The sequence below is a fragment of the Passer domesticus genome, chromosome 2 (genome assembly GCF_036417665.1).
Source record: "Passer domesticus isolate bPasDom1 chromosome 2, bPasDom1.hap1, whole genome shotgun sequence".
In the NCBI taxonomy this organism is placed as follows: Eukaryota; Metazoa; Chordata; class Aves; order Passeriformes; family Passeridae; genus Passer; species Passer domesticus.
The window spans coordinates 88,317,884-88,606,241 of NC_087475.1; the positions used below are offsets into that span (position 1 = coordinate 88,317,884).

The window sequence follows — 288,358 nt, forward strand, 5'->3', positions numbered from 1 at the left end:
ACTCCTCTATTTAAGAGGCCATACAATTTTGGCCTCTTACATGAGCCAAGAAAGTACTGGTGCTCATTCTGAGGAAAACTAATACAGCATCTTTAGAGAAAAGCACCTCCATCATCTCCTTCAGGTTCAAAATACAGCAATAATGATGGAAAGAACATGAATATAAGCAAAGTTAGAAAGTCTAGATGGATGATCTCTTTCTGCCAAAAAGAGAAGCAAAGACTTTGATTTTCAACCTCCTTAATTTCCCCACAACACTCAGCTCTGTTGCTATATTATGACTTCATCTGAAATTGGTGGCTGAGACCAAAGCCACAGACTTGCTATTACAGTAGAGGGGGTATATCCTGTGAATTACACTGGAGAGCATCCTTTTCTAGATGCATCAAATGCTGCTACTCAAAACTGTTCTCAGAAGCTGCATGTAGCCTTCAGGTTTGCTGGTCAGGTGCCATGGATTCAGGTACACAGAATCACAAAATAATTAAGGTTGGAAAAGACCTTTGAGATTGTCAAGTTCAACCAATGACCTAACACCACCTTATCAACTAAAGCATGGCACTAAGTGTCACATCCATTGTTTTTTAAACACCTACCGGGGATGGTGACTCAACTACCTCCCTGGGCAGCCCATTCCAAAGCGGAACCACTCGTTTTGTGAAAAACATTTTTCTAATGCCTAGCCTAAACTTCCCCTGCTGCAGCTTAAGACTCTGGCCTCTTGTCCTGTTGCTGGTTGCCTGGGAAAAGATGGTGATGAGGTGCAACACCTTCTGTTCCTCACTGTATGGACAACATCAGAACACCCCGACGTTGCATGTGGAAGATGGCTACTTGAAGCTGAAACACAGTTCCAACAGACTACTTTCCTAAACTTAATGGCATAATTGAGAAGAGACCTGCAGATAAATGCAGTTTCCTTGGTACAAAGTGTATCTACAGCATCAGTCACTCCAGTCCTCAGTTCACAGTGATCTTCAAGCTCTTCCCTAAATCATCAGGTTCATACAAAGCTCCCATATATGTTTTTTTCTGGGGTTTTTTTTTTTTTGGCCTGTGCACATTTTACCTTTTTTCCAAAGTAAACACAAAATGATGACTTGATTTCGCATATAGATTTTTTTACTTTGACTTGAACTATAGAAATCCTATATACCTGGTAAAGCTGCTTTGCTTATGCAACAGGCAAAGAACACAACATCATGCTGTCTCTTCTAGAGTGAACAAGCAACCAACAATAACACCACCACCAAAAGTGTTAAATATGTTCCCATTGTCTGCTGACTTCCTGTGCCACTTGTCTTTCAGGAAGTTGTTTATTTCCAAAGTTTAAGTTACTAAAGATTGGCATCAATTCTGGAATGAAGATCCTTCAGTCCTCAGGTCTAATGGGATTTGTTGCAGCAAGCAGCAAGTTAGAGCTACAGCACCCAGAAGATGGACTTTTCTTGGAGTCTGGAACCAAAGATCCATAAGAAGTTGTCTCCACAGATCTCTTCATTTCTTGGTGCATTGTAAGACATATTTCCTTCATTGCTTGCTTTAAGGTAAACACACAGCAATGTTTGTGTACTTCTGCACGTAAATAAATGACTAACAGAGAACTGCAGCACATACTTCTTTTCTGGGAGGGAAACAAACATGCAGCAAATGATAGTTGTGTTGCTGGCAACACTGCCACCAGGATGCTTTGAGTCTGTTGAACCAAGCAGTTTATAAAAATCCACTTAGGACATGATGGAAAGTACAAGAGAATATATTTGTTGTGGACATCCCCTTGAACTGAGAAGTGTGACAGCAGCAGCAGCACCAGAAAAGGAAATGAGAATACACAGGGGACCTAGGAATGTGAAACAGATCTTCCTTCTGCAAAAACATTTATGGTAAAGCCTTGAGTTGATCTTCATACACTGTAAAATACAGTTCCTCTCAGAGGAGGCTCATGTCCATAACTGCACTGCTCTACTTCTGTAGGCATCTCTGCCCCACTTCTAGGTTGTTTCCTCAGCACTCAACACTTCACTTAGTGGTCCATGACAAAACCTTCCCCAGCTCTGTTAGAGAACTTGAGAGAGTCTTCTGCTGGAGAGAGTGTTTGAAATTGACTTCATTCAGTTTCTGTTGCATTTCCACTGACACCCAGAGGAAGACAGGTGGGGACTTTCTATATGATGTCAGAAGATCTCCCTTATGCCCTGTCTCTCATAACACCACAGATAAGAATCATTAAGATTGGAAAAGATGACCAAGAGTCCAGCCATAAACCCAGGTCAACCACTAAAACAAGTCTCTAAGCACCATTTTTTGAATGCTTCCATGAATGGTGACTCCACCACTTCCCTGAGCAACCCGTTCCAATGTTTGAACATCCTTTCAGCGAAGAAATATTTTCTAATATCCAATCTAAACCTCACCTGGCACAGTTCGATGCTGTGTCCTCTCGTCCTATCACTTGTTACCTGGGAGAGGAGACCGACCCGCACCTGTCTACAACTTCTGTTTCGACGGCAGCAAGCTCGGGGGAGCACTCAGACATGCTCTCCCCCTGTGCTAGAAGCCATAGCAACACATTGGTTGTCGTGGTAGGCTTCGGACCAGTGAGCATCTCAGCCCGGGTTTGCCGCTCGCAGCAGAGGTCAGGGCTGCGCTCCGGGCCGCCTGCGGGCACGGGCACCACCCCCTGTAGGGGACGTCCAGCCGCGACTCCCTCGGGACAGGGCAGCTGAGCGGGGCCGGTCGGTGCCCCCCGCCCCGGCACATCCCGCCAGCTCCGGGAGGGTGCGCCGGGGGACGCTCCTGGCGCCCACCCAGGGGTTTCTCTGAGGGTACCACGGGCGGCAGGGGGAGTGGGGCGGGCTTCAGGCAAAGCTCTGCCAAAGGGGCTTCGGCGGGTGCAGGACGGAGCGGGTGGGGTGCTGGAGAAGCGGGCCGGCAGCGGTCCCTCCCCTCCATCCCTCCCTTCCCTCCTCCGCGGGGCTGGAGCCTCCCCTGGGCAGCGCCCCCAGCTCCTCCCCGCTCGGTAACGCTGGTCCGAGCCCCTCCTCCCGTTTCCGCTGGCAGGAGCTGGGGCCGTGTCCTGCCCTACCTCCGCCGCTCCCCCAGCACTCGGCCCCATCTGGCCCGGCCCAGGGTCGCGCGGGTGAGACCCGGCGCCGCAGGGGGCGAGGGGCGGCGGGGACCTGGGGGCGATTCCAGGCCCCGGGAGAGGGGAGGTGGCAGGAGCGGGGCGGCCCGGGGCGGGGGTGCCGGGGTCTGCCCGCCACGGGGGTCGCGGGATGCCGGCCCGGCCGCCGGAGATGCTGGGCAGCGGCGGGGTCCCGGCGGGATGAGGGTGCGGGTGGCTTGTAGGGGTGAGGAGTGTTTACTGGAAACAATAACCCCCCCACCCCCTCCTCCGGTGCCTGTGTGATTTTTGCGGAAACAGGAAAGTTAGTTCAGAGCGATGAGATGAGCCCAGCGGCGTCTGCGTGCACGATTCCGCTCTCGGCCGGGGAGCCCGCGGTGCCCATCCCGCACGGGAGTGGATGGCTTCGGCTGGGGATGGATTTGTCCCCGCCGCCCGGGAGAACACCCTGGGACAGCGCTGCTGGCAGGCGGGGGCTGCCTCTGCTGTGGCCTTGCGCGCCCCCGAGGTGCGGCGGTCGTGAGGGGCTGGGGGCACGCGTGAGGGGAGGGAGGCTGAGCCCGCCGCGATGGGAGCGAGCCCGCCCGGGGCTGACAGCTCCGCTCGGCAGCCCCCGCGGACGTGGTGCCAGCGGTTCCTGCCTTCCCCCTTCTTATGTAAAACTTGACTCCAGCGTGGCCTTTTCCTGTTCGAGCTTTTGGAAAGTTTCTTGCTGAATCTTGGGATATCCGCCTGTCACTGTGCTCCTGGTGGGAGGTGGGAGCTCCGTGAGGTTTGCCTCTCGGGAGGGCCTTCAGCTCCAGGGTTTTCTGATGGGCAGGGGAGGACCTGTGGTGTGGGATGTTGTGTTAAGAAAAAAAAAAATAGACTGCAAGGGTGAGCTGCATTTCTCTTCCTGATCCTTCTATCAACTCTTTTGTTCTGTGCTTTTACACTGTATAGTTCTGTGGTTTGAACCACAGGAATGGGGCACCTGATTTTCCTACATGACCTGAACTTACTTTAAGAGTTGGGCATAAGTCACCTGGGATACGTCTGGGTAGAAGTTAAATATTCTCTAGAACAGCCATGAGAGTCAAATCACACAGTTTGTTTGGGCTCTTGGCCGATTCCTAGATGGGCCTAAATGTTGCCTGTGGAAGCCAAAACTTAACATGTTCCTGTAGCAAAGTTGTTAGTAACAGGTGCCACAAATTGTTTTAATGGTTTGTTTGTTAAGCTTTGTAGCCAGGGTGTATAATTGCAAAGGATAGCAGCCACTGAAGTGTGCATTCACATGAGTTGTGTTGGCATGGAATGTGGGGCCAAAGTTGGCACTCAATAACTTTTAGAATATTAAAATATAAATTATCAATGTAATGTTGAGAACACCAGGGAATAAATCTGTCCTTGCAGTTTTATGTCCTTTGCTTCCATTTTGCATTTTTCCTGAGCTCCTAGTATGAAAACTGATGGAGCTAATATAGCTTCTGCCTAGAGATCTTTCCCTTTCACATTTTTAGACCTGTGATGATCAAATTACAAATCCTACAGAAAAAGCCTTTTCTATAACAGGGCTGTAAGACTTGTGGCATGCTTGGTTTTGGGTGCCTGCACTTTCTTTAAACCTAATTCTCATTAATAAAGCTGCATTGGGGTCAGAATATAACAAATGCAATGTTATTTGCGTTACTCAGGCAAAGCTCTGAGGTTAGAATGGCCTTGTTCATCTCTGTTGAGCAGGATAGAGGGTTAACTGTGAGTGGCAGTGTTATCTTAGCTATTTTGGTTATTTTAGCAGAAAGTAGCCATCAGAGATGCATATCCCACAGTCTTTGCTTTCTGTGCTATTTAAGTTATTTTCTTCCAAAGCATGCCAAACCTCAGCCTGTCCATGAGGGTATTTCCATCACAACTGTGTATTTTTAGTGTTTAACCCTTGTCTCCCCAAAGACACAAACTAAGAAACTGCAATACAAAAGTGAAACACAGGAAGAGCACAGATTAAAATAGCAAACCAACACTGAGGCGGCAGCACTGACTGGAGGAGTTACTTTCACATTTGTGTCACAAGTGAAACTAGCAAGTTATTGCTAGAGAATCCAAGACTTTGTCTTGGTGTTGCTCTGAGAGAGCTGGAGCAGAAGTGGCTGCTTATCTTAGAAGTGGAATGTTAATATTCTCCAGATACTTGGGTTTTACGATTGAAAACCCACCTCAGTTTTTCCCTTTTATCATGTTTCAGGATTGTGCTGTTTGCAAATGACTGATGCCCCGTTATTTTTCTGTGTTGAATGTCACTAGATTTACTGATGCATGACAAAAAGAGATGAGAATGCTTTAAAGAGGCTGAGCAAGAGCCAGTGTTGTGCTCTGGAAGTGAAGGCAGCTGACAATACTCAGGACTATTTTCATAAGACTGCAGCCAGTATCCAAGGAAGTGATTACCTCAGGTCAGGGTCTACATCAGTGAGGTTCAGGACCAGGATTCACACATGTGGCTGGAGGCAGGGCACAGCTACAACACAGGTTGGGCAGGCACTGAAGGCCACAGGCAGAACTAAAGTGGGGTCCCTGGTGCCATGAGCAGAGGGCAGATGTGGATGTGAAGCTAAGAGAGCATTTAAAGGCCTTACAGTGCTCTCAGAGCCCTGGTACAGCATGAGGATCATATGCTGAGGGAACTAGGGTTGTTCAGCTTGAAGAAAAAATAACTTTGATGGGACCTGTAGAGACCTCTTGGTACTTTGAAGGAGGTTCTCAGTAAGACAGAGCTTCTTCACTTTGTTGTATGGTGACTGCATGAGGGACAACAAAGGAAAGTTGAAATGAGGTTCAAGATAGATGTCGTTTCCCACAAGGAGACCAGTCAGATGCTGGAACAAGTTGCCCAGAGGGGTTGTGCAATGTCTGTCCTCACAGGTTTTCAAGGCCAAAAAAAATTAAGGCCAATTTTTTTTTGGGACCTCATAGCTGGCCCTTTGTAAGGTAGAGCATGATGGAACCCCCAGAGGCCTGCTCCAACATGAATTCTCTGATCCTGAGATCAAGCAGCCATTTGGTCTGAGAAGGAAGGAGGTGTGTAAAACAACATCAGTACTTGTAAATACCCCAGATGAAGAAATGAAGGAAGGCTTTAGAATGCTTATGTGTTGCTAAGATGCTTAAAGAAATTAAATTAAAAGCTTTCCTCAGTGTGCTCACAGCTTATGCTGGGGAGGTGTGTGTGGGGGTAGGTGAATGGTTTGTATTTGTAAACTCACTTTCCTTTTCTGTGATTCTCAAATGCCTTTTTGGTGTAACGTCACTTCAAGATGAATTCTGTGATGGATCAAACCATGCTCTTTCAAATTTCATGTAGGAAGTGTGATAGCAATAAAGCATGATGCTGAGCTTGGGGAAAGACAGTGTATGACCAGTGAATAGCTCTTATCTGAGGGTTGTCTTCTTTGACACTCTGAAAAATAGAATATTTTGGATCAATGCCAGGACCAGTAGATCATTTCCCCATTTGTGCTGTGGTTGTTAACAGACCTTAGGATTGAGTCAGTCCTGGTAAGGCCATCTTAGCAATACCCAGAGAATGTGAGTGGATCAGAAATAGATATTTGTCTTCTCTCTCTACATGGCAGTGAAATTGTAGAAAAGTAGGGATGTGCTCAGGAAGTGCCATCTCTTTGCTCAATGCAATGCATGTTAGAATTTAATTTTGAGAAGTACTTGTTGGGAAGATAAAAACTTTTGTATATTTTATTCAGGTGTTAAGAAGATACTTTATTGGAGACCACAGATATCATTAGTGCCCTTCCTCTTAATCTCTCCTGATCTCCTAAAGCTGATTTCCAGAGGCTGTTTCTGCTGCTCCTTGTAGCCTCCCTCAATGAAACATGCATTGCTGAATGTCAGTGTTGTGTTTCCTGGGGGAAAAAAAAAAAAAACATCAAATCTGTCCTGTGGGTTACTTTTTGTGGTTCAGTGACATGTTTTCTGTGGTGTGTTTGTCACGAGGCTGGACTCTGTTCTGCAGTGAAAGATGTTGGATGGTTTCTTCATTACATTCCCAGAAACATTGCAGTGTTTCTGGGAAGGTGATGTCTCTGTGAGTTAAGTGTTAATACAGCTGGACAGCATTGTTGCTTAAATATCTTTCAAGCCCTACCTCGCCTTTCCCTCTGTTTTCTGATGATATTCCACAGCCTTGCATTTATTGCTGTCAAAAAATAAACCTTGAGGGCTAGAGTTTGTAGAATGAGGCATGATCCCTGGGCAAAGCCCAGCTGCTGCAAGGTGTCACTGTCTGCAAGCCCAGTAAGAAATGAGGCATCTGACTGTGCTTCACAAGGAAGAAAGAGCAGATAGGAAATGTGGGATCCTGAGTAAGTCATGAGCTGTGTTTTGGTGCCAGTGGGATGTATTAGTCTGTTAGACTACCTGTTGAGGAGGGGTAAAAAAATTCTGTTGTTGAAAAGCTTTTAAAATCAAGAGTAGAAAACAGGCATGTTGTAGGGATAGCTCCGGGTAGACAGGGCAGATTAAATCATAAACATATGCTCCAGTAAGCCTTTAAGTGGACAAAAGTATTAATTAAGCTTAGCATTTCTTTACAGTGATGTGAATATGATGTTGTAATATTATGATAGCCATGAAGTAGTAACATACATTTAAAAGATTTGAAGTTTACATTAATCTTTGTTCCAAAAGGTGTAACAGGAAAATTTGTTAAAATTTTTTTGAAAGCACTTTTCCCTTTTGCTGTAAGAGTTCTCCTTTCTAATGCAAATACTGTCACGCTGGTCTAATTCCTGATATTTCTGAAGGTGGAAGTGACTAGTAGTTGGGTGTTTATTTCCATGAACCCTGCTACAAGTGCAAAAGGGGAAACAAACTGCATTAACTAGTAAAAAGCTGATGGTATTTTTGGGGCTGAGTCACTGTATGTCTCTAGAATCAGCTGAACTGTGTTAACTGGGCTTTAGTTTCTGCTCTGATATTGCTCAAGTAGAGCTGCCTTCCCTCTGGGCTGTCCTCACGGATTTACAAGTGCTTGGATTGGTCTGTGTAAGCTCACAGTGAAGGTATGATGGAACATTTCAACCTCATGCCAGGCACAGGACCACAGGAGCTGCATTATCCATGTGTGGTGTGTCTGGGCAGGAGGCTGGGCTGGACTGGAGAAGGAGCTCAAGGGGAGTGGGTGGGAAGGCAGGAGCCTTGAAGGAGGCACTAGGCTAAGGGAGAGGAAGTCTGCAGCCCTCCCCTGGGAGGAAGGCCTGGAAAGGAAGGATGAGGTGGTACACTGAACAGAGAGGTGAAATGTCACACCCTGTCAGCAGGTTTGAAGGAGACTTAGCTGAAATTTTTGAGACTCTTTACTGGGGAACAGGGATCAATACAAATTTAGAGAGCACAGGTCTCTGTGAGCTCTCCTGTATTTGGTGTTCTTTAATTTTGCTCTTACTTAAATTCATTTGACTTGAAGGATTGAGGGAGGCAAAGCCTGAAGTTGGAGGAATCCTGGGTTTAGGCTGCTCTGGGAAGAACCCAAGCGACTTGTCTTGTGCAGTTGGGTAGTCTGTGCTGTCTCCTTGAGTGCCTTATGGCAGTATGCTGACAATGACATTTATGGTGATTGCAGCTGTACTTCAAACTCATGTTGAGCACAGGCAAGGAGACTTTCTGTTTTCATTTGCACATTTCTAAAGGTTAAATAATTCAAGAATGCTTTTGAAAGCATACTTTGTTTTCTGTTTCTCTACTGGTGTTTTTTACCTACAACTCTGCATACAGTTCAGTGTAAGGTGGTTCTGCCAGGATGTTCACCCACCTTTGTTTTAAACAGTTCCTTGATTTTGTAAATATATACTTATCCCAAAATCAGCTTTTCATTCAGTTTTATTTTAAGACTGTAACCATATGTGAATGAAGGTTGTTACCTGACTTTATTTGAAGAAACTGCAGCTGAAGTTGTGAAGGATTGAAAGCAATGTTCTGAGAATGTCTAGTACATTGTTTCCACTGGAGGACAGTCTGCACAGTATTGTTTATATGTATTTATATACATGCGGACAAAATACCATTAGGGGAATGGGATAATGGTTCTGGCAGTAGAAGAGACCTGTACTAACATGCAGATGGGAGCATGTCTCCTTGTAAAATAAAAACCTAAATGGCTGGCCTAAAAGCCTGTAAAGAAAACCTTCCAAGTATAAATTGATTTTCTTTTGTACATCAGAGGTTTTGAATCTCTCCAGTGCTGTTTTGCTGTCTCACAAAGTTTTGCCAAGTAACAGTGGCTCTGAGTGTTAGAAAAGCTCTTGCTGCTCTGTTTCCCAGCAGTGGAGAAAGCAGCAGGACTGGCAAGACTACATTCATAGAACCTGGGACACTGTGGACAGCAGCAGAGGCATCTATAGGGAGGATGTACATAGCACAGACACCTAACACTGAGCTATTGGGTGCCATCAAAGACGAAGAGCAAGGGGGAAGAACTGCAAGTCTGGGAAAATTCCCAATGTATTTCCCTCACACCTACTCAGGATGGAAGATCAGCTAAATCCCACACACTGAAACTGCTCCTGTTTCATTTGAGAAGACTGAGGATGGTGTTTCAGGTGAATATGGTCAGAGATTAGGATATGAAGGCTGTGGTAAAAGTAGTTGCTGGGACCAGTGATCTGTAGAGTGATTTGACAATCTGTAGATGAAGAGACTTCATTGAGAACAGGAGCTTCTTGAATGTGTACTCTTTTCTAGTTATATAGAAGGCAAAGTAAAATGGACTATGAAGTAGAAAAGGGATTTTCTAGGGAGAACCAGGAGGAAGAAATGAGAACAGAGTCTTAAGTTCCCGCACCAATGCAAATTCATCTGGATAGCTTTCAGTTTTCCAAGTTCTATGTTGATTCACCATTTTCCTGGTGAATGGTTGCCACAAAGTACCTCTCAAGACTTATACAAGAAGCTCTCTCCTTTTCATTCTGTTTTTCTTAAAATAATTTCTGAAGACATCTTTCTTAAAGCAGTCAGTTTTCCCTGAAAAATCCATCTTCAGCTGCTTACTCTCCAGGGGCACCCAAACAATCTCTATTCCATCTTGATTTCTTTTATGAAAGAAATTGCTTTGTTCCATCATAGCTTGGTTTTCACAGCTATTTAGTCTCTATCTTCAGTTTTTCCTTCTTAGTCTGTTCTCCATCAGTTCCTCTTTGAAGAACTGAGCAAGTTCATTCTATGGTAGAACAGAACAGTTTTGCTATCTTTAGTCCATTTCTTCCTTGCTGTTTCTAGATTAAAGCACACAAAGGAAACAAAACTGATCCAAGTCTTTTAGATATGTTGCTGTTTTTTTTTTTTCTGAACTGCTTTTTAAAGAGCTCTTTAAAGACAAATGTTGTTTCATTTAGGAATCTCTATATTTCTTCCTACTTTAGCAAGTACTATTTAGTTCCTCTGTTTTTAAAATTTGAAAGTAATTTATCAAAATCTTCTTAAGACCCTTGTTTGTTGTGAAGGTGCTAAGTCATCCCCCTTCTTTACTTTAAGAGATACTGAGAAGTGGTGTTCATTTCTCTGCAGTGTTCTTAAGTCACTACCAGACCATTTCTGCTTGTATCACTGGACAGCCCAATTTCTGTTTCAAAGGTCTGTAAGTGGTTAGAGCTGTAGCTTTTAATTTTATTAATAAAATGCACTCATACTTCAGATACAAAATATCCCCATGGCAAGCTCGAAATTGTCAAGGACAACCAAAGCAGATACTTAACCTGTGATGATGACATTGGTCCAAAGCACCTATTTACAAAAGTAAACAGACTTTGCTTGTCCTTGGGCCATGGTTTGAGGAACTGGAAGACAAGAATGCTTTGATTTAGAGGACAAGGTGTGGTGATGTACCCAAAGGTTACCAGAAGGTAAGTGCCTACCAGTCACTGAGCTTTCTAGAATAGAAAAGATCAGCATTTTCTTCTTCTAGGTTTTGTTAGGCCTTTGGTTATAGGACTTCTACTTTGGAAGGCAGACTTGTCTCCTTACTTTCTTCTGCTGTGAACTGTGGATTGAACAGGTTGTCTGGCTGCTGACTACAGTTCCCTACTCTTGTAAAAAATATAGTGAAAGATTCAAGTTTTGGAAGGATTTGCAGAGTGTCTGTTCCTTGCATCATAGTTTCTGCAACAATCTTGTACCTACCCATGTAGTGAATCATTGGGGGTATGAACTGAGCTCTTCAGTTACATCTGTTTGTGAGTTTTCATCTCACCAGTTCTGGTCTGTCAGATGAGTCTTGTTTCTTTGAGTTTATTATTAATGTTTACTTTGGCCAGCAACAAGACCTCTTTAACAGTTTTCTTGCAGGCATTTCATTTTCCTTTCTTAATTTTACTGTGTAGAGCTGGCTTTTGTCATGCCAGACAGTGTACCTCTGATATGGCTAGGACTTACCTGTTTTACAGGATTACACAACTTGAAGTGCTCCTCTCAGACCATTTGTGTCTTTGCTACAGATTGTGCTGTGTTCATAACCGGCTTACATCAGTGGTAAAGAAAGTTCATCTCTAAGTGTAGCTGACAGCATGTTGTGTGTGACAGCAGTTTGACTAACTAGCCCACATCTACACAATGGAACTGTGGGAATCTTGGCTAATTTAATTCTTGATTTACAAAAAACAACAAAAAAATTTATTATTTATTAATTATTGCTTAGCTACCCTTGACTTCAATATGAGTACTTCAGTGGCTGAAATTGCTGTCACCTGTGTCACTGGGGAGCTGGTTAGGTTGAGTGGATGCCTGCAAGTGTTTGCCATGGAGTGTGACATTGGTGATGAGTTCATATAGTATTTAGTTCACTTTAAGGAAGATGTATAGAAGTGATGTGTATGATCTCTTGAAGTGTCCATGTGCTGAGGCACATCAGTAAACAGACTGTGAAATCAATAGCAGTGTTTCATTGTCTTACTTGATACAGTGAAGAAGGCAAAGAGAAAACATTAATTTAAAAATCAACAACAGTGGAGTGACGGAAACTTTTCCATTGACCAAGTTTGGTGAATAATCACAATTTTTAAAAAATACTTCGTCTGTAATTCTTTTTTTTTTTTGTTGTTTGCAGTTGCAATAATATTGATGGGCTTTTAAACAGTGGCGATGGTGCTGTTCCATGTCTTTCCTCCATGTGGTTGAAGGAAATCCTAGTCTCACTTTGCTAGCTGTAGTGCCCTTCTAACACTGGGGTGGTGCTGTTACAGGCTTGAAAGCTCCAGTATCAATTGGATAAGATGGGGTGCTTTCTGTTGTGTGGTTTTGTGTGGTTTTGACTTCAGCAGTTGTCCTAGAAGCAAAGGACTCTATGTTGTACTAGAAGCAAAGGTGACATCTGTCAGAAAGCAAGGCTGCTGGAGGAGAGTTTACCAGGAAGGGTCTTGCTTAATTTCTAGTTTGGCTGCTGTTAGCAGGTCATCAGGAGTCGTGGTGATAATGTAGGACCTAAATGCCAAGGGGTAGAAGCACTGAATTTTTTGACTAGTATTTCTGATTTAATAGACACACAGCTTTTGCTTTTCCCTGTGATCTCTGTTTTCTCTTCAGTTTCTGTAAATCTGTTTTAATATTTTGCCTACTGCCATTATTTAAACTTGAGTCCAGATCAAATCAGTATATTATGCCCTGGAGACCACCTTTAAGAATTACTCCTTTTGCTCAGGAGCAGGTGGAATTTGATATACCTTTTCCTGTTTGTTTTTTTTAAAATCTCCCTGAATCTCTCCTTTCTGTCCTAAGCTAATTATGTTTGTGGTGGGAAGTGGGTCCAAAAGACAAATAAATTCATTTTGTTCTTCTTCTTTTTTCCAGGTTTGGTCTGTGACTTCTTCCTTGGTGTACATCCAGTTACCTCAGTAAGTAAGATCTCAGTGAAGGATTTTTGGAGTCATTAAGCCTTATCTTTAATACTGCTCACATTGGCGTTGAGGGAAGATGAGTTGGTCCAACCCTGAGCCCTTACAAAACCTTTTTGTAATCTGTTATTTTCTTGCCACAAATGCTGAGAGAGACCAGAGTAACATGGTTGTTGTTGGGATCGTCTCCAAGTGATGCCATAAGTACTGAAGGAAATGTAACAGAGGAGGACAATAATCCTTTTCATTATATGTAAATATTCCTCTTCCTCTGTTTTCTTACCTGTGACATTTGTAGGGAAAGGAAGCAGGGAAGAATGAAACAAGGTTCCTACTGAAAGCATTTTTTGTTAGTGCACATAAGTTGTATCCTTTTGTGCAAGGCTTGTTCTATAAACAGGCTTAGAAAAACAGACTCATTTTGGAGGAACCCAGGGCTACCCTGGGGTTAGGTGTCTTACAGTTGCAGGCCCATTGCTTCGTATTTTTACATTCCCTGTGTTCTTCAGGGCTTTAGCCTTGGCTAGGAGCGAGTGGCAGATATGGCACTGCTTACCTTTCATTAAGTTTCTGACACAGTATAAGAAGCAACTTCTGCTCCTTTAGGGAAAGCAAGGTGATCCACATTTCTGCTGAATGCCATGTGTTCTGCCAAAGGCTGCAGGGAGTGCAGTTTGATAAATCCAAGCAGTGAGAGCAACAGAGAGCTAATAGTCTACTCTTGTACTTGGCTTGCCAAGAACTGTTCCATATTTCTGTGCTGCTGTGTAAAACTTGTCATGACAGCTGCAGGCAGCGAACATCTACTGTTGTACATTTTGGGATGAGTGATGAGAGATTATGGTCTGTGAAGGGAAAGAATCTCCTTGCAACTGGGAAAAGCTAAGAATATGTTTGGTGAGGCTATGAAAAAGGAATGCTGGAGCTTTCCTTTCCTCTTGTGTAAATCATCATTGGCGGTGATGCTGCTCAATGGCTCAGTCTTGGGGATACTGCAAAGATGCATTGACTTAGGGATACTGTTTATTTAAGAGAGAAGTGGGAAATATCCTGAGAGGGTTTTCAATGTCAAGGCAATAGTTCTGTTGTCTAACTGCTGTGGAAAATTTCACTTGTAGACTTGTGTGTTTTCAAGAGAAAAATCAGTAATAGGAGGTATACAACTAGCTTAAAATCTGTACATTTGATGTTGGACATGGCTGTGGTTTAACCCTGGACAACAGCCAGGCCCCATGCAGCTGCTCGCTCACTTCCCCACCAATGGGACTGGGGAGAGAATTGGAAGGGTAAAGGCTGGAAAACTCATAGGTTAAGCAACAAGCAAAGCAAGGAATTAAATCACTGCTTTCTGTGGGCAGGCAGGTGTTCAGCCATCTCCAGGAGAGCAGGGCCCATCACATGTAATGGTGACTTGGGAAGAAAAAAGCCATCTCTCCAATCTTCCTCCCTTTCTCCTTCTTCCTTCACTTGATATGCTGAGCATGATGTTATATGATATGAAATATCCCTTTGGTCAGTTGGGGTCAGCTGTGTCTCTTCCCTATTTCCCACATACTTCCAGTTTCCTCGTCATGGCAATACAAGAAGCAGAAAAGGCCTTGGCTCTGTGTAAGCCCTGCTCACCACTACCAAAACCATCTGTATATTATCAATCCTCTGTTCTGCACAAATCTAAATCACAGCCCCATACCAGCCACTGTGAAGAAAACTAATCCCAAAACCAGCATAGATGTGAATAGCTTCCTGATATTTCTGTTGCAAGACAAATAATGAAAAGATAGGTGAGGGGTGTTAGGCCTCGACAGAGATAACATCTGTATTGTAGTAGATGAGACACAATGTTGCAATGTGTAAGATAAAGAACCTTTGAAATTTCATGCTGCAGAATTTAAGATTGTTATAAAGAGTCTTGGCTTGGTTATAAAATGTCTCTCTGTAGGGCTGCTGTGTGTTTGCATCTTGCAATGATTTTTCTGATTACCTTTTGCATGTGTGCCATGCTCTGAATCACACAGAATGGTGGTTGGTTGATTACTGTGTCCTAGGAGAGCTGGGTGATTGAGTGCACTAGGGAAAAGATAGTTGGGGAAGATTGAAATGGTTGTTATTTGTTCCAGGAGTTTTCTTTCTGTTCATTCTAGTGCCACTTGAAATGATGGCTGTATTGTGAGCTCTTTCATCTTGTTTCCACACCTTTAAAATTTGATACTGCAGAAATTAATGTAACATCATCTATAATGTTTAAGCTGCCTCATGTTATGAAAGTGAGAATTCCCACAGCAGCCTTAACTCTGCCCCCAGAAGAGAAAGAGAATCAAGTGAGTGTCTTAAGTTACACCATTGTGTAGCACTGGGCATTAGGATGTACAGTTTGGCAAATATTTACATTTCAGATCTGGTCCAAGTCCATGGAAGTAATGAAATATCATGCGTTAATTATGCTAAATGATCATATTACACTGGTAAATGGGAATAGGATTGATTCCCAGAATGCTGATCTGTGATTCATATCATCAAGGAGTACAAAAGAATCCACATCCCTTAGAGAGGGAAGATAAATAGGATATTTCAAACATTTTTCTTGCATGCATGGTAATATGCAATTTTCCCCCTTTCCATTATGTTTTTGAAACCTGTTTCACAGCAAATTGAAAAATTAGTATCCCATCTCTAATGGAGGTTTAGAAATTACCCCAGATTTTTTACCTTGCTTATCAGTGTTAGTTACTGGATTTCAGATACCTTTTTGTATTAATTCAAGGATTTTCCTTGCAAAGTGGTCTGTTGCTGCGAAGAAGATAGGATTTGAACGTGTTGAGCAGAATGGGAAACATGCTTTTTGCTTTCTATGAAACATACTCATGCATATTAAAAAGCTTGCCAGACTTGGATTTCTAGAATGAACAACAAAAAATTGTTGCTAAAATAAAGTGATTGAATGCCTTGCTGATGTGTGGTATTGAAGTTGAGTGAAATGCTGCTACTCACCACTCAAAATTAAATAGAGTGTATTACAAAAGCTATTGTAGGAAACTGCTCAGTAGAGAACTCAGTCACACACTGAATAGTGAAGACAATCTTCAGCTATATCTAAAAACCACCACATACTGTGGGGATTTTAAAATGTCTGGATAACACTGTTGTGTAATGAAATCAAAAAGGGTGTGTGAGATGCTTTGTGATGGGTTGTTTTTGGCAGGTAGCCATTCTAGGTGAGATGGACATTTTAACATATAGAATGTATTGAATAATGGGTTTTAAGTGTTTAAGGTGCTATTGTATGGCAACAAGTTGTGACTGTGCCTTACCCATGTGGTGGACTGTGAGTCCTTCTGGGCTGATCCTGGGTACCTCACTGGGTCAGGGCTCTTCTTCTTGTGTGTGGTTTGTGTTGGACTGGGAGCAGGGTCATTGCTCTCAAGGTCTTCATACTGTGCCCAGCAGAGTGAGGCACAGAGGGGAGGATCTGGGACCTACTGAACAAATACAGGCTATAAAATTTAATCCAAAATGAGATCAGGCAAGCAAGGTGAGAAAGAGAAGTGTGAGAAGAGGTTTTGTTAACTTATATTGGCTGACTTACAATCATAAAAATAACTGGATGACCCTGTTGTGCCAAAGGCACAACATTTTTAAAATGTGTGAAATGTGCTCAGATGTTCCACAGTTGGGCTAACATGTTGTTCATGTCTGATTTGAATGAGTACTTGGCATCAGTCTCTGTTCTTTGTCATAAGAAGGCTTGTCTTAATTAAATGAATAATGTTAGACCACATCTTCAGGGACATTATTAGAAGTTATGCTAAGGTAGCCTGAAGAAAAGAAAGTTGCTGTGGGCAGTGGCCTTGGGATTGGCATTTGTCCAGGTCAGGGTAATTTGATTTTCAGAGTCTCAGTCTTAAGCTGGATTCTGAGGCCTTGAGGCAAAATTGTAAATGATCCTGTCCTGTAAGTTACTAAGTAATATGATACAGCTAAACTTTAATGTGCCATAAAGTTAAATCTCCATGTATGGAGCACCCCACTGGCAAAAGATAAATTAGTTATGGGGAAAGGAAAATTATTTGTCCCAGAGATAGTTAATTGCTGGTTCTTCTCAGGTTGCTTGAACCTGGAATATTTGTCCCCATCATTAATTAACATGTTTTATTATTGCTTCTGCTCCCTTGGAATATCAGATTTGTGGCACTTTCCCATGGGTGGATTTTTATTTTTTTTTAATATGGAGAAAGATTTTCACTTGAGTATTTAGTCACACTTACAACCAAATCTTCTGAAAGATGGGGTGAGGTTGTCTCTTACTTGTTTGTCATGTGAGAGAAGGCATGGAGGAATGTGTTGGAGCACAATTTTCTGCTCTTACTTAGCTTGTTGTCCTTGTTGCCTGTCACGAGGCTCCCACAGAGCAGTTCTTGGGCATTTTGCAGCCCCTGAAAGAAATTGCAGGGTCTGGCCCTCTGGGCTGAGCCGGTTTGTGGTATGTGTTTCGTTGCATGCAGTGTTTTGTCTGCTTCTCTGTGATGGTTTAAAAAGGCCTCATTTTAAATAGTGCTATGTACATGTTCCTATGGAAGCCTATTGGACAGCTGTGAACTAAACTAAGTTTCTTAAAACAGAAGTTTTCATTTTTACTGTTATCAGACATTAAGCATTTCCTGGAGAGTGCTGTGTACTCAGTTCTAATCCACTTTGATTTCTGATTTATTGTCTGCTGTATTTAAATTGTTGACCCAACTATTCATTTCTGCTTGGTGTATATCACACTCATGCAGGTGAACTTCAGAGAGGCTGTGAATGGTTAGGTTTTTTTGTCTGTAGGAAGCTCAAGGAACTGATCTTACCAGAGTAGCAAAGCTTTGGTTGCCAGTGGATTCTTTCTTTCTTTTTCTTCTCTTGCATGAAATTATTGCTCTTGTAATCCCTGAACAGTTTCTTTCAGTGTAGGAGAGAAATCTGTGGCTTCATGTGGCACAGGTGGGAATTTCAGGAGTTGCATTACTTTCCTTGCTAGTAGCCCTGGAATCCTTCCCATCATTTACGAAAGGATATTGCTGTCACTTAGCAGAAGCATTTGTAGTATCACAGAGGTTAGAGATGCCAGTGAGGAAAAAACACTACACTTTTCAGCCAGCCCTCTGCAGAGCCAATATCAAATTTCTCCCTACTGATGTGTTTCTTGGCACTTTGGTTCAGTTGCTGTGGATTTTCCAGCAACTGAGTGTCCCTCAGGAAGGTAGGTTTCCCCCTAGCTGAGGCAGAGAAGTGTATTCCTAATGCACTTGATCCTTTTTTTGCAGTGTATCATTATCGAGTGTAAAAGTCACTGCCCAGGTTTTTTCCAAGCCAAGTTCAATGGTTTTGAAAAAAAAGGTGAGGATCCATGTAGGTGTCAACAATAGCTGTTAATCCTGGATTTTTTCCCTTTTGTCAAACTAATTAATCACTCTCCTGGTTTGTGTTCCTGCCATGGCAGTATTGGGGGGCTGTCTGCTTGTGCTCAGCCCCGTGCTGTTCCTGACTGAACTGTGCTACTCAGCTGCTTTATCTTTGCCATCCTGCCAGTTCCTTCTCTGCCTGCCTCTGTATTGCCCTCAGGCTGACATGGAGATTAATTGACCCAGTATCGTAGGATGTTTCCTCTTGCAAAGTCCTCTCTCCAGCAATGTTTAAGAAGGAAAAAGGGAAAGTTTGAAAACAACTAGTCAGCTAGCTAGGATTTGGTGTGCAGCATCTGAGAACAGCTAACACAAAGCAGCATTATTAATGGAAAAACTATGGCATAAATGCACTATTGCTATACAGAGCAGAAGATGTGAGAGATGGAAGCCTATTGTATTTCCTCAGTTTGCCCTCTCTAGTGGGTTTCAGAGGCTCGTGCACAGATCTCATTGTTATAAACATATAATATCGGCTTTTTGCAAGTATGAAAATGGATGCTATATGTATAATGTTAAGGTAACTTTGCTGTAAAGATATAGTTTTTATTTCTGCTATTAACTAAACTGAGACATTGTAATGAAATAGTTGATACAGTTGCACATGTGATAATCGAGCTGCTTGCTTGGTTGGATAATACCCAATGCACTTATGATGAAAACCCCTGTTACTGATATGCAAACTATCAGCACCTACCCTCTGTACGAAGTATGGACCAAAGCCCAAGCTGGAGGTGATAATAAAACCAGAATAAAACCACAGCCAAGAAACATGCATGCTCTTCTTCAAAGAGAAGCCATGCTAAACGGTTCTCGGAACATGTAAACTAGTTTTGGGAAAAGTTTAAATATGCATAATTGTTTATGAATATGCAATAGGCTGATGCAATAGAAAAGGTGTGTAAAGGCTGTCTCTAAAATAGCAGGTGTGCTCCTGGCTGAATGCCAAGCACCTGGCTGTTAACTTTGCTTTATTTCTGTATCCTATTGTCATTTATTAAGCTTGTAAATTTTACCTGGAGAGTGAATCTCGTTTTTCACATCCTGAAGTAACTCATCAGGAAACTTCTTCTTCTAAATGTTCTGCATCAAGCAAATCGCAGAACCATAGCTGATTCAATTATTTGATTGAACTGAGAGTGGATAAAACCTGTTTGGGGCTTGATAAGGTATTCAGTAACAAAGCCAGGCAACAAAGTCAGATGGAAATTGAAAGACACATGAACTGACAAGAGCCTGTCACATGGACCGGGAGGAGGTGAAGCTGCAAACATTTTGAAGTGGCCTATTTGATGCTCTGCAAGATGGGTAAAATTTGAGCTGAGGCTTGCTAGCATTTGGCCCATCTTTGTGTGTTTATTTTTGCCTTCTGTTCCAGGGGAGCACATTAGGTCAGGCTTGACTATACATTGCTAGCAGTGCTGAGAGTGACGGGAAATGCTGTGGGCATGGAGAGTGAGTCGTGTATGACTAAGAACAGAAATGGAATTCTGTGCCTGTGACTCTGAGCAGGACAGATAACACAGATTTCTTTGGAGCAGTTGCAAAAGCACAGACTTTTCCTTACAGAAAAATTATTAGAAGAAAAAAATTAGTTTGAATTTGGTAAGAAAGTAAGCTTAAAGCGCAATCAGGCTTCGCAAAGAGTTCTGTCTCTGAAATGAATGCTCACACAGAGAGTTGACACTAGTTATTTTGGATTGTTCTCAGGCTAAACAAGCTGAAAGGTGATGGAGTTGTCACATAAAACTGCTGAAAATAGGTATGTTAATGCCAATTACTCAGCAGAACTCGTATCATGATAAATATATTTTTGTCAAAACAATTTTTGTAATCTTTTGAAAGCATTGATGCAATTTAAGCTGAAAACAGAAAACTAGATAGTTTTAGATGTCATGGTTTGATTTTAAAATGTGTTTTCTTTTTTAAAAGCATATTTTTAAAAATGTAATGACTACAGTTAGTTCATTTTGTCTTCAGTGATTTATTTTTAGCCTAAATAGTGTTTATGTGCCTAGTTTATGTTTAAGTGTTATATGCTTCTTTGACAGCATCGCCTGCTTGTTTCTTACATGCTTTGTGCATATCAAAAATAATATAGGAACAGTCAGGAAGAATGTAGTGAAGGCTGCATGTTGTGGCGTGTATGTTTTGCTCACTGTGTCAGGAAAATCCACAAATGCCAGAGGTTTATGTACAAAAAGGATAAAGGGGAATCCTTCAGCTTTATTTGAATAAAGGAAGAGTCCACTGGGGCACACACCCACAGGGTTTTCTCCCAAGGGGTTTCAGAGGGCACAGCCTCCCTTGATCCTGAACTCCCAGCCGCATGTTTCCCTCTTCCTTCCCCACTGCTGAGGCATTAGGAAGGTACAGCCTTCCCGAACCGCCTACCACATATTGCCCCCTTGAGCCTGCTGTTTTACCCCAAAGCTCAGAAGTTCAGGCTTGTGCAGCCCCTTGTCTGTTCCAGGGGCCGAGGTGTCAGGGCTCTGCAGCAAATCTGCTGCCCTAAGTCAGCAGAGACATGAAGACCCAATTCAGAGACGTTAACATCCATACCTTCACCCATCAAACTCTTTGTAAAGACATGAGCTTCCCTCTTGACTGTTTTGTTGTTAAAATTTTTAATGGTTGCTATGCAATTTCAGCTCAAGGCCTCGTGAACAGTGTTACTAGAAATATGCATCTTTAAGCCTGTTTGTTTTTCTATTGTGCCTTGTGATTTTAAGTTCTGTTCACCTACTGGAAAGTAAGGATTTGCCAAGAGCTTATTTTTGTCTGGGAGCATCACACAGAGGTGTCAAGTGTGCTCTTTGTCCAGCCATACCTTGATGCTGTTTGGGTCATTCCAGAGGCATGCAAGATGGGAGGAGGACTCCAGGAGTAAATTGAAAAATTAATAATTTGCAGTTTTGTATAAGTAATAAGCATGCTATTAAAACTAGTATTCTTCCTTGTGATTTATTATTATAACCTTGGTACATAATTAAACAAAAAAAAAAAAAAAAGAGAATCTCTGGAAAGCCAGTGAGTATGTCTGTATAACAGTACTGATTTTTACCTTTTGCATTTGCTGACATTTGTATATATCTGGCTTTCAAAGCTGACAGCTGAAATAAAAATGTTGTTTCGGAGACAGCATTGACCTTTGTTAAGGTTTTTTTCTTGTCACAATTGTTTAGTGCTTTAATCTTCAGTCTGCTTGAGTGTTTTTCTTTTTCTTTTTTTTTTTTTCTGGAGTAGTGGGGTGGCTGTTTGGTTTGGGTTTTGTTTTGGTTTTTTGTCATTTGTTTTTGCTTGAAAGCTGCTCACAGTGCACTTTTTATTTATTGGTGTGGTACAGTACACAGTGAAGACTGAAGCTGGCAAAGAGCTGGTGCTACGGAATGTACTTTTTTACTGTTTCCTGCTTTTGTATTTTCATGCGAGTGCTTCCTTTGATAGTAGCCCAGAACAATACATAGCCTAAACTCTAATTTTTTTTTTATTTTAACAATTGCTACTTGTTCAGGAACAGTGCTTTACAGTTGGCTAGTACCAGTCATCCACAACTGGTGGATATGGGTGCAGTTGAGGGAATCCAGCCAAGCTCAGACAAATTCCTGTTTGTTAAAGCATCCTGAGCTACCCAACTTAAAATGTATTAGATGAGACTGATGAGCCTTTGATGAATGAGAGGATGTAGCAGATGTGGAAAGAAATAAAGTAGTTTGAGCGTGGACTTATGCGAAGGAGTCTAAAGAGAGAGAAAAAGACTAATCTTCAGCATTTGTGTAGGTTAAAATAGTGAAGTGACTTTGTCCGCTTTTTGTTCTCTGCACTCAGATTAAATGAAGCTGTAGATCTGTTTGTGTACCCTTGTTTCAAAATAACATCTGCTAATTCACCTTAAGTTCATCTATTTACATTATCATAATTCCATGGATACCTAACTGGAACAAATATATGAAATACTTAAAATTGAAAATATGCCATATTATTATGCATGCCATCCTATCTTTTAATTTAGTAGTCTCCCAAGGTTCTTAAAAGAAAGAAGGGGAGGTTCACTGAAATGCAAAGATGGTAAAACCAAGATAATAGGGTGGTTCTTTTCATATATCATATCCTTATTGTAGGTTGTAGAAGTCAGGGTTGATGGTTGGGCTGTGAGTTTTGTGCATTTAAAACAGTTTGAGGTTATAATTAATGAATACAAAATATAATACACAAGAATTCATAACTGACGTGGGATATTAAAACTTGTTTCCAGCTCTCAAGTCTATTTTCCACTTATTAAGTTCAATTAGGGATTTTCAAGTATGGACCATTTTTCTTTTTACTGACTGCTGTGAGGTTCTTGTCCTGTTTGAAGACAGCACTGGGTGTTTCAAGGCTGCACATGATGTAATCTTTTCTTCAGTGCAGCACCCTCAGACTGTGTGTTGTGGTGCATGTGCTCTGATCTGATCTGACCATGGTGCCCACGAACAGGAAATCTGTGGGCACCGGTGAAATTCTGGTAGTGTGGGAGCACAGCTCATGACTGCATCACCATGTTATCGGAAGATGGCCACATCTGATCAGAGGCATGCTTATTAGTCAGCAAAAAATGGAGGCATTTTCCTCTTGTTTCAGAGCCTTCTGTCGTGAAACCAGGGTGTATTTTATGTGAGTGTCAGGAAAGAGAGAGAAAAGAAACAGGCTGTATGCCCCTGGGGAATTTTTCTACCCACAGCTGTAGGACAGTTAACAAAGAGGATGGGAAATTGGGTTACATGAGTTGTTCTGCGAAAGTGGATGGATGCCAGACTAGATGCTGTATTAACTCAGAGATTCCCAAAGGATGGCACATGTGCTAGTTGTGGTATCTGAGCATGCCCAGGCAGCAGAATTGTATTATCATGCTGAGAATGTTCATAGAGCAGCAGCACTGCCATAAAAGTATGTAGCTGACCAAAGTGATTTTGAAACTTTTGTCCTTGATGAGCTCTGGTCAACTTCAGAGACCTTGACATTCCTATCAAATATTTATAAACATCATTCTATGTTTTAAAACTGTATTTGTTTTTGTGGTCCTAAAGATCTCACTGGGTTTCAGAGATCCAGTGTGCTTACTGTGATGTAATGCCTTCTTTTGATACTGGTGTGAATAGCATTGAATTTTTTGACAGATTTCACAAAACTGCTCAACAAAAGTAGCTGTGTAGTGTGGGTGACTGTATCTGTATGTCATGGGAGCAACTTGAAGCCAAGTATTACATCAGACGCTGCATTCCAGGCAGTGATTTGGTTTGGCCCCGCTGGATTATTGCTGCTCTCAAGAGTTTGTCAGCAAGTATACTCATGATTGACATGAATTTTTAGTCTAGATTAATGGAATTAAGTATATGCCCCATTGTTGACTATCGTGATCAGATACTTGATGCTATTCTACAACTGGCACCCTTTAAACTGGCAGCCTTTATGCCAGTGGTGGCTTTTATGGAGCAGACATGGTAAGGACAATGCCACTACAGATATGATACCCAGGCCAGGGTTCACACCATCTGTGTCATGTAAACTTTCCAAGGACTTCCAGCCTGATTAAAAGCCTCTGTCTATAGGACCTTGGGCATCTTGATACCCATATCAATATGTTTGTACTGAGGGAGGCATATGGAGGGAGTGGGGATACTGTTCTAAATTTTCTTGAAACAAATGCTGCTAACTAAACAGATAAACTGTGGGTGAAGCAGCTCAAACATTCGTTCATGCTGCAGACATTTGCCAGCACTCCTTGTGCATTGTGTGGTGCAGGAAGCCCTGGGATAGGCATGTATCAGATGTTAAAGCCATTTCAAAAACCATTTTATAATGGTTTATAAAGTGATGTTACTTGCAGAGTCATTCAGGTTGGAAGGGACCTCCAGGGATCATCTAGTCCAGCTCCTACTCAAAGCAAGATCAATGCTGACTTCAGACTAGGTTGCACGGATGTTGTCCAGATGTTTCTTGAAAATCTACATGAACATAGATTCCACTCTCTCTTAGATACCTGTTTCAATACTTCAGAGCAGTGATTTTTTAAATGTCCTGTGGCAACTTCAGTTGCCTCTTGTTCTCCTACCACATACTTTCATAAAAAGCCTGGCTCATGTTCTTGGTAACCCTCTCTTGGGAACTGAAAGTTTTCTGTTGTGGTCCTCCAAAGCCCACTTTTATCAGCCTTTCCTCACAGGCTCAGAGCTCTAATACCCTTGAGAAACTTCGTGACCTTTGGCAGGACTTGCTCAGGTTTCTCATGGAATTGTTTGGGTTGGAAGGTACCATTTAAAGGCCTTCTAATCCAGCCGCCTGCAATGAGCGGGGACATCTTCAACCAGACCAGGTTCCTCAGAACCCCACCAACATGGCTTGAATATTTCCAGGAATGGGGCATCTGTCACTTCTCTGGGCAACCTGTGCCAGTGTTTTATCACCCTCATTGTAAAAAAGTTCATATATCTAATCTAAGTTGATTCTCCTTCAGTTTGAAACCTTCCCTCTTTGTCCTATCAATGTAAAATCTCTCCAGCTTTCAGGCCCCATTTAGGTATTGGAATGTGCTCTAAGGTCTTCCTGGAGCCTTCTCCAGGCAGAACAACCCCAACTTCCAGCATGTCTTCATCAGAGGGGAGCTCCAGCCCTCCAGTCATCTTCATGTGCCTCCTCTGGCCTGACTCCAACAGTTCCACAGCCTTGATCAACACTTTCTTTTACTGGAGGCTCAGAACTTGATTTAGTACAGTGTTGAGTAAAGGAAAACAATCACTTCTTTTATCTACTGTGTATTTTCTTGTGGATACTGTACAGTAAGCTTTTAGCCTTCATTGCAATTCCAAATCCTGTTTAACCCCATCTCTACTGGTGCCCACAAATCCTTTTCAGCAGAGGTCCTTTTCCTGGCAGCCTGTTTATCTGGCCTGTCTGGATTCCTCAAAATGGTAGCTCTGCCCTGGAGCTTACTGTCTGCATCTCCTAGTTTGCTGTCATCTGCAAGCCTGATGAGAGTGGACTATGTCACCTCCTCCAGGTCACTGACAAAGGTGTTAAACAGGACAAGCCTCCAGATAGACCCATGCAATACTCTCCTCATTGCTGGCCCTAGACACTTCAACCACTGTTCTTTGAGCCCAGCCTTCCAAGCAGTTTTTTACCTGCCTGGTTGCCCACCTATCCAGGCTGTCAAAAGGCTTGCTGAGGTAAATCACATCCACTGCTCTGCCATTGTCCATAAATCCAGTTGGTCAGGCATTATTTGTCACTGGCTGACCTGTGTTGACTGGTCCCATTCATCCACAGCATGTGCATATGCACAGGAATGTGTTCCAAGAACACCTGGTTCATACTCCAGTTCATGCTGACCCTCTGGAAAACAGCTCTGTCTGACTGATGCCAAGCTGACCATGAGGCAGCAGTACACACAACTTAAAACTTAGCTTATCTATTAGAACATTTATCCTTCTATCAGTACCTAATATTTTTAGGAGTTTCACTTTTTGTTATATGAACTTTGTTTTGTTATTGGTGCTCAAGATTTCATTGAATTTGCTGATAAAGAGCTCTCCAGAGAAGGTTTCCCTCTGAGCTTTCCTTTTTCTGCATGCTAATTAAGCTCAAGTTGAAATTTATATGTGGAGCCTGAGGAGGAAAATGATAAATTTTCAACCATGCTTATATATAAACAGTTTAAGTAGAGTGAATTACAAAACCCAGTATTTCTTTAATTTTAATATTTGCTTATCTTACAACTTGGGTTATGAAAATAGATGATGATCCTTTTCTCTTAAAATTCTAATCATTTAGGTTTTTTATCATCAAGCAGAACTTTTCTTTAGGCTGAAATATAGGGCTGAAGCTGAGTAAAAGATCTCCCATAATTTCATGTGGTTAGTTGCTGTGGGGCAGAATTGCATGTTACAGGAAAGGTTTGAATACCTTAATTTTAAAGAAAAAATTCTCCCCGTGCTATTTTAAAATTTACTTTTTAATTTTTAGTTTTAGAGTGGTTAAAAATAAACCATAGTGAGTAATTTCTTAACTCAAGCATCTTTTCAGCCTCTCTCTTGGCTTACCCATGCATTCATTTTAACACTAGAGGGCAGCTGAAACTCTTCAGTTCTTTCAAAAAACCTTCTTTAGGAGAACAGCTTGCATTCTTCTTTACCCGAAGAAAGGAGTTTTGTTAGCTGCCTATATTATGACGTTTATTTTAGCAATTAATTTGCTTTAATTCTTTCAGGTGTTTTCTAAAACTTTAAAATCGAGGTTTTAACTTCCTAACTTTCTTTGTGCCTCTATAGCTGTATCATGCAGTTAAAACTGATCAGCAGTTGAATTTTAGTAGCTGTGAACACATACTGCTTGTGCTTCCTGTGTGATGGGTATTTTGAACCACCTTGCTTCAGAAACAATGAGAGAGATGCCAGAGATGGGAAAGTGTTGAAGATATCCTCTCTTAAATTTTCTCAAGAAAATAGAAGTTTGACTTACAGCACTTACAATTTATTTCATAGTTTTTGTTGATATGTAATTTTAAATTAGTTTCCAAAATACTTCAGTTGATCTTTTCTTATTTTCTGCTTTGCTTTAAAGCCATCTCTTTTTTTGTAGCAGAACTTCAAAATGGCAACTTCTGTCCCTCCAGATGTTATTCTATCCTCTCAGCAATCAGGAAGCAATCCAATATGAAGCTTTAGAAAGGAAAGGTCAAACCAATTAAAAATTACTATTTACACAGCTCATGTGAAAATTGCCTAAGAAGTTCTTGACTTAAACCTGAAATTTAAAACATTTTTATTAAAAAAGTAGGGTGAAATACATGTAAGTTGCTTTAAGGTTGTATTGTTAGAGATTGGATATAAATATGTTCTGGCTCTAAAGTAAGAATATATTCTGTCTTGTGAGTTGGTTGTTTTTGTATCTTTTTGAGTTTAATTTCCTCTCTTCCTGTTTTGAATCTTACTGCTTACTGTAAGTGTTGAACAACATTTTTCAGCAGCTGAGTGATCGAATGTTTATTTGCACTAAAACTTTGAATGGTGTCTGGAACAGTAATAAAATAGTATCATTAAGCTTTTAAGAAAGGAACTCTGTCTCTTAAGAGTTTAATCTCTTACACTTAAGAGTGTTAGAGATTAAAGCTGACTTTTCTGACTTGGGATCAGATATTTTTTTCCATATTTACTGATAATGTGGTCTGAGGATTAACCTGTGCCTCTCTTAAGGAAGTTTTGCACCTTTGCAACTTTGCAGGGACTATAAGGACAGAGAGTTTTCTCTTCCGAGCTAAGCTTCTGGAACTGTGTAGTTAACAAGGAAATCGTGTCTGTTTTTGTCAAAAGCTTTTCTTTAGCTTCAGAGGTGGAGATAAAATACTAAAGCAGTAGGCTCAAGCAATAAAATTAAAAAAAAATATTATTTTGAAGAAAAAAAAAGGATTGATTTTAGACAGTGGACTGTGTGGTTTGGCTTGTGATGCTGACTCTGGTGCCAAACTATGGATTGCACTTCTCCACGGCTTGAGGAGAAAAAGGCCTGAGCTGGGAACAGAACGGCTTTATCTCTTTTTGTTGTGATATCCTGAAAATGCTGCAGGTTTTGCGACTTTGCTTGGTTTCTGCCATGATTTCTTTCTTATGTTGTAGAGTGTATCTATTATCTCTGATACTTCTTTGGCAATTTTGGACATAACACAAACATTCTCACCAGCTTGTACTGATTGATAGGGCAGATTTTGAAAATGATTCATGCTTACTTAGTTTTTTCATACAGAGTTCTGCAAAGTGCAGGGCTGCTTGGCTTTTGGACAGTGCTGGACAACTGCTGTAGTAAAAGCTGGATTTCTGTAGAAGGGATTAAAACAAATGCAGTAGTAAAACGTTTTTCTTTCTGTTATTGGTTCTGGATCACAAGAAGGAGCCAAACTGTAGCATTTTTATTTTGTCCCTAGCTGCCAGTCCTGTAAGTTGAGAGATTATAAGTAGGCTTCACTTACAAAAAAATTGAAGGGAAGTTGCCAAAGGAAGGGACAAATTTTCTCTTTGTGAGGCTTAGTTGTGTGGTTGTGTGTGGTTATGCCCCAATCTGTCACTGTGCAATCTCATTGTTTGGAGGCGTGGAGAAATTAAGCCAGCTGTAAATTGTTTTGATGATTTACAATCACGGGTAAATGTCTGCTTCCTCTCTCTGAACTGCATTGCCTTCACAGGGCAAAAAGGACCAATAAACCTTCATTGGCTGTTTTTATCATTATATTTAATAGATGAAACTGTGGCTGCATGCTAGGGAATAGACCTGGTGGAAAGACACTGCTCTTCTGATGACCTTTGAGAGCAGATTCTGTTTCAGCTTGACTGCTTAATAGGCCGTCCTTCTTTGGATGTGGCTCTCATAAAAGAAATTGCTTTGTAGTAGGCACTCTATATTTTAATATTAAGGTTTCATATTTAAAGGTCCTAGTGGAAAACTAAGCTTTGCTTTGGTATTTTCGCCTTTCTGCTTTCCTATTTTAGAGATGAGTGATTGGAAGACTAGCTTTTTTCAGTAGCTTGCTTCATTTTATGCCTGGTTATGCAAGGTCCTGGCAGCAGTTACTTTATGCTCTCAGGAGAAAGTTTCTTACAGAAGTTTAGGTTTTGCTAGTCCATTGCAGCTTCCTCCAGTGTGTGAGAATTTAAAGGAAACAATCCTTTTACAAAAATAAAAAGCTTTTATGTTTTTGACATTCATTGCCATTTACCTTTCTTGCACCATCAGCTTTCATTTTGATCTTGTCTGAGTTGATCAGCCTGGTCTGTGCTGATCAGCCCACTGCAGACAGAGTAAAACAAATCAAGGTGGTGAAAAGATCATGTGATAGGAGATAAGTCTTGTTCTCTTCCACCTCAAGTCTCTTCTCTGTGCAGTGTGGGGAAGATGTTGGGTATCTTCCTGTTCTCCACTGCAATCTGTCTGGGTGGGATGAGGACAGTGGAGTGATTTTTCCTCTTTTATGCAATGTGGTGTTGCTGTGCATGAGGATGTCACAGGATAGAACTTCCCTGCATATTCCCACTGCCTTTGAAAGATCTGTTGAGAAACACTCTCCCAGTGGAAGAGCTGCAGCAGCTAGTAGGTACTGCTTGTTTTCTGGTGCTTCTTTCAGTATGGAATTTATTGGACTGCTCTCTGCAACAGCATCACTGCATTGATTTGGCTGGTGGTCTAAATAGCTTAAATTCTCCTTGTAAGTTAGTTAAGTCTGTGAGGCACTGATGTAATGTCTCTTCCGCCCTGGGGGTGAAAAGCTCCTGAGAACAAACATAGAAGCATTTGCAATAAAAAAAGCCTCTTCTGTCCAGTTTCTCTTTAGTTCGCTGATGAAGAAGCATCTGGTGCGGGCTTTAGCTGTCCCTTTATAGGCCATAAGTCCTGATACATTGCCAAGTGGCATAATATTATGTTTCAATTTTATAGAGGATTTTGCAAGGCAGAGGGAACAGTGCACAAAAAGATTATTTGTTGCACGATAAGGTCATTCTTTAAGAATGAGGCAAAACTACAAGTGTTTTATTTTTGATCAGCTTTGACTTGTGATTAGTTACAGCTTCCCACAACCAATGCTGTCATAGCAGTCATAAGGTCATAAACAGTGATTGTAAACCTTAGTAAAATAAAAGCAACAACCAAAAAAAAAACCTAAGAAGGAATGTGTTTGCAAGAAGATTGATTTCTGACATGAGTCATACAGTTCATGAACTTCTCACAGATGAGCTCAACATAATCATAAGGGAGATCTTTAGTAGGAATGCTGGTGTCTAAGTCACTCAGATATTACCTGCTTCTCAGTGACATAGGGTGCTGTGAATCAGCACATCTGCACTATGCAGCTGTGTTCTTAAAGTAATCCTATAGCTTCTTCCTTCTATTTCAAGCTAAATCTGCTTGAAATGTAGTTTTTCAGTTCCTTAAATTCTGACTTGCATGTCTTCTTAGTTGTAGGAGGTACCTTGGACTTCAAAAAATATCTGGAATAGTTTTTAATTCAGTGTTTTTAATAATGGGAGTTGTTTTCAGTGGGTCCTAAAAAGATGGTACTAGAAGCTTTGAGTATAGAAACATTTGAAGATTGCTCAAGAGGTAGGTTACTGCATTTTGGCAACACACATAAATTGCATGTTTTTGGAGAAAAAGAACAGGATTGGCAGTGGCACCTCTTTGGTTTTTTCTGGACATGTAAATTATATTTTGTGTTGAAAGAGGCCACACTGTTCTTATATATAAACCAAGAGACATATGTGACAGGTATGGGCAGTGTGTGATTCATGTCCTAATGATTCCTTTAGTGATTTCGTGAATTTCTGATGGCTGCATTGGTTCAAAATGGATTTGAACATTCTTAACTGGAAGTAGCTAAAGCAAAATTGGCAAGACTTTGCAAAGCACATCTCCAAGAAAAAGGAACTACAAATGATGACTGTCAGAGAGAAACTACTAAGTGTAATCCTGTGCTCTCAGTTACTTCAGTAATCAAGTGAGATGTCCAGAATATCTGCACAGTAAAGGGATTTGTTAAAAAAGTTTTGCTTGATAGGCATTTGTTATTTTTTGGGTTTTTGGGGTTTTTTTGGTTGGTTGATTTTGGTATTGACAGCAATGCGTTTACTGAAAGCCTGTAAGAGCATCTTTTATGATGTAGCTCCTTTATCTGCAAATAAAAGGACTGTTTATAAGTCAGTCACCCCTTATCTCCAACCCCCCCACTTTTGCTAGAGTTTGGGTAAGGTTGGGATGAATAAAAAAGCATGCCAAAATAAACTTGAACTGTGCTGAACTTAGTGGACTGCCGAGCAGCTGTCCGAGTTTTTTCTCTACTCCCCCGGGCTGGGGAGGAGGCTGCACCGGCTGAGCTGTGGCACAGCAGCTGACAGCCGGCGGGGCACTGCCCAGATGCGCCGGGGTGTCCGGGGAGCATCTCAGCAGGAGGCAGCAGTGATCAGCAGGAAGGCGAAGTAATAAAAGAGGGACTCTTCTCCGGGGCAAAGTCCAGAGTTTAATGTCTCCAGGGGAGTCCAGCCGAGTCGAGACCACGAGGTGGGGGTACAGCCAATTATAAAGGGGGTGGAACATACAACACCTCAACCAATGAGGGAGAACTTGGGAGGGAACAAACTCGTGACAAACATGTCGGCTAGCCAATAGGGAATGTGACAGGGAGGGACCCTTGTTCCCGATCCAATCACCCACCAAAGAGGGGAGAACTTTCTGGAAAGAGGGAAGGGGACAGTGGGTGATGGACAGGAACTCAGGGAGGGATTGACAGAGGGTAACCAGGGGAACAGGGGAGGAGACAACAGATTGACACTCTCAAAAGGAGGGGTTGCCAGGGGAGGAGTGGGGGGGGAACCCTAGGACCTAACCATTATAACTTTAGGGGGAAACAGAACAAACCAAATGAACATGCACCACAACAGTGGACATGAATCTAGAACCTGTCTTTGAGATGCCCCTCTTTGGTAGTTGTTATAGCAGCAGTTGTCAGCAGGGATCAGCTTCTTGGATAATTCTCTCTCATGTAGTTTGTTAGTAATTATTAAAATCAGAACCTTGAATTTTTAAGCTTACCAGTACAGGCCGTTGAAACATGAGCCCATTCTGCTGAAGTGGCACCGTGTCTCCTCATAAACGAGCCTCAGCATTCTGTGCCAGCTGCAGGGCCTGCACAGCATCACTCCATGTAGGTCGCAGCAGTCCAGTTTTGAGGTGACAAGTTCATGCATCACTGTGGCAAGATGTGACTGGGGCCAGCAATGACAGGCAGTGCAGTACAATGAAATGAAATGAAAAATAGTTCTGCTTGCTACAGCCTCTAGTTGACACATGTTCCTGACAAATTTGTGCTTTGGTTTTGCTTAAGTACCTAATATATTGTTCTAATAGCATTCTTACAGAACTGGTTGATCTGAAAATTACTCTGGAGCTAACAGCTTATAAGAACTTCTAGCTAATTGTGTGACAAGAATCTAAAATGGGGATAGTACAGCTTTATGCTGTATTAATTATAACTGGACAGGGATGTAGGACTTCAGGAACCTTGGAAGAAACTTACAAGACAAAAATTAAAAAAGAAACAGAATAGAATAGAGTATTTCAGTTGGAAGGGTCCTAAAACTATGCCACAGCCCAACTGTCTAACAGCTTGAGGGCTGACCAAAAGTTAAAGCATGTTAATAAGGGCATTTCCCAAATGCTTCTTAAATAGACATGGATGGGGCATCGATCACTTACCCAGGAAGTCTGCGGGTTCCAGTGTCGGACCACCCTCTCAATAAAGATGTGCTTCACATAGTCAAATGCGAGCCTTCCCTTGTGCTGCTTTGAACCATTCCCAGTTTTATTGCCCTCCTCTGGATGCATTCTTCCTCCTTCCCGTCCCATTTACATCATGGTGCCCAGAGCTGTTCCCAGCACTCCGGGTGAGGCGGGACCGGCGCTGAGCACAGGGGATGATCCCCGCTCTGCCCGGCTGTGCTCTGTGTTTGATGCCCCCAGGACACGGTTCCTGCCCACTGGGCTCAGGGCACGCCCTGCTGACTCTCACTGAGCTGCTGCTGCCCCCAGCACCCCCAGGGCCCTCCCTGCAGGGCACTCAGACATTCCTGTCACAGTTTGTACTTGTGCCTGCTCTTACTCCATCCCAGGTGCAGGATCTGGCACTTGTTAAATTTCATGCCAGGGATGATTGCAAATGCTCTGTGCAGATTACTCTTCAAGGCCTCTTGTCCCTCCAGAGAATCAACAGCACCTCCTGGTTTAGCATCAACAGCAAACTTGCTGATGGTGCTTTCAGCTCCTGCATCCGGATCACTAATGAACACATTGCACAGAACTGTCCCTAGAATCGAGCCCTGCAAAACACCACTGGTGGCCATTCACCAGCCAGATGTAGCCCCCCTGATTCACTACACCCCTTGGAGCCCTGTCCTTCAGCCAGTTCTTCAGCCAGCACAGTCTGAACCTGCTGAGGTCGCAGCTGGGACAACTTGTCCAGGAGGATGCTGTGAAGGACAGTATCCAAAGCCTTGCTAAAATCCTGAAAAATCTAACACATCAAAGATTGGATTAACGCCCTCCAGAGTTCATGTAGAAGCTATTGAAACTAAACTGTGCTGAGATCTAAACAGAGTCTCTCACAAGCTGTCCAGAGTTTTTCTACTTTCGGTCTTTGCGTGCAGACTATGGATTCTCTGAGCTTCTCAGTAGTGTGGCCATTGGATAGGAAGGGAAAATAAATGAGAGAAAAAAAAGAAAAAAAAGGGCACAAAAGAAAAAGTTAGGTTTTTATAAGTACAGTTGGCTTTAAAATACAACAGGCACTGTTTTGTGTAGATTCCCCCCCCCCCCTTCCGTAAAATTGACCTCTTACTTAAAAATTAAGTTGTGGGACATGCCGGATTGATGGGCATTTAATCAAAATGATGTAATCTCATATTAGTCTGTATGTCTGAGGCTATCATAAAGAAATCAAAACAGCTTAATTTCTACCATTTAAAAATTTATTTTAGTCAGAAATTTGGCTGAATGAATGATTGACTCAACAATCAGTAAATACTTAAGTATTCAAACTGTCTTCAGGATCATGGATAACTCAGCCATAGCTAGGAGAACTCACAGTATTTGTAAAATTTTAAGTCTGGCCCTGGCTTTTTCTTCTCTTGTTTAATTTTTTAGTCCCATTAATTTATCCCTGCAGTGCTCTAGGGCTGCTGCCTTTCTGTAAACATGCATAGGTCAGAGGTATTCAATTTGGCTTAAGCAGCATTCTCATGGGCAGTTTGCCAGGAACTCATAGGCTTCACCTAAATTGCACATTGATGGGAATAATCTCACTCTCAGCTGCTCTTATCTTTTGTTTGTTTCTTGCTTAAACCTCCATCTGGCTTTTTACTGGGTCAAGACAAGTAGCAGTAATTGGTGGTATCTATAATTCCAATAGTTTGAAGCTTCATAGCATATTTGGAGGCAGGTACAGAACAGAGGTACTGGAGCTAATAGAAGAAATTTCCACCCAGTTCCCACATTTTTTATAGTCCCTACTGTGAGAAAGTGTGTACTGGCAGTCAGAACATAATAGAGCATCCCCAGCTTCAGCCATAATTTGTTAACAGTCTGATTTCAGCTCATTAAGAAATCCAGTGCAGCTTCCAGCCACAGTCATTCTGATGCCCTGGGACATACAGTCTCATCAGTGTGTTCCCTGCACATCCTATGAGGATGCATGTATGTGAGATATAGGTTGGAAGGATTGGTCAGGAAATAGGTTTTGTCTGGATAACAGTTCAGACTCACTTTATATTACTTATCATCTAGAGAATAGATTTTCTCACATAAAACATATGGAAGATAAAAATGTTTTTTAATACTCTCTGCTAGCTATTTTTTAAAGCATAAGTCATCCCTCCCTGATGTTATGGAACAACTTAAAATTAGTATTTCTTTTTGTTTCTGTGGTGAGATCACTGGGGGTTATTTTCTGTCGAAGTCTGAGCTCACAGAGAGGGCTTTGAAACGATAATGTCTTGATTCTGAAACACTTGAAAAAACATATCTGAACCTCTGCCACTGCAGGTCTGCATGAGCTGAGTCTTGAGGAGAAATTATGGTATTTCAGTGCAGTCTTGAAGACTGACAGTATAGAAATTCCTCAAATTCCAAATAGTTACTCTCTATTCACAGATAAATTTATTGAAAACTAAATTTGTGTCTTAGCAAAAAGGCGTGTTCTTGGCAGCAGGATGATTTTGACTTTCGATGAGAAAGAGACTGATTGTCTAAGTGGGATTTTACGAATTTTTTTTTGTGCCCAATTATCAAGAGTAAAAAGCATGCAGAGGAATAGTTAATTCAGTGTAGACACTTTCCCCTCTGCTTTCCAATGATCTCTCCATTATTCACTTTGAGTGGATACCTTGCTTTGTCCCTCCTCTTTTCTCTCCCCGACTGCTGGGAATCTTTTTCTTAAACTGTGTACATATGCAGAACTGTGGCACCCTGATTTGTACAGATTTAAACGCGTTACCACCCCAAAATCAGAAGGAGAGAGTCCAGAAATCTTGTGCTTCAGATCAGATAGGTAGCTCATTGGGAATTCTTGTACCCAGCTAGGCAAGCCCTAAAAGCTTGAGAGCAATTATAGAGAGAAGGTAAACTTCAAGGGAAACTGCAACAGCTTTGTGGAAGTCTTGAGTTTCAGGATGAAAAGCTGGAGATAGCAGCTTAAGAAAAATTCTGTTATTTGTTTTCCTTTATTAGAGATTTAAGATGGATGTGTTCCCTATTTTGAAGCCCTGCATTTAGTGACTGTGGCTAATGTGCTCCCCAGGGCCAGCAGTAACACAGGCATGAGAAATGTTAAACCTGCAGCCATTGTGTTTTGTGAGCTGCCCAAATGATAAGAAGATGCCTGCCTTTACTACTCGTATTTGATTGATGCCTTGACATTTCCTGGAGCAAACCCATAAATTGATTTGTGTCCTTTTATTTCCTACCTGTTGATCTATCAGGACCTTTTCTAATTGCATCATAATGCAGTATGCAAGAAAAGGGTTTATTTGGCAAAAGTTAGTGCTCTAGTAGCTTGTCTAGGGTAGGAAGGCTGTGAAAGCTTTCAGGCTTTTAGGTGTAACAGAAGAGCGAAGGAAGTGCTCAGCAGATAAAAGCACCTCTGAGTCACAAGAATACAAGCTCGGTTGGTTTTGAGGGCAAACACAAGAACCAGGACCAGTTTGTGGGAAGAAGAGACCGCAGGAAAAATTAATTTAAGTAGCCAGCAGGTAGTTGCTGCTTCACTTCTGCCTATACAGTATTAATGGCAATTAGTGTTGTTGATATAAAACAAATGAAGTTTCCCCATGAAAAACCAGGTGGATTTGAAGGTAGACCAGTAAGCTGCAGCTGATGCTTCTAAATTCCACAAGACACGTGGGAAAAGCAGAATGCCTGGGGACATGTTTAACCCGTTTAACAGGGACATGAAAAGTCCTCCCTTCTGCTGGAAAGGTTCAATTGTTGCTCACTGGCCCTGCTAATGGCTAGCTGTCTTACTGAGTGCTGGTTTATTTTGCCAGTGGTTTTATTTAGAGTGGCTCTGCACTGACTGAACGTCAGCTCTTTTAGTATCAAATTGAAAGCCATTGACTAAGCTTCTTAATACTGCTATGTCTCAGTAGAGAAAAGGAAAGGCTGAGTGTTAGCAAGATTTTCAGTGGATGACTCAGATTTTGTTACAGATATTACCTGTCACTGATAGTAGTTTCCTTGGATTTTCTTCACAATTAGATTGCAGTCTTGGCATTCTTCAGCATTTGCTTTCTTGAATGTTCAAAGTTCACTTTTTTAAAGTTCACAGGGTAGAAAAAGTAACTTTAAAGTAGATAGGCAACACTCAAGGTTATGTAGATGATGAAGGAAGGTGGGGGATGTTAATGGATCGTCTATATAAAGAAGCCTGGGAGAAAGTTCAAAGTTGGAACTTCTCAGGAGAGATGAGATTGTGAGAAAAGGAATTTCTTTGTGGTAGAACAACTTGGTATTTCCAAAGGTAAACATGAAAAACAGGAGGCTTGTGGAGACTGTCAAACAAGTAATTTGTTGAATGGCAGTAAGCTACTTCAGTGTAACTGTGTCAACCAAGTGAATTACATTTCAGGAGCTGCTTTGCAAAAAGAAAGCTCGGGAATAGGAGCCATTCAGTATCATGGAAAACAAATTGCAACTGTAAGAGTTGGGGGAAAAAAAAGCATAATGTTGTAAGTGCACTGTGGATATGCAGTAATAACCATACAGGAGCTCAGTATTGCAGCTTATTTATTATACTGTAAGCCTTTTTGTTTCTAGAGGTATATCAGTAAGTTTCCTGTTGGAGCTGTAGTTCAAATCAGTTCTTTAAGTGGAAAGATTCACAGTGCCAAGCTGAATTTTGCTGATGTGATGATACAGTATGAATTTCCAATCTGTGCTAATTTAAGTGTGGGATTGAGGCAGACAGCATGTCTGCATAGGCAAAACCGAGGTGTAGACAAATGACCCCAAGTCTTCATTGGCCTACTGATGGCAGTACTTGCCTAAGTAGTGCTTTGTGGTCAGCATGCTCTGCCCATGCAGTCACTAGTGCTCATTAGAGCTCTAACCTTGCTGTTAGCTTCTTGGATTTCTTTCTGTAAGCATTGTTGAAGGGCATTGCAGGCAAAGGCTGTGGCTTGGAAACTGTTGGTACGTGTGAGACTGGATTTGTGCTGCAGAATGCAGCTCTAAGTGGAGATCCTTGAGACACTAACAGAGACTGCAGTTCAGACTGTGTGATGTGGTGTGGCTTGGTACAGTCAGTTGCTCTGATGGGTGTCAGCTACAGTACAGCATTCCAATCCTGTCAAAATGCAGAGCTTCAGGACATATCCTTACACCTTTGTGAGACTTTCATAATAAAAAAAAAAGCAAAACAAAAAAAGAATTAAATTGTTCACACTAAGGTCTTCAAGATACATATAATAAATGAATTTTCTTTTGTATTGTAACCAGAACTGAACTCAGGCTCAGCTGAGATGAAATAACTTAAGGGGTAGCTGCAGAAATGGAAAAAGTCTTTCGTTAAAATAGTCTCCAGCATTCACCTGGGTAAACTGTTGAGCTTTTGATTGAAACTGTAGTGTTTCTCTTCCTTATGTAAATCCTGCCTCTGACCAAAGGGATCATTTCCATGGTGTGTGGCTTTTTCTCCAACATGCAGTGTACGTGGACATTGCTGTTTTCATCAGCTCTAAACTTCCCAATGTTTGTCCACAACAAAGATGCTGCATCAGCTTCTTGCTCACTACAGCTGAATAGGGAACTGCCAAAACATTATTGCAAATAAAAACCAAAAGGCTGGTGCAAATATGGTGGTCAAACGCTAAGAATGAAAAAAAAACACCTAAACCTTTCTTTACTCTTCACACCCCATTTTCTTCTTTCTTTTCTCACTTTTTCCTGTAGACTACCTGAGCTTTAATTCATAGATGCAGCAAGAACAGAAACTTTGCTGGTGTGTAGAGCTGAAGTGTGTCATAAAGAAAGGTGTTTATTACCATTCCCTGCCTAGATGTGGGATCACAAAATTTTAGTAGCCCAGAGTGACCTGATGTAGGTATCTGTGAAGTCCCTGTTGCAATAGAGAAGCCAAAAATCTCCTGCAGCCAACATGCCATGGTTTTTGACTTGACCTGTGAAACCACAAACCTTCATTTGAAGGTGTAGCTTCTAATTAAAAACTTACTTGCTATTCACCCTGCTACTCTTGTCTTCCTGGAGTTTTTTGTAGTCTTGTTTTTAATAACCTGGGTTACTGCAGCTTCTCACAAGACTTTTACTAACACGTAAGTGTTTAGCACTTTCCTTGGTTTGAAAGATGAGGCAGCAAGGAATTATAGTTTAGGGGTGTTTCTTTATAGTGGACATGCTGCACTACATTTGTATGCCTGCTGTGGAATGTCATCAAATATTCCATAACTCAGTGTCACTTGCATCAGAGAGCTACAAGTGCAGCTGGGTTGTGTTTTATCTGTTGGTTACATCTCAGTAAGACTACAGACTAATTCTCCATCTCCATTTGAGGTAGGAGGGCAGTGGGAGCAAGATGCAGTGTCGCGGCAGTCCTCATACTTAATCCAGTTCCCAGAAATGACAAAAGGAAATATGCCATCTGATACATTTCATGCACAGTGGTCCCAACCACCAAGGCCTGGCTGCTTGCCAGTGAGGACCTGAGCAGGGCAGAGTTTCAGAATGTGCTTGGGGTGGTCATGAATGTCAAGTTTCTGATGCCTCTCTGAAATGAGATGTAGTAACAGCTGTGCATTCCTGTCCCGCTGCAGAACAGGAGTGGGATTCATATTCTGATTCATATTCATTTGCTAGAGGGAGCTTCTGATTGCCTTCCAGATGGTGGTCAACTGAGTCTTGCTTGGGTGTCTTGAGAAGTGTCTGTTACATCAGGAAAATTCAGGAACTGGGAGTGAAGAAACAGGGAGAGAAATAGTCAGCAGTCTTCAAAGAGCATTTTACCAGGAGGTGCTGGCTGTCTAAGGCAGCAGTTAATAGAAAAGGTTATATTCAGGGCTGGGGAAACTCCTAGTTCTTGGAACTGCTTGGTGATAATGGTACGGTAGTTATGTCAGCCACTGCTTTAGTATTTCCATCTGCTGGATGAGATGCTGCTTGTGAGACATACTCAGCTTGACAAAATGAAGTTCCTCTCATCCAGTCAGTTACTAGGGATTGTATTTTTCTATTATAACTTTCTGTAGCCTATGTGCACAAAAAGATTGTTGGCATGAAAAAAGGAGTAAAAGATAGTAATATTAACATTCTGTGCTTTTGTTTCACATAGTAAATCATCACCACTCCTTGTTTAAAAGCTTTTGAACAAGTTTTTGTCTCTACAAGTAAGATGCTGTCATTCCTGTGAGAACTACTCTATTTCTTCCACCTTTAAAATGTGTAACAACCTGCTGATTCAGAAATGAATGTGTCCCTTGGCATCGTGTTCCTTCATGGCTCTATCCTTTCCCTTCCTCAGGTCCTCAATCTAATTACTGTCAGTGCAACAGCTGCTGCCTCTGCCCTGCTGAAATCTGTGTGTGTTCATTCCAGAGAGTTTCCCTCTCATTTCCAGGCTCAGCTGAGAGGTACCCTCCGCCTGTGCCTCCTGCTTTTGTCTCCTCCTAACTAATGACATAAAGCATTTTGGTGTACAATTTACATTAATAAGATGAAAACAAAAATTGCCCCACAAAAACACAAGCAAGCACTGAAAAAAACTGTGTTGTGTGAGACAGTGGCTCCTTTGGAGCCTTGTTTTGATAACCTTAGATCGGGGAAAAAATCCTACTGTGCATCTTCATGTCTCACTGAATTCTTTCTTCCATGAGTTAAGATCAGCCCCCTTTCCCACCAGCCCATTGTCTGATCAGGAGTGTGCAAGTCCCAAGATGTAGGGCAACACAAAGAGATGTTGTGTCTGGTCACGTAGCATAAGTATATATATATAGGACAGAGCAGCATAGTCTGAAAATGTAATTAAAGGTAATAAAAAAAAAGGAGTGGCGGTGAATAGCATGCATGCATTATTCTAATCCTGCTCCCTTCAGAACAAAGAACAAATGTGTCTGCTGCTACTCTAGTTGCAGCCTGTTCTTCTTAGACTATCTGCATGCATGAGAAGAGTAAACTCAATAGAAAGTAAACATAAAATCACAAAATAACTACCAGTAATGTGTTTAAGGATGGCCTCCTCTAAGCTTGCTTTTTTTTACTTTCTTTGTCTGCTCCATGTAAAAAGTATAATGTGAAAATAAGGGATGGAGGAGAAAGCCCAAGCCAGTCTATTTTTTTGCTTTTGAACCATATGAAGAATGTCTTAAGAGGTTTTTTAAAAAATATATAGATCTTCTTTACTCAGATTATTTGTTCCTCTGTGCTAGAAATATAGATACACCAGCAATATGGTGGAAGAAAGATTGGTGTTTGTATGAAATGAAGGAAAGAGAGATAGGAAATAGGGGAATAAAGGGTAAAGCTTTGTCCTTTCTCTCTGCCACTCATGCTTTTTGATTTTAAAGCTATTTTGCCTTTGTTTTGTTTCCCATTAAAGTTCACTCTTTCAAGCTTATTTTCCACAGCCAGAATCAGAATCTCCACTCCCTTCCCACCCCTCTTAAATTTACTAGTGCAAACTAGAATTAAAAAAACCCAACCCCCCCAAAAAAACCCAACCATCAAACAAAACAAAACAAAACAAAAAACCAAAAAAACCCCAAAATAACAAAACAAAACAAAACAAAAAAACCTGAAATTTCAGAATGTACAGTCAAACAGAAGTTGCCAACACTGAGTATGTGTACTGATGCATCGAAGGAATTGAGGTCACTTCACTGATGCTACCTAGTACTGAATACTTGATTGTATGGAAGTAGCCATGGAGTTAACTCCTCCATCTTCTACCCATTCCTACCCTCCTGTCAGTAGATGATGATTTCCTCTGTTCATACTTAAATAGGTTGTCAAGCTGACATAGTAGGAACATGCTGGAATTTGTAGATGACATGAGCATTTAAATTGTCTCCTTGTCAAGGTGAGAGCTGTTTTTTTGTTTTCATTTTCCTAAGGCAGAAAAAGAGAAAATTGTAATTTGCCTGGGATTTCTCAATGACCTGAACGTACTAGGGCTGCAGACCCCTCCTGTTTCTTGTAGAGACCCTGTCACTCCCTGACAAGCATGGACAACCCCCCACTCCTGCATCCCCTGCATTGTGAATCCTCTAGTTGTTAGCCTTGGATGTAGAGTCCATCCACTAGCAGGTCTTCAGGTGACTTCCAGATCTGAGTCTCTCCGAAAGGTGGCCAGAACCACCCTGATGTCTCCAGAATCCAATTCCACTAGTTGCCTGACTCCCAGAGAAACATGCATACCTTTCTGCCAAGCCACCTAGCATAGCTACCTGTTTAGCAAGCAAGTAGCTGCTGTCTTTATAGTTCCTAGCAATTACACACGCACTGCAGTTGCTGACACCACACATACATGGACTTTAAGACCTGTAGTCCACTCCAAAATCACCACCATCTACAGTGAGGTGCATAAGTAGGCTCACTGACCTTTGGATACCAATCATTCCTACACAGAGTAGAATTTTTTTTTCCCTCATTTATCTTCTTTTAATGACTCTTATTCAAGAATTTTAAACTACTAGGTAGATGCAAAACCTCTTTGTGTAGGTTATGACAGTAGTGGATGCTTGGCTTTCTGGTCATATTTGCATTTATTTTTCAGTTAAGGTGCTTTCTTAGTGCTTATCGTCAGCATATTTATGTGCTTATATAAGGAAGATTTATGATGTGGTGAATGATGACCTCACAGGGTTGATGATAACAATTCTGATTAGTTTATTTATGAGCTACTACTTTTTTTGCTGTAACTCGTGTGATATAAGAGGGATGAAAAGGATGTGGGAACTCCAAAAATACCTCTCAGGCTATTTTTACCCAGCTGTTAGACTCCAGTCCTTCAGTTTCCCCCCATTTCCCCCCCATTTCTGTCACTTTTCTTTCTTTTTTTCCCCCTTCCACCCTTCAGTCTGCTGCAGCTGTTAGAATTTCATCATTGTCTCCAAATACCACGTTTCCCATTAGCAGCACAGCCCCTTCTGTGCTAAGGGATATGTCATTTGTGTGCTTTGCATGGATATTATTGTTAGATGGTCTGCAGCCAAAGCAGTACTTACACCTTTGATTGCAGCAAGGGTCAGTTCCTCAGTAAGAGCCACACATAAGATGCATAAATATTGAAGGATAAGGTTTGCACATTTGCTGGCATAAAGTGGTTAAGCCTTTTTGTTCTCATGCTTTGCTTTTCAGGTGCTTTTGCACTGTAGTTAACCTTATCAGCATTTGATTTAACTCTGGATGTCAGAGCATTTATTCCTTTTGACAGTTTTAGTGCCATGTCACTCACTGACAGTCACAGTTGTATCATATATTAGATGGCTTATCCTAAAAAATTATTTCAGGTATGAAACCACTGCTCATTCTAATATACTTTATCTATACATCTGTTGGGGGGCGGGGGGGGGGGAGGGGTGGATATTTCAGCCGATTTTTAGGTTTGTGAGCATTGTGAATCAATGGCTTTTGTGAATTTCTTTCTGCTCACAATCTTCGTTTCTGCCTGATACCCATTTTGCATTTACTTTGGCTTTGCCCTTGCTCTTTCATTACAGTTCTCCATGATTAGAGTCTCTGATGGACACCGGCTGGGCATGGAAGTGCATCTTAATTTGGACTTGGGGGTCAGCTTGGAGTTCTAAGTTACTCATAGCATGGTTCTGTCTTGCTCTCAAAATGGCCTAAAATAGATGATAATTACAGTTTTCTTTGCTATCCTCTGGTTCTCTTTAACAGAGATCTTAACTCTCCTCAGGCTACAATGCCTGTAGATTTAACTTACTGGATCACTGGGAGGAGAAATTTATTCCAGGGAACAGAATAGGCCTTCAAGTCTGAACTGGATTGTTTTTCATATGTAGTTCTTGTGTGTGTATCTATGTGCCAAAATAAACCATGTGACCTTGGATGTATAGGATGAAGTCATGGGAGGGACATCTGTGTTCACTGATGCAAAGCTTCTATTTGCACAGCTGAGCACTGAAAGCATCATGCCATTGTGTATTGCCTCATTTCTACACTGGATGCATATTTTGAATTCTGTTGTGCAAATACAACCTTATTTTGTGCAGTCTAGGACAGTTTAAAGCAAAGTACTTCTGACTGGACTTGTCATCTTCTATTCTTCCCCCTCCAAAAATGTCAAGGGCATTTGCACAACACTTTGACAATTCTAGATATTTTTCTTTTTTTCTGTCATGCTTGTTTCAGTAAATCCTTTGTAAAGTAGATGCAACTCCTTTTGCAGTGCAAGTTCTCTGTATAATGCATGGGCTTAGGACACTTTCTAGTCCACCAGCATATCCTGGTGCATGGGGTTATTCCTCTTCAGGTGCAAGACTTTGCATTTCCTTTTGTCACTTTTCATAAGGTTCCTGTGAGCCCATATCTCCAGCCTGTCAAGGTTCCTGTGAATGGTGGCATAACCATCTGATGTATCAGCCAATCTTCTTGGTTTTGTATCATCTGCAAATTTGTCAAAGGGAGACAGTGACAGTGGCAAATACAGCTTCACAAAATTCTCATTTACTTTGGTAGCTCAGAGTGAAAGCGGGATCTTGCCAAGTGGCCTAGGGAGAGTGTTTGCTGGATGCAGTTTAACTCAATGGTGTAAAGCTTAAAAAAGTTTTCCTCCACCTCAGGGCTCTTGAATTTCTCTGCCGATGAGGATTGTGTGTGACCTTTCTATGTTTTAATTATTCAGGAAGGATGTCCTATGCTAGAGAGTGCCTGCTAATAAAAAGTCTGAAATAAATGCTTCAAATGACTACTTTTGATGCATTCTTTAAATCCTGTAAGTCAAGGAGATCCTACCTGGAAATCGTTATGAGACTCTAGGAAGCCCTGAGGGGCTGCAGGTGTTATGTCCCAGTACATAAGTAATGCTCAGCACATTTTGAGTTAAAGAAAATGTGATTTTTTTGGTAAATAAATTCATGACTGTCTTGGATGGACCTTTCTGTTTCTTACTTTTACTAGTCAGGAGGGACCTGCTCTCTTCAGCAGTCTGCGACTTGTTGGCCACGTGGCTTTGATATGCTCCATGCAGGACAGAATGCCCAGCTCTCCTCCACCTGGTGTTGAATGCTGCTGGTTGAAAATTGCATCTGCTATGGCTAATGCTCACAGTAAGCAGTCCTGAAAGTGCATTTCTACCTTGTGTTTATTGACCTAGGGGTTCTGGGGACATCACTTTAAACAAAGTGTTTAAACTCTGCAAGCCCTGGTCTGAAAACAGGTGTTGAAAACTGATTGCCAACTTGCTTTGGGGATGTGGACTTAATTGGTTCATTCTGCTAACAATGTTTTTAATAGACTTATCTCTTACAAGTCTCATCAAGTCCTCTTTGCTTTCTCCTGCCAAATAAATATTCCCTAATAATCCCCAAATCTCTTCCTTCATCTTCATTATTTATTTGCTTGTTTAATAAAATTTTTTTTTTCTCACAGAAGCCTAAACTGACTTACATGTGGGCTGCTCCTTGTCTGAACCACATAGCAGTATGGCGTGCTGCATTTGTCAGTGTTCTCTGAAAAACTGCTGGTACTCCAGAAAATCAGGGCTACATTGTGATGTTCCTGAAGCATGTGGAGGTGTCTTGGAAGAATAATAATGAAACAGGTCTTGCATTTTTCTGCTATGCTAAAGCAACAGGAAAGCAGTTAGTTCTGGGCTTCCTGCGTTGTACTGAGCTTCTCTTCTTCCATCCCTAAACGTTCTCAATAAATTCAGAAAATGCTTGAATCACATTAAGAAAAACCCCAAAGATAGGGATCTTCTTGGGTATTTGCAGGATTATGGGCTGCGTCTCCTGTAGAACACCATACTGCAAAGTGCCTTCCTACTTGAGAGTAAGGCATTAGGAACTAATAACTGATTTCATTTAAACTATTACCTAAGCATGCTGTGTAATTGCTTCATAAACAATCTGAATAAACACTTTGAATGATGTTTTAAAATTAAGTTGATCTAATTTATTTTCCATGAGAGTATCTTTAGAATAGATTATTTCAGCTGGAAATTTATTTCAGATAAACTTCTGCTGTGTCAGCGTCCTAATGGAGGAATTGCACACACGATCTGTAGCACCTTTCCCAGGGAAAGAAAAGGAAGGAAATGCAGATTTGTAGATTTTGTCCATGTCACTCACTCACAAATAGGTTCCTGCAGAATAATAAAGAGCTTCAGTGTCATTGACTCTTTTTTTTTTTTTTTTTTTTTTTTTTAGCTAAATAGTCACAGGCTTCTCACAGTATAAGGTCCCTCTAGCTGGGTACCATTTTAGGAGAGCTCTATATTATATTACATGTTTCTAGCTGCTGGTTCAAATTTCTAAAGTAGGATTTTTCTGATTACAAGCTAAAGTTTGAATTTCCAGCCCCACTGAATCCCCCTCCAAATCTGCTGACTCCACCAGGCAGACTGATGTTTTAGTGGATTTATTAGTGTTCAAGCTACATTCTTACCATTCTTTTCTCACAGGAAAATATCTGTAAATAACTCTGTCTAAAATTTCTTACTCTGCTGGGTTTCCTGTCACTCTCAGAAACTTTAGTGCCTTCTTTATTTTGGGTGTTAGTATATCTCCAAGAATAACCAACTGAGGGTATGATGATGGATCAGTGCCATTTGGGTAAAGAAGCATATGTTAAAATGTTCTTTTCCTACCTTGTTTTAAAGGTACATAGTATCACTTTATCCTTGCATGCGTTAAGGGAGATTTTTATTTCTAGGTTTTAATCTCAATGTAGGATTATTGTAACACTAGTTTCTTCCTTTGTTTCCTGCATGAGTCATTGGTTCTGTTAAGGTTTAGTGATTGAATCTCACCCAAAAGCCTTCCTTCTGCCCCCTAGTTCTAAAGTTTTCAACCTCAAAAGCCAGTATCAAAAATTACATTTATTGTATCAAGAACAAGGAGTCCAGTTTAACTAGGAAGAAAATTGCAAAGCTGTTACTGAGTATAAAATCTAGTTGTAACCTTGAAATTGAATGCAAATTCCTTCTTATTTTCTTCCCCTTCAAGACAATTGGACGCATTTATTTAGTCTCATTTCTAGTCATTTGTCTCATCCCCAAAACCACTCTTTGTAGTTTCTTTTGATTCAAAATAGATGCACTAATGAACTCTATCAATAGAGCTATGTTTAAGCCAACATTTTTTAACTTTTGCACTTAAAAATAAAGACTTCAATATATTTTCTTTTTTTTATATTAAAAGATTTGGCAACAAGATTGTAGATAATTGACAGTTTTACAAATTAACCCTAAGTGTGAATTTCAGAACTTTAAAGCAGTCAAATTTCAAAAGCTAGTCAGTATTCTCTGTGTGGACCACTGCCAATCCATGTTGCACTTGGGAGGTGAAGTTTCTATGTTTTTCTGAAGCATTCTTTTGACACTTTCTCTCAAAAAGCCCCAAATAATCCAGTTTCAAGAACTCAGTAGAACATCTGAGAAGTGCTACATAGTTTACGTTCATCAGGGTCATTATCTTGAATACCTACTGTCTTTTTGTAACTTTTCAGTCCTCCTAAGGACTGCTGTGGGAGTCAGTCAGCAAACTGGTGAGGACCTTCTACAGCACTGTGCTAGGGCAAGGACTAAATGGCTTAAACAGGGTTAAACAATGCCTTGGTTTGAGAGAATTCTGTAGCTCCAGGTTTTAGCTGCAGTGTGGCAGGGTTGTGACTTGTGTCAGGAATGTGGTTGGAGCCACAAGTGTAGGAAGCTGTGCATTGTCTGAGTTTTGGAAGCTGTGCATTGTCTGAGTGTAGGAAGCTGTGCATTATCTGTGCCCTGAGCATGTGAGGAGTTTCCTCTTTGCACACAGCTGGGTGCCTCAGCTGGATGAAAGCTTTTCCACATTCCTCAGCTCTTAAGAGTGGAACTTCCTGCTTTGAAAGGGTGAGGTACCTGTAGCTGATGGAAGCCCCGAGCATGGAAAACCATGGTCTGCTTACAAACACCATCTTGGGAATTTCAGGATCTTTAGGTTTTCTGCTCTCAGCAGACAAGCCTGAAGGTTAGTCAGCTCTGTGTGGAGGGGAATGTGTTGTAATTATACACTCCCCTGTAACAGGTAGGCAACTATATGCAAGAATGACACAGTAATAAGAGCTACAAGCATGAACTGTTTTAAGGTAAGATCTTTCTGCTCTGGTTGGCTGGCAGTTTGGACTTAATTGGAACTTATTTTATTATTCTGATAATTTATATTGAATTTAAAGGCATTGTGCTGGCTGATAGGAGTATATTAAATGTAGCAAATCTTCTGCTGGGTAGTCTATAATACAAGGCATTTTCAAGAGCTGGCAGTCTTTGTACAGGCCAAATTATCATGCAGAACGTCTGAGAGCATATGATTTATGCCAAAGGTGCTGTAAGATTGCATAAATTTAAGACTTTTATTCTCAACTATTGCATTCATACACTAAAATAATTATAGGGTGCTGACAATGCAGCACCATTTAAGAAAATGAATTACTTAATTTTGCTTAAGTCTATTGTTAAAGATAAAACTATGCAACTGTATTAAAAAAGAAAAGAAAAACCCTGCACAAGATGATGAAGTGCTGTCAAGTCATAGATCATAACACTGCAACTGGGAGTAGCTCTCTGTGGAGGAATTGTATTGGTTTTACATCCTTTATTTTAAAGAGTCTTTACATGATCAGTGTGTTAAAATCAAACAAATGTTAAAATTTGGTGAAGCCTCTGTCGCTGTTAACCTTTCGTATTGACTGTCTAAGAGCATGGCCAGCAGTTGGATCTGAACTGACTCACTGCTAAACCTGCTATAATTATTTATAATCATGGTCTGTGAGTGGGGATGGGGATATCATTATTTCTGGCACAAAGATACTCAGAAGTAGAAAATTACTAGGTCTTGTGTGTCCACATAGTACCACAGTGGTACCACCTGATGGGTGGCATTTGAGTGTGAGCACCTACAGCATCAAGCTGAGCCCAAGACTGTCTGCTTGACCATGTCCTATTTGGAAACCAGGTCCTGTGTGTGTGGGCATTGTTTGTGCTGTAGGAATCCAGGCTGTCTTCTGGTTGACTGGTAGGAGATAAGGTAGGTGGAAAACCACTTCTGGTAGGAGAGCTTGTCCATCCACTGAGGCATGGGGTTTGTGAGGCCTGCAGGGAAGGAAAGAACTTGACAGGCTGTTGGCACAGAAACAGAAACTTCTCTTGTCCTCACCCTTACAAACAGTTGGCTTTTCCAGCAAAGTACTTTGGCTTTGGAAATGGCTTTCCTTATGTGACAGACCAGATGAAAAATATGAGTAAATTATGGGCGGGAAAAAAAAAAAAGATAAAAAATTCCCCACCAAGTTACATCTGCTGTTAAGAACGGCTGAACCAAAGAGCTTGGACAGGCAGTGACAAGACAAAGAAGTGATGCTGAGAGATAGCCCATGTCAAGCCCAAATGTGACAAACTGAGAAGCATCAGGCATCACTCAGCAGTTCTTCCCTGTGCAGTGCTGTGGCTCATTAGGTTCTAATCCTCATTAGTTACCTATTAGTAGCCTATAGCTGTGGCACTTTGATGAGGCTGGGTTTGGTGTCCAAGTGGAAGCAATGGAGCTGGACAAGAGAAAGAGTAGGGAAGGATGGATGGTACAGATGTTTTATTGTACCATTTCTTAACCCCTTGTATAGCTCCCTTACATAACGACCCTGAGAGCAAATTCAGTGTTGGCAAGACAAGTCACAAGCAGTTGCCCCTTCAGCTGCTTCTCACTCACCATCAACAGTGAAATGGAAAATGGGTAAAAGTGCAGCAGGAGAGGAATTATAGATAAATAGCTGCTGCTATTTGCTAGCAGTTCTTTCCAGGTCAGCGTGACACTGACAATCCAAGTCCCAGTTGTGCTAAAAATTTTTGATAAGAGGTCAGACATTTAATATTTGAGGTCACCTTCCTAGTTTAAGTTGTGATAGGTGTATCCTAACAATTTTTTTTTTTTTGCTTCACATCAGTCCTCTGGTTTTATTTATCATATTTCCAATTTGAAGCACTCTGATATTTTCTTCTTTTTTTTTTTTTAAGTAAACCTAAACTATTTATCTGCTAGAACAGAGTGGTGTTGATATAAATTGATACACTGATGCTCTGTTTTCCCAGCCTTCCAGAAAATTGTTGGTCAGCAATACCTACTGTGAAATATATAGTCTTCAGGTGATATAAGTGAGGTGTGTGGACTTACAGGCTTTTGTGGAACTGTGCTGAATTTTTTAAAGATAAATTTTATTTCAACTCTGACAAAACAAGTGAAAGAACTGCAAAAAGCTTGACAGTTGCAAGAGAGTGACCTATAGTAGAGTGAGCTCTAAAGAAGGAAAAATGAGCGACTTCACTTTTTCCCCCTCTCATTTGTTCTGCTTAAAGAAAGCTTGGATGATTATGTCCATGTTTTTACCACTTATAACAATAAAAAACTCAGATCTGGCTAAACATTAAGAGATATTTTCAGTAATTGGAGAGTAGTGGCAGTTTTCAGATTAATTTTGAAATAAATTATTGCTTGAAGATCCATATTTTTTAATGTAATTCAAGCGCTTTCTGAATTCAGTGAGAATTTTTAAGGATGGAAGAACCACAAGTCCACAGCAGAATTGCCTATTTTCAGAATACAGTGAAAAGCAAACTTTTATCATTCTGCTATATTAAACACATCCAAAACCTGTTGAGAAAAATGCCTTTTTTTTATGTAGTGTGGTTTTAAATTCCCAATTTTATTATAAGTTAAATAACATGGAACTTATCTGGATTAATCTTTTTCCCCCCATCATTAATTTAGTTGTTATTCTCTGGGGAAAAGTAGATTTGGTGTTAGCTCTGTTGTTAGTTTTGGCGGGGAGAATGGGAAATAGGAAAATGGTTTTACTGCTTCTCATCATATAATGAATGGTCCACTGATTAAGAATTTAAATTTCCATGAGTTTTGCATTATGCATTATTATTTTGAGGTTAAAACCTCAAAAACTACTTATTAGCTGGTGTAATATTTAATTTAGGATTATGTAAAATTGGTTGTGGTTTGAAATCTGGAAATGAGTTAAAACTGTGAAAATTTGTTATATGGTTATATAAGACTACATTAACTGTGCTGGAGGCTTAAAGAATAATGTTTATAAAAACATGCTTTGCATTTAAAATTAGCATTAGGGCAAAGAATCTATTATGTATCAAAGTTTATTTGTTAGTCACTGTGTTGAAGTATAAAAATTGAACTTATCACTGTGTTTCAAGGTTTGGGGTATTTTTACTTAGGAAGAAACCAAGGTATTTTTTCTTTTTTTTTTTTTTTTTTTCTTAGTTAGTCTGCAACTTCCTGTGAAGTTGTGTTGGGGTTTAGCCCCAACCATCAACTAAGTCCCACACAGCAGCTTCCTCCCTGTGGGATGGTGAAGAGAATGGGAAGTGTAAAAGACAGAAAACTCTTGGGTTGAGATAAAGACACTTTAATAGGGAAAGCAAAATCTGAGCACTCAATCAAAGTGAAACAAGGAATCATTCACCACTTCCCATGGGCAGGCAGATGGTCTGGGAGATTCCTTGCATCAGTTAGGATCAGCTGTCCTGGCTGTGTCACCTCCCAACTTCTTGTGCTCCCACAGCCTCCTTGCTGCTGGAATGGGGTGAGGAGCAGAGGGAGCCTTCATGCTGTGCAAGCACTCCTTAGCAATTAAAAAAAAAAAAAAACCAACAAAAACCTCTGTGTTATCAGCACTGTTTCCAGCACAAATCCCATACCAGCCCCACACCAGCTACTGTGAAGAAAATTAACTGTACCCCAGCCAAAACTAGCACAGGTGGTGATGAAACAGAACTAGTTGTTTAGCTGCAGTGAGAACAGCTTCTCAGAAAATCCTGCTGCTGTCAAAGGTGATCTCTCCCAGTTCTATTTTACAAATTACAGCAAAACCTGGAATACTTGAATATGTCTAATTAAAATATTTTAATTTTAATAGTGTGGCAGGTTTTAGATCTTAGAAGTTGTCATAACTTGGAATTTTTAGTAATTTCATTTGAGGTGAAAATATACCTTGAACTTGCAGATATATCTGGTTGTCTGATTTACTTAAAGCAGTGAGAGACAAAGCAGTCATTGTTCATAACCAGCATGGGTTCACATGGGGAAAATCCTGCTTAACCAGCTTAACTTCCGTTTATGACAAGTTCACTCACCTATTTGACCAAAAGAAACTTTTCTTTTTTTGTAATTCCATCCAAGCCTTAGATACTGTCTCTCACAGTGTCTTTCTGCATAAACTGTTCATCATACATCTACACAAGTTCACAGGACATGGAGTGAGCAAAGGGCTGTCGGGTGGGACTCAAGGGGTTATAGGAAATGGAGTTATATCAGCCTGGCAGTCAGTCACCAGTAGAATCAGTTTTAGGGCCAGTGCTCTTCAATGTCTTCATAAATTATCTGGACACTGGAATTAAATGTACCTTGAGAAAGTTTATTGACGAGGAGGAGCTGTGGGCTCACTCAAGGGCAGTGAAGCCTTACAGAGAGATCTGGAGAGCTGGACAGTCAGCAACCATATGAAATTTAGCAAGGGAAAGTGCCACATTCTCCACTGGGATGGGACAATCCTGGTTGTCTTTCTGCTCACCAGTGACAGGACACAATGAGATGAAATTAAATTGAATTAAGCTACATCAGCGGAAATTCAACTTGGACATTAGGAACAGGTTCTTCACCGAGAAGGTGGTCAGTCACAGGAACAGGCTCCCCAGGGAAATGGTCACAGCATCAGACCTGTCTGAATTAAAGAGCATTTGGCCAAAGCTCTTAGTCATAGGGTCTAGTTTTAGGCAGTCCTGTGAGGAGCAATGTGTTGGACTTGCTGATCCTTATGGGTCCCTTCCAACTTGCGATATTCTGTGATTCATTTTTTTTACCTACTATGTGGAAAATTACATGGCTGTTGTTTAAAATGCAGCAACTACCTGCCAAGTTGTTCACAGAATTTTAAAGAATTCATTTGCCTTTTGTTACTGTGCGCACCTTTGCTTTTTTCTGGTTATGATTTTTAAAATGTGGCTGTCTGCATTCAGCTTTTGCATTTGAAAGATGAACAAAGATTGAGGATAATGTTAATTCCTGCAAGGTCTGGTGTAAAGGTGCTGAAATATACTTTTTAGCTGCTCTGTGAGGCTTTTGGAGAGGCTGGTTTCCCATTAGGGTTTCAGTTTCAGAATGGAAAAGACATGTGTAGCAAGCAGTCTCTGCATTGCTGTGCTGCAGCAGAATCCCATAACGTGAGGTATCTGCCTGTAATTCAAAACTTCAAGAAGGATCCAGTTGAAGCAACAAAGGTCCCACTTTTGGCATTTGTGCAGCAGCTGCCTGGGCATTGTGCCATTCATCAGAGGCAATACACAGTCCCTCTCAATCCTGCTGTGATTCCCTTCCTCCCTCCTGTTTCAAATGCTTTCATAGAGCTGAGCAGTGTGAACTTTCATCAGAGGAGGTGAAAGTGGTGTTGCTCATTCTGAACATGATGGGATTGTTTTCCCAAAGTTCCAGTCCCACTGAAGGTTTATTCCTGCTTTTCTCCTCACATTTGCTCCCTTTTGGCCCTAGAGCCTAGCCTTGACTTGATCTTTGGTGTAATTACATGAAAAATGCTGAGAGCCTTTTCCAGGCAAAGAAAATTAATGTCCTTCTACACTGAGCTATACTGCAATCCCAGTAATCTGGTTATGTTTGGTCCTTTGCAAATGAAGACCATAAAAGACAAGCAGCTTTGATCCATTTCAGTTACAATTGCCATGATAACCCATCCTTGGAGTCAACGTGTTTTGTTTTTTTTCAGCAACAGTGTGAGCAATTTCTGTATGCGGAACTTAATTTTCATTTTTACATTATATAAATGATGGTTGGGGATATTTTTATTGCATCATTTTGTAAGAAGCTGTAGCTAAAAACATAAATATCATCCATCTGTCTTCTGGAAAAAAAAAATTTGAAGTGAGCCCAAAACTTTGTCATCGTGAAATAAACCTAAGGAACCTCTGCACAAGAGCAGCTGTGAAAGGGAATAGTGAATGGGTGGTCTCTCCATCAGGGAATCTCTCTCTCAGTGTCTTCCCCCTCTCTCCACCCCTTGTTCATGCTAGCAGTCTGGTAGGCATTTAGATGAGGTGCTACAGGATAAACTAACTTTCCTATTTTAATATATTTTGTGGTAAGATTGTTGTGTTTAAAGCTTGCTTCAGCTGTATCCCATGTGATCTTGTTGGCCATGTACTGAAGTAGAAGTCTCCTGTGATAAAATAGATGTGGAAGTAATGCTGATTATGAGCAATGCTAAATTAATGGTGGTTGAAAGAGCCTCTTTGAGTCATCACTGATCAAGTGAAGGTTGCACACATAAAACCTTAAAGGTAGTGCTCTGAATTGCTCTTAAACCCTTCAAGTTGTAAAGCAATTCAGCTTGCCTTTTAACCTTCCCCCTTACACCCATCCTTCCACGATGTTCAAAGGAAAAAGTTCCAGAAAGACAGATGATGTGTATGTGATAATCTATAACAGTTTCTCCATGTCCATATCACTGTTTGCACCCAGCCCAGGTGGTAAGGTCTGAAAGCTGTTGCCAGCTGATAACTTCCTGGTGGGCTGTGAGAAATGAGCTCCCAACCAGGACTTAGAGAGTAGAGACTCACTGTGGAGGAGAAAAGCAGTTTTGCTGCCTGGTACCTATTTGCAGTGTCAGCAGAGATGCTGATGCAAAAAGAGACCCAGGAGATTGAATTCCTTTGGTCTCATGTGGCCCAAAAATAACTCTCTGTGTTTCAGAGAGGACTGTAATGGATTACAAATAGACTTCGTACAAACACTACAATTTTGTTTTCACATAACAAGGTGTTAAAAGCAAATAGTAAGAATAAACTGTACTGGGTTTACATACTAAACAGGAAAGAAAGAGTAATGCTGAGGCTGCCAAATTTTAGCACTGACAAGAAGCTAAAAGCAAAGGGTGCTTGCCTTGGCTGCTGTGACACCAGGGATAAGACAGCCTTGGCACAGGCTGCCTGAAAAAGCTGCAGAGCCTCCAGCCATGGAGGCTTTTAGGAACATGTATTGTGCAAACTACTTACGTTGTGAGAGCACAGCCCTGGACAGTGAGTAGGTATTTCTACAGTTACTGTGAGGACTGACAGACATGAAATATTTCCCACAGAACTGTGAGAGTTATTTTTTTCCCCCTCTGTGGGTCTCTTGGGAAGCGGTTACAGGCCATCTCTTCTGTTTCCCAGCTGTGGCATGAAGTGTCTGGCAGAGCTGGAACTGGGATACAGCTTCCTGCTGAGCAGATGTCTGTATATGTTGATACTGCTTTTGGAGGGGTGGGTGTACTAAATGAATGGTTGAGCTTTGCTTGGCTGTGAGTCTGATTCCTTGAAAGTTAAGGGAACAATGGGATTAAGGTGCATGACTGGTTGATTGCCTTATGTTGATTCAGTGTGAAGCCACTTTTCCAGATTCCTAACATGCCATCCCATTGTCTTCAAGGGGAGTGTGCTGCACTACACAGCCAAGGAGCACCTATTCGGCTTTTTCCTCATTGTTCAATTGTAATTAATGTGTTCTGTTCAAACACTGCTCTGAAGACAGCCTGCAGTGACATTACTGTGATGATACTGGAGTGCTTCATAAAATTTTAGGACTTAATTCTTCAGACCACCTGGTTGAGGGAAAGTGAAGGGTTGCAGTTTTTCAATTATAATGCATGGGAGTTGGACACAGTGAAGTTCAGAAAGCTTTTCATTTCTGGCTGCCCAGTTTTAGACCCTATATTTTTTCAGTACACTCTGTGTTAAATAATGGCCTTGTGTTCATGGTGCAGGTCACACTGTAATTTTAAGTGCATGGCCATTCTGCCTGCAGAGCAATCTTGGTCTGAAGAAAAACAACTAAAATCCAAGGAATGTGATTAGTGGGAACATGACTATGTGAGGAATTTTGCTATGCATTGCAAAAAACCTCTGTGGTAAATGCAAGGATCATTTTGGATTTCAAGGAGACAGGAGTTGACCGGTTTGACATTCAGAATATTTTTTCTGGCCTTCTCCCTTGCAGGACCTGTATTCTTAAGTGTTACATGATTACGTCTTTCCATAAAGGAAGCAACCTCTAACTGTGAATTATTTCCTTAAATATTTCCCATTTTTCATGGTGGTGTTTTCATGGTGTTCTTGCGCACACATGAGCAAGAGTATATAAAGAAAGTGCAAGTTATTCATTAATGTTCTAACATCCTTTTCTGATCAGAGCTGAGCTCTCTAGGCTTCAAATGTGAAAGATCCTCTCAAATGATGAGAACAACAGGTCCTTACATGGGCAGCATGATTCCCATTTTCTGCAAATGGAAACGGAAAGCTGCAATTCTGTTGTCCGTAGAGAGGGATAAATGTGCTGAAGATAGATCAGTGTTCCTATGATGCATGTACAGCCTGAATGTCCATAACTCATTCAAGGATGTGACCTTCAAAACACTTTTGCACTTGACTATGCAAGTTTTGGTTTGCTTCATTTTAGTTTTGTAGGAGGACTACATATAGGAATAGGTTTTTGAAAATGTGATTGCCTCAAAATCTGTAATTCCTGTCAATGTGTATTGAGATAAGTTCTCTTTGTGAAAGAGCTGTAGAGTGCTGATTGCCTTTGCATGCTGAAGTAAGGCTGTTCAGCTCTGAGATCTCTTAAGAATCTGAGGCTAAACCAGGAGCTTTAGTGCTATTTGCTCTTTTATCTTGAAGAATTAATGGACATTCACTGCAGCTATTTTTTAAAAATTGGTTTTCTCTGTGACCTTTTTTTCTGATATTTTATATGCTGTGCCTTTCACTCTAAGGCTGTGAGGTGCCTTCTGGACTCCCTTATAAAATTTCAGGACCTGCCTTAGTGTTTCCTTTCCTCTTTTTGGCTAAAGTGCTTGTTCATTCTGTCCCCTTCCTCCCCGCCCCCAGTGCCCCGGTTTCCCACTGCTATCTCAGGATGCAGTGCTCCTGGTGCTTTGATATGCTTGGGCTTACACTTTCTATTTGAGCTGAGCTCCCTGTCATGGGATAGTTACAGGCCGCATTCCTGTGCTGGAAATAGATACTTTTTGCATAACCTGCTTCCCTTTAGCATCTAAGGCCTCTGGTGAAGCACTGTCTCCACTACCATAGATGGAGCAGCACGGGAATCATCAGAAGCTGAGAAAGGTGGCGGGGAGAATGGAAAAGCTGTTAGGGTTCTAAGAGGTAGAAGTTCAGAGCGTCTGTTGGTTGTGAGATAACTTCACTGTATTATTATTTTTATTTAAACTAAATAACAGAACCCTTCTTTTTCTTGTTAGATACAGATATAGAAAATGCCAAATACCTTATGAGAGTGACTTAATGCACAAGCGCTTATAGGCACTTTATTCTCCCCTATACCTTTAATAGGAAATTTTTCAGCAAGATCTGCTTCTGATTTTGCCAAAAGATGTCTTCTCAAGGCCTGAGCAGCAAAACTGAAATACTGCTCAGAACATGTTCTAATAATCATCAGTTGTCTGGTGAACTGTTGTTTTCCTTCTCTTAAAAAAACCCCAAACAAACAGAAAAAAACCCAAAACAAACCCAACCAAAAAAAAAAAAAAAAACAAAAAAACCCTTAAAGGGTTATTTTTTTTGATAAAAGGTTGCTCTCAATTTCAGGAGTCTATATATTAGGCAAGGACTGCCTCGTAAACACAAATTTCTGTGGTTCTGAATTAATTTTTGCCTGTGGTTCTGTCAACAGCTACAACTGACTTTGGGAAAGTCACTTTTCTCGTATGGGTATCTGCTTCCAGTCTTTAAAATAGCACTTCCTTTGTCTCTTAGCATTCCAGCTCTTTGCTGCAGGGGCAGCTTCAAGTGACAGAGTCCAGTTGTTGGATGAGGCTCCCCTTGAAACATGACAAACCTAAATTCAGCTTCCTGCTCCTGCCAAAGTTTCCTGTGAGAGCTCTGGCAATTTACTTGACATCTCTTTGCCACCCATGAAATGGGCGGGCTAATAGGCAGTGTCGTGCTACACAAAAATATCCAGGAGGTGCATATTCCAGAATGGACACATTTAGGTTGTGGTTGCACAGCTTTTGAAACTGACCTCAAATTGGGATTGCTGTGATATGGCCATTTTCCCCTGAACATGCTTTCCTCTATGTGCTAGTACCTTCTGGAGCTGCCCTGGTACTTTTTTTTCACAGGGATAGTTTGTGGTCTACTCAGATTCTTGAAAGGTCTCATTGAATAGATATGAATACCAACACCTGGGAAGGGTAGGATGCTGCAGGGAGTGAGGAGACCAGAGGAACTCAGGACTTTGGATTTACAATGGCTTTAAGTTGCCAAAACACTGCAACCTAGAAAGAGACTGCAGGCATAAGATGTTGAATAAATAGCTATGTATAGGGCAGCACAGAGACACGTTGTTCTCCATAGGCTTTGTGTGTGGGTCCTCTTTGCTTGAAAGCTGGTACAGACAGAGTGGTATCTTAAAATAAGATTCTGGAGTTTTCTGCAGTCTACCCCGATTATGTTGAGAAATGCTCATCCTCCAGCCACAATCTATACTTCACTCAGTCCCAGTGTTTCTTGTTCTTGAATGTGGCTCCCTGTGCTAGGTCTCCTCCAGTTTCTTTGCTCTGCAGTTCATAGTATTTGTTGCTGATCTCCAGAGTGGTTCTTCCTTTGCCTTAGGTCTTTTCTCTTGCAAGGCAAACCCAATTCTCTTTCATGTTGTTCTTAATATGTAGGAGGTCACTTCCCCCTCTCTCTTTCTTTTCCAACATGCTACAGGGGGTTAGGTTTAGATTAGATATAAAGAAGATAGTTTTTACTGTGAGGATGATGAGGCACTGGAGCAGGTTGCCCAGAGAAGCCAAGGATGCCCCATCCCTGGAATTGTTCCAGGATTGTTCAGGTTGGATGGTGCTCTGAGCAACCTGGTCCAGTGCAAGGTGTTCCTGTCAATGACATGGGGGAGAAACTAGATGATCTTTAAGGTCTCTTCCAACCCAAACCATTTTGTGATAATATGAAGTGCAACCCCCATCACCAAACAAAAGCCCCAACAGGAAGGGAGGAATTGAAAATACTTGATTTGACTTGGTCTTTGAAACTTTGTAGCAAGTCCTTCTAAAAGCATAGGAAAGTGTGTTGATAAGGCAGTGCCTCACTGAAGAGTACATAGTTCCAAAATGTATCTCATAAGGAGCAATCATGGATAAAAATAACTCTGGGGTTGTACATTTATTTCTTTAGTGTTCCAGCTTGTATCAGGCAGCAAAATACTTTCATTCATATCTAATGTTATTCATTTATATGTTATATGTGTGTGTATATATATATATACACACCATAATTTCAGTGCAGGATGGGATATGAATTTTTACGAGCAAGTTCTAAATTTTAAAGTCTGTGTTTAACAAAAGACTTAGATTGTTTTTATCAAGTTGCAAGATGTTCATAATTACCTGCATGCCCCACCCCTGTTTCTCTTGATTGATTCTGTGGGAGAAATAAGTGCGGTGGTTAAGTACAGTGCAGCCTTGGATTCATTCATTCAGAGGATACTGTTGAGTTATGTGATAAAAGGTGCAAAAGGTGAGAGAACCCAACCAACCAAAAGTACTGCAGAGGGAACACCCTGACCTGACTTCTCCCCAGGCTATCACAGGAGAGGGTTCAGCCAATGGTGTGGGTGTAAAACCTTTTCAAGATGAGTCAACATGAGAGGCTGGCCAGTTCATTTGCAATCATCCCTGGCATGAAATTTCTCAGTAACAAGTGCCAGATCCTGCACCTGGGATGGAGTAAGAGCAGGCACAAGTACAAACTGTGACAGGAGTGTCACACAGGAGTGTGACAGGAGGGCCCTGGGGGTGCTGGGGGCAGCAGCAGCTCAGTGAGAGTCAGCAGGGCGTGCCCTGAGCCCAGTGGGCAGGAACCGTGTCCTGGGGGCATCAAACACAGAGCACAGCCGGGCAGAGCGGGGATCATCCCCTGTGCTCAGCGCCGGTCCCGCCTCACCCGGAGTGCTGGGAGCAGCTCTGGGCACCACCACTTCAGAGGGGTGGGAAATTCTCTGAATCTATGCAGAGGAGGGAAACAAAGCTGGAAGGTGCGTCTTGGGAGGAGTGGCTGAGGACTCTGGGTTTGTCCAGTTTGGAGAAAAGAGAGGCTGAGGGGTGACCTCCTTACTCTGCAGCTTCCTGAGGAGGGGAATTGGAGAGGGAAGTGCTGATCCCTTCTCCCTGGCATCCTGTAATAGTACAAGGGGGAATGTTTCAAAGCTGCATTAGGGGACATTTAGACTTGACATCAGGAAGCATTTCTTCCCTAGGTGGGTGGTCAGACACTGGAACAGGCTTCCTAGAGAGGGAGTTGATGTCCTAAGTCTCTCAGTGTTTAAAGGGCATTTGGACCATGAGCTTAATAGCATGCTTCAACTTTCAGTCACCCTTGAAGAGGTCAGGCAGTTGGATTAGGTGATTGCCAAAGGTCCCTTGTGACTGAAATATTCTATTCTATTCTATTCTATTCTATTCTATTCTATTCTATTCTATTCTATTCTATTCTATTCTATTCTATTCTATTCTATTCTATTCTATTCTATTCTATTCTATTCTATTCCATTCCATTCCATTCCATTCCATTCCATTCCATTCCATTCCATTCCATTCCATTCCATTCCATTCCATTCTATTATATTCTATTATCCTATCCTATCCTATCCTATCCTATCCTATCCTATCCTATCCTATCCTATCCTATCCTATCCTATCCTGTTCGTTTTGTTCTGTTCCACTCCACTCTATTCCCTGGCCATGCCCTATGTCTAATCACTACAGTTCATCTTATATTCTTATTCTAGTTCTGATTGTTCCTGTGGGTGAGGTGCTTCCTTTTCCCTGTGGATACATTTAGGCTAAGTGCCATCAAGTACAGCCATGGCCAGGGATCACAACACTAACCACAGGAGGGATTTTGCAGGCCTTATAGGTTATCACCTGTGTCAGCAACAGCGGAGACCATGGCCTTGGTACTGGAGAGACCAAGCATCTGAGGCCAGCAGTTGGAGGGATCTATGTTATGTATGTGTGCAAACAGTACATATTTAATTCTGATGAGCTTTCTTCCTAATCAGCCAGTGAGCAGCACAGGATCAAGCCTATTGTCTATATCTATGTGAAGTTGTGCCTGCAGGACGTTTAAATTGAATTTTAGGATTAATTTCTTCACTGAAAGGGTTGTCCAGCCTGGGAACAGGCTACCCAGGAAAGTGGTTGAGTCACCATCCCTGGAGGTAATTAAAAGATATGTAGATGTGGAACTTAGGGACGTGGTTTAGTGGTGGACTTGGCAGTGGCAGATTAATGGTTGGACTCGATGATCTCCAGGGTTGTTTTCAACCTCAGTGTTTCTGTGATTCCATGATATTCTGTGTAACTGTGTATGTGCCTTTGAAATATGTGCATGGCTGGATGTGGGGACATGAACCTGTATTGCCTTGCTTAGTGGGGCTATCAGATTTGGCAGCTCTTAGCAAGTTCTTGTTACTCTTTCTAGCTTTACAGCTGGAAATCTAAAATTTAAATATTGTTGAGGGGAGGAGGGGTGAAAATGGGGTTGGTTTGGTGTGTATGGGGTTTTTTGGTGGACATTTGAGAACAAAGAAGTTCACAAATAGTTTGGTGTCTTTTACACAAATGAGTATTAACACAATATTCTTAGAGGTTTGCCATTGCTAGCAACTGGGACTAGGCTTGCACTTACATGTCTTAGTCTTCTTTTGGCACTTCTCATTGGCCTTTCTCCATCTTGCTATTGAATAAGAGCTTTGGTCTCTCTCCACTAAACTTTACCAGGACACAGGGTGCCTGAATTCTAGGGTGGATGCCTGAACTCCATCCTTATAAAATGGCTTGGCTAATCTGATTATGAATGCAGGCTGCAGAGAAGTACACAGCTGGTTCTGCTGAGCGTGCAGAATGCCGTTACAAATGCTGAAAAGTGATAAAAGTGTATTTATCTAAAAATAACTTCTAGTGGATTTTGTGTCATCCACTTACATTGTGACTCACCTCGTGATCCTGAACTGTGAAGATGGAATGTAAAACAATGGATGACATTCTGTGAAATTTGGCACAGAAGCCCTCCTTGCACATTTTTTCCAAAATAAAAACTCTGGTGTGTCGTTGACCATAGAAGTGCACTTCTTGTATTGTGTAACCATGCTGGAAATACTTTTGAAGTATTTGCAGATGTTCCTTGGTGCCTCCTTTTCCAGGAACTTTGGTAGTACCAGAAGTGAAGAAAATCAAAACTACACTAGGTTATACTTTTTTTTGTGAGATAGTCACAGGGCTAGGTACTACTTTCTTTGCTTCTTGGTCTCAAAGAACTCATCTCTCAGATGTCAGACTCTGTATGTCTGTTTCTCCTGGAGCCAGAACCAGTATTCTGCCCAGCTTCCCAAGACACTGTTCCAACCAGCTGGCCTTTTGCAAGAGAGGAACTTCTTTAACTTGTAATATGTGTAGCATATAAACCTTTGTTTCATAATAGCCCTCAGATGTTTGCAAAGAGACATTGTTTTAAGCCATCCTATTTTCTTACTGTTTGTTTTTTCAGCTTCTCTATTAAGCCACTAGATGAATGGTGTAAATATCCTGAGAGTAAAATTGGTCTGTGTTACTCCTAAACTAGAACAGAACTATTCTGTGTTCATCAGGACATCACTATTAAAGCAGAATGGAAAGCAGAGGCTGGCACGGACATCTTAAGACAAATCCTTGGACTGAAATTGAAAAGAAAAAGATCTGTACAATGCATGTGTCCCTTTTTGGTCTTCCTACCCAGCACTGCCCCTTTATTTATTTTTTTTTGTTGCCACTGGAGCCATTGGTCTGTGCTGTGTACCAGGAGAGCATTAACCTTGTTTTTTCGTGGTTTGTGAAAGAGCATAAAAAACCAGAAAACACAGACTGTCTTCACTCATTTGTCTTCTCTACCTTCCGTGGTCCCTGTGATATGCCCAGTATTGAGAAATCTCCTTCCCAATCTAATATGAACAGCAGCACAGAAAATGTTTAAAAGTTCAGCCAAGGTAAAGCTTGATCTTGCTGGGCTTTAAGGATACATATGAGAAGATCTTCCAGTGTTGTGTATTTTTACCACTTCCTAGCTTAGTAAAATTTGAACCTTCTGAACTGCTACAACTGCCCTTTTCTACCTCTTGTGCTGCTTTCCTTCAGGCATAGAAACACTGTTTGTACATTAAAAATCCTACAAACAGCTGTTTTTTGTCCTGTTGCAGGTATTTGCATTCCTAGGAAATTCCAGATCTGAATTCCTATTTATCTTCCTTTACCTGGCCTGTTTGTTGCAGTCCTTCTTTCTGTCACTCTCCTTGGCAGGTGTTTCCACCTTTGAGACTTGCAAGTCAGCTTATCCTCACTGGGTGCTGATGATCCTGTCTCAACAGCCCTGTCTTTGCTTCTCTAGCACTGGGGTACAAATACAAGACTATGGTCAAATGTCTTCTTCTCTATGTGCTACCCACTTTATCAAGCTGCTTTTCACTCTGCTCAGTTGTTTGGTTGATGGTAGAAAACTGGTTAAAAGCACACACAGGCTTGTAGAGATCAAGTGCAAATTCTGTTGTTTGGTTTATTAAAGATCAGCTTCACTGAATGCATCAATTCAAAAGTTGGATTTTTCAGTGTGATTAGAAATCCTCTGCATAGAATGCAAGGACAGTCAATATTAAAAGTTACCACTGCAAGAAAACCTGTAAAACTGAGATTGAGACAATGCAGTCAGATGCCTTACAGTAGCAATGACGAAGAGATTATCTGTTTCCTGTTGCTCAGTGCTCATGAGGCCACAGCAGGCTGTACCCAGGGCTGGTCTTCCCAGTACCAGGTTGGTGCTGACAAGCAAATGCAGTGAAGCGCCACAAGGAGATTCCGAAGGGTCTGGAGCACATCCTGTTGAGAAGATGTAGGTAGCTGGACTAATTTAGCTGGAAGAACAGGCTGATTTTCATAACCTTACTTTACTTAGGTAGTGTGTTAGAGACAGTCAGGTTCTTCTCAGAAATCCTCAGGGAGGACAAGAGCCAGTGGTCACAATTGGTGACTCTGTAAGTCCCAAATGGAGATGAGGAAAAAAGTTTTTCTTGGGGGTGGTGCTGTGGGAAGAGGTTGCTCTAGGAAGCTGTGGAATCACCAAACTTGGAAGTTCTCCAAATTCTGCTGGACAAGGTCTTAAGTAATATGATACAGCTTTGAAGCTTGCTCTGCTTTGACCATGGGGTTGGATTAGGTGATCTCAAGGGGTGCCTTTTACCCTGCATCATTCTGCAAGTCCAAACAGTATCCCTGAATGTTTTATTGTAGCAGAAGGCTGACTGTTAAAATTTCATTTAATGTTAAAGAGTGATAAAGGGAGTACATGACAAAAAAGGTTAAGTTTTCCCTCTTGCTTACCCCTCAGTTTAAATAGTTCGTGTTGGATGAGCTTTCTTGCTCACTTTCGTGCCACTATTGTGTGATTACTGTTTTTGTGAGATGGTAGCTAAAATGAAATGTCAGTATGAGTGAGGACTAGAAACTATAATGTTGACCTTCAAAAGAAAGGCAAGGTTTTTCTTAGCAATTACTGTCCTGAAAATATAACCACTGGTAAAATAATGGGCCTGATATTAAAAGAGGATGCAAAATCAGAGTCTGCAGGGTGACAGAATTGTAAGCAATAACAACATGAGTTCATAAAGAATAAATCTTGCCAGACAATGTAATTGCTTTTTTTGACAGAATTGCAAAATTAATTATTTTAGGGAATCAAGAGGGAAGTAGGTATATGTTTGCTTTCTAACACAAAGATTAATTGAAATTCGCTTGGGTAGGAAGAAAAAAGTTGGGTGAAATATAAACAGGAGCTGATTATCAGCAGTAGTGCAATGGTTATGTATATACTGGAGTTTTGTAACATTTCTGTTGATGATATGACAGAGGGAGAGAGAAAATTCTCTTAATGAGCTTTGAAAACAAACTGGGAATTGTGAGCCTCAGAGCAGAAAAATAAGGGGGCGATGGGTTTAGACATATAAAGAGAAAGTAAAATGAGATTAAACTTGGAGAACTGTTAAATCAGGAGAAGATGTGCTATCTGGAGTATATAACCTAAACCAAAGGGGGAGAGAAGTATTGAAAAGAGGCCAGTCTGTGGTGCTGAAAATGGCAGCTGTGGTCCTAGAACCCCTTTTGAGCAGAGCGCTCAGCCTTGCTCCTGCCTCTGTGCAGGGCCACTTTATCGCTCTTGCCTAGGTCATGGGGTTTGAAGCGCAGAGTACACTGTGTAGAAATTCACTTTCTGCTGCTGTTATGATGTGTGCTTGAGGCGACTCCACACACTGTTAGAGCTGAAGGTGTGACTGCCCAGCTCCAGTTCTGTCTGTTACTGTTTAAAATTCTGCCAAGAGCAGAGTGAATGAGTTCTGATTTTCTTTTGGATGGTTGAGCTCATTACAGACCTCTCCCTTCCCCCCCTTGTGCCCTGCCTAGTCAGCAGGATCTCCCCTGTGCCCCTGTGACAGGGCTGTGCAGGGTGAGAGGCTGTGGAGAATGTGAACCCAGCCGTGTGTGTGCCCATCCCTCATGCACGCTCCAGGTCAGCCTCGTACACTGCTCTGCCTTGCTGCTATTGATACTGTGAACACATGCTGCTGGGTGTTGGTTTGGGTTTCCAGGGCTTGCACAGCACCCTGCCTGCTCCCTTCCCTCAGGTTGCACTGAAGACAGTCTGGATGCATAAATCTTCCTTAGAAATCTGGAGTGTGAGTAAGTTACATGATTTGGGGCAGAAAGAGTTGCCAGCATTTGTTACTGTTGCCATGTTGCAATTTCATTTATAGCTAAGAGGGAAATTTTTTTTTTATTAAGTGTGGAGACAGAGGCTTCCAGGATAAACCAGAACTGACCACTAAATTACTTAAGTTTATCAGTGTCCCTATTTCTTTTGAAGCTTAAAAAAAATTAATCTAATTTTCTGTATGTTCATTCCCTTTAACTCTTGTAGCAGCCTTATGTGTCTACTTAACTGTACTGACACGCTGAAATAACACTTCTAAAAATCTCAAGGACATCTGATCCTGTTAGTAGCAGTACAATTGCTTATTACTTTTTAAATCCATAGGAATGGTATCCTGGGTATTTCAGACGTAGAAAGTTTTTTTCCTTGGAGTTACAGCAGACAATGCTACTTTAACATAGAATATAGTCACTTGCTTTGGGAAGAAATCCTGTTGACAACCTGCATGGCTACCCAGATGAGCCTCAAAAAGAGAAATCATGTCAGAGTATAAAAATCCTTTAGATTCTGTAAGAATGAAAGGAATGTATAACACTTTGGAAGTATGTACCTGGGATTCTCTAACTTCATCATCAAAATTAATTGTGTTTTATAGTTACATGAGTACTGGAAGTAGGTAAGTTAAAAATATTTTAGCTCTTTCAGCAGTTCCATCAAAATAGCTCTTTAGCATTATTAGCACCCGAAGATCAAAACATATTTGTTTGCCTTCTTCATATATTATGCTCCTTGTGATACAGCACAGCAAAGGAAGCAAAACACTGCAAGGAAGTGTTTTCATATGCTAATGTTTGCCCTTAGAACAGTTCATTTCAAAAAGGTTAGTGACAATATGACTAATAATCCTTCAAAATCCCAAGAAAAATAATGCACCATGTATGTCTGATGCAGAATGAAAGATCTAGGGGGATTCAGCTCCATGGCAAGACTGTTCACAACTGTTAAAAGCTCTAACAATAAAGCAGTTATTGGGGTATATGGCCAGATGTAGCACCATTTTGCCTTTTTTTAGTTTAGATGGATACATCTAAAACTGTACCAGCTTGTCAGGTCAGTCTCTTTAAATAGCTTTCCACTGTCATGACATAGTGGCAATACCAAAAGAAACTCCACCATCTCTGTGCTCAGGGATCAAGCTTTCTTCTCCCATGTAAATAGTTTAATTTGGGATCTTAAGAAATTTACTCTTGAAGAGATTAAACCAGCCCTTCATCTGTGCAGCCGGTGCATCTCTAGGGGCAGATGGATTGCCTTTAAATAATTACTAATCCTTGCTTTTTGCAAATGAATTACATTCCTTTCCTTGGGGAAGGTCCTTCATTCTGACAAATGCACTCTTGTATGGAATTCACACTTCAGTAGGGGAAAAAAAAAAGGGCATGGTGATGGGAAAGACTGGAACTTGTTGTGTCGTTTCATTTGCTAAAGAAGAAATTACTCTGTTAAAAGAAGACAATAGTAACAGATTTGAAGGGATAACTACCAAATTAAGTCACACAGATCAGACAAGCTTTATGATCTGCAGATACTCAGTTGATAGGATGAGGGTGTTCCTAATTTGTCAAATACAGCTACTGAGAAGAAGCATCTCTTTTTTTCCCCTCCTCATCAGTGGGATTGCAATTTCAGTTCGCCAGTTTTTCACTGCTTGCAACTGTAGTTCAAGCCACTGCTACTCCGAGAAGTTGTGTCAGTCTTTCACAGTTTGAGTTTTGGATCTTAGAACAAAATGTTAGAATCTCAGCAAAGTCTAGGATGAAAGGAGATGCTCGAGAGCACGTGGTGCAACCTTCTATTGAAAGCAGGGCCCTAGTTCAGGTTATGCAGGCCCCTGTGAAGCTGAGCCTTGAATATTTCCAGTAAGAGAGAGTCTAACATCTCTCTAAGCAGTCTGTTCCAGTGTTTAATTGCTCTTAATTGCTCTCCCACTGATTTTTTTTTTTTTCACTTATATCCAGGTCAACTTCTCTCCTGAGCAACCTCTTTCTATTGCTTGACTTGCCAACGTGCATATTTGTGAACAAAGTACCACCATCTTCTGTAACTGCTTTTTAGTTACTGAGAGGCATTTATTGGCCTTCTGGAAAGTGAGAGTGTTGTACATGTTAGGCAGCACATCTGTCCTGACCTTAGTGTCTGCCTAAAGCCTTAATATTAACATTTTATGAGGTGGAAGTTTTATTTCAAAACAGCATACAGCATCTCTTGAGGTTATCTTAATTTGGAATTCTGTCCCTAAGCACGTACCTTTTCTCTTCTATAATAGAAGTCAATGCTTTAACTTTTCACAGTATTGAGAAATGTGTGTCAAAAATGTGTATCTATTTTATCATTTCAAAGGGTCCCCGGTTGCTTTAAAAATGTGGTTTACAGATGATGCATAAGAGCTATTGGTGACCAGGCTGTGAAATCTGAGAGGGAATCTGGTTGACAGAGCTTTGTAGCAGTCTACCATGTCAGGCCTTCAGTAGTCTGAGGGTTTTCTTTTCAGCGCTTGAGAGAAAATCTGTAGAAATCTGTTTCAGATTATTTGGCTTCTGAGCATTTGTTCTTTATATTAAAAAAAAAGAAGGATTCTTAATATGCATGAAGACAGTTATATGATAGACATTTTGAAGTCTCTAGTGCCTGGGAAAAATTTGTTAGGGAGCAATTTTTAGGGAAGAATTCATTATTCCCCACTCCCCGCTTCCTGCCTACAGCTTGGTATTGGTGTAGTCTTTCAGACTCAGATATCATTGATATTTGATAGACCCAAACACAGCAGATGGAGTAGGTAGGGGCAAAAGTGAGATACCTGTATAAATGGAGCTAAAAGTGCTATAGAACAGCTATAGGCGCTCTTTGGGAGGCACTGAACTTTGATCAAGACCCTTTCTTTGTCTTTTTTTTCTTTCAGTGTAATACGCAAACCTGGCATCTAATTACAGGACAGGTGCAAAGCATCATTCTGCTTGGAAAAATATTACCTGTAAAGAGAAACTGCGCTTTGCAACTAATCAGCTCTGTTCCCTTTGTATGTTCAGAGATCCATAAGGCTTGACTCTGTTGATTAAGGTTTTGTTGCTTTTTGTTTCCTTTCAACCTCATTTCCGGTGGTGCCCCTCTCAGGGAGTGAGAAAAAAATTTTTCTTCTCTCTTTTTTTTTTTTTTTTTTTAAACTTACCATATTACAGTTTCCAAAACTTTTCAGTGTATGGGGCAGTGTCCTGGATTAGGGCAAATCTGGGAGAAAACCTCCAAAAGGGGTCCCCCCAGAAAGCAAACCCACACACAGCCCCTTCGCCCCACTGGTTTGGGAAGGATTCCTCGGAGAGAAGTGGAAAGAACCAGTTTATTTAACAAGCAAAACACTGCCAGCACACAAAATGAACATTATGAGATGACAACATTTTCACCAATCTGAAAAGGATGACAAATTCAGAAAGTCTTTCCTGGGAGTGGTCGCTCTGTTGTTGCTCCCTCCGGCGCTGGGGATAGCTGCTGCAGCCACCAGATGTAAACTCTTGGTGTTTCCCAGGTCCCAGTCCGGAGCAGGTTTGAATGATTCCAAAAAGGGAAGGGAAAAATCTGGACCACTTAGCTAAACTAACTAACAGAAGCAAAAAAAGCAAAAGCAGAGCGGGAGCAAAGGAGGAGCGAAGCAGGAGCAAGAGCAAAGCAAAGCAGCAAAAAGCCAAGCAAAAAGCAAAAGCCGCACTATGTACTGTCCCGTCTCTCTGTCCTGCCAGCCGTGGGCGAGCAGGCTGATAACAAACCAAAACAAACCTTGCTCTTCAGAGCCAGGCTTGAAGGCACAGTACATAATATCCAGCACTAACAGAGCACGTGACTGGGGATACAAGCATCATAACCTCACCCTAGGACAGGCAGAAAGCATTTATGTTGATTTAAAAGTAAAAAACACAGGGAACTGAGACAACTTAATTTAGCAATCCTTGGAATACTAGAAACATGGGATTTCAGAGTGCAGTTTATGCAGTCAGGTTTAGTTGGAATCTTGTGTATTTCAAGTACTGTGTTTCTTCTGGAAGTGACAAACCTACAAAATCTTTTCTTCATTGTATCTACCAAATTACTTTGCTTCAGCTTGTAGAAGGGAGGAACCCCATTACTGATAAACGTTTAATATAACATCTTCCATGCTGTTGGAATAGAAACCCAAAGTATAATACACGACAGGCCTGTAATGAAACCATTGGCACAGAAGTGGGGGAGGAGAGGAGTGAGATATGCTCAATTTAGAAAAGTTGTGTTTCAGATATGGGATGAGATGATGAGTTCATAAAACTCTTCTGAAAAGTGTCTGGGTGGCTTGAGAGAATTTCTGTTACTTCTGAGCAAATGTTTCGCTGGAAATGGACAAGTGCAACATAAGAAATCAGTATATGAGAAAAATAACACAGGAGGAAAACCCATCAGCTGGATAAAATCCAGGGAGTTTTTAATTTTGGGGGCACTGATGTCCACACCTGCATGTATCTGTTTTGTAAACATGATGATTGTAGAGTTAATAACAAAAGCAAACAAAACATTACCAATGGATTGTATTATTGCAGATTATTAGCTTGCTTTCCTGAAGGGAAGAAATCTGGAAAGCCTTTTCAGTAAATTAGTTTAGATTTAAAATTACTCTAGATTTGGACATTTAGGAGAGAAGAGAGAAAGATCATACACATATTCTTGCTATGTGCATCAAATTTGACTCCTGCAAGGCATGTTTGGACCCAAACTATCACTGTCTACCCTAAAATGATACTGCATTTTGCAAACCTTTAGTTTCATTCATGTTGTTTAAAACCCCATCTGGATGCACACCATTTGCTAAGCGTTTATGGCTGTGTATTTTTGATAGATTCCCCTGAACCAGTCTGTAGAGCAGAGTGTGAAACATCATGTTGGTTGCTTCTGAAATAAAATGCCAGCATCCCAATTAATTTGTAAATGGAAAATATCTGCCTGTGATGAATTTATGAAGTACAGCTTCTGAAGGCCAATTGATAATTCATACAATAGCTGCTGCATACTTGTGACACACCTAAATAGATCAGAGCAGACTGAATGACACAAATGGTGTTCCCCTACAAAAGATGCCTATTTTTTTTGGTGTTGTTGTCTTTCACTTGTCTCTATGAGGAATTTCTGGAACATTCTTAGTTTCTGACTGCTGATCAAGGGTATCTATGTTGGTTTTCTCATCTGTAAGAGACATGGATGGTACCATTAAACTTTTTCAAAATGAAGTGAATGTGGGCTTGGCTTTTGGGAAAGAGTCAAACATGCATCCATTCTTTACACCCCATATTAGGCTCTGAATGCCTGGTATTGCAGCTAGCACACAGCATTCTCTCCAAGTGTAAATGAGTCCTCCATAATGGAGATAAGGTCATAAAAATGATGTTTTCCCGTTATATGTCTGCCTTTACAAAAGCTTTTTAATGAATATACTGTGAAAAGTTAAGTAGCTCCTACTGTAAGTCAGGGAATTGAACTGCTGGATGGCTTTTTGTGACCTGACAGGCAGGGTCATGTCAAACTGGTTTTCCCCACCTTTTCTTTCTTTTCCTCCTTTGTCATTTTAAATCTCTCACACCCTTATAACAAGAGGTGACACCAATCACAAAGCTCATGAACAGCAGCAGCGTTACATAAACCTGCTGGATTATAGTAAGAGGGTTACCTTGTTTTCATTATTACACCCTTTCTTGTATCTCATGCAGAATAGATGAGAACCATTTAGCCTCGTTCTTGTGAGATGAGTAGGGTGGCTAAAATATCTGCCTCCTCTTGGGATTTAAATCTGACTGTTGTTGGCAAAGAAAAAAGCATTAATTGCATGACTGCTACGTTACAGGCACATCCTATTTTAAATGTTGAGGTTGACCACATCCTACAGTGTTGCCATACAACGTGCTAGAAACTTTATTGTGAAGATAAATAAGCTTATTGCAAGGGCAGATGCAGATGGTAAAACATTATTATTTTTATAAATTTTAAGAGCTTCAAGACAGGAAGGAGACTGTGACTTTTGCTCAGGCTGGGTGTTGTGGAAGTTTGTTGAAAGCCATAGAAATGAACCCAGCCCAAATCAGCAGGATGGAATGTGGCTGTTCTGCAGTGCTTTGATCAGTGCTTTGAGAAGTGCTGTTAATGGCAGTGAAGGTATGATCCAGTTACCTTGAATTACTCAAAAACTGTTTCTTATGAATTCAGAAACATCTGCCTTCAAAGAGAAAAGGAACTATGTGATCGGAATTGTTAGGCTATGTAGCTTGGTGTCATAGTTGATGGACTGTGCTCAGGGAGGGCCAGGAGTAACTGGGGACTGAATGGCTGTAGAGACTAGACTCCACCCTTGTTTCCAGACATTTCTGCCCAGAGTCACACTGGGGGACCAGCAGAGGGGAGCCTGGTACATGAAGTCAGCCCTCTTCGATGCCAGCTTCATCTGTGAGGCCACTGGCTTAATTCACTGGCCACTGAATGCTTAATTCATTTGGTGGTGTGACTCCTCTCTGAAAGCTGTCCCTCTTTGACCTGAAGGTGGGACTTGGAATTAGGTTTTGCTTGGAAATGCTGCTGGAAGACAGCCTTTTGATAACTCACAGACATGTGAGGTGATGATGCTGCAGTAAGGCATTCAGTCTGCCACTTCCAGTGAGTCTGAGGTTGGAGGCTGGGGCTGGTGATGAGTAGCTGTCCATTCAAGACATCTGGGTCTCTGCCAGCCCTGACACAGTGGTTTTAAATGTCCCCATTCATGGAATGACACCTGTTTGTGTTTAAGTGCCAAAAAATGAATATTTTAGCAATGAAGGAATTCATTCAATTGTGAAAGGAATGTGCTTAGAAATGTTCCTTCATGGCATAACTGAGCAGGTTTCAGAGATGTGTGCTGCCTTTCAAAAAGGAATGCTTACATCATTCTCTTGGTTCTTTCTTCACATGCAGCCATTTGTATGAGGGTTTTTTCAATTTGTTGTTTTTTAAGTTTAATAGTTCTGCTAATACATAGACACCAGCTGTCAGTTAATTCAAAACAGCAGGCTGCTAGTGAAAGATAGCCTCTTTGGAACAGATGTTAGAGAAAATCCACCTGATTTTGTTCAAGAGACTTGTACACATTGGACGCAGTTAGAAGAGTTATTGTATTAATGAAATCCTGCTGCACCATCCAAGAGGAAGAAGGGATATCATCTCTCGTGATAGGCAAAAACCTTTGGCTATTTGCTAGCTTTCTTTAATCTGTAGTCAATAGAGGAGATGTAAAAACCTAAACTGTCATTTAAAGTGGGAGTGGAGGAGAACACTCAGATCATGTACTTTACCTCTGCAAAAAACAGGTGTTAAATAAGAAGAATCCTTCTCAGTTCCTCGCCCCTGTATTCTTTTTTTGGTCTTTAATTTTTAAAGCATGGTTTTGGAGATCTGTTTTGTGATCTTACCACACACAGTGGTGTCAGGGATGTGATGCTGCTGCCTTACTGCCTCTGGCTGGCAGCTTTCTGGTCCCTCACTCTTGTTTTCTCTGTATGCAAAGTAAAAAACATTTCCCTGCACACACTTTTTTTTTTTTTTATGTGTGTACTGGATGGAGACAGCAGTTTGTACCACACATTAATGGATGGCCAAGAGTTGATTTGGATTATCAGCATCTTTGTAAGGAGTCTCCCTCTTGAGGGTGGTCTTCCTGGTGACTTTACAAGGAATCAGTATTAGACTAATGTCGCCATAGTGAAAAAAACTCCCATTCTTCATACAGGTAAGATACAAATTTAAACTACAAGGGTTTTCCTGTTAAGCTCTGAAAAGTTCAACATTTTCAGAACCAAATTTTGAATCTGAAATAGAACAGCAGAATGGGGATGATGGAAAAATGTCTATTGAATCTGAGTAACTTCACTTTCATAAAGATAAGATGTTGACAGAAGCAGAATTTATTAAATTTATTTTGAATCTGGACATTAACTCTTGTCCTTTAAAAAAGAGATCTTTTCATCAGCAGATTGCAAAAGATTATGGTAGAAACATAGCTCAATTAGAAAGAAGCCCTAAGATGGTTAACTGAAATTATTGGGAGTCAGAGAATTCTCAATAACATGACATGATGAAAAGTGCTTAGTTTAATGAAGGACAATAACATAGGATGTTATAGAGGATTACAAACTAATGAATTATGGGATGAGGTTGAATATCCAGACACAGGATAGAGCTGGAAAGCTTAATTATGATAGTGAATAAGAGGAAGTTGCTGGGTTTTTTTAACATGATGCATATCTGTGGAACACACTGCCCTAAAATATTGAGGTTAAGTTCTCATCAGAATTAAGGATTAACTGTTGATGGAGATGAAAAAATGTATTCATTGTTATGGAAGATGAGATGAACACCCTGTAGTTAAAAGGGATATACAGATTCTTAAGCTAAAAGTCATAAACTGTTCCAAAACATCTATTAAGATCTGCTCCCTGGTAGGATAGGCCTGTCTGCTTGCGCACATGCTCTTCTTTTTGCCCTCATACTGCCTATTTTCTCTCACCCGCTAAAGGGAGAATTGGTCAGGTAGTTTTGGGACTTCAGGAAAAAAGCCTAGTTTGTTTTTTTGTTTTTTTCCCCAGAGCCAGCTGTTAATGTCTGTTTTTTTGTTTGGATATTAGACTGACTGTGGTATGGGTTGACTTGCTCTACATATGTACACTGCCAAGCCCAAGAAGACTCTGACTTCCAGGATTCTTAGAAACAAACAATAAATAGACTCCCTGGATTTTAGCGCTTAAAGGTGAAACTAACCTTGGTGAATTGTATTCTAACATAATATTTACAGTGCTTCTTTCAGATCTAACATATTTCATGATGTTTGTGAAGTGAAAACCAAACCCCAAAAGATCCCTGTGTAGTGTGTGAATGTTTTGATTTAAAAGCTTAAATGTTGGTAGCAGGATTTCCATTTTCTCTTCTGTTTTTCTGTCACTTTGGAAACTCAGACAACCTTTTTGCTCAATCTGAGGGCCCCCAAGGGACAACTGGGACAACACACTGAAGGTGTGACATAATCAACATTTCTTTGCTTTTGGACCTCATATTGCATTTTAATCTGCATGCCCCACATCTCCTGTGCATTAGCATATCACCTCATCACCTGTAATTGACCACAGTGGGTTAAGGTTCCTGACATGATTTATAGCTAATTCCTCTATACAATTTGGATACAGAATCTCATTCTCTCCCTGGTGTGAAAGCCTAAATGAGAAGTCTCCGCCACATGCACATTATTACCAGTAAATGATTTTTAGTGGAAATCCCAGGGACCAAATAACACTGAATATTTGGCATAGTGGAAGGTTTTACAACAGGATCTTGTTTTCTTGGTCATCCAGTCAGTGAGGACACCATATTAGAAGGATAAACTTGTCTCATTGGGATATATTAATATAAACTAGTGAGTATTAATTTAGGCCATTCAAAGAGATTCTACCTTTTTTACCTCTTTACTCTGGGAAGGCAAGGAGTGTTACTCATGAGAGGCAGCCATGAGCTGCTGTGCTCTTGTTTTTTGTCATAGAAACAGATTAATTCGTTTCCTTTCCAGTAACAATGTCAAGAAGTATAATTTCTGTTGGTGAATTCAGGACTAATGGAGGTGGGTGTTGGATTGAGGTGCCTAGACACTCAATTCTTGTATCTGTGAGAAAAGATTCTTTACCCACAGAACTCAAACTCAGTGCCTCCTCAGTGGTGTTCTTTCACACAGTTCTTGCATCCTGGAGTGCTGTCTCACTCCTGTCCCTCTGCAAGGCCTCCTTTTTCTTCAGCCATGCCAATACTAGGTGGAGTCCCAGAACATGGAGTTCAGCCTCTGAAAATCCATCTGAGCATCCTGATTTTCCTTCCAGCTTATGCTGTATGCATATCTACCTCTCCCAGATCCTTTTACCTGGCCTCTGGAGCTGACTTTCTTCTGCAGGAAGAATTGATGATCAGGTGATGCCTTTTGGATGCTTTTGTTTGTGCTAGAGTATGAAGAGAGAAGGGCATGAGGTTGTTGCCTCTCACAAAACATTGGGATTGTTTGCTGGTCAGGTCACAGGCACCAGCTGTGAGTAAGCTTGTTTCTTAATGAATGCAATCTCTCCCTCCATCAGCTGTCCATCCACTAAGCGCCAAAGGAAATGGTGGTTTTCTGACCATGGGAGAAATGACTGCTCCTCATGCTAGTAGGGAAACCAAGAGTGCATTCCACTCTTCTCTGAACACTTGGTAGTGATTCTTTATTAGCATTTGTATCAAACAAGCTGTTCATATAGGCTCTAAATAATGTGTGAAGCTATGATCAGTGATTGGAGACTCCAAAGCTGAAGTTACAGTAGTTCTGTCTATTTCTAATGGAATACTTTTCTTAGTGGAAAATGAAAATGTGTCAAAGCTTAAATATGGCTTGGGCTATTTGGTTCCAAAAAACACAGGCAGATTTTAAAACTTGTCTACCACACAAAGTTATCCTTGGAATCTACCTTGTTTTTGTCCAATCCCATGATCAACAGAATACTTTAGACTTACAACATCCAAGCTGGAGCTTGGCCCCAGGATGTGCATTACAACTGTCAGAGCATCCAGGTTTTTGGTTATAAATTCTGCAGCAGTGGAAGACCTCAGAACTCCAGGAATTTTTACTAGCTGGGGTCTATAAACTTTTTTGGTATGGAACCAAGAGCATGGAAGACCTGAGAACCCCATGGTTTTGTCTCCCATGTGATCCTAATGTCAGTTCTATTCTTTTGGACATCCTTTTCCCTTTAAGCTTATTCCATGATCAGTGTTGGTTTGTTGTTTATTTTAATCTGAGCTTTGGCTGTATGCAGCTTTATATCAGTTGTAAGCTATTATTTTCAACTTTTGTTCCTTATCTCCTTCTCATGGACTTCCAGGATTCAGAGCAGTGACTGGAAAGATGTAGTCACTGAGTTTATACTCAGCAATCTCTGTTCTTTGCCTATCTAATATACCCTGATGACGGCTTGTAAAATTGAGTTCCTGGTCAATATAATTTGAAATAAAAGACTGAATTTAAGAACCATATCCTTTCAACACTTGGTAGCATATGGATTTGTACATCTCTCTGCAGGGCACAGTATTGTTCTGAAGTCATGTGGTAGTGTTACTAAAACTCGTGATTTGAAAAATAATTAATTTGAGAATGGTGCAGTGGTTAGTAAGCTAGCTGAGGATGTGTGAGGCACAGATGTGGTTTGCTTCTCTGCCAGCAGTTTCCTATTCATTTTCAGCAAACATCTTGGTCCTCGAGTTCTCCATATTTAAAATAGTGACAGTATCATTATCCTACCTAATAGAAATTGCAAGATAAAATATATAATAAGGTGTAAAATGGCTTGTGTATCTTGGTGATTGGAATTTTTATTTTTCCTTTTTTTAAAAACCCCTAGAGTTTCAAATTTCATTTTCAGGAATCATGGGAGATATAACAAAAGCCTAAGATATTTTTGCTCAGCCTTCAGTATTTTTTCCTGTTCTTTCCTGTTGTAATCCCTCTCCCTCTCACTGGGTCAGCAATCTCACTGAGGGGAATGTCAAGTAGAATTGATTTGAAATTTCTAAAAGGGGGGGAAATGTTCATTTTTTTCTATATAGCTGCTGTACCTTTTATATCTGTATTATTTATTTTAAAATCTGTGTTTATAAATATGTTTATAGACTGGTCAGCTTTTGCTGCTTTGCAGCATGATTCCTCAAGCCAGTTGTGCAAAAACAGCTGAGGAGGGCAGAAACAAACAGAGGGGGTAAGGAGTACTGTAGCTGGGTGTAATTGGCACTGAGGTTCTGTTGAGATTAAACTACAGCATGAGAAAAAAGATTAAATCATTTGTGAAATTCACTAAGAAATGAAGATGCTGGGATGTGTGCTTTGGGGACTATGGTGGACTGTTCCCAGGAGGGAATGAAATTAATCAGTTTCAGTAGGAGAGCCAGCCTGTGCTTTTTGACCATATTAATAATACTCTTCCTTTCCATTTTTTGGCTACACCCATTAATTGAATCATGACATTGATTTTCATACCTGCTATCTGAAAGTGGCCTAAATGTTTACCCTTAATATTTGGAAGAGCCATTTAAATGCAAAGGATTGATGTTTATTGCCTTGTCCCGAGCATATACACGTGGGACTGAAATTATTTTCTTGATGTGAAGGCATCACTCAGCAACAGAATTCTGTGATTCAGTAATCAAACATTAATGAAGTACAGCATGAGCTTTTGAATGTTTTTCATGCCCTGATTATTAAACAGAGGTAAGATCTGTCGTGAAGCAAAATGTGTTTGTCCTCACGCTGAGGTTGTGCTGTTGAGTGGGACCCTGAAAGGTGCTGTTGCCACGCAGCAACACCTTCTGCTGAAGTCTCAGTCAGAGGCAGAGTTGAGTGCAATGGCTGGTCAAAACACAGCTGGATGGACTGCTTACAGCTTTGTCACCATTTATTTTTTCAGCAAGTAAGCAGCCCTGTGTGGTTTATTAAGTAAGTACCTGAGCACTGAGTTGGAGTTGCAGCAGCAGGAAGTGGCTTCTAATCTGTAAAGATACTCTGTAGCTGCAAATTCAAGTGGCTGAAGGTTACTGAGGCTTGTAAAGTCTCCCTGGTGAATCATAGGAGAGTCATATGTTTTCCTGCTACACAGCAGGAGGAGAGGCTGATCTGGAGCCGTGTTTTCCCCACTGCTCGTTGCTCAGGTCTGGATTTTTAAGCTGTCTGTTGACTACGTGTGTCTTTGGTTTGGACTATTCTGAAGTACAAACTGTGCTGTAAACCAGTCATGGAGATCTCTTAATTGAAGGTACATTAGAGGTAATGGTGCAGCAAAACAGTATTTTGCAGTATTTGGAGGTAAAAATAGAAAACTGGAAAACTTCATTAAGTTCTAATAATGAAAACTTGAAAAAAGAAAGTTTAGAGGTATAGTTGGTTTGCTGGTTTTTTTTTTTTCCTAACCACCACTAGAAAGTTTCCACTATTTACAAACTATTAGAGTATTTGTGAAATTTTTTTGCTTATTACAGGATATTATTTTAATTTTTTTTAACCCTAAGGAGGGCAGATTAATTATTTTTGTAATGTACTTACAATGGGAAGGCAAATATTTATATTGTGTTAATTTTCACAAGTGCACAGCAAATTTTTTTTTCTGTAGCTAGTCTAAGTCAGTGTAAATTTTATGGCAAACCAAAGGGTGCAAAAACTAAAAAGCTAAAAATGCTTTAAAGTAGTTGTGTGTTCTCACAATTTTTTGGCTGAGAGCTCAGTTTTGTATGACAGGTGAAAACCGCTGAAAATATCTAGCTGAAGCATTGGTTTGCAGTGGTACAACTTTACACTTCCATTAAGTGAATTTCAAACAGAAGAGTTTTTTCAGTCTTCCAAATCCATACTCAGACATTTGCCTTGTGTTCCAATGTGAGTTATCCTGCAGGCTCCAGTGTTTGGGGCAGGTACCTGGCTGTGACCTGCAAGTTGCTTCTGTGTTTTGCTGAGAAGGTTGCTTCTTGATAACTGCTTATGGTGAGGTTTGTATGTGTGCTGTAGACATGTATAGAAATGCCCCTTCTGCTTTGGTCAATGCTAATTTATCTTTTTTAACTTGGGTATTTTGTGTGTACCTTTTTCTGCTGTCACACACAGTGCTGAGCAGTCATCCTGCAGTTGTCTTTCTGACAGATTCATCTGATGCAGGGAGCTTTGAAATTACTTTTGAAAAGCAAAGTGAACAAACATTGTTGATATGGGTTTGGACCTCCCTGTTAAAATCTTATTTTAGAGCAGAAAAGGTGAGAGAGATATTACATATTCAAATACTGGGAATTTAATGTACTTTATTGGTAGAGGGATCTTTTAGCAGGAAAAGGCTGTCAGGAAAGGCACAGCACTGCTTTAGGGTGTTGGTTCTGATGTTGTTACATAAAAGTTACAGAATCCCAAGAGGCTTTTGGCCATAGATATGTAAGATTGAATAAATGTTATATTGTCCTTTTTCAAAGATACTAGAGATAACCATGAACAGTGCATTTTAATGAGCACGTGGAGGGGTCAGTTGAAAATTGCATAGAATTTTGCTTTTCCTGGCAGCTGTATTTCCTTCACAGTGGCTTCCTAGTGTGGTTTCTTTCTTTACAGAAAGAAAAGAATAACCTGCATTTTAAATCTGCTATAGCACTTTGCACCATTGGTGTGCTGCTTTTGTGCTTATGACAAAATGACAAATTTGGAAGTATGGGGAGTAGTGACCTGAAGTGCTTCTCTTCCTCCCCTCCAGGCACTTGCATGCATATGCGCAGGCACACGTCCACAGTTGTGCTCTCCCTGTTTCAGAGTCCTGGCAGGCATGTTGCACTCCTCTGTGGAAAAGAAATGTGGCATTTGGGTCAGTGTTTCTAGTTCACAGACGACCTGTGATGTAAGATGGCTTATTGCTGTACACAACAGGAATCTCTGATGTACTTGTTAAATAGCGTGTAAAATCTGCAGGCGCAGATCCCCTTAACGTTTCAGGAGTTTTAGGAATTGAATGATGACCTCGTGAGAGGCATCAGCTCTGTCTGGTTAATTATATTGCAGGTGATGGTGTCGCGATATGTGCACGTACAGCTGAGATGTGTGCCTAAGCAGTGTATGCTGAGTGCTAGCCTATTCTCATTGTTTGTCCCGTGGGATTTGTTTAAGCCAGAAAAAAATGTGACTGTTAATGAGCAGAGAGAGGTTAGCACCTGTCTGTTGAATCCATACTTTTTCTGTATTTTATTGCATCAAAGGAATATCGCTGCCTAACGGTTCTAGCGCATAAACAGCTAAACAGTACTTGACATTTAAAGAGATTTTCTGTTGTGCACTTGTATAGTCAAGAGTAATTCTAATCCTATTAAAGATATTATGTCATGGAGGCGTGTCCTGGAAGAGAAGGCTTCTGCTAACTGGCCCGATGGAAGGCAGAGGGGAGGGGCGAGCAGGAGGGTGGATTTATTACTCGATAGTTAGGTCAGGGATTTCTGTGGGAAATGCCCAGTGGTTGCAGTTGCTGATGATTTCACGGCAACAGCAGTGAAACACAGAGTGCGCTCCGGTAGCGGGTTACTGAATGAGACACTGCAAATGGGTGGAAAGAAAAAAGACAGCATGTGAGAGAGGGTCAGAGAGACACAGGGAAGCTGAGAGCAAGGAAAGTGCTCTGGCTCGAGGAGAGTCTCCCAGGTGTACTGCAGAAGCTTTTCGGAAATGGATGCAAGGACCATCTGCTGCCTATAGATTAGAGGACTGTAGACTAGGAGTGCAGAGAAAGAGCTTATGGCTCTTTTTAATAAAAATCAAAGTTCTGCATAACTGATTCATCAAGACAAATCATGAGTGTGCTCTTGCATGGGCTATTAATGTATAAATCCGTGCTTCAGACAGATAGAGTTCAGCCTACATTGCTATAAAAAATAAACCCAGCAACAATGCAGTGAATAAATTCTGCAGTGATTATCTGATTTATGTACGAAGAAAAAGAGAAGCAAAACACAGACAGCTCTTAGCGCACTGTGGCATTTGCAAGGCACTGCATTTAATGCTGAGAGATGCTATACATTAAATCTGACAACTGTGAAAAGAGAGATCATGGAGAAGTCAAGTAGTGAGGATTCTTCAATTCACCGGAGTCCATCTTTGGATAGCAAAGACTCAGATTTTGCTAAACCTTCTACCTCAGGGAGGCAATTTGGTCGAGGTTTTACTGCAGGAGCTTTCTATGGTACAACTGGATCACGCACACAGAGCCACACTGGGGTCGGAACCGGAACCGGCGCTGGGACTGGAACTGGCATAAAAAGTGAAAAATACAGTGCACCCAAAGGCAGCAAATACGTGGTCTTTTACCTGGATCTATCCTTTGTTTTCCTTTTAGAATTTAAGAAGTGCAACATGGCAAGAGGCTGCTTGTGTTGTTTGAAATACATGATGTTCCTTTTCAATTTAATATTTTGGGTGAGTACTGCCTTTTCAGTTGCCTTCATCTATTAGTGTATCCTGTACTGCTGCATTATGTGTATAGTGCATCTTTGAAGCAGTACTGTAAGTTCTCTCCTCCCCTCCCTCTCTCTCATACCTGCTTGGAATATTTTCAGTGTTAAACTTGTGTCTGTTGGGAAATGCACATGCTTTCTATATCTTTGTTGCTATCTGGTTACTGTAGTTTGGCTTCTAATTGCTCAGACTTGCTATTCTAATGTGCTTTGAACTGGATTATCTAAGAAAGGGCAGAATTGTTGCCCTTTAAGGAAGACCAGAATTATTGTAGCATTAAAATCCTGCAGTGGCTGGATTGTTGCATTCTTTTGTAATACTTGTTTTGCAAAAAGCAGAAGGTTAATTTTTAAATTATATTTTCATTGTCACCATAAATCTCATTTGCTTTGTGTGAACTTCATTTGACAAAGTGCTTTTTCATTTGAAGGAAGTTCTGTCCCATTTTTCCAATTAAAAACAGTAAATCATGTATGTTCTAACCTTTTAAGGTCTCGGCATAAATGTAAAATGCTTGGAATGGTGAATTAATCTAGATTCAGTTACAGCTGCAATTGTACACATTGGTGTGTGGAGTTGGAGACTTACGCTTGCTTCTCAGGGATCAAAATTGATTTTCCTCCATCAGCCAAGGAGGACTTGCAACAATGAATGTTTCAGCCAGCAAGTTAAAAGCATAATGGCTACTTTGAGCAAGCTATCATCAGGTACAAGGGAGGGAGAAAAAGTTAAAGTCTTCTGCCAGCTAAGCATCCTTCAGTACAGTATTTTTAAGGAAATCACAGGCTAATTGAAACACTAAGTATTCATGCATATAACCCATATGAAAGGGTTTGCTTAGTTTGAAAGCAAAGGTCACTTCTTTCCCAGTGGTTACAAAGCTTGGGCACGTGAACAAAGCCATTCATGGTTGTGATCCAGAAATATACAGTAAACTTCATAAATAAATGAAAACACCATCCTGGGATTTATTTTGGAAAAAGGGGCATTAGCAGTGTAGTTCAAATAGCTGCCTCTGGTGTACAGATATCATTGTCCAAATTAGAAGCCTTACTAGCAGGTTGTCTGTTTATCTTGACCCACTTACTGAAATAACCTCTAAGAGCAAGAGTTAGTAGGAGATTTGGTACAATGTTGAACCACTCATGCAACAGTGAGCTTTTATCAGTAATAGACTGAAATGCAATTACTGAACTTGTGGGCATCTTACTGAAATAGAAAGACAGAACTGATCACTGAAGAACATCTGATCAAAGTTCATTTATGATTTAATTTTTTTTTCTTTTTTTCTGTACACATACCCTACTAGAAAGTTGCCAAATGTATTTTTGGAGTAAATAATTTTGAACACACTGTATTTATATCAAACTGGCTATTTGACTCAATGCTGCATTACTTTGACACCTTGAACTATTTTTTTTATATATGTATGTGGTGACTAGTTTTAGAAAAGCTTTTATCTGGTCTCATTACTCATGTCCTCTGTGATCTGTTATGTAGGTGTCTCTTACTCCTCACCTCCTTAGATGCAACATCTTTCTTTGATTTTTTTCTTCTTCCCAAGCAGCAATTTTCTTGACTCTGCATCAGACCTTCAGAGTCCTTTTTTTCCATTCCTTGAACTCACAAGAACATTTCAGACTTCATCTGTGTGCTCATCTCTATCTGCTCAGCTCCCACTGGACTTTTATACAAACACATTGCTGCTTAGCTTAAAACTAGCCTACCATCTGGAACAGTTCTCTAGTGTCTGTGTTTCTTCAGTTCTTACCCTTATCTCTTAATTCCCTTCACACTCTCCTTTCCCTGTCTTTTGTTGTGAAGCTTCTATTACTTTTGTTTCTGTTACTAAACTTTATCACCACATCTCTAGCCAATATTCTAAAAATGCCCTTTTTTGATGCGAACTGTGCTATTCAGAATGAAAATAATGCTCTAGCCTGGTGAATCTGAGAGATTATTGAAAAATGCTAAATGCACGATGTCAGGTACTTTTCAAAGTAGTTTACAACAGACATGTGATCCTTCAGCCTAGTTTAAATTGCTCAGAAGTCCCCCCTTCTTAACTGTAAGTGTCTTATACTCAATTTTGCAAGCCAGCATGATGTTCCCATGCATTCTTCTAGTTTTGCTGCATTCTTTTTTTTTTTTTTAACTGTTCCATTTTATTGTTTGAGACATTCAAATGAACAACATCATCCTTTGATTCATGGGAATGCAACTAGAATGAAGCACACTACATTATGTGTGTTCTGTAGTTTGCCACATCTGGCTTCATACTTGGAACCTCCACTAGTTCCACCATGACTGTCCGAGAGGTTGTGAATGTTTGGCTCTGTATGTGCTCCTTGCTGATGCTGTGCACCTGCAGCATCTTTCACTCCTGCCCTGAACTCTCCTGCTAGCCCAGCACTGGACTCCCCACACAGCTCTGCCAGTGCCCTTTGCTCCTGCCCTGCCCTGGAGCACTACCTTCTGTTTCAGTCCTATCTTTCTTCTTAGCCTGCTTTTTCCATTCCCAGGTTTGCCTGTTCTCACTGCTTCCTTCTGAATTTCTCTTAAGAAACCCAAGTCCAAAAACATGAAGCTGTGGCCTGCTCTTGAGCAGTGACTATCATCTTTAGCAATGCAAGGTGATTTATTTTTAAAAAGGGAAGCTTCACTTTTAAACATGAAATTTCCTGAACTGTAATTTAAAGCAGAATGAGGCTCCTGGTCTTCAGAGATGAGGAGACCACTTCCACACTGTTACCATATGAAATGGTGCTTGTGAGATGCTTCCTCTGAAAATGAACACTGGAGGTGCCCTTTGGCATCCCAGCATGCTAGGTACGATTGTTTGGGTTGATTCTTAGCATTGGCTCAGAGGAGGATGTTCTTCTGTAGGCAGAGAAATAGGGCCTAATCTGTGTCCCCTGAGCTCTACTCCTCTTTCAGCCTTGCAGCTAACTCATACAGATTTGACAACTAATTATATGTGAATATTATATATCACACACATTATTTTTACATACAATTAATTTTATTTATTTTAATGTGTATCCATAGATATTTATGCACAATTGTATGTTTCAAGTGATGGAGAAGTGCAGTAGTCAGTGGATTCTCTCTGCACTTTGTAGGTGCTGTTGCTGTGATAACTGCAGCCAGGAGTTGTAGCAAAAATTCAGTGTCTGTGAATTCAATTCATGGCAAGAAAATACAGCTTTTGAAAACTACTAGCATGTCTATCAGTTAATCTGGAAGGATCACCTACGAGTTGTACAAAGCAAATTTGTCTAAGTGGGGCCTAGCAGTAAGTTGGAACAGAAGGTGTTTCTCTACTGAATTACTGAGAGCTTCAGGTATTTCTCTGTGTCCCTCTGATTCTTAACAGTTGTTCATGGCCATCTGGCATTGCTTTATTTCAGAGATTAGGAAAGTCTGAGCTGAGGGTTAAGGAAGCTTATAGTATTTAATTGTGTGGCTAGGATGATGATTTACACTGAATTCATCCTAAGTGCATAATATGTTTTGCAGAAAGGACTGGATGGACAACTACAAATGTTAATTGGTTTAGTTTGCCTTCAAGAATATTTATGTGCAAACATGAGGAGATTGCAAAGTAGCCAATATTGCTCTGCAGAAGAAATAAAGTATTGATTTTTGTTTCTACAGATAGCAGTTAAATTGTCAAGGAAGGTAATCACTAAATATAAACATTAGGGTATATGTCTTTCTATGGGAGATTTCATTTCATTGTTATTAGAGGAAAGGATTACAATAATTATTTCACAAAATGTATCAGAAAATATTACTGGTTATAGAAAAAGAAGTTGTATGAAACATGATTAAAAAAAATCGCTCGTGAAATGAGCCTTTCATGTGGTCTTAAAATGGAAATTTTGAACTGACTGGAAAAAGATACCAAAAAGTGACTAGGGAACTTTGCAAACAGTCAATGGTCATGGTTACATTTTGTCTTGTTCTATTAATTTAACTTAGGTTAATGAGTCTGCATACAGTAAAACATTCATAGTAGACATCTTGATCATTTTTACTATTGCTTAATTTTAATATAAAATGCATTTTACTAGGAGCTGTATGACAAGATTATTATGTGTGATATTTTGTGTTTCAAGAAGAGCTAAGGAAAAGCTAAGCATAGTCAAGAAAGTCCTTAATGGTGTTTATTTGTTAAAAGTTTTTGATTTTAAACAACTAAAAAAATCTGATAAGAATAATACCTGTGTATTAATGTTACCATTAAAAGCAGAAGTTATAAGCAGAAGTTACAATTTATCTAATTCAAATGGAGTCAAATATACAAATTCAGTTATTTAATATTTGCTTTCAAAGTATATTTTCTACTAGCATTTTCCTTTTACTGAAACATAAGTTTAGAAGAGAAAAACATGGTCTGGAAACTTGCTGGTCCATCAGGAGCAGCAAAAAGTCAAATACAGCAAATTTTTCCCTAATACTCTGTAATTACAATAATGGATAAAGACTGCTTCTGGATAATATTTTTCTATATTAATTATTTGTGCAATTTAATCTTAGAGCAGGAGTAATTAATATTTTTTTCTGTATATTAAACCAATATTGTGCATTTATCAATGAGCATGAAGACAGTAGTACAGCAGCCATGCAGGCCACTTTTACTCAAGTCTCAGGTCATACTAAAAGAGAGGGAGCCTGTCCATTTTCTGGGTCTGGCTGCTGTCAAAGCTCTTGGTACTGTAGAGCAGCTAACAACTTTAGAATGGTTTGCATAAGTTATTTATGCCAAACTGGAATAAATAATATAGTGCACTGTTTAGTTTGAGGTACAAAGCTTTAGTGCCTAACTGAACCTGTTGGACAGACAGTTAAATAATGTGAAGAGACTTTTCCCCTACAAATAACTGAAAATTAATCTCTGAGGTTTAAAAAGGGTGGACAGTTTGTCCCTTAAATCAGAACAAAATTGCTAACGACAAACAGCTTTGGAAAGACACACATTAAATTTCTCTCTCTTTGCTGCCCTCCCACTGGCTGCATTATCTAATAGTCTCCATTTTCTCACACAGGGGATAATGACAAAGAGAGACAGTGAGTGACCCTGGGATGCTTGTCTCTTGACATAATAGTGATATTTACTTCTGTTGTATTTTCACTCTAATGACATAAGCGTGGTGACGGTTGTGGTACAATCCTGTGAAACTAAGACTATCCAAAAGCAAGCAAGCAACCAAAAACAAACAGAAAAATCCCAAACAAACAACCCCTCCCACCAACCAAAAAAAAACCCCACATCAAAAACCCAAGACAAACCAGCAAGACAGTGAATTCTGGGAAAGCAAATGTTTTCAGTAACATTAGCTGGAGAATTCTTTTTTTTTTTTTTTTTTTTTCTGATAGGGATTTGAGAAGCTGTGAAAAGATCCTAGCTATTAGTTTTAGTTTCCTATCCAAATGGTATAGCACTGGTGTCCCTATGGAAACATGCACCTCAGTGGGGGAGGACTATTAGCAAAACATTTTAGCATGACAATGTTTTGGCTGGGAGGAGAAGAAAAGGTAATACTGAGTTCAAACAGTGTGGTGTCCTAATGAATGTGAGGTAAATGAAGTCCATTTGTAACCAGCATGATGACATTACAGAATAATATTAAAATGATATTTGAGACATGAGACTAGTTTTAATTTAAAATACTGAGGTTTGCTTGAGAGCTGAGTTAACACTGATTAATCCGGATGGTGAGGGCCTTTAGTGTCTAAGCTGTTTCAACTTGATAGGCAAGACATGCGATACAGCATTTTTTTGCTGTGTTCCTCTCACTAACTACTCTTTGCTAACACTATATTTTATTTAGGTTGTTTTGGTTTTATTTTTTAGATGCGGGGGATTTTAAAAGTATTTTGGTTTTCCTTCAGCATGGAAGTGTTTTAATTCTAGTTGTTGGTAGGTGTGAGAGCCATTTGTGTCTGTTATTTTGGATAAACAACGAGTTGATTCATCACTCAGGCAGACTTGTACACAATTGTTGTAATGGGGACTGTTGGACAGTTTGTTCATTTGTACATAAGGAGGTTTATGGTCATTGAAGGGGAGAAGCGCAGTAAGAATTTCAAGCTGGAAAACAAATTCCTCACTTCCAGTTCTTCCTGCACCCTTGTACTCCCAGAGTTAAATCTTTCTTTAAAACATATAACTCAGGTTCTGTTCCTCATATCCTTTGAGGACGTGAGGATGACATTAAAACAAATTTCTTCAGCCTTCTATGTCTCAACTCCCCTAACTTTAAAAACAAGAATGTATCAAATTTCTATAAAGCGATGACTTATTGTCAGTTTTGAATAAGGGTAATAACTGTAATGTTTCCTACTTAATTCTGCATTCCTAGACTCATTTAAGAAAGTCACTTGGTTGGGCCTTGGTTAGCAGGGTCCCTTTTTGTCTGCTCCTGCTACCCCCCAGGTAAGTAGGTCTGCAAGAGGCCCATCTAAAGGGGTATAATCTTTCTCATGTGAGTAGAGGATGAGCTTGTAACTCCATTATCTGGCTGTCCAAGGAGGCATCTAATTTGTTTATTTAAACACTGCTGACACAGAGCAAAACCTGGGTAGAAAAGATGGGAGAATGCATTCTAGTTTCTGGAAAGTAAAGTGTGGTTTGTTAGGGTTCTGCTGTACACATGGTTGGGCTGTTCCTAATGGGTAGCCAAGTCACCACAGGTATTATGGAACACCATAGGTCCTCTGTGTTTGTAATACGTAAAGTTACCCAGTCTTTCAGCAACTTATGAAAACTGTGTACAAAAGGAAGAATTCTGCTGTTTATATTGGGCTTTGCTTTGAATATCTTGCAGAAATAAATAAACCACACTTCCGAAACAAAGGGACCTCGTGTGGCTGAAGGTGTGTTATTAGACAGTGAATGTTTGCTGAACCTACTGGGGACTTCTCACATGAAACTTAATAGTTTTAATACCACTTTATAGAAATTACTGCAGACACCAAACTGAAAGCCATTTCAGAACTTTCTGACACAAATTAGCTTTAAATCAACTCAGATCTCCATCTAGCTTGGTCCCTTGCTGCTTAGGAGCAACTTAAATTGCTTAATTTATTCAGCATAGATAATTGAACTTCCAGATGTTTGGAAATTTGACTGGAATGATTGTTCTTTCCTGCTGCCTTTAATGAGCTGGGCCAAAGTTCACATGGCTATCCAAACCCTTTTCATTTAACTACTGCATCCAGTGTAGCAAGGATTGTGAACATTCGTGGGACTTGCTGCCAGTTGCTTTGTCACTGCTCAGGTAATGCAGCCAGGGCTAGGCTCTCCACAGGGTTGTAGAACATCCAGGCACTGTTTGTTATTATCCTTAATCAAGTCACAGACAAGTCCCTACAGTCCTCGTGAGCACAGGAAGACTAATTTCTTTTATTTCTTTCTTTGCTTCCTTGTGTTTGTTATGTTTTTGTTGTTAAATGTAGGAGATGAGAATTAACTTTTCAGAATCAAAAGAATTAGTCATGTTGAAAAATATTGCTTGTTTTAATAGGGAAAGAACTCTGTACCCATGGATTCTGTTGAGTCTACTTGGTCCTCATTTCAAGCTCCTTTTGTTAATCCTATCTTCTGACTGCTGAATGAAAACCCCTTATTACTGTTTCTAATCAATTCTGCAGGGATAGTTTTGAAGATACATTAAACTAATCTCTACATGTCTTTCTTCCCATATAACACTGGCAAGTCATGAAGCATCAGAGGCTGATTTTGTATCTCTTTTATTTCTTTTGTGGATTTCCCCATACTTCTGTTTTATGTGCATTCTGGTACAATTTGTACTGCTGTAGGTACAAATTATAGGTCTGCAGTAGAAAATTATCACATTATAGTTTATTCTTAAAAGTGTATGACATGTATTGAGAGTTGCTGCAAGGAGTAAAAAACAGCAGAAACTGGTATGCTAATCATCTGTTACAGAATTATTAATTTCTAACACTGTATTGAGTTGTGACTGATAAGTCCTTTTTTATTTACTAAAATAAGCAGGGTTTAATGTTTTTAATTTTTTTTATGATGAAGATTGAAGCAAGACAATAATGGGCTATGGATGAAGATAAGATTATGAACAGATGACTATAAGCTGAAGGTTCATCAGCTTAACAAATTACCAGTCATTAAGAGAGATGCATTAGTTGCTCGTGTGCACATTTCTACCATGTTGTGGATGTGCTGCAAAGCATGTTAACTTAAACCATGCAGTTTACTCTGCAAATAATGTATGGAGTGGTTAACAGTGGAAGCGGTTAACTGGGAATAATTTCATGATATATAGTTGTGTCTCTACAGCACAACATAAAATCACTGAGACTAAAATGATGCAAAAATAAAACAGAGAGTAAAGAATTTGCATTGTACTTTTCAATCAAATTTCCTCAATTTGCTATCTTAGAGAATTGGAATTTACTAGGAGGGGTGCTTCTGATTTAGAAGTTTGTTCTTTTAAGCTTCTTTAATTGATGTATTAAGCACACTGTTTTAATGGTGCTGCTGAATACTTACATTTTGTTAGTAGCTGTGTTATTGCTGAGAAGCGTGGATTCTTCACATGACTCCTTTCTTTTTCTGTATTGTCTTGGAGAGTTTCCAACTAGTTACACTCATAAGCAGGTAAGAGAGGTGTCTACGAATAGATTGTGATTCAGAAATGCAAACATCTATTTTTGTCTCATTTCATAGTAGTTTTAAACTGAATTGACATTTAGGAATCTTATTATCCTTTACTTCTGTACCCGCTGTACCCGTTCCCCACCTTTCATTGTCAAACTATTGCTGTGTTACAAAGTTTCCCCTTTTCTTTTGCAGTGTCCTCTGGATGCAGAGACACAGTTAAATTAGAAAAAAAAAATAAACTTTATGTTCTCAGTTGCTCTTTCCTTAGAGTTTCAATTGCCCCTTCTCCATTTTCACTGCTTTAAGGAATTGATATTACATCTGTTGCTGTAATCCCAGAGTGCTTTAGGACCACTTAATGTATTTATCCTCTTGACACCTTGTAAGTATGGGCCGTGCTTTTATCCTCCTGATACAGATGGAAAGCTGAGACATCAAAACAAAGAGAATGTCTGCATTAGAGCACTGGGTAAAGGGCTGAGAGCCTTTAGAGACCAGAACTAGCAAGTTGTCATGGTTTAACCCCAGCCAGCAACTCAGTACCACACAGCTGCTTGCTCATTTCCCCACCCCTCTACCCCAGTGGGATGGGGAGGAGAATCACAAGAAAGGTAAGTGGGTTGAGGTAAAAGCAGTTTAATAATAGAGATAAAATATAATAACAACAATAACTACATAGTGATAATTGTAATCAAAAGGGAAAAAACAAAGAGAGAGATATAAATTAAATCCCCAAAACCCCAGGTGATGTAGAGTACGTCCACTGACTGATGCCCACCCCATCCCTGAGCAGTGATTGATGGCTCCTGGCTGACTCCCTGCAGTTTATGTACTGAGCATAGCATTCTATGGTATGGAACATCCCTTTGGCCAGTCCTGCCCATGCTCCCTCCCAGCTTCTTCTGCACCTCCTTGCTGGCAGAGCATGACACCTTGAAGTGTCCTTGACTCAGGGTTAGCAGAGCTCAGCAACAGGTGCGAGGCACTGGCAAAGATTGCCCAGGGAAGTTGTGGATTCCTCATCCCTGGAGATGTTCAAGGCCAGGTTGGGGCTTTGAGCAGCCTGGTCTAGTGGAAGGTTCCCTGCCCATGGCAGTGTGTATGGAATTAGATGATCTTTAAGGTCCCTTCCAACCCAAGGCATTCTGTAATTCTGTGTTATCAATGTTATTCTTTCTCCAAATCCAAAACACAGCACTGTACCAGCTACTAGGAAGAAAACTAACTCTATCCCAGCCAAAACCAGGACAGAAGTCCACATGCAGCAGACTTCAGGATGGAGAGGCTTGTGTTGAGATGTGTATGGCAGTGCCCACGAACTCAGAAATCCTGCAGATCACTTCCCTCAAGCTTGGGTGTCTGCAGCAGTCCTCCTGCACTTTCATTGCCAGATTAGCTTGGGCAGAGACAGCTTAAATCTGTCTATATCCATGGTGTAGATGTGTCCTTCTAAAAGACTTGTACAAAGTTAAACTGAAATTGAATCTGGATCCCTGAAGTCCCTGCTAAGTGTCTTAAGCAACCGACCATCTGCTATGTGCCATTTGCCTTGTGAGAGACTTCAGAGCCAAGCCACCCTAGAACTCCACGTGCTTATGCAGCGTTGTCTGCAGGCACAGAACAAACAGGTTTAGGACTGGTACAGCATCCTTTTATTTGGCTGTGTACTCCAGAGGTCTGGCATTATGCCGCTGACATCCAGAAGTACCTAGAGGAGTGTAATTTTCTCATGATACAGCATAAACCCTAAACCTCCCCACCACCTGCAAAGTGTCACAGAGTAAAACGGAGGTCTCTTCTTGAGATTGTCACCCAGTTGATGACTGTCAAGGTGGCTGTGGGATATCTCTCTTTATTGATTTCATTGTAATATTTTTACATTACTCCAAACCAGCAAATAAAGTATATTCCATAACTAATGAACAAGTAACCCAACATTGGATTTAACACTTACAGAAGGTAGAGTTATTGCATGGCTGGCAGTAGGATTTCTTCCTACTTTCCATAGCCCCTCAAGCCATATATTAGTCTTTTAGTGCCTGAGCAATGTTGTGCTGACAGCTTTTTCAGCATGTGGAATGTAGAAAGGACTCTCAGGTAGGATCTCTCTTTGCACTCTTGGCATCTGGGAGGATGTTGGGATGTCTTTCAGTGCAACACTGATTTTGTGTCTTACAGGATGCAGTCTAAAATGCAGATTGCTGGAGATAAATTTGCTCTTGGTTTGCTATTTTTGTATTTGTTTTGGCTTTTTTTAGGTGTTAGCTCTATTCTGTTAATAGAGTATGCCTGTGGAAGTGCCTGTGAAGTACGATGTTGGTGTGGTAGAGCTGTCTGTTACTTTGGCAGGTTGAAATCCCATTTTCTTTGGAAATTTGAGTTTGTCTTTCAGCTCTTAGGTAGAAGTGGAACATGACACTATTGCTAGATTTTGTTCTTGTTTTGCCTCTTAGTCTGTTTGTCCATTTACAGCTTAATTGAAATAAATAATTGTTGTGCTTCATTATTTAGTAGGTATTAGTGGCAAGGTTCACCTTGTTAGTGGTAAGATTTCCATGGTTCTGTTTTGAGTATTTAAATTCATGATCCAGATAAATCGTAGTGGTGTTACAATTTAATGCTACTATGTTTGACTTATGGTATATTTATTTATCTCCCTTTCATGAAGCTCAAATGCAAAATTGGATGTACTGGATCACACCAAAAGTTTGTGTATCTTGCCTTTCAAAGTATATGGTAAAAATGCTTAATAGAGACTAAAGGAATTGAATGAATTAGTCGAACTCCTTACAGCCATTTATCCAAAAATCTCTGGCAGAAAGTCTACTTGTATAATTAAATATTCTGTGAAAGGGCATTTCTTTTAAAGTTTTGTGTTTGCTAATTTCAATAGATGCTGACAGTTATTCTGAAAAACAGTGAACCATCCTCCATTGTCTTGTCATTACTATTTTTAAAATTTTTTATTTTATTACTGGAATGGAAAGAAAAATCAGAAAAAATCAAATTAAAAATGAGTTTACGGCAAAAGTAGTATTTAGCAATGCATATAGCATAACATATGTTTAGATCATGGAGTCATAGGAGGACCTCTAGGTTGGTAGGAACCTCTACAGAACATCTGGTCCAACCTTCTGTTGAAGGAAAATCCTTAGTTTGTGTTACCCAGGGCCCTGTCAAGCTCAGCACTGAATATTTATAGCAAGAGAAATGCCACAATTTCTCTTGGTAATCTATTCCCATGTTTGTTTTCAATTAATTCAGTTTGTTTTCAGTTTTTTCTTATAGCTGTGCCAAAATTTTCTGTGAAGCAACCTGCATTCATTATTTGTCTTGGTGGAACAATGCAGGATGGTATTCATTTTCTGGAGCTGGGATGACCAAGCCTGGATAGTTCAAATGTGGTCTGACAAGTGCTGCCTAGAGTGGAATAACCCCATCTCTTGATCTGCAGGATACAGTCTTGCCAGTGCTGCCTGAGGCTGTATTTTAATGCTTGCGCTAATATTTCTGTAGTTTTGTGGTGGAGCTTTTAACATCAAATTTAGAGCAGCAGCATGCGCAGAGCTCCATATAGAGTTCTGAGAGATGGTGAAGCTCTGTTGTGAGGACAGAGTTTCTTCCTCACTTCTGAGCATTTGCACTCACACTATGTTGCTGCAATTAGACACTCATCCTTTTATTGTCTTTCCCTCTGGACTGCCTTCCCTGGCAGCCTCCCCTGAAGTATACTTCAGCTAAACAAGTTCTTCTTCTTGCTATTCAGCAATTTTTTTGTAGCCTATCCTGCAGCCCTGTCCCTGTAGGTCATGCTCAGTTTTAAACTCCATCTAGCTTGAAGGTGCAGTTGGCACAAGTGCTGACAAGAACAGAAACATTGATCTTATCACTCCTCTGTCCAAGTGACCACAGTGTGTGATTGTGTTCTCTGTACAGTGTATTGATTTTATGCGTTGCTATATGTGTTACATGGCTTCACAGTGTTATCAGAACTGCTGACTGCTTTTTTTTCATTCCATGTTTCTGGTCTGTTCAGGACTCCTGCAGCCCAGCTACTGTTTGTATTCTCTGTTATGTTCATTCTCGTTAACAAAGTGTATATCTAAGAAAATGAGATTTTAGGAGTTCATGATCTTTACCAGCAGGGTTGGGAGTGGGACAGGTTAATGGTTGCGGGGTTTTGTTTTGTTTGGGTTTCTTTAAAAAATGAAAATTTTTTTGGTGCATTCTCATGAGTGACATTTTTTTAAATGATACTTTATATTTTAGACTTACATTGAGGGAGTCTGGGCAACAGCTAAACCTTGAAAGCAATATGCTTGTATGAAAAATAGTCTGTAAAAATAGTGTTGTTCTTTTAAAAACGTTTTATTGAAGTGCAGACTGCATGACAGCTCTGAGTGTTTCCCAATAGTGTATCTCTTCTGACATGTGTCCTAGTTTTAGACCTTTTCCAAGTTCATGAATGCATTTTCTTCAGAGGGCTGTATTAAAGCCCAGCAGTATTTCTTTCAGGATACTTAATCTTGCTTGTCCTCCCAGAACTATCTGAGATCAAGCATATTTCCACACAGTTCTGGAACGTCCGAGAATGCAGGTTTCTCACTTAAAAGCTTCTGCAGCTGTGTGTGAGCAGTAATAAATGGTTGACACAAGCCTCTGGGGACAGCTTTAAATGGGTGAACTGTTCCGTGCTCCAGCCGTCTTGGGGATGTTTCCCCCACTGGTTGGATGCTGTGCTATGAGCCTGACCCAATCCTTAGTGACAGCTTGTCGGGCTGATTAATGCAGACTCCAGAGAACAGCTCTTTGCTCTCTGATTGATTCATTTTACCAATAGAACTCACATTCCTGTAGTGTGAATAATAAACAAGTGATTTAATGAGTACTCCCCAACCTATTCCACTGACATACCCTGATTGAAGCAACACATGCATTTGGAAAGCTGAAATATTCCCTGTGTGTTACATACTGAAGATCCACTGAATTATGTACTTCTTCCATAAGTCCAAATTAGAAAGTTAAGGATTAATTTTCTTCTGTGCTGTGCCATTAGACACATTATCAGAAATGTCACTGATGTTTAAATTGTTACTTCCTTCTAATTTTTCTGGTTCTTAACCAGTGATTTTTTTTTTGCTCTGTGCGTCATACCATGAAATATGTTTCTCATGAAACTACTGTTTCTTTGCAGCATACCCCCATTTTTTTTTAATCTCAGAAGGTGACATGCAAGAAGTAGGATAAAATTTGTTCTTCCTCAAGGCTGTCCTTACTCCCTGCATCCGTGATGATGGTGTCCCATCTCATTCTATGGTTCTGTGTACAACTCTTTGTAGGAGTTGGCTCTCCCAGTTCCTGTATCTTGGGAAACTCTTGGGGGCACAAAGAAACAGCATTTCAGCTCTTCAGGAGGGCAGGGTAGTGGAGCCAGAGCAGTGGAAAGAAGGAAGAATTTCTTGTTTGGGTCTGGATAGTTTCCATTTCCTTATTATTCAGGAACTCTTACTACTGCAATTAGGAGATCCTGACTCTGGATCTACAAAGAGTTCTCCAACAAACATATTCAAGAGAGATGTGCATAAAGTGAATGTGAAAGGGGGGAAACAACAATACTATAATTTGCTCATTTGTGGGAATATAGACATAGCAGTATTTTTGTCTTCTAAAGCTTTGCTGTGTACTTCATAAAGAAGTATGAGGGAGAAATGGGAGGATGAAAGCATCCTTAATCTCTTCCCCTGTATCCCCACAGTCTCTTTCCTCCTTTCTTTCTTTTGCTGGGATCCATGGCACACAATTTGTTTCTGCCTGACGTTCAGTTGTACACCTTACTGATCTGTTCTCCATACCCAGCCTTGCTGGTATTAATGTCATACCTGCTCTTTTGGGGTTCAGAATTTGAGTAACTGAGTGGGGAAGCAAAGATCCTGATGAGGTTATGATCAGGTTTCTGAGGAATAACAGCTGCTGGCTTACTTGCTTTCTATACCAGCCTCCACCAGAGAAAGCTGAGAGGGTTCATTTGCACTTGTGTGAGGCACCGCTTTTATAAATCTGATAGCACTGTGCCTGCATGCACACAGTTTTCTGACATGACTACACATTTTTGAGTGGATGATTGAGAGATGTTTTTCTGTTTTCTGTTGAAAGAAGCTTGGCACCTTCTAAAGAAACTCTTTTCTGTCCTCAACTTACTGCTAAAAGGTTCTAGGAGCTGTAATTACAGTACTGCTTTAATGACAGTCTCTGGCCTAATTTTTTGCTTCATAGCAGCTTGGGGGAGAGAGGGAGGCTTCTTCCTTTATTGTTTCTGCCCTGTAGTGTCTCCTGCTTCTGTCTGTTCTTCTGAGACCGCAGCCTGATGTGACATTCATTTCAGCAGTGGTTCTTTTTGCTGCAGCATCAGTGCAGATTTATGTCTGGCCGTTGACGCAATATATTTTATGGGTAGTCAGCTCAAGGTTTTCTGTGTTATAGGATGTGTTGTGGGCAGATTTAGCAAAGAAAATGTTCAAACCCAATAGCATGAAAAGAAAAAACAGGCTTATTGAATTATGTCTGCCTAGGATTATATAGAGTGTATAGATTTAAGATCTGTCTTAGGGCTGAAATGAGCACTGCCATGCTGAAACAAAAGGCAGTGTAAAGATTCAGGAGCATATGATTGATAGGAAAAACCTTGGGAGCGTAAGAGTTTGCCACAGAGACATGAAAGTGTCATCAGTGTGCTGGATGGACCCTAAATTCTTTTCTCTCTGAAGGATTATTAATGTAGAAGTGATTAAGAAACCCTGATAGAGAGCATGACATTACATGGGATAGAGTTTGAGGTTGTTCTGATGATATGTCACAGCTCAGCTCCATGAGATGGAGCAGAGGCAGCCTTCTGCCTGGCACTCCAGGAAGGAGGAGGAAGAAGAGGTTAGAAATACTTTTGGTTCTCCAGGGTGAAACAGTGGGCATTGGAGAAAGACTGAGTACTCTTGGTCATGAACTGGAATTGGTTTTGAGTTCTTGACAATAGTCAAGCCCATTAAAAATGCCTTTTTAATAGACTATTCTTTTAATTTTGTAACACTTCTGCAAGCTCTTGGAAAATCAGGCCTTGGTCTACAGTCCTATCTGAAATAATTTTTTAGAAAATTATACCTGAGCCATCAGTTGCAAAAAACGAACAACAAAAGCGACAACCGAAAAACCTCACAATTTCAAGTGAAGTTGTAAACTTGAACATCATAATCAAAAATAGGATTTTTGTAAAGGTGTCATTACTGATTGGGCTTTGCTGCTGATGAAGGCAGCTGTCTGAGAGAAGAATATTGGTGGCCAGTTTTCAAACTCTAAAGTGCGTGGTACTCTGTTCAGTGACTGGCCAGATGCTGCTGCCTGAGGATTTGTTAACTTGCACTCAACAGCTTCTGACAGAATTGTTTGTGTCAGGAAAACTCCATTGTCTTTCCAGCTCCATGGACAGGAGTTGTCTTGCTTATCTATCTATCTATCTGTCTGTCTGTCTGTCTGTCTATCCTTAGAGATGTGTGCTGTGGAGGATGCTGTACCTGAGAGATTCCCCAAAAGGTGATAGATTACAGCTAAGCTTGTTCTGAGGGAGGTGCTGCAGATCAGACAGGTAAATGTGATTACAAGAGCTTCTACATTGCAACTTTGTAGGTGGCTTAAGCAAAGTATGATGGATCTCAGCTTGAATTTTCAGTTTAGCATTGCTGTGCCTGAGTAAGACAATGATGTTTCCATTTGCACACTCATAGGGCACATGCATTTTTTAGCATTTTTTACTGTTTTAGGTTTTTCTTCTTTCTGTTGTTTCTTGTTTCTGTGAATAGAGTTGTCTGTCACGAAGTAGGACACTTAAAGTGTCCTTTGCATTGAACTAAAACTGTTACCTTGATGTAGTTGCTGTTAAGTCACATGACTCCGGGTTATCTCGTTTAAAGTATTAATTAAGAAGAGAGTTTTAAAAGTTGTTTTCAAGGCCTAGTCACTCAAATATGGCAATGGAGATAGAAAATACATTTCAGCTGACAAATGACATGAGCTTTTATTTAACAGTTCTTATTCAAAAGTACTGTATTGGGAAGACCTGCTTAAATGAACCCATTCTTTTACCTTCAGAATAGTGTGGTTTTTTAAAAAAGATTCCTGCTCATTTTGGACTGATACACCCATGTGATCCCATGGCAGAAGCATAAAGAGCTCCGTTTATTCATGACTTTGTGGGGACTTTCCACGGTGAGTGCAAGCCAACAGCACAGGAACACTGCCGTAGCTACCACTGAACTGAAGCCTTGAGGCAATTTCTTTACAGAGCTTTCTTTTGATATATTTGCTCACAAAAAGATGCCTGGTGAAGCTGCCTTCCAAATAGGTTTGGTGTACACTGGCAGAGCATGAAAGTGTCTTATCTCTGCTGAAGATGAAAAACCTTGTAGTTTTTTGTTTTCCTAAGAAAAAACTGGGGGGCAAAAGTGAGAAGTACCGAATGACCTGGCAGATACCCTGTTTACTTTTTGGCTGTGTGCAGTTCACTTTTTACTGCTGCCTTTCATAAGCATAACTCAATAAATAAATCAAATCAAGACTCACGAGTGTTGCTGGCAGAATGGCAGCTTCAGACAAAATGTGTTAAATAAGCCCTTCTGTTGAGTCACAAGGTGCAGAAAGCATCCTCCTGCTTTCTAAACTCCTTCTCAAAGAGGAGTCTTAGTGCAGCTGGAATCAGTCTTGGCCCCAGACTCTGCCAGCAGTTTATCTCTAAAGGATTACATAGGTGTAATTGAACCTTTATAGAACTTTGTTCTGTAGGATTAAGGATGTAAACTTTAATCTCTCTCTCTCTATCTGTGTATCTGTCTAGATTTAAAATAAATCATTTATTTAAACTTACTATGATAATTATAATGATCAGACTAAAAGATCTTAATGGGGATAGGTAGCTATAACTATCTATCCCGATTAGATATATATAATAATATATAATAATATTATATACATTATATATATAATAATAGTGTACTATTATATAATAATAATGTACTATTTTTGGAGCAATATTAAAGCAACTATATTAAAGCTAGCAAAACCAATTATTAAGTAGAAATTGATGTTAGTCACGTGTGCTGATGACTGTGGGGAAATCTCTTTTGCTCAGCCTTGAGGAGTAACCTTGAGAAGCATCCCCACTCAAGGGAGGAATTTACACACACACACACACACATGGAGAAGGAGCGTTAGAACACTTTACATTTAAAAAGTGGGAATGGATTTTTATAGTATAAAGTGATTGACGCTCTGTGCTATGTCTCCAGGCCAGCTGTGCCAGCTCAGCATCTTTACTTAAGTTGTAAGTAGTATCACTTCTTGGGTCCTTTATCAGGTACTTTTCCTCAGAATGTTTAACTTTGGGATTGATGAGTCCAGCTGGTTTCAGTATTCTTGAACACTAGAACCAGCATGGCATCCCTTTCTCCTCAACACTGGTAGCTTTGCAAGTAAAAAAGTTCAAGCTGTTTTTCCCCCACTCTAGGCAGAGAATCTTGCTACAATGAGAAACCTAATACTTCCCTGTGCTCCTGACAGGGAAACTAAAAATTATACAGGACAAAGACAGGGTCAAGGGGTATTAAGACTAACCTTTCTTCTTCAAATTTCTAAGTCCTTTTTTAAGGATTACAAGGCACCTGAAGGTTTGACTGTCTTAACAGGGCCCTGCAGGAGGACATGCCAGACCTGAGATCAGCACTGTGTACTTCTCTTCTAGTCAGGCCCCCTGTCTGCTCTAGATCATCTCTCTGCTTTTTTCCCCTTGTTTATTTTTTCATGTAGTTGTAATGACCTCTGAAGTGGCAAGAAGATGAGATGACATTTTATTAGCTATGTGGTCCAAGGGCTGTATAAAAGGGATGCTTAATGAAGCCATTTGTTTCTTGTAGGTGTCCAGCTCTCCCAATGCTATGAGACATGCATTAAATTTCTCAGCAGTGGAATGCCACAGACTACATACTCATATTTAGGAGAGCTCTGGGGAAGGGGATTTCTATGAGTAATTCAGGAGAGTGAGGTGAGAGCTTCTTACAGCTCCCTGTACTTAGCTGCTGCATGAGGCTAAGCTGGGAATGGAGTCAGATAGTGCTGAACCATGAGTGTTACCTGTAGTCCCTATTTGGCTCAAAAGTTCTGTGATGGCCACCTGTGATGCACATATTCACAGGTATTGATTTTATTGACTGAGATAACTTGGAAAGCTTTTAACTTTTTGTCCTTTTAGTGCTTTTCCAGCTCAGAAGCAGATCTGCATGTTTCACAGAAACAGTGGTTTTGTTAAGTCAATGAGACCCTGCACAGTAGAGCCAAACTTGCCTGCGAAAAAGCTGCTATAAGTGAAAGTGTGACAGAAGAAAATAGCTCAGCTTGTGTCTAAAACCCAGGGCTGATACTTCAGGATTCAGAGTCAGCAGAAAATACACCATATAAAACTGTGTTTGAAAACTGCAAACCAAACATGACTGATGCAGAAAAAATTGAGATATAATGTAACACTGGACCTCCCTACTGCTTTTTGACATTGGCTTTTGGAAATGAGCCATGCTCAATGAAAAACACTGAGGAGCATGAGTGGTTTAAATTTTTGATGCTCAGGACAGAAAATCTATTTGCTTGAAATGGAAAATAGAGCTCCCTGTAAGAGGGATTGTATGTCATCATTGGCACATGAAATAATTTTGTCTTGATAATTATAATTTTCCATCTAGTAGTCAGATCTGGCACTAGAAAATACCTGCTTTTTACTGACTTGCAATCTGGTTTTTGCTAGACTCGTGGGAAGTTTGAAGTAAGTGAAAAATTGATAGAGGAGCTGCAGAGATTAAAAAATCGTATCTTAAACTCTGGTACATAGTATGTACCTGCCAGCCAATAAATTAGTCCTGGGAGGATGCTTTAACTTGCATTATCTGTCTGTCTCTGTAACTCTGCTATTCCTCCTGGGACCCTGCAAGTAACCTAGCATGGAGCACGGTGGGACTCACCTGTGCTGTTATATGCAGAAGTCTCAGGGATACCACTCAATAACAGAGGTTCTGCTTGATGAGATTCTGAATTAAAAAACAGTAAAAGGTGCTCCCAGCAGCTGAGTCTTTGTGATCTGAAGTGGGAAATGCTTCTCCATATATATTTACAGATGGTGAGTGTTGGAGAGTGATTTATGGAAGAACTAAGAATTGAACCTGAATCTGCAGAGGTTTGATTAAAGGTCCTGTCTGCAAGGCTGTTCTTCTTCCCCTTAGGATCTCTAGATGATGATGGTCTTTCTCAGGTGTTACAGATTTTTCGAATCAATAATTCTGCAGACACTGTCAGTAGTTCACAGGGTCTCCTTTCTGCATGACACTGAATCCAAAATGATCTGTAAAGTCAGTGGGAAGGTAATGACTCCTGAAATATATATGTCTGTGTTGGCTCTCTGGCTTTTCCAACTGGAGAGGAGGAGAGGAATTGCAGGAAGGGGGAAGCAGTAAATCTATGTCTCTATAGAAAACAGAGTTTGTGATTATTGTGGTCTGTAATTAGGGTAGCACAGTTGATTGTAAATGTTGATTTCACGTGAAATGAGAAAAGGACTTGAAAGGTGAAGGGAATATGAATTACACTTAGTGAATCCTTCCAGAAGACAGCTGAGCTGCACATGCTGATTACGAGGGTCTGTCTTGACCCTCAAACTTGGCGTTCTCAACCTTGGTGAATGGTGTCTTTGACTGTCTTTTAGGAATCTGTAATCCAACCCCTCCACTCAGCCCCAGTGTAGAAATTTACTGTATTTTTTATTCTCCTGGCTGCTGTTTATCATTAAACAAAACACATACTCATCAGAAAAAGTGAGCCAGAGCTGTCGTATTCTTGGAGGATTGCTAATGAGAATAGAGTTTTTAATTACAGTGGATCATTACCACATGTAAACTGACCATCTGTTAGAGGAGAGTACTTGTGAAGGATAGAAAAAGGACATCGTGTGTACCTTTCAGTGGGGATGTTGCTCACTGATAAAATATTAATAGATGTTAGCCAGGAGGGCTTTGGAAGTTTCATCCTCTTGCTCTTAGTAATTGAGTTATTCTTATGAAAGGAAGTTTCCCTCTGCATTCCTCCAAATGATGGGTACTGTCCAAGCTGACCCAAGTCCTCATGCAGAAGCTTGGCACTTTGTTTAGTTCATGCAGTTTTGTTGCTTTAATGACCATTTTGTTAGAGGTTCTTAGGCCGGGGTAGAGGATTTACCTTCTACTTTTATGCTCCATGGGCGTTTATGCAATTGGTATCATTGGAAGAAAATCTTGAGGAGCCACAAATTCTCAAAGCAAGTGCACTGAGTTTTGTGCAGTGAATTTCACACATGATGTAGCATGAGGCTGTCGTGTACACATGTGGCCTTCAAAATCGATGACAACTGCAAAAGTGAAGATTAATGCTCAGCAAGCATTTCATCTGGAAAGCAATCCAAAAAGGCAGATTGCCGTAATTTTAATAAAATATTTGTTAGCATTATCATTAGTGTTTTTGAGAAATAAAATTAAATTATTGAATTATTTTAATGATGCTTGCAAATAGCAACATCTGTGTGAAAATTCTGTGTGCAGTGGTGTACTCATTATCAGATGTTTCTCTAAGAGAAGTTAAACCGCTCTTTCTTGCACCGAAAGGAATGCAGGAGTGATGGAAGGTAAAACTTTGCTTCATCTGTTGCACTTCCTCAGTGAAGTAAAGGCATTCCTCTGAGAACATTAATTCTTCATGCCTGGCATGATGCTGCAGAGAAGCTCCTCTCTGCTTCACTAACTGTTGTTAATGGCCCCATCCAATTAACCTGTACCCATGGAAAAGTCCACAACCATTTCCTATCTTATCCTCCTCCACATTTTAAAGCCATGCATAAAGGTAAGTCATGCTAAGCTGTTCTGTATCCTGGTTGATTTGTCTATTTTTTTGCTTTTCAATGCAATTTTTTTGTTGAATTGGGAGCTAAGGTATTGTAAATTGATTATGTAAACTGGTTTTGATCAGATGAATGATATGGTAGGAATCTGTCATATTTCTCTTTGCTGAATATCTTTGGTCACAGTCTTTGCTAATGGAAAGTGGAACTGTTGTACCAACAGTTCTAATTGGAACTGTTGTACCAACACCTTTCTTGATCTGTTTAGAGCCCGTACCTGTTGATGCTTAAGAAAATGGAAAGGAACTCCTATGCACCAAAGCAATAGTGTTGTACTGTGGGGGAAAGCTTCCTTTCCCCTGACCTCAGTACTCACTTAAGCAAGAGATTTGATTGCCCATGTCTTAGGATGCAGAACAGCACATCAATAAAATTCACACTGTTTTTCTGTGTTTCTGCATATTATCCTATCTGATCTAGAGGAAAAGCAAGGCTTTTTAATTTCCAGTTTGCATATTCTGCTTGGTCCTCTAATTGCCAAAAGTAATATTAAATACTCTAGGGAGAAGGTAATTTATCAGGAAGAGGAGTTTTGGGACTACCGAAGAATTAGGTTATCTTTACATTATGAAATCACAGTGTCAGAATTAGGTCACTATTTCCTTTAATGTCTCTGTGTAACTGGCTGAAAAATCTACAGAAAATCTAAGATAGCTAAGGGTGTGTTATTTATGAGACAGGGAAGAGCACTTGGTTTTCGGGGTTGATACTGGTCCAGTGCACTACTAAGGGATGGACTGATGCTGCAAATCACTCAGGTGTATCAGTAAAGACGTTTTTCTCAAATCTGCATAAAAATTACGCCTCAAATAGTGTTTGGGGGCCATCTAGCAGAAGATGGTTTTATTTCCTTTGGATGAGAGGTGAAACAGCCTTCCTGGCCACTTTTCAGAAGTGTTGGAGTGCTAATCCTGGCCTCCTAGCCAAGACCAGCTCGGGTAATTATGTTGTGCCTTCTTAAATTCCACATCGTGTCCAAGTGGGCAGACTGTTCTCCAATCCATGTCTCAAACATGGTGTCACAGTTAGGTGCTTTCCCTGCTGTAACTTGTGCTGATAATGTGGATCTCACCCAAAGCTATGGCTCTTGCTCTTGCTACCATTTTTACAGTCCTCTTATTATTGTGCTGAGGTTTGTAGGAGGAGATGATACCTTTATCTGAGCAAGTAACACAGCTAGAGAAAGAAAGCCTTAATGTAAGTGTCAGTAGGAATGTCTAGAGACTTCTAGAGATCTGGGGCCTAGTTGTTCATGGTTTTGTGTAGATGAAGAGTTAAAGGCAGGGTCTGTTTTGGGAGTTTATACACATGGAAGATGGGACAGGTAAAGGGATAAAAACATGCAAGCAGAGTGATTGATGAGGTGACATTTGCTGGTGAAACATGAGTGGAATTCATTCTGGAGGTGGTGAGTTAATTCACGAGGTATGGGAAAGGAAAAGAAATGTAGAAGAGGTGGGACCTCATGATCTTCTAGGCCAAAGAAGATGGCAAAGCTGGTAGAGCAAAACTGAAATTGGCAGGTTGGCCAAGCTGGTGGTGGAGTGGGTGGCTGACTGAAACAATGGACACAGACAAAACTCTCTGTGATCATCACTACCATTTTGCCTATTGTGGAACAAACTGGGATTCATGATCTTTGCTTGGTCTCTGGGTCAGAGTTCCTGGTGTCCAGTTCTGCATGGCTTGGAGTGAGCATGGAATGGTGTCAATTGTTACAGAAGGGGGAATAGTACTTTGTTTGAGAGTTTAAGATTCTTTGATGAGTACAGGTAGTCCCTCATCTTGACCTCTTCTTTAATTTCCCACTGGACACTGTGTGAATCCATGGGGTGGAATGGTGCTTATGTCACTGGTGGTTGCTGTGCTCACTTCAGCTACCCAGTTCTACTGAAAGTGCTACAGAGCGTTTTAGGCAGCTTAGATGGGACAGCTTGTTCTCCATATCTGAAAGCAAATAAAAGAGGGCTGCTAGCTTCAGATTAGTGTTTAGAAGAATATCATCTGATTGAAAAAGTCCCAAGAAAACCCTGGACTGTTCTTTAAACCATCTGGCTCTCAAATGGCTCTCTTCCAGCTACTGTGGAGATCTCACTATTTGTTTGTGATGTTGGGGAACACTTGCCATAAACACATCTGCTATTTATGTTAGTGTCCTAGGGTATAGTTACTTTTTACTCTGCTAGTTTATGTAAACTGCAAAAGTGGATTTTTCATTCAGTCGTTCCCTGCATAACTTGATGATTGCTTGTCTTTGAGCAACAAAATATAAAAAGCAAAGTGTTTTGTCATTTGGTGCAAACTACAGAAACTGCCCTGCACATGGCCCAGTAGTGAGGGGCATGTAAGATCTCTCCCCCACTGGCTTCTCATGGCCCCCATACCTAATGTGAGTACAAGTGGCATTTAAAATAGCCTAGCCTCAGGAACAGAATAATTCTTTACTCATTGAAGTACTTGTTCTGAGTTAGGAGAACTCAGCACAATTTTCTTAGTGTTTTTTTTTTTCTTCTCAAAACCCAGAATACTGATAAAATGCACAGATCTACCTTTGCTTTTTGACTGCTGAGTGGAAGTAAGTTTTATGATTTATTTAACTATGTGCTTGCAGAAATTAACCATCGTAGCAGATGATGGGTTTATTTCCTTTATGTAAGAGGCAAACCAGCATATTTTCACTGCTTCAGCTACCTAGCCTCTGATTTTTTATTTTTTTTATGATTCTTGTCTTCAGTTCTGAATCCTTAGTTATTCCATTACTGAGCAGCTGAACATGACCACCCAAGAGAACAACTCTCCACTTTTTTGTGTTCTGGAAATGTTAGGTTTTAAACTTTTAGAAGAATGTCTTGTATTGTAATGCTTACAATGCTCAGTGAGCAGAGATGCAGGGGAGGGAGAAAGAGGGGGAGAGATGAGTCCTTACAAGCAAAGGACTTTGGTTGGTAGGTGTTTGAGCCTACTCGTAGTCTTCTGACAAAATTAAACAATGGAAAGTCTCTCAAAATTATGAAAAAAATAAATTTCTATTAAACCCTTGAAATAATGAATTGTCATTTTGTGCTGTTTGTTTCAACAGCATTCCTGTTTTGGTGTCGTGCTTTCTTAGTCTGAAATAAATTCCTTCTCTATGTGTAGTACCTCTTTTTTTAAGTGTGTGCTAGCACTGCATGGGTAGATAAGAGACATCTCTTGATGTTATCTTCCTTGACTAGATTTAAGCTCCATTTGAAACCAGTAATGGGATGATTTTACTAGAAAACAATAAGACATCAATGTAGGAGTTAGAAAGATTTCAATATTGCCAAATGTTGTGACCTTAATTCTCCAGTTACCTTAAGGTCTTGAGAATAATGTGATTATTAAAATACTAGCTGAAAAGAAAGCAAACCAATAAGCTAGGCAGAGCATTAGCCCTGGCAGAAAAGCTTGAGAACAGGGTGTAATGGAAGACAAAAAAAAAATCCAGAGTATATTAGTTAATACTAAATATCATTTTGGGATTTTTGCTTGTGGGATTTTTAGTTTGTTTGTGGGGTTTTTTAGTGTGTTCAGTTGATTTTTACGTTCTTCAATATGAATTTTAGAGCCACCTGACTGTTAATTTTTACTGTAAACAAAGGTGTAAAGAGTAAAAGCTGAGTCCATTTGGAAAGCATGTAGTTGGGCCATTTTAGTAACAGGTTGGAGGTGAAAGAGACTTCTGTTATAGTAACAACTGGAAGACTTCTAAGAATAAGTGCCTCCATTGACTGATTGTGCTCAGCTCCTTGTATGTTCAGAGGGAGATGAGCGATGACTCAGCACTTCCCTGTCTTCTATTCCAATCCATCCATTTATCGAGAGAGCTGGAAGGGACGTTCAGAGTGAGGGAAGTATACAAAAAAGAGAATTAAGAACCCTCGGGGTCAATAACATCGTTCCTTCTTGTAATGGCAAGGAACAAGTTTTAGCAGTGAAGGAGAGAGCAAGGCAATGTACTTAAAAGCAGATTTTATCGAGGAACTGCAGCAATCTCTTGGAATGCTTCCCAATTATTATTCGTTGTTCTGTGAAATGAGATCCTGTTTCATGTGGAGGTTTTGGGGGCAAGAGTTCTGCTTCCTCGTGAATTAGAGCAGTGCTTTGCCCATCGTGGGTGCCGTTGCATACAAACAAACAGTAATGCCAGTCAAATAAAACTTGTTCTTTCCTTTTCCCCACACAGCAAAATTTCTTACACAAGCTTACAAGAGCCTGGGTTTGATTTTTAAACAGACCATCACCTGTGCTCTATTACTTTTGAAAGCTGTTTCCCAAAAGGAGCATATGCTTAGTCAGCACCTTTCATGCTGACTAGAAGAATGCCAGGGAAAAAGAGATGTACAGAAAATACCAGAGATGTATAGAGTGGATAATGTGTATAGATAGATATATAGAGATTAGAGATGTATAAAATGGAGAATGCCAGGTGCGGTGCTTGTCTGTTGTCCACGTTAGCAGCATCTTGAAGTGAAAATATCTAAACAGAGATTGAATTTTAAATACATTTCTGAATATGCTCAGCTGTATCATAAGCTCCTTTCACTGCTGTCTCTGACTGTGTGCACCTTTGACTATATCCAAATTAACGGGGAGATAAAATTTATTGCAAGCCAGAGCTGTTCATTGTATACTTTGCTAAATAAGATGTGTTACTGCTCTCTCTGGAACACTTTCTGTTATTAGGAAAGAACTCAGTTGCCCAGTATCTAAAACGTATGCTTTAGGACAGCTACTCCATAGCTCTGAAATTCTTTGAATTAAATCCAGCCAGTGCCTGGATTTAATCATGCAGCCTGAAGCTGGCTGATCTAGTCCATGCCTGCAAAAGGGAGTAAGATGGTGTATTTGGGGTGCTGCTGAATCTGACATCTGGAAGTTAGGAGGTCCATAAACAGGCAAAGCCAAGCCCACTGTGTGCTAGAGAAGTGGGCTCTGGAATGCTGCTCTTCTCTTGTTTTCTGCTCTGTCTACAGTGCTCTGATAAAGTCAGATACTACAATTTTGCTGCTTGTAGGGTTGTGACACATGTGACTGGTGATTCTGTAGCAAGGGGTCTTTCAAAGATGGTAGTGAAGCACATGAGAAATGAACTTTTCCCCTAGGTGTTGTAGAAATGGATTCTTATGGAATTTGCTCTCATTCATACTTATTTAGGCCTGCTGTGATGTATACCCAGAGAAGGGGTTTCTAATCAGAGGGTTTGTAATAACCATTGTGTAACCCCTACTGTGCATGATGTGTGCACAAAGAGAAGTCAAAGTCATGGAAGTTGGAAGCATGGTGTCCCTTAGCTAGCATTTCACAGAGCTAAAGTAATACTTCCTGGTATTTAAACAACTTGAGAGGAGGATGAACTTTTATACAATTTCAGAAAGAGCTGAAGTAAGAACTGACTTGAAACAGCCTTTCATCTGTCTCAAGTGCTGTGTCTTAAGAGTTTGGAAAACATTTGAGTAAGACAGTGTTGCTGGGGGAATGGGCTGAGCTAATTTTTTTACCTTGTTGAAATGGCAGTTTCTTTCTGTTCCCTCTGTGCTGAAGCTTTTATAGTCAGTGAAGAGTTAACTGTCTGCTATCCTTAGTGCAAGCAGGTATCCTTTAGCTGCAGCAGAAAGGAATTTAGGTTCTATTAAGCAAGCTTTCTACACCTGTACATCTCATCCTCGTGGTGTTCCAGAGAGAACTGGTAGAGGTGATATTGTTCATCCCCTAAATGTTGCTGATTAGATGTTAGAAAAGCTGCCAGTTTCTATGAGCAGCATGGGGACTGAGATGGGCCAACAGGTCCTTTCCTGTCAACTGGGAATTTTTTCAGTGTGTTTCAACTGTTGACATAGATAAAGTAGGATATCCCTTGACCAGCCTGTCATCCCTGGAGCCATCTGGCTCCTTCCCATTCCTGCATGCTAACTTTTACAGTTCAGATGCTGAAGGACTGGATGATGCCTTGCTTTAATGTCAGCACACACTAAAAGAGTAAAGCAAAATGCATTTATTAATTGACTTTCCTAAAACCCTCATTTGAACTTAGACGAAACTTGCCTCCCCAAGTTATTACTGGATTTCTGGTATCCTGTTAATAAATTTTTCTTTCAAAGGGAGATTAGTAGTGATATATGAGCAAGGTAGTGGAATGGAAGGAACTCAGGTATTCTGAACGGAAGTATTGTACAGCACATTGCCAGTGAACCTGTAACAGCTGCATGGCTTAGTGAAGGGTTTGGGAGTATTTTTGTTTTTAATGCCTCGGTTGCCAGTGAGCTTGCCGCTTCGCATCAAACATTTTAGAAGCTAGTCAAAAGCTTCCTACCTGGAGCCAGTAATTTAATTAGATTGGGAAAAAAGAAAAAAAAAGAGAGACTAGCATTACAAAAAGGCATACAACAATTCTTGATAGTGATTGCTAACTCTGTGTTTGGGTATGCACACATGTGTGTGTGGGTTTACAGAACAACAACAACAAAAAAAGATAGGGAAGAATTGCTCTGCTGTTATGCAAGCTTCCCAACTAACTCCTGCTTTGGCTTCCCTGTGCCTCTTTCTGACAGCTTTATTACTTCAGTGAGGTTCATAGAACCCGGTAAAACTCCCTGTTCTAGTGGTCATTATAGGTGAAGGCAAAGAAAACATCCCTTGCACCATAAAGACTGCAGTTAAGAAATTTGATTAAATGGAAATTAAGAGAAAGTAGCAGGTGCACTGGTTTGTGTTAAGTTCTCAGTGCTTTAAGTCTTGGTTGTTGACAGTCAAGTTAACTGGGGGCAATTGGCTACTGTTTTTCAGAGAGCTTTTAAAAGAAGGTTTCTATGCAAAAATTTATTTGCAATTTTAAATGTTGAATTGATGTCACATAGTGTGTGTGACAAAAGAAAACAAATGGTGTTTGGAAGATTATGGTGTCAGGGAAAATTTAGGTGAACTACATGTTGAAAATGATAAAGGCATTTTTACAGTTAAGGAAAAGAGGTGGTGAATTTTGAAGGGATGTGTTGCCTGCTGAAAGTGTGGAAAGATGTGGAGGCACCTTTTATAATAAATATGCCACTACATGGCTGCTAAGCTGCAGTGGCATTGCCTCTCCCTGGCACAATTCTTTACAAAAAATCATAGAATCCATCATCCAGTACTGAGGGGTAGACAATGTCCTTGCTTTTATGTTGAGTTGTTTCATTTGTCTGTGTTGACACATCAATTACTTCTACATTTAGAGTTGGGATCTAATTAATTGGAAAATTAAGTGCCTTGCAGTCATTGCCTGGTTAGAGTGCAGCAACAGCTTCTTTCTCTGGTACTGACCCTCAGAAGAAATGCGTTTTCCCCCCTCCCTTCTTTCCTTTTTTTCTTTCTTTTCTTTCTTCCCTGTGAGGAGGGCTTTGTCTGAGTGGCTGCATTTGCCCCCACCCATGGCTGTGTGTTAGCCACACATTTGAGAGCCGCAGAGGCACATTTGAGATATTCTAACATCTATGGAGTCAGATCCAGTGCAGTGCTGGGGTTCTCTTCAGCTGTGTACATCAAAGACAAGAGAATTTTTGACACCTCTGTTATGGATAAGGCAAAAATCAGGAAGCTAGCACATCTCTTGGAACCATAGTGTCATTTTGGAAGGTGGCAGATTTAAAAATAAGCCTTTCATTTTGTGTGGGACACATTTGTTCAGGTGTGGATGACAAGGTGTCAGAACATAATTTTAATTGGAATCTTTTTCTGACTTCATTGCCTGTTTCTTAGATGTTGCTATTGTATGCATCACAGGCTTAACCTTAAAATATCTCTAGTCTTCTGAGTAAGAAACTTCTGTGTATAATGAATTTGTCTAGTTTCATTGCCCTGACAGTGCACGGGAGGCTTCATCTGTGCTGTTATGAAGTGTTTTGCTACATTACACAGAGATATTGATCTAATCAAGTCTTATATCAAGTAATTATCACTTGCTCATTCAACATTCTGCTCTTCTGGCATTCTTTCATGGCACAATGTTTAGGTATTCTGACACCATTTCCACTGTAAGGCTGCATGTGAAAGGCTTGTAATGTCAAACAAATGGCTTTCCTGTGACTGCACTTCTTAACCTTGCAGAAGGAAGAACCTGCAAGTCATCATCAGCTCTGTGTGTATGGACTTACAGGGAGGAACACAGCAATAAAGGCACTGTCATTCAGCAATTCTCTTCCTCTGCCGTGTGTATGACATAAAGCACAAAGCAGTGGGTGCCGAAGTCCACAGATTTAATGTATAGAAATCTAAAGACAGATCTCAATACTTGTTCTCTGTTAATTTGCTCATGTTTGGCTTAAACAGTGACTTTAACAGTTTGATTTACAGTGCTGATGTTTTGCTTACAAATTGGAGACGTTACTGCGCTAAGTCTGTGTTTAAAATCAATGCAGAGTAATTGCAGTGTTCTCATAGTTTAAAGACATTAACAAGAGAAATGTGCTACAGCAGCAATACTTGGCACAAACACAAGCTATTACAGCTAAATTCCATGTCCATTTCCAAGGTAATTTGAACAAAACTTTACAGTATAGTTTGTAGTTGGCTCCTGTGGAAAAAGGGATGAAAAACATCAGGCTGAGCTATCTTGATTAACAATATTGCAACAGCATCCTGCTTATGACCCATATGCTGTTTATCTGTCCTCCAGATGCTGTTCTTCAGATGTCTGTCTCCAAGGATCTGCTGCCTCTTTTATTTTAAAGAATAAGTATTGGGTCATGTTGAGAATCCTTAGGATGTAATGTTTTGTATTCTGTGATAACTTTAACATTTGGTCCCATCTTCATTGAATTTGCCATTTTAGCAACTGTACTGTGGAGAAATACGATCACTTGTATTTGGTATATGTGCATCAACGTATTCCCAAGCTCTCCCTACAACTGGCACATTGCCTGCTAGCAAAGCAAGTCGCTCAGTCTAATGGAGAGTTTTTGACTAAAGGGTTTTTTGTCTAGTTTGCAAATTGGAGGAAGTTTGTGGTACGAGCAGTAGGAATATGCAGTCATGCGTAATTTTCTCCAAAGGTGTTTGTGGGGGTTTTTTTCATAGACTAACAAACAATGGTAACTGCAAATCTGCAGAAATAGTGGAAGCCGCAGAAATGGCGGCTGGAGTGGCTGCTGGGGGTCTGGAGATTGCTTCTGAGTTGTCCTGTTGCATTTTACCTGGCAAGGCTTAAAATTGGCTGAGACCCTCTGAGTATTTATATTCCTGACAGGAAAGAAGCAAGTGGAATTTCATGCATAATGTCCTGCTGGATATCAATTAAAGGTATAAGAAATGTGCACAAGTGTTGTCATGAGAGCACTGAACTAGCCAGTAGTTTAGACAAAAGGATGTATGTTCTTCAGCTGAAGTCATAGTATGGCCTGATGTTCTCTGACGCATAACAGACTAATAGAGACAGCTGTCACAAAGCATTTAATTTCAGGTTCGGCCTCATTCCAAAATCAATTTGCCCAGCTATGTTGCTAAACACACCTTCACTTTGCAAAAACATAAAAGATGGAAGTTACTTTATAGCTGCAAGAGGTGATTGCTCAGTTTGGCTGTACAGATGTGCAGGCGTGTTTGTGTGTTATGGCTTCAGTGTTAGATTCAAGTTTTGCTGTTGCAAAGAACTTAAATTATTTTGTTATAAAGGAATTTTCTTTCTAGATGAATAGGAAGGTAATAATATGAGTGCCAAACATAAACTTAGAGCTAAGTGAATATGTCAGTATTTTCCTTCTTTTTTTCAATGTGAGAATTTATTTCTCTCTTTGGTCTCATTCAGTTGCAGGGAAAACACTTTGATTACTACTCTTAGTACTGATGAATGTCAAGAACTGTAAAAATGCCAGTAATGTTTTGCATTAGCACTTGAGGAAAAATAAGAGGTTTCTGTCTTGATCTTAGAAAAAAATTATTATTGTTATTGTACTCTTCATTATACCCTTGCTAGTTTTCTTGCAGCACTGTTTCTTGGTTCTGATGTCTTTTCTAGGGCTGAAAATGTGCTTGGAAGTTCAGGTGATGGCATCTTCATACACACATTAATAACTTTTTACTATCATTTTGCACTTCCATAGTACCTTTCGTCATGGTACTGTGACATGTTTACTGTAAGAATATTTGGAATGAATGGCTTCCCCTGCCAGAGAATTACAAACACTGTACAAGTAAGAAAGATGGGAAACATAATTGAAATTATGTGGCCAGGGTCAAGTTGCTGGCCATTGAATATCAGCACCAGAGCTGGGTACAAGTGTTGTAGACTTGAGAGTTAAAGCCAGAAGCTGAGGGTGGAAGTATTGACTTGAAGCTAACTTAGTTTATTATCCTGTTGAAGTTTTACATTTAATATATTTTACTCTTGGGAAAACTGAAGGGCTTTAATAAAGAAATGCAGTGAGCCTGTCATTGTGGAAGAGAAAGATAAAGGATATAAACAAGTTCATGGGAGTATGTATTGTGTGCAGCCACCTTTGTGCAGGAAGGGACTGTAACACTTTACATCTACATCAAAAGTATGGCATCATTCTGTTTTGCAGCCTTTTGAGGCTTGGTGGAGAGTACTAATAAAATGGTAGTAGGGTTCCACTAGGGCATCAAAAAGATGTGTGGATTACTACAAGAAATTAAAGGAACATTCCTTAGTTAAAGGGTGCATGCAGGGGAAAGAAAGCACTTTTATCTTTTATGTGAGTTCATGTATGTGAGAAAGGAGGCAAAAAAACAGGGATGCAAAGACAGGTCACAGTGGTGCCATCACTCTTGTAGTACAAAATTCCTGAACATTGAAAAAACCTGTAATGTTTTCTGCTTGTGAATGTTTCTCCACAGCTGATGATGGAAAGACAGGAATGGGTCTAGGGTGCTCAGTTCTCCAGAGTGATGCAGTGAGTGGTTCATCTGTTGGAGGGACAGGGTCTGAAGATGATATTGAATTGATAAATAAGGGTGAAAACTCTTATCCTAACCACATAGAAAAGTGTCAGGGGATGAGAAAAGAAGATCCTTTCTGTCTGGCGTCTGTTCTAGATGCTTACCAGAGGGGAAGATGAGGGTGAAGAGTTGCTAGAAGAAGTAGATGGTTGGAATAAGTGATGTGGGGACTCTTGGGGTGCTTAAGTCTTCCAGAGACCTTTTGTGGGAAAATATGTACTGAAGCAAATTTATAGAATTTTAATGAGAAACAGTTTCTTATCACACCAGATTGTGGAATCTTATATCACACCATGGTGGACTGCGCTGGTCTGGCCATCTGTGTTGAAGTTGGCCATGGTGGAGGCTCAACTGGGTGACCCTAAAGGGAGGCTGTTTGCTGCAGGATTTGATGCTGGGAATCAGCAGATGCTGCTCTGTTCCCATTCAGAAATAGTTAAATATGCTATACTTCGGTAAGATACAATATTCCAATGGGAAGATTGCTGGGATGATGTGTTGGTTTTCCTTACAGCTGCCATACTTTCAAGCTGAATTATTTTTGCCATCTCTGTAAGATAAAGTCCTTTGTTGACCTGTCTAGTTTTCATTCAGGGGGTTTATGTATGTCCTTTTAAGCGTTCTCTGGCACAGGAAAGACCCGGAGAAGTACCATGTTCTAATCTCAGAGCTCCCACTAGTTTCATGTGCTGTCTCAATGACAGATGTTGGAATTGTGGTGCTGATTTATGGGCTATTAGGAAGGGTTGGCTGGGTGGCTTTAATGGCTGGTTACAATACTGCCAAGGGTATGAGAGGATCACACACTGACTCTGTTGTGGTACAGCTCCTGCATAAGCTGATTTCTCTTTGGTGTGAAATGGAGGTGTCCTGATGATTTTTTGCCATTATGAATTAGAATTTTTTTTCAAGATATTCTGTGTGATGGGGAAAGACAGAGACAAAATGCTACTGCTTGAATCTGTGTCCTCCCCAGGACAGCCTGAGCTATATCATCCCCAACCTGTGCTGCTTCAAACCCATTAAGTGTGCCTCTGATCATTAATGAGCTGCTTTCAGGGAAGCAGTGCACCTGAGAAGTGCTGCTCGCAGCTAGCTGACATGTGTATTGTTGGGAGCTCACAGATTATTAAATGACTTTCTTATTTCTTCATCCTCCAAGTTGTAGGGACGTCTGTGCTGTTTCTACAGTCCGTCTGATGACAGATTTGGAATGGACAGGGTGAGCCCACTTTTTTCTGTCTTGATGATGTGGTAAGAGCCCAGGACAGAAGAAGGCCAATAGACTTGTTCAGGCAGGCAACATGGGATGTGTTACAGTGCACAAAGGCTTGATCAGCACACATTCATAGACCTGCCCTCCACGTGTGTAAGCCATAAAACACTCTGGTAGATTGGATCAAACTAATTGTCTTTTGTACCAAGCAGAAAAAATATTTAAAAAAAGCTTTCATACTCTCTAGGAAAATGCCAGGCATCTAGGTCTGTATAGAAGTATGGACATTGTTGTTCAGAAATGATCACGTGCTCCTTGTGAGTAGACAGCATTACAGAATAAGCAAATTACTCCCATAGGTCCTAGAATTCCTGCTTTGAGGAAGCTCCTTTCTGAGCCTAGATCTGTGCTTCTGTCTGCTTTGATTTTATAGTCAATTCCCACCTCTAAGCTTCCTGGTAGTTTCGCAGTGCTAGGAGCATTACAAACCCATGAAGTCTGTGTTTTGTGCTTCCAAAGAGATGCCCATCAAAACCAAGCTACAAATACTCTTAATTTACCAATGTCATTCCTGGGGTTATCAGGCTGTTTATGGTGGGGGAATTGGGTTTTTTCCTAGGGGTCTAGGATGAAAAACAAGAAAGGATTAGCATTATGATACTGTGAAGGTCAGACGCTAAAAGCAAATTGTTTTGTAGGAAAATATATTCCTTTTATTATAATTTATTTCCCACCTCTCAAACAAATAAACAAACAAACCCAAAAAAGAAAAAAAAAAGGATGATTTTAGGTGTACAACTGCTTTGTTAGCTTTGAATTCCTGTCATCCTTTTGTTTCTTCAAATTATCTGCATAGATTTTGCTAGGAAGCAGCTAGGTTTGACGTACACCCAGCCTGGATTTAAAGCTGATGAAAATTGATCATTTAGGGCAAGGACTCTTAACAAACTCCTGAATTGTAGACTGATGTTGTCTTTGCTCCTAAATGCTATAAACCCAGTATGAGCTGCTGAAGAATTATTTCTGCATGATGAAAATAGCCTCTGTTACTCATCTCTCACAGCTACCACTAGATGCAGTAGGGATTGGTAGGATAATAATCATATAAGCATTTCATCGTGAATATTGGGGATAAATGCACACTAAGGTATTTGCAGTTGCATGACACAGAAAATCTCAGCGTTCTTAACATTTTGTGTTTATTTCAGTCAGATGGAATAATTTTGTCTAAAGCTTCAGACACAAAAGGCCCTGCTACTGTTTCTTTTTGACTTTTGCTCAGCCAAAACACCATGAGAGGAAGGACAAGCATGAGAGGAGTCACCGCCAGTCTGTGATTTTGGGAGACTTCTGGTCTGATTATTGTTGTTTCATAGGCTTTCAATGGTCGTTTCAGACTGACCTTCAGCAATGTACTCTGTTCCTTTGTATATCTGTCCTTCATCTCTCACTGGAGATAATGGTGCTTCTTTTGCAAGGGTATTTCCTGGGAAAATTCATTGCTACCTGTGAAATGCCTTAGTAACACAGTGAGAGAGCCATATAAGTATCTAGATTGATAAATAAATGCAAATTACACTACCTACAGATGAGGTTACCTGGGTACTCACAACAGATGTCTCATTGTAACATCTTTTCAAAGTCTCAGTATGGACTTGTGTCATTGGTAAGTCAGCTATAAGGTACAGGGTGTTACGTGCTCTTCTAATATTATTCTAAGTATCTAGTATTTTAATTTCTGTGATGGTAGGAATTTATGGCATAGGGAGGGAAAGCAAAGGGGTTGGACAACAGTCATAAATTTTTTCTTACAGGGTAAGAATACTGCGTATTTACCCCTGGGAACAGGGGGAGGAAGCAAAAGAACAACTCTGTCTTACTGGCTCTTGGACAATAAATAGAGTTGCAGGATGGAGAATTCAATTCACTTGAATTCCAAATGCTTTGAATATGTATAGCGTCAACATGGCCCACATTTGTCTGAGGTTCATAGACTACTCCTAACATTATTTAAAAATGAGCAAAGTCGAATCTGTGCAAAATTTGTCCTGAAAGCGTCTGGAAGTGAAGCCCTTGCATAACTAATGCTCCATCAAGCAGGACCAGTGACCTGAACACTGTTCCAGTAGCTGCCAGAAGTTTGCTAGAAGACAGCGCTCATTTTCAGGGTATTTTGTGCTTATTGCCAACTTCTTAGAAACAACAGAAGAGTAAATACTGCTGAATAGAAATTCAAGTAAGTCTTGGGTAATGGTAAAGCTGTGGCATGCCTCAGATCCTGCAATTGTTATTTCTAATTAAACAGGTACCTTTAGTGAATCACTTAATCACCTGATAAGTGGCCTGCTTCTCCTGCAAAGGTACTGTGATTGGAAACTGATTGTTCAACACTGATTGTAAGAGATGTACTGAGTGTTTAATACCTAACTTGTTTTCATTGTCTTGTGCCAAGGAAGAAGAAAATTGGACTGTTCTAAAGTTGAGGTTATAAGTTAATTGAGTCTGTTTAGCTTTCATGGTTCGAAACAGCTTTGTGTCATTCTGTGGATTACTATCCAAGTGCACAACTGAAACAGACAAACCAGAGTTCCTTATGGAGAAAGCCCTCTGAATTATAGGCAAAAGTTGCAGTTGTACCTCCTATATTTGTCATCACAAAATTTGTTCTTATGAGTACTTTCTTATTGCCTGCAAAGAGAAAATCTTCTGAAACACTTTGATGCATTTGGTTTCCTCTGGGAGTAAAGGTACCACAACTGTGCATAAAATCTACTTTTTACTTGTAGCTTTCCAGGTATTCCTTCATTGACAGCTTCTTTTTGTGCTGTGTAGAAAGTGAGATGGACTCCTTGATGAGTCTCAGGCAAAGGAGTCTCCAGTTGCTTCACAATTCAGGATGTAATAACAATAATACCCAGACTTTTCCTTGTTCAACACTCATATAAAATTCTGTTTTCCTTCTATATGAAGAAAACATCTGCAGTTTAATATTAAAAGTTCAAAGGAATTACACCAGGTTTTAAATCTAGAGCCCTTGTTAACACTGAAGATAATTGTAAATACAACAACAAAATATTCTTGGAGAAGAAAAACTACTGTTATGAGGGAAGCTTGAGTTTCATGTGTAATGAAAGCACACTGCAAAGAGCTGTTAGTTACATAGCTGAGACTTCTAAATGCAACCTTAATTATGCAAGCTCTTATCAGTTATATATAGAAGACAGTCCATGGATAGAGCAATCTTGTACGTCTTGTGACAGCAATGACTGTATTAAATTGCATACTCTGGTGGCATTCTGCCAGGCAAATGGAACTGTAAAATTGAAAGAATAAGATTATTTTAAAGTCCTAAATCTGTCCTACACCCATTGCTAGTTTATCTCTCTAAGGATGGAGCTGGATACAATGGTACTAAAGGAAGCAGGCTTTGTGTCCCAGATCAGCAGTAGCAATATTGCTATTAGGTTATAAATTACGACATTCTCTTTTTGTTTTACTTGCTTGTTAATGACATTGTTGCAATGACAGCCTGCTTGGTCACTCTCAGTGAGGATACCTGTTTCTGGGGAAAATTTTGGAAAACATCCTGTTTAGAGAAAATGCTTCCCATTAACTGGTTATATAGTCTCAATATTGATACAGTTGCACCCCCCCCCCCCCCCCCCCCCGGCCTTCTGACTGTGTGAACTATATCCATGATAATACATTTATTGCATTGTTGTTCCATCTGCTTTTGCTTCTAGAACATCCTCTGATACACCTGTCCTTTCCCCAGGACATCATGTTTTGCAGAAGCTGTGAAGTTTGGGAGGTTTTGGATAGTGTCCCAAATATAGAGATAAAAAATAATATTAAATTACTTGCTACATGTGCAACTTCTGCCTTGAGATGAGTTGCCTCTCATTACCCAAATAAACTGAAAATTCAAACATAATCGTCACAGTTGATGCACAATCTCTTTATCTAGTATCCAGTTTTATTTCAGCTTTCAGGGTTGGATCTCGCCTAGAGAACCATTCCACTTGGCGTGCCAGCTTCCCATCTCTAATAATGTGCAGGGAAAACACAGAGCAGAATGCAAAGCATGGCAGTCGATTATGATTGCTTTTCCTTTCAAAGATGCAACCCCATTTTGTGCTCCTGTGTTAGCTCAGAGAGGGAGAGCAAAGTAAGGAGGGATTTTATTGGTTAATAAAGTTAACATGTCTAGAGATAAGTCAGTGGTAGTTTTGCTGGGTATGGGAGGAAGGGGAGGTGGATTTGCCATGAAAAATTATAATCTTTTTGAGAGGATTGTGCATCTTTCAGTGTAAGTAATGGCATGCTGTTGGCCCAGGGATTTTGTTTTAGTGTGTAATTATCAACTGAAACATTGCCCCAGCAAAAATTTTGAACTGAGAATAAAAAGTGACAAACAGTAAACACACTTAAAATTGGCAGGTTATGCAGGGACATTTAAAAAAACCCTGAAAGCAAGATAAGAATGGTGTGAAAGCATTCTCTGTGAATTCAGGTGTTCTGAATGGAATGTGGCTTCATTCCTTCCTGCTGTAATTCAGACAGCTCAGAAGAAATGGTTGAAAGACTAGTAAATCAATAAAAGGATTCCTGTTTTTTAATTATAGTTTTTATTATTTAAAAAAAAAGAAAGAAAAAAAAAGACAGAATTCCAAATAGGAAACTTAATCAGAAACTTTTTAATTTACTCTGTTTGAAAGATGCCATCAGGCCTGTATGATGTTCTTGGTTATTCCATCTGTCACCAGTGGCTTGAAAGACGCATCTGTTCCTCAGGTGTGTCTTTTGCCAGTGCTGATGGCATCTTCATGCTTACAAATCCATAATTTGCTCTTCATTTCTTCTATCTTGCTTCTATCCTGTTCTGCACTGCAGAGGATGAGAAAGTAATTTATTTTTAGAAAATGAAACCTTATTAAAAAGGAAATATTTTTTGGTGATGGAGAAGTGAAAGGATCTTTGTCAAAGCAAGTGGATTTACTCACCTTGTTTAAGGCGCAGTTATTTATGGAGTATAGAAATATTGTCTGTATTTTAACTTATGATAAAACTAGGTACCATCTGAAATTGATTATTGATGTCAGTCTTTTACGTTCTGTTCAGTCTGTTTAATCTCCAACATTTTGCTGTTTTTTGTTTGTCAGACCTGTAAATGCCACATCTGAATAATCAACTTTCTCAACGCAGATTCACAAAATGAAGTAAATCTCAATTCCTTGCTTTTGCAGCAATATTCTTCCTAAGATACAGTGGTTGAAATGTCATGCAAATATTCCTTGGGTAGTTCAGTAACTACCCTTTTATTAACTGGTCTTTCAGAGAGCCATAGCAAGCATCAGTCCATTCCAAGACCTGCTTGTTACTTCTGGACATAAAATCAGTTTTAGTATTTCTGTTCATCAGACCTGAGCATGATTAGTATTTCTGTGTGTCAGGTACACTAAGGGATAGGTACATCTTTAGCTAAATGTAATCCTTTTATCTGGGCATTGATTGCCTCTGAGTTTCTGGTTTTTCTTCGGTGTATAGACTGTAGATTATGGGTTTTTTTATTTCTCTGAATCACAAGAAAACTTTCATTAATTGCATAATCAATGTAAAATAATCACTTGTAAAATGATGAGCATGCCCATATCAGTTAAATTCAAGCTAATGGGCTGACAATAAATGGCTTAAATTGTAGTGCTTCCGATTTGGATAAGAGCAGCGTGGCATTATTTGGGCTCAGTCAGACTTGTGTTATTCGGTATGGAGGTTATCTTACATATTGTACCTGAAATAATCTATTTAGAATGGCAAATCTATTTCACAGCTTTCATACCATACATCACCTCTAACTTACATATTTAGTATGTAGCCTGGCTTTACTGTTCAGAAGGATCATCTGGGAAAATGAAGTTTTCATCCCATTCTGGATAAATTTGTAAAGTGTGCAGTTAAAGTTCGTGTTATGAAACAGAAAGTAACACTATAAAGATGTATGGTCTTAGGCCTGAACTGAATAGTTTTGGAGTTATGAGTCCTCTAAGTGCTCTTCTGTATTTGGAGACTTGTTATGTTTCAGGTTATTGCACACTGCAAGTGCGCTCAGGAGACACGGAGCTGTGTGGATCTGAGGACAGTGGCCTGGAGCAGGGACAGCAGCCCTGTCGGCAGCCATTTGGAGGTGCACTGCATCTTCCATTATGCCTCTTTCAAATGTATTACTTTTTCTGCTTGTCAGGGGTAACTCCAGAATGAGAAGTGAAGCACAACTAGTTGATGTAAATGAGAAAAAAGCAGACATAGGACTCCAGCCCGTGTTCCAGTTGGAATGGACCTATAGCAACCTATTCCAACTGCCTGGCCATTGCAGAACTGACCCAAAGTTAGAGCAGGTTGTTGAGGGAATTGCCCAAATTGCCTCTTAAACACTGACAGGCTTGAGGCATTGGCCATTTTCTGCAGGAAGGCTGTTCCAGTGTCTGACCACCCTCTCAGTAAAATCATGCTTCCCAATGTCCATTTGAGCCTCCCAAGAGGCAGCTTTGAACAATTCCCACACATCCTATCACTGTAAATATTCCTTGTCAGTGTCGAGTAGAAAGCACAACACATTTTTTAGTTACAATGCAGTCTGTTCTACAGTGATTCAACATATGGGGATAGCCTTGTACCGTAGAAATCCTTTTTGGATAAAGAGTTCTGCAGTTCTAACTGTTGTGAAAGCACTCTGCATTGTAAGGGAGTAAAATAAATAAAATAGTGTCTCTTTTTTACAGGAAGCAGGCATTCACTTAACAGCTGGCATTGCAGTAATGTTGTCCTGAGTTAATAGCTGGTCTGACCCCCAGCATTCTAGAAATTCAGCTGCCTGTAGAGTTACTGAGGATTTTTTATGACCTTCCTGTGAAGTTCACCACTGTGAGTTATGTAAGAAAACAGTTGACTTCTGAGAGTGGGACTTATTCCTGCATTTTGCCTGAGGAGTCTTTATTTGCAGAGGTGGCTGCACAGAGCCCAAAGGCTTCATTATCCTAATTAAGGATGTACAGGATAAGATTCCTTCTTTTATGTTCAAATATGTCATACGCAATCTTTCTTTCATAAGAGAAATAATCTTCTGGAATTTATTAATGAACATCTTTCAAAGACAAAGAAGTTTGGAGTCTTCTTGTCAAATGCATGTTTTCTAACTACTCTACTTTTCAGCTGGGGATAATTTTGCACAGTAAGGGATATGCTCATATTCAACTAGATGTGATTGGCCATTGCCAGAGGCAGTCAAATTTGCTGGCTGAATAATTATGTGATAACTTAGACAAATCCTGCCTACAATGGAACCAGAGTGGCATGAGAAATGCACCCTTACTCCAGTGAACAAAAGTCAAGTGCACATCGCATTTTCAGTGGTTATTTATTTATTTATTTATTTAAATGCAATGTTTAAGTAATAATGAAGAATGGGTGAGTGCCAGAGATGGTACTTAGAACCACAGACTATCCTGAGCTGGAAGGGACCCGCAAGGATCATTAAGTCCAGCTCCTGGCCCTGCACCCTGCACAGGACACCCCAAGAGTCACACCATGTGCCCAAGAGTGTGGTTCAAATGCTTTTTGAACTCTGTCAGGCTTGGTACTCTGACCACTTTCCTGGGGAGCCTGTTCCAGTGCCCAACCACTCTCTGGGTGAAGAACCTTCTAATACCCAACCTAAACCTCCCCTGACTCAGCTTCAGGCCATTTCCTCGGGTCCTGTCACTGGTCAGCACAGATAGGATATCAGTGCCTGCCGCTCTGCTTCTCCTCAGCCTGAGGAAGTTGCAGTGAGCTCTCCCTCAGTCTCCTCTTCTCCAGCCTGAACAGACCAAGTGACCAGAGCCTCTCCTCATAGGGCTTCACCTCCAGACCCTTCTCCTTTGAGGATGGCTCTCCTTTGGACATTTTGCATCTTTCATGTATTGAGACACCCGAAACTGAACCAGCACAAAGTAGAGCACTTGATGAATTTCATTTTATCCCTCTTCTTACCTTGTGATTGTAGTACTTAACTTACGTAGGATGTGGTCATATGAGATGTATTACAAATTGATTTTTTAATAACCTGATGAACATGTTTCTGTTGTCTGGTGTAATGAGTTATTATCTCTAATGACTAAAGGAATATTAGTACTAAAGTTGAATCAATGTTAGAACTTATTTTATCTTGAAATCTAATTTGCTGATGTTAGGACAGAAGTCAAACACATTAAAATAACACCATTAATTATAGCAAATATACCTTCTTATAATAAGATTAAATCTTGTAGAGCTCTATAACTCTTGCTGGGTGTGATGGACCCAGATGCCGTTTATTCTGAGTGATCTTCCTCTCAGATACATAACTGAATGCGCTGGTGCTGTGTGTCGTGCACAAGTGTGTTTCTTTCTACTCTATAAATACTATTTTATGGAAGCTTTTTGAGATGATAGACTGAAGCTCTTCAGAAGGTAGATTTTGAAATAGTTTAGTTATGCTTTGTTCTGACTTATGTTTTCCTTGGCATTCCTTTTGATTGTCAGAAACCAGTAGTGTGGTTGTCCATAGTTTTTACTGCTTGCCTTGGAAGTGGACTCCATCCAGCTGTTTGTAGTTCACACAGCCAGCTGTTGCAGTTGGGCTGAAAGGTATAACTGTTGCCATCTGTGACAGCTATGAATTTTGAGAAAATATCTTTAATCATATTTATGAACTGTAAATGTGTTCTATGCATGTTGGAATTTGAAAACTGAGAAAATAATTAGCTATTAAAATTAAAGGTTCCATATGAGCCACTTACTCCTTTTTAATAGCTCTCTCTAGGTTGTTGTGCTGGGCTTTTATTCCAGTTATGTTGTTTTGGGGTTTTTTTTAGCTTTTGGTACCATAGAGTGTTGATAGAATATCAAAGACTGAGGAGAGAGATACATATAAAATGTATTAGCATCAGAAAAGAAGTATTTTTATTTTTTGTATTTGTGGCAGATATTTTTAAACTTATTCATGACAGAATGCAGCAGCTTCCCAGGTGTTTTGCCCCTTTCCTGCTATCAGTATGGGGAGTTCTCATTTAACATCATCTGCATGTAAAAGACTGTTCTTAGAGATAAGGTTTCAGATTATTTCTTTATGGGTGAAGAGAAAATAATCCCTCTGTGGTATGTCACACTTCAGAATTAAATAGTTCTCATGATTCAGTGTGCATGTAGAAATGTGCTTCAGCTCATCAGTTAGTCCGAGGTAGTTTAATTTCAACCTTGCTAAACACTGACAGTATTTATGTTCCAGTTATTCCACCAGTGCAGCTGTTGCAGCATGTTTTCCTAACTCCAGTGAATAAAAGCAGCTACAGAACACACACTGTAACTATGGGAAGAGCACGGATGTGTTCAGTAGCTCTCAGAAGGAACTCCAGCTCTGCAATGAGGGACACAAGGGAACCTTTCTGTGCATGGTAGAGTTGTCAACACCCTAGTGGCAGTTCCCTTCCCTTTCTTTGACCTGGCACTTGGGATCTCCTCTGCCCTGTCTGAGAATTGATAACACAGTTAATTGTTAACACAGCATGTACCTGTGTACTTGATAGTTATCTCAATAATAAGGCAGGCAATTTCATCCTCTCTTACACAAAGCACTCACATAATGTGTGTTGAGGGGACAGAACAGTGAGGCAACATGCTTGCAATGAAGCATTCAGAAAGGGAAATGGAAAAAGTTGTCCGCCACAGAGCAGTAAAAAACATAGTAAGGTGGTAGGAGGACTGCAGTAGCAGTAGGTTTGGGTGATTTAAAAGAAAAGAGGAGGGAAAATAAGAGGAGGAAGAAGAGGAAGGAGTTGGGAAGAGGCTGAGAATATGGAAGGAAAAGTGAAGGGGTCAACACCATCCTTTTCACGTTGTTTTCTTGAGGTTGCTCCTCCAGGAAATAATTTGGACAGGCTGGCATTCCTTTAGGTCACATTTTCTTACTGGAAACATCAAACACATCTCTTTCTTCTGCCCTCATAAAGCTTAATAAGAAAGAAACCCCTGTAATGGACAATAGGTGCACCCAGCATCCTCAATACTTTATCATTGCTTTGATGGTTTGAATACAATGACTTTTAATTTCAGGCCTGTAGTTGGCTTTTGAACTGAAAAGCTGGGAAGGGATGAGTGATTGTTGGGTTGTGACTCATATTAGCTGCACAGTTCAGGTGTCTCACAACTCTGCTTCAAGCCCCCAGACTCCTTCACAATTTTGTCAGTTGGCTCAGGTACTTGTAAAAGCCGTGTGTTTTTAGTGATCTGTTTCTCTGTACCCCTGTCTGTGTGCTGTCATCTGTAGTTGGCTGATTTGTTCACAGCTCAGGATGCAAAGAAAGAAATTAAGAGGCCAGACTTGGTTGTTCTCTCCTTGTGTCAAGCCCACTGCAGCCTGAGAGAGCTTAGCATATTCCCCGTGTTTCCTTTAGCTGCTCTCTCCCTCTTTCCTTCTTCAATTTGTAACTCTCTGCACATGTTGTTTCCTTTTACAGTCCTACCAGCGGTGCTCACTGTTGGGTTTGATATAAAAGATGTGATACTTTGGTACAATTGCTGAACTCTATACTTGCTGTGCCAGTGTTGTGGATGTATATCTAGAGAAAGACAGCACTTCAGTTTTGTCCAACTCAGATGCACAGAGGGATGTACAGTATAAGACAGTACACCTAGAATTACTTTTCTTTCAAAGGACACATAAATTTATTGCTTAGAACATCAGTAGTACCTTCTTATTCAAGATGAATGGAAAAATGACCAGGTAGAAAATCAAATGTAGAACTCCTTATGTTTTTATAGGAAAGCAAGGTCATTTATGTGAAAGAGAGGGCTTTGTGCCTGGAGAGTCTGTGTTCATATGTCTAGTATGACTTTAGGTGTAGAATTATGGTGACAATTGTGTGCATTAATTCTGGTTTATGGACAAATTGTATTCTGTATTGCAGGCAAATTCCAAATGTGAACACTCCAGGGGGGTGAGAGCAGTAGTTGTCTGGCTCTACATTTTCTTCTTGACTAGACTCTGCTGTAATTCCAATTCCCTACAGGAATTATTCTCCATTTCTTGCTGATAAAGCACATGTGTAATCTAAGGGTTGGATATGTACCTAAACATCTGAGATGAGCATAAATAATTCACAGGAATTTAACTGGGAAAGCTCTCTTTATTAAAGCATGTCCCTTTGACTCTCTTAATGGGAGGAAAAGAGTCTACAAGGGACTTGTCTCTTTTCTTGTCATTGCTGCTCATTGGGAATAATTTATATGTAATTTAAACCCTATGGTAAAGAACTTCTGAAGCTTCTATCTGAAAGGCAGCTCTTTGCTGGTGTGCAAAGAAAGAAATGGGACTGAGTTTTTTCAAAGTAGATGATAACGTTGCATCCTCTACAGCTGCTGAAAAGGTTTAACTGCAGTCATTGCTGTATGTACCTACACTGCTTGGGGGTGAACAAAGTCCCAGCAGAACATGGAGTATGGTGTCTGTCTGATTATAACTCTGGAAAGACAGAAAACTTAGGTGAAGGAGAGTAGAGTGTTTTCCACTGTCAGTGTTAAGTGGGCTGGCTGTGCAGGTGACCTTGTTCCAATAGTGAAGACCGAGGAGAAGCTGAAATGTCAGAGTCCGCTGGTGGCTTTTCACATGTGCCAGTGCAGCCACAAGTTGAGTAAACCATCACTACTAACCTGAAGACTATAGAAATGGGCTTTGGGAAGTGAAAGACAATCCTGGGCAAAGCTGAAATGAATGGCTTGTACAGGCTGCTGACAGAAAGGCTGAAAGATGCTTTTCTCTTTTGCCCTGCTCCCCTTCTTCAGTGGGCAGTGTGTACTATGCTGAGGTAAGGGCGAGACATCCATGGGGTGAGGAGATAGGAGACAGTCTGGTACAGAGTCCTCTGCCATTGTGTCTTTCTCCCTCATTCTCCTTCCCGGTGACAAAAGCAGGCAATAGAATTAGTTAAAAGCTTGGGGAAATGTTTGGGGTGAGCACTTGAATTTTGGCTGAAAGTTGACTGTTTGCTGTAAAGAACAGGATATCCAAGGATATGAGCAAAAGACCACACACTCCCAATCCTTCTAACACTTTGGAGTATTTTGCATCCTGGATTCTTAACTTGAGGTTTGGTTGGTTGGAATTTTTTTGTTTGTCAAAAAATACCACTAAGGAAAAACAAATGTCTCAGAAAGTGCCCAACAGTCAAACTTAATTATTAACCACTGATACTCAATTCCCCCCACATTTTGCAGAATGACAGAATTCTTTAATTCTGTGGTCATCATGCCTCAGAAGTTTTCTAGCACTCATTGCCTACCACTCACTTGATAGAACTTGCTATTATTTCCTTTTTCTTCACCTCTGTAGAACAAAATAAAGCTTAAATTTAACTCCTTTGCTGCAGCCTGATCAAACTGGATTCCTAATTCTGTTTCTATTGACTAATGGGTAAATGAGATTTTTCCCTTCTCTTTTTTAGTAAGCCTTCCATGTTCTGAATAGACCTCTCAGCTGTGCAGATATCATCTCTCCTTTCTAAATTTGTTGTGTTATTGTAGCCCCACATTCACTGGCATTACTCAGCATGGAGTTAATTTAAAGAGATAAAGACTTGCTTAAGGAAAAAGAAATGAAAATATGAATTTCTAAATGCAGGTCTTTTGCCATATTTCATTAAAAAAGGCAAAACATGAAGACTAGAAAGTGAATAATACATAAATTAGTTATGAAAGGTCAGGGCAAAAGCAATATACAGAGGCTCGTACAATAAATAAGTGTAAGGTTAGTTGCACTGCTGAATTGATTTTCACATCTATGGATTTTTAAGTAAAGTATTTACTGAGATTTCTAGGCATGAATGCCTAGGGAGACACTTTGGGTTCAGGATTTGGGAAGCTGAGCTATCATTCTGCAGCCACAGCTTATGTTGGCTGGTGAGCAGGCTTTCAGAGCAAAAAGCCCTTTAGCTTTTGGTTGCTAAAGAGGAAATGAAAAACAATTTGTCACACATGTCCTTTAAACATTAAAATATAGTCTAGCCTGATACATTGATTTATGTTTGAATAAATGAATAAACTCTGTACATGTGTCATCAGCTGAGATTGCTGTGCCACAGTGCCTTTTCCATTTTGGGAAGATTATCATCTCGGCATTCAAATTCAGTATTCAATTTAGTCCCAGTCTTGCCAATAAGATCTGTCTGTGTGGAACATCTGCCAAGCCAGTTAACCCTTCTTCTGTTTTTATGCATTAAAAAGGCATAATCACTGTGAATCACTTCCCATTTGTCTTTATTGTAGTTCACTTTAATTCATTTCTGTCCTTTCCTTCAATCTGTCAGTTTTATTACTAGATTGAATGTTAAGCCTAAGCTTCTTGGCAATATCCCAATTTTAAAGGTACATTTTTATGAGATGGGTGTAATTTTTAAAATAAATTATGAGAAAAACCAAAAACTCTTTTTTCTTTGAATAAAAGATCTGGTGTTTTTTTCTTTATCTCTGTGACTCATGACAATTTAGAATTGAGAAATAAATTTGTTTTAATCCTTCTAAAAGTTTGTAGCTCAGATAGAATCATTAAACAGGAACATACGGTATGTTAGCACAGAGTAGTATTTTAGAGTATGGCATTTTGAAATATGTATTGCTAGAGGATTATTTCTCAATTTGTTCAGCTTAACCTCTCCATGATTTCCATGAACATAATTTATGCACATCTAGTTTGAATTATTAATGAAGCTGAGCCCATGCTTTCCTTATTGGAGTAAAGGACCAAGAAGGACTGAGCGAATGCTTGATCAGCATACAGTTCCTGGCACAGGACAGGTTTCGTTTTGCTGGTATTTCACCTCTGAGTGCAGTGCAGAGGAGAGAGAGAGAGAGACTCAGCTTCCAGGGTTCATTGCTGTTGGTTTTTTGTCACCCCCTGAATATAGAACAGAATTCTGCCAAGCGACACAGTAATTCCTGTGTGAAAATAGATGCTGTGCTGTGCTTTCAAGCTAGCAGCTGCCTGTTTTGATATATGGGCTTCAGCAGGGAGGCAGTCACGTGACCTTGATATAAAAATGTCCAATTCCTTGAAAAAGTTCTCTGTATTTCAGCGGATGTCAGCAAATGAAGCCAAGCAGCTTTACTTAATGAAAAGAGCAGAAAACAGCCTGTGATACCATTTTGGTGTGGATTAGCCTCATAATTGTTTGGGGTTTTTTTTAATCTGACGGACTTTGAAAACTGCTAGACATTACTTTTCTATGCTCAAAGCAAATGTGTTGTCTTTCTCTGAATCTTTTGGAGTGGTGAATTGCAGAGGTTATTTGCATTGCAGTTGTAACTGCTCATGGTTGACTGAGAAGGTGTCATAGTGAGGTGATGTGCTGGTCTTTGTGCTGTGCTGGGGACACGATGGGTGAAAAACTCTCACTTCCCAGACTTCTGGCATTGAAGGGAAAACTTGCTGTGCTGTTCTTCACTTGAAAGAGGTACAAGAAGTGTGAGGAGCCAGAGAAGACTGCTTAGAAGACTAAGTTTGTCATAGAAATAAGGTGAAAAAGGAAATGACAGGAGCTGAATAAATAACACTGTAACAGAATGCAAAATAATGAAACTTGGTAGAGAAGGGAGTCTGTAGTTTCTCTTCATCTTGTTCTATAAAATGTAAAAAATTAATATGCAAGTCACTTGAAACCCAAAAAATTTCCAGATGCTGAACATTCCTATGGAATTTGGAAATTGGTTGTGGAATTGAGTGCTATAGGATGATGTCAACAATAAAGAATTCAAACATATTTGGGGTTTCTCTGTGAAAAGACTACCCACTAGTAAATTATCAAAGCCATAAAAAAATCTTGCTTGCTGTGATTTAATCTGACCTTTGTCTCTAGGGCATCAGCTGACATTCTTAAATAGACTTTCATGGGTGCGTTTTGCTTACTGGGCTTCCTGTGAACGTGTCTGGTTTTCACAGACTGACAAAGGCAAGCTACGACGTGGTGGGAACTTAACATTCAATCTAGTGTGGCAGTTCTTCTGTAAAAGAATCCTAGAAATGATGGTGCTGAACTTGGAATAAGGAATATAATTGGCAGTTTACCCCATGCTTTCACACTGCCATATGGCCTCACTTCCATGGCCTGGTAGCTTCTGATGCTGCTTGGATTTGCCCGTCCTCAGTGGGGTAGTGTCAGACTACTCCAGTCACTGATCTTGGCTAAGTCCTGTGCTGCTGACAGTAAGAAGGGAAAACCTCTTGTTTTCTTGGGCCAACTTGACCACAGCTGTTTCCATGAGCCTTCTTAGGAGCAGTGGTGGTGCAGCTTCTGTGACACAGAGTGACCTAACACAGGAAGATTACATGACTGACCGAGGAGCTATCAGCCTACTGCACCAGTGTTCTTTAACCAAGGGACAAACGAAGGTGACACGCCTAGCAGAATTCTCATGCTGGCTATGAAACAATGCTTTCACTGTATCATGCACTTGCCTCATGATGTCCTCTTGAATTTATAAAAATAGTCCTGTGTGTATATTTTAAAATAACACTAATTAAGAGGGATCTTAATGGAACAAGGGAGAATAAATATCCTCTGAATACCTTTGTGAGAAAGCATGGCCCGGAGGTTTTGCTACTACAGTTTAGTGGAAAAGAATACTGAACAAAGTATAGTAATTTTGAGGGTCTCTCTTGCTCTGTTGAAATGCAAACAATACAGGCTTAATGATCTTCTTTTGTTCTTTCTCTTTTTTTTTCTTTTTTAAATATATATAATGCAGTAACAATGGATTGCTCCACAAGGGGAGGTGAGCGAGGAGCTTTAATTTTGGTGGCTGAATTAGTATAAACTAGATGTTTGAGAGACAGAGCTAAGGATGTACTAGCAAGGTGTCAAGTGAGCTGTACCAGCAGGTATTGAAACATGGTGAAGTCAGCTGGGATTGCAAGAATTGTATCTTCACAGAAGAGCCAGCAATTGATCATTTCATAAAAAGAAGAATGACAATAAAGTGACAAAGAAAAAATATCCTAGTATTCTTGTACTGGAGCCTTCAGTTTTGTAGGCTCTTCAAAAGCTGGTGTGTATCACTTCTATCACACAACTTCTAATCAATTAGTGTAAAAATAGACTATTGTAAAAGCAGCTTTAGCTTAAAGAATTCAGGGAGACTGGCAAGGTGAATAAAAATCTTTTTTGCTCTTGTCTGCCATTCTCTATTATCTAGGCAGAGGGTGAAAAATTGAGATTACTTTTCCTTCTTAAAACCAAATGTCATCATGTAACTTTTGACAAAACATTAACTTTTGACAAACTAAGACTCTAATGCTTGCTATTGTTGATTGCCTTGGAAGATGCTGGAATCTTCTGACTTTTTCCTTGGTTGAGGAGAAAATAGAGAACTGTTAGAAAGGGGAAGTTTCCTCAGCACATTTGCAATGAATTGGTTAAGCAGATGTTAACAACAGGAATTAATGGTTAGACATTGAAATGTTCTTAGCCCTGTGGTTAAGAATTTCGTTGACCTTTGAAATGGCAATCTCCTGTCATCCGTGTGAATCTACTGAAATGGAAAGTGTAATCTCAGTTTTTAATTATGTGCACACACATTGCTTGGGCATGTATGAAGCAGATGCAAGGATAGATTAATTTTTCATTGTTTTTCTTTCTTGACAAAGCATATGGCTTACTCATTACGTATGTATAAGCCTGTGTGGACAGAGGGGTGAAAGAGGAGGCAAAAAAAGGACACCTGCAGGTTGGGTTTCCTTGACCTGTGTTTGGACTATCCTGTTGTAATAATGTTCCAGTTTTAATCTGAAGACATTTCTGCAGTGTCTTAAATTTTATGGAAATTATTGCAGGTGTACATTTCAACCATCATAAAGGCTTTTCATCCAGTAATGGAGAATGAAGACCAGTAATAAGCCAACTGAGTGGTTTGCTGGTCCTCTACTAAACCTTGGAGATTTAAAAATATCCACATACTACTTAGAGGTGTGCAGGTTTGTTTTTTTTTTCCTTTTAATACAGTCTGGTTATGTACCCACAAATTGTTCATTATCAATACATGTCTTGGCTAGATGGTGTTTCCAGAGCATTTTTATAGGGACAGACATCTGGCTGAGGGTGTGGTAGTAAAGGGCAATGTGTGTCTCAGTAATGACGTACAATTCAAGAAAAGAATATTATGGTGAAGAAATACCACCATTATACTTTCTTTTACACTTGAGACACAGGAAATATAAATATACAGTACATAAAGCATTGTGCAACAGGTCATAGTTTTAAATCTAACCCCAGTTGTTAGCAACAGATCTGTTGCCATCTAATTTATATCTTCCTCTGTGTATAAAGCCTTGGTGAGGGGTCAGCCCAATTCCCAATTCCCAATGAAAACTGGAATATAGACAATTTCACTTTCACTGTATGGAGCTACTAAGCAAGTTTGGACCTAGTGGCTGTGTGGATGACAGGTCATCTTGAAGAACTTTGCTGCTGATTACAAGTGAATGAATTGATTCAGTTTCATTTTTTGTACTGCAACATAAGGTAAACCTATGCAAGGACTACTAGAGTTCAGGTGGTTGGCATTTGGCTTTTCACAATCAAGTAGCAATGACTGTCCTGATTAAGTCTTCTCCTAGTGATTACTATCATCATATTTAGATTTTCATTGGTGTAGAACCACTGAGTTTCAGGTAGGTCCTTACTGTACAAATACAGAATCAGGAAATTAGCAAGACTGTTTTTGAAAAGTGCTTTCAAAAAAGCTAAATGCTTGTAGACAAATTTTATTAATGGAGAAACCAAATTTCAGGCAATGAAATCACTCCTTGCAGGCCCTCCAGCAAACCAGCATCACACTGAGGAGAGAATCTACATCTTGAAGGTCACACTGTTCTCTTGTTCCTGCATCCACTAACACATCAGGACTAATTTACCAAGGACCTGATTGCCTTGAGTTTGTTTTGATTTCATACAAAGTTCTGAATGCCCAAAGCTACAGTATTTTAACATGGAAGGTTGTGTTCCCTTTAAAAGCAATTGTGGTTTTTTTCTGTAAATGATTGGATATTGAAAGTGTTCATACCAGAGATGGATGGCATTTATATGCATGTGCTGTAATTGTAAGGGGTAGAAAGGCATTGTGTGAAGCAGTGGAGATTCCTGATCCCTTGTCCAGAAGCGAGGTGATAGTTCTCATCAAGTCTATACTGTGAAATTGAATGTTTTAATAGATAAAGTACTAGCATTGTGCATAACTTGAGATTTATAGGTGCTAATAACATGGAAAGCTCAGCTGGTATACTCTCTCTGTCTTCTTGTTGTACATTTAAGTCATTCACTAAGTGAGAAAAAATTTAATGTGATTTGTCTGAAAGTGATCTCATATGCTCATCAAGAGATGAGCTTCTCATCAAGACACTTGCTTTTTCTGGTTTCCCTTAATTGCTTGATTCTTCATGTAGATGTCAGGTTATTACTAGAAATTCATTTGGGACTAGAAAAAATTTGGGAGAATTTTGTGAATAGCTGTGTAGAACATCTTCATTCTTCTATCTTGCTGGCAAAAAAACCAACAAACAAACAAAAAACCAAAAACAAACAAACAACAAAAAAACCCACAACAACAACAACAAAAAAAAACCCCACCACCCCAAACCCGAGAATGTATTTATAAGGTGTTTTTGGGGCTGTTTTGCACATCTTTGCCCATAGAAAGGGCCATAGATTTGGGCATGATCACCTAGGGCATGGTCAAAGACCTTCTACTTCTGTCTTGGCTGCTTGTACAGTCCACAGGGAAGAGCTAAAATTAGGAAACTGCAAATAAGGTCCTCTCAAATCTTGTACCAATCTTAGCACCTCTAGACAGAGGCTAGCATTTAGGGCCAGAAAATCCAAACTATTGATGTGAGTATCTATTTTAATTTGATTCCCTGAATATTCTAAACAGCCACATTGGGAATGGAAGGGTATCAGCTGCCCTGAGAGGGAGACGTTACGCAAGTGAAAATGACAGGCTGGGGTGAAGATATAAACGAAAACATAGGCTAAGCAGTTTAGAGAATTGTCCTTGTGTAGCAGAATATGTTTCTACATTACTTACAGTAGCTTATAATGCTGTTACAGGGCCTAAAGGGATCAGATATTAGGTTCTGTTTTTCAGTTACGCTTTTAAGTGGAACAGTTGGTGTCCTTCCCTGCCAGTTGCATAGTGTAAAGTTCATTCATTCTGCATTCTTGCTGCAAAGCTCCAAACCGTAGGAAACGTGTGGTCACTTTCTATTATATTTAACCAGGGTATAGCCACCTGACAATGTATTTAACACATCTGAGCTAATACTTGGCAATGCTTCATACTTCAAAAGTGCTTGAAATTCTCTGAGAGCAGCTAGGCACCTGTATCACGGCAAACCCAGGCTATGTAGATCAGCAATTCTGTACATGTTTTTCTGTCTCTGTATTTGAAACATCTGGTTTAGATGCTTTTGCTTTTGTCTTGCTGTTAATTGTTGCACTAAAAAGGTAATGTGTGACTTTTCTCTTTTGATGATAGGTGTCAGAAATGTGCTAAGTAGGGATCAGGTCAAGATTTTGGAACACATTATTGCATTTCTGTCTTGGGTTTTCTTGGCAAAAATCTTCCGAGGGGCAAGGTCATTCCACTCTCTAAAATCTGAAGAAAATAGATGGCTACATTTTATGAAGCTGGATGCATAAAAGTGACCTTTTTTTTTATTATTTTTTATGGCTCTCCAAAAATGTCTTCTTAAAAGTGGTGAGCAATAGTTAATCTATTTATTGGAAAACAGCTGTTCAGCTAATGGTGGGAACCATCTGAGTGTTTCAGAAGTGGGGCAGTGGCATTGCTTGGATCCTGCTGCCAGTGGTAGGGTGGGGTCCTTGTCCTTCTTACCATTTCTTTCTTCTACTCTCAGTTTTGATCTATCTTTATTATTAAACATTTATAATGAAGAAAATAGGGAAGCCTGACTTCCATCCCTCCTTTCTGTGATTTTGTTAAGTCAGCAGAAGTTATAACATTGATTTCCCTGTAGCCAGAGTTTTATCTTTTCTATTAAAGAAAACCGTTTATGCTTAGATTATTTTTATCACTTAATTTTCCCATTATAGTCACATCTAAATATTTTACCTGTAGTTTGTTGCTGTTCAGGAAACAATGTGCAGGTTTGCTTTTCTTTATGGGGAAATTAAGATAGATATGAATGAAATGTTTTCAAGTCTTTGTCATGTGTGTAGCTTATTCTCTAGGCCTAGACATTTCAGACACACATGACAGACATTTACACACATGTATGTATATGTGTGTGACAATGAGATCAAAAAGACTAGTTCACAAATAAGTTTAGAAAAGTGGGTTTGGATGTACTTCCTTCCTAAAATAACCTTCTGCCAGCTTTCCCTGCATAAAGCACATCTGATCTCTGGTGTCAGACAAGCCTTAATTTCATCTGAAAGTTGAACCTAACACTGTTTGGAAAGTGATTTAAAAAGTGTAATTAGGAAGGACATTAGTCTTTTTCTAATAAAGTGTTCCTTAAGAATTTTTGCCAACAGAATCAGTGAGATAACTGCAATAATGTTAAGTGGGAGCCATTGCTAGTTCTATTAAAGAAATATTTAAGCTTCTTGAAACATTTTAAACATGGGTGTTGAACTAGATAATCTTAAAAGGTCCCTTCCAACACAACTCATTCTCTGATTTTATGATTTCACCTTCTTACAAAGACTGTTAGAAAATTAACTAATAAACCATCCTCCCCTAGAAACTTTTCTGGAATCCATGAAGGAATAGCCTTTGAAAATTTTGCTGCAGGAGAGAAATCACCACGTACTGCTTGTCACCAAGAAAGGATTCATTTAGCCAGAAATTAATCCTGAGCTGCTTCCTTGTAAATGTACTTAGACAGATCTAATTCTTGTGAAGCACAAAGCAAGTGATGCATAAAGAATTTCAGCGCATTTAATTTATGATTGCTAACCCTGCTTCATTTCTGACCACTGTGCTCCTTCAATGTTTTATGTGGTGTCAGCTGTTCAATTTCAAGTCTTGTTGGCCTTTCTCAGTTTCTACCACTTTGCAGAGGTTACAGAAAAGTGGGAGAGCTGTGGTTCCCTGGTGGTTCAGTTTAACCATGGCTCTACACCCACTGGCATGTGCATGGTTTAGCATGTGCACGGTTTAGCATGTGCACAAAAACATTATGCATGGGCTGAGAATGAATGGAGAAATCTTTACAGTGCCTTTGGAAAACAGCATAGAAAATGTTTCATTCAGAGGGGCAAGGCAGAAGAAACATTACTACTGCACAAAAATGTGACTTTTTGTTCAGCAAGTTGTCTTTCTTAAGGATTTTCCAACCACAGGCAAGCTATGCTGGTCAATAAAGTTGAACAAGGGCCTCCAAGTTAGTGTTGGTTGGTGCTACGAAGTCCACTTACGAAGCCCTCCTAGCCCATGTCTAGAGCCAGTTTAGCATTGCAACTGCCTCCTTTGAGCCCCATGTACCCTGTGGCAGAGGCAGCTTGCCTAGACATTGTACAACCACTGCACTGAAAATTGTCAGGGATTTTCTTCTGCATCGAGTGAGTGGAGGGGAACGAGGAATAAAGAGAAGGTGCCAGTACTTGACATACGTGGCTGACCATTCTGTCAAGTTTTTAAATCACTTTCCGAACAGCGTCAGCTTCAACTTTCAGATGAAATTAAGGCTTGTCTGACACCAGAGATCAGATGTGCTTTATGCAGGGAAAGCTGGCAGAAGGTTATTTTAGGAAGGAAGTACATTCAAACCCACTTTTCTAAACTTATTTGTGAACTAGTCTTTTTGATCTCATTGTCACACACATATACATACATGTGTGTAAATGTCTGTCATGTGTGTCTGAAATGTCTAGGCCTAGAGAATAAGCTACACACATAATAAAGACTTCAAAACATAAATATCCTTGTTGGCAGTGTTCTGTTGGTCAATAAATCCTTAGAAGGTCCTGTAACTAGGGGTCTTGTTACCTTCTGAACCATGTGGTGAAGATGTGAGCCAAACTCACCCTTCCTGCCTATGTAGAAGATAAGAAAAATAAATCACATCATCTAAAAAACACAGAGGTCCCATCTCTAACTCATTCAAAACTCTTTCAAAAATCCCCATACCTATCCATATCTGTACTTTGGTTTTGTACAGCTTTGAGGGAGTAGATTAAATGTTGAGGCAGTCAACATCCTTATAGAGTGATAAGGAAGATGCTTTGCTAGTTCAAAGATCATCTAGTTTTACAGGTCAAAGAAGGCCATACATCTAGCTCAGGTTGTGAACTGATTCTCCGAGGTCATATGACATGTCAGGAGACAAATGACAAGTTGAGGGTAAGAGTGCCGCGTGCCTGACATAATTGCTATATAGCCTCTGCCATGACATTTGGGTTGCATTTCTTCACAGCAATTACGCTGCTCTTTTTGTGTTGCTCAAAATTGAGCAGAGCAAGAATGGCAACATGACTAAGAAAGACCTTGGGCCTGAGTGGATGGCAAGTGGAACATGACTCAGCAGTGCCCTGGCAGCCAGCAGGGCCCAGCGTGTCCGGGGTGCATCAGGCACAGCATCGCCAGCCTGGCAAGGGAGGGGATTGTCCCCCTCTGCTCTGCACTGGGGTGGTCTCACCTTGAGTGGTGGGGGCTGTTTTAGATGCCTTTATATAAGAAGGGCTTCAGACTATTTTGGGTGTGTCCAGAGGAGGACAGCCAAGATGGTGAAAGGTCTTGAGGGCAAGATGTAGGAGAAGCAGCTGATGTCAATTGGTTTGTTCACCTTGGAGTAGAGAAGGCTGAGGGGTGACCTCATCATAGTCTGCAGCTTCTTTTGGGAGACAGCAGAAGGGGAGAAGGAAAAATACTTCAGGAAAAAAAAAAGTAAAGTTTTTTTATCTGTTGTTTTGAATGCCAGTAGGCTGTGCTAACAGGTTGTTGGTTTTTTGTTTGTTTTTTTTTTTTTTTTCCACAAAAGACTGCACAATCTTGTAATTTTCACTTTCTGTATCAGCAAGGAATGGAGCTGCAGCATGGGGAATGCTGTTCTTCTTTGTGACTCTTAAATTTTCATTTGAGTAATGAAGAGAGTCTGCCAAAGTGGTCATTAAGATGCTGTCTAATAAGATGTGTTCAAGGCTTGCTTAGTAACCATTTTTTCCCTTGAAATTTGAAAGCAGGGACTTCTATATTATACTAGAATCATAAATACCAATTATGTATTAATGCTTCCCCCTGCCCTGCCTCCCCACCTCATAAGAGTTGTGTGGGTCTGGTTCAGCCTTCCTATTTTAGGACTATTTGGTGTTATATAAAAATGCTGCGGCATTGTCAGGATTAAATATTGTCTGCCTCCACTTTTTCCCCATCCAGTTGGAATCAGAGTTCTTTTTTTTAGGTTTGATTTCTTAAATATTCCCAGACTAAGACAAAGCAGGGAACTGCTTTAGCTAAGACTAAATAGCTGTTTCTTTGCAACTGGGGAGTATGTTTAACAGCAACATAATGCATTCATTCATTCATTCATTCATTCATTCATTCATTCATTCATTCATTCATTCATTCCATCATATTACTCTGTTCTACCTTTCTGAACTGAAACTGTGGCTTAGTAGTTTCAGAACTGAAGTCACATATTTGCAAGAACCCAGGCAATAAGAACTCTGTTTCGAGCTGTACTGCTGGTTTTTTTCAGCATTTTTCAAAACTACAACAACAGCTGAATGTAATTTCAAAATAGCAAATGAAAAACATAATTATAACACATCAAAGCCATTATCAGAGACTGGTCTAGCTCTTGTCAGCCCCATTCCCAAAGAGGAGTCTTGATGATACAGTTTAGTCATGATAGTAAAGTATAAAATTCCTATGGCTAGGGTCATGTAACTAACTTTCTCAGGAAAATCCTTTGAACCTTGAAGTCAAGTTCCCCCTTACCTTGGAGTGGTGTGAAGGGACATAATTAACCATCACTGTAGTCTTAATTCACGTTCTGTCAGTTCAGCCCTTGAGAGAGTGCTGTCCATTCAACAGAGGAACCTTCCTAGACATGAACAGTTTAACAGCTTCCATATGATCCATTATTCATGCCTTCAGTGTATCTGCAGGGAAATTTCAAACATGAGAGTCTCTGTGGGAGAAACTCCTTTAGCACTCTTGCCCATTCCCTTGACCAGGATTGTCACTTTGAGGTATTGCAGAATTTCCAGTTGTCCACCTCTGACTAAAAAAACCCCAAGAGGTAAGAAGTCACTGACATCATGGTGCACTCTTTCCATCTTTTTTTCTGGCTCTTTCTGCTATGTGGAAGGTGTAGAGCCAGTTTAGCTTTTTATTCAGGGGTGCATGTAAACCTCATCTGTGTGGGGTGTGTCTGGGGCCTTGTTCACAACATATGCTGCATAATCATCTCTTGCTGTTTTGGTCTATGCCAATGTTTTGGCAAACAACTGGCATTCTCTGCCTCCTGCCATGGTATTTCTGCTTCTCATTGTTCCCTCTTCTCCTCTGGAAATATAAGCTAGGCTCTTCTTTGTGATGTGTACAGTTTCTCTTTGTGAAGATACAAGAGTTGTAACAACTGCCATATGAGTGGCAGAAGTGGCTGTATCCTGTGCCCTCCTGTTATGAAAGATGCTGCTCTAATTTTCTGTTTCGTGTTGGTTCCTATTCCAGCTTGAATTTTTAACATTATGGTGACAGAGCTAAAGGTACCATGCAGTGCTGGGAATGATGCATGGAACAGAGAGCTTGTGAAATCACACATGCTGTCATATACTTGAATATAATTATAAACAAATAAAGAAATCAATTGATAAACATAAGAAGTTTCCAGAGCAAAAGAAAAATGAGTACCCTATGGTGGCAGTGAGTACTTTGCTACATATTTAAAACAAACTCTCAGTATCTAAAGATGTATGCTTAGTATCTAAAGATATTTGCTCAAAAGCAAACTGAACTTTCCAGTGACTTTTTGATTACTTCAGGGCTCTGTGAAGATTGCATCAATCCAATTTATTAATTTGCCTGTTACAGTAAGCTGCTGTCAGAATTAGTCAAGTTTATGAAGTTGTGGAGCTGCTCACAAAGTTTGAAATGCAATTGAATGTGCCGGGTCTTGTCACTGTAGGACAGCAAATCCTCACCATGGTTATGTATGATCCAAAGGATCTCAAGGCAAATGCTGGCTAGGAACTTGTGCTCTCTGAGAAGGAATAAAATCTGTGCTGCTTCTCATCTGTTTTTTTGACTGCCTAAGAGGGAATTAGTGTGGAAGTGAAGGGAGATCATCAGATTCAAGATGATATCCCCCCGGGAATTTCTGTGTGAAGAACTGTGAAACACTAGGAACCAGGTTCAAGGGACCAGCAGAACTGCTGAGAGCTTGGATGTGTGAAACAGGGAAGTCAAAGGGATAGATTTCCATGGCTGCTGTGTGTGAGTGGCTGTTGGGATTTTGGACAGAGAATATGTGAGTATTTTGTTTGAATTACAAATGCTGCAGACTCTTATACATTGATCTAATACATCTATCTAATATTTCTTATGTTGGCTTGAAGTGAGATGGATCATGGTTTTTGTACAAAATTGAGGCTTAAGACAATTAGGATTAGAGACATGATGGCTTCTGTCAGCTCTTCTGTTTCCTGAAACAAGAGCTGGATTTTCATTGAGTTAGTTTTGCACACTGCAAATCTGAGCTCAGTTAATATATGCCTGCAGGCACACACGGGTTTTTGAGATGCTTCTGCAGATTCCAGTTAAAAAAAGGAAAAAGAAAACAACAAAAACCCCTTGAATGGAAAATGTCCAAAATGAAGATATTTCAGCCTGCAAGGAAATTTTATGCAAATTAGTCAGTAGGCATGAATTACTGTCTTGCACTGTTGGTGGTCTTGGCAAGCCAGGAATAGTGTTGGGAATGGCTGTTGTCCCATGTCTAACGACATGGGTGGAACACACCACCTTCTGGTTGCTGCACTGTCTTTGGCCCATATATAGTAGCTCTTGCAATCACATGGGAGCTTGGCTGACGTTTTCAGTAGGCCTGGGACAGGGCAGCTCCATCTCTTACCATATGAGCAGCTCAGCAGACATGCATGAGCTGCCTAATGACACACTGCTGCAAAGGCTCAGTTACGATGCTTGTTTGGCAAGGAAAATATAATTAATAATGTCATTGCATAAAAGTCAGCTGTTCAGTACACATGCTGGCTGTCAAATGTTACACGATGCAGATTCAGAAATATTTTATCCATCTACCAGTGCTTTCAAATCATTCTGGCAAGGTTTGTATTTCTATTTTAAACTGCAAAAGGAAATTACTCTCATTCTCTCAGTGCTAAGGATGGTGCAAGCCTTACCCTACTTACTTTTAGAGAAATAGACCAGGGGAAGAAAAGTGTTAGAGGTCATCACAGAGGTATCATTTAGTGTCTAAAATGTACTGGACATATGCCAGAGTGATTCCGATAGCTTTTTTTTGGAGGGGGAAAGAAGTGGTGCATCTCAGGATCAAATAATATGTGCATTCAGGAAACATTCCACAAAAAAACTGTAGTAGTAAATTTAGTATGAAGTATGAAGTAAATTTATCACTTCATATTGACAAACTAGGAATTATTGTTTTACACCTTCCATTAATGTTGTGAAACAAATAAGTGTCTTTTCTATTAAGTAATGCTACTTCGCTATGCTAGGTATAGAAATTTTATTTATGCAACTTTGATTATTTTTCTTTATTTGAAAAAACCCACAGAGTCTTTCATCTATGTGTCCCCTTTTTCTTTTCACACGTGCTGAGTGACTACAGCCTTCAGTATTCTCTTGGTTAATAGTGGCGTAATGGAACAATCAATTGGAGTTTTCCCTCTTCTTCTCCTTCTGTTCCTGACCATACCAGTGATCCCAGCTTTTAAACTGCTCCTTATGCCACAGCCAGTCATGTAACGTCAGACATGTAAATTAAGCAAGTGAGATCCCTTGACTAGTAAAATTATATATAAAACAATGATTAAAGATCTAACTTTTTAGGCACAAAATTATTTATTTCATTGCTTTTCTTCTCACTTGGCAGTACAAGCTTTGCTGTCCCTTATGTAACCTCACATCAGCAGTCCCTGTTACTAGGGACAGACAGGAACTTGTGAGGTAGGACTGCAAAACCATCACAGTTGTACCTGGGACAAAAATATCTGAGCAAACTGAAACAGTTCTGTTTTGGCAGTGAGAGACGAGCCTAACAGACCACAGTGTCTAAAGAACCAGCATGGACTATTACCTTTACTGTTACTCCCAGGTTGCTGCTTTTTATGGAAATATTTTTCCTTGTTTGTTATAGCAGGCTGAATTTGCATGTGATACACATTTCATACTGCTATTTTGACCATGGCATGAAGGGATATTGTTCCATTGCTACTGCAGTGTGAATACTTATGGCATCTGCTCTGTTATCTTTGTGCCCTTCCAGCGCAGCTCCTACTGGAGATGGGCTTTTTTTAAAAGGAAGAGGAAAATGAAAATAGTTTTTATTTTTGAAAAGGCAAGGGACATGAATAAGTGCAACATAAAGAATTACTAGAATTCCTTCATGCTTTGCCAAGAGAGTCCTCTCTGATTTTTGCTACTTGTTAATTAGCATTCTAAGCTAGAGGAGAAAAAAAAAGATACGCTTTAATTCAACTCTGCTTAACTTCTTTTGAAAAACTAACCCCATTCCAAATCTTTGCAGCACATTTCATGACTGTACTCTCTGAAAATACAAGTTAAATGAAAACATACAAGGAGTGGATACTTCCTGTCAATTTCTGCAAAGAAGGCAAGGGAAAAAAATGGTGGAAGTCTTAACAGCTGGAAGCAATGCTTACTGAAAGACTAAACCAGTTTTTGAAAGCCTAAACCAGCAGTAGCTTTCATTTCAGATTATTTCTTTGGTTCTTCTCAACACCTATTTTATTTATTTTTGAAAAATTGGCAGCTGAAAAAGCAGGCAGGCTTGCCTTCTATTTTTGAGCATATAGAGAATGAGGTAAAAGCATTTAAGAGTGACAGTTTCTACATTTTTATAGTTTGGTCATGAGAAATATTCAGTTCTTTAACTACAGGTAACACTGCCACAGTTAAAACCATTTAAAATGAAAACTATTATGATTTCTTGATAAGAAACCATCCCCGTTTCTTATTCATACAGCACATTAAACATAGTATTGTGTAACTAATAGTGTATAGTTTTGAAATGTTCTAGTGTGGCTTTTGATTGAGTGCCAATGTCTACAAAAATTCAGTTACTAACAAAAGATGACTTAGTGTATACAAACAGATTCTCTTCTGGCCTGACAAAAAGATGGATTAATTATCCAAAGAAGCTGAGTAAAGAGTACAAAAGCAATGCAGGTTAAAATGCATGACTTAGTCGAAGTTTCTTTCAGTTTAAATGATGATGGAAGCTGATGATTTAAATATCTGTGACTTAAATCAATCTGCATTTACCCTGACCCATTAGAGAAGCATTTTTGAGACCAGAGGTCACGTCCACAGCTTCCTGATAGAAGCAGTAAAATGTTCCTTTTTTACATCTGGGGAGAGCAGTGAGATCTTTCTCCAGCTGTCGTTGCTCCAGTGCATGGCTGTTCATATTTTTGTGTTCAGAGTAGACAAAGCTGGATTTCATGTCTGGATTGCAGGTCTGTGAGTCTTTTTAACATATATTGTCCTGTACTCTTGTTCCCATTTGATACTCAGTTTACAGGCTCTTTCAAGCTGTCTGATCCTCATTCACCTCTCTCCTAAAGCATGGACAGACAAGAGTTGTGCCTCTGGCAGGTGGCTGGACTGCCTTGAAAATGCAAGGTAGATGCGAAGCCAGGGTGATACTAAGTCATAAAAGAGCATGCTAATCCGTAGCAGATGATGTTAGCTGCTGCTACAGGGATCACGGTTTTTTCTTGAACCATGCAAATGCAAACAATAAACTTAACATGTAGTTTGAGAAAAAAGGCTCTGACTCTACACAGGAGTAGAGGGCTATTCATAATCTAGCACAATTTTTTTTATTGCTCTCCATTCTGTAGCTAAAGAGGTATGTTCAAGTGTAATCTAATTTCTAAAGAAATGAGCTAGGAGCTCATGAGGGCAAGGCACAGGGCTCAAGCCTCAGACAGGCCTGCATGGGGAACAGCAAAGCAATCACTGCACAGGGTTCTGTATTCTTGTAGTGTGTCTGAAGTCAGAGGATAATTGGAGAAACATGTTAGCACATATGAAGACATATTGGGTGTTAGATTCGTCTTTCCTGATTTTAGGGTCTTGCTGGATGGATTTCACAATGGCAACAATAACGAAAGGCACTTTAGCTTCTCTTGGATGTATGTGGTAAAAGAGATGAAGGCATATAGGAAGGTAGGTGAGCAAGGACTGCCATTTTGGGTATTCCAGCTAAAGCAAAAGCTATTTCAACTTGTGGAATGGGAAGTATTTTTTGAAAGCTTTTTGGATAGAGACTGGAAAGGTCAAAATCCCATGGCTGTCTCTCTGCTGGGAGATTATTTTAGTCAATGTGTTCATGTAACCCATATTTGTATTGAAATCTATAGCACAGCCTGCAGTTTAGGATTACCTTTATTTGCCAGTCAGATACCTTGTGTGAGGCAAGTCAGTACTGAGATATCATATAAGAAAATTACCCCAGAATGATTTTATCGTGACAAGCATCACAATGCAGGCAGATTTCACTGCACAGTTTTACAGTCAGCAACTGGAGCTTTATTATGAATTCTATAGACCTGGTAAAGGAAACTCATAATTCACATGTGATAACAGGATATCTTGACTCTGTAAGAAGGTAACCAGGCCCAGCAAATGTGTTTGATGACACATCCCTCTGATATAAGGAGAACTGCTTTTTTCTGTTTGTTTAAATGCTGCCACTCTTACAGATTTAGAGATGTTATGTGTTGCTTATACTTTCATATGTGGCTCCTGACAACTCTTCTTTCTGTCTTCTACTGTCCTATGCTTGCCAGATTGTGAACTCTTCATGGGCTGCATAAACTGTTAAAGTAGTGGTATGTGAGTGACAGATCTATCTCAGTGTGCCCTTGCAGGAAGAGCAAGTTGCTTAGGGCCTTTTTGGTAGCTCTTACTGTTTAGCTCAAAATATAGCATGTCACAGTTTTTGGCGACAGAGAGGCCCAGTTTAGTTTCAGGTGAGTTCCTTCTACTTTAACCAAAATATAAACATGATATGGAGCTGGTTTTCATGGGCTGAGAGGAAACTCATGAGGTTCAACAAGCGAAGATGCAAAGTGGGGAGGAACAACTCCATGCACCACTATGCGTTGGGGCCACCTGGCTGGAGAGCAGCTTGGCAGAAAAGGACTTGGGAATTCTGGTGGATACCAGATTGAACAGGAGCCAGCAATGTGTCCTTGCTGCAAAGAAGGCCAACACTGGGAGTGTTCCAAGCAGGTTAAGGAAAGGTGACCCTTTGCTTTTATTCAGCACTGTTGAGGCCACAGCTGGAGTTCTGGGCTTCCCAGTACCAGAAAGACATGGACATAGTGGAATGTGTCAAAGGGCCACTAAGATTAAATATCTCTCCTTGAGGGAAGGCTGACTGAGCCAGGACTGTTCAGCCTGGAGAAGAGGGGGATCTGAGTAATGTATGCAAATACTTGACAGGAGGGTGTAAAAAAAACCAAGCCAAGTCTTTTTTCAGTGGTGACCTGTGACAGTACAAGAGGCAATGGGCAAAACCTGAGCATCGGGAAACACTTATTTTACTGTGAGGGTGAACAAGTTGCCTGAAGAAGTTGTGGATTCTCTGTCATTGAAGGTAATCAATAGCCACCCAGACATAGTCCTGGGCAACTGATTCTAGGTGGCCCTGTTTGAACAGTGGGGTTGGCCCAGATGACCTTCAGAGGTCCCTTCCAACCTCAGCTGGTCTGTGATTCTGTGATTCATCTTTGTGCCATTTTGAGTATGTTGTCTGTGTATAATTGCAGATAATTCTCAGGTCTAAATATAGTAAATGAGCAGTCTCAGCACAACTCAAGGTCCCTCCAGATGGGCTTTAATGCATAAAGACTGATGACTTGGCAAACCCATGTGTGAAAGGACATTCCAGGTATACCAGGCTTGAAAGGAAGACCAGGGACAAAATTGTGAGGAGTTGAAGATCAACAGACCCCTGACTTTGGAAGTTGCCATTTCTGGACAGCTGAATTGGTGCCATGCAGGTCAATCACTAAAAGCATAGAAGGTTATCTACCATAAGACATCAAGTATTCAAACTGATGTTGACAGCTCCATCATGTGTTGTCATGCAGAGCTGTATAAACAAACACATTTCCACATAGTGGGTGTTATGAATTGTCACCTTCCAGAGAATCCACTAGTTCTGTTACATGCACACTGAGGTATCCTGTGGCAGCCAGTAAAGACAAGTAATCATACTTCCTTCACAGCAGTAAACTCAGCTCTTCTGGGTAAAAGACTAGCTGGTTTTGGAGACTGTGCACAGCCATGCATTCCCACTAGCTTCATAAAGAAGAAACATCATTCCGAAAATAATACACATCAGCAGGAAAATGGTGGTGGTGGGTTCAGGCTTAGAATCATTCCAGCCTGAAATAGTTAGGGTTTTTCTCAAGAAAAATGAAAAAAATTCATTTTGATGAAGAGTGGTCTTTTCTTTAAACTCACAAAGATTTCCACATATGGATTTAGGAGCCTGTATTTCTATTTTCTCTATTTTAGACTTTTCATGGCTCCACAGATCTCAGTCATCCACATGCCTTGCATCTATCTGTCCTTAGAAAGCCAGCAAAACCATAAGGAGTATTAAAGAGTTAGCTTGGTAGAATGGCTTTCAATAACTAGGGTTGAACATATAGTTTAGCCACGGAAACAGTGGGCCAAAATACAGAAACACAAAATGGCACTGAGAAGAGGAGCATCAAGAAAATCCAAGGAGTAAAAGACTGCCACTCAGAAATTATTCTTAGTGAGGAGTGGTCCTTTGATTCCCAAGCTCATGAAGGTAACAGGAGTAACTAAAAATAGGTGTGGCTTACCTCTTGAGGCATTCTGTGCTTGAAGTTTGTAGACACTACAAAAGTACCATACAAACAGGGGAAAAGAAATCAAAAAAAAGTACAATATGTGGGATAATAAGATGGAAATGTTTGAATTTCATACTCTGTATTCTCTTTTTATTCCCAAGCTTTTTCCTGTTTTATTCTGTTGCTTCACTTGTTTGCTTTTCCTCATAAGGATGTTTTAATTAGAGAAAGAGGATACCTCTGTAGGGTATAGAAGTGTTATTTTTTAATCTTCCAGATGAGGAATCTTGTATCTACTCTTTCAGAAGTAATAGAAGGTTTTTGACTCACTTAAGTCACAGTGCTTCCATGCAATAATCTTTGTTCTCATTAATGGCTAGTCTATATATAGTATCCAAATGGATGGAAAAAATGAAAAGATGGTTATGAGACTCCAAATGCAATTTATACTTTTTTTACACAAAGTCTCATCCCATTAGAATTGAACTAGGTTTTATTTCTATCTCCATGAGTTGTGTTACTTGCAAACATATAGAACAGAGGTGGATTACAGGTTCTTTCAATGATCCAAGTCATCATGCATTCTCAAGTGGGGTATGTTCCAACTCTAGTTCCACCTGGTCCATGTTTGCCAATACAGCTTTGCAGTTTTATGGCACAACTTTTAAGACAGAAAAACTTGTCTGTGTGAATGACCTCTGTCTCTGCTTGTGGGCTGCGTAGGATGCTGTTACCCACATGGTGTATATCCAAAATGATCACCACTTCTCACTGCCTTGAGTCTTTTTCTGAAAGTGTGCATATTTATACCGGCAGCCCGGGATGATGAGACTTTAAAGCGCCTCAGGAAATACATAAAATTATAGGATAAGGAAATTCTAACTGTTTTGCCAACAGTAGGGACTTGAATTGAGGTCTCCTGTGTAAGTTGCTGAAGCTTTCCATGCAGTGGAGTGAGGCTTCTTACAGAAGTTTGTTTATACCTTTGGGTTTAGTCCTTGAGTCAGCTCCCACTTGAAAGCAATACTACCATAAATGTAGAAGTTAATCTTCAGGGAAGTTAGGCTTTTTGCTGAGGAATAACCTGAAAACGTGTATTTCTCTTCATCATGGATAAAATTTTTGTAACCAGATAGTTTCATTCAAGTTTCATTATTAGAGTTTGAAAATATGAAGACACATTTGTCATTAGAAGGTGTGAATCTAGACAATCCCATAGCTACAGAATATATGCATAGCTTGCCAACTAAGGCAGTTGACTTTGATGAAAACTAAAGTAATGTAACATTGCAGTTGTGCTTGTAGATGTAAAGAGTAGCTATATGTAGTCTTGCATTAGGATCTTACCAGTTAATATTTCTTTTCATAACAAAGCTGGATGACAAGAAGGGCAATGAATCCTTTGTTTGGAATAAATGTATTTAAAATAGGGAGGTCATTCATTGTCTGTTGACTGTATGTTGTTAGTTTTCTCCTTAGTGGTTAACCATTAAGTATTTCTGACACCAGATTAAGTGTCTGGTAGTTTGGTCTTAGAAACAGACAAGTCAGAGATTACTGGAGAGTGTGGCCTAGGCTTACTAAAAGAACAGCCTATTCTGTACCTAATTTTTTTTTTTTTTCTTCATAAATTACTTACAGATGACCTGCAGAGATGGAAGGAAAAAATGCTTAGGGGCAGTTAACTTGTGAATAAATAATTAGAGGTAGGGAAATGGGAGGTATTTTTAGGCCATATTTGAAGGATTTAATTCCTTCCATCTGTTAAGTTTTTTAATCAAGCATGTGTCCAAACCACAAACAAATATCATCTGGGATAAGAAAAAAATCAAACCAAGTGCATTTACTTCTAGAGATGACCTTTGGGGATAACTTTCACTGTATATCATACCACTCAAAGAGGTTGTCTATTTTGGATATCTGCATAATGCAATGGATGAAATTCCATTAACAGTCTTATGTTTTTTTCAGTAGAACATAATTTACATTTTAATGAATTCTGCAGGGACAGAAATAAAACTGAAGATGTGATTGGGTAGGGGATACAGATCCTTAGAGAGAGCCTGCAGAATGAACTCCAGCTTTACTAGATGCCAGAGAATCCACACATGAGCAAATTGTTCTACATGCCCTCTAAGAGGGCAAGCATTAATGGAGGTTAGTTCACAATGGATCAGAAAGCTGAGATGCCAATCAAAAGCCACAAATCTAAGGGAATCCACATTTCATTATGTCTTCTGTGGCAAAGTAATTTGCTTTTTATAGGCCACAGTCAAGTGAGCATGAGTTGTTGAGGACATATTTCCCTCCTGTAAACTAAAATGGATAAATCAGTCTGAGGAACTGCTGGAGTTTTCTTCTGCACATGGAAATAATCACACATAGGAACTATTATATTGATTTGATGTTGGCACGAAACCCTTGAGCCCTTAAGAGTAATCTTACTGCATCATACCCAGATGAAGCTTGTGGGCACAGATTTTTGTTCCTTACAGTATTTGAATACTGCTTTTCTTTTTCTGTGTGCATATCATTCAGTTAGATAATGATTTTCTCAAATAGTGATGCTGCTGCTAGTATCTGTGTTGTTAGCAGTACTTGAGTAAAATGTGATCATGAAACTGGGCTTTTGACTTTTGTTTCTGCTGTTTTGTACGTTTATTTTGGCTTTCCCATATTTGAAAGTGGCAGAGGAGAGATAAGAGCTTGGGAGATGTCCTATGTGATGTTGTGGCAAAAGTTTTTTTAATCTTATCCTGAAACATTTTTTTGTTATCTTCATTGATTGTTGAAAGGGTATTTTAAACTGGAGTCAGATATGTTTCTAGGTAAAAGCACAAAGTAAAACAAAATAATTCTGAGTGCAAAGCTGTAGTGAAGTGAGTATGAGCTATTGAGGATATATATCCCTCAACATAGTTAACACTCATTAATTTACTTGCTGCTGTGTCTGGTAGCAAGAAAGCATTCAGTACATTTTGTAACGCTTGTCAACACAGAAGTTAGGGGAAATTGTTGTGTGCTACTGCTACTGATCTGGCAATCACCTGCTCTGTTGATTGCTGAATTTTATTTGACTTGCAAAATAAAATGCATTTACTCCTCTCAGTTTAGTTGGTGTAAAAACTGTGTAACTGTTCTGATCTGTGTGGAAATGGATACGAACAGATCTGCCAGATCTGTCCGTTCCCATGAACAGTGGGATGGAACTGTCTTCTGTAGTTCCAGTTCCTCCCAGCTGTGACCACAGCAGTCTTGTCAGTGTGTGCACATGGAATGCTGTCAGAAAATCAGTGCTGGCTCACTGAAAGAGAGGGAAGGGTGAGCCAGCACCACTCTCACTTAGTCTTCCTTACTTCTGGTAGTATTTTTTGTGAACCTTATCCAGCCCCAAAAATGAGAACATATGGTCTGAAAAGAACCTACAAAAACCAAATTATTTTATGTGTTACAGTGTAAATCCAGACCTGTAACTTTACAGATTGTACAGCAAGTTAATTTCATTTAAGATACTTTTTAGATGTTTTTGAAAATCTAAATTTCTGCTAGGGTCCAGTATTTTCCTGTACATTTATATCGATTGCTTTTGTCTTTGGGAAGACAAAAGTGTAAAGTGCAGCTGGACTCCAGTGGGGAAGCAATTTTCTCTGCTTCACATCAGGTTCAGTTAGATTGTTAAAGGCACAGACAATACAGAATATCTGCCACCTGACATTTCATCCACTGGTCGTATTAGCAGACTGAACATGTGGTAGGGAAAAGACAACCTAAACTACAGATAAGCCTGTGACTCCTTGCACTCTTCTCTGGACATCAAGGACATCAGGTGTCCTTGTCACATGTACTGCTTGCAGAACCCCCTCCCGGTAGTGTATGAAGTTATTTTTCTAGTTGTGAATCCTTAGGGCCTTGGACTTTTCTTTGCTAACCCAATTCCTCCTCAGTCTGGCTTCCTCCTCAGTGAAAAAAAGAGATACAGCTTATCTTCCACTTTGCATATGGCCTTGTTTGTCCTCTTTATTTGTTCTATTTGCTTTCCCTCACTTCTCTAGGATGTTTACATTTACCTCCTTCTAATTCTTTTGAAATCACTGCATCACAAACTGTGCTGTTTTATTAGCAACCTGTCAGAAGACTAAATAAATAAACACCATGAATGCTCATTTGTTTGGTACAGTAATTGACAGAACTGTTTACAGAGATATTTACAGACGGTTACTAGACATCTTTTTGTCCCAGCCTAATTTTCCAGCATTTCAGATACCAAGGTAACATCACAGCTCCTATGTGGAAACAGTGGCTTCTTTCCTAACTCTTCTGATACAAAGATTGTCTCATCATTGTATGTGAAAAAAAACCCCCAACATAATAGTGATGAAACAGCCCCATCTCTTTCTCACCCTGATAGTAGCTGGACTGTGGAGGTTAATCAACACAGAGCAGGATCAGACCTGACCTCAGTACTCCTTTTACTAAACCATTCTGGCCTCTGTTTCTTTGCAGGTTCCTTCTTCTTGTAATGAGTTTGGCATGAACATATTGTTAAAATATTCTAGATATGAATTGGAACATTTCCTTTTTTTTTTCCTTGCATCCACAATAAGTATTCCTCAGTCTTCTTTCAGACAAGTCAGTGAAAGCTTTTGAAATGTGTTTTCTTGGAAGTGATGCATGACTCAAAGACAGTTTGCAGCATGCGTCTGTATTTAAGTGGTCTAATGCCACTGTCCCATGTTTGTTTTGGGATAGCAAAGGCATTTGTTAAATCTGTAGCTAGCTGAATCTTCTTAATGAATATTTATGTTTCTTCTTGAGTCAGTGTGATTGCCTGTTCTTCATTTCCCCAAGACAGCTCTCTGGATGGGAGGGAAAACTGAGATTCAGTTAACTGACGAGTCATCTGCCTACTGCGATGCTTCTCACTCTCCTCACATGGCTGCTCTCCCACCCCTTTTTACTTGTCTGATCTGGTCCCTTTATAATGTCAACTCTTGTTAGTCTCTCTGAAGAGAATTAGGCTCAGCCTTGTAGTATTTCCAGAAACCTGCAGGGGAACAGTTTCACTTGCCTGAGGATTTTTACATCTTGGACAGTAATGAGATAGAGATGATTCAGGCAATGGATGGATAATACATAAAATATTTTTAATTGAAGACTTCTTGACAGAGTATTTAAGTAGGAGGTGTTCCCAGTCCATTGGGAGATGTTATTTTCCAGGTAGTAGCTTCAAAATAGGACCCATTAATTGAAAGAGATAGGATAACTTTAAATATTACCTAAGAAATAGTAAATCTGTACTGAATTAGTTTGAATACAATTTTTCTATGGTCAATCTAATAGAATTACTGTGGGGTTTTTTTCCTAATGAGTGCTGAGCAAAACTGTGCATACTTTATTATCATTGCTATTTCCCTATTTATTTATTTTACTGTTTATTATAATTGGCTATTACAAAATTTAGCTTAACTTTCAAGAAGAGCAGACAGTGCAGAGGGCAAAGAACTTGTTTGCCTGCCTTCACTCCTGTAGTGTGTTTTATTTGAGTATTGCAGTGTTTTTTCTACTGACAGCTTAAGCAATACAAGGTTATTAGGCACTGGAAGCCATGCTACAATCTGATGTGAAATAAGTAAAATTGCAAGTTGGTTTTACTCCTTTGTCAGTTGTCAGTGACACCAGATGCCGTGAGTTTAAGAAGGGAGCGAATCCCCCAGAGTTTTGTGCTGTTTTAACATGCAAATGGACCAAGAGTAAAATTCTTTTAGTCCAACAATTATCAGGCTTACTTCACACATATATAATGAACTGGTTTACAAATAACTTCTGAAGATACTTTCACACTGATCCCTTGCATCTTTTCTCAGACGTGCCTCCAACAGCTGAAAGAGAAGGATACAAGTGGATTTGCAGAATGTAGTGTAAGCCCTTTTTGAGCAGATGGAGAACGAAGTGTTTGAGATGCACAGTGGTTTTGGTTGTGGCCTGTAGTGCATCTGAAAGAGAGTATCTTAAGTCACAGTAACTTCTTTAGGGCTGGAGAGGTCCTCAGTCCTGTTACACAAATTTGGATGAGGATTGCTGACTGTTCCCTCACTACAAGTCCTTCAAACATCTGATTTTTTTTTTTTCTGGGGGTGAGGCATTTTCCTGCTGCTTTTATTTGGCATTAAGAGATATAGTAGAATTAAGCAGCTGTGGTTAAAATAAACAAAGCGGATAAAGCGGCTTCAGGAGAATTGGCTCAGGAAAAAGGAGACGGATTAACCACATGTGACCAGCAGAGGTGCCTAGATTCCATAGAGTTATGCCAGTGGGTGCTAAGCATTGCAAATGTATAATGTATAATTTAATGGATTGACCAGAATCTGATTGTGCTCCTTGCTGGGCAGAAAATGTCTGTGAATAAGTAGTAGGGGCTTCCATCTCAGAAGAAAGTACTGCAGGTGCATGTCCCTGCATTTGTGCAAATATAGAAAAATGAATTTGGCATGTAGTTTTAAACAGCCATTTTCTAGTTAAGAAGGCTTTAATGCAGTTGCTCAAAAACTGGAGCACAGAGGGAACTCAACTGATCATGATTACATTTGTTTTTCTCTCTACTCTCAATGGAATAAAATATGATTTCCTGTCTTCTCTGATGCATTTCCCTTGGGGCGTTTGTATACTGGAATTTGGACTGTTTGTTACTCTGAAAACTATCTTGGTAAAACTGTCTCTTCCTGTTGACATCTATGAAAATTATTGGAAAGTTTCCTTCTAGCTTTCAAAGCCTTCAGTGCTTTGAATCAAGTGGTTTTGGAAAGAGGTTTTAATATTGAGGCAAACCAAATTTATTAGCCAAATTATGGTCATTAACATGTACAAATCTTGTACTTTATTATGCTTATTGAGGGATTAGTAATTGCAATAAATACTCTTCAAATTTTTCTAAAAACTGGGAGAGCAAAATTCAGCTCTCTCTCTCTCTGTTCTGCAGGTCTAATGGGATGAAATACCAACACACATTTGCTTTTGCACTCACACTCAGATCTGAATGTTTCTGTGGAGCAATGAATTCAGGACATCTCTCTGTCTGGCTTGTTTCCAGATTGGATTTTCATTTCAAGTGAAATTAACTGTATGGAAATAAAGAGGAAAATAAAATAAATAAATTAATTTTAAAATCATTGCAGATTTCAATTTTGTAATTAGTGTTATTACATAGGGAAAAGCCCTAAACTTACATCTCCTGTCAAGCCACTTCAAAAAGTGGTGCATTAATAGGCAGCATTGTAATTTGCTGCCTGTTTTTAGTTTGAAGTCGATAGATAGGGTCATTTGCAGGAATTAAAGAGAGACTGCATTTAATCCACAAATCTTGCATTTCAGAAAGATATCTTTTCAGTTATGTGTGTTTAGGAATAGGGCTTAATGCTCAAAAGTGCTGTGTTAGGCTGATGAATTCTCATTCATTATGGTGAATTGCTTAGAGAATTTTTCAGCTCTTATCCCCATGCTTACTAATGAGAAAACGGTTTAATGTGAAGATTATGTATAATGCTTTGTTACTATATTTTAAATGAGCTATTATTGTCAGTCTGTTATCAGGGACTATGTAACTGCACATTCTAATAAATGCATAAGGTTAGTGTTTCTGTAGGAACCCAAGTCCTTTCTGGGCACTATGAATTATATAGCCATTAAAATTATATAGCCTTTATGAATTTTATGTTAAATATCCTTCCAGTCAGGTCTCCTCTGTGAAGTGACTGCATAATTCCTTCTTCTAGATCAGTTATTCTCTGGGTTTTATATATGTTGTCTTTGACTTTTTGAAGTCTCTTTTGTCTTTGATGTTTTTCCATCCAGCAAATGACTGGTTAGGGCTCTGCCAGTCCTTCTGATTTCAGGAGTTTTGGTATTTGATGTATAATTTTTTTTCCCTAATACTAGTTTCAAAGTTCTGCCTCCATTCTCCTTCCTGCCCTCTGAGTTTAACTATCACTTAACTGTGTTGTACACATTTTAATCCTTCTTCATACATCATCTCTGAATCCTCTTCAAATGTTCAGTCTTTTTTGCCTACTGCACTTTGGGCATTGTGACTTACACACAAAAAGATGATAATGCTGACATTGGCACAACTAAATCTGACCTTTCACAGCTGCAGGCAGAGAGAATTTTGTTGTTTTTTGCTTTGTGTATGCCGCTTAAAATAGCTGTGAAGTTCTGGGAGAAGAACTACTGCAGTCCAAAGTAATGCCTCGTTTGTTTTGACTCCTTGCTTTTTTACATCAGTTTTTCCCAAATCATTTTGCAGGAAGTCTGTATTTGGGAATCTCATTCTACAGGTTATTTTCCTTTAAATTTATCAATTTTTTTCCTTTCTACTGCTACATTTCTCCACACCTATTTTTTAATACTGACAATTTAACACCTCAGAATTTCATTAATGAGATGTTTATCCCCAAATTATTAATGGCAATCATTAGAAAATCAGGGCTGTGCTTGTCTTGGACACAAGCTGTGAATAATTGAGTGGGCTTATTCCTTACCTGTTCAGGTGGACACTGGGTAGTTTGGGGGGGGTGGGGAGGGAGGGTGGGTATGTAAGAACAGTGGAGAATACACCTGGAATATAGCTATTAATTGATATCTAATAGCTTATCTCCTAACAGAATAATGGAAGAGGTGGGAAGGGACATGTTGAGATCATATCATCTGTTGTCCCTTGCTTGAGCAGAGTCAGCTAGAACAGAGACTGTAGAGACTCTCTAGTCTACAGACAGACTGTAGAGTGTCTAGTCAGGTTTGGAATATCTCCACAGATGGAAGCTCTTCAGCCTGTCTGGAAACATCACTTCAGTGTTTCGTCCCCTCGCAGGTCTTGCATCCAATTTTGTGCCTTAATTTGTGGTCATCTTGTCCTGTCACTGAGCACTCTTAATAGGAGAGCAGCTCCCTGTTCTTCAGTACCTTTTATCAGGTATTTATACAGATCAACAAGAACCCCCTGAGCCTCCTCTTCTTGAGGACAATCAGTCTCAGCCCTCTCAGCCTCAGGAAAGAGGCTCCTTTACCTTCCTGGTAGTCACCAATGTCTGTCTTGTATTCGGGAGCCCAGAACTGCACACGGCATTCCAATTGTGCTGGATTCACTGATGTTGAGTAGGGGGAAAGGATCACACTCAAAACTGCCAGACACATTCTTCCTAGTGCAGCCCTGGGTGCTGTAGGCCTTCTTTGCTTTGAGATTGCATTGCTGGCTTCTGATCAGCTTCTTGTCCACCAGGACTCCAGGCCCTCTGCTGGAGAGCTGCTTCCCAGCCTCTCAGCCCTTGGTGTGTCCTGGTGCACAAGGTCATTCCTCCTCAGGTGCAGGACTCTGCATTCCACCTTGTTGAAATTTCTCAGACGTCCTCTCTGCCTGGTTCTTCATGCAGTCTAGGTCTCTATGAGGGGCAGTTGTGCCATCTGCTGTGTCAGCTACTCGTGTTTATCTACAAACTTCATCTGTCCCATCATCCAGGTCATTAATGAAGAGGTTAATAAGCATTTGCCCAGTAGGCAGGGTCTGTAACCCTTGGGCACATCTCAGCATGTCTAGTCCATCATCCTTTCCCTTTCCATCTTCTTCAAGTCTTCCTCCACTTCAGACATGTCAGGGCTTGTTCTGCAGTCTGATAAAGTGGGGGACAACAAAACAGCCTTTTACTGTTGTTTGTATTTACACTTGAATTATTTATTCCATTAGCTCTTACTAAATAATGTTCTGTCCATTTTACAACTGTGTTTAGCCAGTCACGGAATGGCAGCATTTGTTAAATGCAAACAAAATGGCAACTCCCTGCCATGAAATGTGCAGGCATTGGAGACACACACACAAGTGTGCTGATTCCCCAGCATGGCAAGAGAGCTCTCCCCATAGGGCTTCCACAGGAAAGAGATTTCATGTGGTCATTAGAAATGACATGGTTTTGTATTTTTCACAAATTAGGAAGAACATGGTAGCTGAGGAAATTATAAAATCACAGAAATGTTGCTTGACAGGAATCTCTTCAAGTCATACCAAGTGGTGCTGCTGCTAGTGCTAGCTCAGGTCAACCATGTCTGCCTGTAGCAAAGCATTGAAAACCTCTGTGACTGGAGATTTTGACACCTTTTTGGTAACTTCTTCTAGTGCTGTTCCAATTTCTCAGTGAAAGTTTCTCCTAAAGTACAGCCAGAAGTACCTGAGCTGCCCTTCAACTGAATAAAGAGAAATTTAAGCTGTCCTTGACAAACCAAGCAAACCCAGGTCTTACAACTTCCTTTTACAGAACACATCCTTTATTGAAGACTCCAGAGTGACCAGCGAAGAGCATCCAGATCAAAGCCTAAGGCTTCTGGGACACATTTCAAAAACAGAGATTGATAAAAGTGTCAGAATTTAATGCTCCTCAGGATAGCCCTCCCTTTTCTTGCCCCACAGAAGATCACAGTTCTTTGATGCCTCGAGTTTGTCAGGACCATCGCAGGAGTATTGCTTAGGGGAATGACTCTAGGAAGATAGTAAATGCTTTCTCTGGCAGATGGATTAAGGAAACTCAGCATTTGCACAAATTCCAGCTCTGTACCTTCTATTACACACAGCCTGTCAGTACAGCTGTTACAGAACTAGACTCAAAGAACATATCAAGATGATTCCCTTGTCTTCCATCAATGCTCAGTTTGTAGGAATGTTGTAGAGGAGTTTAAATCTGACACATTGCTCTGGCAGTAGCACTAAGTGGGTTTTATTTGAGTATGTTCACCTACTTCTGTACTCTAATTTTCTAGTATATGGCTGAAGAACTTCTCAAGTTTTGGTGTCCTTGCAGTACTTTAGATCATATTTAGAAGATGATCTTGCTTTGCAAGAGACCTCTGAGATTGTCAGCTGTTAAATCCCAGTTTTGATTAATCCTGTGGATTATCTAGACAGTGCAGGAAAATTTATCTAGTCTTACCTGAAAATCTCCTTTAAGCACCAGCTCTTTCTAGAGATGGTTTAACCACCCAAATCCAGAGTTGGCAATTGGCATCCAAAAACTTAATTTGCAGAAAGCCTATCTCTGTTCTGGAGTGTATTTTGAAGTGGTGGAAACCATGTAGTTCTCATCCTTTCCTCCTTTCAGAACAGTTATTCTGATCTGTAATACATGAAGACACCATAAATGAAGCAAAGGGGAAAATACTCATAAAACCCCCCAAACACTCAAAAAACCGCAAACCCTGGGATGAGAGTGAGAAGACTGTGCTGCTTCATAAGGGCCATTGTTTTCCTTATCTCATGTGCACACTCATTGATCTGAGAGTCAGTTAGAAAAATGGTGGAAAATCTCTCCGTCTTGACAAGAAAACCTGATACAGGTCACCTTTATCTTGTAGAAATGACGAAACAGAAGAATAATATTACTGGCAGTTTTTCCAAAGTGTTGCAGACCCAAACAAAGGGGAGGGTTTTAAGAGCCACCTGGACCCTGAAAAACCTTCCTATGCTAGACTTGGGTAGTTCATTCTGCTTGTCCTTGTGGCTTCTTCATCCTTGTCCTTTTGGTGCAGGTCATCTTCCTGTTGACTTTCTGTTTTAACAGAAGTCTTGTCAAAACATAATTCAGAGTGTCTTTTTGTCACTGCAGTTGTCCTGAAATCAGTTCCCAGCTCTGACACTTTTTTTGCAGTCATGCTGTCAGTATTTCCTTGTAACAAACCTCCTGTGCTTTCTGCCTTTTTATGGGGCCATATATAAGCTGTAGTGTGTATTTTTCATTGTATCATTTTTGCTTCAGGCAAGATCTCCTCTTTTAACACAGCACAGAGGAAGGTGAGGAGCTTTCTGTTCTCTCTAACTGGGCCACAGATGGCCATGGGCATGTTATTTGAGGTGGAGTAAAAACTGAGACACTTTCTTCTTTTTGTCCCTCGTGGTTGTCTCTCATTATTTGGTTTCTAAATGTCTCTGTTCTTTTCCCAGTGTGTTAAGAGCTCTCCTGGTGTTTAAGCAGCACTAGAAGATGGGATGTCAAGAACAAACTCATTCTCTCCCACACACCTATTTGTGCATCTTTTCCATCAAGCATTCTTTACATGGGATGGAAAAACTACAAAAGTCAACAAGAATATGGCCTCATCCCTTTTCCTCTTGGTAGTGCCTTCCTTATCAGTGTCCTTTTACTGATTCTGTTCGGTGACTTCAAGGGCAAGTCTATCAATATTATTCAATTTACAAACATTACCAGAATGGCATTTCCTACCCTTTCCTTACCCCAGCTTGTTGCCACTTGGTAGTTTTGCTGGATTCTGCACACATGATCTTACTCTGAGAAGCACAAAATGTCATTATTTGTGTACATGCTAAGAAACCACAAATGCTATTACCAATATCAAAAATTATCTAGCCCTTATTGACAATTGTGGGCACAATGCTTGATTCTCGTGGCGTAATTAATGAATTTATTTCTCAGTTGTGTGAAGCAAATGTACTACAAATGCTTGCTAATATTCCCCTTGTTCCTGTTATTGGAAAAGACTGCGACAGAGGCTGTTGGGTTTTCTGACTGACCTCTAGAGTTGTGAACATTTCATCCGCATCCTGTCTAATAATTCCTCCCAGGCTAGATAATCCTGTGCACAATCTCCTTCTGTACAATATGTCTGTCTTGGCATGCATCTGACCATCTGTGTTGTCCTTTCCTGGGTCTTGTAAACTCTTCCTGTATATTTTTTTGTGGTTAAGGCAGCTAAACCTGGGTATGACGCTCTATTGTGAAAGTTTGTATTGTATTAGTTGTCATAATGCTTAAAAATGCTGAATAAAATGAATGAGCTCCCTTCCTGTCCTGGTGATGGCACTTGTCAGGGAAAGGCTTGTTTTGGGGTTTCTTTCTCAAAGTTTATCTGGAGTTCTAATTTCCCTCAAAGCATTTGAGACTCTTAATGTTTCCTAGAATACGTAATGTTTTCTGGACACAGTGATGAACACACATAGTCACTGAGGTAGTGAAGAGAATTCAAAGTGTGGGAGAACCTGTGAGGAACATTGGTGTTCCTTTTGCTTTTAAGCTCAAAATATGTGTACCATATCTTGGATAAATTGCCCTGTAAGTAAAAGTGACTGACTTTATGATAGTGTTCTGCAGTGACATAAACAGCAGGGGAAGGAGAGATTTGATGGTTGCCTAGAGGATGATGATTTCTAATCATGAGAGGGGAAATGAGCCAACATTTTTTTGAGAAGAAAAATCCAGTGAAATTTATTACTCTGTTGAACCATTTCTCTGGAGAAGGAATGTCAGTGCCATCACTCTCACCCAATTGAATACCAAGCAGCATATATTATTTAATTATATGGTGAAAAAGGAATTAATAAGATATTCTTGCTGCCTTCACACTCCAGGGTTCAGTTGTTCCTAACAGAAAGGGGTGGATCCTGTGAGAATAAATAGTTGTCAGAGCATTTTTGTAGTGTTCCCGTTGTATAAAAAATGAGACTGGTATAGAATAAAGTGTCAGCAAAAGGTATTTTATTGCTAGAATCCTAGCCAGCTTTGGTTGGTATAGTTGTATGCACTTAAGTCTCATGTCAGTGGAATTATTTGGGATTTTTTAAAGAAGCACAAGTGAAAAAAGCATTTGTCATGGGACCTGAAGTTTAAAGCATAAATTTTAGCTTCAGCAGTACTGCTGTGCAGTAGAATGGCAGAGAGGAAAACAGAGAAGAAAGCACAAAAATCGAAGAGCTGTGGAGAGAAGAAATATGAAATTTGTCTTAAACTTTTAGTGCTATTTGGTATGGGATGCCACCTTGTGGAAGTTTTTAGGTTGTCATGTCTTTTATCAAATCTCTGACTTTTTACTCTTCAGGTACTAGAGAATCCCAGTTGCATAGATCAATCTTTAACAGCCCCTCCATCACCTGATGTTTTATGTAATCTGAACTTTCAGTGTTACTCTACCTTCCCTCATTTAAGCAATTAGGTGCTTCTAAGTAAACATAAACATGAACCTTCTGGAGTTACCTCCTAGCCACCTTTCTCTTCTAGACCAAATCTCTTTCAAGGATTGTGCTGCAGGATTTTTTTCAAATGTTAAAGAGATGCTAGCTAGGGCTTCTTTCTTCTATTTCTTTTGCTATGATCTCATAATTGGTGTTGGATTCTGAGGTGTCATTCTTTATGGGCTGACCTTTGTATTAATCATATGTACTCCTTTTTGTCCTCTACTTGTCCTTCCTCTGTAAGCTTTTTTCCCTGAGCTTGCTCTTACCACCACCTTGTTTATCTGCAGTGATCTATTGCTTTTGGCCTAATGATTCCAGAATTCATTGCACTCTTTCAAAACACTTGAACTAAGGCAGTGATTTCTGAACTTAATAAGAGTATGACAGTCCAAGGAACACAATTGTGAATGACCTTTAAAGTGTGAATTCAGGATCTGATGGAAAGTTACACTGAACAATTATGGTCTTTGGTAGAAACTTCTTTGGAAACATCTACAGACTTGCCCATGGACTGTCATGAAGTCATTGATTAAAGTGCCATCAGCTAATGGCAATGGCAGCCCTGGCAGCTTAGAAATGCCATTTAATACTTTAAATGAATGTTGTGTGGTGAGAGCTGTTCCTGACCTCCTGAACCATTAAGCTCTCAGCCCCTGCCTGCAGTACTCATCTAACGGTGGAAACAGCTGAACCACAGGGTGGATTCCTGAGTGAGCTTGAGGCATCAAAACTTCAGCAATTCAAGGACAGAGCAGATGAAATTTAAAGCAGGAGCAATAGGGTGGCTGATTCCATGAACTGCAGACAGTTTGAGCCTGTGGCCATGTCCACTGGGTCCTGCAGCAGAATATGATCAGGAGGCTTCTGTTTTGCACCCCCCCCCCCATAGCTCTTTACTACTCCAAGTTCACACTGACCTTGCTGACATACCATGAGAGGCAATGAGAAATCAATTCAAGATTATTAAGTGGAGAGGACAAATTTGAGGGAAGAGACAAAAGTCCTCTCCTGCCACATGCTTGTGTATATGTTTTGTACCAGTCTTTTCATAGGGATAGCTGGTGTTTGACTTTCTCCCACTACACATACTCCTGTTGCAGCTGTATCCAGCTCTGTTATAGCACACAGATGTTGTGACATTTATCCATACCTGGTGATGCAAAGCTCGCCACACCCACTCTGTGGAGTTACTGTGTCTTGAGTTCTGGAAGAGGAGGTGCTTCCCAGTCTCCTTACAAGAATGCTGAATGTTTCCTCTGTGTTACCCAATGCATGTGTTACTCTGCTTCCCTTGGGAATGCCTGTGATCATCTTGTGTAAGGCTTGAGCTTCCTGTAGATAACGTATCTAGAAATCTGATTTTGGTGACATTTTGTGATCACTGGCTATCAACACTAAAGCTGTGAGAACTTGTCCTAAAACCCAACCTGGCTACTATGACCGGGCATTTAATGACAAATATTTACTGAAATTATGCTTTTGATTGTAAATGTCTTCAGGACTTCCTTGCCTCCCATAGGATGAGGCAGTACAGGGCTGAATACTCTGAGACATTGCAAATGACTGCACAAATAAGTGCAATGGAGCATTCATTCAAATAATATTTTTTTCTTTACATAGAGAAAAATTGCATTGGGTTGCTGTTGGGACATCAATGGGTAGCCGTGATTTCATGTGCTAAGACTCTCAGAAGAGAATTCTGCCATCCAGTGGCTTTTAAATAGAATTATAAGTACAGGTGACGTGACCAAGCCTAAGTACGAACATTTAATTTCACTTCGTTTCAGCATCAAGCCACTGAGAGCATTGCTGCAGAACATTTACCTTGCTTGTGAAATTCTTTCTTTTCAGAGTTTTGGGGGAAGGAGACAGTGACATTTCTGTTAATGGTGAAACCTTTATTTTGTTTGTCTCTTTGCAGTTATGTGGCTGTGGTCTGCTGGGCGTGGGCATCTGGCTGTCAGTGTCACAAGGGAACTTCGCCACATTTTCTCCCAGTTTCCCATCGCTTTCAGCTGCCAACCTAATCATTGCCATTGGCACAGTGATCATGGTGACCGGCTTCCTGGGCTGCCTAGGTGCTATCAAGGAAAACAAGTGCCTGCTGTTGAGCGTAAGACATCAGTACTCCTTTTCACTAAGAACAGTGGCTGTTGCCTTGTTATTATTTTATTTGAATGACCTGTGCAAAATAGTCTTGTGGCTCACTGTGACATTGCCCTTGGCTTTCAGTCTTCTGTAGGCTTGCAGTATGACATCCCACAGCTTTGGTCACAGTGATGTCAATGGTGTATTAGCAGATGTGTCCTTGTTACTATGTACCTACATAGTGTGTTAGGTAGCAAAGCAAATTGCTATTAGTCACTTCTGAGTGGTTAAGCATGAACTGTAGGATCAACCTGGATAGCCCTTCTGGAAATGTCTTTTGGAGGGATTGACAGGAAAAAAATTTATGCACAGAGCTGCTCAAAGCCTCTCATGGCTATTTTCTACATTCCCCTTAACTAAGGCCTTTGTCAGAGGATGGTGGAAACCATCTGAGCCAAAGTTAAGAAGTCAAGGTCTCTGCCAGGCCTTATCAGGAAAAAATAAATAGTCTGACCCTTGAAAGTCTCTGACCAGCACTGAAGCACAGAGGTTGGGAACCCATCTCAGAAGACACAGTGTGGATCTTCTTGCATAAACCCAGGAGGTTTCATCATTAGCTCCTCTCACTAATGATGGGAGAATATATGGGGGAATATATAATACCTCCTCCATATAAATATCACCCTCCAAAAAAAAAATCCTCGGGAGAGGAGAACCCCCCTACAAGGAGAGGGGTATTTTGGCAGAAGGTGGGAGGAGGGTTTTCAAGGCAGATGGGTTCCAATTCAGTCACAGCTTACAAATCCAGATGCTGTGACATTAAGGAGCATATTTTCCTTGTGCAAAATCCTCTCTTATATGATGCTGGGGAACAGCTGGGCAGAATTCCTTAGATCACCTCAGAGAATTAAACTGGAGGCAAAAAGTGCACCTAGTTTTTTGCTATCTGATTGCTTGGTTTTGTGTGTTGTACAGCTAGGAAATCAAGCAGAGATTAGTTAAGTCCACATGATTCATCCACACTAACCTGTAACACCAGGTTAATTTTTTTGAAAAAGATTTTATATCCTTAAGAGGTTCTGCAGAAGTCATTTTATGCTGTCATGACTGTCATGAGTTTCCAATTGAAGAGCTAGCTGTGCTCCATACTGCTTCTTTCCCGGTGTCTGGGGGTCAAGGGCCATGCCTGGGCATAAAGGCATGAAAATAAATGTCTACTGGGCCTGAAAAGTAGTGAGAAACAACTAGAATTCACATTTGGGATGCATCTGCAGAGAGAGAGATTACAGCTACAGAGCTGGGAATAGAAGTGCTGAGTAATATGATGACTATTCCACAGTCACATGTGGTTCAAGCCCATCTGCTAGGGAATAATTCCTGAGGCATGTCACATTCATCTTTGCGCTAAGGGATTTAGCATCTGTCCTGTAGTCTGTGTGAAGGAAAGAGACTCCCAGGACTGAAACCTACAAACTGGTAGTAAGCCTATCATATTAATAGTTTCTAGCAGCTCCCAGTTCCCCAGGTTTGCTATACTTGGCAAGCATGTATACACTATCTCTTTTTTCTTTGTTCTAGTTTTTCATCGTTTTGCTGATAATTCTCCTGGCAGAGCTGATATTAGTCATTTTATTCTTTGTTTATATGGACAAGGTAAGCAAATATGCCATATTGAGTAAGAATCTTTACTAGCATGTAAACCAGGTTTAGCTTTTTGTTTGATTAAAGTATGTGAGTTCTCCTGGATCTTCACTTTGGTGAAGGTTTAACCTTGAAATTTTGGCTGTCTGTTGTAAGCTGCTTCTGAAAGGGGAGGAGGAAGTGATGAGGAGAACAAGCAGGACAAATCCCTGAAATAATACCATGGTCCAGAGCCTGCCTTTTCATCTTGTCCTGAAATCTTAGATAGCCTTCAGCACGTTTGATGTCTGCAAGAAGCTGATCATCTTGTAGTCCTGGGTTGTGGAAGGTCCTGCTTAAAGCCTTATAGCTTCTTAGAGCCAACCTTTGGAACAGGACTGGAGGAGAGAGGCATGAGACATTCACAGGTTATTCCAAATGCCACCAGATGTCTCACTTGACTGGGCAGTCCCAGAGAGTTTGGCATGAGTGCAGAATGGATCAAGAGATAGTTTCTCATAAAGCCCATCTGTAGGAATCTGCTGACTCAGAGTGACTAAGTGACTTAGGCACCACTGGCTGGCCCATCAGATACAAAACACTGCAAAAGTGACTGGGGATCTGGAGACCTCTGCTAAATGCAGGGCAGAACCTTACAGTATGAATATGTCCAGACTTATTCTAAAACAGTTCCTCTCAGACCTTTATCTCTTCTCAGGTTGTCATTATGATGCCTGGTACTTTGAGGGAGCTGAGGTGAAACTGCTGATTTTTACTGGGTTGTAAAAGAAGGATGAAACAGATCTTATAAAATCGTTGACCTTATGCCAGGACCATAATCCTTTCTATTCTACCTGCTCACTGCTGTCAGAGGCAAGATACATTCCTACCTGCATCCAGGACTCTGAGCTGAGACTGAAATTAATACAAGAAATGGGACATCTCAGTTATCCTGTTAAGCACTGCAACTTTGTCTTCTTAAGAAGGAAGAGCACATTTGAAAGTCATAAATCCTACAAGCTTGCTCCCACAAGGAGAAAAACAATAATGTCTTTCTTCAACTGATTTTGTACTGGCTAATCACTATAGACTGCCTTAACCCATGCAAGGATAACTCTGCTAAGGTTGGGAAGCCTGGACTCTGGTTTTGTGATATTAGTAAATTAAAGCAGGCCACAGGTTAAGGCAGGAGAGGCTGCTGTGGGGCATTGCCAACAGATGCCTCTGGCAAGGTTACAGCAAGCTCAGCAGATAGATGCTGTTCATGTTCAGTTAGTTTGAATCAGATGATGACTGTATGATGGACTTTTAGCAGAGATCTCCTATCTCAAGATAATTTAACCCACTGTTTTGCAATCTGAGGGAGAGACTAGGCCTTGGCAGCTGCTTAAAGGTCCTAATGATTTGTGAGAGTCCTGAAGCTTTTTACAATGTTAAGTTTGTGGTGAGAGAAGGTAAAAGATGGACATTCTATATGTGTGTCTGTACCATTTGGTCCTTTCCTCTGAACAGCAGTGCATTGACTTCCTCTATCTTCTACATGGTACAGGTCAGTGAGAGTGCAAAGAAGGATTTGAAGGAAGGAATGAAGCTATACAATTCAGAAAATAATATTGGACTGAAAAATGCATGGAATATCATTCAAGCAGAGGTAATGTATTTTCTCAATAGTAAAAAAGTAACTATTTGGTCTTCAAGGCTGCTGCAGTGTGTTAAGTGTGGCATCCATGCCTAGCCTAAAAGATGGTTAATGCAGGTTTTGATTTCTGATTTTACTCTCTTGAACATCTAGAGACTAGTGTGAAACCCAGAATCAAGTGTACTCTGTAAGGTGAAATCCCTGTCTGGGATTGTCTGTGGCTATCAGAGGCATAGAGATGATCTGTAAGAGCAGAGAGGCAGCAAAACCTGCATAGGTGGCACTGCAGTTTTGGCAGGATTTTGCTTTTAGCAGTTTTGGGCTTATTGCCTTGTTTTGGTGTCTGGGCTCGTATCTCTGTGACAAGAAGATTTGGGTCTGGAGCCATTTATTTTCTTTGGTTTTGTTTTTCTTTCTGTTTTTCAGTAATTGCTTTAGGTGATCAGCAACCACAGAATACTTTAAATCTAAAAAGTGTTGTGGTGTCCTTTTTGAAAATACAGAGTGATTTAATGGAAATAAAAGTTTGTGGTTGTGCGTGATTTACAAATGGTGCTAGTTAATTTATTAATCCTTTACTTCTGCACAGATGAAATGCTGTGGTGTGAATGACTATACGGATTGGTACCCAGTGCTGGGAGAAAACATTGTTCCAGACCGATGTTGTATGGAAAACTCCCAAGACTGTGGACGGAACTCTACCGAATCACTGTGGAAAACGGTAAGGCTCACTTTGCCCAGCTTAAGTCTTAGGTAGGGGTGGGAAGGAACAAAATAGAGGGAATGCACATGAAGGAAAATGTGACCTTGGGGTTTCAATTTTCATCTTTCATCATTTCAGGGATGTTATGAGAAAGTCATGAGCTGGTTTGATGACAATAAGCATGTCCTTGGCTCGATTGGGATGTGTGTCCTCATAATGCAGGTAATACTGGTCTGATGATTTTCAACATGGCTTTGATTTGCTGTCAGCATTCTTTACTGTGCTGTGTGACAAGTGATGCTCAACTGCTTTGAGTTAGAATATTATTTCAAAAATGTCAGATTTGTTTTATGAGTTCATTTAAGGCCATGTGCTCAGAAAGGAAGCAGGTCAGTAATTGGTCCTGCAAAGAAGACATGCTACACTGGGGTTTTGCTTGCCTGTGTTTTGACTTCAGGGTACCTCTCTTGGAGTTCCCATATTAAGCCATGTGTTACACTGTCATTTCAGGAACTGGTTGAATTTTCATTTTGAAAGCACGTTCTAGAAACTACAAAAATTAGTCAAATCATGGCCACTGAACTGAGGAGGTCGATGTGTTTTAAAAAAACAATTGCAGAAGTATCATAATAATCTGTTAAGGTTTTGGGGTTCTTGCTGCAGGGAAGTGGTCACAGCACCAAGCTTGCCAGAGTTCAAGCATTTGGACAATGCTCTCAGGCACACAGTGTGATTTTTGTTATCCTGTGCAGGGCCAGGAGTTGGACTCAGTGATCCTTGTGGGTCTCTCCAGGATATTCTATGATTCTATCTCTGCCATACTTTTTCAGGAGAATATCTGAATCTGATCTTTTCAGTCACAGTTACCAGACTAAACAAGCACAAGTTGTTGGGTCAAAGGGAAGAGTGACTTGTATGTACTGATTCCAAAAAATTGTTGCACATACAACAAAGAACCCTGAGAGCTTTTTTGCCTCCATCTGTGCTGTGACAGATACAACCCTGGACATCACTATGTGCCTGAACAACATACAGACAGATTTACTGCCCAGTGTTGAAGCTTGAGACATACGGCTAGTGTAGAATGACTTCAAACTACAGCTGGGCCATGAACACAGGTCAGCAGTGCAGTTTTGGCAACCTTCCTGTACTAAAGGCCTTATTGTTTGTTTTCCTTCAGATTCTTGGCATGGCCTTCTCCATGACACTATTCCAGCAGATTCACAGGACTGGCAAAAAATATGATGCCTAAAGCTTTGGAAACATTATCACATCAACCCTTCTGTCTCATCATAAAATGAACACAAAGAATGACTGCAAGGAGCATCACACCTAGCCCTGCTGAGGAAATCCATCCCATTGACAGATCCACTTCATTGTTACTTGTCCAGTTATTATCACAACTTATTTGACACTTTTTTTTTCTTCTGTTAAACATTTGCCATTTATTTGCCAAAGAGGGGGGAAACTCCCCAAACAAATGGATTTTCTACACGAAATCATAGATCTGCTCTAAGAATGTTTCTTAACTTAAGAAAATTTTTTGCTCTACTAATCCATGCTGTATGTGCAAAAATTATGTGTGTTCGACTTCAGGAGAGAATTCTTCAGTCTTCCATTAGGCTTTCAACCCTTATGTCTGATTTATTGGAAGACTTGGAAAAGCCACTCTAACTGAGAGTCCTAGGAATTGGAGCTGCTTTGCTTTGCAGCTTCTTGTACCTTATGGTGTATACTTTTTTATTATGATAATGATGATGATGATGATTATTATTATGGATATAGCTTAGAATTTAGTTGCCTGACTTATAACTTCTTACTGTTTTTGGTTTTACACATCTATTGTACATTAATTTGGGAACCACTGTGCAATCTCCAGAGGACGTGTTTTGCAAAGCTGACAGTAGGTGCAGGCAAAGACATAACTTTTCTCAAGTCCGTGGGGAGGCAGCACCTACCTTTATCAGGGCCTTGATGCCCTTACTGTAATAAAGGTATTTCCTTTAAAATCAGAGACTCTTTCTTGAGATGGAATGCAAAGCCTTCACATTGGACCAGATGATGAGCTTCCTACTTCTGCGAGGCAAAGTTCCAATGCCTTTACTCACCCAAAGCAGGCCTGGCTGCTTTATGTCATGCTACTTTGAAAGCTAAAAGCACTGACTAAGCAAGTTACTGCCAGCACAAAGGAGAGAGATTGCAGTCTGACCTACTGGCAGCAGACTTCACTGACTGTCTTGTCTGCTTCCGTTTGCCCAAGGCACGTGAAGCTGCTGGATGTGAAGGAAGTGGATGGCAATTTGATGGCACCATTATCATGCCTTCATTGGAGGGATTTCCTCAGGCTAAAGATAGCTATCTCCCTGAGCTAGAAAAGACACTTTGATTATGAGTGACCAGATGATGCAGGAAAGGGGCAATTTCCAGAACAGCACTCAGATGGTCTGTATTGGCATATCTCTAGTACAGAACTGTTTTTTGCTGACAGATCACAAAGTTCATCCACTGGGATAGTTTACTCAATGCATATTTTACCAACATTCCTGTTAGAAAACTCGAACATATATTTCTCTACTTTGAATGTTTCTTAATTGCAAGGGGCCCCCACTTACCCATTGTTACAGGTTTTTGCTGTTTTGTGAAGGAAGAAGGAAAGGCTCAGACCATGGAGGATGCTCTGATTAAACTTCAGTCAGGGCTTGACTCAGCCCTAAACACTGCTTTTGGCATGGACAGCTGTCAGAAGTGACCTTCAAAGGTTACCTCATCCAATGTCACTCCCAAAGAGGTATTGACACATAGATGAGATGGGGTTCACTATGACATTATTGGGCTGAGTTTCAGAAACTGTTGAGGATGGAGATTTTGTGCCTTTCAGAGCCATGCCATCTCAAACTACTGCTCTGGTAAACAAGATTCTTTTAATGTCCAGTCTGAATATTCATACTTTAAGCTCTACAAAGATGTAATTTTCCTTGTATCATTCAGCCTATCTTTTCCTTGTGGGCTGAAATAGATGTTGAGCCACTTTATATCTGGGAGGTTTTAGTCCCCTATTTATCTTCCTAATAAGTCCTGCGTGCATCTGTACATCTGGCAGCAATAGTGTTTTGTGTGACCTATGTGTCACTTTTTTGAGTTCCTATGAAACCAGTGTGACAGGAAGGAGTGTGAATGTGTGGGAGATAGAGATAAATGTGGGGGTTGCAGTGAAGAAGAAGGTTACTATTCTTAGAGCACAGCCCTTGCCCATATGAGCACAATGCCGAAATTTCATAGGGCTCTGGTTTCCCTCTGAAGCACACAAGGCCATATGGGTTCAGCTGTTTCACTTGGATAGCCTTTGGATAGAGAAGAAGCAGAGGGAAAGCACAGAAACTGAATCCAGTTTTACTTTCATTTCCAACAAAAATTGGGACCAGGAGCATCTGAGCCTCACTGGAGATGGCTGTTCCACATTGAAGAAGGGGCTCTGATGCCCAATGTATCTGCTGCTACATGTAAGACTGTATCCAAAGTTGGTAAGATGTGTTCCCATTTTTGCAAGAAAAGACAGGATGGTTTTTGTCTGATGGCTCCACTGCATTCTCCCTTTAGGCAGAGGTGCTTAGCTTTCTCTAGATTTTCTGGTGCTCAAAAAGAGCCAGGTGCAGGGCTGAGTAGGAGCATCATCTTTGTCCTTTTGGGTCGCACAGTGGTACCTGCTGCGTCTTACATTTTAATCTGCAGTCGGTTTTTGTACAAAAATGGTAAAATATATTAGTGAAAGTAATAAGGAAATAAAAGATGTTTATGAGTAACTCAGAGATGAAATGTGTAGTTGCAAACTCAGCTACTTTGCCTTCCATCCAAACTTATTTTTCTAGAATGCTTCATTCCATTTCATGATCTAGAAGCATAGATCCTGAAATCTTTTTTAATGACTACTTTAGGCATTTTAAGCACAGTATTAAGTGAGATAGTTACATGACCTTCATGTATTCATCTCTATGAAGCCACCTACAGGAGAGGAGTCAAAAGCAGGACTGATTTGTGTCTCTAGCTGACTCTCTGATGTGGGAGGTGATGACAGACATCCTCAAAGAAGCAGAAAGGTAATACTACTTTCCAGGAAGGAAAAAACAGCTCTGGAAAGTGTGAGGTTGCAGCAGTCAGTTTGTCAGAGAAGGCACTAATTGTCCTGTAAACTGGTCAAAGGGAGCTTTGACTCATGTATGTATGCACTTTTTTTGCTTATGCTGGTGGGTGGCTGCCTGTGTGTTTTCCCCAAATGTCACTCTGATTATTTAACTATAAGTTTTTAGCATGTTTTTAAATAAAAACTGATACTGAGTAAAAGTATCTTTAATATACACAAATATGGATTTGTATAAATGCATACCTCCCTGTATCTCTAATTCATGAAAGCACAGTTCAAGTCTGTGAAAGTGCTGTTTCTCTGAGTGTTCCTTCAGACTGTAGCATACCTGCTGTCTTACCGGGAGCTGCCATAGAACTTAGGCAGAGACAAAACAGGAGAACTGCCCGAAGAAGCTGTGTTTGAAAGCTGATGAAGTGTGAATTAGCAGAGAATTCTGCTCACTCCTAGTGGTACCAAGGCTGTTTGTTACAGGAAACCCAGGTGCCCATAGCTAAGTAGCATGTGAAATGCTAAAAGACAATGACATAAATGTCTCCAAGATGACAGATGATGCCTTGGATATGTCATGCTTTGAGTTCCTGGACTATGACCACGTTAGGCCAACTCTCCTATCCATCTGCTCCATATCTATGCATGAAATACAAACTCACAGACAGGGAGGGTGCAAGCACAGAAGGCAGCCAGACTGATCCTTATGGTCTTTCCTGGGTGACATATGGGTCAGGCATAGAAAAGGCAAGGAGGAAAAGAATGTTTTACCAGCAGATGCTTTTTGGGAACAGCGTGGAATAGGCCACACATAATTCTGATGTAACTTCTTTCCATAAGTTGAGCAGGTTCATCCTGTAGCTGGCATGGGGAAACTGGAGATGTTTGCCTCTAGGCTAGCCATCTGTTGTGCAGTAGAGAGTAGACACTGAGAAACAACACGCCATTCCCACCGGGTGATGTATGCACCAGTGTTTCTTCTATGCAATACCTACTTTCGCCTTTATATGAAAGATTTTTACTAGGATGACATAAAAATAAAGGATTTGTAAAAGGTGCCTCTTTCAGCTCATTTGTCTCCTAACTCCACCACCAAAACTGAAAAGGGACAAAAAAAAAAAAATTCCAAAAGGTGACTCACAGAGATCTGTTCCAGCTGCACTGCAGCTGAAATCCTGAGCTCTTGAAGTTGTTTCATTTGTGAAAAAATTCCTCTCCCCTGCCTCCACCCCACCTTCCCCAGCCCTCTCTCATCCTTCAAAACAATATTAGAAAAAGGTGTGAAAAATCCCCAAATAATGGAAAAATGTTTTTGAGAGCCTGATACAGAAAAGAGATTGCAAGGGTCACAGAGAACACAGAATAGCTGAAGTGAGGGCTGTTATGAATAGAAAATTGTAATTTTTTTAAGTTTCAGAGTTAAAAAAACCAAGCCAGACCGAGTCAGACTCCTTTAGGTTCTCTGCCGAAGAAAAGCCCTTAATCACCAGTTAATGGCGGGTGATTAACTGATTGTTTCCCTGATGCTAGCCGTATGCCAAGGAGATACCAAGGGAAACCCTCCAGGGTAAAGAGAATGGGCAGTGACACCAGAGACAACATGCAAATGAGAAATGCAGTGCAACCTGGGTTTTTACAGTTTTACAGTTTTTATAAGAAAAACCCCTAAAATCACGAGCCAACAAGTGACTTAAAGTGACGTCTAAGGATGGGAGCATTGTCCCGTACCTGCTTGAATCTTTTTATTTCTCACCCTAACCTAAAAAGGAACTGATTAAAGAGACCCCCCGGGTTTCTAAACCAACAAACTAAGGACTCAACGACTCTCCCGTGAGGACAGAGTCCCCAGTTCTGTCTGCAGACCAGCGGACAAAACTGCATCATCCTCCTCCTTTGTGCCACGCCTGGGAGCAACGGCGGCGAGGGCGCAACCCGTCGATTTCTCCCCACCTGAGCTGATTCTTCTTAATAAAGGCATTAAAAAGGAGAAAGATCTCCTGCCCATTTATTTCAGCTTGGGGAGTCGTCCGGGATAGCCACGCCTGAAGAGGACACCAGGACTGGGACAGCCGCCCACCCTGGACCTGCAGGACAGCTGGCTATCAGGACCAGAGAAGATCGGCTTGGGACAGTGACACGGAGCAGTGTCGGATAGGTGAGAATATCCGGCGGCGGGAGAGGGAGGCGAGCGAGTGTGTGTGCGTGAGACGAGAGCCGGCAGCTCGGCTCCTCGAAGCGAGTGAGGACCCCTCAGTACCGCGGTTCCGCACCCCCGCGAGGGGGCCGGCCGGGAACAGGGGGAAGCGAGTGGAACTGGTGATTGAGGTGCCTCCAGAGGGGTAAAGAGGACCCCCCTCCGGGCGTGCGGAGGAAATAGCTGTGTGAGTGGCACGCACCCCACAGGACCCCCCTCCGGGCGTGCGGAGGAAATAGCTGTGTGAGTGGCACGCACCCCACAGGACCCCCCTCCGGGCGTGCGGAGAAAATAGCTGTGTGAGTGGCACGCACCCCAAAGGCCCTGATACAGGTCCTAACGAAAGAAGTTAGGATTTAGGATATCAGGCAGTTTGGCCCAGACAAAGGAGGTCGGGCACCTCAGAAGCCAGGGTTTCGAGGTTTGACTGTTTGAGCCTTGGCAAGGGAAGGCCAAGGTCTCTCTAAGTCCTGACGAAGGAGGTCAGGCGAACCTCAGAGGTCAAGACCTCGAGGATGTTTTTTTGTATTTTGGTTGTTTGTTGAGTCTTGGCAAGAAGGCCAAGGTCTTAACAAAGTCCTGACGAAAAGGGTCAGTGAAATTGGAGTTTTGGCAAGAGGTCGAGACTTCTTAAATAAGATATATTTCCTTTAAAGAAAAAGACATCTTTGTGATTTGTTTAGAGACAGAAAAACATGGGAGGGTGCGGTAGTAAGAAAAGTGGCCAAAGATTGAAGAATATACCTCCCCACAGTCCCCTAGGTGAACTATTAGAGAAATGGGACTTTATAGAAGGCACAGAAGGATTAGATAAAGTTAAGATGATTCATTACTGTTCAGAAGTGTGGCCAGAATTAGAAGTGCAAGGAGGATGGCCATGGTGTGGGACGAAAGACAAGTGGATGTGTCAACAGCTGAGTAACTATCTGACGGCTAGAGAAAATACTGATGCTGAGGAATTATTGTATATAGCTTGTTGGTTGAATGCTATACAGAAAGAAGGAGTGCAAATTTGTAAAGTACAGAGCAAGAAAGAAGGGAATGAAAAAGGAGATGCTAGAATTAAGGAAATTGGTAAAAGGTGGGACCCCCTAGACTACTTGCCTCCTGATGCCCCTCCACCTTATAACCCTCTCCTTCGAGCACCTCAAATAGCAGATCCAGCCCTTCTCCCAGCTGCCATGGGGGCCATTCCCTCACCACCCCCTTCTACTCCTTCAGCTGCTTCTGCACCACCACTAATACCTACTACACCTGCTGCATGCTCCACCCCTTCTCCAGCTCCACCTCACATGCACCCAAGCTCTTCTCCCCCTCCTACTGCAGTCCCTCCACCTCCTCCTAACTGTGACATAAATACCTCCTTATCTAATAACCCCTTATCACCAGGTATAGCCGTTGACTTACAGCAGGTCCAAGTTAATGCTATTACCCCTCAAGTGAACAATCTTGTGTCTGAAGATGGGCCATACTGTAGCACCCGATCCAAGACCTCCAAAGCAGAGAGACTTTTTCCCCTTAGAGAAGTTCCTATGGGAGGAGTAGCAGGAGGTGTTGGTTTTGTAAATGCTCCTCTAACTGCTTCTGAGGTGAGAGGATTCAAGAAGGAGTTAGGGAATTTAGTTGAAGACCCCGTGGGCATTGCTAACCAAGTGGATCAGTTTTTAGGTCCAAATTTCTACACTTGGGGGGAGATGAATTCCATTCTAAATATATTATTTTCCCCAGAAGAGTCCCGAATGATTAGGGCTGCAAGCATAAGAGTTTGGGAAAAAGATAACCGTCCAGGGCCCCAAGTGCCATCAGGAGAAGAAAAATTGCCACTAGTGGATCCCAATTGGAATCCTAACCAGGAGGAAGGGAGGAAGGCCATGATGGAGTACAGGTCCTTGATAATTCGAGGGATAAGAGAATCAATTCCCAAAAGAACCAATACAAAACTGGCATTTGAGAGTATACAAGAGAAAGATGAAACTCCTGCCACTTGGCTTAATCACCTGAGGCGGAACTTTCAATTATACTCCAAAACAGACCTGGACACCAGCAAAGGTGAAATGCTACTAAAAGTTCATTTTGTTACTAAATCTTGGCCTGATATACGAAGGAAATTGGAAAAGATTGAGGATTGGCAAGGAAAAGATATTAATGAGTTATTGAGGGAAGCATTGAAAGTGTATTTAAGGAGGGAAGAAGAAAAAGCAAAAGCCAAAGCTAAGATCATGGTTGCTATAGCCAGAGAAAGTGTGGGAGCAAACAACCCTTTCCTACAGTACAGGGCCAAAAAAGAGTGGGGGAGTACACCACCAGGAGCAGGCAAGAATACGGCAGTACTGTCAGGGACAGGAGGCATGGAGAGGCCTCGAGTCCCTTTGAGTGAAAGCTGCTGCTATTACTGTGGAGCAACTGGACCCCCCCCAGACTGTTTAGCCTAAAGTTGTGAAACCTTTGCTAGCTGATCAAGATAGCAAAGGAAGCAGCTTTAAGACCAGAAGATCTGGTAAAAGTGTTTTTTTAAGCAAAAACCACACCCGAGTAGGGAAAAAGAAAAAAAAAAGAACTCATATTTTGTGAAATTTAAAGTTACATCAAGGGATATGGGGGAGTGGTTAATATCAGACGGACGGGTGTTCTTAAACAAAGCACTTGCACGGACAGTGCTAACAGAACTACATAAATTAACCCATTGGGGAGTCCAAGGACTATGTGATTATTTCCTAAGAAATAACCTGTGCATAAGCGGATATGACCTAGCAAAAACAATTATAAAAGAGTGTTTAACTTGCCAAAAAGTGAACCAGAATGAAATGGTGAATACCATAGACTCAGACCGAGGTCCACATTTTGTGGCCCAAACATTGCAAATTATAATTGAAGCTTCAGGAATAAAGTGGAGATTGCATACTCTGTGGCACCCCCAGAGTTCTGGGAGGGTGGAACAAATGAACAAAATTCTCAAAAATGAATTGGCTAAAGTGTTTACCCCTAGCGCTCTTGCGCATCAAAACAAGACCCCGGTCTGATATAAGGATTTCACCTTATAAAATGATTTTTGGACTGTCATTCTTGTTACCACCCTATAGCACAGGAGACTACCTGGAAGGAGAAGAAGCTACAAGGAAGTTTTTAGAAATAATTAGAAGAACTCTAGAAGGACTTAGAAAAAGAGGATACCTCCCCCAAACCTCCCCTCTTGATACAAAAGCACATGACATCAACCCAGGAGATTGGGTTTTAATAAAATCCTGGAATTATAAACCATTAATGCCGAAATTTGAAGGCCCCTTTCAGGTACTCCTCATCACTAATTCGGCTGTGCGAACCAGAGAAAAATGTTGGACTCACATCACGAGAATTAAAGGACCAGTCCCACCCCCGGGCATTGGACGAGATTCTTCAGTGTCTGGTATTGGACCAGATTCCACACCAGTCTCACCCCCGAGTATTGGACAAGATTCGTCAGTGTCTCCTTCTGGCATTGGACCAGATTCCACACCACCCTCACACTCTAACTCAGGACAGGATTCAACCGCATCGGAAGTTAATTCAGCTGAGTATACTATTATAAAAAGACCAAATGACTTAAAATTGACATTCAAAAAGACTGATGAACTGCGCAAGAAAAAAGTTTAGAATCAAAACATGTCTTGAAGTGTTTTAAGAAATTTGTAAAAGTTAAAAATTGTTAATAAGTAATTCTGGTTAAGTCGGCCCAACTTGGTACCAAAGACCCCAGGTTAATCTTTTCCAGAGTGCTCCCCTAGGGGGGACCAAATTAGCAGGGACAGATCAAGAGAGGTTTAACCAGAGGAGCAAGAGACTCTAAAGAACTTGGAGACTTCTTCTCAGTAAAATCCTCAAGAGGCAAGGCCGGGTGGGCAGGCTGTGCAGGATGACCCATACCGGACTCTTGGGAAGGGTAGTAGTGCTGGCTCTGATTGCTGGTGGTGCTCTGGAGAGCCCAGGAGAGCTGTGCAATGAGTACTACCAACCTTTCTATGAGAAAGAAGTAAGCTCCTTGCTGAGAGTCCACAACAATTGTGTTAACCTCTCCCAATTGATCTTTTATCAAGAGAATAAGAAAATATATTGGATGACCCGGAACACCGCCACCTTTAGGCAGCCACTCCTGGGAGAGCACCCTGTAGGAGAAACCTGGTGGTGCTTTGAACGTGATGCTACTGAAGCAAACCTGGTAAATCTGGTAAAAAGAAAAAGTATTTCTAAATATTGGGAGGGCACGACAAAAATTAATATCTTTCAGGAAACCCCTAAACACCTGTTTTGGGTCAATAGTACCACAACATCCACTGAATTGCCAAGAGGCTGGTCTAGTGGTAGCATCATTAAAATTATAAAACAAACTGTCTTTATAATACACAAAGAATCTGGATCAAGTTTAAGAGTTCCTATATATGAGGATTTGAGAAAAACAAAACTGAAGAAACAAGATATGTTAAACAAAATTTTGAAACTACAATCAGAATTAGAAGTAATATCTAATCAGACCGCATTGGCTCTTAATCATATTAATGACCAATTCAACCAAACCAAAACAGTAGTTTATCAAATCAAATTAATTGTAGCAGTCATTAGAAACACTTTAAATGAAATAAAAGAACTAGCATATTTACGAAATCAAAAGACTCTTACACTTGATTCCAGTTGGTGGGATAATCTATGGATTTTCAAAAAAAATTGGAAAACTATAACCTTCACTGTGGGTACACTTGTTAGTCTGTTCTTATTTCCATGTTTAACAAAAATAGTGACATCTGCTGTACAGAATAACCTAAGGATCTCTAAAGGAATTAACCTGAAAAAACCAAAAAAAGGTAATGAAGCTTAGTAAATATGATCACCCAAGTGCTGAGGAAATGTATAATCAATACAAAAAATATAGGAAATTCTATGTTAATGAGCCAAAAATTATAAGTTGATGCAAGCTTAAGCTTGATCAAAGAAAAATAGGGGGGAACTGTTATGAATAGAAAATTGTAATTTTTTTTAAGTTTCAGAGTTAAAAAAACCAAGCCAGACCGAGTCAGACTCCTTTAGGTTCCCTGCCGAAGAAAAGCCCTTAATCACCAGTTAATGGCGGGTGATTAACTGATTGTTTCCCTGATGCTAGCCGTATGCCAAGGAGATACCAAGGGAAACCCTCCAGGGTAAAGAGAATGGGCAGTGACACCAGAGACAACATGCAAATGAGAAATGCAGTGCAACCTGGGTTTTTACAGTTTTACAGTTTTTATAAGAAAAACCCCTAAAATCACGAGCCAACAAGTGACTTAAAGTGACGTCTAAGGATGGGAGCATTGTCCCGTACCTGCTTGAATCTTTTTATTTCTCACCCTAACCTAAAAAGGAACTGATTAAAGAGACCCCCCCGGGTTTCTAAACCAACAAACTAAGGACTCAACGACTCTCCCGTGAGGACAGAGTCCCCAGTTCTGTCTGCAGTCCAGCGGACAAAACTGCATCATCCTCCTCCTTCGTGCCACGCCTGGGAGCAACGGCGGCGAGGGCGCAACCCGTCGATTTCTCCCCACCTGAGCTGATTCTTCTTAATAAAGGCATTAAAAAGGAGAAAGATCTCCTGCCCATTTATTTCAAGGGCAAAATAGTAGAGAGCTTGAAAGACATTCAGAGGACACTGAGAAGCCTTGGACAAAATGTGAACACTGATTAGCACTCAGAGAATTATTACAGAATAACCCTCCAAATGCCAGGAAAGTAGATGGGCTGAAAGATCCCCAGATGAAACAGGAGCAAAGCAGAAATGAACAAAGCAACGGAGAGTCCAAAAGGGATTCTGAGTGCATACACTAGCCTCAGGGAAGGGAAGAAAGTCTGTAAGTGCTCAAGAAAACAAAATACAGCAGTGTCAGAGGCCAAGAAAGAAAGAGATAATGCAAAAAAACACCTCAGAGAATACAGAAGAGGCTCAGTGATAACAAGAAAGTATCAGAACTATTAAAGAAGCTCCAGACTACTCACTAGTACCAACCGTGGCCTCAAGAGAAGATTAAAAAAAAAGGGGAGGGGGGCAGGAAGAAAGATTGATAGTGTCCCAAAGAGTAGCATCAGAGAAGGGAAAATCAGCCAAAAATCTGTAAAAGACTCAGAGAACACAAAGTAGCCTCAAAGAGGCAAAGAAACTAGTAGAAAGCTTGAAATAACCATGATGAACACACAAGAGACTTTAACAATAACAAGAAAGTATCAGAGATTCTGAAAGTGCTCTAGGAGAGGGGAGAGGCTAAAAGAGCAACAGAAAACAGCCTTGGAGAAGGGGAGAAACAAGAATGAAGGCTGAAAAAGTCCTAGGAGAAAGAAAAGAAGCCACTGAGATGCCATGAACCTTGAAGGAAGACTAAAACAGTCCCAGAAAATCTAGTCAAACCAGAAAAAGGGGCTGAAGGGTGAGTGGGATATGAAACAAGCAGAAAGACTGAAAGTGCTCCAAAGTCCCCTTAGTGAGAGGAAGGAAGAAACTGAAAGACAGCCAAAGCAGCTTTGGAGAGGCTATGGAAGAAGTGGTGAGGTTGGGTGAGTCCCAAAGAACAAAGTAGCCTCACAGATATGGAGAGATTAGAAGGAAGCAGGAAAGAACCTCAGAGAAGAAAGTAGCATAAAGTCTGCAAATGCGAAGGATAACAAAGATTAGCTTCAGAAAGATGGAAAAAGGTAGGCAAGAAAGAGACCCAGAGATCATACAGTAGCCTTGGAGGGGTGAGAAAATACAGCAGAAAGACTGAAAGAACCTTGAGAGAGCAGAGAATAGCTTCACAGAGACCAAGAAAGAAGCAGATATTAAAAGAGTCCAAGGAGGGCTCACAGTACCACTGGAGGGCCACAAAAGGAAGAGAGACACTAGAAGAACCCCACTGCATGCGGAGTATCCTTAGGGCAAGCTTTCCCAGTTACGCTGGAAAGCCCATTGCAAAACATGCTCTCGTCCTTGTTCTCAAAGCAGGGGTCCATTGCCGTAAGAGCCAAAGCTCTGTCTGCAACACTGGCTGTGCAGTCAGGTTTTAACCCATGGGCTGGGGGCTCTCCTGCCTAAGCTTTGCCTTTCCACTAGCAGGACCAAGGAGAACAGCGCCTGGGCTCCGGTGCCCTGCAGCCTCTCTTGGTGACAGTAACACTGGTACACACATGGAGGAGTCCAAAGTCCAGAAATGCCTTATTGCTCTATGCAGCAGCTCCAGGTCGGACCTCCCTGCAATCAGGATGTCATGGTGAGGCATAAACAAGGTCAGTAGATGAATGCCTCTGTACTCTGTAGAAGGCATCTCCAAGCAGTGTCCCAGCACTGGCTCAGGTGTGGGGCAGATGCAGCTGGTTGTGGTGCAGCCCTTGGCAGTTCAGAGCATCCTGAGGTAAACAGTGGGGTGGTGAGGGCATGAATTACAGCTCGGATGCGTGTGTGCACATTTGAGTATGGGAATGTGCTGTAGCTGTGTGGAAGCCCGACTGTGTGTACACCAGAGAGACTCTGGAGATTTTCTTTTCTCACTTTGTGGCAGGTTGACCTTCACGCACAGCTAAGTACCACACAGTATCTCACTCACTTCTCCCTGAAAACCACAGCAGGATGGGGAGAGCAAAAGTGAGAAAACTCACAGGCTGAGATAAATACAATTTATTAACTGAAGAAAAGAAGAAGAGAAAAAAAACAGTGATGCAAAAGCAGATTGATGTCCAGTCAGTCTCTGAGCAACAGCTGCCTTCCCAAAATCTCTCTCTCCTCAATTTCTGTTACTGTGTATGATATTGTAGACCATACAATATCATATGGGTCAGTTTAGGTCAGCTGTCCTGTTTGTGTCCCCTCCAAATTCTCAAATACCCCTGAGGGGGCCTGAGTGGGAGCAAGAGAAAGCTTTGATGCTGTGCAAGCAGTGCTCAGCAATAGCCAGAACATTACCAGAGTATTACCAGGTATATTACCAGGGCTTGCTTTAGTCACAAATCCCAAATGCAGCACCATGCAGTTTGCTACAAAGAAAATTAACTCTATCCCAGCCAGACCCCAGTACACTCTTAAACATCACTTGAGTGCTGGTAGATGGAGACATCATGAGGATCCACAGAGATGTGGAATGCAATTTTGCATTGTCTTCTTATGAATGCCCATCCTCCCCAGACTTCCCAGAAAAATACAGTCTCTCAATCCCACAGTTTGCAGTGTGGCATTGTCTCTGATCATCCCAGTCTTGCTCACCACATTCCCCAGGCACTTGCTAGTGCTGCCTAATGTAATTGGCCTCAAAAGTACTCTGCAAATGCTCCTCTCTCTTCAGAGATAGTCCAGCCCAGCACAGGCAGCACAGATGGACAAGCTGTTCCCTACATAAGTGTTATTCACTAGGAGGTATGGTGGACATGTATGCCATATCCAGACATTGAACAAGGTTGCAAGTAATCCTTGCATCCTTTCCTAGGTTGCAATGAGTGGTGAGAGAGGATTGCACCAAGCCATGGATAAGTCTTTTTTCTCTATATAGAGAGCTAATATATTCAAATATATATATTTGAATATATTCAAATCTCAGGCTGATGGAGTCCACTGCAGACATGTACAAAGAAACAAACGGGTTAGGCTTTCTTCTTTTACTTTCTTCCTTTATTTCTTCCTCCTTTCCTTTTTCCTTTCCTTTCCTTTTTCCTTCCCTTCCCTTCCCTTCCCTTCCCTTCCCTTCCCTTCCCTTCCCTTCCCTTCCCTTCCCTTCCCTTCCCTTCCCTTCCCTTCCCTTCCCTTCCCTTCCCTTCCCTTCCCTTCCCTTCCCTTCCCTTCCCTTCCCTTCCCTTCCCTTCCCTTCCCTTCCCTTCCCTTCCCTTCCCTTCCCTTCCCTTCCCTTCCCTTCCCTTCCCTTCCCTTCCCTCTCCTCTCCTTTCCTTTCCTTTTTCCTCTCCTCTCCTCTCCTCTCCTCTCCTCTCCTCTCCTCTCCTCTCCTCTCCTCTCCTCTCCTCTCCTCTCCTCTCCCTCTCCCTCTCCCTCTCCCTCTCCCTCTCCCTCTCCCTCTCCCTCTCCCTCTCCCTCTCCCTCTCCCTCTCCCTCTCCCTCTCCCTCTCCCTCTTCCTCTCTTTCTTGTAATTTTCTCCCCATTCATTGCTCTGGAGATGATGAATGGACAATACTTATGGGACAAAGACCTAGCTGGATGTCTTTGAATTCCATTGAAATGGTCCTGGGGGAGGAGGGGAGAAGGGGTGCTAGTAGCTGAGGAGTGAGCTCTCTGGCTGGGGAGTTTCTCTTGGGAAATGCAGAGATACCATGAGAGGTCAGGGGGCTTACTGAGACTTGGCTGGGGGGCAGGGGCTGCACTCAGCACCTTCTGCTCTCAACGATTGGAAGGGAGAGCAGTCGCGTGCGGTGTGGGGAGTGGGCACCTGTGTTTCCCTAGACAGGGCTGCACTGTGGTTTGCTACAGGCGAGCTTGCTCACCTGGCACTGATGCTGCTCGCTGTAGGTTTTGCAAGGGCAGGGTAAGTTTTGCATCTCCCCTCCTGTCCCCCACTTGAGCCACCGCTGCCAGGCGGACGGGCGGCTGAGCTGGCGCCACAGCACCCCTGCAGGCCCGGGGGAATCACCGCACCCACCCTGCCCAGCCAGGAGCCAGCAGCGCCCCCGCCGGCTGTGCCCAGAACGGCACCAACGGGGAGGTGCCTGATGACCGAGGAAAAGCTCTTACTGGGTTCCTGGTTTTGTGTGGAATTGCTGCTGTTGTGGTTGTTTGTTTGCCTTGTTATATATAGTCCAGTAAAGAACTGTTATTCCTTTTCCCTCATCTCTGCCTGAAAGCCCTCTTAGTTCAATGTTTTAATGATTTGGAGGGAAGGGGATCATATTTTCCATTCCAGGAAGCTTCCCGCCTTCCTAGGCAGACAGCTGTTTTTTAAACCAGGACATAAGGGAAGTAGGGTGATGAGTGAAGTTCAGTCATTAGAACAACACAGAGGGAGCAGCACTACAGGGTCAGTGAGAACCAGCCCCATGCAGCTGTTCATGTGTCATACGTGAGAAATCGTGCTGGTGCTGGCAGACTCACTGGTTTTGAGGTTATCTCATTCTCTGACTGTTTGACTCAGGTAAACAGTCATTATGCAGTTAGCAATGCTGTGCCAGCCTAGAAAAGGTAGGAGTCAAAAATTAGAGCAGATATTAAACTGTTCTTTCTCGTGGGTCTTCTGTGTTCATCTCCAGAGAGAAACAAACAAACAAATCTCTTTGCTTTCTGCAGCTGTCACAAGCGCATCTATTTGTATTTAAAGTCTCTTAATGTCAGCTGAAGATTTGGAAACTTCCTGGACTCCTCCTCCCTGCAGAAAAAAAAACTCCAAAAACCAACAGCAGCAACAACAAAAACACCCACCAAAAACCCCACAAAAAACAACAAAAAATCAATCAATCAAACAAACAAAACAATCCAGGATGATGGAGCTCATTCTACCCCTAAAAGGAGACAGGCCACTGGCAATTTTAAGCAACCAAGTAATGGTGAAGTACTGGATATATGAGTGAGACAACCAGGGGGAAAAAGAACATCTAGGAACGTGCAAGAAAAGTGAAAGGAGACAAGGAAGTATCTAGGGTGTGGGTTTTCAGTCAGTATCACAAAAAAAAAAAAAAAAAAGAAGAAAAAAAAAAGAGCATTGAAGAACTGAGATGTTCCCAGGCCTTTTCCATCTCCACAGAGTGCAGAATAGGCACAGCTGGGGAAAGCACAGCAGGAACAGGGCTAGAAAAGGATCTTCTAGAAAACAAGGATGCAGGAGATTCATGTTAAGAAAAATCACCTGACACATCTAACAGTTCTTTGAACAACAAATCAAGAGGATGTAAACTTCCAAGGAAAGACAGTAAAATAATATTCTGTTACAGATTCCTCCACATCTCAAGACCAATGCCATATTTGAGGTGGACAGCCATGGTCTCCAGGTGTGATGGCCTGTAATAAGCAGAGTATTTCCTCAATCTCTTCTGTTGCCTCTGGACAACTGCATTTGTGAGTGTACAAGTTTGTGGATACCACAGTTGTCACACACATCCTACAACTTCCTTTATGCTGCAATACACATGCCCACCATAAAATCTTGACGTTTTCTGAAAAGTTGCAAAACATTGTCAGTATTTTCTTTTCATGGCACAGTCATTGTACTATTATGGGGAGTCTTGGGGCACATGGCGTGTTTATATTTTATTCTCTCTTTGGTTGTTCTGTTTGGTTTCTGCTTACTTTCAGTTAATGCTGGCAGAATTATATGTCATTATCATTTTACATTATCATTCACTTGCATATATGTAACATTACATAGATTATTAAAAATTAATCTGCCATGAAATGGCAAACACCAAAGAAGCACCCACTTTCCCCTCTTGGAGAATGTATAATGGCAGTTTATGTTCCTTGTCTTTTTTTAGTTGATACACTCAAGGGCAGAGAGCAGCTCTTCAGAAAGACACAGACAAACTGGAGGAGTGGGCTCAGAGGCACCATATGAAACTGAAAATGAACAAAGGCAAAATTGTGCAGCTGGGAGGAGATAACCCCCAGCAACAATATGTGTTAGGAAATGGTGAGCAGCTATTCTCAAAAGACAACGTGGTTCTGATAGATGGAAGTCTGGATGTGATCGCACAGTGTGCCCTGGAGGCAGCGGAGGACAACTGCACCCTTGGCTATAAAAAGCAGGACCATATTCAGGATCTCAAAAGAAAGGAATAGTAGGATTTTTTAACCCCATCCTAAACACCACATCCAGTTTGAGGCTCATCAACGTAACAAAATGCTGATAAAATTGATCAACTGAAACAATTGCAGCAGAGGAGCACCAAGACAGTCATAAGGCTGGAGCACTTGTCCTGTGAGGAGAAACTGATGGACCTGGACTTGGTTAGCCTGGAGAAGGCTTGGGTGAAAGCAACTAACTGCAATATTCCAACAGAAGATTCCTTCTGCAGAGGTTAAGAAGACCAGGTCAGGGTCCTCACAGTAGTGCATGGTAGTAGGAGAAGAGGCAGAAGCCTTAATCTGTGATGAGAGGATATAAGGAAAATTTTTCATGCCAATGAGAGTCAAGTATCAAGCACTGGAAGAGGTTGGCTAGAGAGGTTGTGCAGTCTATATCCTTGTAGGTTTCAAGACCTGAGTGGATACAGTCCTGACCAAAATGACCTGCTGTCAGAGTTGATCCTGATTTAAGCAGGAGGTTGCATTAGATCATATAGTTGTAGAATGGTTTGGGTTGGAAGAGACCCTAAAGATCATCTAGTTCCACCCCCCTGCCACGGGCAGGGACACATTCCACTCGACCAGGTTGCTCAGAGCCTCACCCAACCTGTCCTTGAACATGTCCAAGGATAGAAGGTCACAATGAAGTCTCCCTGGAACCACGTCTTCTCCAGGCTAACAGCCCCAGCTCTCTCCATTTGTCTATGTGTTGGGGTGCATTAGTTTTAAGTTGGTTTATTCCTGTACCCCCCATTCCTGCTTATGGTTCTGCCCCGGGCTCTCTCTCTCTCCTCTTCTGAATTGTCCCGTCAGCTACATTTTTATCTTTCCTAAATTCCTCCCTAACTGCCTGTCTGTTATTCAGGGTCCTTGCCCACTCATCCAGAACATTCTGTCCTGGGCATTGAAGGATTGGTTTAGAGGTCAGGGTTCAACCCCTAATTTATTTACACTGGACATCCGAGCTGTTTGTTATGCGGTATTCCCTCCTCTCAAAATTTTAGATTGGTCGCTGTGTTCTAGTTATAAGACCTTGCCGGACAAGCTTTTTTGTCCGCGCCCGACGCACCATCAATAAACACCTCCTTTTTCCCTGTCGACGCGGTCCAAAGCCTTTTCTCCTGCGGGACGCAGCCCAGCTTCTCTCCTCACGGCTCTGGGGGTTTCTCGCCCTTCTGAAGGCATTCTGCCTTAAATACTCTCCCTAGGAAGTCTCCTAGCGGGAGAGTGCCCTTCCCCCCTCACTGCTGCCGGCGGTGCTGGCCTGTGCAGCCGGGCGAGTCAGAGACCAAGAGGTCAGCAGTAGCCGCTGCATCTATGGAAAAGGGGTGCTCCAGCCCTCTGAACACCTTTGTGGCCCTCCTCAAAGATGGCAAAGGTGCATTCCAACATGAATCCTCTTTTAATCCCCTCTCAGATGGAATTAAAGAAGCACTATCCTAGGGTAATTGACTGTAATTTCCCTCTGTTTCAAGTAGCTTTTACCAGCTTGAATATGCTGTTTCTTGCCCAGGGTAAGGCACTGCCAGGAATACTGAGGGAGCTCACCTCACGGGGTTACACTGAAAGAGTCAAGGTGCACAAGTTGCAACAAAAGAAATTCTGGAATGGACAGAAGGACAAAAGCTTCTTGCCCTTGAGAACAGCTCATGCCTGGAGAGGAAAAAAAAGTTTGAATGAGGAACTGAGCAACAAAATCTAGATCTTAAGTAAGGCCTGCTTTGGTAAGGAAACTGGATTAAAGAACTTCATCAGTCCTTTCAAACCTAAATTCTTCCATGATTCTACAATTTATGTACGAGGCGGTACCAGGGAGTTCTCTCTTTCACTTCTGTTTGACCATTCCCTGTGAGAACAAGTTTGTAACTAAAGTCATGAGGCCAAACCCCTCCACTTTCTGCCTTTTTGCTGCTTGAAGTAGAGGTTGATGAAAATCAATTAATGCAATTATGTCTTCTTTAGATAGGCTGTTAGTCTGCACATAGTACATCACATATCCACAGAAATCTTTGGATTTGAACGGGTTTTATGTTCTTATGTTGCCATAAGGAGTCTGGCATTAGCATGCAGCTTGCTAAGAATACAGTTTCATAACAGGCTATGTTTTCAATGCAATGAAGATATTCTTATTTCAAGAGAGGTTCACACTCTGTTATTAATTATCAGTCTAAACATAAAAAGAATGGGGAGAAACACACAACAAAAATTCAACTCTATCCCACACTTCAAGGCATAGCAGCAGAAACCTCTTTAAAACTGCTGGCTGCTAGAAAGCTGTGCATTCTGCTACTGTAACTTCAAATACACAAATTCTGCAAAAAGCATGACCCTTATTTTAAAAATATGCAACAGACAGTAATAGCAATAGAAATAAATGACTCAAAGAGGCCTACATTAGACTTAAAGCATTATCAGCATCTTTTCATTAAAAAACAAGATGTTCAACAGGCATTCAGTAGCTAAGGCAGTAAGAGAATCCTTCCTTGCTCTAGCCTCTGTATAGATCCATAAAGCAAGGCAGGATACGTCCCAACAAACTAAATGTGCTTTCCAACAATGTCAATACAAATAACATACTTGAAAACGATGGCTCTACAACCAGAAAACTCCTTTATTCCAGAAGCATTATATTCATGCCAATGAAATACCTCCAATGGTTCACCATGGGCTGCTTGACTTTTTAACTTAAATAGATAATCTTTTCTAACTCTGTATTCAGAGGCAAGGTCAGCACAGCCAGAATCTGGATAAACATCCTGTTTGACACTCCCTCAGAATTGGAGAAATTAATCATTTTCGCTCCACCTGTGTTGTTCTTGGCATGCTGCTCAGCGAAAACCTTTCACTGCAGGACGTGCTGCAATGACCGCGTACGTGTGTGAGGACTGCCTGTGTTTTGGAAGTTATCAGGCCACTGGCAGCAGAATGCTGAGAATGCTACAGCTGGTGTCACTGCCAGCTTCTCCACCCAGCAGCTCCCCTCCTAGAATGCCTGCAGCAAAGGGCTGGCTGAGCTGTGCTCAGCACTGTGGCTTCCAGACCTCATGGTGGCACAGAGCTGCTCACAGGCCCTGCGGCAGCCTCTTGTTGCTGCCCTCTTTGTGTGACCTACACCGTGCACGGTGTCATGGGCACATCTGCTGCCACGCCTGGCACTGGCACGGTGTCACGGCTCCGGTAGCACATGGACTGGCACCGGTACTGGTACTGGAACTAGGACTGAGGCTGTTACTGTTACTGGTCTGGCACTGGAACTGAAACTGTGACTGGCACTGATACTGGGACTGGAACTGGGCCTGGTACCTGTGCAGCTACATGAGAGGTACCTGAACAGCTACTGGTACCAGAACTGGAACTGGGACTGGCACTAGTACTGGCAGTGGGACTGCAACTGGGATTGCTACTGGTACGGGTGCTTGGACTAGGACTGGAACTGGTACTGGTTTTAGTAGTGGTACAGGTACTTGGACTGGTTTTGGAATTGGGACTGATACCGAAACTGGGGCTGGGCCTCGTAAAGGTTCTGGGACTGGCACTGGCATTGGTACTGGCACTGGGCCTGGTGTTTTTACTGCTACAGCTACTTGGACTGGTTTTGGAACTGGGACTGGTGCTCGGATTGGAACTGGTGCTGCTGCCGGTACTGGCACTGGCAGTGGTACTGATACGGGAACTAGGCTTGGTACTGTTGTTGGTACTGGACAGGAGTTTGGGCTGTTTCTGGCCCTGGCACTGGAAGCGGTGCCGGGCTGGTGCCGGGCCGGTGCCGGGCCGGTGCCAACCCTGCGGCCCAGGTACCGGCCCAGACACCACCACCGGCACGAGCGCAGCTGCCGCCGGCGGCCCTGGGCCCGCCCCGTCTCCTCCTCGCGTCACGACAGCAGCTCCACCCCCGCCCCGCCCCGGCCTTCATTTGCATGCCCACCCCCGACGGGCCAATGGACCCCGCCCTCCGCGGCCGCCGGTAACGGAAGCGCCGGGAGCCGAGCGGGTCCCGCGCGCCCGGCCCGCGCGGCGCGGGCGGCTTGCGGGAGCGCGCCCGGTGCGCGCGGCCGCTGTGGTGAGTGCGCGCGGGGCGGAACGGCCGCCGCCCCTCCCCCCGCAGGCCGCGCCGCCGGCTCGGGCACCGCGCTGGGAGGCGGCGGCCCCTGCGGCTGTGGGAGCGGCCTGCGCGCCCCATGGAGCGGTAGTGGGTCCGTGCTCGGCTCGGTGGCCGGGCCGTGCCGTGCCCTTGAGCGCCCCTGGATTCGGCTCTGGAGGGTGCGGTCACGGGTGGGATTGCGACGGCGGCGCCCGGCAGCACGGAGCGGGTGCGTGGGGGCGCAGGTGGGAATGGCATTGTCCTAGAGTGTGTCCCCTACTGGTGCTAGTGCTCCTTCTCCTGCCTCCCCTCCCAAGCCCTCAGGCGGGTCTCCTAATGAGGTGTCGTGTTCTCTAAGGAAGAGTCAGAGACTGCCGTAGCACAGTTCCTGTGTTGCCAGCAGGATACTCGTCCCAAGCTGATGTTCGTAGGGAGAAGAGCCTTTAGCAATAAAGCACGATATGCCGGGTGAAGCAGGCAGCACAATAATCCAGACAGAGTAGTCCTTTGGGATGCTGCTGTGTTTGTTGTCATGCGGGTAGTGAGACCCTGGCACAGGCTGTCCAGAGAAGCTGTGGTGCCCCAGCCCTGCAGTGTTCAAGGCCAGGTTGGATGGGATGTGGAGCAACCTGGTCCCTGCCCATGGCAGGGGGATTGAAACCAGATGGTCTTAAAGTTGTCTTCTAACCCAAAGCATTCTCTGAGTCTACACACTGTAAAGGACATATATCAGTCGAACATAAAGTACTTCTGGAAACAAAAGAGGAATTGCATGGCCAGTAGTAGTAAAGCCATTCAGTCACAGTGCACAACAAGCACTGTTCTTGTTTAGGAGGATGTTTTTCCTAAGACATTTGTCTAATTTGAGCTGTTCTGGTAGCTCCTGGACCAGTAGATACTGTGCTGGTCCAGGAACTTCCATAAAGTGCTAATGATGGGAGTTGAGACCCTTCTCAAAATGCCGCCTAATGCTTATGTGCATTTGATTTTGAATTAGTAATTCCTTCAAACATTTTGGATTTGTGTCACCTTTGAGAACAGTTCTCTTGTTTTTATGGCTTTACATATTTATGCCTTCAGGTGTTTCCTCCATACTTTTAAAATATGCTGGAATCTACCTGCTTACCCTAGGCTTTGTGATGAGGGTAATATATGTGGGTTGAATGTAATATTTTTGAAAGCCATGGGAATAACTATCTCCTTAGTAAATGGTTTATTATTATCTCCTTAGGAATGGTTTATCCAGAGATACCCCTGGAGGACTCCGAGTGTGTTGACAAGCACAGATAATCATGCCTTCTCTGCTTGTAAAGGCATGCCCTCTTGTTCCAAAGGCATCATTGGTTTGACTGATCAGAGTCAAGGCCCTGAACTAATGCTGGGAGGGAGCTGAGCTCACCACTTCAATGGAAGCATGAGGAAACAAAACATTACCAAGAAAAGCCTGAATTGCTTTCCTCAGCCCTAAAGAAGGGCAGCCTACCCCTGCCGCTCTCAGTAGGATAGGACATAGTCAAATACTTATCCAAGAGGAAGAATCAAATTGAAGGTGGAAGATTTTCACCCAAAGATGTTGGCCAGTTGTGCTTTTAACACGAAGGGAATGTAGGCTCTGTTCTGTGTTGCTGTGGGTAATAGAAGAGATGTTGATAGATGCCCTCTGAAGCAGAGAATGGTTTTCTTATCCCTTTCAAAATACTTTTTCTGTGCAGCTGATGAACCTTTTGTGTAGTGCTGCTTGAACTTGAGTCAGCAATCCATACAAGGAGACTTGGGTAGGCTTTCATTTTCACTGAAGTAACTTTGCCCTCAGATTATGCAGTTTGGTGATGTTTTGGGGATCCATTTATGATTCCCCTGATGTCTAAGCATCTGGATTTTTGTAACTCTTTGGAGCTTTTGATGACTAGAGTACAGCATCTAGCTATTATCACAAAGAGGTTTCTCAGATTTTTTTTTTTCCCCAAACAACTACAGAAATAGAACCAGCTTGGGAAAAATGGGGCATGAAGGGTGGTGCCAGAAATGCATCCTGCTCTGAATTGCTGCCCCAGTAGCACTGGCCAGAATGGGATGTCTACTTTTAGTCTTCAGTATTTGTCTTCTTCGGGTCTCTATTTTTTCTGGGTTGGAGTGACCAGGAAACAACTGAGGTATCCAGGATAGTAACTGCATATTGTTTGACTTGTGCTGGAGGGTGTTGTTTCACTTTTTGGAAGAAAAAGTGAACTTGAGAGTGCCAAAGTGTTTTGCTTAAACAGTTAGAATGGATGAATTGCTGACCTTTTCTGGGTGTGGGGCAAGTTTTTTCTCTGAAATATTCCCTGAAAGTTACGTAGAATTTTTGCTTGGGGAGGTTGTTGCAGAAAGTTTACACATTAGGAAATACATGCAAATAGAGGTGAGCACTTTCAGAGTTTCCAGAATTTTATTCACGAACAAAGAGTGAGCTGAATCCTGGCAGGGACTGTTCTTCTGAAGGTATTCTGACGTAGCTCTTGGTAGACTTAAACTTGTCTGTCTGCTTTTTGAACTTCCATAAATTTGCAGCATCCACACCATACTGAAAAGAAATTCCATAGGTTGCCATCTGCTTCATGAAGATTTTCTTTCACTTACTTTGAACTTGACATGTGCAACCTTTGATAGGTGTCTCCTCCAAATGTCAGAAGAAAATGTGATTCTTTGTTCCCTATTTGGTTTTGTCATGATTTTGTAGACCTCTGCTGTATCCTTTACTCAGTTCTTTTTCTTCCATCCTTCAGGACCCCAACTGCGGTAGTCATTGCTTGTGTGGGAGCCAGTCTTGCTTTTGGTGTGAACCTTTTCTATAAATACAACTACAGAGTATCAGGAATTTTACTGTGTCATTTTTAAGTGAGTGCATTAGGGGGAAAATTATTCTTCATGCAGCGGGAAGGAATAATCTACTGTGGTCTTGTACAGTTAAATAATTGTATTCTTTGTCTTAGCTTTAACTTTTTTTCTTACAACTGTTGATTTCCAGTGTGATTTGTTCACTGCTGGTGAGTATCTAGCAGGTGTTTCCATCAAGCTGTTGGATGTAACCCCAACATCTCATTCTTGAGAAGTATGAATGAAGAACCTTTCGTATATTTCTGAGTGGCCTTGATCCTACAATCATCAGTATGAAATTTAGCACGTCTCTTTGATCACATCAAGCCTATAGCTCTTGCCTTTACTGTCACACTTCACAGACCATTGAGAAAATTTTTGCAGGTGTTTCACTAATTTAAAGGATAATACTGGATAAGCAGCAAACTGAGAATTTTTCTCTGGAAATGAAAGAGCAGATCAGTCCTCAGCCTGATAGGATTTTTTTTTTAAGTTATTGCAAATGCACTTTATTTTGCTTTTTTTTATGAATTTCTCTAAACTTTATTTGTGTGTATGTTTGTGAATGTTTCAGGAAATGCTTCAAGGACCATCAGAAGATGTGTTTGCAAAGATGGAAAGTTCAGTTGAAGACATGGACACCTCCGATACCCAGTGGGGCTGGTTTTATTTGGCTGAGTGTGGTAAATGGCATATGTTTCAGGTAAATACCTATGAAGTTATATTGGCTCTGATGGATTCCATACATAAAATTATCTATGGCTGAGTTTGTCTTAATGTGCTTTTTCTTTTATTTTGAAGACTGACTCAAACAGTCACTGTTCCATCAGCAGTGAAGATATCGAAAGGAGTTTCCGAACAGACCCCCATGGATCGCTGTCTTTTACCACTGCAAAGTTTAACTACACACTGGACTTTTCAGGTATGTGTCTTGCCAAAGAGTGAATTTAAACCATAGAAGGTCTCAGATACACCAGCACATTTGTTCAGTCAGCAGGTTATCGTCCTCATATCTGGTGTGAAAACATTATTAAGAATGTCTTCTTTACTGGAAAAATACACAGAAGTTTTTAGAAACAGCTGCCCTGTTTCTAAAAACAGGTGCATTTTTTTGTAGATTATTAATGAAGTAGCATGTTTTGTTTAATAGCACTCCATTGGAGTTCCTACTGCTTGCTCCAGCTGCAAGTGGCATGTAGGATACATCTCTTGAACTGGGAAGGTTGAACCTTTTTTCTCTAATTTGCAACTGTGTGTAAGCTTGGAAAACCTCTTCCATTCCTTCTGTATAAGAAACAAAGGAGGCTTCCTGCAAAATACTGGCATCAAAATGATTTAATAATTCAGCAGGTAGTTGGAGCCAGGTCTGTTCTCAGAATAACAAGGAGATAGGCAAAAGGATTTACTGGTAGATTGTAAAGATCTTCCTTATGCTGTTCTTGTAAATTACAGAGTATTACAGGTTTTTAGTGTAAGTAACTAATTATAAATGTACTTTGTTCACAGGTGTGTTCTAGTAACTTTTTTTTTAGTTTTTCTATTCATAGATGGTTTATTTTCTGATTAAATTACAAAACAGCTATATGTTTAAAATATAGGAAATTAAGGATAAAAATATGTATTCCAAAATACATATTCAAATTTAACATATTTCAAATACAGAAAGTGGGGACTGGGTAAAACAGGAATATACTGGCAGTAAGGTGGTATCTGACAATACAAGGAGTTTTGTGCTTACTTGTGTTGGAATGTCTTTTTATAAAAAACTGTGTTTTGCATCCAGAATAAAAACATTGCACTATAAGCAAATGTTAAAGAACAGTTTTTATGTTACTGTCTTTAGTCCATGATGCCTTACACTAAGGATAGCGTATTCTTTGTCATCCCTTTCAAGTCAGTGGAAGTTCTGCCTGTGATTTAGTGGGGCCAAATTTTAGATGGATAGTTTAAAAATAAATGTTTTGTGTGTGCAATATTTGGGCGTTTTTCCAACTCATAAAAATGACAATGTATTTAGAAATATTTATTGAAAATGCTAATTTGTTACTGTTGAAATAGGAATTCCTGTCAAGTAGCTCAGGGTGTAGTAGTGTTCTTTTTTAAAATTATACTTAAATGTTTCATATGCTGCAGATGAATTCTCAAAAATTTCTTCCTAATTCTTGTTTTATGCTCAGTGATGAAACAAATCAACCTAACTACCCTTAAACAACGTCCAATAAAGCGAGCTCCCTTTGCAATCAATTCATTCAGGTAAGGAAATAAGAGGAAGACTCCTTATTTTTCTTTTATTCCTGCTTCTTCTGAGTAAAATGAAATAAAAGTGTTTTATCTTTATTGTTTATATTTATTTGCTTTTGGAGTCACTTGCTCTGAATACTTGTTGAATCAGAGTTGCTGCAGGGAAGCAGCACCAAAAAATGGAATCCATTGACTCCATAAATTTAGAAGTATTACTGTAATAGCAAAAAAAGAGTGAGTTATATGTTGTGCCTATATTTTATATTTCATTTACTCTAAAATTACTTGGAGTTTAAGAAATTGTGTTGCAATAATTATTTTATGAGTGTAATTGCTTTAGATTGTCAGTTTCTTATCATTTCATCATTCATTAGATGTAAAGCTGGGAATCACTAAACAATAAACTGAGCTATGCTGTAGTAATTGAGTGTTACTATCACAGGTGATTGAGTACATGGGATACGTGGGGCTTTTTCCCCAAATAGTTTCTGAGAAAAAATTAGTTCTGAACTGTAGTGTGGTTATACATTCAAAAATAAATTTGTCATTTGTCATAAGAAATGTAGTAGGATTCTGTGTACACTGACTTTGAAGAAAACTGTGTTTTTGAAGTGTCAACGTTTTTTCAGTAGATATTTGCTAAATAGTGCATACAATAATGTGGCAATTTGCTTTGATCTTTGAATAATTGCATCAGCACTCTTATTTCCATGTGGTGACATTTTTTACTTTCAGGAGATTGCTTCTTTTAGTCCCAATTTTGAGGCTTAAGAGCTTCTATGTATGTAGTGCATGTGCTTAAACCACTCTTTTTTAGTAGCTCTGTATAAACTTCATGGGGGTTTGCTTTTTTTGCATACTGTGTTCTTTGGAGCAGGAGTTGACAAGAAGAAAATACCTCATGTCTTTGAAGTGATGTGCTTTTACCTTTTTTGTTTGAAGTTTCATCTGTGAAAATGAGGCTATCCCTATGCCTTCACACTGGGAGAATGTAAATACTGAGGAGCCATACCAGGTAAGAGTTGGTATGCAAATTGGTCAAAACCATGTCACAATGAAATAATGCATCGAATTGAAATCGCACTAACCTCTTTTTTTCCAGCTGATTCCCTTGCAAAAGAAAACAAATGAATATAATGAAGTTTCTAGTCTCTTTGGAAAAACAATGGATAGCCACCGAATTAAAAGAATTAAGAGAATACAAAATCTAGACTTGTGGGAGTTTTTTTGCAGGTGAGATTATTTCTAAACCCAACAGTTTTAGGATTGTTAATGGAGAAAAATTTTAAGTCATACAGCAGAAATATGTTTAACTGCTTTTATTATTAATGAATTTTTTTGTTACTTTTTAACTACTAAAAATTTTCATATTTGTAATTTATTTATTCAAAATTTAATTTTCAAGACTGTAGCTTCTACAGGTACAGAAATTTAATACTTGTAGAAATGCATTAGGTAAAGCTGTTGCATAGATAATGTATTTAAGGTGTTCAGAATATATGTGTGTAGATGCCCATGATCCTTACAGTGGAGTAAGGAGACAAAAATGAGCTTTTTGTAAAATGATTCCTTGAGAGGCTTGTATTATTTTAATTTTTACTGAACAAAGCAAATGCATATTTCAGTCTTGCTAAATTTCTCAATTTTATGAATCTTAGGACAGAATTAAGTGTCTAATGGACATATATTTATGCAGTTCTTTTAAGTTTAATGTCCTACAAAACCTTCTTCTAAGTTCTTGGCTTTTCCCTCTTCGCATTGTGCTGGCCTGGAAGAAGTAGGAAGTGCCCAGTTTGGTATCCACTTATTTTTTGGTGTCAGTCTTAAGCAATTCTACTTGACAAAAGTTACTTGTGTATCTCGTAGGAAGGAGTGCATATCAGAAGGTTTAAAGATGTTTTACTCTAAGAAAATAATCTAGATTAAGTTAAAGAGTGAGGAAATAACTAACCAGATGTATACTAAAATCCTGCATAAATTACATGATTTTTTTTAAAGATATGTCATTTATTGTTAATTTAAAGCTATATCAACATGTGTGAGGAAGTGAAATTCCTTATATAGGTTAAGGGTTAAGAGAGTTACCCAACTTCTAGTTAAGTTTCCCTTTTTTCCTTATGGAGTAAGGAAGAGGGTCAGCAGAACTGCTGCCTTGGACTTCCAGCGGTCAAACTTTGGGTTGTTCAGGAGGCTGCTTGACAGAGTCCCTTGTGAGGCAGTCCTGAAGGGCAGAGGAGTCCAGGAAGGCTGGACACTCTTCAAGAGGGAACTCCTAAAGGGTCTGGAGCAGGCTGTCCCCCTGTGCTGAAAGACATGTAGTTGAGGAATAAGATCATCCTGGATGAACAGAGAACTTTGACTGGAATTCAGACAAAAAAGAGAGTTTATGACCTTGGGAAGAAGAGGCAGGCAAGTCAGGAGGAGTAAAAGATGTTGAGATGTTTTGTAGGAAGAAAGGACCAAAGCCCAGCTAGAACCTAATTTGGCCACTGATGTAAAAGACAATAAAAATATTTTAAAAAAATAAATCATTAACTAAAGGAGGGCTCTAGAGAATCTCCATCCTTTACTGGATATGGGGGAAACATAGTGACAAAAGATGAGGAAAGGGCTGAGGCAACAAAGGCATTAATGGTAAGACCAGTTGTTATCTGGGCACCCAGGCCCTGAGCTGGTAGAACTGGGGAGCAAAATGCAGCCCTAGTAATTCAAGAGAAAATGGAACCTGCTACCCCACACAAGTCCATGGCAATGGATGGACTCTACTGGAGGGTACCAAGGGAGCTGTGGGGGTGCCCACTGAGCCACTTTCAACCATTTACCAGCAGTCCTGGCTCACTGGGGAGGTCCCAGTTGGCTGTGGTTGAGCAAGTGTGATGTCCATGTACAAGAAGAATTGGAAGGAGAATCCAGAGAACTACAGACCTGCTAGGCTGAGCGAGCTCGGTGCCAGGGAAAGTCAAGGAACAGCTCATCCTGAGTGGCATCACACAGCATGTGCAGGGCAACCAGGGCTCAGGCCCAGCCAGGATAAGTTTAGGAAAGGCAGGTCCTGCTTGATGACCAACCTCACCTCCTAGGACAGGGTGACCCACTAAGTGGATGAGGGAAAGGCTGCAGTTATTTTTTACCTGGACTTCAGTAGAGCCTTCAATACTGTTTTCCCACAGCATTCTCCTGGAGAATCTGGCTGCTCATGACTCAGACATATGCACTGTTTGCTGGGTAAAAAACTGGATAGCCAGGCTCAGGGAGAGGTGGTGAATGGAGCTGCATCCAGCTGGTCACCAGTGGGGTCCCCAGGGATCAGTGTTGGGGCCAGTCCTCTATAATATCTTTATCTGGGATCAGGACAAGGAGATCAAGGGCACCCTCAGTCAGTTTGCAGATGTCACCAAGCTGGATGGGAGTGTAGATCTGCTGGAGGGCAGGAAGGCTCTGCAGAGTGATCTGGACTGGCTGGATCTGTGGGCTGAGTCTAGCTGTGAGGTTCAGTAAGGTGAAATGCTGGGTCCTGCCCTTGGGCCACATGACAGTGCTGTAGGCTTGCACATACTGGTGAAGAAATTATTGCCTGGTAGTATATTACCAAGAAATAGGTATCCCAGCATTTCAAATTCACTTCTCTTGATGCCCCAGGTAGGAAAGATGAAAAGAGGATGATGCTTAGTTTAGCATCTCAGTTTGGAATTGTCAAGGAGTACAACAAGTAAAGAAAGGTGTTGGTCAGTGAGATTGCTGAAAAAGTTTTAGAAAAAGCTGAAACACTTTTAGAAAAAGCTTTTGTGCCTATGTAGGTACAAAGAACATGCCTCTGGGTATTTAGTTTTGCTGTAGGTTTTACCTTTCATTGAGTGAATTGGCTGAACGAGAATTTTCACAGTGCTGGATCAAGTTAATTTTGTTGAACTGGATTATCTTGTCACTGCTTGTACAAGGTGCTAAGATGATGCTTTTTAGAACAGTTGGACTCCTTGATTTCTGTTCCAAATTACCAAAGTGTCCTCTTGTGGCATTTCTGCATTCTGTACAACCAGCTTGCTAGTGTGCCCAGTATGTTTTACTGCTGAGGAGGAACAATTGCCACTTAAACTTTTATGGTTTTGAAAAAGTGCTTTGTTTAATAAGATAAGAGATTACATTTGATCATTGCTTGAATGATTACTTGCATCACTGTAGTGGTCAGAACACATTTGCTTCTTACAGTAGTTCCCATATTAATGACAATTCTAAATTGGCTTTATGAAATGAACTGGTCAGAGATAGTAAAGGACTGTCACAGAACGTCTTTTGATTGATTATTCACTTTCTCTATAAATTTGTTCCATTCCCCTGTTTCAAAAGAAGTTACTTGAGGCTACGTTTGCATATTGTCAGAGATGAACAGCCAACAACAGAGGGCTTGTGGTTGAAGAAATTTCAGATATTCAGCATAATTAGCTCTTAGATCAGTTTCTGCTGATTTGCCTAGGTAATAGTGCTTTATAATCTACCAATTTTGTTATCCCTTCCACCATGACAGTAAAGCAGGTGGAGGAAACAAAATGTGCAAAATTACCTTTCTTTTAAAGATGTATCTGCCGAAAATGACCACACTGAAACTAGTAACACATGAACAATGTTGATAAAATTGGTGTAGGAAGACCTTTTTTAGAAAATCTTGAGACTGTGTTGGAAAATAGCCCTATGGCATTCAGAAATGTGTTATTTCTAGACATGTACCTTAAGAATTCTGACGTGTTTAAAAACTTGAGTCATTTAGGTACTTGTAAAGTGGAATGTGTTAAGTCTGTACCCTCAGCAGTGTTTTCACAGTAGTAATTTAGTGTGTTTGTACAACTATTTCTTTGTTATGTCCTTATTTATGTATTTATTGTGTGTTTTCTGTAGGAAAAAAGCTCAACTGAAGAAGAAAAGAGGTGTCCCAACAATTAATGAGCAGATGCTGTTTCATGGCACCAGTAATGAATTTGTAGAAGCAATATGTATTCATAACTTTGACTGGAGAATAAACGGGATGCATGCTGCTGTATATGGAAAAGGTAGGCATTTCTGTCACATACAACTGTGATAGTGTTAACAGCTCAACATAAGTCTTTCCTGTAGCGTGTACTTCGTGATGCATGCCTTGTGTTTACCCAAGAACTGTTTAGTTACAGCTCTGCTTTTATGGTAATTGTAATTAAAGATGCAGTAAGGAATGTAATTGTTACAACTGGCTGGTAGGGCCAGGGAGCATGGGGAAGGGGTGCCCAGCAAAGCAGTATTGATCACAAGATAATCTCCCTACTAAAATGTTCACACTAAAAATGTTTGGTCATATTGTTATAATATATAACAACAAATAAAGGATTCCTAATAAACATAGAAGAACTGTCATTTTTCATCATGCTGATAGCTATGCTCTGGTAGTCTAACTGTCATGGTAGGAATGTCATCAAATTTTCTTTGTTTTTTATTTGAAAGGGACTTATTTTGCAAGAGATGCATCATATTCCAGCCATTTCTGTAAAGAGAGCATGAAGCACGGAGATACTTTCCAGATTCATGGTGTGAACCTGCAGCCCCATCTGCACAGACCAGATAAAGTCATGTTTCTTGCTCGTGTATTAACTGGTGACTATATTGGTGGTGATTCAAAATACATGAGGCCTCCTTCAAAAGATGGAAGCTTTGTGAACTTGTATGACAGCTGTGTGGATAACACCTGGAACCCAAAGATCTTTGTCATCTTTGATGCCAACCAAATCTACCCTGAGTACTTAATAGAATTTTGTTAAGTTTGAACTGAGTATTGTTTGTGGTTTTTTAGATACTTTTGTTCCTTTTGTAAAGATAGCAACATAGAAATGGTGCATGAAAGAGAGGTGAAAGAAAAGCTGGCATACATTTATGGAGGAGGGAAACTTAAATATTTAAGAGAGACTGGTGAACTGTTTTTAAAAATCTGTAAACTTTACTAATGCATTTTTCAAATGTAGACTCTTACAAATCTGAAGTTGCTTAGTGAGCCTTAAATACATTGAGCATTGGTAAGTTTTCAAAGCCAAGATTTATGTTTTGATTTTCTAAAGTATATTAAAAGTGGTTAGAAATATGCCTCTAATATAGTATGCATATGATGAAATTAATCTTTTATAAAGATTGCCTATAAAACAAAGTAAGAACAACAACAGCAAAACCCCAGGGGACATGGCTGTGTGTGTGTGTGTCTGTGTTCTGTAGTACATGTTACTTTGTTTGGAGGTCTCTTAGTTTGGATTCTAAACCTAAAAAAAGAAAAATAATCTACAGCTCCTTCATCAGTTTCCTCCAGATAAAGTTCAACAAAGCTGTAAGGTTTAACTTTATGTACATTTTACTATGAGCTTCTATTATATACTGGGAAAATAACGAAGCCATTGCAGTAGGATTTGACCATTGGTTTTGATGGAAATGAGGCCCATAAAGTTGTGGTTGTTAGTTGTTTGGTATGTAACTGTTGGGCTCACTGTTGGGATGTCAGCAGTTCTGTATGCCTTTCTTAGTTCTTATCTTCTTATGGAATTTTTGCCATCTTGTTGCAGTATTCATGAACTGCTGTGATTCCTGTCTGGTCAGAGTTTAGGATCCACTCGGTGCTGATATATTTGGTGTTACTGAAGACAATGTTCACATTAACTTAACTGTAAACAATACAGTTAAACTAACAAGGAAAACTTCAAAAGATGCCATCCTTTAGCTTTTAAACACTACAATAGAAAGCTTTCAGTAACTTTTTTGCAGACCAGGTTTTCATAACTGGTATGGTTGTAATGTTGAAGAGTATTTTTCACATGTAGAAAGAGCAAAAGAGATAATATTTGGTAAAGAACAAACCTGTGTACCTAAACACATGAAGAGGCTGAGGAAGGGGCTGTTACAGTGAAATGCACTGTTGTGTGAATGATCTGCTATGGAATTTGTCCCCAGTGTACTTTGTTAAAGGACCTAAGTAGCACTATTGGACAAGTCAAAGTTGAAACCTTTCCAGGCTTTTTCTTTGGCTATGGCCAGTAACAAGTCCCTGTAGAATCAGTATATAATTGTGGCAGATATGGAATGATCTATGTTGGTTTGTTATAGAAATGTGAATGGACTTTTTGGATCAAAGGCTGTGTTTAAAATGTATTTCATTTAAAGGCAGTGTCACTGCTGGCATGACCAGGTCTGTTCAAATTGTACTAAACCGGTGGAACTGTAAGCAGAAGATTATGACATATCTGGCATTGTAACTGAGGACACAAATATCTCTTCCTTCTCCTGAGTGCTGTTAATGTTGTCTGTCAGTGGATCTTGCACTAGTTGTTTATCTGTTTCTGTTTGTAATATCATGGCAATTTTCCTGTCCCTAAACCATTTAAGGCTAAAATGCATTTTCCTTTATTTTAGGAAGTATGATTTCTGATCCCAGCTGGGAACTCTGGGTTCTACTCTCGTAGGTATGATTTGTGTTTGATTCACTACTATGCTAGCTCTGCAAAAGGCACTTTGTTCCCCACATTGTATGAAATAATAGCAAATCACGCAGGGAATTTGTGTATTACTGAATCCTTTTTATTATTACACAATATTCTACAGAGCATACATTTTGTGAAATTAACAAATACATGTGCTGTTGTTCCTTTGATTTGGTGTTTTATTTCTTCTGAAACAGATGTTTTTAGTTAAGGAAACTGAAGTTTCATTTTTAGCATCTCATGGATACAAAATACCACAATTTTTACTGATCTCTGAGACTTTTCTGATTGTTTGTGTGGTGGTGTCTTGTTTGCTGCTTAATTTGAATTGAATGGCACAATCTTAATCTTGCTGCACAATTGAAGTTTTACCTCTTCTTTCAATGTGTTCTGCTTTTTGTGCTGATGAATTTTGTTATTGAAGATGTCTGTAAAATAATTGTCCTTTCTCTGGCAAGGGGAGAGGGATTATTATTGCAAGTAAAGTCCAGAACTGTACAAGCAGCCAATACAGGAAGTAGTTGGGCTTAATAAAAAGAGCAGTGAGAAAGGGAGGAAAATAATTTCTTGGCCTCTAGAGTGTTAAAGAAAAGAGAAGGGATCTTGGTGTGGTTCTGGGGAAGGAAACCTGATACTTTCTTTTACTCTTTCATGTAGTGAAATGTTCTCCATTTTGGTTTTACACCTGTGCAAGAGGGCATGCTACTCTCTTAGCTGTCCTGACCTGAGGTAGAGCTTACTAAATTATTCTTGTGACAGCATGTTTTCACATGAGCACAGTACTTCAGGATAACATAGAAAAATAAGATCAGGTCATACTGGCCTCCTGGACCAGCTTTGGTTTTTTACAATTGGTGTGTACTCAGTTATTGCTGAATGGATCTCATTTCATCCAGAGCAGTTTGGGAGAGCATCTGTCTGCATTCCAGTTCATTTACAGGGTCAGTTTGCACAAACTCTTGTTTTTGTTAGAATCCAAGGGGAGAAAAAAAGGATACAGCTCTGTTTTTTACTACATGTCCCAGTACACTCGCATCCAAGCCAGATGTGAGATACATCATATGATGGCTGCAGTTGATAACTTACATTCAGGACTACATTGGATGCCAGTTCAACTGGCAGATTGAGGACAACTCTCACCTTTTTAAACATTTATTAGCACAGAGTATCCTAGCAGGAAGGGCTCAGGTGAGTCTGTGCAGTTTGCATACTGAAAATTACTTTCAGGAGGATGAGCACATGTCAGTCTTAAAATTCCTGTGACCTAAATATCCATCAATGTTGTAACTTCTTTTAGGCACTGTCCAAAGCACCAGACTTGCAAAACAGCACAGGCCTACTGCATCTACTTTTCACAAGTCACAAAAAATACTATGGGGCTGAGAGATGGAATACTTTGCCCCATTTTAAAGCCAGTTGGCCTCTCTTATGCCCCTCTCTATTAAGCCCCTTTGTTCTCCTTGACTCTGCCTTCCCCTGTTCATCCCCCACTCCATGGGTGTATACAGCTCCATTGATTCCTGCACCCCTTGCAGTCCGATCCCCAATATCATTTCCAAAGTCCAGGATGAAATAACCTTTCACACACGTACATGCTCTTACCAGTTAATATGACTGACCAGGTTTGGTTCTCATCCCTGCCTCCCTTACCACGTCAGCCAGCTTTATCCTCATGCATTTCTGTTCTTGGCTTCTTCCTTACAGTCCCTGTTGTGTCAGAAAAGCTAGTAGAGGAGTAGTCCTTCCACACACTCATACAAATAATTGTGCCACATAAAACATCCAGCAATTTTAGTGCCACATTTGTCCTTACTTGGGGGTTTAGTTGGAGAGGTCACATTTCATTCCTGTGGTAATGAATGGACAAGAGGCAGCCAAGGTGTACAACACCAAGACTGGAAATTTGCATGTTCAAGTGGATTTTTTAATTGGAAAGGACTCACTTGAATGTACAGAAAAAAAATGAGAGTATTTGGTGTATAGTGTAATAAGCAAAAAAAAAAAAAAAAGCAGTGTAGTAGAGTATAGGGAAAGGACCTGTTCAAGCAGTAATCAGTTCCGTGGAATACCATAAATTGAGTTTCTCTTCCTTGTGTGCTTTGAGCTGTTAAGAGTTTGATACTGCTGTCATGTTAAGGATTGCAAACCAGCTGGTTCTGGCTGTTTGCACACTTGCAGACATTTGAAGATTAATTTACTGCTACTACTTTTAATCTTTTGCAAAAGTGATTATGACTCCACTGCTATAAACAAGTTTGAAGCTATGCTCTTCTCAGCTATTGACTTTATTGTCTAGAAATGTCATTCATTTCTGTATTTTTATTTTGTCTATTGCCTTTGAACATCTTTGAGGTGTTTTTGTTTCAGTATTTTCCTTTCTAGAAACACATTTTTGCAATTAGAGAGGGAGGAAAGAAGAATAAGAAAGGATAAATGTATCAGCATTTGGAAGCTTCTGGGTTCATATCTGGATACAGTGCCAATCAGGAAGGCAGGGAGTGGAAATGACATTATGTTTCCAAGCCAATATCAGTTACATCCATTTCCTGTTTGTCTTCTAGCCAATAAATGCCAACTTTAATTTAAAGGGAATGAAATCATTGTGACACCAAAAGGAACAACCTCAAATGTTTCTTATCTTTACTCAGCTTCTTCACCGATACAGTTTTCTTCCATTGAACTCCTAAGGCAATGTAATACATACACCAGTACAGGCAGTGAGCATCTGACTTGTGTCCAGGTTTCAGGAACAACATAAGGCCTTGGCCTGCTGGCCTCCCTTTTCCTGTTCCCATGCTTTGCTTGCCATGGGAAGTTGCCATAAAGTGAAACAGATGAAGTATCTGGAGCATTGTGAAAAACCAATTTGGAGTGGGAATATGCTAATGCAGTGTGTTGTATTAAGTGATGTGTTTGGTTACAGAGATGGAGGTGACCAAGTAGCTCATACATGTAGTCTTTTTTCCAGTCAGTATCTACCTTTGATCTGGTGAAAGTTGTCCAAGGAAGTAATCCCAGCTGGGAACAGTTGGTGCAAATAAACCCTTCAAAGGATGACTGGATATTGGATACACTGTTTTATTGTCTATGTATTAACTAGGGAGATTACATTAAAAAGATTTATTTCTATAAAGAGACTGGCTGACACAAATACTATCATCACATATTTTGTTTTAATACAGCTGTTGAAAATACTGTAGCCTGACAAAGCTCTGTCAGCTAATAACTGAATGTTTATGAGAGTGACTTAAATAGCAGCTCCAGGCTGATATTTTCTAATTGTTTTGAATTTTATTTTTAGTGTAAGAAATATGACCCAAAACAATGGGATAAGACAAGGACAAGAGATGGAAAAGCAGGGGGTGGGGTGGGGGGGAATCAATGGGAGAAAAATGGTTACATAAGTGAAAGGGTAGTTGAGTTACACTGGGGCTGGGAATTGATGCAAGAAGGGGAGAGAACATAAGAGTATTACTGCTTTAAATCTGTCCTTCAAAATTTTTTAAATTCAGCTTTCATCCTGATGATCTTCCTGGATGTTAAGCAATGTTTATATATCCCCAGTGGGATGGAGTATTGGATGGAGAGTCAGGGGACTCTCCTGTAGTCAAATTTTTGTGTCTTCTGACATGTTGTGATGAGAGCAGACTTACAGAAGTGGTGCACAAATGATACAGAGCCATCAGAAGTGAGAGATGTAGCTACAGCACCTCCTCTGAGCAGTGTTGCAAGGAGCATGGTGGTACCAAAGTGTTGCTGTCTGCTGTAAACATAACTGCTTGGCTTCTGGCTTCTCATGAGGCCACCATGCTTCCTGAAATATCCCCACTCCAGTGACACTGCACATATCTTGTCTTTGCATCTCTTCCATGGCAAGTGTGTGGTATCAAATTTACTGTATTTAATTGACCACTGTAGTGTAGCCAGGAGCAAAAATGTTCTGGCTTGCATTAACAAATTGGAGAAAACTGCTATTGCTCTAAATTGTCTGCTCCATGAAGTAATTGATTTCTGGAAAGAAACTGTCTTATGTTGTGTATTAGGTTAGGTATTGCAATAGATCCCCCAGGTTTTCTGGCCTTTAGCTGCTGTGGTAGTAAATATGACTGATTTTCAAATTTCAGAATATAAAACTATACTGTCTCTTTGTAAAAAAAAAGGTTTCTATCAAGCATGCTCATAAAGGTGGTGAGTTTCTGAAAGTTTTTCTTTGATGCACAAAATCCCTCACTGAACAGAATTTAATAGTCTATCTATGAGAATTGCATTCAATAAGACAATATAATTATCTTTGTAGTAAGTATTCATTTAAATTGAAAATCCCTGAGTGGAAGGTATGTATCTAACAGAGCCTTGAGCTAGCAGTGCACTTTAGGGCTGGAATCTATATAATGCTTCATCACAGATGGACAGCTTGTGGACAAAAATACAGTTTACCACCTCAGCATGAACGTGGGGGGAATTGGTAAGGCGGTGTATAATTAATGCTGGTTTTGATCCAGGATACCTTTCCCTTAGGAGAGGAGATGAAGATTTTTAGTGATAGTCTTTTAAAGATTGGTTTATGGTTCAGCAAACTGTGGAATATTGAGTAAAATTAGAACTGTATCGTGGCACAGACTGAGAGAGAAGTCCTTCCACTGTACTGCTGGCTCCACATCCTCACAGGGAAACACTCTAATATGGTGTTTTTCTTTTAAAATAAAAAATAAATGCTATTTCTTTTCACTTTGAGAAATATGAAGAGCGTGGCTGTAAAATGTGATAGGCAAAAAAAAAAATCAATTTGAAGAACTGGTTCTAATGTTCCCCTGGGAATGTTGTGATTTTTAATATTTCAGAAATGGGTTTGCTTAGCCCTGAGGGAAAGGGATTGGAAGAGCATGATAGACATGAGCATGCACGAAGACGGTACGTTCAGTATTAAGGGGGAAGAAATAGGTCACTGTGTATTAGATAGCTCATTTGGTTTCCTTTACAGCCTCAAGAGACAGCAACTGCTGAGCTGCAGAAAGCTGCCCTGTATTCTGAGGGATAGGGCAAATAAGCAATGTAGATGTCCTTGCTTTGGTTATACACAGGTACACCTTTTAATTCATGCTTTCTTGTGGAGCTGATGGTGCCTTACTGGAAAAAGTGCCTGTTTATGCAACAGCTCTAGTTATTCATGTGTCAATGCTGAGCTGCACGTGGCTTAAGGAAAACATTTTTAATGTGTGTTATATAAAAGGAAATACTTTTCTTGGGTTTTTTTATTTTTATTTTTTTGTAGTTTATTATACATTATACCTGAGAATGTTCCTTCTCAACACTCAAGCAAAAGTATCAAGATGCCTTCACGGATGAACAAGGAGCTCCTGACTGAACTCAAACATCCAAAGGAAGCACACAAGTGGTGGCAGCACAGAAAGGGGGCCGAGGGGGAAACCAGCAATGCTGTCCTGAGGTTGCATGGACAGGGTGAGAGGAAAGCCAAAGCAGTCAGGAGAGACAACAACAACGCTGAATTATTCAATGAGGAATTAAGAGATATCTCTAGTTCATCTGCCCTTGTCCTTATGGAAGATTTTAACCTCCCAGACATCAACTGGTTAGTATCATAGAGCAGAAACAGGTCCAGGAAATTGCTGAAGCACAAGGAGGATAACTTCTCTGTGCAGGGGCTAAGGGAGGCACCTAGGACAGGTGCCCTCCCAGCTTTGCTGTTTGTTAACACAGATGGTCTCAGGGGTGAAGTGGTGACTTGGTGGCTGTCTTGATCACACCAAGTAGTTATGTTTCAAATAATTGGTGTTTGGAGAATAAAACACCAGGAAAACTTTGTCCCTGGGTACGGGAAGAGCAGGTTTTGGGCTGCTGAAGGAGCTAGCTAGTAGGGACCTCTGAGGATCTGCTTCTGAAGGTATTTCCTTCCATGAATGCTAGTCACTTTCTAAGAGCCATTTCTTAAGAGCACAGTAGCAGGCAATTCCAAAGGAAGGGAAGCCAAGCAAGCAGTGCGAAGGACTGCCTCGGCTGAACAGGGGTCTTATAGAAGTTAGACAAAAAGAAACTGTACAGACACTGGAAGCAAGAACAGACAACACAGGAGGACTAGAGAGATTCTGTTTGGCACTGCCAGGAGAAAATTCATGCAGTCAAAGCTCGACTACAGTTCAAGCTGGCCAGCACTGAGAAGGACAAAAAAGGCTTTTCAAAATATATTAACAGCAAACAGAGAATCCGAGAGAACACTGGTCTCTGGATTGATGGGGTCAGTCACCTCACAAATAGGGATACAAACAATGCAGAGGTATTTAATGCCTTCTTTGCCTCTGCCTTTAACACCAGTGCTGGGCCCCGAGATCCCAGGAGACCTGTGTTGGAAGACCAGGACTGAGGGGATGATGATCTCCCAACTGACCCTGAACTTGTTCAAGAGTAGCTGTTCAAGCTGGATGCACATAAATCTGTGCAGCCTGACAGGATTCATCCCAGGATACTGATGGGGTTGGACAAAGTTATCACAGGACCTTTCTGCATTATTTTTCTTCAGTGGCTTGGGAGTCTGGAGAGGTCCCAGTCAACAGGAAGCTGGCAATGTTTCAAGAAGGGTAAGAAGGAAGACCCTGGTAATGCTAGATCTGCCAGTCTTACTTTTCAGTGTGTGGTAAAATTACAGAGAAGTTTTTTTGAGAGACAATCCAGTCATTGATTATAGTGAGCACAGGTTCACAAGGGGAAAGTCTGGCTTAACCAATTTAATTTCATTTCATTATAAGGTCACACACTTAATTGAACAAGGGAAGCCAGTAAATGTGGAGTTGTGGAATTTTACCAAGCTTTTGATACTATTCTCAATCAACTGCCCAGCACAAAGATGGACAAATCCATAATATGTTGAGTAAATGGGGTTACATCAGGCTGGCAGCCAGTCACCACCGACATTCCCACGGCTCAATTTCACAGCCAGTGTTCTCCCATGTTTTCATAAATGATATGGACACAGGAATCAAATATACAATAGGTAAATCTGTCAGTGATACTAAATTAGGAAGAGCTGTGGACTTCCTTGGGGGTAAAGAGGTCCTGCAGAGAGATCTGGAGAGCTGAGCCGTCACCAACTGTATGAAATTTAACTAGACCAAGTACTGGATTCTCCTTGTGGGACACAGTAATCCTGGTTATTCATACAAATTGGAGAATGAGATACTGGAGAACAGCACTGTGGACAGGGACCTGGGGGCAAGTGGAACATGACTCAGCAGTGCCCTGGCAGCCAGGAGGGCCGAGTGTGTCCTGGGGTGTATCAGGCACAGCCTCGCCAGCCCGGCAAGGGAGGGGATTGTCCCCCTCTGCTCTGCACTGGGGTGGTCTCACCTCGAGTGGTGGGGGCTGTTTTGGGTGCCACAATAAATGAAGGATATAAAGCTATTGGAGTGTGTCCAGAGGAGGATGACAAAAGTGGTGACAGGTCTCAAGAGCAAGACTTAGGAGGAAGTGGCTGAGGTTGCCTTGGTTTGTTTAGCTTAGAGAAGAGAAGGCTGGGGGATGACCTCATCACAGTCTACAGCTTCCTGAAGGAAGCAGTGGAGGGGAGGGACTGATCTCCTCCCTCTGGTGACCAGCAACAGGACACAAGGAAATGCAGTGAAGCTGCACCAGGTAAGTTCAGATTAAACATCAGGCAAAGGTTCTTCACTGAGAAGGTGGTCAACCACTGGAACAGGCTCCCCAAGGAAAATTGTGATGGTACTAAGCCTGTCAGAGTTCAAGGAGCATCTGGATGATGCTCTTTCTTGGTTGTATGGTTTAGCTTTAGTTAGTGCTGTGGGGAGCAGGGATTTGGAGTTACTGATCATTATGTGTCCCTTCCAACTTGAGGTATTCTGTGATTCTAACCTGATGGGATGCATCCCCAAGGGAGGGAGCTGGCCAGAGTGATGGCAAGTTCCCTTTGAGTGGAGGAGTGTCTCTGGTAGGATTGTAGACAATGATCCTTCCCTTCTACTGAGCACTCAACCACATCTGGAGTGTTGGAGGCAGTCCTGGGTTTCCCAGTATGGGACATGGATGTACTGGAGTGAATCCAGAAAACAATTCTTAAAATGATTAAAGGATTGAAACATTTGAGAAGATAATGAGAGACTGTTTAGCCTCAAGGAAAGAAGGCCTGAGAGGGAGTTTTATCAACTTACATAAATACTTGGTTGGAGGATATAAAGAAGACGAAGCCAGTCTGTTCTGAATACTGCAAAGTGGAAGGACAAAAAAAAAAGGAAGGCAGTGGACATAAATTAAAATACAGGAAACTCCACCTAAATATAAAAACACCAATGTTTTTATTTTGTGCAATGCCAAGCACTAGAACAGATTGCCCATGGAGATTATGGACTCTCCATCTTCGGAAATATTCTAATTCCAGACAAGGCCCTGGACAATCTGCCTCTGCTGTGAGCAACAGGTTGGTTGGAATAGATGACGACCAGATTAATTCTGTAATTAAACCTTGATTTTTAGAAAAGTTTTGCATTTATTTTTTTTAAGTGCAGCCCAATCAAACTCATACTGCACTGCAGGTGATGTGAGCATGAAGTCCAAGGTGTATCTTTTTTACTGTGTCAAGCAAGATTACTCTACAGCTGATCAGGCTTGTAGTTTTCTACCTGTCACTTAATGCAACTTCCATTTTGCTGTAAATTTCTGGTAAAGTTTACTGTAAATCTGCAAATTTCTTGCAGCATGTTTATGACTCCAGTTCTGTAACTTTTCCTCTGATCCTTGAGCATAAAGAAGGAAAACACGATTTTGAATGTTAGTACAATATTCCCTCAAGGGTGGTGCAATTTCATAGGCAATTAAAAGCTGCATTAGAGTGGAAAGACAAAATAGGCCTGCTACTGACAGCCTAAATGCAAAAGAAAATGACCCCTTGCACCCCAGCATTATGATGGCTTTGCAGACTGAAATAAACACACATCACCCTGAATAAACTGTGAAATACAGCCTGTTTTATTTAAAGGGTGGTGGTTTTATTTTTATATTGCACTTGGCATTTCCTGATTTAAGAGCTGCAAGCTGTCTTCTGCCTACCACATGTTTCTGTTTGTAGTTCTGGCATTTGTATAACCCAGTGGTAGAAACTGTCATCCAGTTTCTAACTCACTGTACATTAAACGTAGCAGTCAGAAGGATCCTAGCTCCAGACAATATGTTTTGCACACCAGTATTTTTCAAAATCTCCTGGTTTTAGTCCTTGAAGAAAATCAAGTGAATTTATGTCTAGATTCATACAGGACAATTTTAGACCCATATAAAGGGTTTAAGTCTTTCAAGTATTCAATTTGGCACTGTAATTTGTGTTGAAGTGCAATCTGTGTTATGAAGTAGATTCATGCCTGTGCACATTTATTCTTGGGCTATTTTTTCTTTTTGCAGTTAGCATCACAGTCTCTGACATCACAGCATATGAGTTTACTGCTTTTCAATCCACATACTTCAGGAGAGAGAGATGGTAATGCATTTGATTCTGGCTGTTCATGAAGAACAAATTGTGGCTGCTCAAGAACATTAGGGTCTTTGTCTCTACCAGCTAGGGAATGGGATGCATATGAAGGTATATGATCAGAAACTGCTGAAAGAAATCACAGCAGTACATGAGTGCAACACAATCCATAACTTTTTGCTATGAGAGAGAATAAAACCAGAGAGCAATAGACCATTTCTAGCTGGCTCTCTAAGTCTATACTCCAAAGTATTCACAGGTACATATATGAACAGCATTAGCTGTCCAGACAAGACCTAGAAAATTTCATTGACCAGCCCTTCTACTATTGCTTAGTAGGCCCCACAATTTTCTTACAGAAATTGAAAAGTCTAAACTGCCTCATACTGAATGGTAAGGAAGAAAATGGAATGACTGGTTGCAACAAGATACCTAAGCAGTGTTCAATTTTAAGATATATTCCTTGGAGTCTTATCTCTCACAAAAGTTACCACTAAGTTTGCAAATGCTATTTCAATGAGCTTTTCTCCCCATGCATATCACAAATTCTCTGCTATTCTGAAACTTTCTAGATGCTTTCTTCCGTTTCTTCACAAGCTTTTGAATCATGTCTTGTACTTTGTGGCTGATAGTGTGCCTTCATTTCTCTGAAAGAGTCTTGTGAGATTGTCCAAACTTTAAAAGAAAGGCAATTCTGTCTTTTACCCACTATTTTACTTGCTTACCAAAAGGTTAAATAGAAAAGTTAGGCTGAGTCAAATCAGCATGTGCAGAGTATTACAATATTTAGCAGGCTGATGATTTCATGACAAGTACCTGTGTGCCTGTTTTCACCCACAGTACATACAAGGCAGCTGCTGTGGTAAGCAAATTTCAAATATTTACCTTTTTCACAGAGCATGGATGTGAGCAGAACTGTCAAGGAGCGCATTACTGCATGGCAAATCCACACTCAAGCTTGCCTTGTTCAAGTCTACAGTCAATCATTGTAATGAGGGAAGTAATACTTCCCTTTGCAAGAATCCATCCTAGTTAAAAGTACATCATCAACTCAGTGTTTAATAACTGTATTAAATGATTACTCTTGTAGTGCTTTGTAAGTAGTTTTATCAGGCTTATGTATGGGTCTGTATTTGGCAGACTACCTGCCGGTCTTCCTCATGTTCCCCCTTGTAGTGGCAAGATTTGCAGTTTACTAGAGCCCTGGGATTGTAGCTTACTTTAGGGAGATAAGCCTGAAGGGTTTCAGGCTGTTCAGGAAAGATGGATTGGGAAGGCAAGTAGGAGGCTTTTATGTTGTGAAAAAGAGTGCCTTGGGTGCATGAAGCTCTACCTTGGGACAGTTGTTGAACCCGAGGACAGTGTGGATAAGGAGATGAGAACAGATAGTGCAGCTGATCTCACAGACGTGTCTGCAACCAAATCATCTGATCAAGAAGAGGGAGGTGAAGCCTTCTTTAGACACTGTGCCCTAGAAGCTCTTCTGCAGTTGGGAAACCTTACAGTGGTGGGAATTATGTGAAAGATTTTTCTCTTTTTTTGGGACTACTTGGAAAATCTGATCCCAGAAGTGGGTGTTTTTCAAAATTTACTTTGCACTAAGTGAAACGTTTGAATCAAATGGGAACCAATTCTATCTCCCGCTGCCACCTTCTGCAAACAGAACTTGAAGAGTTTGAGATTACAAGGTGGGGAGATCCTACTAGGTCCATTTGGACTGGTCACTGCCTTAGCACCTTGTTGTGGATGAGCGCTCTGGTGCCATTCCAAACCCTGCTGCCCTGACCCGCTTGGGTTTCCCGTGCCCTTATCCTGGAAAACCACCACGCACGCAGCCCTGGCTGCAAGAGAGACCAGGGAAGGCTCACCCCCCTCGCCTTCCCCTGGCTCTCTGATCTCGCCGAGGGCGAGGCGCTCCCGCCAAGGTGAGGTGAGACCAGGCGGGGCACCTGGGCTCCGGCTGCAGGTAGAGAGGGAGGGAGGGAGGGAGAGAGGCCAACCCGGCCGTCCCGCCCCTGGGACACAGCCCGCCTCGCCCGATTATGTCACCCGTGCTCAAAACAAAGTTAGGAAAGTGCTTTCAGCCTTTCCGCGGTCTCGCTTCCAGCGCGGGGAGCGCCGGCCGGGCCAGCCCGAGGGGCCGGCGCCTGCGGCAGGTGAGTGGGACGGCACCGCGGCCGAGGGAGCCGAGGCAGGCACGGCGGGGTCCGTGCCCGGCCGGATTGCTCTCCCGGCCGGGAGGCACCCGCGGCCGCCGCTTTGCCGTGCCCTGCAGAGAGAGCGAGCCCCGGTGTCCCCAGCAAGCCCCGCTCTGTCGCAAGCCTCGCTTCCTGCGCGATGTCCGCGGGCGCGGGACCCGGCACGGAACGCGGTCTGGCTCCGAGGGGAGCGGCGGCCCGGCAGGGCGGCGGGAAGGCGGGGGGCTACCCTTTGCTCTCCCTCCAGCCTGCTCGCTGCCAGGCTGGAAGGCGGTAGGAAGGCGGCTGGAAGCGGCCGCCAGCAGGCTGGAGCAGCCCCCGCAGCGCCGGCGGCGCCGCGAACGCACTCACGGCGATGGAGCCGCTCCGCCGTGGGGCCGGGGCTGGCGAGGGGAGCGACAGCTCAACGCCGGGCTGCCACTGCTCTGACTCCTCCCACACGCGGAGTGGTTCCCTAAGGTGCTGCCCTAAGCAGCCGGCGGTGGGCAGTGGTTGTGCCGGCGCTCCCGCCCTGCCTGGTGTAGCTGCGTGCCCAGAGAAATCCCTGGATGACCTGGCCGCCGCAGGAGCTGCCCCGCTGGTTTTCGCTCCCCTGTAGATGCAGAAGAGGATTGAGTTTCTGGCTGGTGGCTGCCTTCAGGCCCACCAAATGCTTGTTGAAGAAGCAGTGCTGTTCCTGGTGGTTGTTGAAATTATTCCTGTGTCCCCCTGCAATTGTTTGGTGTCACTCTTACTCTGCTGTAGCACTTATGTGATCTCTGATTTAATTTTCTGTCTTTCTTTTTATGATGACTATAAATGACACTTATGAAAGAAACGTGCTGCTAGCAGGATAATAGATTTCTTAATATACACCAGTAGAACAGATTATTACTGCATGTAGTGAAACGTGGGTAGTGTCACAATAGGGAGAATGGTAAAATCCCTCTAGAACATGTTGGCTAATTTAATGTGCTCTTCTGTTTTCTTAGTTGCAACTTGTGGTTTTCAACAGTATTTTTCAGCTTAGTTTCGCTTTTCTTTTTGGAATAAATAAATTATTCTGATGCATGGGTAAAAAGCTATTGGTTTTCTGCGGGTTGTTCTAAGAACTCTGGTCCCCATATTTGAGCTTCAGTAATTGCACAGATCAGAAAGGAGCCATTACACCCAAAGTGAAAATTAAATGTTGGTATTCTCTAAACTATATTCTCATTTTTACATGAAATTGAGAGAAGAAATCAAAAGTCAGAGTCTGAAGTAAAAAAAGGAAAATACCTTTCTGTGAATGGATTAAGTAGCAAATGAGATTTAGGGCAGTAATACTTCACAGTCTCATGGTTTGCCAGCTCTCAGACTTAAGTTTACTGCTGCTGAAATGAATAAGATGTGTTTGATTCCTTGTGAACTATCTCTGCCCCCACCACCACCCTTTCCTCTTATCTTGTGGTGGACTAGGAGATAACAGTAAAACAAGCTGAAATAAATGCACTAAAGAGCACCATTCTACAAGCTTTGTATGTGGTTTCTTCAGACCACAGGATGAATGTGCTGCTTCTAACAGATCTCTTTTATCTGCCATTTCTGTTCATTGACAAATGATATCCTATCATGATTTTTAGGTGGGTAAATGAAGGAGTAAAGAGTATAGTGGTCTTTCCTGATTCCCTCTCCACTCTTTACTAATTTGCAGTCTAAATGCGTATGAACATATCATCCCAACATGTAATTTGGGAGTAATACATCTATAGGGTTTTATTTCTCATGTTAAAACATATAGATTTAGTCAGTTCAAGTTAAAACTGATGTAAAAACGTATGTAATTGTTTCCACTGTTCATGACCTAATCCATGCAGAAGCACCAGGATGTCTGTGTCTGATTGAAACTGAGTTAGAGGATTTTGGACCCATCTTATTCCTTAGTCTCACAGAGTGGGTGTCAAGGAAAGTGAAGGGTCTTGCTGGGGAGCTTCCATTAACTGAAGAGCAGCATAAATGAAGTCAGGGATCCTGCAGAATTGCAAGGACAGCTTTCTGAGTAATTGGATCACAGAGAAAGGGGAAGTTGTATCTCTATTCAAAAGCAGTAGTGAATTAAAATCCAACTAAGAATCTGTAATGATGCATTTTTCATTGTTTGCATAGTGGGAATTTTTTGGTAGAACTGAACAGGATGAAGTACACCAAGCCTCCTAATCAAACATAGATAAGTGGATTTGTTTATATGTGTTTCCAAGGCCTTGGAAGTGAGCTGTGTGGAGCAGATAGCATGAAGGTTATCTTGTTCTGCCTATAGGAAAATATGACTATTTTAGTATCGTATTTTACCATTACTTTTTGCAGTGGAAAGCCAGTGGACTAGCAAACTAAATATTCCTGTGCCTCACTGACATGCTCTTTTCCCATAAAACCTGTCCCACTGACTCAAGTGAAGGTATTTTTCCCAGGGAAAGTTTGTAGTTTTAGAAATTCTGAAAGTTTTGAAGACAATAATTCATGCCAACCTGACTTCAAACTGATTGTCAAATAACTAAGGAAACACTTGGAATATGCCTTTGTCTTCTAGTGGACTCTGCATTGACTTGGGTCCTCTAAGGTCCATGACAGAGTAGACTGAAATTTTATACTAACATTTTTTCAATGAAAAAATGATTCTTATTTGAAGAGAATATTTAATTTGCATCTCAAAATCCTTTGACTTAAGTTAAAGATGTAGCATTCCTTGAAAAACTAGAAATAGAGAGTGTCTTTTAGATTTCAAGCCAAATTATTGTTGGTTTTCAGGCAGATAAAAGGTTTTGGGTTTTTTTTTTTTTCAGAAGTTACATTTTTAGCAAGGGCTTTTGGAGGAGGCAGAATATTTCAAGGGTTTTTTTGTGAAAATGGTGTACTTTAAACATGTTCTTATCAACCTGATTTCACCAGCTGAAAGTAGCTCCATTTAGCAGTGAGTCATTACGAAAACCTGAAAGATAAGACAGTTAAAAGGGGTATACTCTATTTGACTTAAACTTTTTCCAGATAATTACTTCTGGGAGAGGGGGTTTCCAGTGAAATAATTTGTCTACAAATGGAACAGCTCATGTGAACTGGCAATATCTCCTGCCAGAACGTTATGTTACACCACTTACTAATATAATGCTGTTATCAATATAGTTAATCACATTTAATTTCAGTACTTGGAACAATGCAGCACAATAAATTGTGCTTAGAGGCTTTTTCCAACATCAGTGACTGTGTGACTCTTTGCAGTCTGATGGACTCGCCCCATTTTTGACTCCACTACCTTTGGGAATGCATTGCATATTTTGTAAGATGCTCATTCTTAACAACACTTTTTACATCCCTGAATTAACAAATGCTGTTTTAAAAATAAGTCCAAATAATGGTAGAATAGTTCTGCATAGTTCTGGAATAGTTCTAATGCAAGTTCTGTAAGTGTTAATGTCTGTCCAGTTTATGTGCAGACATCTAAAAAACCTCATGCTGCAGCCACAGTTGTTAGCCAGAGTTTTAGCCCAAAACAGGTAACTGGCCAAGCTGTATTTGTACGCAGTAACAATTTATTGGTAATTTAGAGAGATAAAGGAAAACACCCATTCAGATCCTCATGCACACTTGTACCACCATCCTGCTCAGGTGTTGGATAGGTCAGCAGTTTCTGAAGGCACAAGGTTCGTGCAACCAGCAGACAGGTGAGGAACAAGAGGTGGGGAGAAGAGTTCTTCTTGGAACCAGTTTTCTGGAATAAGGTGGAAAGAGCAGAAGGAGGGAGAGGAGACAAGGGGTCCTTAAGCCTGCATGGACTACAAGCAGGGTGCTCTCAATTCTGTTGATCTTGTGATTATTTTGCAACAGTGATTTCCATGATGATGGCTGCCCCTAAATTCAGTGTCCCTCCATAAGAAGTTTTTATTTTCAGGCAGCTCTTAGCTTTTAACTTCTTAAGTACATTAAAAAGGAAGCATCCAAAGCAATGAAGCAAGAGGAAAAGACGTATTTCTGTTAAAATCATAACCTAGAGTAGCTTTACTTCTCAAGGATCCCAGCAGCACTTAGCAGATCCATTTTAACTTAATCCTGCCTTTTTAGTATGGACCCCTAAGAACTGCTAAGATTTAGGCAATGAACATCCTGTTAGTTTTTCATTAGTGTTTTCATATTGAAGAGCAGGGTGGTGAATAAATGAACATCTGAATTTTAATGCATGGATAGTTTTATTTACTGCTGCCATAGAAGCCAGCAAGAAGCCAGGCAGGAGATCTTTTGTCTTCCACTGGGGAAGCTGGCCTTTGGGAGAAGAAAATTTTCTTACAAGCTCAGTGAAAACTAGTTGCTTGGATGCAAATGTTAAAAATAAAAGTTTAATGAAGATATGTTCACCAGTCAGAGTTGGAATTCTGCATCACAGTGCACAGAATTTACATAGTTTGTTTTTTTCTCCAGCATGTGTATTTGTGGACTAATCTAGGGACAAATGCCCAGCGGGGAGTAAGTGGTCTCTGTCCAAAGTCTGGCTGTCTGTTTTGGAATCCTTAATGCTTAATCACTTCAAGCATATTTTCTGGTTTTCTTCTGTTTCACAGTTAATATTGTTGAGACACTGCTTCAGATACATAATCTGGATTTTTATCCTTCTTCTTTAGCTTTAAGGTTTGTTTTGGTTCTTCTTTTCCTTAAACAGCAATCTTCAGAAAAGGAGAAATTTCATTTATATGATTTTGGTGTATGTATGACAAACAATATCTTCTCCCAGGTCTTTTTCCTCCTTGACTTCTGCTGAGCTCCCTTACCTTGAAATAAATTGTAAGTAATTTTTAAAGCCTTGTTGTGGTAGCTTTAAGCTTGCAGATAGGAAAGTAGGTGATCCTAATGGTTCCCTTAATCTTTAAAAGCTAATCAGGTCTGGCTGGAGAGTTTCTGTTAAGACAAACCTAAACAGTCTGTCAAGACTGATTCTAAACAGAATTTGGTTCTCCCACACAAATCTACTCACACTAAAGGAATTTCTACATAACTTAGTTTTTCCTTTTACAGGCCAGTGGATCTAGGATTCTTCTTTTGTCTCTGCCTTTGCTACTCCCCTGGAATTATTTTCGTGTCACATTCCTTTCAGACTATCTTCTTGTGGTCCCTCATGGGAACTCCAGCCTGCCTCAGATCTCTCCCTCCGGAGTTACACTCCTCACACCCACTCCATGGTGTACAATCTCCTAAGATGAAGAGACATAAGAGATCATGTACATCATGACAGAAGTGAATTCAGGCTGTGTGGAAGAGGCTTTGATGATACATTTCATCACAAGATTTTCTGACTTGCATGTGTTTCCTTGAAAAGCCAAAACTGGTGGAATCAATGTCCCCTTTTTTTCATCCAGTTGTGTCTAGGTGTCCATATGGTTAGGCCAAGCTTTATAATTCTTCCATGAGAGCTTAAAGGTTAATTGTCATAGTCATAATTGAGAAAAAACAGGTATTTTCTTGAGCATATAACTTTGTACCTCTGTTAGTTGTTTTAAGTGTGGGACCTGAATTTTTATGTTGGATGGTCATAAAAATCTTTTTTTAAATGGCTAGAAGTAACAGTGAAGTCCACTGATCTAGTCATCTTTCTCAGAAGTGATCTCCTCCGCCATTATTTGCAGATTTGTATTTGGTCTGTTCTTCCATGATGGTAGAGCTGCACTGCCTTTGCAGCCAGGGGTTCAGTGCTCCACCTTCTTTATCCTTGGGTGGGTTTTCATGTCCAGCTTGTCTGACATGTTTGATTCTTGTCCATTGTATTATGTGCATAGGGAGCATTTTTCTCCAATCCTGTATCTAGAAAACCTCTATGTACTTGAGCTTGGTTATTGTGCTCTCTTTAGTCTTAGTCCCATTCTTCTGTCATTCTCTGTAGGTCCTCCTTTTTTTTATTCTACCTTGATAGACCACTGGGGCTTAATTAAATTAAATAAACTATAACTTTCCAGTTGAAATTGAAAGGATTCTACAACAGTGTTCATTGTCTAACTGGATGAATACTTGTTCAAAAGCAGGGCAGAGCAGTTGGGAACAGAATGACTTCCTTGTGGTGATGCATTTTAGCTTTAGGAGCTTTTCAGCACAATGCTGAATAACTAACTCTGGTAACTAACTCTGATACAAAATTATTTCTGAAGAGGTCCCTCTTCATGTGTCAGGCATCCTGCACTGCAGCTGTGGGTTATTTTAACATTTCGTTGTAGGAAATAAACATTTCTTGTAGAAAAAGTATGCAATCTATTTTTTATTTTGAAGTGTTTGTAAGACATGTGTTCTCTCTCATAACAGTGTTTTGGATAAATCCAAGGTGACCTTGGTATTAAATAAGCTTTTTTGCTTATTTTGATATTTTTCAGCTGATGATATGTTTTGAAGTGTGCTGCAGAAAATTTGTACCTGTAGACACATGCTAAGAAAAATATTTCACCTAAACCTAAAACCAGAAGACATATGAGTGCAGGCAAAACAGCTCTCTAGGTTTTAAACTATCACAGTTAGGGAGAACAGGGTTGTCTCACATCATGGCTTGTGAAATCTGTGGCTTAACATTGCTCTCTACTTCTAGAGTTTGGTGATGTGCAGTAGACCTGACTGGAAATGATGAAAATGCCTTTTGGAATATTAACAGTGACCTGCCTTTTGCAGATCCATCCAAAATTTACCTCATGATTAATGGACAGAAACCTCTGAATCACACATCCTTGTTTAGTGTTTGGAGCTATGCTTGTTTGCATCAGGTCATGCTATGACCTATTTTGCATAGTGAAGTGTGTTTATAGCTAAAAGAATGGAAATCAAAGGTCTTAATAGAATTGATTTTGTAAGTCATTCATTTTCTAAAGGAGATGGATGAGTGAATGGAACTACCTAAGTTTTTTGAAACTGGCTTTTGAAACTGAGTGCTGATTCAGTAATGTGGGACAAATTGCAGTTTTAATCTTTCATGTTATTACCAGCATTTGCAAAGTATCAGGACACTGTAGGAATTACGATGAACTCTATTAGCTTTAGAAGCTGCCATAAGGATTAAGAATTTTTGCAAATGCTCAAATTTAATTTTCTGCTGTATTGAAGGCACTTGCTGTTTAGCAAGTTTTTATGATGTGTATAAAAGGTGGGGCAACTTATAAGAAGGTGAGGCTCTCATGATGCATGTAATTTCATTTTGTGTATGGAAATATTTAGAAAGCATGGTGATGTTTGCCGAATTGTACTGTTTGCTAACTGCAAACAACTTCATCAAAGTGTATATAGTGCCCTTTTTTTCACCATTTTTAATCTGTTTTTGTATTTCTGTTCTTTCTCTTGCAATGGGCTATTTATTCCTTGCATAGTTTTTCTTTTTTGCTAAGGAAGTCTGATGGACTGTGCAGAGGCAGGCACTAGCACACTAGCAGCACTTATTATCTTGATTAGCTTGGCCTGTTCCTGAAGTTGTGGTCTTCTGAGAAATTGTTGAAATAAAAAAAAAAAACAACCAAAAAACAACAAAACAACAACAACAAAAAACAAACAAACAAACAAAAAAAAAAAAAACAAAAAAAAAAAACCAAAAAAAAACCCAAAAACCCCCCAAAAAACCCAAAAAAACCCCAAAAAACAAACAAAAAAACCCACCAAAAACACCCAAAAAACCCCTCAACATTTTGAGTCTGGGTCAGATCTTGTCAAGACCGTCTTTAAGCTGTGCCTGTCCCATTGATTTTTGGAGCTTTTATACCTGTTTTTAAATTAGTATTATTGCTAAGCTGAAGCTGATGCTCTGGTTTGTTACATCATATACTGGTGTCAGCCAGGAGTGAGCTGTATTTAAGTAATGGGGGTTCAGGTGTGTAAAAGCAGAATGAAGTGAGAATTTTATGCAGACTATTCCACCAGTGTAGTTTGATTGTGACTTTCCGTCTGATCCACTTGTGGGTAGCTATATACAGTGAGAGCAAAGATTCAACTGGCCCATATACTGTTTTTAAGACTGTTGGAAACATCATGGATGGATTTAAGGAACAGGGCAATTATGGAGCAATCTTTTCCTTTGTGTATCTTTCCAGCTACTGAATGTTGGTCAGACTTTCTGAGCTAGAAATTTTCCTCATAAGAGATTACAGCTGTTCAGGCAGCCGTAATAGGCAAAAGCCCCTTGTTATGTGTGACCACAACTCCCTGTGACAGCATTTTCTAGCCTTGTTAATTATCCAGGGCTGCTGGCATGGGTGCTCTGGCAGGCTTTGGTGGCTCTTGGGGTGTGGAGTGTGGCTTGACCCTGCAGAGAGGTCTTGGGATTTATAAGGCAGCTGTACATTAAAATTCAAGGAAACCCATTCTGAGGGAGGAGTTTCCTATAGTATGATACTGGGTGGTTTAGACATCTCTTGGCTTCACTCAGAGTGTTTTTTCTTCTCCTGCTTGTAATACTGCTTAGGAAGATTCTGACAGGTTCTTTGGCCATATAGCCAAAGTTATTTCAGTTCTGGAAAGTATTTGGACAAGAGTCTTGGGATGATTGAAATGATAAAAGAGAGAAGGGAGGGAGAGGAAAATTACCTCTGTTTGCAGATTTTTTCACATGGTTTCAGAGGAGCTGAGTGATTTGCTCACCAAATGGTCAATGGTGGTTTGAGGTCAATGGCCTATTTGCAGTAAATTTACACTTACTTGCAATTTGGGAAGTCCAGCTGCCTGCCCATGGCTATCAGAGAAATCACTTTGTCATGGGAAGCTGTGTGAGTTCTGTGAAGATGAACACATCTTAGAAGATGCTGTTCCAAGAGTGCCAGCTTTGAACTTAAGCATAGAGTAAAACAGGCTGAGTTGCTCTGTGTGATCAGAGCCTTTTCACCCTAAGAAGCTGCCTAGACAAACCTAAGGTCTTGTTTCCTCATATTCTACCTTCGCATCCATGCGGTGCTGAGGTCTTTGCTCTACAGACAACATAAGTTCCATATTTAAACAATTTTCACTAGCCTTTGTGGAGTTATTCCAGATTTTGCCAGTCATACTGGATCAGAATCACTCTATATTCTCTTATATTAGTCAAATGCCTTAAAAAATTCTTTATTCTGTTAAAAATTTTCAGGCAAATTTGTGTCTACTTTAGGCAGACCTACTTAGATAAGAAGTACAAATTCAAGACAAATATATGAAGTCAAGTTGTAGTGACTTTAAGTTACTCTTGCCTTTACCTGTATTTCTTGTGTTTTCTTGTTCATGTTGATTGTCCATATTTCTTATTAAACTAGCTGATTTTGCTTTGAGATTCCATTTCAGAGCTAGTTTTGTCTTCTTCCCTCAGACTCCCCCTTCCTTGTTCATCATCCCATTTCCAATATCTTAAGTGCAGCCCATCAAGGGTAAGCATTTTCAAAAAGCTTTCTCTTCTTCTAAGATATGGTGCCTCATTAAAGAGATGGTTGCTAAGAGATTGTGGCAAGCATCATTAAGAGGATCTGATTTGCTTTTTTTCTTACTTTTTTCCATGCACAGGTTTCAGATCAGAATTTATAGGTAAATGGGATAGCAGCATCCCAGGATATTCCTGAGCTGAGATTGTAACCATGGAAAGAATAAAAGGAGACCACACCAGTCCTGTGCAACCAGAAGATGCAGAGAGGAGCAGGACTGGAGAACAAGACCCAGAACTAACTGTACTGGGAAAAGCACAAGAGTTCTTTCAGATTTGTGATCTGGAAGACAAAGGCTTCGTCACTCGTCAAGACATGCAGGTAAAACAAAATTGGTTATGTGAAATGCACAATGAGAGAAGCTCCTAAAGCCCTTAACGACTTGAGACTGATTAATTTAGAGTTAAAAATGTCAACACCCTGCTCATAACTTTAAAGAGATAAGTGGGATTTAAAATGATGTCTTTGAAGTCTTGTATAATGCTTGTATTTTTTCTCACAGACAAAGCAACAAAAAAGTGGAAAATCAAAGTAAATTAAGTTTTAAAAAAAGCCCCAGGAATTCAATTCTATTCTTGTTGAAAACATTGAAACACCATTAAATTCATTACTTCGTGATTTGCCACAGTGTAAGGAGTGTATTCAGTCCACCAATTTTATCTTTTTTTTCAGCAAAATTGTATAAATAAAGTCTTTCACTGTGGCTTCACTGTCAGACAATGGTGAACTCTCAGCTGGATCACATGTATATGTAGGAAGTATAGAGGAACAGTACTTTTAGCATTATTCAGTGTTGGCAGCAATCTTAGGAAATTATGCTTAATTTGTTTGAAGGCCCAAAATCAGATTTGCTGAATATGCTGATGAGAAAAAGCAACTATATTACAAAAGCTCTTGAAAATGTGATTATGGCACATTGCAGAAGTGATGAGATGATTTGAGCCAGTATGTGGCAGAGAGCAGGAATATACTCATGCTTGATATGCAAAGCATAGTTTGTGTTAATCCATTTCTACTTCAGTACTTGTGGGTGAAACAGAATTGGGGAGCAGGAGCGAAACAAATTCATCATGATCTACTAATAAAGAAAGCGTCTAATAGAAAATTTAGAAACTTTCCGTGTCCTCAGAAACAAAGATGTCTGTATGTATGAAAACACAGTTGAAACAACTTTAACTACCTATTTTGGAAAAGCAAAACCCTCCTATGTAAACTGCTCAGTTTGCTATCTCTCAGGAGCTTTCTTTGCAGTTGCGTGTTGCCAAGTTTTCTGATGACCTCTGTTAATTATGCAAGTTGAAAAAAGAGAGAAATGTGGATGCTTGCTCTGCTGCAGGCTTTGCCAATCTGTGTTATCTCACTGGAGTAACTGAACTCAAAAAACCAAACATATTGCCGGTGGTAGTGTTTGGTAAATCCAAAGCCACAGAGAGTTTAATGGGCTACAATTTTACAGTCTTTCTGAAAACTGAATGGCATAGATTTTTACCTAATAGAAACCCATATAATTATGTGTATGTATACGTATATAAAAAAGTTTTAATACCTGTTTTTTCAAGAAATGTAAAATTATTTGATTTTATTTGATTCTAGGTTTATCCTTAGAGTGCTGCTAAATTTATACTTCAGCTTCTAAAACAGATGTTGCAAAAGATATAGTAGAAATAGTGTTGCAAACAACAAATAAATTTCTATTTCATTCTTGTATTTCATCATGTTTGTTTACTATATCTGAAAACGTCATCTGTGTATGTAAGTGTATGTAAGTTCTTTAATACAGAAATAAAGGTGCTCAGGCGATTTGAGGTAGTGTTTCTTTATACTTGATTTTATTTCCTGCATTTTTCATGATGGTTTCTCCCTATAAAAAAAACCCCCAAATTCAATGAAATAAATCAGTATTTTCCTTAAAAGGCACTAAGTGTTTATCACTTTGTGTTGTGCTATGTTTGGTAGGTCTGTACTGCTTATAATTCCTGAAGCTTTGCTTCAAATATAGGATGCTAATGCTAAGCTTTTTAATCTTTAGGCATGGGATACAAGGCATGATTTCAACAGAGTGCTAAGTATCTGAAATTTAATTAATCTTGATGGAACAAATCTTGCAGTGTGTTTTCTCTTGCGTCTATAACAGTTACTACACTAAAGATTTACTCCTCCTTGATTATATGATGTTGTTTATTGTGAGAGGATGTTAATAGTTGGATTTAAAAAAAATTCATTCCATTTCCAAATATCAAATGTACCCAACTTTCAAACCAACAAGAGGTTTTCTGAAATGGCAAGAAAGAAAATTCTACCTTTGACTTGAAACCCCAGTTTCATCTGTTGGTCCTTGAGGTTATAATGAATAATGAAAATTAGTGCTGTAAAATATTTTGTTCTAATGTACGCAGGAGGATTGGGTTCAGATGTTGCTCTTAGCTATTTGACCTCTGTCCTTGAATTTAGCTGAGTAAAAGCTTGGTATTTTAGGAGAATTAAGCACAGATGTCATGAAACCACAGAGCACATTTGGAGGCAGTGCAGATAGCTTCTTTTGATGCCCCAGTGGTATCTCTGAATATGTTTTATTTTGCTTTGTTTTCTTTAAAAAATTTTAGGAGCCTCATGTTGAAAGGGCCTATGTATTTTTACAGAAAGCTTGAAATGAGCAAATAAACAAAACCACAACTATGACATCAGTAACATTTTGCTTTCCTAGCCACAAACCACTTAAGAGGTTGGGAAAACATTGACTTAATCTTAGTGTGTCCCAACTCATAAAAGTCTGCAAATTATCTGGAGGGAATATAATGGAGCAAAATATTGGTACATTCCTTAGAATCTCCAATTTTCATACCTTCCCCGCCCCCCCCCCCACAAAGAAAATGCAACTGTGGTGTTTTCGACCGTAAATTTAGTGTAATTCTCACCAGAATTTGGATGCTGCATTAAGGCACTGCAGCTGAGGTTGGAGAAGCCCATATTTGTCAGTCAGGTTTGCAGCAAGACCCCCAGGCCATTGCACTGAATAGCAACTGGGTCTGGGTTTTTGGCATGGTCAAATTGGGTGCTCCTTCAGCAATTCTCAAAGATCTGGTGGTAAGCGTACAGTTTCTGTTTTCCTGAATGTAAAAAGAGTAATTTGTTTGAAGCAACTCATCAGTGTGGTGTTGGCCATAAGAATTTTACAGAAGAAGCTGATTATAAAAAGTTCCCCTTTAGATCTTAGAGATTGAAATCCAAACTTTGGGAAGATGGGTGTGTTTAAGTAACAAGCGGAACACAGGTGTATCACTGATGAAATAAGTAATTTAAACTGAGTATACATCAAGTTTTTCTGGGTTTTATTTTTGGAAGCAGACAGCAATACACAACTAATCCTGCTCAGAAATCCCTCTGTAACTATTCCAGATCGTTCTGTGCTTTAGCAGCTCTGTTGCTTTTACTTCTCAGGGCCACCTTGGAATTCCTTTTAACACTCTTATCCATGCAGTTTATAAAGCATACCCTAAACTGTTTGTGGCAACCGGGAACTCCTGGTTAATGCACTCAGCCAACTCTTTCCTTGCCTATATGGCTTGGAATATTGAATAGTGGTTTCTGCTGTTTTGGATGGCAGGATAAGCATTTTTGGCCCAAAATCCCACTGCCACAGTGGAACAGATCTGCACTTTTAATCTAATGAACTTTATCAACCTACTAGCTTACAGTTTTAATATGTTGTATATAAAACAAGAGTTTGGGGGATTAAAATGTTAATTAATAAAGCAGAGGAATGAACCAGTGTGCATTTATATTGCTTCTCAAGCTGAGGAAAGGTTTTAATTTTCCTAGTGCTATCTCCCAGTGGAAATGCTGGTTATTTGTGTTGTTTGCCACTCCAGTTTCCTCCTGTTTCTGGGAATCTGTCTACACTTAAAAGAATTAGAGTAAAACCATTAGGACCAGTTTTATATTATTCTTTTCTTTTATGTTTTTATGTTATCAGGAAAAAAAATACATGATATTTTTTGGAGCTGGTTTTATGCAGCTGTGTCTTTTTTGGTGTGAGTATGCTGCATTTCAGAAGTAGACAGTCGTGAACTCCATTGCACTCACTGTGGGAGCAAACAGGTTTGGTCCTCAGACTATGCAGCTTTCTTAGCTTTGTTTTATTTACTTATTTATTTATGTACACTTTTTGAATCAGCTTGAATTAGGTCAGTATATCCTCTATAATGTAGTAATCTAGAGAGTTTCTTTCTTGACTTTATGATGTGGAAGGAGCTAGTTGTACAATTCTGCTGTCAAGTTTGTCCAGAAGCCTGATAACCAAGACATTTCACCAAGATAATCAAGTCATTTCACCAGGATGCTGAGATTCCACCTCAGGTTCTTTCCCTTCCCTTTGTGATTGGAATTTTTGGCACCAGGCAGTTGTTCTCCTTGCGTTGACACAATAGATTCATGAAGACAAATAAATCATTAAAGCAAATGTCCCTCACTTGATCTGGTTTTGCTCTGTAATTGGATTTTCACTCAGAGAAAATCCTGCTGTACTATGGATGTTTTGTAGAACCCAGTCTTCCTCTTATCCTGTAGTAATGGATAAAGTTGCTGCATGTTTTGTCATTACAGAGACTGCATCCTGAGTTACCTCTTAGTCTGGAAGAACTTGAAAAAGTTTTTGTTACATTGGATGCTGATGGAAATGGCTCACTTACCCCAAAGGAGTTTATCACAGGATTCAGTGAGTTTTGGAAAGCATGTCTCCCCTTTTGAGCTTTATTTATGTTCTGTACTCTCCCCATCAATCAAGAACTTTGTCTTAAGAGGACACTTAATAATGCACAGAGGGAGCCAGACTTTTCCCTAAATATAGCAGATATATGTAGCAGAGGAAGAAGTGGTCAATTTATGTGAATAAATAGAGAAAGGGCTCTGGGGTCCTTCTCTCTTGTGAAAAATGGCAAGCCATGACACAATATGAGAAAATGATGTAATCATCTGAATCACACCTGTTTTAAGCTGTTGAGTAAATCTATGTACAATTTATTGAAGGTTTCCCTTGGGCAGATGGTGAAAGAGGGGAGTCTTGTGTGTTATTTCATATCAGATAATAGGACGTGAAAGATAATTAAAATTATCTTTAATCTTAATATAAGACAATGCTAGGAATATGATAATGCCACTGTCCTTAGAGCTGTGGAAATGCTTTCTACAATGAATTAATTCTTCAAGTGGTGTTAATTTATTTCAAAACAAAACAGGATGAGACACTTATTACTTCTGTAAGATATGATCTGATAAGTTCTTTGTAACTGCCTGTTTTTCAACAGCACTCTTACTGTCATATTCTCTGTGTTTGTCACAGGGTGGTTTTTTCCTCAGATGTGACATTCCAGATAAGATGACAATGTTAGTTAAACTGTGCTTGATTGTTTATGCAGAATCCATTTTGTACCTAATTTTAGCTTTGCTGGCTAAGGTTTAAGCATTTTCCTTAGAAAACTGAATCTCATCTAGGCATGAATTGTAACAGTAAATCTTAATTTAGTTAATAGCTACAGGTCCAACGAACAGGACCTTCCATTTTTGTTTTCATCAGTAGTTTGAAACCCTAATTCTGTCATGTCCCAATGTCCTCATGCCCACTTGAATTTCTTTTTCTAGATAAAACCCCTTTAGAGGTTTTTCTCCCAGAATTGCCCTAAGCCAGGACACCCACCTCTCCCATTGTAGAGGTAGATCAAATGTCTTCACAGGGTATACTCTAATCTGAAAGTTGACATTATTAAAAAATAGATGCTTTGTTTTTCATGAGTTAAATTAAGATTACTTCCATAAGTAGACTCTGCATAACCAAAACTCTTTCTTAAGGGAGGTTGTAAGTGGCTGCCATCTCAAGCAGCTCCAGATCCTGGGGATTCCTCCTGCTTAGGTGCTGGAGCCTAGTGCAGAGGCCCAGGTGGGTGTGGCCACTGCTTCCTAGTTTGCAGGTTCAGCTGGTAGTAAAGTTAAACAAGTACCCCAAAGACACAGGCACACAAAGGGCATGGACCACACCACGTAAAGGACAAGGATGGACAGTGTGAAGCATGGTACATCTTAACCTACTACATAGCAGTTACTGGTATTTTCCAGGCCAGCTAGTCCTACATTTGGCTAGGTGATGATGTTGGCATTCCTTCTAGAAGCAGAAGCTGTAGTAGATAAAAGCTGCTTGAGAAGGCAGAGTAATGTCTGGATAAAGCTCATGCTGCACCAATTACTACGAGAGAGTCCTGTTTCTATTTCTAAATGGTGGCAAATCTGAAATTTACTGTAACCCCTCTTTGCAACATACTGCGTTCTGTTGTTCTGTTGCCGACATACTCTCAACATGTTGGATGCCATGAGAAAAAATGCAAGATGGAGTTAAGAAAAACATAAAACCACACCAGTGTTTCTGTTTCCTTGGATCTGTAGAAATTTCTCTACTGCAACTTTAGAATATAACCAAAAAATCCTCTGCATAAAATCACAATATCCCCTCGCCCCCAAAAAAAATTGACTTGTGGATGTCCAAATAAAATAGATGGCACATTTGGCATTTGATGGAATGTATCTGGTCTGTGGTAAATGAATACAAATGTATTGATTATTCATGTGACAATTTCACTTCTGCATCCTCACCATACAACTACTGTTAATAAAATGTAGCTTTCTATATGCAATTTATATAGGAATTGAATGTGTGTCTTTGGTCATGCACTAAAAAGAATGTTAAAGTTTATTTAATATACGTTTTATCAGTACTGACATTTTAGGTTCCTAATCTATTTAAACTTGTCAAGAAAGAAAACCACAACATTTATGAAGAGTTGTTATTGCAATTTATGTCCTTTTATATTTTTGCATGGAGATATGAATTTTTTCATTGGTTGTGAATTTTGAGGTGGATTATATACTGAAGGTTAGACATTAAACTGGGCACAAAGCCAGCCATAGAACTCAGGGATCCTTTTGGCATGCCCTATCCTTTTGTTTATTTACCATAAAAATTGAGTTTTAGTATGTTTAGTATGACATTGCTTCTTACAGTAATTTCTGAAAATGCTAATGTGTGTAATTTCTAATTCTTAGGCCAATTTCTTTTGGAGCAGATTGCTTTGAAAAATGACATGGTACAGCCATCAGAAGGTGAAACAACCTGCCCAGTTAGATATGAAGAGACCATGACTGGTGAAGAGGATGAAGAATTCCAGTTCTCAAATCTCATGGATCGGCTTGGAGCTGCAAAGGTTTTGGATGAGTGAGTTCTCACAGCAATAGTCATCAGTTGTGTGACCTCTGGTTTGATTTTAATGGAATCCAAGATGGATGGCAAGAACAAAAGCTGCTCAAAACCACAGAGATTCTTTTAAAAACTAATTTTCCTGCTGTCATGATAAAATGCCATTTGATCAAGTTTCCAAGAGCAAAACTGTTTACTCCAGGCACATGAAACATGTTTTTCTGCCATGTGATCTGAACATAGATAACTACAAGCGTGTAATCCACAGATGTCACTGATTTTCAATCAATGTGTGTTGATGCTGTTTTTGGCAAGGCCTGTGTTTAAAGTGCACCATAAGTAGGGAAGTTTTCTCCACTTTTTCTGCTTTTTCTCCTCTTCTTGCCTAATTCCAGACTGTGATTGCTCTGGTAATGCTACTTCTTCCAAGGCCAGGATGGATCACTCTGAAACATGGAGCATAAAACCTGCTCACAGAACTTTTTGTGTGCTGGCCTCACATTCATTGGTCAATCACAATGAATACTGTGGAACAAAAAAAAAAAAAAAAGCACTGGGCAAAAATGGGAGAGAATCTAGACAAGTGATACAAATATTTAAGAAATACATCAGTGATTCTTACTATGGACAAAAGTGCTCATCTGTCCTTCTCTTCCCCTGACTGCCTGTTCCAGGAAACAGTACATGTCATCCATCCTGAAAATCTTTCATTATGAAGAGATGTTTATCACCCACTTTTTCTATCCTTATCCTCATTTTGTCCTTTAAATACAGCACTCTTTACTGGCTAGGTTCAGGATTGCAATGCTCATGGAAGAGAGTGAGTCAGGAAGAAACTAAGTGGTTCAGGAGAATATTGGCAAAGTATTAGAAACTGATTATCATTCACAATAGAGCTGTCAGTGTCTGCTGAACAGATTTGGAAACACAACATTATCTTGGTAAATCTTTAAATCAAAATTTCAAGATGTTTTGTTCTGCTTTTTGTAGCAGAATCACCATGGAAGAAAAATGTATCGAAAATTACAGAATGCAGTACAAATGCAATTTGTTAATATATCTGTGTTACTTAGGAGTCTGAATCTCATTAATTTCTTATGAGGGAGGGATTTTGATTAGCTTTTCCACTTCCCCCTCCCCTCTACGTCTGTGAGAACTTCTTTACTTCTAGTAGATGGGCACACTGTGTCTCGTCTGTCTCCTTTCTTACCCATTCCTGCTTAGGTGCAGTGTCTGGCAAGGCACCCACTAAACAAGTAGTTCCTGTACTATTGTGCAGTCAGGAATGGCTAGATGTTGCAATGCATTTTTTTAAAAGTAAATTCAATCTCCATAATTTCCCACCCCCTCATCCTTTTCAAATCTGGCACAGTTTAAGTTGTTTGTAATAAGTTTTGTGTTCTGACTAGTGTTGCCCTGAAGCCTCGATCTGCTAAGGGTGCTAAGGACATTTACTGCAGCCTGGGAAATGTTCTCTGTTAATGAATCCTTTATGATGTTTTCTTTCAGTGAGACTGATGTGAAGCAACTTTGGTTGCAGCTAAGAAAAGAAGAACCTCATTTACTTTCCAATTTTGAAGAGTTCCTGGTCAGAATTTTTTCCCAGCTCCAAGAAGCAGATAATGAGAAGAATGAGTTGGAATGTGCTCTAAAAAAGTTAGTAGTTCTCTTTGTTAGACTGCTTGTGTAGTTTTACAGCTATTTCACCTGCTATTTGAACTTCTGAAATAAACAAGGTATTTCAGTGGAGAATGAAGGACAAGACTTCACATAATGTAAAATTTCCTATAATGAAAAGTTTTGTCAGTCATTAAGACTACTCGTAGAACTATTCACATGGCAGAGCTGAATTAAATTAGCTTTTCTCTTCTGCTTAAGATTTTATAGATTGAAATTCTTTTGCAGATATCTGTTATTGCATTGAAGTTTTAAGACAATATTGAGTGATTCCAATCTAGTTAATCAGTTTGATTCCAGAGGAAAGTCGTATTTAACAGTAAATCTGGTAAATTGTCTGTGTGCTTTGTAAGCATTATGTGCAGAAAAGCTATAAACCTGGATTAACTGGCCAGAGACATAAGAGGTTTAAGATGTTAGAGCAGCACAAAGCACTGATACTAGTGAAACTGTAAGCTAACAAATATATATAAAGCAAAGCTATGAAATACAGTAAATAACATACTTATGTTTTATATATAAAATGTATAAAATGTAAATATAAACAAACATAAAATACACATACAAAAATATGTATGAGAACTAAAAATTAATAGATCATACTTTTATATGTAGTTATCTAGAGTAGAAAATTTATGATGCTAAATCTTAACAAAATGCAGAATTATGGGCATAGTTGAAGTTCCACTGTATTTTTATTTTAAAGTGTTACTTCTGAATTTCAGATTCTTACAGACTGAGCAATAAAGGCAAATGTATTGTTGAAAATTTACTTCATTTTTTCAACACTCTCCTGACTATTGTAAGAATGTGTCAAGGCTTATGAAGAAGGAAAAAAACTAAAAATGTATGATCATTAAAGACAATTGGTTTAGTTTAGTAGTAGCATTTTCTACTAAGTCCCTGTGTGTGGTTTTAGCCTTCAGGCAGCTGGAAACAGCATACAGAGAGTTTTGCTGTCTGTTTTAGTCTAGAGATTGTTAACTACCGTGTGTGGTGAGAGGTTTGTTCTGTGAGGTTTTTTGGGGATCCTTGTGAGTGTTTCTTTGGGAGCTGAATGAATAAATGTGTCTCTTTAATAGCTCTGATCAGTGCAGAGGTGTACAGAGAGTACATTAGCATTATCTTTTCTGGCTGATGTGAAATCTCTACCTTGAAAGTGCGTTGGATTTTTATTCCTTTGTAGTAGACATATGTTTTAGCTAATTTCTTCTTTTTGTTGTTCCTGATAACACCACTGATTTCAGCACGTTGATTGTTGTGTTTGTAGTCGATTGCTGGAAGGAATCAGAGTAGTAATGCTGTCTTTGCTAGTAACAGTGGGAATAAATGACCTGTTTCTTTTGAACGATGTACGTATCACAACAAAGCTCAAGACAGCACCATATAGAGGAGAAGATTAATTTTTTTTAATACCCGCGTACTCACTAGCACTAAAATGCATGTGTCTGCAGAGACTGGCCAGGGTTTACTGAGGGGTCACAGAAGAGAAGGGATGCTGGGTTTTGAGGACCTATAATGTCTACTGGGTTGTTCTTGATTGGTGACAATAACACTTTTCGGAAATTGACTATGATTTTGATCTTTCATCTTTCCTTCCTGAGTCTTTCCTTCCTGACTCACCTCTGTGAGTCATTAGGCAATAAGGCAGCCTTTTTTCTCATTTCCTGGGTGTAGGCTGTGCTTTTGTCTTCAATTGTTCCTTTTTCTTCTATACTGGATGCCCTCACAAGCTTCATGTGTGTTTGCTAGGATTTTTATGCCATAAAAATCTATGCTCTTCACCCGTGATGTTTTTCTCTACATTTTTTTTTGGTCTTTTCTTCTGGACCTTTCGCATGTGCATATTTTCATTTTTGAACCTGAATCCCGTGGTCTGAGAGATCCAGGATTTTCCTCCTGCTCTGGTTCAATAGATCCAGTAGGTTGCTGCTGTTCTTGTTTGTAGGTCCAGACAGCAGTGAGGCTGAAGATATATTCTCAATACACAAACATGCAAATAAAGCACACATGGGGGACTCTGCAGGTTAATACTGATGTAACTAGAGAGAGGGGAAAAAAAAAAGGCAGGGGGTTTTTCAATCTAAACCAAATGTGATTTTTTGGGTACAATATTTATTTGCCAGGGTAGGTTAGTTCTCCTTGATTTTTGGTATTTGTGTTTAATTTTAAGTGCTAGCTTAAAATTAGATGGCTTCTTAAACATAGCAGTAGCTCGTTTTTAAATAATAGGGTGATGTATTGAGCACCCAAAAAAAGCAGAGATGAACATTAGGAAGAGAAAATAAAATCATGCTTCTGTGATGAACTATTGCAATTCCAGAGAAAGCCCATGGGAGCATTGCAGAGAGCTTCCCAGAATCAGCCAGAAGGGCCCAGTAAACTGCTGGGCACTGTCAGAGAGGATACTGGGCATGTGGCAAAGCATATTTTTTGCTACTACATGGACTCTTAGTACACCCATGTCCTGAGTGCATTATGGGGAGTTCTGGTCTCTACAACACAGGAAGAGTGTAGTGGGATGAGGAAAAGTGCAGGGAATGGCAACTCAGTGGTTAAAGGAATAGAGCAGCTATTCTGAGAGAGCTATTTTTAAAAGGTCGTATCTCTTGAATGAGGAGGCAAAGGCTGGAGTGGAATATGACAGACCTTGTTATTCTTCAAATCCCTGGCAGTAGAACTAAGGGGCTTTTTATAAGACTGATAGGAAGTAAGCCTAAAAGAAATGAAAAAGACCTTTTTCTTCTAATAGCAGACAAAATCTTTAAGTGCCATTAGCTCTGTCTGCTGCTGTGCTTTGCCTTTGAAGGACAAACCTAATAAAAATGTAGACTGTTTCATACAAGAGTTCTAAACAGGCAAGATAAACAGTAGGGTAAAGGGGAAGGGAAGGATGAACTGCCTTCTCACTTAGCATGGGATAGTATCAGAATCCATCTTTGTGGAAGATGAGGAGAATCAGCATCTCAGGAGATTAGTTCACACTGTGCACAAATCACTATTTTTTTTAAGGAGAAAGAAACATTGTGACAAACTGCAGTGACAGCAGTTGTGAAATCAAAACAATTCACATTGTAGCTACATGAATGGGCAGAAGTTAAACCGTTGTGTGTTGATCCTGAATCTATCATCTGAACTTAGTAAACTCACACTACATTTCATCTGCTTTCATCTCTATGTGTTTATTCCAGTGTTACTGAAAGGAGAGACTAAATTATCAAATACGACTGAAATTATAAAATTATATGTTAAGTAAAACTTGAAGGGGTAATCCAAGGGAATAGAAAAACATGTTGCATTTTTCACATAAAAATGATATATCCTTATTGATTTGGGTTTTTTCTCCTGAATATATGTGGGGAATATTTGCCAGCTATTTTTTTTTTCTTCTGCTTATTAGTTATTTTACTTATAATTGTTAGATTTTTGATTATGAGGGGATATTATTTCTCCCTTCTTTTTAATTTGATCAGAGAGATGAATGAAAATCCATGAATGAAATGCTTGGAGGATATTCAGCCTGTAGAAATGGCATGTACTTATGTGCCAGGGCAACTGGAAAGATTCCTACATTCAGTAGTGCTTTCAGAATGTAGTCTTCATGGTGCTACCATATCCTTTGCTTCCAAACACATTAGAGGAAAAAAATACCAAAATCAGGAAGTTAAAACACAGGACTAAAGTTATTCTCCCTGTCACACAGAAGCCCAGGAAATCTTTATGATTCCCATGGAAACACTGGCTGCTGTGCAGTGTGTTCTGCCTCTGCAAAGTTACAGGGCTTTTCAGTAGTCAGTCTAGTGCTGGTCAGAGTGACATTTTACTGCCTGAATACAGTAGGTGTATGGTCCTAGCATCTCTGCCATGCCTTTCTAAGTAGCTGTTTTTCTCTATGAATTTGTGTAATTTCATTCTATTGATGAGTGCTAATTTAATAAATTAGCATTTTATTATTTTCAAGAAAATAATTTGAGATCAGAACATGACACATCATTACAGTGTAAGGGGAGTAAGGCAGCAAAAAGGGCTTCTGGATTTTCTGGCACTCTCTGAAATGTTGCAGTCACATGGCAGAGGCCCTTTTGGAGTCTGGTTTTCTCACCTAGTCAGAGTTTATGAAAGTCTAAGTGACAGCCATTGTTTTCCTCCAATTCTTGTAGCTTGACAGTTGTTTATTGCTTCTGTAAATCCTGGGAAAATGTCTCACATTTTTTTTTACCTGGGACTGAAAGAACGAGCTGGTAGTGTCAGGTGTTCTGCTGTTGAAAGAGGGGATGACAGACCTGTTTGGTTTTACTCACTCTTCTTAGATTTGGCAAAGTTTTTGAATTTTCTTTAAAATTGGCTTTGTTTTAAAGCCAATTAGAAGTGAACCAGGCCTTCAATAAGGGAAAACATAGAATATATACTGTATTGGGTTAAAAAAAAAAAAAGTAGATACAAAATAAATGTTGTTTTTTTTTTCTACTGCATGTTCCTTGTCTTGCTCTTGGTGATGTGAATGCCCTTGAAGATTTGGCACTTTATTTGTGACAGATGCATTATGCAGATTGCTCAAGGAACAGCTATGGCAGAAAGAATATGAGGCAATACGCGGTACTGTCAGATAACAGTCCTAATAATCACAAAAAAAAATTATTCTAGGATGTCCCTTGAGTTTGATACAAAGATATTTTTGCTTTTCAGTGTCTGGATTAATGAGCATAAATAGAATAGTAGCAGAAAAAAGCAGATATCTTGTTCCCTGTCAACAGTTAAATTTTTTCTGTCGAAGCAAAAGATTTGCTTTATGTAATCCTTCACGGATCAAACTGCAGTGATATTAATTGCAATATTCCACTGGAAAAAAGTGAACTTTGTAGGTTGTTCTTTTTTCTTCCTGCGGTTGTGCACAGCATATTTATTTCTGTTCCTCATCTGGGCTATTCAAATTTATTTCAGCAAAGCAGTTAGAGAGGCAGTAAGACTGCTTTCACGAAGGTCTTTCAAGAATTTCATTCCAGCTAATGTGTCTTAGACAGAAGTACCTCATTCAGTACCCTTGAATGGGCAACAGTGCAGTCCAACAGTACAAAAAAGGAAGTTGCCATGAAAATAATTTTAACTGTCAAATTTAGGTTCTGATATCTTACATTGTCATTAGAAAATTCTTCCTTATACCTATGATCTAGGAGTCATTAAAATTGCATAATGAACAGCTGCTTTATATGGAAACATCAGCTTTATATTAGCTTTTGAGCTACTGAAGCTTTACTTCCATGAGAGAAAAAAAAAATCTGTGAGCTTTGCTGCATAAAAATTTCTATTTTCTTGACACCAGAACATTCTTTGGAGTCTTGTGCTAAGGCAGAAATGTGGAGCTTAGCTGGTAATGTGGGCCATGACTTGAAGTAATGCTGCAAAGAGCCACTCAGTGTATTTTTATCTCTTATTAGGAAAATTGCTGCTTATGATGAAGAAATTCAACATCTCTATGAGGAAATGGAACAGCAAATCAAAAAGGAGAAAGAGCAGTTTCTCTTGAAAGTGAGTGTCTCTGTTATAGTGGCCGTGGATTCTGCTCCCCCTTTCAGTGGTTTTAAACTCGTTCTGGGTGTGAAATTAAAGCCCACAAAATGTGTTTCACAACAGAGGAAGGAAAACCTCACAAGCTACTTTTGTGCTGCTGTTTCAAACTTTTAGTCTCTGCAGCTTCAAGCTTAAAGTGACTTGTTGGATGAAGGAGCTGTGATGTCCTGTGCTCAGTGGCTGTCATACAGCACAGCTGGCATTCTTTTGAAAGTCACTGGAACTACAAACATTGTTGGTGCTACTCTGAGTCCAGCTTCTGATCACAATCAGGAAAAATGCTCTGTAAGATTGTTCAGAGCAGCACCACTCCTGTTGAATTCTGCGGTCTCTGATTTTTGGGAGGGGATAACAAGAGATGAATCAAGTGATGGTAATTTGCACAACTACAGGTTATTTGCAAAATAAACACAGGGCAGAATCTCTTGTCACTGCCATGGTGCTTCCAAAACACCTGAATTCCCTTTTCTTGGGAAGTTGTCTTGAAATCTCCTCTACTGTGTCTGTAGACTTTTCTTTGGATTTTTCTTTCCTGCTTCTTTCCTCTTTTTCTAATAAAATTAGGAAATTAACAAGGACTTTCAGCATGCTCCAGGAAAGAGTCACCTTAGAATCTTGTAGGTGGGCAGGTGATGCCTTACTTCCTAGCTAGATCAGGATGCTCAGGAACTTGGCCAATTATGTTTTGAGTATTAAAATATGGAGGTTCCACAGCTGCACTGGGTGGCCTGGGACAGTCAGTCATGTGCTACCGGCTCATTCCTTTTTGTTGTCTTGGTATCAGTCATGTAAATGAAACAAATACAAGGTTTCAGCAATACATGATAAAAAAAGTTGCCAAAATAGTGGTTATTGCCTCCATTCTCAATCAAGTATGTATAAATATATCTAGACAATATAATCAAATGTATCTGAAGCTGCCTTTTGTGATGCAAATATATCAAGTATTTTTTGTTCCCTGGCAACCAAAATAAAATAAAAGAAAAAGAAAGAGAAAAAATAACTAAAAAGTGCCTTATCAGCTGTCTAAGGAATAGTTATTTTCACTTGTCTTACTGGGTAGTGAATCTGACTCAAATTTTCAAGTTTTTTTCCATTCCGAGCAGAGAGCAGTTTTTAGTGGTGGATGGGACGAAAGCTTTAAATAAAGTTTGTATACCAGCTGAAGGATAAAAAGTATTTGCAACTTTGCCTGACAGCACTTTTGTGGAACAAATGTGTTTATAATAGTTCATGACTGCAGTGGTACTGAAAACCCCCAAACAAGAAAGACTTTTCCATAAGCAATGATTGTTGGATCTCCTAATTAGTTATATATTTGAGGTTAAGCCATTTCCTTCAGGCATTTTCATGAAAGCTTCCCACTCAAGCTATTTACAGTTTAGTCAGCAGTCACACTAAGGGCTGCCAGACACTCATGAAGTATTGTTTCTTTGCATGGCTAATTTGAGATCCGGGGAGATCTGACTGTTAAATTCTTTCTCTAATGCAAAGTCTTACAAAGACTTTACAGCCTGGAGAGATGCATTGATGTCATATGAAGGGGAAATTATTGTGGCTTGAATGAAGAGCAGCTCTTGAAGAATACATTTAAAGAAATTGCTAAGATGCAAATAAGTACAAATTGTAGCTATTTACAATACTTAATACCCTGCTGACTAAATGTTACACAAAAGGGGCAGTTAGTCTGTTTTTTTCACTTCCATATATATTCTTCCCCAGAAAGAGCCAGTTACCATGCATTTCATTACCCCATTACATGTACTGTTTAAGGGAAAACACTTGTAAGAACCACTGCTGTCATAAGGCAATTTTTATTTTTGTTTAAAGACATTTTCCTGGGGACCTTAGAGAGTAAAAGCCTGTTTTTGGAGAAACAGGACAGATTCTCAGCTGATACAAACTTTTGGAGCCTGATCTTACTCAGGAGAGGGTGACAATTTTTCTCAGCTGAGGAGTGTCAGAAGGCATAATCCCAAATGTGACTGGGAGTTTCCCAGTGACTGCAGGATAGTGGACAGGTTAATATAGTTTATAAGTGAAAGGCAGAGCTTGAAGCCCCAGTTGCTTGTTTACACCAGTGGAACATCTGTGAAAAATTGATGTTAGTGGCGGATTTGAAGCGTGGCACTTGTTTCTTTCACATCAGCCTGAGTTGCTGTGGCTGGAAACGAAAGGGTACGTTCTGGCTGCATTGATCTTGACTGGCTCAGCTCCTCAGCCTCCTGCCTGAGATGTCTGCCTGCACTTTCTAGACTCAATACCTACTCAATACCTACTCAATACCTACTCATGTGCAATCAGCACATTCTGTAGCAACCACAGTCATGGAAGCTGCTGCACTATAATAATTTAGAGATTCATGAGTGATACCATCCCTAAACTGAGTACTACCTGTGATTTGAGATAATTACTGTGGAAAGCTTAATCTCTGATTCATTGTTCTCCTGTGATGCAATTGTGCTGTTCTGTTAATCCACTTTCTCTTGGAATTTTGCAGGACACAGAGAGGTTTCAGTCCCACAGTCAAGAGCTGGAGCGCAAGCTGCTGTCGAAAGAACAAGAACTGGAACAGTTGGTTCAAAAACAGAAAAGGGTACTAACTGATATCCTCTGGGGTTAAAAAACAGATGTCTCTTATTTGCTTATATGATTTTCTTTAGGTACTATTTTAGGTTCCAAAACTGTGAGTTGGTGTAATGTGGTTCTGCCAAATTGTGATCCTCTGTTTTTTTTGTGCCATATGCTTAGGAAAAATGCTAACCTCTATTTCTAAGGTAGTTTTCCTTTTATGTGGTAAAATGGAGAATAAAATAATGCTTTGCATATTCTCCCCAGGTACTAGGTTAATTTTTATGAGACTGTAGCATAATTCCACTGCCTTCAGTCTTTTACAAACTGGCTTAACACACAGACAGCTTAAGAGCAGAGAACAATGATTTGGCTCTTCTAGTGCACACCTCTGCTCAAAGCCTGTACCAGCCACTCATTTACTTGTTTTGGACTGATTCAGCACTATGAACTCAAAATGCTCCCTCCTGAACAACTTGGTCCTCATATATCTCTGTGATAACAGTTTTATAGCAGTGCATGTTTCCCTTGCATTGGTAACAGCTTGTCAAGTTCCCATAATAACACCTGAGATGTTTTGCTTTAAAATGCATGGCCTGCTTGGGGGAGCAGAGAACTTGCTGTAAAGTGGCTCCAAGGTCATTGCAGGAAAGACTAGCAATAGGGAAATGAGGTAGCACTGGCATTTAAAGGGCTGACGCGGAATGCTGTAAACATAATTCCCTCTGTAGAATATGAATTTGTGGACAAAAAGAAGAAAATTTTTCACAATGAGAACCATGAGCCATTGGAATAAACTTCCTGGGGAAGTAGTGGATTCCCCAGCATTGGACACTAAAGATTTAGCTGGGTAGGATGCTGGGTCATCTTGGCTAAACTGTATTTTTGCCAAGAAAGGCTGGAACAGACACACCTTGAGTTACCCTTCCAACCTGGTACTCTGTTATTCTGTGAAGTTTAGCTGATAAGAATGCAGGACTAAACTAAAAGTCTATTCCACAGTTGAAATCAACTGCCTGGCGTTAATTACCTTTGTCTAGTACCACTGTGAATCAGAATATATGTGGTTTTATGCAGGCTCTTTACCACATTGCAGCACTGTAATAGAATAATCTATACTTTGAAGATATCTGTGGAGGAATACAGATCAGGCATTTTTAGTCTGAAACTAACTGTGAAAGTATAAGAAATTACTTATTCTAATTTTCTAATGATTATATTTAATATTTTCTTTTGTTTGTTTGTTTTTGCTTTAAAGCTGTGTTTAAAGCTTGGTTGTTGACTGGTAAAAAACTCTTCTTTTTTAAAATCAAGTACGTGTTTTCTAAATTTGGTATAAAACCCACCCAAGCTATTAAAAGGCTTTCACTCAATTTTAAACCTGGTATAATCAATCAATATAGGCAACAGTACCAGGAAGTCTTATCTTTTGATTGTTGTCTACAATGCCATTGTCTACTATTGCCTATCTTGGAGAACATAAAACAATGTCTGTTCTATTTTTATTAGTATTATTTTTTAATCTGATTTTATGTTTTCCATTTCTATTCACTACATTGCTTATTATTAATAATATTACTATGGGTTTTTTTAATTTGTACTTTCTAGTATTTATCATTTCCTCTCTCCATTATGAATTTGCATGAATCACAACAAGAGTGCTTTTGAAAGACAGACTCTTCATACACCATAAATATTAAACTATCCCATTTTGGTTTCATGGAAAGGAAGCTGTGTTGGACGAATGGAATTCACCATTTCTAATGCTGAGATGACATAATTTAATTGAGATGATTGATGACAACTGAAGCTTTTGTCATTCAACCAGCTGATTGGCCCATTTTTAATCTGATATGCAGTATTTGATGGGGTTTTTTCCTGGTATACCAACCTAGCCCATTCATTTGAGTGCTTAACTCACCGTAGTTAGAGGCCCATGTTTTCTACATGTATTTTTCTGATTTCTAATGATCCTCTCTGAAAGTAATTCTCATCTTTACTCAGATCTGTTTTTACAATACTATGTCCCTACTCATTTTCTGGTGTTGCTTTTCATTCACTGAGATACCCATGAGTAGTGTCTAATGTTTGCCTTATCCAGAGATCTCTCACTTTTTCTTCTTCCTCTGGCATGGAAATATACTTTGATAATTAAATCTCTTCTTGCATACAGTAAAGGTAGCTTGATTTAATTATGACTTCTATGCTTGGTTGTATGAGAGAAATTCTTGAGAGCAACACAAATGCTTTTTTCCAAACTTCATTAATAAGTCGTTTTTTAAAATGTAAAATACAATATAATTGTTTTTGTATTGGAAATTGTTAACAAAAATATGAAAAGGAGCTTTCAAACCAGATGAGCTCTGTGTTGTTTCCTCTGACATAGCCAGAGGGATTTTCCCTTATAAGGGTTGTCTGGCTGGCATTGTTCCTCAAGGAATGTCAGTTGGAACATCTCAGGAGGAGGCAATGGGGACAGAGGATATCCAGCATAGCCTCTAGGGCACAGACTCTTGTGTGAGAGAAGAAAGCAGATGTGGACCAGGTGAAATGCAGGGGAATTACTGGACTTCTCACATAAAATGCTGGGTTCTGTGCTGAGGCAGCTGCTGAAGAACACAATCTTGGAATTGGGAATGAGATGCATAAAACATGGATCAGTAGCATTCAAGTGATTATAACTGCCTTGTGGCACTGCATAAATTTTGCATCTTTCACATGCTACTGAAATAAATAGGGAGGAAAAAAAACCTACAGAAAGGATGCTGAGCTAAGAACAAAGGATTGCATGGAGAGTGGTCAGTGTGGGGCACCAATAAATGTCTTCAACACCAGCTCATTTGCATTTGATAATCCCAGTTCTTTATTCAGCTTGAACTTGATTTTCCTCTCATCTTTGTCAAAAAAAGAAAATATGCACTATCAACTACCATGTCTATGCTTGACCTGGAAATGGGTTAGTTCTCTCTGCTGCTTAGATTTTTTTTAAACATGACTATGGGCCATGAGTCTTTTCCCCAGCAGTTTCCATCTACCAGATGAACACAGGAGCCAATTTGCAACCCTAGTAAGCATCTAGAAGCTATAGGATCTATGCCATTCTACTACCAGCTGAGCATTCCCCAGTGAGTTATTTCTTTGTATTGGGAGTTGTTTACGTGAATGCTTTAAAGGTAGTGTTTGGCATTTCTCAAAGGATTGTACCCTCAAAGGGTAAAGTGGAAGAAGGGAGCGTTGTATTGCTGTGAAACAATCCTTTCTCCTCTTGTTGTGTTCTGGGTTTTAGACATTATATTATAATTTTTCTGACAAGAGTGAGCACCAGGATTTATAGCAAGTATTTCTAACATCAGTTGTAGATGATTCTGGGAGCTGACGTTGGCTGCCATTACGTTACATTTCCAGAGCAGTCTCTGTGTAAGTTTTCAGATGGCCATTCTGTTCTCTAAGTGGGGTTTTTGTCTGCAGCTTTTTGCTCCTTAGATTTTTGAAAGTTTATCTTTGTGTGGACACCTTTTGCTTCTCCCAAAGCCTCTCCTCTGGATGAATCTTAAGTACCTGAAGCAGCTGATCTTATACTTAGAATGGGTAACTTTGTTCTGTCGAGGAGCAGAAGTATCCCTGTAAGCCAACCTTGTTCAGCAGTAATCTAATGCCCAGCCAGTGTTCCATGGGAAATGTGAGCCTGCTGAGGCTACAGTTCAGCAAATACATTAAACTGCTGCTGCTGCTGCGTGCTCCCATTCTACATGTGTTTCTGACTTCTCACAGTCCAGGCTAGAAACTATTTTCTGCACTTATTTTTAACCTGGGCCTCATTCTAGCAGTGTTCTAGGGTAGGAACTGACTGGAAGAGCTGGGTGAGGACAGATTTTGGGTTGGGTGAGCTCTGCTTGTTGGGTTGGGCAAAATAAGAGTTCAAACATTGTTATGTCTCAGATCTGGAAGATTGAAATGGTGTCATTGTAATGCTCCAAGTATGATTTGCATCCCTTAAAATGAATACAGAAAAAAAAAAAAAAAACAAACCCAAAATAAAACTTTTTTATTTTAAGGTCAGCAATGCTTTCCCTAATACAAAGTTTTGCTCTGCTGTCTAAATTTGCTCAGTTAGCCAGGGAGAAGCAGGTAGAACTTCTTTATGTACCAGAAACCACTATCATCTGCTGTTGCTTGTTTTACAGGGAAGTTATATCTTTCCTTTGATGTACATTGGAGAAGGAATATAAAAGTGAATAAAAAGGCTCTAATTCACACTTCTTGGCAGATCTGTCTGAAGTGGCAAAAAGGTCGCTGCTTGTTCATATTGCTGGGGATGGGAAGGTTTATCAGCTATCAGATTTAAATCTAGCAGTTTTTAGGTAGATCTCTGAATCACTCTGTGCAGGTCTGGTCTTTGTGGAAAATGGTCTAAAATAGCAGTTGTGAATATCAGCTTAATGCTGCTAATCTGCTGTGTAGCACCTTTTTTATGGTTTGTATTGCTGTGTTCCTGAAGTGGATAAAATTCAGTCATAGAATGGAATGGCTTAGTTTTTGTGTAACATAATTATGTCTGTACAAAGAGCAGTGGAAGAGCACAATATGTGTTTATTCATTTTTTGGCTTTGATAGAAATAGCTCCCTGCTCTGTTAACCTCTAAGATCCAAACTGAAAGCCTCAAAACCAAGTTTCCTCAGTCAGGTGTAATGCTTTCTGTTCTCTTTTCTTCCACCCCAGTTAGAGCATCAGTGTACACAACTCCTCAGTGGCAAAGAAGAAACCAAAGTAGAGAACACCAAACTGAAGCTGACTAACCAGGAGCTGCTGAGAGACCTGGAGAGAACATCCCATGAGCTAAGCCTGGCTCAACAGCAGCTGCAGGTGCTTCAGGAGGAGGCATCAAGGCTCCATGAGGAGAAGGAAATGTAAGTGTCCAGCTGCAGCAGTTCTTGTGCACTTGCTTGCTGTGCCAGTGAGCCCCCTCAAAGTACCCAGTGCTGTGATTTAAGCTTGTGTCAAAAGCAGAAACTACCTGCAAAGCCGAGTGCAGTTCTAGCTGCTTTCCTTCAAGTAATTCAGCATGTTTTCTGTAGCATATCTGGCTTCTATGGAATCTTTTGCTACATGTTCAAAATGTCAGTGTTCTTCCCACTGCCATTGGTTGAGTGTGATTGGAATTAAAAATCCATGTAGTGTCTTAGTTTTGAGATACCAATGGAATTCCCTATGGAAATGCCTTACAGTTGTGGCACGTGATGCTTCTTCCTCCTCAAAGCTGAGTCTATCTGAAACTTGCTTCTCAGAATGCACTCTGACTGAGATACCTGGGATCTGCTTTTTTTCCTTCATCAAAAGTAAGCCTAGTAAGGCCAGCAAGATAAAATTTAACTTATCCCAATTCCCACAAGGCTTTATGGCAATTCAGAACCATAATTTTGGGGTTTTCAGTTCAAATGTTGAAGGTTCGGATTCTGAATCCAAAAAAGAAAAAAAATCAAGAAGAAATATTTACAGTTCATATTTTGAGGGATAAAAATGACTTGTGACAGTTCAAGCTACCTGTCTTGCTCCAGCCTTGTGCGCAAAGCAGAAGAATCACTGCCCTGAGGCTGTAATTGGCAGAAATGTTCACTCCATTTTAAAGAAAATGCTCAGGGATCTGTAGAAGCCTCTCATTGCCAATGGAGAGAGCACATGAATGACAGATGGACCCAGTTCATTGCAGCAATGAACTATATAATTCAGAGCTGTTGCTGGTTGACATATTTCAGGATAGAGAAAACATTAGTTCAAATGTCACATTCTTTTTCTCTTAAGATTTGTGCCAAGCTCTATTAAGTTATCACTTCTTTAATTTTTCTTGAGTGTAAAAATAAAGAATTTTGTTGATAAATTAGTGTTAAGGAATGGCCACCGTGATTAGAATTTTTAGGTTTGCATGTTTGATGTGTGTTTTGTTAGTAGACAGTAGAAATACTCCTCCTCAAGGTGGTTTGTTTCCTCTTTGAGGCCTCTCTTTTCAGATCCAGAGCAAAGGCTATGGAATGATCTGGTTTAAAAGCTACAAAGGAAATCTGCCCAGTGGTCAGACTGCTGAATAATACTACTGCACTTACAAAGCACTTTGGATTCAATAGTGGTTTATGGAATTAGAGCTCAGCCCTACTCTACTGCACCTGCAGTGTTGCTTTAAACATCTGTGTCAGTCTGGTAAGACCTGAGCTGCTGAAGCAGGTGTAATGTTCAGACAGTGCACAGGAAGAACTTGAGGCTTCACTGAAAGGCGAAAAATGCCATTAAAGGCCAGACACCAAATTGTGTTAAATCAAAGTAAATGGTGTTAAAATGGCTCCATAAGGGTCAGGAATTGGAAAGAAATTGTAGAGACTGTAGACGTGAGAGCCTGACATATGGTTCCTGCAGCAGGATAAGCTCTAATTTTGGATAAAATGTCACCTGTTTTTTAGTGGCCATAACTGAGAAGTATTCTAGCAGTGTATCTGTTCTGAATGCTCCAAGTGCCAGTATCAACAAATATTAAACTCTCTGGATGAAGAAATTAAAAATAAATATTTTTTGAAAAAATAACCTCTACTCCTTCCTCTGCTAACTTGTACTGCTGTGCTATTGTGGGCCTTATACTGAATAAACTTCTTTAAAATATTGACCATTCATGCAGAATAGAATCTACAGTTTTGAAGAAACTGAGGTGTCAAATGTAGATACCCCTAGGGGGAAGTGTTTTAGCAGTGTTCTTACCATGGATAGACCAATTTTTTTTTTTTTTTTTTTTTTTTTTTTTTTTTAGGGAAGTGTACCTAGTGACAGAAACCTTACAGAGAGAGAAGTCAGGACTTTTGAAGCAGCTGGATTTTTTAAGGTAATGTTGATCTTCCAAAAACTTCTTGTATAATTCTAAAGAGATCCATAAAAGGATGAAATTATGTTGGGATATGTAGTGAGTGTTAGCGTCTAGGTGCTGACAGTGGGGTACCACAGGGCAGTCTGTGCCAGAGAGAAGCCAGGGCTGCCCTGTGAGAATGGACACAACACAGAGCACAGTGAAGCCCCACAGCCCCCATGTGCTTCTGGGAAAGCCTCAGTAAGAAAAGGCGGGAAACAACACAGCAGTTGGGATAGAGGAGAGTAAAAAATATGTGCGAAAGCCTTTCAGACACCAAGGTCAGTGAAGAAGGAGGGGTAGAAGGTGCTCCAGGCACCACTGGAGCAGAGTCCCTTGTAGCCTGTGCAGATTCCACACAAGCACAGGCATCTGGCAGGAACTTGGTCCATGGAAAGGAGCTCATGCAGGGGCTGGTTTTCTGGCAGGAATAGTGGCCCATGGAGGACCCACACTGGAGTAGTCCGTTCCTGGAGGATTATTCCCCACGGAAAGGATCTGTGCTGGAGTTTGGGAAGGACTGTAACCTGTGTGAGGGTACTCACACTGGAGCAAGAAAACACTGTGAGGAGGAAGGAGCTGCAGAGAGAAGCTGTTATGGGCTGACCACAAGCCCCACTATTCCCCATCCCCTTGTGCCACTCAGGATTGGTTAAGGAGGTGGAAGAGCTGAGGGTGTAGGAGTGAAGTTGAGCCTGAGAAGAAAGGGGATTGTGGAGAAGATGATTTTAGTTTTGTCTCTATTTTTCATCATCCTGCAGTTGAGTGTTTTGTCTGTAATGGGTGGCTGGTAAGTAACCTTCTTGTTTTTATTTTGGCCCACAAACTTTCCTATGTTATTATCTTCCCTTGTTGTGTTGAGGAAGGAGAGTGACAGAGTGGCTGGGTGTACATCTGGCAGCCAGTCAAGGTCAACTGCCACAGGAAAATGGTACAAAAATAGTAAAAATTGTTACAATGGTTTGTTCTTGCATTGAGTAGAGGGCAGCACACCTGAAAAACAGGCTTTGTTTACACAATTCAGTACTGTAGGACAATCTCCTTTCCAAAAGACAAATGTAAAACAGAGCAGCACTGAACAGCTCTAAGCTAAGTGTGAGGTGGAAGCCTGGCTCCAGGAGCTTGCTGAAAGGCTCTGTTGCTTCTCAAGTACTGGGAAGTGAGCCAAAATGAAGATTATTTCCCCAGAATATTTGTAAAATTATTCCAAAATAGTTATCATTCCTTTATTGATAGACTTCAAAGTTTGGAGCAGTGTTCAGACACCTGTAGCCCTCTTTTAAAGGTAAAGCAATGTTGGGTTTTGTTTGCTCAGTGGTCAGTCAGTGTGGGCTGTAGGTTGCACCTCCCTCTAGGCCTTCATTCGCTGCATTTCCTTCAGGAGGTCTTATTTTAAAGTTGCCTAAATATTTCAGAGACTTGAGGAAAGGCTCTTATTTTGCAGCATGTGTTTCTGTGATCTTGCCTGCTGCAAGTTTTGGGGACATAGATAGGAACATCTGGCAGCAGAGGTTTTTTCCATTCACCCTGGCTGCTCAGTCTCTCCTGTGGCCAGGCCAGCAGCAGATGGAGATAATAGATGATGTACTAAGCAGGTGTGCTGTGAGATCTGATCAGAGCTTGCTGATTGCCTGGAGTATCTGTTTCTTGACACTTTCATTGTTTCTACACAAAGGATGGAAGATGGATGTTTTCCTAGGGTGACTTTTCTGTGGCAGCCACAATTGGAGCCCTCAGAGAGGCATAACTGGCCTTCACAGCTGTCAGCAGAGGAACAAGAGATGGTGTTCAGTGCACCCTCTCCACATTAAGAGGTCATCTTTACTGTGAAAATCATTAAACATTCTAATTTGTGGTATGTGAAGGCATATTGACCAAAACTGATTTCTATGTGTTAAGGCATTTGTTTAGATAAAATAAAGGAAGAGATCCAGATCCCATCTGGCTTTAATCAGCATAGCACTGCTGGAGAATCAATAGCCCAGACAAGGAACTGGGCGAGGTGAGAATATAAATAAAGGATGATGGAAGGTTTGCACTCTCAATTGTCCAGTCTGTCTGTTAGTGTGGAGTAGAAAAGTCAGCAGTTCTAAATACTTGGCTTCAGTGTTCCTTTTGTTTCTGTTTTCTTTGCAGAGAGAGGAACAAACATCTCAAGGATGAATGTGACATATTTTTGCAGGTAACCAACTATTATTTTCAAACCCAGTGTTGAGCAGACACATGTGAGAACAGCTTCAAATGAAGGGGAACAGAAGGCTGTGCAGGAGATGGACTTTCACTCCACTTAAATCTTATCCTGTTCTTAATTTGTATTTTCTTCTCACTTGAAAATAAGATTTTTTAAAATTGCTAAACAATTTTAAGAACTACATGTTGAGAATTATAAAGTGGGAGCTATCTGAAGAGAGATGAATGTATTTTAGAAGAAACAAAGGATGCAATCATGAAAGCATGGAAATAACCTAAAAATTGAACAATTAACAACTGTTGACTGTTACCCAGTCAACAGTTGGTAATGTCCTGACACATTTACACAAGAGTACAATAACTGGTGTACCTGAATCAGTACCTGAGTACCTCAGTACCTGAGACTGGGGTAAGAGCATATCCTATTAACTTTTTAAGCAGCAGCAAAGAATGGACCCCTAAGATGTTCTAGAAGCACCCTGGTGTGAGGAGACTAAGGCCACTTAGTTTATGTTTGCTTGTGTTCTTAGTCCTACAAGAAGCTGCTTGTGTAAAAAAAAATACCCATTCACTTTTTTCATGACATTGTGCTGTTTTATTTACAAAGCAGATGCATTTTTGCAGGATCTGGAGTTCCCTGTTCTGATTGTTTATCAATTGGAATTCTGAAACATTTATACCTCTAGGATTTTTTTCTACATTTTTTCATTTGCATTGCATTATTTAAGTATTTGGAATGAGGGTAGTTAACCATAACGAACACCAGAAGCTAATCAGTAAGAAGTGTTCTGTATTTCTGCAGAAATGCAAAACAACTGTTCCAAAAGCCAGCTGGAAGCAGAGATCAGGGTCTATCATTGGGAAATACTTAGAGGGCAAGATGCTGACAAACAGGTAGGAACTTTTTTCATGTGTTCCCTGTTTGAGTATGACGAGGCTTAGAGAAAGAAGATGTGGAATGCTTCCTTTCTGATACTTTTGAACTTTTCAAAGAGTGTATTTCTTAAGTGTCTGTCACTGTAAGATTACTGTGTTCATTAAGAAATTTGAAAATGAAAAGCCAAATTTTAACATAAAACAAGTGTGCTGTCTGCAAAAGCAAGAGACTTCCCCACTGTAGATGGCTGTAGGCTGGGAGACACAAAAACTTGCCCACAAGTCTATGTTAATGTGGTACCACTCTGAGTCTCCACTTGGACTTTTTTATCCATATTAAGCAAACCCATGTCCCTCCTATCTACTAAAGAGAGAATCAGATTGCACATAGAAATGATCTCTCTTGGGGGTTTCTTTTATTCCTCCAGAACAGGAGTGAAGGTGGGAAAGGAGAAAATCACAGTAGAGAAGTTTACTTTAGCTCTTCTATGAGATTAGAATTGATGTTAATCTAATATTTTCCATTTTGGTAAAGGTTTCTCCTGTAAGTAATGAACTTTCCCCATGATGCTTATAATTATCAATACATGTATATATACATATATATATATAATACCTGGTATGATGACCTGACTTTTCAGCAGACACTGGAATGACTCGACTCTGCTGTGACTAATCAAAAACATGGGAGATTAAATTCAGTTATTCAGATTAAATTCAGAATAAAATAGCAGGTCCATTATATTTTGGTGATGTACTTTCTTATTTCTCTGTCTAGCCATTCATTTGAAGAAGATGATATTTTCAGTAACTCAAAGAGAAGGAATTCTGGTGGACTGAATGGAGTTCTCTCTGAAGAGCCTGATGCTGGAGTCACTGGAGGAATGCCTAAAACATCACATCTCCAAAGAATAATATCAATTGAAGAAGATCACCTACCCCAGCTTCTTGACAGGCTGGTTGATAAGCAGCTGAGCAGATGGACTGGAGAAGATGAAAATACTTTTGATACAGAAATGAATAACAAATCCAGAGAGCAATCAATGGAACACTCATCATCATCATCATCTTCTAGAGAGCAGCCTGTAGGGAAGGAAACACTGTCAAATGTAAGAGGCCAAAGGAGATCTCACCTTGAGTAGAGTATGAAGTTCTGGGCCCTATTATTTAAGAAGAATGTGAAGGTCCTTGGATGCATCCAGAGGAGGGCCACAAAGCTAGTGGGAAGGCTGGAAACTGTCCTCTGAGGAGTGGCTGAGAGCTCTAGGTTTGTCCAGTTTGCAAAAACAGACTGAGGGACAACTCCCTTACTCCCAACTCTGCAGCTTCCTAAGGAGGGGAAGGGGAGAGAGTGGTGCTGATCCCTTCTCCCTGGGATCCAGCGATAGGATGTGTGGGAATAGTTCGAAGCTGCCTCAGGGGAGGTGCAGGCTTGACATTAGGAAGCATGTCTTTAGTGAGAGGGTGGTCAGACACAAGAATGGGGTTCCAGGGGAGGTGACCCATGCCACAAGTCTGTTAGTGTTTAAGATGCTTATTGATAATGCCCTTCATAACATGCTTTAACTTTTGGTCAGCCCTGAAGTGGCCAGGGAGTTGGACTAGGTAGGTCCCATCCAACTGGAACTCTTCTGTTCTGTTCTGAAGGACCTTGGATGCCATGAAGTGGTGTCATAGGTTAATGTGTTATTAATAGAATCTAAAATTATTTAGTTTTCTGTCTTTAAGTTGAAGCATGACAAACTGAGCCATTGCATGAAGTGGGGGATGAAAATGTACTGCAGACAGGTGCTGAAGGTGCAAAGAAGGGAAACTCAGCCTAAAGAAGTGGTAACTGCAGACAATGTGTGTGTAGATTTACATTTGAAGGACTGTTTAGGGAAAATGAAGTTAAACGTTGTAATAAATGATACAAGAAGATCCAGTGGAAGGTAAAATTGTCTTAAAAAAGATGCAAGTGTTTTTTAAAAAAATTGTTTTTTTGGCTTTGGGGTTTTTTGCCACAAGGTGATATTTCTCATATTCTGATACTTTTGAGTCAGCTTTGGTAGCTGTTATATTATCTGAGAAATAATGAGAGGATTATAATGACTTTTTAATTTTTATTGAAAATACTTTTATTTAGCAAATGGAAATCCTATATTTTTTCAGCTCTAACTTGTATATGCATGCTAGCAAGGAATTCACCATTCACTAATAATCCTTAAAACAGTATGCTGGAAGGTACATTTTTTTGGTTAAAGTTCTTTTTGCACTGCTATTGCTTCAAAGCTAGCTGTGCTTGTTTTCTAATTTTAGAATCATTGTTAAGGATTACTCATCTTTAGATTCTTGAAGCACATAATAAAAAGATTAAAGTATAGGAAAAATTGGTTTGCTTGGTCATAATTATATGGTTCTTTTAGAAGAATCAAGCATGTCTTAAAAATTATGATAGAATTATGCCATGGTTACATAATAATTTCTAAGTGGTACCTTTTAATAAATCATTGAGGGTACAGAATAGAGCTTCATATTTTGAAATTGTTTAATTCAGTGCCTGCTTTTTGCTTGCTGTATGACTTATTTTGTGTCATATTTTCAAAGCATTGCATTACTGGACTTTAGGATGACAAAAGCCAGGTGGGTCATCCTTGTCCAGCTAGGACAAGCCTGAAGGAATATATTCAATACCTGAAGGAACCCTCATGGAAATTAAAGTAGGATTTTCTGTTCAAAACTTCTGCATGAGATTAACTTTCAATATGGAATATGAACCCTTATGTTTATACCTGCAATCTCCTACATTTGTGATAAATTGTACAAAAACTGGGTGTCTTACTTTACCTGGCTCCTTTTTATGTAAAGACTACTCAAAAAACACATCTAGGAAATACTTTTTTAGACTGCATTGTAAACTAAAATAAATTGTCATCCTCCTGTTATTCCATTTTCCCATCAGCATTTTGTTGAAGCAGACTATGGAGTAGTTTATTCCCTAGCATAGTGTTCACATGCAGATTTATAATCAAGTTTAATTATTAAGGTTATTTTCATGACTGGACTTGATACATCTCAGTGAAAAATGGATTCTTACGTTCTTGTGCTGGGAGTTGAGCTGAAGGCCTCTGGGGTCTTTGTGTTTTGGTGCTACTGGAGTGTGTAAGACCACCTGGGACAAAGTATTTCAGGTCATGTAGTCCATATATTTTGCTATGGTTCTCAGAAGCACTGTGATAATATGCCAAGCTGATGATTGTATGTTAGCTTGTTTAATTTCCCAGAGCACACAGACTAATAAGCTGGGAATGGTTTTCATCAGGACTGAGAATGTGCTTTGTATTAATGTATGTGTGTTACTAGTAGCCTATAGTTGCCGTGGGGTTTAGAATTTTAATAGAAAAGGAAAATAAGAAACCCCTCTATAATTGTGGTGGGCTATAAGCCCAGCTCATGAAAGACACATGTATTTTTTGTCCCTAAAAATTACAGCATGAATGATTTTTATTTTTTTTCACACAAAGGGAGACAGAAGCTCAAGCCTCTGTTGTTTGAGATTTTTTCCCCATCAAGAGCAGCTCTCTATTTCTTCTCCTTTCTTTAAGGCTTCTGTATATTTGTAGAAAACACTTCCAAGTGCAAACTTCGGTGTCTCATTCAAAGGACTGTTAGGCAGTGAATTCAGTTCTGATGTCTTCATGAAAGCAGCAGTCTCATGGATCCTTCATGTCAAATGACTGGCAGAGGGCCCTTCCCTCCTTTCCTCCTTTCCTTCCTCTCCCTCCTCACAACCCACACCTTAACCAACTGATGTCAGGACCATCCATGATCTTGCTGCCCTTCTGCAGCATAGAAAACAAACATTCTATCATCTCCCTCTTCCTTCACTTTTACACAGAATAGAAGAGACCAGCAAGAGCACCCCCTGCAAACCAGCTGGTGCTACAAGTGCTTCCCTAAGCAACTCCTGATTTACATACAAAAGAATTATGACCTACTTGATAGAGGATATAAATATTCTCTCCAGCATCCACTTAACTTAGCCTGCAGTAAACAGAACCTGGATAAGCAGAACAAATTGTTGTTCCTCCTGCTTAAAAAGCAAAATGACAGAAACATAGCTGAATGTTTACAGCCTGATTAAATGGTCTAATTCTCTGTCTGTGTCTTTCCTCCATGCTTCTGCCAGTAATGTTAAACAGATGCAGAAATGCAGTAATTGGATGGGAGTTCTTGGCTCAATGCTAGTAATAGAGAGAAGAATCTGGTAGCATAAGCCAAAAAATTATGACTTTACTTATGTTATCTAGATGAAGATGTGCTGCTTCCTGTGTCACTGGTATAGGATGAAGCTACTGAGCAGAGCTGTGTGAAGCTTTATAAATTTTGATTTGTGGCCATGAACATAAACTGTTTTATTTTGTCAGTTTCCCGTAAAGGTTCGTATTCAGGATACTTCGAGCTCAGTGCAAATCACTGCACTTTGGATGATCTGGAATGATGCATGGCAAACATCTGAAATGCTGAGTTATTTTAAGAAACAGAATATTGCTTCATGAGTAATGAAGAATATGATAGGATAAAATCTATTATTTTCTGCATATCAGCCTTTTTAACTGGAGAGACAACAGGATTTATAGAACAGTCAGAGGCTAATTTTTGCTCTTACTTGAAGGAGGAGAAAATAAACTTTGTCCCAGAGCGATTATTCAAGATTGTTTTTGTGGGCAATTCGAGTGTTGGAAAGACTTCATTCTTAAGACGATTTTGTGAAGATCGTTTTTTCCCAGGCACTGCTGCTACTGTAGGTAAGTTTAATAATATAACTATTGTTATTTTTGTTCTGACAGTACTTAAGAGTTTCTACTGAGATCAGGCCTTGTATTATAAAACAGAAACATACAGATGTTGTAAAAGTAGGACATGCAAAGTAAGTTCTCTTAAACTGGAAAGCACATAATTGATGGAAAAGTTTCAGAGTAGATTCTGTACTGAAATCCTGGCCAGCAGTGAGATAACTCAGAAAAAATCTACTGATTTCTGTGAAGCTAGAATTTCCCTGTAGATCTCACAGTTCTGAAACAGATCTGTACTCTGGACTGCACTGTACTAACAATCCCACCTTCGTATCTCATTGTTATCCTTCTAAGTAATCTGATTCTGTTTTGGAGAGAAAGTAGAATATCTGAATCACTTATTTGAAGGTTTAGCATTATACTAATCACCAAAAAATATGTTAGACCAGTGTTTTGAAAGCCAAAATTTTCAAAGCCTACCTTCTTACCTTGCCTAAAGTTGTAGACCAAGCTTTCAGACTCAAAATCGAGGTACAAGAACTCAAGTATAGGTTATTGCAATGCAGCTGGGTTAAATGACTGGATTCTTTATACTTAGCCTGTATTGACACCTTACTTATTCTGCAGCATATATGAAATAAAACTTACCTACTTCAAGGTGAGCTTAGTAATGTCCTAGTTTTTTACTGAGTGTATGTTCATTGACTGGAATGCGGGCTTGGACACCTATCTGCAATTGTCTATTCATGTATCCTATAGACTTAAAGGCTGTGTCTTGTCCATGTTGTCCTGTAACTGGCTGATACATTTTTGTACACTCTGAGGTCTTACATATTGTGTGCAATTTTCTAGAGGAAAAACACAGGAATGAGTCTGAACTTTTTCCTCTTTTGGCTGGTCATCCAGAGTTCTTGCAAAGAAAATGTCAAGACATTTGTCATACCTTTGATTTAGTGTTCACATCAATGAGTTTCACATGTGTGAGTTATGACTGGCAAGGTAAAGACAATTGAACAGTCAAGTGAATGACATGGAGAGGAATGTTCTCAATGAATTTCTACAGAATAGTTCAAATTTCTTCCCTTGAGGTACAAGCAATAGGTACTTCATACAGGTTTTTAATTGCCTATTCAAGGAATCTAAGCAGACATAGATGCTTCTCCATTGATGCCACTGGTAAAAATCCCATTTTTGTGGAAAAAGACCCCAAAGATACTGTTGCTGACCTACTGAGATCCCTTTTGACCTGAATTATTCAATGATTCAATGATTTTATGATACAGTTCAATGTGATACCAAAAATATGTAGGTTGTCATTAGGAGGAGGTAGTGACTGATTAACATTTTGAATTCTAATTATTGTTATAAATATCCAGAAAATACTTACATCTTCACAGGTTAGAGGAATCAGGAGAGGATTAATTTAAAAGTTTAAATAAATGAATTTTTATGTCCACTAACCTAAATGAAGTGAGCTCATCTTCTACGTTATAAATAGGGGAAGATATTCTCCACATGTTCAGTCCACCTATCTTCAGCATTTATCTTAGGTTCCACTGTTCCCTGTGCCTTGTCTTGTGTTTTTCCACTGACTGTGGAAGGTTCCCATGTGGTTAGCTCAAACTAAAATAATGTATTTCACACAACTGATGTCATGCAGTGAATTCCAGGCTAAATGTCTTAGACTGCTGTGGACTGTCAGATGGACCATTGACTCATGTTCTATGATTTGGAAAGTGACTTATCTTGCATATTTTACAAAACTGAACTACTCTACTACCATTCAGTATTTTATTGCTGGAGGACTTCAAGCAAATAAAAGCTCTTGTTCTCTGATAGCTGGAGACTCTGGACATCATTTTTAATGCAGTGCCTATCTTTTTACTTCTCTGGAATTGTTGCTATTTGCAGGATCCAGTTTTCAGTGATCAAACAGCTTGTAAAGAGACAGTTCACCTTGGTTTCTGTTGCAGGTGTGGATTACAACGTGAGAACTGTCACAGTGGATCGCACCCAGGTAGTGCTGCAGCTCTGGGACACAGCTGGCCAGGAACGGTGAGGAAGGCTCTCTTATGCTTCACCCCTGGGACTCAGCCCAGCTGTGTAGCTGCTCCCTCACTCCCCCATCTCTGGGATGGAGGAGGGAATTGGAGGGATGGAAGTGGCAAAACTCCTTGTTTGAAATGAAGACAGTATAATGAAATTCAACTCCATGCCAGTCAAAACCTTTACGCATTTTAAGGTCTCACTTCCTTGAATCATCTGTTTGAAGATTATTAAGTGTGGACCTAATCCTGCTTCTTGTGAGAGGTACAAATACAGGAGCATTCCTAATAGTGCCAGTGGATTCACAGTTTAGCTCATTCCCTTGCAGCACTAAGTAAGCTCAAAAACGTTTAGTTGCACTGTTTCTTTAGGAGGAAGACTGATTTTAAAATGCACCTGGAATTATTCCTATAGCAGAAAATACCTTAATGGTTAAAAAAGATGAGTTTTGGTGTTTTTTTTTTTGTTTTTGTTTTTGTTTTTTTTTTTTTTTTACTAAAGAAATACCACTGTAGTAGAGCTCCAGGTTTTTGTAAGATTTCAGTGGTAATTTCCTTCCCAATCTCCTCACCTATTGTGTAATTTTCTATTACTATTACTGTTACTAAAAACAAGGATGATAATGACAATCTGTGTTTTCTACATGAAGCTTTGGAAAAAGGTCTCCAAAAACCTAGCTAGCTTTAGAAGAGCACTTAGTGACGGGGAAATTTCTGCTCCAAGCTTAAAATGAAAGAGGTGAGAAAAGGTGAGATATGCAGCTAATTATCCTACCTAACCCAGAGTCAGTTAAAGAAGGCAAGGGGAGCTTTTCCAAACACTTTCTTTTAAAAAATCCTATTAATTTTTTTTTCCAAATAATTTATTTGCCTTTATACGGAGGAATTACTATAAATTTTAACTTGTCAGATTATTGCTTCTGTTGAAGAGAGCTGTAATCAGATTCTTGTTTGTAGGTACCGAAGCATTACCAAGCAGTTTTTCAGAAAAGCTGATGGGGTCATTGTGATGTATGACATAACAGCAAAAGACACATTCACAGCTGTCAAGCAGTGGCTGATAAGCATTGAGGTAACTGGGCATAACTTGAAATCCAAACCCTGGTGTCATTCTCTACCTTCTTCTGAACAAGGGTTAGCAGGGTAAAACAGAGAGCACCATCTTTCTTGTGTTGTCACAATTACATTTTTGCTTGTGAGTTTGGTCTGCACTGTTGCCAGTGAAGTTGTTTTTCATCTCTATCTCTATGGAAAAAAAATCATAGTTCCAGGGTTTTAAGGACTTAGGATGAGTGGTGGGAAAATCCCAGCCTGGTGTCCTCTGATTTCTCATGAAGAGAGCTCAGCTGATGACCCCCACTGGATCACTGCTAGCACTGAGAGGTGTTTCGGATCAGTGGTGGTGATCTGGTGATCACTGATGATCACTAGCATTTGATAACCAAGTGCATAGCTCATGGAAAATAGACTATATTGTGAACATAAGCCATAGACTTAGAACTATGTAATCTACGTTACTGCTGTGAAACTGCCTTGTGAAAGACAGTTCCGTTTCCTGGGGATCATCCTTTCAAAAGGATGAAAGGATGATCACCACATGAAAAGGAAATCATAGTCCATAGTCCAGTGACAGCAATTAATTAAAAATTAAAACATATTAAGAGCGTAAGCAACGGAATTTGCTTGTGGCCAGAACAGAGTAAAAATAAAACTGAGGCAGCTGCCAGAAAGGGCTGACTTGTAGCAAGAATGAAGTGTGACTTCCTGTTAGCACACTGAAAAAGTAAGGGACAAATCAATATGCAAAGATCATTTAGTCTGATTTTATTGGTCATGTGCTCTAGTATAACACACTATTATTATAATATGATTATATATATGATGATTATTATTATTATTAGTATATACTATTATATTTCCAGAATAGGCAAGAGGTGGCTTTGGGAGTTCAGATTAGGACTCAGTCATTTAAATGCCTCCAAACACTCATAGTTATTCCAGATATGAGTAGCCTTAATGAAGTACTCTTAGCATGCATTTGGGAAGAACAGGCCCTTGCTAATTATATGGTCTTAATAAATCAGTGGCATGTTTTAATTCAGTATGGTAAAAGCTAGAGGAGCATTGCTGATTTTGATTCAGAAAAATGAAATATTGTGGTCAAAAGTATTTTCCAAGCTGTTCACTCTTCTTTACTAACTGATTTTTTTTTGCTGCAAATTGTTGCTAAGTTGGACATACTGCCAAGTCCCTTCACTGCTGTAGCACTCAGCCCAGCTAATGAAAGCACTCACTGTGATAATTATAACTCTTTTCAGAATAGATTTTGATTTCTGTCTACTCTCTGTATTTTGGGGGGCCTATTCTATGTATTTCTTCACTATTTCGTGTAATTCATTTGGCATAATAGTACCCAGGTGTGGCCATTATTTTTTCTGGCCATGTAATTAGAAAAGCAGTGGCTGTAAACACATAATATCTGAGCCTGTGTAGCATGGTGGTTTTCTCTCTCCCATTTTAATATGAAGTCTAATGAGCTTCTGTGCTGTTATTTTAAAAAAATCCCTAGTCAGTGTAATCTTAGCATTATGTCTTTTTCATGTCTTTTATCCAGCTTCAATTCCTGACATGTTTGTAAGCAAAGTAGCACGTCCCTAGTTTGTGTGAAGTCTTAAATGTCTTGTTAGAGTGTGACGTTTGTTAGCTTTTATTCTCTTCATCTGTGATCTTTTGAATTCAACACTTCAGTTGATATTTGCTGTTTATTCTGCAGGAGGCAACTGGAGAGAACATGCCTGTTCTTTTATTGGGTAACAAAACCGATAACGAAAAGGAGCGTGAGGTCCCGATGGGAATAGGAGACCATCTTGCAAAGGTACTGTACTTTGGGAGCTCCTTACAAGGCTTGAAGGTGAAGGTTTTGAAATGGAGTCTCAATGTGTCTAAATATATAGAAGCACAGTTTAATCTTAGTCAGGTAGGTATCTTTAAGGATTAGGAACCCCATTAGGAACACTCTTCAATTCAGCTTTCAGTGATGTAAGTGCTGATAATTATAGTACTTACAACACTGCCTAGGTAAAGAGAACACCCTAAAACCAAAGCAATCAAATAAAAAACCCTAAACCAAACCAAAAAGTGAGTGGAGAAGAAAAATATTTAATAATTCACTCTCATTGTGTCTCGCCTCTCTTTTTTGTCTCTTTTTCTCTATTTTTTCCCTTGCTGCTTCTTTTCTCTCTCTTTTTTCCTCCCTTTTCCCAGTGAAAGGATTCTTAACATAGAGATAATTTGGGGATCTTTTCTCCCTCCTACCTCCTGTAAAACCAAAGAATACCATCTGTTACTCCTGTGGTAGGAGTAGAAAACATGTTTACTTTTAGTAACTTTCCATCAAGGAGATAAAATAAGCAGAGTTAACAGTCTGCATCTACCAGAGCACTGGTGATCCATGAGCATAATTTAAGCAATCAAGGGACTGCAAATACCAGATACTTGTTTATATTCTTGTGCACCATGCCCATCAATTTTTCCTTTGAATCTCTTTTTACAGTGCTTATAGTTGAAACATGAATGTCTGCAGAATGTTCATTTATTTAGAAGTAAGAAATTGAAATATTGCTGAAATATTCACCAAATTGGTAGGAATATACCTAAATTAGACAGTGTGCTGGATTTCACATATTTACCTCTTTTACCTTTCAAAATAGATTTACTGCCAGTAATAAAAAGGGTGTTTTCCAAAATTTGAAGTGCAGCTGAATTGTTCTTTCAGGAAGGGTTACTGCTAGGCACCTCTCTGTAACTGAAAGATTTAGGGCCAGATCTCTCTTTATCTTATTTCAATGATTCACATAGCCTTTTGAAATTATACCTCCCTATTCAGGTTTGTGTCCATTATTTGGTTTTTGTCAAAGAGGTTTATCAGCCTTGAACTCTATCCCCCAAAGGATCTCCCTTTAGGAAATCAGCTTTATTTTCTTGTGTGTGGAAAGCAGATAACTTTGAGACCTTGAAAGCTAGGAGGGAGACCAGGGTGTAGCACTGAATCCTTGTGTGAAAAAACAAGTGACACATAAATGCTAAATGGACAGAGAGTAGGTGTCTTGCATGCCATCTTGCTCTAAAAAGACTGTACTAGTAAAACAAAGATGAATCACTCAAGTATATAGAGCTCACAGCCCACCAGGCTATTAATTCTAACATGTCATGTGAGAAAATAAAATGTTTTGCATAAGTAAAACAAAAAGTTGTCAAATAAGATGGTTATAATCAAGTGAATGGATCTGAATGACTCACTTGAATGCTTGAATGTGCTGCCTGAGGTAGTTAAGAGAAGGAGTGATTAATGGCAATGGATTAGTTGAAAAGTAGCATAGATATAATTAAATTATAATAATTTGCTTGCTGAGCTAATAATAACCATGAATTTTAATGAAATATTAATTCTTGCTAAATGGCCATGTAAGTCCTGTGAAACCACATACCACTGTCTCTGTTAGTATGCAGCTGAGTTACTTATTTTGTGAATAATCCCATGAATTACTCACAAATGATCCCAAATACACAGGGCTAGGTGCTGAGCTGATACTAATTTGTATAGCCATATTTGGTGAAAACAAGCTCTTGTTGTGCAAAGAATCAGTTTAGCCTGTTGGTCCTGAAGTCCAGTATTTTTAAGGACTGTTTCAATGTCTCACAGGATGGGATTGGTTTTACCGAGCTTTTTCTATAGTCAGAAAGGAACATGTATTTTCAGGGGACATTTCAGTGCAGCTGTATTAACCCTTGCATTACTTCAGTCCCACATCCTACACGCATTCTGCTGTACTACAGCTTTGGTCAGAAACCCAAGGGCTTCCATTATAATGCCCTTGTCACATAACTTCTCTGTAAGGCGGGCAGCACAATTAATTTTTAAAAGGAATAATGGCAGCCTGAAGGGAGTAGTCATTTGAGAAGACTTGTAGTTCCAGTGTGTTTGTTATACCCTGTAAAAAGGAATAATGGAATGAGCACAGGGGTTGTGGAAGTCCATTTGACTTGTTTTAGCAGAGGACCCAGAAGGAACACTCCAAATTTCTCTTTAGCTTAGCTTGATTCAGTGATCAAGAGTTCATATGAGCACAACAAGAGAGACTATTCAGATCATATTGTGAGTGTCCAGGAACAGACAATGTTCTGTTTGAGTACAGAAGTGTAAGCACTGCCAATTATTTTAATAAAATGCCTTATGATAAAGATGCTGCTCAGGCTTACTTATATCCACATGATTTTATGTTGGCCCGCACATACTTCCTGAGTGATCTTAAATGGGTCAATAAATCCTTCTCTATCACTGTTCCCCAACAATAAAATAAGATAATGCCTGCTCTGCCTTGGCTTTGCAGAGTATATGTGCTTCATGGAATGAGGACTGTTTCTGTGTATTCATAGTGCCTAATTTGGCAGCCTGTCAGTGCCATTCTTACACAAATACTGCCAATGAGACAGCTATTCTCAGAGCATGGTACTTTACAGGACAGAAAATTGCCCAGCTCCCTCTGGTAATACTTAACTTTCCTCCCTATTCTTTAGATGTCTGCTGATTTGTCGGTAAGTTTTTAAAATGAAGTAATTGCCAGTGGTCTCCAAGGTTCAGTTTGTTCCTGGATGGAGATGGATGGCATTTCCTAGCTTAATAATTATATGTGTCCTGCCTGCTCCTAGTTTGTGCTCCTTGTGTATTCTATCAATTAAAGCTTCCTCTTTGAATCAGAGAAATGGCATGTTGTATTTCCAGACTATCTCCTCTTTCAGATAAGAACCTTTTTGCTAGACTGAGAGAATTAAGTACTCATTATCAATTTAGTTTAACTTGTTGTCCTTCCATCCAAGCAATTTGTTGAAAAATCCATTTAGATTCATACCAGCGTAAATAAAGGTATCACCGAGAGTTCTCCTCTGGTGACACTCTGTTGTATGTGGGGAAGATGTTGGAGTAGCATCACTCTCAGCTAGACTGACATGAAATACCTATAAACTGACCATAGCAGGTTTTCTGTTAGAGTTCTGATCAGCTGAGCAGAAAAATAGAGTGTCATTTTGATTTCAAGCTTCTGTTTGCATAGCTAGTAAGAAATTTGACCTGGTCAAATTCTATCTTAAAACTTTTCTAAGAAAAGCAAGAGAATCTTAGGGTTGCAGTATTGCAAATGTTGCATATGTTTAAAAACATCGATAAAAGTCTATTCAACACTAACATTGCCTGATTTCTTCCTTCTCTACTTTTCTGTGCTTATCTGGTCATCAAGAAATTATTGCATGTTGTTCAATCCTGTTTTTCTGTGGAACAAACAATATAACCATTGACAACATATATAAAACTGACGTTGGATAACTCTGAAGCACTTTTTTTAGAGCTGCTAAAATAAACTACTGTATTTATGGAATTCTTTTCCCCACTTTTTGTCTCTGAAATTCCACAAAGATGACTAAAATTTCCAAAAGTTGTGCAATTCTGGAAGCATAATATATAGAGAAAAAATCCACAAAAAAACCAAACCAAACCAGAAATACCTGGTCGTCTTAATGGAAAGTTTTGAGAACTGAATTATAAATGCCTTCTGAAGAGTGGTTAAATAAGTATAAGTGCAGTAACCAGAGTTAATAACAAACAAATGCAACTCTGCAGACATAATTGTAATCTTCTAAGGTACTGACTTATTTGCTTGAATTTTAAGCTACTGCTATAAATAGCAATAAGACACAGAGACAAGTGGAAAGTGAATAGAAATTTGAAATCTAGATGGGTAAAAGGACATGTAGTAATACCACAGAGGCAGTGTGGTTGACCTTCATTGTAGCAGGTTGTTAAAGTAGACAGGTATCTATTTTGGAGGGTAATCTGTCATTCCCTTTCAAACTTCTCTGCCGTCAGAACTGCCAGGTCAGGCTCTTGTGCAGATGATCTCTTGCTTTTGCTTTTATAAGGCTTCAGCTGAGACTCTCTCCCAAGACTTGATCATTTACCCACTGTTCGTAATTACAAAGTTCCCAGGGGAGTACAAAACTGAAAGATGCAGGCTGACTGGAAAGAAAGTGCAGAAAAGTTTCACAAGTACAAAAAGATGAAAGAAGAGTTACTGTAATTCTTTTCACCTGCTTTGTCCAGCACTCAGTGATGTGGGAATTGCCTGATCATCATAAGGGAAGTTCACAAGATGTAGTACCTTACAAGATCTCTTTTCATTTGAGCTCTTACATCAAAAGCCACTCCACAGAACAAATATCTAAGAGAAGCATATAGTTGTTATTTGTGAGGCACACTTGGACTTCTTTTGTTACTTTTTACAGTTAGCTGTATAATTATAATCCTAAAATAATCTATTTCTCCTTTATTTTCATATTTCAGTATATCTCTGTTGCTCTTTTTACAGCTGGAGTGAGACATTGTGCAGAAGTAATTGAAATGGTCTTTCTCTTTGATTGTAGGATTATAATTTAATTTTCTATGAATGCAGTGCTTATTCTGGGTACAATGTGGAAAAGTCTGTGCTCCACTTAGCTAGGTAAGATAAAAACACCAACAATGAGTTTTTTTATGTGCCTGACTGCCCTGTAGCTCATGACGTTGTGAATTCTCTTTGTTTAACTAGTTTTAAGTTATGTTATATTATATTATATTTATATTAGTTTTTTATGTTTATTAGTTATAGGAACTCAGGGTGGTGAAATATTCATTGCTTTTAAACTGCTCTGTCACCTGACCCTGTTGCTCTGACTGAGAGTTGCTCAGGTTCATAAAGAGTTATGCTATTGAAACTCTGTATAGATCCAGAAACATCTGGATTGTTGCTAGGAAAGCTGAGGGTCTTGGCTGCTGTGATAATTCTTGCAAGAATTTCCTGAAGGTTTGCAGAAATATACTTGAAAATGCATGCTGCTGACTCCTTGCAGCAGGACATTGGATATGCTTCCTTCTCCCCTCTGCTCATTACATCTCAAATTCTCCTGGGGGCTGGGAGACAGGAAGAAGTGGATTTTTTAACTTATATAAAGGCTAGAGGTAAAGATACAGGAAAATATGGCCCCACTGAACCACTTACAGAGGTGAAGACACTGGTAATGAGTTGGCAAATCGCCGATATTGTTGCTGAAATTAGTGAAATTTTGTGAAAGTGTCAGTAATTGATAAATGTCTGGGCAGCCAGATTTGTTTCAGTTTTGTTCCAGCCTTAAAAGTAAGAAATGAAAGTCACTGTTTTGAGTCTGTGTAATATGCAATGTGTTAACAATCAGCACTAACTAAATTTTTCTAACTAAATGAACAAAAGCGGTTGTGTGATGCGGCCACCATAATTGTACTTTTTTGCTTGTTTGTTAGGTCACAACATTTTGTCATCTTCTGTTAAATCTCTGGACAATTTTATACTCTTGGGAAAATGGATTTTTTTGTTCAATCTCTTGTGGGTTTTATTGACGTTTTTTTCTCACGAGTATTCTTTCTTTGCCCCAGGATTTTAAAAGAACATGAAGATAAAGTGAAAGAGAAAACCATCGAACTTCAATCTGATACAAACAAAAAGTCATGCTGTATGAGGCAATAAAATGCTGAGGCATGTTTAGACAAGTCATACATTTATAAAACACTACCTGGCACTATCAGATTTGCTTTTATACTCCAAATATTTCTTCTGCTGTGTTCTGACTGTAGGTGCAAGTGAAAGTGAAAATCTTTATATGATCTGATCTTGCTTTTATAAATATTGTCTTTAGTTAATTGAGAGTGTATTTGGGACAGTAACAGTCTTTTATTCTGTTTGATGCCAAACACCACTGAATCCTGCTTTGTCATCAGGCTTGTAGAAGGTGCCACATTATTAATATGAAGAAACAATTTTATGGGAAGAAAACTCTTTTGAATATGAAGTAAATTCCTACTTGTATGAATAACCCATCATATGAATACTGCTTATTTCATTTTTGTTCAGATCCTTAGATCCTCATTTTTGGGCTAAGCTCCCTTTACAGTTTTAAAAAATTGCCATAGGTGTAGTTGTTTGTAGTTTAAAACATGTTAAGGCTGACTGAACAGCTCTTTGTCTCCAAAAGTCTGTCATAGGAGGTGTCATAGAAAATTTTGGAGGTAGAATTTTCAGAAACAGCAGATCTTATTTTGAGGAAGATTTTGAAAAACTTACCAGCATTTAATGAATGAAAAATCACACCAAAATTCAGTGAGATATTGCTCTTTTAGCAATGCTAAGAAAAAATTCCTCCTCATGTAGCTAAACACATGACTGCTTTTTCAAAAGCAGCTGCCACACAACATTCCTCCAGGGCCTGATAGCACTGAGACACAGTTTACCCATGGGATGCATTTTAGAAAATCATGGCCTACCCTGGACCATAAGAAACACAGATGTCAATTATCTTTGGAAGCTTTTGTGGAGTATAAATGGAAATAAGAAACTTGAGAGTGCGTCACCACATGATCAACAATTATTCCTGGTGGGATATGTCTTCACTGCATCCGGCTGTTGTGGTAAGCATTCAAGAACAAGTATTCACAATGGTGAGCTTGTTGGGAAGGTGGAACTTATGGCATAATTTATTTCATTAAAATATCACACAAGATGGTAGATTTCATTATATAAAATTGTTACAGACATTTTTAAAATCAATTTTCTAAATGTTTTTAAAAATGTATTTTTAATTTAATCAGTTTGAAATTAAAGATGAGTAATAAGCATTAGCTCAATAAGTAACTCTATTTTGGATAAAAACTTTGTCAGTAATTAATTGTGCTCTTGGGATTTCAGTCTGATCAAAGGTGTTCATCTAGTTTCAAAAACTGCACAATAGGGGTTTATGGACTTTCCCCTACAGCAATTTTGATATCCATACCAGCACTCAAATGCCCTTTCCTATGAGTTGGGGTCCAAGTGTGACCCTTTCCCTGTCACGTAGAATAACCAGGGGTTTACTTCTGTCAGGAATGATGGATGAACCAAACAGCCCAGGATAAGCTGATTATTAAGAGTTTTTCCCTTGTTGATTCCTGAGAATCTGTTCATCCAAATGAAAAAAACTACCCTTTCCTTCAGTGAGGTGCCTAAGAAGCTCTAAAACACTAAAGGAGCAAAATGAGTATCCATTACTGAAAATCAATAGGCTTTCTCTTCACTTCTCAGGGTTGCTTCTTGAAGTCCACTACTGGTTGTGGAGAGTTGAGTCACCTTATCAACTGTGGCACATTATCCATCATGGAAGACTTAGAATTGAATCATCTGTGTTCAGTCCTGTCTGGAGCTGAACTAATGCAAACCATTAATTCAAACATCAACAAAAACAACACTTTATCCCAATTTCAGCTAGGAAAAAAGTGTCATCAGTTTAAGTATTGGCTCTGCTAATTGACTTTGAGTGATCTGTTTCTCCATTGATGTTGGAACCAGCAATATTTCCTCTAGCCTCTGTCAGCTTCAGGAAGACAGTTTGAACCCTTAATTCCAGCTTTAATGTCCATGATTCTAGCCCCACAGATTCAAATTCTTAATTTCTTTTTCCCTGGTTCATCTTGATTTTGAAGGACAGTGACAAGTGAAGTAGATTTTCTTTCTGTGAATCCCATGGGATCATTTTTATTTGGGTGTCCTTTAGCATGCACTAAGACCCTGCCAGCAGGATGTACACAATTTGAGAACAGACAATGCTAAGAAGCAGCTGAATCCTGGGATGAGAGGTGTTTCTCCTTCTACAGACAAATCTGGTGGAGTCTAGCACCCAGGCAACGTCTTCCATCTAGGATTGATAGCTGTGGCCGCTGCTGATCCTTCTTGGAAGTCCAGCCAAATTCCAAGCTGAGTACACATTGCAAAGGTGTAGATACACGCACAGCACCAACATCATCAGCCACACAGAGACTAATGTCTTCACTGCTTGTCACCCACATATGCGCAAGCAGCATTCCTATCAATATGAACACAGATAACCTAATCCTCTTCCTTTCCAACAGATCAAGACTGAAGTTCTCTGATGAAAACATGCGTGTACACAACTCCTGTGACTTGCAGTGTTCTCTTTCTCTCACCCTGTCCTACACCTCTCCCCAGGATCAAGCAAAAAATCACGTTTAATGAAAAGGCTAGATGTCCTGTAGCTGCGGGGCACAAGGCTTATTCAGATAAATTCTGACCAGCAGCTTGCCCACATACAACTGGTCCCTTTTATTCTACCTTCTCTTGATTTTTTTGCATGCTTATTCTTCTTCCACCTACCCTGACCCCTCCCTTTCTCTGTCCTTCATATCCCAAAGAAACAACTTGTCCCTAGTTGCCTTTTCCCTGTTAGTCCCAGGTTTTCTACATCTGTACCCATATTTTTTCTACCATTTCCTAAGTCACCTTGACTTTACGTGCTGTTATTAATACAAGTTTCCGCTCCCAAAAGAGTCCCAACTATTCCCCTCCAATTACTTGTGAAGTTACTGTGTAACTCCCCCTTATCCACCTGGGAAGTCCAGACTTGGCTTACAGTGCTCTCTGTAAAAACTTTCAGCTTCTCACTCTGTTATTTGCAGTGTTCAGGGTTGCTTGTGAAGGTTTCTCATGGTCTGTTTGGTTATCTAAACCTCAGGTCAGGGCTTATTCACCTGTTGGCACACCTGAACAAACAGCAGGTACTGGTGGACTCATGCTCACTGAAGACAGGTGTGAAGAACATGCAACAAGGCTCTTCTCATGGACAGATTCTGCTGTCCAGCTGGCCATTAAACTGGTGTGGGAATTGTCAGGTTCCCACATTCATTGATGCTAGGTGTATTGCTGGGTTGCTGTCTTCTGACTCTCCAGCAGGGTTTTATACCTCCTGGCAGTATTTTTCTCAGCTCTTCAGAAAGTTAATACTGGCTTAACAGAAGTGAAGCTTCCTTTTCCTCTTTTCTTTTTTTTTTTCTCCATTTTTTCCATTTCAATTCTCCATTGGCAGAAATTGATCTCTGCCTGGTCAGGTACCCAGTACTGACAGATCTTTGGATACGTACAATACAAAGTCCATTTGCGTGGATATAACAGAGTGCTTCTAACCCTTTGGAACTGAACATCCATGAATTACTGTGTGCCAGTCAAAACAGATTCCAGCCTGCCCAGATGTGAATGGAGCAACAGTGTAAAAAAATCATTGCCCAGTATAACCTCCCTGAGAGAAGTGTATAGCACCTCCTTACATACCAGATTTGAGGAGTGATCTGCAGCTGTTAAAATGGGAATGCTCCGCACACAAGGAATATGTGAGGAACAGACTATGCTGAAGCAAGTTTGCCTCTGGAAGAACTGTACTCAGTGGTCACACCTCATACTGGAGCAGGGACAAATGAGGAACAGGACAACTGGCATCCCAAAGCCCAGGACAACTGGAAACATTGAGATTGAATGGCTGAAACCATATTACTTGGTGTGGTACAAAGCATTACACACAGCCCCACAACTTTCTGTGCTGCCTGTTGGCTCCCTGGGCAAATTCTGAAAAAAAAAATGGAAGCTGAAACTCAGGAGCAGAGGAGAGAAAAAATGTACATGTATACATTTGTCTAATGGTTTACATTATTTTTCTTTCCCCAGAACTGCAATCATCGATAAAAGATTTGTGTACTTTAGTAGTAAATTAACTCAAGTAAAATTTCCCAACTTGGGAGCATTTTTGTTTGCAACATCTGTATATTGGCAGAATTTTCTACCATGTGAGATCATTTTGGAATAAATCCTCTTTATCATCTGCATAAGTAGAAGCTTGTTTTAGAAAGTAGAAACATGCTCATAAAGCTCATCAATAGCAACTTCCTGAATTCATCCACAGCTGTTGAAATAATGGGTCTTTTTTGATTATTGAAATTACAGGATTTGCAATAGCACTCACATACACTTCTGGAAAAAGGAGAGAGTTATGCACTTTGGCCTGTTTACTCATAAAACAACTAAAGTTATTTTAATATGAAGCTAGTAAAGGGCACCTGGTTATTGTCTGATGAAAATAGGCTTCTCAAGGGGAAAAAAACTCCAGTAGGTTAACTTTACAGGGCATGTATAAAAGTTCATTTCTATTACTAATCTGAAATATTGTATGCAGAGACACTGAATTCTTCCAAATGTACTAGAATTTGAAGGACATTGGATTAGTCAGATAAGCATTGCTTATTTCCTTTCAAACACTGAAGAGGGAAGTGTTTCAAACAAGTCCATCTATACTGGATAGCTGTGTTTAGCTTCTGCAGTTGTCAGTGCCTTTTCTGCCACATGCTTCTTCTGAGCACAAGAATCATTACAAGAAAAAACCCAGATTCAGAGGAGTTTTCTCACTGGAAATATCTGGTTTTCATGGGTTGAACAAGAAGGGAGTAGGGAATCCTGTGGAACTGAGACATTTGAGTAACACATGTGGCTCTGAATCTTACTCAAGCACTCCTATTACTTGAGGTGCTGTTTGTGTGTCTGGGTAATGAACAGTGAAGACCCTGCTGTGTTTTGTGTGGCTGATGACATTAGTATGTTGTGTATGCATCTGCCCCTTTGCAGTACATACTCAGCTCAGGTTTTGGCTGGACTTACAGCAGTGAAGAGCAGCAGCCACAGCTACCATCTCTCTGTGACATAGTGTTATACCTGGTGTTTTGTCTTGTGCCATCTTTGCCTCATGTTGTGAGAGCTGTGTTCTTTTGCTCAGAGCATACATAATATGCTTTTAGGTCTTGTGTCACTCTATCCAGCTTAATTTTTTTTTTTTTTTTGCTGTCTTCTTAATGACCTTGTTGTAAGTGAGTATTATTTGGAACATTAGCCTGCCTGTTTGCAGGATTCAGTGCTGCTGCAGCTCTACACTTAAATCTTACCTTTTCAGAGGAAATCAAGCCTATGAATCGGGAATGTGAATATTCCTGTGACTGTATAGCTGCTGTTGAAGCTCAGGTGCTGCTGTTTTCAGAGGGAAGATCACTGGGTAGGTTTGCAACTCTCCATTCCTGCCAATCATTACTCCTCCATTTTACCTTTTACAAGCTGTTAGAACCCTGCAACAAGCCATTTTAGGCCTTGGCAGAATCTCAAGAAAAAATATAATAGAGAAAAGAAGAAAAAGACAGAATTCTCTCCTGTATTAGTGAGCTGAACTAGCCCAGCAAAATCTGACAAATACCACAGTTAGTGGGAGGATATGGGTGGAAAACACAGCTAAGATCACAGTTTTGAGAAAAGAAGTCTAGAGGGGTGGGCAGCCCATTTTCAGTACCAAGAAGGTGTTTAATTGTCTCACCTCTTTTTAACCTCATATTTCAATATTAATAAATGGAACTGGATGGGGACCATATTTCTCAGACAGCCTGGGGAGCTCAGTATTGCTGCAGCCAAACACCAGTTTGGATACCTGTGCTGGGGGCTGGAAAGCCTCAGGACTGGCAGTGCATAGCTCAGAGGTAAGGAAGGCTCTCAGCTGCAAAGCTCAGATGCCTCCCCTGAGAGCCTGAGTGAACACTCAGTTTCTGCATAGCCTTCTCCCAAGTTCTTACAGGTGCAAATGACTGAACTGCATTGAACTGCACTACTTGACAGCTTTGAACAAGGTTCTTTGAATCTAGGCTATTAAGGCTCATCAGTTGTCATAGCAACCCTGTATTGTATGGATTTATATTATGAAGCTGTAATAAGGCTGTTGCTCATCCCTCTGAAATGAGGCATAAATCACGAATACAGTTTCTCAGTGACAGGACTTCTTTAAGTATTATTCTGACAGAAAAACTGATTTGCATTAAATGACATTTCTGTCAGAAAGACGAATGATAGGAGTGAAACTTTCTACAGGTAGGCTATAAGCACTTTCATTTGTAATCCTCTGTAGAGTCACCTTTTACACTGAAATTATTTGTGTCATTAGAAGCCCCAGGAGAGGTTGTGCAAGGAATTACTAAACTCAGGTAAAATGTGTGAAGCCCTTGCTGTTGGCTTGTCCCATGCAGGGAATGCTACCCAGCAATTGAGTTCTGCTCAGATTATTAAATATTGAATTTTTTGTTTAATATTTGTTCCTTGCTGACATGGTTCTTGTGTAGAATGGTAGCTAAATGTACCTTTCTGTCATTGCTGTGCAGACAATGCAGCTGTGCAAACATGGTATACACAGATTTCTGGAGGGCGCCATTGGTCAAGAAAGTTAAATCATACACAATTACAGACATCTATCAAATGACTAAAAATTAACTTCTGGCAGGTTTCGACATGTAGTGCTAAATAAGCTAGGCATGGTTTATTGTGAAGGGGATTTGTATCCAATTTGTGATAATTTATAAAGTCCCCATTTCTGGAAGTTTTCAGAACAGTTTTTATACAAAACCACAGTGATTTGACACAGCTTTGAAGACACTGCTTGGACTAGAAACCTCCAAGGTTTCCTTACAACCTACGTTTTGGGGGTACAGATGGAAAAATCCCCAAATACCATTCTAGTTAAGCAGACTGTTTTGAGTGTCTGCTTTGTATACCAACATTAAAGCCCAGCGGTTAATTTAAGATCACCACAACACCTGCAACAGAGCATTTAAGAGTGTTATGAAAGCACTCTGTGGTGCAAGACATCTCTTGAGAAAGCAAATGTCTGTCCTGTCTTCCAGAAAGGCAAGAAGGGTCCAGACAGCAATGAGCCTTACAATCCCCAGGAAAGTGATGGACAACTAGTCCTGGAAACCACTCTGAGATACACAAAGCACAAGGTTGTGATCAGGAATAATCAGCATGGAATGACAATGGGGAAATTGTGCATAATGAAGCTGATAGTTTCCACAGTGAGATGTCTAGCTTGATGGATGAGAAGAGATTCATGGATGTTGTTTTACTCAGCTTTAGTGAGGCTTTTGACACTCTCCCATAACATTCTCAGTGACAAGATGACAAAGTGTTAGACAGTTGGACAGGAAAATGCTCTAAAAACCAGCTGAATGACTGGGCCCAGGGGGCTTAAAGAAGAGAAAGCTCAAGAGGGATCTTATCAGTAAATATAAATACTTGAAGAACTTTGGGAATGAAGAGAAGAGAGCTACACTCTTCTCTGGAGTACCCAGTGACGGTAGAAGAGGCTACAGGCACAAATTAAAACACATGAAATTCCATCTGAACACAAGAAATTATCTTTTCTTTTTTCCTGTGGAAGTTCTCAAACACTGGACTAGTTTTCCCAGAGAAGTTGTAGAGTCCATCCTTGAAGATACTCCAGACCTAACTGTAAGTAGTCCTAGAAACCTGTTCCAGCTTGTCTTGCTTCAGCAATGGGGTTGGATGTTTTCACAAGAGATTGGTAAATCACAGTGGTACTTTCTGTCTTCTAAAATTCTAGCTGTCTATAAATGTTCCAAGTCTTGTGGGACTGGCAATATCTCCAGGCCAACTAGATTTATCCTCACTGGCATGGGCATTTTCATGAGTGGACTGTAAGAAGAAGGATACGTGACACACAGGCAAGTAAGAAATGAAGACAGCTTAGTAGAAATGTTCAAGAAAGGTCTGGTTTTGGTTTATAAGCAGATTCCACAAAGGGAATTCTATATATCACTGAAGTACAAGCTAGAAACTTCTCAAGATGAAGGAAAAGAAACAGCATATTATGCCACTACTGTTGAAGGAACAAGAATGGAAGACCATAACACAGTATCAATGTTCTGGCAAGCAAACGTGGATTTTGCATTTGGACCCATGAACATTAGGTTGCAAGGGTCTAGGAATTTGCCCAGATGGAGAGTAGACATCCTGCTGCTCAACAGAATTCCTACTTAGTGGTATTATTTAGCAACAGAATTCAAATGGAAATTTCTCCCAGAAAATGTTAGACCTTATTGTCTTCACTACTTTTGTTAGTGGGTTGTGTCAGGACAATTTACCCAGTCGTTTGAATGTTTTCCAATAATTTTCTTAAGTTCTTTTCTCAGTTACCTCCACATCTTCACTGGTAAAGGATACCTTCACTTTGTGAATTTTTCTGCTTCCATTCCCTCAATTCATAGCTCAAAATGTATTGTCATCACATGTTTTGTTTTGTTGGGCTACTTGACATACAAATGTTATACATCACACGCTGCTGCTTCAGCTTCACACAGCACTTATATTTCTTGCTATCTACACTCACCCCACAGGAAAGCGAGCAAAATAATGAGCTTTTTTTTCCCTGAGATACTCCCTCGGTGGTGATAATAGCAATTATATTTGTTTTAGTCATATCTCATTAGCTAATGACATTGATGTTTCATGCCAATAAATGTGAAAAATATGCCACAATGGTGATAAAGTGCTTCTGCTAACTGATAGGCATTGCAAGTCACTGTTAATGAGTTACACAAGCCTTTCTGGGTGCCAGTTCTTATTCCTGCATCAAAATGGTAGGAGAAGTATGGTTTGTGATTAAATTCTGTTGTGACCTTAACACAGGTGTCCATTTCTGGTTCTAGGGCTGTGTTGTACTGGAAATGCTGATGGTTCATTTACATAAATGGGAAATGGCTGGACACAAAAGCACAGAACCGAGCTGCAAAAGAGGGTGTTCTGTTTTCCACATGAAGACTTAGGGGTCAGCTCAGGCTTGATCTTGCTGATTGCTGTGCTTCTAAAAGACCACACTTGATTCATTGGAATGACTTGGATTGCCCAAACCTGTGTGTTGTTTGAGGAAATAAGACTGATTTTGTGCTGCAATTGTTATCTCAAAGGTAACATGGTTTCTTTCTGTTTCATAATCACACTATAGTACCTCCCCAAGCTTTCTCAAAAAATACTGTCTTCATGTTATTTGCATCATCACATATCTCCATTGCTGGTTTCCACTCAAAAATGAGAAAAATATCAAACATACAAAGAAAATATAAAGGGAAGGGAGTCAGGGAAATTGTATTGGTACCTGTAAAGCCTAAAAGACATGCAATGAGAACAGCAGAGATTTCAAAAATTTTGAGATCATAAAAATCTTTTTCTTTCCCGTCAGTGGTGTCTGCACCCTAGAAGAATTTTTTTTTTGTCTAAGAGACAGGTGGTCTGCTTTAGCAGTCATCTGTGAGCAGAGGTCTGCTTCTTTCTCTGTCTTGACTGTGTAGAACACATCTTTTACCTTTTTTGTGCCTAGCCCCAGAAGCAGCAGCTATTTTCAGGGAACACTCTTGTTCCCTGTAGGCGTACTACTGCCCTGGCTGACCCCAGTCATCATACTGTGCAGAAACACCAGTTTTCTGGGAAATCTCTAGCTGATGATTCATGTTTTCTTTACTCTATACATATTCTTATATCAGATCCGAAGCATCAGGTTAATTTCTTTAGTTGCTTTTTAAAAAGATTTGTAGGTGCTGTTAATTCACACTTAATTTCTAGAAAGTTTAGATGCCATCTAAAGGATTTGTCTTCTATATGACTCCCACATGTGCTTAGCAGATTAAGCTGTAAGATGAGCGCTGAGAAATGTTGAAAGAAATGTTTCAAAAAAACTCCCCCTTTTCCAGTTGGAACTAGTCTGTAAATGCTTCATTCCTATTGAAAAGGAAATCACCTGGCTTAGTTGTATATTCCATCTAGGCAGATGCACACACTGGCATAAATTTAGACCTTATAAGCCAATAGCAATTGCTCATAAAATGTGTCCTCCATGGCACCAACAGAGCACAGTAAGAAAATTGAAGTTCTCTTTTACATAGTGATCCTTGGGATTACACTTGTTGCAAAACCCTTAGATGCATTTGTTAAGCACTGTGCAACAGCAACAATATAGACTGTTAGGAGGAAAAATAGAGGAGGAGGGATTACAGGTGGATAGGAGGTGTAATTCATATCAGGCTAGGATGCAATAGTGGATTGTGTAGGGAAGAAGGGAGTTACCATGAGGGGACTAAGATGAGTACTAATTGTATCTTCCTGTATCTAATCGAGAGTTACAGTGAAAAGAGAGGCAGCCTTTTCTCGGGGGAAAATAGTAAAATAACAAGAACCAACAGTCCTAGGTTAAAACAAGAGAAATTCCAATTGAACATTACATGTCCCTGTGAGATTATCACAACACTGTAGCAGCTGCCCAGAGAGCCTGGGGGGAGTCTTTGTTCTTGGAAATCAAAGAATCCCTGAATGGTTAGTTTTGGAAAGGACCACTGGAGGTCTTGTAGTCTAACACCCTGCTCAAGCAGGGTCCCTTAGAATCCATTACTCAGGATTAGTTTCCAAATGATTTTTAAATATTTCCAGGGAAGGATTTTCCAGAACCTCTTTGGCCAATCTGTTCCAGTGCTTGGTCCCCTGAACAGTAAAATTCTTCCTCATGAAATCATAGAATATCCTGAAGTGGAAGGGACCCATAAAGATCATTGAGTCCAACTACTGGCCCTGCACAGCACAGCCCCAAGAGTCACACCATTTGCCTGAGAGTGTTGTCCAAACACTTCTTGAACTCTGTCAGGCCTGGTGCTGTGACCACCTGGAGAGGCTGTTCCAGTGCTCAGCCACCTTCTGAGTGAAAAACCTTTTCCTGATATCCAACCTAAACCTCCCCTGACTCAGCTTCATGCTGTTTCCTTGAGTCCTGCTGCTGGCTGCAAGGATGCAAAGGTCATTAATTTCCCCTTTGCTTCTCCCTGTGAGGATGCTAAAGACCACAAAGAGGTCTCCCTTCAGTCTCCTCTAGGCTGAGCAAACCAGGTGACAGGTTCATGTGGAACTTCCTATGCATCAGTTTCTGCTCTTTGCTTCTTGTGCTATTGGTTGGCACCACTGAGAAGAATATGGACTCATTCTCTTGGCACTCCCCCTTAAGGTGTTTACAGACATTGAAAAGTCTTCTTCCTCTCAGTCTTCTCTTCTTGATGCTGAACTGGCCCAGCTCGCTCAGCCTTTTCTCCTAAGAGAGATGCTCCTGTTCCCAGTCATCCCCATTCCCCTCTGCTGGACCTGCTTCAGGAGCTCCATGTCTCTCTTGGACTGTGAAGCCCAGAACTGGATGCAGCACTCCAGATTCACCTCACCAGGACTGAGTGGAGAGGCAAGATCACCTCCTTCAAACTGCTAGCAGTGTTCTTCCTAAGGCACCCCAGGATACCACTGACCTTCTTGGCCTCAAGGACACACCTCTGGCTCATGGACAGCTTGTTGTCCACCAGCATCCCCAGGTCCTTCTCTGATGAGCTGCTTTCCAGCAGGTGAGCCCTGTACTTTCTAATCTTCCTAAAGCAGGGACTTATTCATTATATACATAAAATACCATGTATCCTTCATAAACTTACCTTCTAAGTGAATTAAGTTATCTATAATCAAATCTGTATGTGTTAAATTAATTTCTGGATTAATATTAATTTAAAAACAAATCCTGTTAGAAATTATGTCTGAGAAGGTTCTTCAAATTAGCACTGTGGTTAAAACATGTTTTGGGTATTATTGGGTAAATATTACCACCTTGCGTAATATTCTTGTTCCCATTTTGGACAGTTTAAACTCTTATTAGAAGTCTAAGATAATATTGAAAGGCTGTGAACCCCTAATTTTACACACAGAAAGGTTCCCAGAACATCCCCTGCAAAACCCAAACCTGAAACTATTGACATCTGGCAAGAGTTAATTGGTGCTGTGAATAAGAAGCTGTTACGAGAGTAGAGCCATACTATACTGTTCTTTAGAGAACCTTGGGAATACAGTGACCCCCCTAACACTAGGGACTACTTCCTTAATCCTGCAAGTGTGAATTGCCCACTGTGCCTTTTAGAGGCATGCTCAGCATGGAGCTTTTTTTGAATGCTTCTTTTTGTTTCAAGTGATAAGAACAATCCCTGAGAAGCGCTTTAATACTTCTGCCTTAAGATCAGAGTCAAGGCAGAAGCAACCTGCTTTCTCTTTTCTCCAGTGCTGTGTTACTCACCAGGGACAGTCTTTTGTGTAAATACTCTTTTTCTGTTTCTTTCTCATGCTCTGTCCTCAGCTCATGATCTTCTTTTCCTGTCTGTGGGAAGGGAATTAAATCTTTTAAATACGTGTCTGTTCAGCTCTCAACCATCATTTTGTCACTGTATTTTAATGCAAAGCTTTGAAAATCAGTGGCTTGGGTTCAGTCCTGGAGTCCATGAGAAACCTTCTTATTAAAGCCTTGAGAAAATGAGGCTCAGACTGTGGTAGTTAACTGGACTTGGATTGCTGAGGAAAGCCTTTTAGCTGGTTGCACCTGACCTGCAAGGTCTTTGCATACCTGTTTCACTATTGCTGACCTACCAATGCTATGTGTGCCCAACTCACCGGGGCTTTCAAAACCTTGTTGGTTAGTAGCCTTGCAAGCCTGCATTTGCTTTTTCATCACTGTGATTTGAAGGCATTCAGCACTCTGGTAGGCACTCTCAGTTCTTTCTGTGATGGACAAATACATAATTTTTTTTTTTTAATGTGAATAAAAGCACAAGCTAATTTTTTTTTTTTCCAGGAAGGAATGTGCCTGAGGTGTGGTGACCACCTCAGAACTGTGTCATTAACAGTATGAGTCAGGATGTAAACCTGCAACACTGAAGTGAATGGGCACTTCAAGTACTAAGGCAAGGTGGCCACTATTGAAAAGAGACCAACACTTCACTGTCAGCAGATGAAAGATGAGACAGAAAGGGCAATTGATGTACACCAGTTCTTAAATACTTCTCAAATTGGTTAATGAGCTGTTCTGATCCAGTGGGGTTTTTTTTTGCTGCTTCTTGACCAGTGCTTTTTGTCAGGCAAAAATGAAACATTCTCAGAAAAGACCCTTGGGAATATTTTTTTCTTTTTTTCTCTTTTCCTTTTTTTTTTTTTTTTTGTTTGTAGGTTTTTTTTTTTAATTAAATAAGATATGAGACTTTTTTCCCCCTTCTTTGTTATTCTTTTAATATTAAAGTTATTAAATATTTACGTTGTGGGCTAGAGAAGTGGATGGTTTGAAATGCTTTCAAAGTATGATTTAGGCAAACAAAGTAAGAGTCTTTCCTCTTTCAGTAATAGTCATCTCAGTGATTAGTGGCAAAGAAGAAGATGAAAACATTGTTTGAGTGGATTTTTATATAAATGGAGGGCCTGAGAAAAACTATGGTAGATTTCCTTACCTTAAATTCCTAGAATCACAGAAGTGTTACTAGAAAAGGACTTTTGAATGCTTTTTTCCCAGTCCATTACTGAAAGAGTAGCTGAACTCATTCCCTGAAAATGACAGCAATATTTGACAGATAAACTCGATTTGGTAAGGTAAATTTTTCATCCTCAATCCAAAAATATGAAAGAAGCTTTAAGAAAACAGTGATGAACTAAATTGCAAACAGTATCTTTTACTGCTGAATTACAGTTTAATTTCACTCTACATAGACACCATTGGATAAAATCCCCAAATATATTCTTTAGACCATAAGAAAATGGAGGCACTGTACAGTTTCTGTGGAGGAAAAATCAATAGAAACAGGTTTCTAAAAAGCGAGAAGTTGACAAATACTGGCAAAATACATCTTCAAGTATGCTTTATTTGCAGGTGATTAAAAATATTTTTAGGCAAAAAAAAACTAGTCAATCTTATCCAGTACAAGATAGAACATGATTTAATGCCTAATGCCAGACGGACTGGAAAAAGTGTCAATAGGACTGGTGATGCAGTTGTTGATGAATTACATGTGATTAAATGGCCCACATTCATATAGTAAAAAGACCTGATACATACATATGAGGAATTGTAAGCACTTAATATTTTAACAATAAGCAGGAGATTATGTACAAAAAACAAGGGACTCAAGGGGATGGGAAAGCTACAGACATCTTAGTAATATCAGAAGCCATGGACTTTTTTTTTTAAAGATATTAACTTGCTCCTGCAAATTGCTGCACTCTTGAGAATAGTATTTGCAATTTAATTATCTAAAACATCACCAAAAGGTAACACGAATTCCTATTTTTAAAAAAATTATTTTATATTAAGAATTCTGCAAAGTACTGAAATATGGCATGGCCAAGAAGCATGAATTATCCACCATTTCAGAGACTTTGCATTCATCACATTTAAATACTAGGTGTCTGATTTCTGAAAGTCTCATGCAAAATCCATCTATAAAAACTCACCGCAGAATATTTTCAAGGATAAAAAGCTAATGTTTTTTAAAGCTCTGACAGACATCCAGTTGTGAAGGTGAATTTCAAAACGAATGGTCCACATTTTCAGAGGACATTCAAAAATATAGTTGTTGAACTCCCGGTAAATGCCCAGCTCTTATCTACACTTTGCATGGAATATTTACCAAAGCTATAACATTGGACAGTTAATGGAGTATATCACTGCCTAGATTAGTGCCAGAGGTAACATCATTATCTTTCCATAACTGCGTAATGAGAATTGAATAATCACAAAACAAATTCCTATTATGAAATTACTTTTTTTTCCTCATGTACAATATATATATGCATTTATATTGAATATAAGTCCAGTAATACTATCACAGTAATGTGCTGTAGTAGTCTTTCATAGTGAGAAAACTGCCCTAATCATCTTTAACATGCAAAGCTTGGAAGAACCAGAAGTTCACAGTAAGTAATACAATTTGTATATGCATCTTCTGCCATCCTAAAGTTAACCAGAACACTCAAGACTGTTGCTTTTTTTTTCTATGTTTAACAAAAGCTACAGTTCTGTATACTGTACATTCACAGTGGGATCCCAGTCCCCTGTACTATCTGCAAGAAAGATCAGGTTACCACCCTCCATCAGAGTAAACATTCTAGTATTTAATACAATAATCTTGTGAACAGTTGTTCCTAGCTTGAAGCTCAGCAGTTCAAGACTTGATAAAATTCTCCTTTTCATCTCGCTGAGAGGTTTCTTGCTAACGCATTTTGTAGTCATTAGATACTGACATTTCACATAGCTGTCCTTTAAAATCCAAGTCTACTGTGAAATCCAGGTCACGCTGTAAAAAGATTTAAATGCAACATGTAAGTAAGACCATAAGTTTAGTGTATTAATTCAGGTATCATTGCTTGGATTGAAAGGACCAGCAGATTCAAGAGATTCCTGTGATGGTTTCTAACTTATTCTGGGTTTAAATGGTGCTAACACTGAGAAGCAGGCTGTAAGATGTTTAATAGCATTCATCATACAATCTGTGCTTAGGTCACATTTCTGTACTCTTCCTGAGGTGAATTTAATGTCCTGGTTAGTTCTGGTTCAGGAAACTTCTGAAATGCTGTTATCATATGTAGCCTATCAAAATTTTTGTGGGGTATCCCCCATTGAGATGCTCTTAATGTAGGCTAAAGGGCTTTCCCACTAGGGGCTGTTCAAGAACAGATCTAGTCAACTTCCTGTTGTACAGTAATTTTTTCTCTTATAATGACATGTTTTTAGGGAAGGGGCACTACACAGCCCTACAGAAGGAAGCTTTTGAAAAACTTCATGTTTCAGAAGAACAAAGCACTAGCAATTCCTTTTGAACCAAGGTGGTCTCTCTGTTTTATGACAACTATCAAGAACACATTTATTTTAGCACCCAAATCTGCATTCAGGTGCTGACTGCTGTGCGAACAATTTTAAGATATTTTATTCATTTTTCTCCTCACTGAAAATTGATACATTTAAGCCAAAAGAAAATATTCCAGTCCCCCTAGGACAACATAAGAGTGGGGAAACAGATTATTTTCCTCTTGCAGCAAGCAGCATCATGGGTGAATGTGTTTGTTTTAATGCCAAGTTTATTTTGTGTTTATTTCTCCCTCTGTATCAACACTACCATATCCAGTCTGTGTTGGTATAAAAATCAAAAAGCAATGAAAAAAGGGAAGACAATGAAATGTTAATATTTGTTGCAGCTAACAAATGCAATTTTTCAACAATTGCAACAACTGTGTAGATGGACAACAGGTTATTTTAACTGCTGTTTACTGTAATAGAAAATGAAGAGATACTGATGAAGATTTTTGGCAGAAAATGGGCCAGTGTTTCTCCCAGAAGCCATAATTCTCATGTCTTGTTCTACCCAGCCATGGGTTGTCTATCAGACCGTGTCTCACAGTCTCCTTACCAGTTAAAAGAAGCACTAGGGGGATTCAGCCCATAGCAGAGAAACTGAGGAAGTTTTCAGCAGTCATGGTAGTGTGATACCCACCATGCTTTAGCTTTAGTCTTAGATAAAGCATCTGTATTTGCTATGGAAAGGAACAATTTTTAAGCTACCCTTTCACTCAATTAGTTCCTGAGTACCTGAGTATTCAGGTACATTCAATCAGTGAGTTGATACAAGCATTCCTCTGAAACAGGTTACTTAATTTCCTGTTGGGCTGTCCTTGGGCACTGAGTGGCAAATCACTCAGTGCCCATAGATGTGGAACTGAAGTACTTAACTCTTGATCATCCTGTGTTGGCAGAAGGGATCTTTCCACTGATTTCAGTGACACTGGGAACAACCCCTTGCCTGCTTGTGTCACAGAATGAGAGTAAAGCTGATTGCTTTAATGAGAGGGCAGCTGACTCAGTGATGTATTGAATCCTCTCCCTTGCCCTGCTAGCCTGCTTGCAGGCTGACTTCTGTAACAGTAGGACTGCTTCACCATTGCTGTCATCAGCTTCGGTGAGGCTGGGACTGGAGCTCTTGCTAATCAACATGAATGCCTTTAGCATGCTCATTGTTTTACTCCTATGCATTTTCTTTATTGCTGATCATAGTTTGTGGTCAGTAGAGCTGGAATTAGGATCAAGGATGCTGACTTACCACATTTTTTGCATTTGGCTTCATGGATATAGTCCCATAGATTTCTTCTCCTCGTCTCACAGTTAAATAGTCCTCCAAGTAGAAGACAGTTTGCTTCCAGTGAGTATAAGGAGCATCAGGTGCTAAAAATATATATATATGGGTATCACTTATTGAAATTTCTTAAATGCCTTGCAAATCAAATTATGACTTGGAAACAATTGGGAAAAATCCTTTCATTTCATAGAATACTTTATGTACTATATTAGCAAATATGCTTTAGAACACAATTCTGTTGGCTGTCTGTGAGTTGTCTTCCCATTTTTACTGGAATACATCAGATGTGAATCACACCCAGCAAGAAAGATTCCACAAAAGGGGTTACAGGGCAAGATAGGTACATTTTTATGCTTTTCTTTCAACCCACACATATTCAAATTGGGAAAATCTTTACCACCAAGTGCTTTGAATTTCAGAAATCTAAATTAGTTCAAAAAACAATGGTACAAAAGCATGAAGGAAAGGTCCATCAAAAATTATTAACCACAGTGTTGCAGATGAAACATTTGACTAGTGATCCCAAACCAGCAAATATTTTAGTTTCCAGGATACAGTGGATGAAAGGGCATTTGCACCTTGATCTCCTCTGGGACTATTAAAAGGCATTTTGGGAAATTTGCCAGAGATGGAAACTGGTCTAAATTAATTTCTAGTCTTGCTTAGCAGAATTACTTTGATGACCCTTTGCTATTTCAGGCTTTTAATTTACTTCTTTAGTTCTATTTCTGATTTAAATTTCAATCTTTGAGCAGTGCCTAATGAACTTGCATTGGTCACTTTTTGTTCCTACCATTCTTGCAGTCAAGATATCTAGTAACCTAAGAATAGCTGTAGAAGCTCAAAGACTTCCTAACTTGGCAAAAAAAGCCTCTTATAAATTTCTTTTTCTTCCATTTGTATTGCCCAGTCACATGAGGTCACTGTATAGTATCATTATTAACACTTTAATGAAATAATGGTTTTATTTCCTTTCAACACCAGTGTTTAAAAAAAAAAATTACTTGGCTCTAAAAATTGTTTGTGACTGGGGAAATGCTAATTATTTTTAAAAAACTGTCAGGACAGAATTTGTAGCTCTAAAATTCTAGAAATTAAACCAATTATTTTCAGAAGCTGTGCTGGAAAATTTGTATTGTTGAAAGGAAAAGCATTTTACCAGATAATTTCTGTCTATGTGTCCAGACAGTTTTAATGACTGTTAATCCCAATTGTTAAATGAGATATCTTCTTGTAGGAGTTCTGATCCAGACTGTTTACTATTTGGACATGGCTGCATAAAATTTCTAACTGAAAACCTGTTAGACCAAAACAAAATTGAATTTAAATTCTAAATCATAACTTCTGCCTTGTACACACCCAAGTAGTTGTGCACATGCCCCTGTGCAGGGCCACATTCCCTAGAAAAGCCTGACATCACTGGAAACTTGTGCTCCAACAACAGGAGGTGTGTGTAATGCAGGTCCTGGTCTTCAACTCCACCCCAAATTAAACATTTATTCATAATTTATAAAAATACATGTTAACTGAATTCAGTAATTCAGCTTTGCCAACAGACACCAGGTGAGAATCTTTACCAGTCTTCTGGACAGTGGTGACCTTCAGCAGCAGATGGCCAAACAACCTTTTTATGGAGCATTTCTGCACCTCCCATATCATGACAAACTGAACAGAGGCAGAGAAACACTTCACCCTCCTGTCTACACAAAGGCTGTCTGCAGGATGAAGTTTTTGCATTTATTGCAAGACTCTCTGGTTTATTCAGTCTGGTAAACAATGCCTTAAGGGAATGGAGTTATTCCTTTAAATATCTGCTCACCAAAGCAAGTTAGAGTTTCACATCTGGATTGTTAGAGACAACTCACATAATCAGTATGTGTGTTTTTATAGCTTGGAAAAATAGTAGTTTTGTTTTTAGGCTCTGGGGCAAGCTTTGTTTCATTTTGGATTTGGGGAAAACTAGGATGCAGAGCTGCTATTTCTCTCTGAGCTGATAATTCTCTTTCTAATCTAAGAAACTTGACACAGGATTTAGATATAGCTGGTGAGAGACATAAATTCATAGGTCATAATTCCTGCTGAGCTCTAAGATTGATATCCATTGTGAAATTCTGCCTCTGTTTCCACAGAATTCCTATAAGCAGTTGTCCTTTCCCCATCCTGCTCACCTCCCCCAAAATGACAATAGTTTTTATCACTGAAATTCAAATGTGGTGGTGCATTAAAACTTCTTGTACTATCTAACCAGCAGCACTGATAGACTGATAGCAACAGAAATTAAATTAAAAGAAGTACAGATTACCTGTAGAAAATCCCATCTTCTTGTGGCACTTTGTAAATTCAATATTAAAATAGGTGACCAAGGCGTGAATGTAATCATTGCGTTGAATTTGGAGGCAGAATGCAGAAGTAAATTCCAATTCTTCAGTCTTCACTGTATAAATATCTACTTCCTGTTTTGAGGAGAAAGAAATGCCATTTACACGCAGATGTCTGTGACTCTCAGGTAAGTGTTAAATGAGATACTTTAGTATTTTGTTTAATGATCAGACACAAAGATGACTGGCAGCCTTTTAAGACTGTAAGAAGTCAGTGGTATATTCTGATATACCAAATCATGAGCAAATGAGGCAGTTATCTGACTAAGCTGAGAGAGAGGACGCTCAGTGAAGAGAGTGTGTTCTTGGGAATGGTAGGGAGGGCTGTAGGAGCTGGGGAAAATCAGGGTAAAAAAGGTGCTCTGATAAATACAGGTGGATGTTGAAATGGAGATATAGGTCCAGTTCAAAGACCTTTCATCATCAGGGACTGTCAGCATGAGGAAAGATGCCAGAGTTAGGTTTTTAATAAAAATACATTTATTTGTTTTTGCATCTCTGGAAAGTGATTTGACAGTGCCAAGCAGTCAAAACATTTGAGGCACAAGAGGGGCCTGCTTTTTGATGGTGATGCTTTCTAGTCCTGTATCAGGTAACTGATTCCAAACAGTGAGCACAGGGATCTTGCTCTTGAACAAGACAGAAACAAATTATGTTAATTGTATTATGGCTTGATTGCAGTAGTTGCAAGGGACATTGTAGTCTTCAAGATTGCTTATTTCCATCAATATTTAAATCTCACTGTTCAAGGCTTAAACTGTATTTTTCAGATGGATCTGATTTTCCCAGCTAGGTACTGCTTTCATCTAGGTTGTTTCCAAAAGCTGTAGTGATGATAGGGAGGATGGTAAGTCTGAAGTATTATTCTAATTCTGTGGGAAATGTTTCCTGTGCACTTTCTGTACCTTCATAGCTCATTCTCATTGCTCTGGTACCCTTATTGCTCATGCGTACAGGGAAACATAATTGTTGGAGGCAGAAATCCAAATTTTGTCTATCAGCTGAAGTCAGGAATTGTGTCTCTGACCTCACCAGCATTTCTTAAGATTTGCACTGCAAGAATGGAGAGCAGAGTCTAGATTGCCCATCAGAGGGCTCTAAATTTTAGCCTCTTTTAGGGCACATTAGAGGGCTCTTGTAGAAATTGCCTTCTGTAATCTAAGGTAGGACTGCAAAAAGAGACATAGAAAGATGCAGCCATATTTCAGTTACTGAGGTCTTTGCATGGACCACATGTGTGTTTCTGAGACTTGGAAGACTTATGGGGAGCCAATTTAAGCAAGCCATAGCTTTGGCCTGTCTGGTTAGCATTATTGTTCAAGAACGACTTAACCATAATGAAAATTATTCTACTGCATTGCAACGACACCCTGAGGCACTAGTGTTTATCCTATGTGACCTATGCATATAACTGGTCATTTAAAGCTGTGATAACCTTAAAATGTTTTTGGTTTTTCCCCCTCGAAAGAGGGTAAGAAAAAAAGCATGGGAGGAATGAGAACTTCTGAGGTCTCCTGGCAGAGTTCCATAGCAGCTTGCAAAATTTGCTTTGCCAAGCTAACCTGGACTGGTGAGTGATAGCTGCAGACTTCTGTAATTTTTGGTGTCTTTTTAGTGATCTCACGGTGGGGAAATTGGGACTTAAGTCTAGTGGTGAGGCACATAAAAGGGAGCTAGCTCCCTCTCTCTGAGCTGTGTTGGCTTTGCAGGGTAAAGTGGAATCAAAAGCACTAGGAAATATTTTCATTAGAGAAATTTCTCAAAAATATTAAACAGATATCCTGAATAAACTGTTGGTCAGTTTTTCAGTACTTTTTTTAAGGACAGAAACATAGCTTTTTTACAATGCAAAGTAGGAGACAGAAGTGGGTTGTTTTTTTTATTAATTAATATAATTCTGAGAATGGCCAAGTCTGGTTTTGGTGATCTTGAATTGTACTCTGGCAACCATATATTCTTATATAAAATGGCAACACTCATTACAGCTAACTGCACAGGAGACAATGATGGAAACTGGAGTGCCGTGGCTCCTCTTTCCTGATCTCCTTCCCATACAGTCAGGTTACTCACAAAGCTAGGACTTTGTGAACATGGAAATAAGCTAAACGTGCAAATCTCAGTGGATGCCCAGGTTTGGTGGAGTTCTTTTATTTATTTATTTCTTTGTTGTTTTTTGATCAGAGAAGAAAACACAACTGTTTTACTAAGTATGGAACAAACTTTTCCATATTTTTGCGCAGTTCCTTAAAGCAGTAGGCCCCCAGCAGGACACCTGTACATTTATTCCTGTGTTCACTCATGGATTCTGGTGGTTTGAAAATGCTTTGTTCTCACTACTCTCCCTGGCTGATTTGCTGTGGAAGTTAAACACAGGACTCCTATTTGGCAGGACAATTCCTGTGTCCCTCAGATGTATTTAAGAGATCATGCAAAAGAGAATGGCTCTCATAGCAGAGAGGATTCCCTGCATGCACCACCCCTAGTGCACCTATTGTCCAGTGCCTAAAGTTCCTTAAAGCATTCAGGACTTGGGTTACATCCAGTTTCTGAGGAGTAAAAAAGAGGAAATTTTACTCAAGTCTCCAGCATGTCAGATAAGTGCCATGGCTACACAGCATGCACAGTTGATGTCTTATTTTGCTGATTTTGTAGAATCATTCAAAGCATCTAAATTGGGAATTGAAATAACTGCAGAAGCACAAGACTCTGACTGGTCTCTGAGGAATATATCTAGTGACTGGTCCATCCACTGACTAATGTAGAGAGAACCCAGACTCATATGGTAGGCACCTTAAATTAGCTGGCTTTGTGTTGAATACAACCCTAAAAATCCCTCTGTGAATCTAATATGAACAAGCTGTGCTATCCAAAAGTGCTGTAATAAAACATTTGAATAATTAAACATTATGG

General features: G+C 40.1%; 4 protein-coding genes and 2 long non-coding RNA genes across 32 annotated transcripts in view; 3 read left to right on the forward strand and 3 right to left on the reverse strand.

Annotated features, from left to right (window-relative positions):
- The first annotated feature begins 3,014 nt into the window (after nucleotides 1–3,014).
- Nucleotides 3,015–172,868, forward strand: TSPAN9 (tetraspanin 9). 7 transcript variants are annotated; one of them, XM_064409903.1, is made up of 10 exons: nucleotides 3,050–3,139; nucleotides 12,953–12,996; nucleotides 44,646–44,794; nucleotides 81,543–81,622; nucleotides 163,554–163,745; nucleotides 165,299–165,373; nucleotides 166,890–166,991; nucleotides 167,569–167,700; nucleotides 167,821–167,904; nucleotides 168,863–172,868. In XM_064409903.1, exons 3-10 carry the CDS (start codon nucleotides 44,710–44,712, stop codon nucleotides 168,932–168,934), a joined length of 822 nt encoding a protein of 273 aa, XP_064265973.1. In that variant the 5' UTR covers nucleotides 3,050–3,139; nucleotides 12,953–12,996; nucleotides 44,646–44,709; the 3' UTR covers nucleotides 168,935–172,868. The 7 variants fall into 7 exon arrangements, with proteins under 7 accessions (XP_064265979.1, XP_064265974.1, XP_064265973.1 ...); XM_064409904.1 differs by lacking the exon at nucleotides 44,646–44,794 and having other exon boundaries at nucleotides 3,046–3,139; XM_064409909.1 differs by lacking the exons at nucleotides 44,646–44,794; nucleotides 81,543–81,622 and having other exon boundaries at nucleotides 3,015–3,139.
- LOC135294531 (uncharacterized) lies at nucleotides 6,883–32,970 on the reverse strand. Of its 2 annotated transcripts, XR_010356607.1 has the most exons (4): nucleotides 32,703–32,970; nucleotides 32,040–32,212; nucleotides 16,305–16,472; nucleotides 6,883–7,020 (listed from the first exon to the last, which is right to left on the reverse strand). It is a non-coding gene; the product is annotated as an uncharacterized LOC135294531 (long non-coding RNA). The 2 variants fall into 2 exon arrangements; XR_010356606.1 differs by lacking the exons at nucleotides 6,883–7,020; nucleotides 16,305–16,472 and adding an exon at nucleotides 21,890–27,127.
- On the reverse strand, nucleotides 156,718–161,738 carry LOC135294532 (uncharacterized). Of its 2 annotated transcripts, none has more exons than XR_010356608.1 (3): nucleotides 161,652–161,738; nucleotides 158,601–158,783; nucleotides 156,718–157,292 (listed from the first exon to the last, which is right to left on the reverse strand). It is a non-coding gene; the product is annotated as an uncharacterized LOC135294532 (long non-coding RNA). The 2 variants fall into 2 exon arrangements; XR_010356609.1 differs by lacking the exon at nucleotides 156,718–157,292 and adding an exon at nucleotides 157,942–157,997.
- A 16,039-nt stretch (nucleotides 172,869–188,907) lies between the features above and the next one.
- On the forward strand, nucleotides 188,908–200,708 carry LOC135294535 (protein mono-ADP-ribosyltransferase PARP11-like). 6 transcript variants are annotated; one of them, XM_064409915.1, is made up of 8 exons: nucleotides 188,908–189,065; nucleotides 193,255–193,383; nucleotides 193,482–193,602; nucleotides 194,858–194,933; nucleotides 195,864–195,936; nucleotides 196,024–196,154; nucleotides 199,812–199,963; nucleotides 200,388–200,708. In XM_064409915.1, exons 2-8 carry the CDS (start codon nucleotides 193,258–193,260, stop codon nucleotides 200,699–200,701), a joined length of 993 nt encoding a protein of 330 aa, XP_064265985.1. In that variant the 5' UTR covers nucleotides 188,908–189,065; nucleotides 193,255–193,257; the 3' UTR covers nucleotides 200,702–200,708. The 6 variants fall into 6 exon arrangements, with proteins under 6 accessions (XP_064265985.1, XP_064265986.1, XP_064265987.1 ...); XM_064409916.1 differs by having other exon boundaries at nucleotides 188,971–189,149; XM_064409917.1 differs by lacking the exon at nucleotides 188,908–189,065 and adding an exon at nucleotides 189,180–189,203.
- Nucleotides 200,709–200,856: 148 nt separating this feature from the next.
- On the forward strand, nucleotides 200,857–279,483 carry CRACR2A (calcium release activated channel regulator 2A). 12 transcript variants are annotated; one of them, XR_010356617.1, is made up of 20 exons: nucleotides 213,958–214,039; nucleotides 223,565–223,803; nucleotides 228,085–228,196; nucleotides 230,572–230,740; nucleotides 232,232–232,378; nucleotides 237,835–237,925; nucleotides 240,468–240,563; nucleotides 245,259–245,446; nucleotides 247,330–247,401; nucleotides 249,559–249,604; nucleotides 250,415–250,506; nucleotides 251,267–251,597; nucleotides 255,143–255,275; nucleotides 257,237–257,318; nucleotides 258,266–258,380; nucleotides 260,082–260,183; nucleotides 264,782–264,858; nucleotides 265,806–266,834; nucleotides 274,770–277,487; nucleotides 278,753–279,483. XR_010356617.1 is itself a non-coding variant. In XM_064409911.1 (18 exons), the coding sequence occupies exons 2-18, from the start codon at nucleotides 223,636–223,638 to the stop codon at nucleotides 265,894–265,896; spliced, it is 2,112 nt and encodes a 703-aa protein (XP_064265981.1). In that variant the 5' UTR covers nucleotides 213,958–214,039; nucleotides 223,565–223,635; the 3' UTR covers nucleotides 265,897–267,062. The 12 variants fall into 12 exon arrangements, 1 of the variants encoding a protein (XP_064265981.1); XR_010356618.1 differs by having other exon boundaries at nucleotides 274,770–275,027; nucleotides 277,142–279,483; XR_010356613.1 differs by lacking the exons at nucleotides 274,770–277,487; nucleotides 278,753–279,483 and adding exons at nucleotides 267,484–271,282; nucleotides 272,946–273,496.
- A 133-nt stretch (nucleotides 279,484–279,616) lies between these two features.
- PRMT8 (protein arginine methyltransferase 8) overlaps nucleotides 279,617–288,358 on the reverse strand; it is a 58,149-nt gene continuing 49,407 nt past the window's right edge. For all 3 annotated transcript variants that reach the window (XM_064409913.1, XM_064409912.1, XM_064409914.1), the window contains exons 9-11: nucleotides 285,373–285,523; nucleotides 283,035–283,156; nucleotides 279,617–281,237 (exon numbers count right to left, since the gene is read on the reverse strand). In XM_064409913.1, coding sequence (XP_064265983.1) covers nucleotides 281,154–281,237; nucleotides 283,035–283,156; nucleotides 285,373–285,523 — 357 coding nt within the window. In that variant the 3' untranslated portion in view covers nucleotides 279,617–281,153. The remainder of the gene's footprint in view (nucleotides 281,238–283,034; nucleotides 283,157–285,372; nucleotides 285,524–288,358) is intronic.

Bases quoted from the DNA above. Each gene is read 5' to 3' on its own strand.
- TSPAN9 (XM_064409902.1), top strand. From the start codon at position 81,257: ATGGAGAAGTCAAGTAGTGAGGATTCTTCAATTCACCGGAGTCCATCT. The intron at 81,623-163,553 runs GTGAGTACTGCC...GTCTCTTTGCAG, and splicing joins TTTTCAATTTAATATTTTGG to TTATGTGGCTGTGGTCTGCT. The intron at 167,905-168,862 runs GTAATACTGGTC...GTTTTCCTTCAG, and splicing joins TGTGTGTCCTCATAATGCAG to ATTCTTGGCATGGCCTTCTC.
- LOC135294535 (XM_064409915.1), top strand. From the start codon at position 193,258: ATGCTTCAAGGACCATCAGAAGATGTGTTTGCAAAGATGGAAAGTTCA. The intron at 193,603-194,857 runs GTATGTGTCTTG...TTTTATGCTCAG, and splicing joins CTACACACTGGACTTTTCAG to TGATGAAACAAATCAACCTA. The intron at 194,934-195,863 runs GTAAGGAAATAA...TTTTGTTTGAAG, and splicing joins TTTGCAATCAATTCATTCAG to TTTCATCTGTGAAAATGAGG.
- CRACR2A (XM_064409911.1), top strand. From the start codon at position 223,636: ATGGAAAGAATAAAAGGAGACCACACCAGTCCTGTGCAACCAGAAGAT. The intron at 249,605-250,414 runs GTAACCAACTAT...GTATTTCTGCAG, and splicing joins AATGTGACATATTTTTGCAG to AAATGCAAAACAACTGTTCC. The intron at 255,276-257,236 runs GTAAGTTTAATA...TTTCTGTTGCAG, and splicing joins AGGCACTGCTGCTACTGTAG to GTGTGGATTACAACGTGAGA.